Here is a 288,358-nt window from a genome sequence, read left to right as displayed (position 1 = left end):
GCCCCGAACAAGATTTTTGAATCCCTTTTATACAGAGAGGAAAGGCCAAATGGTCCCTTTGTTTCAGTTCTCAATAGGCTTCAATTAGCATATATATCTTCCACATCTTAGGTAAGCTTTTAGCATGGACTTCAGACATTCTAGGTAAGCTTTTAGCATATTTAGTTTGCATTTCCCCTAAATACTTAAAGTTTATAGACCTTGCATTGTTAAACTGTTTCCTGGGACTGGAGTCCTTGCCATTGTTACCAAGGGCAGGGCTGCAGCCTCTTACCATCACACCCACAAGTCAGAGAGCTTAGGTTATCTCTGAAGAGACACAGAGCCTCCCACCCATAGCCCACATCATTTCCCCCCTTTGCCAAAGTTTAACTTGCTAAGCTTTGGCATAATTATTGTTGGAGCTATGAGGTGGATGGCTGTTTGTTGTTTTGATTGATTATTTATCAATCTTTAGTGTAGCATCCAGGAGTGTTTTTAAAAGTTTAGAAGTTTTCATTCTGGACAGCAGAATCCTGGGGCGGGGGCCTCCTGCAGTCATCCTGCGGCCACTCACATGGATTTCCAGTCAGGTTCCAGATCCATCTATTAATTTTATTTTACCCTTGAAGAGTTTACACCTTTAATTTAAAAGGGGTGCTGAAGGGAGATGATCTATTTTCTGTAACTGCTTCCTGCTGGCCATGGGCTGTAGTCATTGCCTAATAAGGTGTAAAACTCTTAATTTATTTTAACTGGAGGAAGATGGATCTGGCATTCTGTACGAAGTTGGGTGAAGTTTACATATGGTTAATAAGATGTTCACTCTGAAAGAAACAAACTTAATTAAAAATTTGGAATACCCATTTTTAAAAGAGGACATTGGATTACAGAGGTAGACAAGGTTAGGTGCCTATAAAGATGGCACTCCTTAAAAGCTGGTGGGAACAGCATATATATTCTTTTTTAAGTTATTCATCTTCAGAGAGAAATTGCAAAAGACACTTAGCTTTGTCTGAAGACACATTCCAAGCTGTTCAATGATTGGCACTCATTCACTCTGTCAGATGCTCCTGGTCAACTGGCTTCACTCAGGATTAGAACACTAAGTTGGAAATTCTCTTAGTTTTCACCTGTGGGAGTGATCAGAACTACAGAATAAAGGTTTTTTTACACCGTGGTTTTAATTGTATAATTTCTAGCAATTTTGACTTATTCAATAGGTGACTCACCATCAGCAAGCAAGCCTCACTTTTGCTACACAGCACAGTACAGTAGAATATAGAAGTTGACTGAGACTGGCTGAGACTGCCACCTTATTTTATAGACATGTTTATTAACTGTTTAGAAAATGATTTTACTAGGAATTTAACATGTCTAATATACTTCTGCACTTGATCCAAAATAGAAAAGATAACGTTATAATTATTAGGCATATATTTAGTACAGGATAAAAGTACAGCACTTAATATTAACTAATGTATTACTTAATGCATAAGGATTCAGAGTTGCAATTATTAGTTTTGAGTTTCAGGTTTGTAATACTTTACATGTTATCTCTCCATGAGAGCACGCCATAATGCCATTTGTGTTTAAGTTTCACTTACAGTATCCTGGTACCATGGCTCCACTTAGCATGTTCTTCAATGCAGTGAGCAAGTTGCAGTATCCTTGACCTTAGAGAGATTTTCCAGTATTCTACTAGCCTGGTGCATAGTGCTCTCTGGCACTATGGAACAGTGCCAGTCTGGAGGCGATAGCCATTGTACACTTGGCTGTACTGAGTCATTATTGGCTGCTGCAGGAGCTTGAAACTGCAACGTAGTTTCCATCGACTTCAGGAGCAGAACCAGAGGCTGATATAGCAAATATTTTTAATTGAGGGGTCAGTGACCAGCCTCGCCAATAACTCACATGGAGAGGCCACCTGTAATGTATTCAAGGCCTGGTTTGAATGCACAAGAGTTTGACAATGTTAAAGTTTATTCCTTGTTTTTATATATATTTTAAACAACTTAATGCAACACATATATCAAATGACTGTTTACTTACACAATTTTACTATGAAGATAACAGTAGGTACTTTACTTTAGTAATAAAGGAAAAATATTATTTTTCATTGTTAAAATGAAAACAGAAGATTTCCAATAGAATCAAGATAACTTTTTATTACCATTTACTTAAATATGTACTTTGTGGTGGCCTTCAGACAGGTTTTATTATCATTAAGTTATTTCTGCTACCAATACCAATCTAAGTTTTAGTTAACAATGACTTCTAGAAGTAGAACTATTTAAACATTTTCAGTTTGGCAGATGTTTTACAAACTCCTTATAATTGACTATAACCACATTGACTAGACACCTCATGTTTAAGTAAACTTATTAAATTACAATTACCAAAGAAACTTACTCTATTTATTTAAGAGAGCATATCTACAATCTTTTTCCTTTAGCCTAATTTCACCAATGTGAACTTACAATTTTCATTATTCTAAAGATTTCGTACATAATGTTAATTTAGTTTATAAATTAACTATGGGAGATTACACTCAAGTTAAATAAAATTTATTTATAGTTTATGCAAGGAATGTTCTCTTTTTCCCTTACAGGAAGCTAAAAACTTCTTTTCTTTGTTTAATTATGAAAATGAATAATTTAAAAGCATACTGACTACCAGGTTTTAAAACACATTACACAATTATTTAATTTGTTTAATCATAACCCAGGAAAGATCTCTCCATAGTTTTTATGGACTTTTCTTACTTACTGAAATTTGTTAATAGAGCCACTAATTACCTTTATTTTGTTGGAAAGAAATCTTCTGGAAGTAAATAAGGCTCACCAGATTGTGGAGAAGAAAAGAATTTATTCTCAATCTTGCAAGAAGGGGCACAGAGCCAGATATGGCTGGTGCCCCGAACAAAGAAAAATGACACAATTTATACCCCTAAGCCTAGCATACAAGCTCTTCCTCTGTTTTTCCATAGATTGGATACTCCAGAAGTTACAGCTTATCTGAGATCTAACTTTCCAGCGCAAAAGCTTGTGATTTAACTGCTTCCTCTATGACATTCAATCATTTTAGTTTTTACCTGTTCCCCTTTGTTAAATAAGGAATAGAATTTAGTGCTGAAATGGCACTGACCTAGCTCCTTCTTGGGCATCCTTTCACTTCCCATAGGACTGGCTTAAGATGGTCTCCTCCACTGCTGTCCAACCTGGGAGTGGGAGACTGAGGCAGCAGGCCACCAGGTTACAAAAATCAAAATTTTTTTCTTTATGTGAAAACTAACCTAATCCTTGTTTTTTTTTTTTTTAAATCTAGACCAATTTCCAGGATGTTAGGACTTGAACCTACAAACAGCCCTTTTTATTAAAATCAAGCCTCCACTCCTTTAGTGGATATAAGACTAGTACCAGATTCTAACATGCAGTTAGACAAACCCAAAACACCAGGGCTTTTTCCTGGTTTTTCTCCAGGACATTAGGACTTGAACTTATAAACAGCCCTTCCTATTAAAATCAAGACTCCACTCCTTTAGTGGATATAAGACCAGTACCAGATTCTAACATGCAGTTAGACAAACCCAAAACACCAGGACTTTTCCCCAGTTTTTCTCCTTTTCCCAAGCCTAGAGAGAACGGCTTCCACCCAACCTTCTGGGGCTACTAGGGTTCTCTTGGGAGGTGATCAGCCTCCCCTTCCTAGCAATTAAAGCTAGGGCTTTCCAGACTGTGCTCACCCAGGGAGTCTTACCTTCTTCCATGTTTGGAGTTCTTTTTCATTCCCAGAATCTTTCTCTTCAGACCTTCCATTGCCCTCGATATTTGTCAGGAAGATTCTGGTGGAGCCCACATCTTTTCTGGATTAAATTTAATCCAGGGGCACCCAGATTTGGGGTTCACCTGAGTCCTCCTGGCTTCCTCAGGGATTTGGAAGGGGCAGCAAAATGCTACCATCTCTGGCCTTCATTTGTTATCCCTTCGTGGTTGCCAAAAATGTTGTAGAATTTGAGAGAGTTTCAATTATTTGTGTATAGAGAGGCCAGGACTCAGGAATGATTTTGAGAAGGAAAAATGGTTTATTGATGGCTGGCTGGACTCGGGAGCTTTCTGTTTGAATCCCGAGCCCCGAACAAGATTTTTGAATCCCTTTTATAGAGAGGAAAGGCCAAATGGTCCCTTTGTTTCAGTTCTCAATAGGCTTCAATTAGCATATATATCTTCCACATCTTAGGTAAGCTTTTAGCATGGACTTCAGACATTCTAGGTAAGCTTTTAGCATATTTAGTTTGCATTTCCCCTAAATACTTAAAGTTTATAGACCTTGCATTGTTAAACTGTTTCCTGGGACTGGAGTCCTTGCCATTGTTACCAAGGGCAGGGCTGCAGCCTCTTACCATCACACCCACAAGTCAGAGAGCTTAGGTTATCTCTGAAGAGACACAGAGCCTCCCACCTATAGCCCACATGAATTTCTCATAAGAAACAAGGAGGCAAGAAGGCAGTGGGGTGAAATAATTAAAATATTGAGAGGAAATAACTGCCAACAAAGAATTTTATATCTGGAAAAACATTCTTTTAAAAATGAGGGAAAGATTATGACATTCTCAGATTAACGAAAGTTGAGGAACTTTATCAACACTAGAACTGCTAAAGGTTATTATACAGTTTGAAAGGAAAGGAAACTAGAGAGCAATTCGAAGTGACATAAAGCATTAAAGTCATCAGATAAACCATAAGAATATTATAAATAAGAGTATTATTGTATTGTATTTTTAAGTATGTAACTCCTCCTTTCATATACTAAATGTGTTAAAATGCAAATGCAAAGAAAGTAATGATTTATCTTTGGATTTTATTTTTAAAACAATATAAGTTGTAAGAAGTACAAAAAAGGTAGGGGAATGAAGGGGTATAGGAACACTCTATCTGTAAGCTATAGAAGTCAAATTGGTATCAAATCAAATATGACTGCTACATATTTAGAGTGAATTTTAGCCCTTGGTAACCATAGGAAAACATGAAAAATAAACTGAGAAAGAAATGAGAAGGTACTTAATATGGTATAATACAAAAAATAACCAACCAAATGACTATGAAATTATAATATATATAAGTGGACATTAATGGAAGAAGTGAGGGACAAAATAGGCATAAGACTTACAAAGACTAAATAGCAAAATGGCAGACATAAGTCCTGAATTATCAATAGTTACTTTAAATGTAAATGGATTAAACTCTCCAATCAATAGGTACAGATTGGCAGAATGGATAAAAAAGTATGTCCCAATTATATGCTGTTTACCCAATAATTATAATTAAAAGGTGTAAATGGGTTGGAAGTGAAAGGATTGCAAAAACTTATCATACAAGTATAAAACAAAAGAGAGCTGGAGTAGCAATAATAATATGATAAAATAGATTTAAAGTCTAAAACTGTTAGAAGAGATAACTCAGCAGGAATATGCATGATAATAAATATATATATACACCTAAGAGGAAGGTACCAAAATATATAGAAGAAATACAGATTTAAAGGGTGAAATGGTTCTACACTAAGGGTTGGAGACTTTAACACACCACTTTCAACAATGGATAGAATATTCTTACAAAGATCAATAAAAAAGTACAAAACTTGAATGATACTCTAAATGAGCTAGATCTACTGGGCATATATAGAACACTTCACCCAACAGGATATATATTATTCTCAAGTGCACATGGATCATTTTCATGGATAGACCATGTATTAAGTCACAAAAAGTCCCAATGAATCCAAAACACTGAAAGTATAGCATTTACCTTCTCTAATCACAATGAAATGAACTAGAAATCACTGACAGAGATAGAAATGGAAAATTCATATATTTGTGGAAATTAAACAATGTATTATTCAACAGCCAGTGGGTGAAAGAGGAAATCACAAGGGAAATTAAGAAATACCTTCAGGTGAAAGAAAATGAAAATACGTTGTACCAAGACTTAAGGGATTCAGCAAAGATAGTGCTGACAGAGAAATTTATAGCTCTAAATAGTAACATTAAAAAAGAAAAAAGAGGGATTGTGGCTGAAAGGGGTAGTCTAGGGATGTAAATGTCAACTGAAATAAAGCTAGAGAATAATCTTGGGACAGAATGACATAGTGAACCTGGAGGTGGGTGGGGATTATGGTTAATAATACAAATGTAAGAATGTTCTATGAACTAGAACAAATGTACATCACTATTATAAGGTAGTAAGAATACAGTGTAAGGTAAAAATACAATTAATATGAAATTATGTACTATGGTTAACAACAATATTGTGATATTCTTGCATCAATGTTAAAGAAAGTGTTATATTAGTGATAAGGGACAATTTTGGGGGTATGAGATTTTTTCTTTTAATAAGGAGGAAGTTCAAACATTAACTGGGGTAAACATTACACAACCCTGTGATGAAAGTGAGAACACCTGAGTATAAATTTTGGATGGAATGTACAAGCATGGGACTGTATAATACAGTGAACCATGTGGTGGAAGATGGATTATGGTTAACAGTACAAATATGAGAATGTTCTCTCATGAACTATAACAAATGTACACTACTAATACATAACAGTGGATATATGGAAAAATATACCAAAGGTACAATATGTACCATAGTTAGTGGTAATAGTCTAATCATGTCCTGTCAAAATCTGTAACAAACATTCCATAACAGTGTAAGTTGTCGGTGGATGGGTGACGTATGTGAATTTTGCACATAATGCATGATTGTTTTGTAAGCTCACAACTTCTCTAATAAAAAATTTTAAAAAGAATGATTTCTGAATAGAGAACTATCCTCAAAACTGGAAGAACTGGTAAAAGAAGGGCAAATTAAACCCAAAAGGAGCAAAAGGAAGGAAATAATAAAGCTTGAAATGGAGATGAATTAAATGGAGAATCAAAAAACAATATACGGGAAGCAAACTTTGGCCCAGTGGTTAGGGCATCCGTCTACCACATGGGAGGTCCGCGGTTCAAGCCCCGGGTCTCCTTGACCTGTGTGGAGCTGGCCCATGCGCAGTGCTGATGCACGCAAGGAGTGCCGTGCCACATAGGGGTGTCCCCCGCGTAGGGGAGCCCCACGCGCAAGGAGTGCACCCATGGGGAGAGCTGCCCAGTGCGAGGGAGGGAGCAGCCTGCCAAATAATGGCACCGCCCACACTTCCCATGCCACTGACGACAACAGAAGTGGACAAAGAAACAAGGTGCAGCAAAGGGACACAGAAAACAGACAACCGGAGGAGGGGAGGGGAATTAAATAAATAAAAATAAATCTTAAAAAAAATATATATATATATACATCATGAACCAAAAAATCAATAAAATTTGACAAACCTTTAGCTAAACACAAAGAAAAATGAGATAGGCAAAACTAACTAAAATCAGAAATGAAAAGAGGAACATTATTACTGTTCCTTTTTATTACCCCACCAAATAAAAAGGACTTTAAGAGGATAATATGAAAAACTGTACAACAGCAAATTAGATAAGCTAGATGAAATGGAAAAATTCCTAGCAACACACAAAGTACCAGATTGACTCAAGAAGATATAGATGTCAAATAATAACTAGTAAAGACAGTCATCAAAACCTTCCCAACAATGAAACCATATTACTTCATTGGGAATTTTATCAAATATTCCAAGAAATATTAAGACCAATCTTAATTTTTTCCAAAAATTGGAAGAGCAGTCTAATGGTCTGTAGTTGTATGTACCTCAGAAAAGTATGTTCTTCATGTTAATTCATTCCTGTGGATGTGGATCTAGTGTAAGTAGAAACTTGGTGAGAAGAATCTTAAGATGTGACTCACCTCATCCAAGGTGGGTCCTAATCCTCTTACTGGAGTCCTTGAGAAGAGAATGAAATTCAGATAGAGAGAAGCAAGAAGCTGGAAACAAAGACACCTGAGAGAGAAGGGAGATATCAGCAGACACATCTTCCTTCAGCCCTTGCCTGGTTGCTGCAGTGTTCTGCTTAACTCTGGAGTTTTGAAATAGTTGATTCAGACAGTTCCTCACTATTTAATAGTTAGTTGTTCTGGTTAAGGGATTGATTCCTGGAGCATTCTACTCCACCATCTTCCCACAATTCTCCTGTGTGCATGTATCATTGTGTACACATGCCCAAATTTCTCTACGGAAGTTGTTGGCATAATTGTTGGCTATATTGAATGCAGATATTCAATTTTGTTACAAAATGTCAAAATGACTCCTGAACAGTCTATTATGTTGTCCTAATGTCAGTGTATAATAGTATTTGTTGCTTCACATTATTTTTGCACATCATGTTGTCAGCTTTTTAAATTTTGGTAAATCTCACATGTAGGTATGCAATTGTATCACCTTTTGGTTTTAATTTAGATTTCCCTCTGAGCATCTTTCTTTTACTAAATTATTTCTGTTTTGAAGTATTTGTTCAATTATCTTGTCCAATTTTCCTATAGGATTGTATGTTTGTACTGATTTATGAAGGTATTAATATATGCTGGACATAAGTCTTTGTCATTTATATCTGTTGTAAAGTCTTCTCTAATCAGTCAATTAGTGTCTCTTTAACTTTCTTTATATTGTCTTTCATTAACTGGATCTTATTAATTTTTCTGCCATAAACTTCTCAGTCTTATTCATGGTTGTTATTAATTTCTGTGTCTTATTAAGAATAAACAACATATAATACAAATAATACTTTGTAATATCTTTATGTTCTTTCCTTCAGCTTTTTGCATGTAATTGACCTTGCATTTTATTGTGTAATATTGACACAGGTGTACAATTCAATTTTATATACATACCTAATTATCCCTGTACTAAGTATTTAAAAAATTTTTCCTTCCTCCATTGATCTGCAGTGCCAATCTGGTCATACATAACTCATGGATGGATGTTCCTGTTTCAGGGCTCTTCCTTCTTTCCATTGGCTTATTTTCCTATTTGTGCCCTGATATCACACACATTGAGTTGTAATTATAGGATGTCTCTGTATTATTGTACAACTGGTTCCTCCACTTTTTTCTTCTTTTTCTGAAGGGTTTTTACTTTTTCCATCCCATTTCCATTTAAAATTTAGACTTGTTGAGGCCTACTTTTATTTATTTTTGTTATTACCTTGTATCCATAACTCATTTCCAAAAAGAAAATCTTTCTCCTATTCTTTTAATTCTCTTAGGTTAAAAACTTTATATTCCATAATGGTGACATTGGGAGTTGGAGGAGATCATTCCATACACTCAATATGCCTTATTTATCTGCAGTTATAATTTATTTATCCATTTTAGCTATATATATATATAAAATGATAATTAAATATCCATGTCATTACCACCCAACTTAAGACAGAGTATCACCAACAGCTTTGAGCCTCCTAACTGCAAAAAGATCTCTTTCTTTCTTCAGAAATGAAGTATAAATTTTCTGTTAAAATAAGCAAAACCTACAATATTTCCATTTTACTTCAAGTTGATGAGCTTATTGAATAGGATGACGTCAAATAACATTCTAAGACTTTCATACTCTGACTATATACTTGTGACTTTCTGAATACTCACATGCCCTCTTTAAGCTCCAGCCTTGTAAAACTACCTGAAAACATATGCTTTTCCCTTCCTTGTATTTTTGTCCACTATAATTCTTTTCCATGAAATGTTTCTTTTCTATCTTTCCTCATAGTACTGGCTAATTTTTACTTTTCTCTCAAAACTCTCAAAATATTATTCTCTTCTTCAGAAGATTCTTTTGCTCTTAAATAATGCCTGCTTTTTTTTCTTACATGGTACTTCATTGGCTACAAACTTTTTCTCTCTTTTGCCAGTGTGTGATCTACCTAAAGACAAGTTCACCATCACATCTCCATTTAGTGATCAGAAAAAGATAAGCGCTCAAGAAATGACCACGTGGGTCTAAGCCCCCTCTCGATATAGAGGTGAAATAACATTACCATCCCAGGGGCCACAGGATGGAGGAATAAAATATGGATTAGAGTGGACAAATGGGTGACTAGTAATAGAAGTCAGTAATAGAAGAAACTGTAGCATTGATTTGGAGAAAGTGGCCACGGTAGTTGCTGAGGGCAGGGAGAGGGAAGAACAGATGTGATGTGGGAGCATTTTTGGGACTTGGAGTTGTCCTAAATAATGCAGGGACAGATATTGGACATTATATATCCTGCCATAACCCACTGAATGTACTGGGGGAGTGTTTAAAGTACAGTGTAATCTATAATCCATGCGGTTCAGCAGTGCTCCAAAATGTATTCACCAAATGCTATGAACGTGCCACAATGATGAAAGAGATTGTTGATGTAGGAGGAGTGTGGGGGTGTGGGCTATGTGGGAACCTTTTATATTTTTTAATGTAACATTTTTTGTGATCTATGTATTTTCAAATGAATACAATTTAAAAAAAGAAATGACTGGAATGGCATTTTGCATATAATGGCTAATACATTTTAATCACTCATTATTTTATTTAATTCAGCATGTAATTTTGGTTGTTGAGGCATAAAATGGTTAGGAGACATGACTCAGATTTTATGGGCTCTTATTACAAAGTACCATATTTACACAAATAGTTATGTCATATTATTAGTTTTATATAAGTGCATAATAAAGTGTTTCAAATGTGAAGTAAATGTTGGTTGATTTAATAGCAATATGGATGGAGGGATTCAAATAATTCCTTCAGTTAACAATATTTATTGAGCAACTGTTATGTCAGGCACTCTGCTCAGGACTAGAAATAAGATCATCCAAATATTCTCATTTCCTGCCAGCACAAAATTCAGAGTGGAAGCCAGACTTTAAAAATTGGTATGTAATTTTTTCAACTGTTTTTACATGTTAGTAAGTAAAATAAGTAGCATCAATAAAAATGGATTTGTTTCCTCCTGGCAGTTTGTGCAAGGCTTCTGAGAAATGAAGTACAGAGACAAGACACACTGTGAGAAGACTATTCCATTGTGAGTAGAGTAGGCTATAGTGTCTCATTATGGAGGAGAAACTGAAATGTGAGGAACATAAATAAAATACTAAGCAAGACTGGAGTAACTACAACCAAAAAAATAGGCAAAGGGAAATTATTACAACTGAGCATTGCAGTCTGTAGGAGGAAGTTTTCTAAAAATAACAAGAAACCATTACTGGGACTTAAATGAAGATCGCAAATGGAAAGACATGTAGATGGATACATAGATGGATGGATGGTGGATGGATGGATAGGTTGATAGATGAATAAAGGACTGTGCACATGTGTTCAATTAAGTCTTGAGAGCATTTTTGGAATATTGAAATTTCATAGTCTAAAAAATAATGTATCAGGTGATGAAATATATGACTTTAGGGATTACAATACATTGGTCTCCTAGGATACTCTTCTTTGGCCATCTTGTATTAAATAAGAATTTCTTAGTGGAGTCTGATATCCCAAGGGAACAACCCATGAGCTGTCAATAGAGAATGCAAGCATCCATGCTTCAGGGAAACTGACAGCTTCATAATAGAACATGTTTATTCTTAGAGATCAGGGGAAGTAGAACATCTTTACCTACTACCAAGTTGCACTTCTCTAAATGTGGCTTGTTAAAAATATAGCATTTTTTATTGCTACCATTTTCTAGAAATTTGGAGTATTCCAAAATCTGGAAGGATAATACATTTCCAAGGAATCTTGTGGTTGAATTAACATATTAGCTTAAGGGAAATTCCAATGATTTTAGAATTGGATATTACAAGAGAGCTCACTTTATTGCTATCTAGTTGTGATCATAATTATGTTACTTTAGAGACATGTTTCTAAAGTGACAATAGTAGCTTTATTTCTGAGCCCTGTTTTTGCTTTATTAATAATGTACTATCTGTTGACTTTAAAAATGATTTTAATTTTTCCATAGAGCATGTCCAGAAAGCATTTTATTTTTAATTTTCATTTTCCAGGGAAGAAAGCATGAGTTCAAGGATCTGCAATGAGCTGGTGGCCAATCATTTTGGATCAGTGTCACCACTGATTACATTTTTGTTCAATTTTCTTCTCTATGCTCTTATTCCACTTTAGGAGAAAGCGAGAACTACTCAACACAAAAAAAGGTACATGATTGCAGAGATCACTTTATATGACTGTTATAGTAATGATGTTGTATTTCCTTACCAGAGCAAAGTTCAGTTATGGATTTCCAGTAGGAAGCTCAGGTAACCAATTACATATAAGTCCTTAGATTTTTATGTATGATTTTATAACTTCCTCTACCAGTTTATCCTATAAGTAGCATTTAAGTACTTCAAAAAATCAATCTATAAGCATACACATTGATTGGAGTAGATTTACTTAGACCTATAGATTTTAGGGTTCCTCATGTTGAAGGTTAGAAACAGTTTTGGACTACCATACCTCTCCCCATTGTCCTATGTAAGCATTTGTGAATCAGAAAATAATACCTGAGATTAAACTTTATATTTTGGCCTCATTCATGCTACATTTTTCTCAACTGTTTGAGTAAGCTAATGTAAAGTGACCAAGCTTATCATATCCACTTCTTCCACAATTGCATATCTTAACTCCGTGTCCCTTTCCTGATGCCATTGGTTGCCCTTAATATTTACCAGAAGACCACCTCCCACTGGTTCTGTCTACATAATATATTTGTATTCAACATCCCTTCCTCTCTTTATCCAAAATCAGGACATTCATTACACATTTGTGAAATAGGAATTGTTAAAGCACCAAGGTGAGCACTGTTTTCTATCTACAATTCTGTAGTGTTAAGGACTCCTAAAGATATTGGAAGATCAAGTGTTTAATGCTAAATATTTAAGTATTCTCCAAGGTATCAGCATAGGTTGGGAAGACTAAAACTAAAACTCAAAATATAGCAATTTATCATTAAACAGAATTTAGGGAAAAACAGAGAACTTTGGGCTGTGAGCTTCTGTGATCAAATTCTGTCTCTCCCCTAGAGTCCCCTTGGGTGGGTTACTGCACTAAATAGTCCCTTAGAGGTCAAGATCTCAGAACAGAGCTTGGCACCTGGTGAGCCCAATGTCTCTTATTATCATCATGGCCACCAGGAACTCAAAGCCATCTTCTGGACTCACAGTTCATGGGTCCTGTTAAATTATCATATTTTGCAGTAAATGTGTTTCCAACTCCTCATGACAAGATAAGTTAGATGCATCAAGAAACTGGTAGTAACACCCTCACTTGACATATGGAGAAACTCATTTCTGAGGAAAGGAATAATTTTCCAAGGTGAGTGAGTCAGTGATCACACTGAGCACAGTATCCAGATTTATCACCCCACTCTTGAACCTCTATAAGTAGCCGTTATTCCAAACCTGGCAGTCTCTCAGGAAAAATCCAGCCTAAAAAGGCAGGGCACACTTCTCTTTTCCAAAATAGGTCAGAGTAGACAGAAGTTTTCTGAGCCCAACATCCAGACCAGACAGTGAATTCTGTTGTGCAGAGAGAAGCAGCTTGCAAGATCAACAATGTGATAGGTACTCTTGGAATTATTTCCAGAATGACTGGACCAGAATTGAACATTTTTAAAAATATATATATATTTTTAAAGAAGTTGTGAGTTTACAAAAATTCATGCATAATGTGCAGAATTCCCATCCATTTCCCATCCACCAGCACCTGGCATTGTTTTGGAATATTTGTTACAGATTATTTAAAAAATCATCAAAATATGACTAGTAATATGGTCTATTGCTTACATTTGGTATAGCTTCCCATTGATCTGGGGATTCTTTCAGAGGATTATGTTGGTGGACAGTCCCCTGCAGATACAGAGTAGGGTTTCACTCCACCACCAAGTGACTCAGTGCTTAGTGGTTGCTTTTCCAAGCATATTCAATGATGCCCAGTTTGAAGGACACCCACTGGCTGCCTGCAAGAAGAAAAATGCACCAGGCCCCTTGAGATAAGATACAGTGCAATGAAACATTGGTTACCCAGTTATTGTAACTGGCAACCTCAATATTATTCATATCCATTCTTAAATGACCTGATGGGCTTTATGAAAGTTTTCTCTGAAATTAAGGAGTTATGCTCATTTTCAAACCCATGTTAATTAATCTTTAAATCTCTGCTAAATGCATCATGATCTCTTACTCAAAACTGCTCTCTAATGATCCTGATTAAATGCTTGTTACATTTCTATTGCTTGCCTTACCTTTATTGGTTTTTCTTCACTTTATTCCCTTTTCTCCACATGTCTAGGGACTTATCTGCACATGGTTACTATGAAGAGAGGATTCACAGAGATGGCCTGAAACCATTTCACATCCATCAACCTGCAGTGCCATAATTAGGCATGGATGGGAGAACATATGGCTAACCCTTAAACAACTTCTACTTTTTTGGGGGCTTGCTTGTTTCTTCCTAGCCAACAAAGTTCTTGATTGCAATGTATTTTTAATTTTATATTCCTGATATGTAGTGTAGGACCTCAAACACAATATTCATTAAATAAATAAGGATGGATACATGAACTGATTTCATGTCCAAAGACAAATAATTAAGTAATATTATTTCTCTAAGAGGTATAATGTGCTCTTAAAAAGTTGTTTATAAATGAATGGAGCCGAATGTGAAAATTAAGTAGAGTATAAAATATAATCTCAAAAAGTAATAAGCTCTTCATGTATTCATTCATATATATAAATATATCCATTTAAAAAATTTATTGAAGGATATCCATTCATATATAAACATACATATATAAACAATAAGAGTATAGTAATAATTGTGAACTTACAAAACAAACATGTACAACATTATACAGGGCTCTCATACTTCATACTACCCTAAATACCTCACATTGTTGCGAAATATTTTTAACTAATGATTAAAGCACATCCTCAAAATATTACTACTAGCCAAAGTATTTTACATTTGGTGTATCTTTCACCCAACACACCCCATTATTATTTTATATCATTTACATGTGACCATACATAAACAATTAACATATAGTAAAGGTTTGAACTTACAAAGCAAACATACATAACATCATACAGGGGTCCCATCTACCAACTGACCACCACCACCTTGCTTTGTTGTGAGACATTTGTTACAAATTATTATTTTTTAAAGATTTATTTATTTACTTATTTATCCCCCCCCCCGGTTGTCTGTTCTCTGTGTCTATTTGCTGTGTCATCTTTGTCCCCTTCTGTTATTGTCAGCGGCACAGGAATCTGTGTTTCTTTTTGTTGCATCATCTTGTGTTAGCTCTCCATGTGTGTGTGGTGCCATTCCTGGGCAGGCTGCACTTTCATGCTGGGCGGCTCTCCTTATGGGGTGCACTCCTTGCACGTGGGGTTCCCCTACAGGGGGGACACTCCTCTGTGGCACAGCACTCCTCATGAGCATCAGCACTGTGCATGGGCCAGCTCCACCCAGGTCAAGGAGGCCCGGGGTTTGAACCGCGGACCTTCCATGTGGTAGACGGATGCCCTAACCACTGGGCCAAGTCCACCGCCCTGTTACAAATTATTAAAGAATATTGTCAAAATCTTATTACTAATTATATTCCTTATCTTACATTTGGTGTATTTTCCCCTAACCCATCCTATTAATTTTTTTAAAATACATTTTTTATGACAGAAGTAAATTTACAAAACAATCATGCACATGTGTAGTATTCCCATTTACAACACCCCTCTATCAACACACCACACTGTGGTGGAACATTTTTTACAGATGAGATAATATCATCAGATTATTACCAGGACCATAGTGTACATTTGGCACACTTTTTCCATACTCCCCCATTATCAACACAGTACATCTTTGGCATAGATGTATGAATATTACATTATTACTGTTAAGCACATTACATAGGTCACTCCATTTGTATTTTTCCCATGTTTCTCCACATTTCCACCCCCACAAATAGTGATGTACATCTCTTTAGCTCACAAAGAACAGTCTTGAGTCTGTCCCATCAACTACAATTCTCACCCACCTCTGGGTTTACTGTATTATTCAGTCCCTAAATTATTCTCTAGCTTTCTTTAGTTGGCATTTACATTCCTAGATTACCCTTTTCAGCCACATTCCTATTTATAAACCAGCTGTTACTCACTAAAATGTGTTACCATCAACTTTATACATGTCCAAAAAAAACCACAAAACTTTATACATGTCCACACTTTTACACTAGTTAATTAAAACCTCCACATACATTAAATATCAGTAGTCCATCTCAGTCCTCCTCTTATTTCCTTTAAGAATCCACCACCTACCACCAGGTCTTAAAGGTATTTTCCCATATTTTCTTCTAGAAGCTTTATTGTTCTTGTTTTTATATTTAGGTTTAATCCATTTTGAGCTAATGTTTATATAAGATGTGCAATAGGGGTTCTCTTTCCTTCTTTTGGTTATGGATATCCCGTTCTCCCAGCACTATTTGTTGACTGGACTGTTCTGCTCAAGTTGGGTGGGTTTGATAGGCTAGTTAAAAATCATTTGACCCTAGATGTTAACGTCTGTTTCTGAACCATCAATTCTTTTCCTTTGGTCTATGTGTCTGTCTTTATGCCAGTACCATCTGTTTTTACCACTGTAGCTAGGTAATGTGATTTAAAGCCCAGAAGTGAGAGTCCCCCAACTTTGTTTTTCCTTTTTAAGATGTCTCTGGCTATTCAGGACCCCTTAACCTTCCAAATAAATTTGATAATTATGTTTTCCATTTATTTAAAAAGTACTGGTGGAATTTTTGTCAGGATTCCATTGAATCTGTATATCAATTTGAGTGAAACACCTTTTTAAAATTTTTACTTTTATTTAAGAATTGACATCTTAATGATATTAAGTCTTCCAATCTGTGACATTGGAATGTTCTTCTAATTAATTTGTGTTTTTTTTTTAACCAATGAGTTGCTTTACATCATTGGTTAAGTTTATTCCTAAATATTTGGGTTTTATCTGTCATATATTATTTTCATCACTCTCTTGACACTTTTAATTACATTTACTGATATAATCTTCATGTCTAGAACTCTCTTCCAAGTCTCCCTCTCCTGACTTTTCTTTTCAGCCTATAGCACACCCTCTAGTATTTCCTGGAAAGCTGGTCTCTTGTTTACAAACTCTTTCAGTTTCTGTTTATTTGTGAATATTCTAAACTAGTCCTCATTTTTGAAAAACAATAATGCTGGATATTAGATTCTTGGCTGGAAGTTTTTCTCTGCTGTATCTTAAATATATCAGACCAGTGTCTTCTAACCTCCATGGTTTCTGTTGAGAAATCAGCATTTAAACTTATTGAATGTCCCTTATGTTATGCATTACTTTTCTCTTGCTGCTCTCAGAATTCCCTTTGTCTTTGGTATTTGAAATTCTGATTAGCATGTGTCTCAGAGTTGGTCTATTCAGATTTATTCAGATAGGAGTACATTGTGTTTCTTGGACATGGCTACCTATGTCCTTCAATAGGGTTGGGTAATTTTTTTACCATATTTCTTCAAATATCCTTCTGTCCCTTTTCCCTTCTTTTCTCCTTCTGGGACACCCATGACATGTATGTTTTCATGTCTCTTACTGTTGTTTGGTTTCCTGAGAATTTGTTCTATTTTTTCCTTTCTTTTCTTCTGCCATTCTTTTGTATGTTCACTTTCAGAGGCCATTTCTTTAAGCTCAACAATCCTTTATTTTGCCTCATCAAATCTGCTATTATATGATTCCAATGTATTTTTAATTTCATTTACTACCCTTTTCATTCCCATAAGATCTGCTATTTTTCTATGTAAGCTTTCAAATTCTTCTTTGTGTTCATTCAATATCTTCTTAATATCCTTAATCTCTCTAGCCATCCCATTGAATTTATTAAGAAGATTTGTTTGAACATCTATGATTAGTTGTCTGAACTACTTTATGTCATCTGGAAACTTATCTTGATCCTTTAACTGAGCCATATTTTCCTGTTTTTGGTGTGGATTGTAATTTTTTGTTGGTGTCTTGGCATGTGGCTTAATAGATGCATTTATTCTGGGTGCAGTTTCTCTCTTTAGTTTAGGGCTTCTTGCCCTTTCTCCCTTGCTGGTTGTGTAGTAGGTGCCAAGAATATAGTTGATGCTGTTAAGCTGTAGAAGCTCCTGCTTCTCTTATTGCCCCAGGGACCAATGAAGCTTCTCCCAACTTTCTCCTTTGCCAGGGGTAGTGACAGAGCCATAGTCAAGTGTAGTAATCCAAGTCATGCAGGCCTAGACTATAGTTGCCTGAGAGACTGATGAAGCTTCATGCCCCTTTCTCCCCTGCCTGAGATGTGGATGGGGCTACAGGTGTGGGCAGCAATCTATGCTGTGTGGGTCTAAACTGACTACATTTGCCCAGGTAGACTTCCAACTCTGTCCGGCCAAATATACCTGCAGTTAACAGGAGAGGCTGGCACAGGTCCCCCCTGCTTCCTCCCTGCTGGAGGTGGGGCTGGGGCTTAGGATAGAGCTGCAATCTGATCTGGATGGAAAGAAGGCTTTCCTTGTCAGCACTAAGATTTTCAGTGCACCCTGCTTCCCCTCATGGCAGGGGCAGAGTCTGGCCTCTTTCTGACTGGGACATGTTCAAATTTTATGTTCTTAGGGTTATAATTTAGCCTGCCAAATTTACTAATCAGTAGCTGAAGTTGGTGCCCAACTATCTCTTCCTCCCCTGTTTTTTGGGAAATGGAGCCTCCAATTCTAGCCACAGATTAGCTCCTAAGGTGGCTTGAAATGCCAGTGGAGGATTGTCACCGGCCTCCAGGGCATGGAGTACTTTACTCATGAATCTTCTCTGCAGGTGGGTAGTCTCCTCCTTCCATTCTTTCAAGGATACTGAAGGATGTTCTTCTGGTCTCCTGGAGCTCCCAAACAGGAGCTTCAGATAGCTCTGGGTGATTACTAACTGCCCTGTTGCATGAGCTGACTCTAGGCTCCTTACTCTCCTGTCATCTTGCTGGTTGTCTATCCATTTATTTTTTTAACATCATTTCTGGATTAAAGTGGTTTCTGCTTTAAATTTTACTACATTGTTTAGACACACATCTTTAAAAAGAAAATTCAAACAAAACCACATTCCTCTTATGAAGACTTTCCTTTTACTTGATGAATAATATACAAATAAGGTTTACTGACCTTTAAGATCTTTGAAAAATTGACTCAAACTTACCTCTAATTACCATATCCTGCTATTTGATTTAGTCAATATATACAGCAATGTCCCCACAAATTTATTTATTTTTTAAATCTTGTTTATTAGAGAATTTGTGACATTACAGAACAACCATGCAAAAATTCCAGGGTTCCTATACACCACTCTGCCACCAATGCCTTGCATTGGTGTGGAATGTTTTTTACAAGTGATAACACGATATTTTTACAATTTTACCATTAACTAGAGTCCATTGTTTAACATAGCAGTCACTGTGTAGTATAGTTCCATGGACTTTTAAAAAAATTTTCTGTTACCAGCTATACAATCTAGCATTTCCCCTTTTAATCACATTCAGAAATGTATTTCAGTGGTGTTAATTGCATTCACAATGTTGTGCTACCATCAACACCATTCATTACCAAAACCTTTCCATCATTCCAAATAGGAACCCTTAAACTTTGTATATTCTAGCTTTATAATCACAATGACCTTTTGTTTTGTCTCAAGGTAGTTGGAAAACCTATAGCCAGTAGACTGTGTTCACACACACTAATATTTTCTAGGGTGGCCTTTTTCTTCATCTATTTCCAAGTCTTGATTTCCCAGCACAAAATCTTTTTCTTTTTACCTATTAAGTTACTTCATTCATTGCAGAGAGGGTAGACCTCCTTTTTTAACTTTATTCCATTAAACATGGATTTAGAACTTTCAGCATCTTAAAGGTTTAATAAATATAATATTAATTTATTTAATTGATATTCCATAAATGTAGGGAGATTACATTTAAGCTAAATAAAATTGAAACCATTATATTTTATTCCAGAAATGTTCTTTTTGCTTCTTTTATAGGAGGTTTAATGGATTTTTCTTGAATAAAATTCTAAACCTGTGAATAATCATAAAAGCATACTGAATGCTAGGTTTTATAATATATTACAATTGTTTAATTTTTTAAAATTACAATTTAGGAAAGATCATTCCATTCATTTCAAGGAATTTTCCTTTACTTATTGATATTTGATAATAGGGATATAACCACTCATATTTTAGGCAGCACTAAATCTTTTTCCTTTTTTGTTTGGGCCCTTTTTATTTTCTTTCTTTATTTTTTTAATGTTATGTTAAAAAAAATATGAGGTTCTCATATACCCCCAACCCCGTCACCCAACTCCTCCCCCAATAACAAAAACCTCCTCCAACATCATGAGACATTCACTGCACTTCGTGGATACATCTCTGAGTACTGCTGCACCTCATGGTCAATGGTCCACACCATAGCACACACTCTCCCACAGTCCACTCTGTGGTCCATGGGAGGACATACAATGTCTGGTAAATGTCCCCACAGCACCACTCAGGACAACTCCAAGTCCCAAAAACGTCCCCACATCACATCTCTTCTTCACACTCCCTACCACCAGCAGCCACCGTGGCCACTTTCTCCACACCAATGCCACATTTTTTTGATTACTAACCACAATAGTTCATGAATAGATTGTCAGTAAGTCCACTCTAATCCATACTCTAATCCTCCATCCTGTGGACCTGGAATAGTTGTGTCCACTCCATATCTATATCAAGAGAGGGCTTAGATTCCACATGGATGCTGCTTGCAATTCTCCTGCTTTCAGCTGAAGGCACTCTTGGCTCCGTGGTGTGGTGGTTGACCTTCTTTACCTCCATATTAGCTGAGGGTGGGATAAGTCCAATAAATCAGAGTGTAGGAGTTGCAAGTCTATTAAGGCTCAGGGCCTGGCTATCACATGGTCAGTCCAGAGATTCAAGTCCCCTGGGTATACATTAAACCCCAGCACCAACTACAGATCTAATAAAAGTAACAGGAGAGGTTTGTGAACAAAGATCATATCTGAATCCAGCTCCATCATACAGAAACACAAACTCCAAAATAGGGCCAACTGACATGGGACTGAACTCCATCTGCCATGACCATAGAAACTGTGGGTCTCTGGCCCTCAGAAGAACCAATATCTGAGGTTGTATCTACTTTATCTGTCTTTAGGACTCTGCTGAGGTGTGCATAAGGGTGACCCCTCTGATAACCTCCTGGCTCTTTTTGGAGACTCATAGCCATATAAACTCATTTGTCCTTTCCATTCCCCCCTTTTATTCAGGTCAAAAAGCATTTTTAACTCCGGGTATTATATGTAGACTGAGATGTTCTGCTGGTCTGAGTTGACCCTTTTATTCAAGGTCATTTTCTAGTTACATCATCAGCTGGTACTTGGTAGTAATCCCTCAGCACCAGAGAGGCTCATCCCCGGGAGTCATGCTGGGGGGAAGGCAACGCATTTACATGCTGAGTTTGGTTTTGAGACTGGCCACATTTGAGCAACACGGAGGCTCTCAGGAGGTAACTCTTAGGCACCCTGCAGCTCTAGGCCTTGTTCTTATTTCAGGTGCACAGGTTCACAAGCATAGTCATTAGTATCAAGGTCTCATTGTTGGATCTTCCTTTTTTGGTCTTTGCCATTGCATTTGGGGGGTTGTTGCTGTTCCTTTAGGGAATGTGATAGAGCTCCCCTGGCTAGGAACTCAGCACTCCCTCAGTTGTTTTTAATTGTAACCACTATGAAAATATCCATTTTTGTGTACCCTGGATATATACCCAGAGAACTCCCTGCCAACCATGTGTCCCCTGTTAATAACACCCCACACCAGTATTCCTCCCCTGCCATTGTTGAACCTCTCTGTGCTCCAAAACTTCTTCAAAAATGAAGCCTAATATATTGCCAGGTTCCATTAATAGTAAAATGGAATATAGTGATGAGTTTAAAAGTTAGATATAGAATACATATTAATTTTTAGAAAAATTAAGGTAAAAATAAATTGGGGTATCAAAAAATTAAAAGATGTAAAAGCTTTGTTTTTAATATTTTGCCTTCCATCACTGCAATAAATGTGCAAATTGGCAAGGCAACTTCTTCCATCTTTTCCTCAGTGTCTATGTCCTTTGACCTTTTTTCCCTAATTATTAAGCTTGTCTTCACAAAAGTTTTAGATCACAGTAATTCATTGAGGTCATTTAGTATTCATCCTTCAATGCCTGGGTTGCTTTGCTCAAAATAAGGTTCTCAAGATTCAACCATGTTATCCCATGTGTTTTAGTGTATTTGTTCTTAAAGTTGAGTAGTATTCCATTGTATGTATATACCACATTTTATTTATCCATTCATCTGTTGATGGACATTTGGGTGATTCCAGCTTTTGGCAATAGTGAATAATACTGCTATGAACATTGGTGTGCATATATCAGTTTGTGTCCTTGTTTTCCGTTCGACTGGGTATATAGATCTGGTCATGTGGCAGATCTATAGCTCGTTTTTGGAGAAACTGCCAAACTGTCCTCCTGAAGGGCTGGATTCTTCTGCATTCCCACCAGCAGTGGATGAGTGTTCCCATTCCTCCACATCCTCTCCAGCATTTGTAGTCTTCTTTTTTTTCATAGCTGCCAATCTTATGGGAGTAAGATGGTATCTCATTGTAGTTTTGTTTTGCATTTCCCTAATAGCTGGAGATCTGGAGCATTTTTTCATGTGCTTTTTGGTCATTTGTATTTCTTCCTTGGAGAAGTGTCTGTTTAAATATTTTCCCCATTTTTAAAATGGGTTGTTTGTCTTTTTATTTTTGAGATATAGGAGTTCTTTATATATGCAGGTTATAAGTCTCCTATCAGATATATGGTTATGAAATATTTTCTCCCATTGTGTAGGCTCTCTTTTCACTTTCTTGACAAACTCCTTTGAGGTGCAGAAGGCTTTAATTTTGAGGAAGTCCCTTTTATCTATTTGTTCTTTTGCTGCTCGTGCTTTTGGTGTGAAGTTCATGAAGTGATTTCCTATTACAAGGTCCTGTGGATGCTTCCCTACACTGCTTTCCAAAGTCTTTATGGTCTTGACGCTTATATCTAGGTCTTTGATCCATCTTGAGTTGATTTTTTTATAAGGTGTGAGTTGGTAATCCTCTTAAATTCTTTTACATATGGATATCCAGTTTTCCAGGCACCAATTGTTGAATAGGCCATTCTCTCCCAGTAGAGAGGATTTGGTGGCTTTATAGAATATTATATGACTATATATATGAGGATCTCTATCAGAACTCTTAATTTGGTTCCATTGGTCTTTGTGTCTCTCCTTGTGCCAATACCATGCTGTTTTCACTATTGTAGTTTTGTAATATGTTTTGAAGTCAGGTACTGTTATTCCTCCTATTTCATTTTTCTTTTTCAATATGTCTTTGGCTATTCAGGGCCTCTTTCCTTTCCAAATAAATTTCATAGTTAGTCTCTCCAGTTCCTTAAAGAATGATGTGTTGATTTTTATTGGGATTGCATTGAATTTGTACATCAGTTTTGTTAAGATAGACATCTAATATTTAGTCTTCCTATCCATGAACAGGGAATATTCTTCCATTTCTTTAGGTCTTCTTTGATTTCCTTGAACAGTGTTGTGTAGTTCTCTGTGTATAAGTCTTTTACCTCTTTAGTTAAATTTATTCCTGGGTATTTAATTTATTTATTTACTATTGTGAATGGTATTTGGTTCTTGATTTCATCAAAAGATTGCTCATTATTGGTGTACAGAAATGCTACTGATTTTTGTACATTTATCTTGTAACCTGCGACTTTACTGAACTTATTTATGAGTTAGAAGCTTTCTTGTAGACTTCTCAGGGTTTTCTATGTATAGGATCATGTCATCTGCAAATAATGAAATTTTGACTTCTTCCTTCCCAATTTGAATGCCTTTTATGTCTGGTTCTTGCCTCAGTGCTCGACCAAGTACTTCTAAGACAATGTTAAATAAAAGAGGTGACAGTAGGCATCCTTGTCTTGTTCCTGATCTTCCAGGGAAAGATTTTAGGACTTCACCATTGTAAACAATGTTGGCTGTGGGTTTTTCATATATACTCTTTATCATGTTCAGAAAATTTCCTTGTATTCCAAACATTTGCAGTGTTTTTATCAAGAAGTTTGCTGTATTTTGTCAAATGCTTTTTCTGCATGAGTAGATATAATCATGTGACTTTTTCCTCCAATCTGTTTATATGGTGTATTACATTGATTTTCTTACGTTGAACCATCCTTGCATAACCAGAATGAATCCCATTGGTCATGGTGTATAATTCATTTAATGTGTTGTTGGATATGGTTAGCAAGTATTCTGTTGAGCATTTTGGTGTCATTAGAGAAATTGGTCTGTAATTTTCCTTTCTTGCGATGCCTTTGTTTGACTTGTTACCAGGGTAATGTTGGCATCATAGAATGAGTTAGGCAATATTTCTTCTCTTTCAATTTTTTGGAAGAGTTTCAGCAAGAGTGGCATTAGTTCTTTCCAGAATGTTTTGTAGAATTCACCAGTGAAGCCGTCTGGCCCAGGGCTCTTCTTAGTTGGGAGGTTTTTAATGACTGATTCTATCTCTTTCTTTGTGATGGTTTGTTGAGATCATCAATTTCTTCTTTCATCAATACAGGCTGCTTATGTGTTTCTAGGAATTTGTCCATTTCCTCTGAATTGTCATTTTTGTTGGAATATAGTTTTTCAAAGTATCCTCTCATTATCATCTCTATTTCTGTGGGATCAGTGGTGATATCTCCTTTCTCCTTTCTTATTTTGTGTATTTTCATCTTCTCTCTTTTTTTGTTAGTCTAGCTAAGGTTTTGTCAATTTTATTGATCTTCTCAAAGAAGCAGCTCTTGGTTTTGTTTATCTTTTCAAGTGCTTCCTTATTTTCTATTTCATTTAGTTCTGCTCTTATCTTTGTTCTTTCTTTCTTTCTTCTTTCTGTGGGGTTGCTTTTTTATTTCCTTTTTTACTAATTTCTCCAAATGTGCAGTTAGTTCTTCCATTTTTGCTCTTTCTTCTTTTTTGATGTATGAATTTGTTGCTATAAATTTCCCTCTCAGTACTGCTTTTGCTGCATCCCATTAGTTTTGGTAGGTTGTGTTATCATTTTCATTAGTTTCAAGGTAGTTATTAATTTCTTTTGAAATTTCCTCCTTCACCAACTGTTTTTCTAAGAGTGTGCTGTTTAATGTCCATATCTTGGTGTGAAATCTGGGTCTGGTCCTCGTAGATTTCCAGCTTCACTCCCCTGTGATCAGAGAAATTATTTTTTATGATTTTGATCTTTCTGAATTCCTTGAGCCTTTCTTTGTGGCCTAGCATATGGTCTATCTTGGACAATAATCCATGTGCACTTGAGAAAAATGTATACCCTGCTGTATTCAGGTGTAATGATCTGTATATGTCTATTAAGTCCTGCTCCTCTAATATGCTGTTCAGAGTTTTTGTTTATTGATTCTCTTTTGAGATGTTCTGTCCAAAGTTGATAGTGGTGTATTAAAGTCCCCCAGTATAATTATAGAGACATCTATTATTTCACTTAGCTTTTCCAATGTTTGCCTCATGTATTTGGAGGTTCCCTTGTTAGAAGCATAAATATATATGATTGTTCATCCTTCTTGAAAGATTATCCCTTTCACTAATATGTAGTGTCCATCTTTGTCTCTCACAATTGTTTTGAATTTAAAGTCTATTTTGTCTGATATTAATATAGCTACTCCTGACTTTTTTTGGTTATTGTTTGCTTTTAAGATTGTTTTCCAGCCATTCACTTTCAACCTCCTTGAATCCTGGGGTCTAAGATGTGTTTCTTGTAGACAGCATATAGATGGGTCATATTTTCTTATCCAATCTTCCAGTCTGAATCTTTTTACAGGTGAATTTAATCCATTGACATTCAGTGTTATTACTTTCAAAGAATTATTTACATTAGCCATATTTTCTTTGGACTTGTGTTTGTCTAAAATTTTTTTCTTCTCTTTTTGTCTTTTTTCTTTCTTGTACACTCTCCTCCAACTCTGCCTCTCCTGTTTTTTTCTTTCTTCCTGCAGAACTCCCTTTAGTATTTCTTGAAGGGCAGGGTTCTTGTTGGCATACTCTTTTAATTTCTGTTTATCTGTGAATATTTTGAACTCTCCATCATTTTTGAATGCTAGTTTAGCTGAATAGAGTATTCTTGGTTGGAAATTTTTTTGTTTTATTATCTTGACTATATCATACCACTGCCTTCTTGCCTCCATGGTTTCAGATGAGAAATCAGCACTTAATCTTATGGAGCCTCCCTTGTATGTGATGGTTTTCTTTTCTCTTGCTGCTTTTAGAATTTTCTCTGTCTTGAGCATTGGATAATTTGACAAGTATATGTCTTGGGGTGGGTCTGCTGGGATTTATGGTGTTTGGGGTGCATTGTACTTCCTGGACATGTACATCCATCTCCCTCAGTAGATTTGGGAAGTTTTCAGTCATTATTTCCTCCAACACCCCTTCTGTCCTCTTTCCCTTCTCTTCTCCTTCTGGGATGTCTATAATACGTATGTTTGTGCATTTTGCATTGTCATTCAGGTCCCTAAGTCCCAGCTGCATTTTTTTCTACCTTTTTATTGATCAGTTCTACTCTCTGATTTCAGATGTACTGTCTTCCACATCACTAATTCTGTCCTCTGCCTCTTCTAATCTGGTGCTCTTTGCTGAGAGGGTATTTTTGATTTCTTGAACTGTGGTGTTCATCACCATCATATCTGTTATCTTTTTGTGTGACTGCAATTTCTTCTGTATTCTCTCCAAGTGTTTTCTTCATATTGTTAATCTCTTCCTTTACTTCATTAAGTTGGTCTCTAATATATATGTTTTGAGAGCTCCTCTTCCTGGTTTTTAGTTTGTTCATTGGATTCAGCCACGTTTTCCTGATTATTGGTTTGGTTTGTAGTTTTTTGTTGCTGTCTGGTTATCATTTTATCTTGACAGGTTTAATCAGTTCCTTTGCTTCTTTGTCTAGTCTTGGGGATTAATTAGTTGTTGTTCATGTGTAAGTGTCTTCTCTTCATCACTTTGTTCTTCTTACTCTATTTTCTTGTTGCTGGCTAAGTTCACTTTGAAAGAAAATTTAGTGCCAGGGGAAGCAAAATGAGTAAGAAAAGAAAATGTATAAAGTAGTATTGGTAATAAATGTTAACAGAGAAACAATGTGAGATCTAGGAGAATGGATATTAGACTCATGTAAGTTTTGTAGAGTTATAGCAGTAAGTAGAGTACCTATAATGAGACAGTCAACTGAATATGGGGAGGAATATAGTATGAATTAAAAGGCCAGTATTTTCATGAGAGAGGGAAAGAGAAAAGAAAGACAATAATATCAAGAGTGGATAAAAGAAAACAGAACAAAGGTATGGAAATAAAAAATCAGACAATTTGGGGGCCAAAGAAAGGGAGGTGGAATGTAAGAGAAACAGTAGATGATGGAGGATAGAAAGATGTAGAGGAAAGGGAGCGTGTAGGTGGCCAAAATCAATACACACAGAAAAGAGGAAATGGAGGATGAGGAAACACAGCAAATGTGAAGTGCTCCCTGCAGCATCTATTAAATAAAGAAAATAAAATAAAAAAGAAGAAAAAGAGAGAAAAAAGAGAAAAAAGGGGATGAAACAAGCAAGATAAACAGAAAAAAACTAAATAAATGAAAAAGGACCTTGTGGGATAAAATAGGAGATAAGACCAGGAGACAATGCAACAGTAGCAACCATGATAAAAAAAAAAAAAAGAATCAAAGTTTCAAGCTAGGAATCCTCTTTGCAGTTAAATAAAATGCTTAGGGATCTTACATTCCCTCTTTCTCCCATCCTCACTTCTGTCTCTCCCAGGTCAGCTGGAAAGCTGCCTGAGAGGTCTGGTAGGAGATTCAAGTGGGTTCTTGTTGAACCAACTCAACACAGAAGACAATGACTCTTTATTTCCAGCATGAGAACACTTGCACCTCACCGGCAACCCCAAATATGCTATTGGAAGCTTGGATAGCATGTCCTGCAATCTCTTCCCCTTAGGTGTGCTAGGGGAGGTCTAGTTGATTTTCTGATCCACCTCCTCCCAGACCAAGTTTCCTATCCTAGGACAGTTAGGTAAATTGGGCTTTCTCAGCAGATTCACCTCTGCTTTCTTCCCAGACTCTCCCCAAGTCAGCTGGTACACTCCTCAAAGCTCAAAGAAAAAAAAAAAAAAACGTGGAGTGCTAGGGTAATCAAGGACCTCATACGGGCCTCAGGGTGCTGGATTTGGGGATGGGAAGTCCGGGATATTGCAGACTCAAGGTATGTGAGTCTGTGGAGTGTGGGCTACCAGGTTTTAGGGTATACAGACCTGGGAACCATGCATCCAGTAAACATGGGGTTTGGGAATGCTGTAGCACAACAAAGATTTCAGGGATCCCTGTGGCTGGGCTGCCAGCCTTAGGGGGAGGGGTCCCACCCACAACTTCTGAGCTTTGTGTCAGAAACCCAAAATTCCACCTCTCACAAGAATCTCTTCTGTCACTGTCTCACCAAACTGACATCCAGTCACCTCCTGCCCTGCAAGCCCCTGAAACAGCCTGCTCAGGATCTGGGAACACCTCAGTACAACAAAGTTTTCAGGGATTGCCACAGCTGGGCTGCCAGCCCTAGGAGGAAGAGTCCCACCCACAACTTCTGACCTCCATGTCAGAGACCCAAAATTCTACCTCTTGCAAGAATCTCTTCTGTCACTGTCTCACCAAATCAATGTCCAGACACCTCCTGCCCTGCAAGCCCCCAAAACAGCCTGGTCCAGCAGAACTCTGATCATACTCACCTGCTTCTTTGCAGGAGAGATTAAGAGGTGCACTCACTCAGACACCATCTTGCCCCTAGCACTAAATCTTTAATGTCATTGATTTGTCATAAAATCCTGAGGTTAATACATGATATGATTTCATCTTTCAGAAGTGAAAGGTCAAAGTAAGAGTAATTCAGGGGACCAATGAGAGTGCCTCCTCTGGATTTATTCTGATAGGTTTTTCAGACAAGTCTCAGTTAGAGCTGGTTCTCTTTGGAATAATCTTGTTCCTTTACCTCATGACCTTTCTAGGCAACACTGCTATCATCTTGGTGTCCGTCTTGGACTCTAAACTCCACACTCCTATGTATTTTTTTCCTCTCCCATTTCTCCTTCCTGGACCTCTGCTTCCTCAGCAGTATCATTCCCCAGCTTCTAGTCAACCTCAAGTGTTCAGATAAGTCCATCACATATGTAGACTGCATGATTCAACTGTATGTCTCCCTTGTAATGGGCTACACTGAGTGTATCCACCTGGCTGTGATGACCTATGATCACTATGTAGCTGTTTGCCATCCTTTACATTATATTTTTTCATGCATCTTTGGCTCTGCCATGTCTTGGCCTCTATGGAATGGCTCAGTTGATTCAGTCCACACTTTCCCTTCAGCTGCCCTTCTGTGGTCACTGCCAGATGGATCATTTCTTCTGTGAGGTCCCTGTACTCATCAGGTTGGTATGTGTGGACACCACCTTCAACCAGGCTGAGCTCTTTGTGGCTAGTGTATTATTCCTGGTGGTGCCTTTGTCACTCATCCTAATCTCCTATGGGTACATTGCTCAAGCAATTTTGAAGATCAAGTCAGCTATTGGAAGACATAAAGCATTTGGGACCTGCTCTTCCCACCTGATGGTAGTCATCTTCTATGGAACCATCATTTTTATGTATTTGCAGTCAGGCAAAAGTAGATCCAAGGACCAAGGAAAGTTTGCTTTGCTCTTCTACATCGTGGTGATCCCCATGCTTAACTCACTCATTTATACCCTGAGGAACAAGAAGGAAAGGCAGCACTGAAAAAAAATTTTGGAAACTCTATGACTGAGTGGGAAATGATTATCAAGAAACATTTAGGAGAGACTTACTAAGGGTGAATCACTTAATGAAGGGTGACTAAATAACTAATTTTGTTATGTTCATGACCCTGTCAATGGGATTCAGTAGAAGAGAATAAATTAGAGCTTGAATTTCAGAATCTGAACAATCTGAGTTTGAGTGCCCATTTCACCACAGAAGAGCTGTGGGACTTGGCCAATTTGCACAACTACCATTACATTATTTCTAAACTGGGCTGTATACTAGGACCTGAAATGCAATAGACCCAATTAAAACAGATCACTGTTCTAAGGATTTTATTGTTTTTAAAGTTAGTTTTTATAAAATTTATTCTCTTTAATAGCCACAGCCATATTTTTAGATGGCTATAAATTACTGAATTATTATAAAGTTTTTACAATTTTTCCTTCACAAAAATTAAAATACTTTGACCAGTTGCTCAGAACAGAAAGAGAAAACACTAAACTTCAGTGATATTCTTTTATCAACTTTAAGTATGGGTTCCTAAGCCCCTTAAGTCCCATTTGTAGGCTCTCTGAATTCACCTCTAGTGCTGCACCCCACACCCAGTCCTGTATTATAAGTTTCTGATTTTTTGTATTTCTTCCCTTATTAGGTTTTTTTTAAAATCCCCCCTTGTGGCTTTTTGCTTGCCGTCTGCTCTCTGTGTCTATTCTCTGTGCATTCTTTTGTGTCTGTATTTTTTTACTTTTTATTTATCTCCCCACCCTTGTGGCTTGCTTGCTGTCTGCTCGCTGTATCCATTTGCTGCATGCTCTTCTGCCTTTTTTTTTTTTTTGCTTGTCTCCTTTTTTGTTGTTGTTGCATCACCTTGCTGAGGTGATTGTCCATGGTGCTTGTGGGCCAGAGGCTCTCCGCACCATGTGGGTGAGCCTGTCTTCACAATGAGGCTCTGGGATGTGAACCCAGGGCCTCCCATATTGTAGATGGGAGTCCAACTGATTAAGTCTTAGCCACTTCCCCCCTCACTAGGTTTTTGAGAACAGCAAGTACATTATGATTTAATCACAATTTAAAATAAAACCTTTGCATATGACTTTACAATGCCTCCCAGCTTTCTCTTTAAGCAAAAATGTCTAATCTTCAAAACCTCATGTTAAATCATGTATTTCTCTCTAATAGGCTGTTTTATTCCATTAAAAATTTATTGAAGTATGTTATACTTACATGAACAATCAGAAACAGTAAGTATATAGTAAAAGTTGTGAACTTAGAAAACAAACATGCATAACATCACACAGTTCCCATACATCACCCACAACCAATACCTTGCATTTTTGTGAAACACTTGTAACAAATTATGAAAGAGCATCATAGTATATTACTATTAATATATTACTACTAATTATAGCATATATCTTACATTTGGTGTATTTTTCCCCAAACTCACCATATTATTATACTAAAGTTTACAATCAATGACATTTGATATAATCACAGAGTTGTGCATTTATCATTTTAATCAATATTAGAGCATTTTCTTTTTCAAGACTTGAAAAAATAAAAAAAATTAACAAAAAACAAACCACTATAATGCTCATATGTTAGTGCTATAAATTATAAATCCTAAAATGTTCTTTGACATTTTTCATTCATTTCTAAACATTTAAAAACACATTTTTACCAATTCTGCAATGATTAAATTTCAGCTTTTCATTCTGTAACTAGGTTCTATTTTCTGGTAACATATTCTTGCTATTATTAACTCCATGATTTTTCTCATTTTATTTATTAATAGTTCATAATAGTGAAATCATGCAATATTTGTCCTTTTGTGCCTGGCTTGCATCATTCAACATAAAGTTCTATAGGCTCATCCATGTTGTCATATGCTCCATGACTTCATTATTTCTTACTGCTGAATAATATTCCATGTGATGGAATCCTGGGTTGATTCCATCTTTTGGCAATTGTGAATAATGTCACTATGAACATCGGTGTGTGGATGTCTGTCCATATCACTGCTCTAAGTTCTTCTGGGTTATATACCTAGTAGTGGTCTTGCAGATTCACATGGTAGATCTATATCTAACTTTCTTAGGAACCACTAAACAGACTCACAGTAGGGATTCTACATTCCCACCAACAGTGAATAAGCATTCCTGCCCCTCCACATCCTCTCCAACACCTTCAGTTTTCTGTTTTGTTAATAATGGCCATTCTAGTAGGTGTGAAATTAAATCTCACTGTAGATTTGATTTGCATTTCCCTAATAGCCAGTGATGTTGAACATTTTTTTTCATGTGTTTCTTCACCACTTGTAATTCTTTTTTAAGAAAAATACCTATTCAAGTTTTTTGGCCAATTTTTAATCAGGTCATTTGAATTTTTATTGTTGAGTTGCAGGATCTCTTTATATATAATGAATATTAGACCCTTGTCAGATGTGTGATTACCAAATATTTTCCTCCATTGTGTAGGCTGCCTTTTCACCATCTTCACACAGTCCTTTTTGCTGGAGAAATGTTTAATTTTTAGGAGGTTCCATTTATCTATGTTCTCCTTAGTTGCTTAAGCTTTGGGTATAAAGTTTTAGAGACTGCCACCTACTGCAAGGGCTTGTAAATATTTCTCTACATTATATTCTAGGAGTTTTATAGTCTTGGCTTTTATATTTAGGTCTTTGATCAATTTCGAGTTGATTCTTGTATAGGGGGTGATATAGGGGTCATGTTTCATTCTTTTTGTATGGATATCGAGTTGTCCCAGCACCATTTGTTGAAGAGACTGTTCTGGCCCAGAAAAGTGGATTTGGTAGGCTTATCAAAAACCATTTGACCTTAAAGGTGAGGGTCTATTTCTGAACTCTCATTTTCATTCTATTGATCAATGTATCTATCTTTATGCCAATACTCTGCTGTTTTTTTTAAAGATTTATTTTATTTATTTCTCTCTCCTTCCTCCCCCCCCCAGTTGTCTGTTCTCTGTGTCCATTTGCTGCATGTTCTTATTTGTCTGCTTCTGTTGTTGTCAGCAGCACAGGAATCTGTGTTTCTTTTTGTTGTGTCATCTTGCTGTGTCAGCCCTCTGTGTGTGTGGTGCCATTCCTGGGCAGGCTGAACTTTCTTTTGCACTGGGTGGCTCTCCTTACGGGGTGCACTCCTTGCACATGGGGCTCCCCTACACAGGGGTCACCCCTGCATGGCAGGGCACTCTTTGTGTGCATCAGCACCGCACATGGGCCAGCTCCACACCAGTCAAGGAGGCCCGGGATTTGAACCTCAGACCTCCCATGTGGTAGATGGATGTCCTAACCACTGGGCCAAGTCAGCTTCCTTTACCCTGCTGTTTTGACCACTGTAGCTATATACTACACTTCAGTATCGGGAGGCATGCATCTTCTGATTTTGTTTTTCTTTTTTAGGATGTTTTTATTATTAAGGAACACTTTCCCTTACAAATAAACTTGGTAATTGACTTTTTTTTATATCTGTTAATTAGGCTGTTAGAATTTTGATTGCTATAGTGTTGAATATATAAATGGGTTTGAGTAGAATTGACATCTTCATGATGTTTGGTCTTCCAATGCATGAACACAAAATGTCCTTCCATTTGTTTAGGTCTTCTTTGATTATTTTTAGCAGTGTTTTGTAGTTTTTGGAATAAAGGTCCTTTACATTCTTTATTAAATTAATTTCTACATATTTGAATTTTTTGTTGCTATTATAAATAGAATTTTTTCTTTATTTCCTCCTCAATTTGCTCATTACTAGTACTTAGAAACACCACCTTTTTTTGGCATAGTGATTTAGTTTCCTGCCACTTTGCTGAACTCATTTATTAGCTTAAAAGCTTTGTTGTAGATATGTCAGAATTTTCTAAATATAAGAGCATGTAATCTGTAATAGAGTTTTATAAGTATTTTTTTATTTTTTAAAAGATACTTAGATTACACAAAATGTTACACAAAAAAATATAAGGGACTCCCAAAATTTCCCCATCCCCACAATGTCCACTCTTCTCCACATTAACAAATTCTTTCTTTGGAGTGGAACATTCATTGCAATTGATGAGCACATCTGAAGAACTGACAAAAGCATGGATTATAGTTAACACTGTACTTTACACTCTTTCCCACTCAACTCTGTAGGTTATGACAGGATATATAATGGCCTGTATCTTTCATTGCAATGTTACTCAGGACAATTCTAAGTCCTGACAATGCACCTCATTTTCCCTCGCCCAACCTTCAGCACCTCCAGTGTCTCCACATCAATGAAATAATTTCTTCCATTACTAGAATCACAATAAGCCTATAGTAGAATACCAGCAAGTCCACTCTAGTCCATTCTTTATTCACCAATCCTGAGGATTCTGGGATGGTGATACAACTCCACATCTAATTGAGAAGGGACCTTGATCCCATATGGCTGATGGATGGGACTCTTGCTTGCAGTTGAAGACACTCTCAGTTACTTGCTATGGTGGCTGTCCATCCTCACCTCTTTGTCAGTTGTCCAGGGTGAGTCCAATGAACTAGAAAGTAGGTATTGCATCTCCACTGAGGCTCAGGGCCCAGCCAGCACATGGAAAGCCCAGAGATTCAAATCTCTTGGATGTACACCTACCAATGTCAGCACCAACTATAGGTACAAATAGAAGGGACAGAGGAGGCATGTGTAGAGAAGTCACATCAAAGTCCAACTCTGTCACACTAGGTTGCACAAACTCCAAAGTAGGGCCCATTGGAGAGACACCAAACTCTGAAATCTACCTGCCATGACTCTAGGACCTGGGTGTCTCCAGAGCCCTCAGGAGCCCCACTATTTGGGGTAGAATATACTTTGGTAGTCTATGAGATCCGGCTGAGGCATGCATGAGCATTACCTCTGGGATGACCTCCCAACTAATTTTGAAGACTCTTAGCCATATAAACTCATTTGTCTTTACATTTCCCCCCTTTTATTCAAGGTCTTTTTCAAGTTGCATCACCAGCCAGTGCTTGGTAATAAACTCTCAGTGGCAGAGAAGCTTATCCCTGGGAGTCACATATGGTAATATATTTATATGCTAAGTTTGGCTTACAGAGAGGCCACATCTGAGTGACATGGAGGATCTCAGGGGGTAACTCTTAGGCACCCTACAACACTAGGCTAAGTTTCAATTTCAAGAGCAAAGGCTTATAAGCATAGTCATCAATATCAGGGGTCCATCAATGGACTATCCTTCTTCTCTAGTCATTGCCTCTATACTTGGGGAATGTTGATATTCCATTAGAGAATGTGGCAGAGCTTCCCAGGATGGGAATTCAATATTCTTTCAGTTATTGCATGAATCTCCACTCACTGTGACAATGCCCCATGAACATTCCAGCACATGTATATACCTCACATGTATGTCCAGGTGAACTTCCTTCCATGTATCCCACATCACTGACATCCCACACCAATGATGCTCCTCCACCACAGTTGTAACCCTTCTGTGATACAAAACTTCTTAAAAATGAAGCCAATAATATCACCAAATGTAATTAATAGGAAAATGAAATAATAATGGGTTTAAACACAAGAAATAAAATATATAAACAGAAAAACAAAAACTAAAATAAAGTTTAAAAATTGGGGTATTCAAATAAAAAATATTTTTTAAAAATGAATACTTTTTTTTTGACATTTTGCCTTTCATCTCTGTAATACCTGTTGTCCTGTATGTACAGTGGAATTTTCTTTCATTTCTTCCTCAGTATCTTACTTTTTTCATTTTCTCTTCAAATAAGTTTTAGGTCACAGTAAAGTCACAAACAGAATATAGAGGATTCCCATATACCCCAAATCCTCCCTCTTTCCCCCCTTCCCTATTAATAGCCTTTTTACATGTGGATGGTACATTTGTTACAACTGATGTAGAAATATTGAAACATAGCTACTAACCATGGTCAATGGTTTACATTATGGTTTATACTTTAAACCATACATTTTTATAAATTTTTGATGAAATTTAACATGGCCTATATCCATCATTGCAAGATCATGCAGAACACTTCCATTGTCCCCTAAATATCCCCCTTCCATATATTCTATTCTTCCCTCCCCCTCCCCATGGGGTCCGCTGCAACCACCAGACTTCACTCCTTGAAGGACAAGATTCATAGATACTTTCAACAATGCTGAGGGCTTGACACACTAGTCTGTCTTTCCCTTTAAGAAACTGTGTGTGCTCTCAAGAGGCACCCTCCCCTTATTTTGAGAACTTATTGGGCCTCCCCAGGATGGGAGTCTATTTCCCACTCATTATGTGGTTCTTCCCCCCAATAATACAACACACTATGATGAAATGATCATTTGCCCTTTCTCTAGAAGACTGTCCCAGGTGCACCCTGTCCCAAATGACCCCCATTCAAAACCCTAAACTAGTAACCCTTTTCATATTGCCAAAAGAGCTTTCTCAACATTGTGATTTCAGCCACATACCTACCAATCCCCAGTGTTTACCTCCTCCCTCCCTCAACAATCCCTCCAGTTCAATGGAGCATCCAACACATCCTCCCTACCCTGTCAAGCTTGCACTGCCCAACCCAATAGTAACCCTGTACCCCTGCCATATTCCTTCACTGCACAACTACTCATTTCCACCTTTTCATAGATTTCACATATATGGGCATTAGCCAACAAACTTCTCCCTTTCTATTTCATGTAACCCTATTTTTCAGACCCTTGCTCTCTGTCATCTTGATTTGCTAAATTCATATCAGAGAGGTCATGTAATATTTGTCCTTCAAGACTTGACTTGCTTCATGCAATGTAATGTCCTCAAGATTCATCAGTTTTCCCATGCGTTAGTACTGTATTCTTTCTTATGGCTGAGTAATATCCCATTGTATGTATATACCACATTTTATTTATCCATTCATCTCTTGATGGGCATTTGAGCTGATTCCAACTTTTGGTAACAGTGAATAATGCTGCTGTGAACATTGGTATGCATATAACTCTTTCTGTCCTTACTATCAATTCTTTTGGTTATATACCCAGCAGTGGAGTTGCTAGGTCATATAGAAGATCTATAGTTTCTTTGAGGAATTGCCAAAGTATCTTTCACAATGGCTGGGCCATTCTACATTCCCATCAGCAATTGATGAAGTTTCCCATTCCTCCACATTCTCTATATCATTTGTAGTCCTCTGTTTTTTAATGGCCACCAGTTAAAATTATGTAAGATGATATCTCATTGTAGTTTTGATTTGCATTCCCTAATAGCTAGTGATGTTGATTATCTTTCATGTGCTTTTTAGCCATTTGTATTTCTTCTTTTGATAAGGGTCTGTTCAAATCACTTGCCCATTTTTAAAATGAGTTATATCTTTATTTTTGATACAGGATTTCTTTATATGTGCTCCATATTTGGCCCCTATATGGTTACCAAATACTTTTTCCCTTCGTGTGGGCTGTCTTTTCACTTTCTTGGCATACCCTTTTGTGATGCAAAAGGTTTTAATTTTGAGGAGATCCCATTTATCTATTTTTTCTTTTACTGCTCATGCTTTGGGTGTAAAGTTTATGAAGCCATTTCCTATTACAAAATCCTGTAGATGCTTCCTAATATTATCTTCCAAGGTCTTTATGGTCTTGGCTCTTGTATTTAGATCTTTATTCCATCTTGCATTGATTTTGTATAAGGTGTGACATACATGGTGGTCCTCTGTCATTCTTTGGTTATGGATATTGAGTTTCCTGCCTTCAGTTTTATTGAGTATATACCAAGAAGTGGGATTGCTGGTTTTATGGTAATTCTATTTTTAACTTTCTGTGGCATTTCCAAGCTGGTTTTCAAAGAGTCTGTGCCATTTTACAATGCTGCTAGCAATATATTAGGATTTGTATTTCTTTGTATCTTCACCAACATTTACTATTTTTTGTTTTGTTAGTGATAGCCATCTAGTGGATGTTAATTGGTATCTCACTGTGGTTCGGATCTGCATTTCTCTGATAACCAATGATTTTGAGTATCTTTTCAGGCTTTTTGTATATCTTCTTTGGAGAAATTCTACTTAAATCACTAGTGAGGACTTATTGTCCTTGACTTCACTGCATTGGGAGTTTTTTTTTCCTTCAGAAATTTTATTAAGATATATTCACATATTATATAATCCAACTAAAGTATTCATTAAATGGCTTTTGTAAAAATGAATGCATTGTGCATTCATCTCTGCACTCAATTTTAGGGCATTTTCATTACTCCAAAAAGAAAAGTCTCTTACCCATTAGCAGTCAGCAATCCCTCTGTCCTTCCCCTGCCATTCATAATGACTAATCTAATTCCATCTCTATAAATTTATTTTTATTTACATTTCATATAAATGAAGCCTAACAATATGTAGTACTTTGTGTTTGGTTTATTTCAGTCAATTTTTTTTTACCATTGATAGAAAAATATTAATATTTTACTATTCTCTACAGTCCATTGATTGCTTTAGGTGTATTTTCACCCAAATACCACCCTATTTTTTAATATCATGTGATATTAACATACATTTGCTCTGATTCAGGGAAGAATATGCTTAAATTTGTACTATTTTTTTTAATATACTTTAAAAAATTTTTAAAGAAACGTAGATTACATAAATGTTACATAAAAAATTTAGGGGACTCCCATATGTCCCAATCCCTAGCCCTCATTTCCCACATCAACAATATCCTTAATTAATGTGGTACAATTGCCACAATTGATGAACACATCTTGGAACATGCCACTAAGTGTTGATTATAGTTTACATTATAGTTTACACTCCCACATTTTTGTAAGTTATTACAAGGTATATGATGGCCTATACCTGTCACTGCAATGTATTCATGACAATTCCCATGTCCCAAAAATATCCCTAAATTGTACCTATTTTTCCTTCTCCCTCCCCTCAGAACCTCCAGTGGCCACTGCCTCCACGTCAATGATAAGAGTTCTTCATTGCTAGGATCACAATAAGTCTATAATAGAATAACAGTAAGCCTCCTCTTGTCCATTGTTCATTTCCCAATTCTGAGGATTCTGGGATGGTGAGGACCACTCTGTCTCTAGTTGAAAAGAGGCTTAGATCCCATGGGGTCAATGGATGGGACTATCTTGGGTGCAGTTGCAGACTCTCTGTTCCTTGAGATGGTTGTTGTCAATTATCATCTGGTTAGTTATCCTGGGTGAGCCAATGAACTGGAAAGTAGCTTTTGCAAATCTGTTGAGATTCAGGGCCCACCTGGTACATGGACAACCCAGAGATTTGAGTCTTTCACACTAATTACAGGTTCAAATGGAAGAGACAAAAGAGCCATGTTAGGAAAACCACCACTGAGCCCAACTCTGTCATATAGAGCATAAATTCGAAGTAGGGCCTGCTGGTAGGGTGCCAAAATCCTGAGCTGTCTGCCCTGCCTATAGTGTCTATTTGTCAAGAAAGAGAAAAGACAACCTACTCAATGAGAGAAAATATTTGATAACCATATATCTAATAGGGGCCTAATATCTAGAATTTTAAAAGAAACCCTACATCTCAAAAATAAAAGAAACATACAACCCATTTTTTAAATATGGGCAAGAGATTTGAATAGACACTTCTCTAAAGAAGAAATACAAATGTCTGAAAAGTGCATGAAAACATACTGAATATCACTAGCTATTAGAGAAATACAAATCAAAACTACAAGAGATATCATCTTACACACATTAGACTGGCAACTATTTAAAAAACAGGACTACAAGATTTGGAGAGGATGTGGAGGAATAGAAACCCTTGTCCACTGCTGGTGGAAATATAGAATTGTGCAGCCATTGTGCACAGTTTGATGGTTCCTGTGCTATAGAAGCTAACTATAGAGGTGCCATATGAGCCAGTAATCCTTCTGCTGGGAATATACATAGAAGAATTGGAAGCAGGTCTGCAAGCAGATATATGCACACCAATTTTCATATCGGCATTATTCGCTATTGCCAAAAGTTGGAAACAATCCAAATGTCCATCAAGAGATGAATGGGGGGGCAAGATTGCATCTGAGTGATAATCTCTCCTGCAAAGAAGAGGCTGAGTAGGGTTGGAGTCCTGCTAGACTAGGCTATCTCAGGTGCTTGCAGGGCAGGAGGTGTCTGGACATCAATTTAGTGGGATGGTGACAGAGGAGATTCTTGCAAGAGGTAGAATTTTGGGTCTCTTTCATGGAGGTTGGGGTTGTGGGTGGGACCCTTCCCCCTGGGTCTGGTGGCCCGGCACTGGGGATTCCTGAAGGCTTTGCTATGCTGGGGAGTTTCCAAGCCCTGGGTGGGCTGTTTCAGGGGCTTGCAGTGTGGGAGGGGTCTGGAAGTTGATTTGGTGAGACAGTGATGGAGGAGATTCTTGTGAGAGGTGGAATTTTGTGTTTCTGACATGGAGGTCAGAGGTTCTGGGTGGAGCCCCTCCCCCTAGGGCTGGTGGTCAGGCCTTGGTGATCCCTGGAATCTTTGTCATGTGGGGTGTTCCCAAACCCTGAGTGGGCGGTTTCAGGGGCTTGCAGGGCAGGAAGTGTCAGGATGTCAATCTGGTGAGACAGTGACAGAGGAGATTCTTGTGAGAGGTGGAATTTTGAGTTTCTGACATGGAGGTCAGAGGTTGTGGGTAGGACCCCTCCCCCTAGGGCTGGCACCCAGCTGTGGGGATCCCTGAAGGCTGTGTTATGCTGTGGTGCTCCCAGGCATGCTGTTAACTGGGTACAGGGTTCCCAGGTCTGTGTCCCCTAAACCCTGGTGGACCACACTTCAGAGACTCACACACCTTGAGTCTGCAATATCACAGACTTCCCATTCCTGAATATACCGAACCCTGAGGTCTATGTGAGGCCCTTGATTAACCTAGCCCTTGGAGTTTGTGTGTTTTTTTTCTCTCTCTCTCTCCCTGAACTTGGAGGAGTATACCAGCTGTCTTGGGGAGAGTCTAGGAAGAAAGGAGAGGTAAATCTGCTGAGAAAGCCCAATTTACCTAAACATCCAGGGATAGGAAACTTGGTCTGGGAGAAGGTGGAGGCAGAAAATCAATTAGACCTCTCCTAGCACATCTAATGACGAGGAACTGTAGGAGATGCTATCCAAGCTTCCAATAGCATATTTGGGGTTGCTGGTAAGGTGTAGGTGATCTCACATTGGAAATAAAGAGCTATAGTCTTCAGTGTTGAGTTGGTTCAAAAAGAACCTACTTGAATCTCCTACTGGACCTCTCAGGCAGCTTTCCTGCTGCCCTGGAAGAGAGAAGTGAGGAAAGGAGAAAGGGGGAAGGTCAGATCCCTAAGTGTATTATTTAACTGCAAAGAGACTCCTAGCTTAAAACGTTGGTTCTTTTTTTTTGTCTTGGTTGCTAATATTGCATTGTGTCCTGGTCTTTTCTCCCATTTTCTCCCCCAAGGTCCTTTTTCATTTATTTAGCTTTTTTTCTCTTTTTCTTTTTCTTGCTTGTTTCCCTCCCTTTTCTTTGCCCATCCCCTTTCTCTCTTCTCTTTTCCTTCTTATTTTATTTTATTTAGATAATAGGTGCTGCAGGGAGCACTTAACATTTGGCTGTGTTTCCTCATCCTCCATTTTCACTTTTCTGTATGTATTGATTTTGGCCACCTACACTATCCCCTTTCCCCCACATCTTTCTATCCTCCACCATCTACTGTTTCTCTTACTTTCCACCTTCCTTTCTTTGGCCCCCAAATTGTCTGATATTTAATGTCTAATACCTTTGTTCTGTTTTCTGTCTTTTATCCACTCTTAATATTATTGTCTTTCTTTTCTCTTTCCCTCTCTTGTTAAAACACTGGCTTTTTATTTCATACTATATTCCTCCCCATATTCAGTTGACTGTCTCATTATAGGTACTTTACTTACTGCTATAACTCTACACAACTTACATGGGTCTAATATCCATTCTCCCAGATCTCACATTGTTGCTCTGATAATATTTATTACCTATACTACTTTATACATTTTCTTTTCTTACTCATTTTTGTTCCCTGGCCCTAATATTTTCATTCAAAGTGAACTTAGCAAGCAACAAAAAAACAGAGTAAGAAGAACAAAGTGACAAAGAGAATACATAACACTTATGTATGAACAACAACTAATTGATCCGCAAGACTAGACAAAGAAGCTAAGGAACTGATTAATCCCGTCAAGATAACATAATGACCAGACAGTAACAAAAAACTACAAACCAAACCAATAATCAGGAAAACATGGCTGAATCCAATGAACAAACTAAAAACCAGGAAGGGGAGCAGAACATCGGACAAGTAATTAAAGATCTCAAAACATATATTAGAGACCAACTCAATGAAGCAAAGGAAGAGATTAAAAAGATAACATATGATGGCGATGAACACCACAGTTCAAGAAATCAAAAATACACTCTCAGCAAATAGCAGCAGATTAGAAGAGGCAGAGCAGAGAATTAGTGACATGGAAGACAGTACATCTGAAATCAAACAGAGAGTAAAACTGATCGATAAAAAGAATAAATCCAGTTAGGACTTAGGGATGTGAATGACTATGCAAAATGCACAAACATATGTATTATATGCATCCCAGAAGGAGAAGAGAAGGAAAATGGGAAAGAAAGGGTGTTGGAGGAAATAATGGCTGAAAACTTCCCAAATCTACTGAGAGAGAGGGATGTACACATCCAGGAAGCACAATGCACCCCAAACACCATAAATCCGAGCAGGCCCACCCCAAGACATATACTTGTCAAATTATCCAATGCTCAAGACAAAAAGAAAATTCTAAAAGCAGCAAGAGAAAAGAGAACCATCACATACAAGGGAGGCTCCATAAGATTAAGTGCTGCCTTCTCATCTGAAACCATGGAGGCAAGAAGGTATGATATAGTCAAGATAATAAAACAAAAGCAAATTTCCAAACAAGAATACTCCACCCAGCTAAGCTAGCATTCAAAAATGATGGAGAGTTAAAAATATTCACAGATAAACTGAAATTAAAAGAGTATGCCAACAAGAACCCTGCCCTTCAAGAAATACTACTGGGAGTTCTGCAGGAACAAAGAAAAAAACAGGAGAGGCAGAGTTGGAGGAGAGTGTACAAGCAACAAAAAAGACAAAAAGAGAAGGAAAAAAACAAACAAAACATGACAAACACAAGTCCAAACAAAATATGGCTAACATAAATAATTCCTTGAAGGTATTAACACTGAACGTCAATGGATTAGACTCACCTGTCAAAGGATTCAGACTGGGAGATTGGATAAGGAAATATGACCCATCTATATGCTGTCTACAAGAAACACATCTCAGACCCAGGGATTTATGGAGGTTGAAAGTGAATGGCTGGAAAACAATCATACAAGCAAACAATAACCAAAAAAGGCAGGTGTAGCTATATTAATACCAGACAAAATAGACTTTGAATGCGAAACAATTGTGAGAGACAAAGAAGGATACTACATATTAGTGAAAGGGATAATCTTTCAAGAAGGAAGAACAATCATGAATATTTATGCTCCTAATAAGGGCACCTCCAAATACATGAGGCAAACACTGGAAAAACTAAGTGAAAGAATAGATGCCTCTACAATTATAGTGGGGGACTTTAATACACCACTATCAGCTTTGGACAGAACATCTCAAAAGAGAATCAATAAACAAAAACTCTGAACAGCATATTAGAGGAGCTGGACTTAATAGACTTATACAGATCATTATACCTGAATACAGCAGGATATATATTTTTCTCAAGTGCACATGGATCATTCTCCAAGATAAATCACATGTGAGGCCACAAAGAAAGTCTCAATGAATTCAGAAAGATCAAAATCATACAAAACAACATCTGTGACTACAGTGGAGTGAAGCTGGAAATCTGCAAGGGCCAGTGGCCCAGATTTCACACCAAGATATGGAAATTAAACACCACACTCTTTGAAAAACAGTGGGTCAAAGAGGAAATCTCAAAAGAAATTAATAACTACCTTGAAACTAATGAAAATAATAACACAACCTACCAAAACTAATGGGATGCAGCAAAAGCAGTACTGAGAGGGAAATTTATAGCCATAAATTCATACATCAAAAAAGAAGAGCAAAAATGGAAGAACTAACTGCACATTTGGAGAAATTAGTAAAAAAAAACCAACAAAGTAACCCAACAGGAAGAAGAAAGAAAGGAACAAAGACAAAAGGAGAACTAAAAGAAATAGAAAATAAGAAAGCACTTGAAAATATAAACAAAATGAAGAGCTGGTTCTTTGAGAAGATCAATAAAATTGACAAAACCTTAGCTAGACTAACAAAGAAAAAAAGACCCCACAGAAATAAAGACTATCATGAGAGGATACTTTGAAAAACTATATTCCAACAAAAATGACAATTCAGAGGAAATGGACAATTCCTACAAACACATAAGCAGCTTATATTGATGAAAGAAGAAATTGATGATCTCAACAAACCAATCACAAGTAAAGAGATAGAATCAGTCATTAAAAACCTCTCAACTAAGAAGAGCCCTGGGCCAGACGGCATCACTGGTGAATTCTACAAAACATTCCGGAAAGAACTAATACCAATCCTGCTGAAACTCTTCCAAAAAATCAAACCAGAAGGAACATTACCTAACTCATTCTATGATGCCAACATTACCCTAGTACCAAACTCAAACAAAGACATCACAAGAAAGGAAAATTACAGACCAATTTCTCTAATGAACCTAGAAGCAAAAATCCTCAAGAAAATACATGCCAACTGTATTCAACAACACATTAAATTAATTATACAGCATGACCAAGTGGGATTCATTCCAGGTATGTAAGGATGGTTCAACATAAGAAAATCAATCAATGTAATACACCACATAAACAGATTGAAGGAAAAAAAATCACATGATTATATCTATAGATGCAGAAAAAGATTTGACAAAATACAGCACACTTTCTTGATGAAAACATTGCAAAAGATGGGAATACAAGAAAATTTTCTGAACATGATAAAGAGTATATATGAAAAACCCACAGCCAACATCATTTACAATGGTGAAATCCTAAAATCCTTCCCTCTCAGATCAGGAACAAGACAAGGATGCCCACTATCACCTCTTCTATTTAACATTGTCTAAGAAGTACTTGCTTGAGCACTGAGGCAAGAACCAGATATAAAAGGCATTCAAATTGGAAAGGAAGAAGTGAAAATATAATTATTTGCAGATGACATGATCCTATACATTGAAAACCCTGAGAGGTCTACAACAAAGTTTCTAGAACTCATAAATGAGTTTAGCAAAGTCACAGGTTATAAGATCAATGTCCAAAAATCAGTAGCATTTCTGTACACCAATAATGAGCAAGCTCAGGAGGAAATCAAGAAATAAATACCATTTACAATAATAAATTAAAAAATCAAATACCTAGGAATAAATTTAAAGATGTAAAAAACTTATACACAGAGAACTACAAAGACTATACAAGGAAATCAAAGAAGACCTAAATAAATGGAAGAACATTCCCTGTTCATGGATAGGAACACTAAATATTATCAAGATGTCTATCCTACCAAAACTAATCTACACATTCAATGCAATCCCAATAAAAATCAACACAGCATTCTTTAAAGAACTAGAATAATTAGCTATGACATTTACTTGGAAAGAAAAGAGGCCCTGAATAGCCAAAGACATATTGAAAAGGAAAAACGAAATTGGAGAAATCACACTACCTGACTTCAAAACATACTACAAAGCTACAGTAGTGAAAACAGCATGATATTGGCACAAGGAGAGACACACAGACCAATGGAACAGAATTGAGATTCTGATAGAGATCCTCAAATATATAGTCATATAATATTTGATAAAACCACCAAACCCTCTCAACTGGGAAAGAATGGCCTATTCAACAAATGGTGCCTGGAGAACTGGATATCCATATGTAAAGAATGAAAGAGGATTACCATCTCACACCTTATACAAAAATCAACTCAAGACGGATCAAAGACCTAAATATAAGAGCCAAGACGATAAAGACTTTGGAAAGCAGTGTAGGGAAGCATATACAAGCCCTGTAATAGGAAATGGCTTCATGAACTTTACACCAAAAGCACGAGCAGCAAAAGAACAAATAGATAAATGTGACTTCCTCAAATTAAAGCCTTCTGTATTGTGGGAAACAAAGGCATGTTGTTTCCATGGAAGCAAGTTACTTCTTTGACCACTGAGTCAAGCTGTCCCTTATGATTATCGGTGCGGAGCACTATCTTGGCTGCGTCAGCACACCTGCAGGCAAAACAATACCTAGAACAGAACAACCTGGCTAACAGGATTTATGGTTACTGATTCTTATAATAATAGTTCCAGTAAAGTTTGTTGGGTTTTCATCAATCACTAGTTAATATAGTATGAGTTAAGGGTAATAGGTAACTTGATTTTGTGCTGAATGTCACGTAGGTTAGGGGTATATATACTAGCCCCTCGACTCAATAAAGTTGTCTGATGAGCTTGAGAAATCAATGCTCCCAGATGCCCTGAACCCAATCTTTCTTTGTCTTTCATTCCCGATACCTCGGGTCACCGACCAAGACTCCGACACTGTACCTCAAAGGATTTTGTCAAGAAAGTGAAAAGAGAGCCTACACAATGGGAGAAAATATTTCATAACCATATATCTGATAGGAGACTTATATAACCTGCATATATAAAGAACTCCTATATCTTGAAAAGAAAAAGACAATGAACCCATTTTAAAATTGGGGAAAAGATTTAAACAGATACTTCTCCAAAGAAGAAATACAAATGGCTAAAAAGCACATGAAAAAATGCTCCAAATCTCTAGCTATCAGGAAAATGCAAATCAAAACTATAATGAGATACCATCTTACTCCCATAAGATTGGCAGCTATGAAAAAAACAGAAGACTACAAATGCTGGAGAGGATGTGGAGGAATGGGAACACTCATCCACTGCTGGTGGGAATGTCAAAGAATCCAGCCATTGTGGAGGACATTTTGGTGGTTTCTCTAAAAACTAGCCATAGATTTTCCATATGACCCAGCAAGTCCACTGCTGGGTATATACCCAGTAGAACCGAAAACAAGGAAACAAACCGATGTTCATAGCAGCAGTGTTCACTATTGCCAAAAGTTGGAATCAACCCAAATGACCATCAACAGATGAGTGGATAAATAAAATGTGGTATACACATACAATTGAGTACTACTCAGCTATAAGAATGAGTACACTACAAACACACATGATAACATGGATGAATCTTGAGAAACTCATGTTGAGTGAAGCAACCCAGGCATTGAAGGACAAATACTACATGACCTCAATGATATGAAATAAGTAAACCAAGCTGCCTCAGAGAGCTAGAGACTGGATGATAGACTTAAAAGAAATTGGGGTGTAGAGGAAGGATGTAACAAGACACCTACATGGGTGAAATCTATGATAAGCTGGAGGTAAGTATTTGTACAAGGAAGGGATAAAATTGGGGCATAGGTTTACCTTTGTGTGGGGCTTTGTAGGCTTGAGGGGGGCTAGGGATGGGAAGATGGGTAATATTACCCAAGAAATTGGGGAGAGGGTAGGGCAACATACAAACATAGGAGATTGTTAGGTATTTGGTTGAGAGTATAATGCTGAGAAAACTTTTTAAAAAATATAATAAGGATCATTACCTGTTTAAGATGCTTAAAGGAGATAATCAGATGCAGGACAGGCTCCTAGGGAATATGTGAATGCTTATTTTGCCATAGTGGGTTATATCATTGGATAGAGACCCATATAATGAGAGTGAAAGTATACCCACATACTGGGGAGGACTGATGCCCTTAAATAGAGGGAATTGTATCTCTCAAGAGAAATAGTGGCTCCCAGTGCATTAGGGAAGTTGATCATATCAAGCCCTCAACACTGTTGCAAGTATCTCTGAACATGACCCTTCAAGCAATGAAGATTGACTGTCACTGTGGACCCTAAGGGGAGGGGGAAAGAGGTATTGAATAGATGGAACCAATGTAACTGTGTGGGCAGTAGAAGTGTTCCACAAGAGTACACAAGGATGTATATAAAACATAAAATTAAACCAAAAATATATAGGGGCTGATAGGCTAAAATGTAAATCATAATGTAAAACATAAGATAACTAAAAATTTAGAAAATTGTATCATCTAAAATATAAACCACAAGGAAAACACAAATGTTACCTTGTTTGAAAGCTATTGTCTCAATACCTGTACAACAGTTTCAGTAAATATAGTATGAATATGTAAAAAGATTATTGCTGTGGAAGGGAAAAGGTTTTATGTTGGATATGTGGGAGTACTGTATATTGTATATATCAATTACTGTGATCTAAAACTTTTGTGAAGATAAGGTTAATTAGAAAAAAGAAAAGAAAAAGATAGGACATAGACAGTGAGGAAAAGACGGAAGCATTTGCCTTGCCAATTTGCATACAGGGTCACACTTACTGCAGTGATGGAAGGCAAAACATCAAAAACAAAGCTTTTGCATTTTTAAATTTTTTGATACCCCAATTTATTTTTACCTTAATTTTTCTAAAAATTAATGTGTATTCTATATCTAACCTTTAAACTCATCACTATATTCCATTTTACTATTAATGGAACCTGGCAATATATTGGACTTCACTTTCCAAGAAGTTTTGGGTCACAGAGAGGTTCAACAATGGGAGGGGAGGAATACTGGTGTGGGATGTTATTGACAGGGAACACATGGTTGGCAGGGATTTCTACAGGGCATATACCCAGGGTGCATAAAAATGTTTGGATATTTTCATAGTGGATATAAATTAAAAACAACTGAGGGAGTGCTGAGTTCCTAGCCATGGGAGCTCTATCACAGTCCCTAAAGAAACAGCAACAATCCCCCAAGTGCAACGGCAAAGACCAAAAGAGAATGAAGGTCCAACAAGGAGACCTTGATACTAATGACTATGCTTGTGAGCCTGTGCACCTGAAATAAGAACAAAGCCTAGAGCTGCAGGGTGCCTAAGAGTTACCTCCTGAGAGCCTCCATATTGCTCAAATGTGGCCAGTCTCAAAGCCAAACTCAGCTTATAAATGTGTTGCCTTCCTCCCAGCATGGGACATGACTTCCAGGGATGAGCCTCCCTGGCACTAAGGGATTACTACCAAGTACCAGCTGATGATGTAACTAGAAAATGACCTTGAATAAAAGGGTCAACTCAGAGCAGCAGAATATCTCAGTCTACATATAATACCAGGAGTTAAAAATACACTTTGACCTGAATCAAGGGGGAAATGGAAAGGACAAATGAGTTTATATGGCTATGAGTCTCCAAAAAGAGCCAGGAGGTTATCAGAGGGGTTGCCCTTATGCACACCTGAGCAGAGTCCCAGAGACAGATAAAGTAGGTACAACCCTGGGTATTGGTTCTTCTGATGGCTACAGAGACCCACAGGTTCTATGGTCATGGCAGATGGAGTTTAGTGCCATGTCAGTTGGCCCTGCTTTGGAGTTTGTGTTTCTGTGTGATGGAGCTGGACTCAGATGTGATCTTTGTCCAAAGCCTCTTCTTTTACTTTTACCAGAACTGTAGTTGGTGCTGGGGTTTAATATATACCCAGGGGACCTGAGTCTCTGGACTGACTATGTGATAGCCAGGCCCTAAGCCTTAACAGACTTGCAGCTCCTACACTCTGGAGTATTGGACTTACCCCTCTCAGCTAACATGGAGTTGAAGAAGGTCAACCACCACACCAGGGAGCCAAGAGTGCCTACAACTGAAAGCAGGAGGATTGCAGCCTGCATCCATGTGGAATCTAAGCCCCTACTTAATATAGATGTGGAGTGGACACAACATTCCAAGGTCCACAGGATGGAGGAATAGAGTATGGATTAGAGTGGACTTAACTGATATTCTATTCATGAACTATGTGATTAGTAATAAAATAAAATGTGGCATTGGTGTGGAGAAAATGGCCATGGTGGCTGCTGGGGATAGGGAATGGGAGGAAGAGATGTGATGTGGGGGCATTTTCAGGGGTTGGAGTTGTCCTGGTGGTGCTGAGGGGACAGTTATCAGACATTGTATGTCTTCCCATGGCCCACTGGGTGGAATGTGGGAGAGTGTGGGCTATGATGTGGACCACTGACCATGAGGTGCAGCGGTGCTCAGAGATGTATTTACCAAATGCAATGAATGTCTCATGATGATGGAGGAGATTGTTGTTATGGGGGGAGAAGTGTGGTGAGGGGGTGGGAGGTATATGGGGACCTCATATTTTTTTAATGTAATATTAAAAAAATAAATTGAAAAAAATATAAATTTATAATAACCATGTAAAAAATGATAAAATTTCTCATTAAAAAAAAAGAGATGAATGGATAAGTTGTGGTATAGACATACAATGGAATATTACTCAGCTAATAATCATTTTCTCATCAATTATATAGAGATTTAATTCATATAGATATGAGCCAGACCATTCACCTGTTCACACCAGTACACTTTGACAAAGGCCTACCCCAATGAAACCAACAAACCAACCAAAGAATTTTTCCTTCATGCCCCTTTACAGTCAATACCTGCCCACCCCCAGTATTTCTCACACCTGCTGGGAAGAGACCAAACTTGGTCCTCTTCTTTTACAGGACATCATTTTTTCAGTTATAATGAGCTTTGTAACTTCAATCCATTGTGCCTACTGATAAAGTTTTCTGCTTCCATTGCAAACTCCTCCTTCTTGTATCTATTTCATTTAATAACATGTAATTTAAAAATGATCAAAATATGTTTTCAGGAGTACAGTAGATGCATTATCATGGTACATTGAGAAAACTGGCACTGAGAGTTTAACTGAACCAAAGATGTTCACATGAAAAGGGTACTTGGGATTGAAATCAGGAGCTGACCAATTTCAAATTTCATGCTTGCTACTTATTTTTTTCTCTAATACTCATTTTCCTCACCTTTGAATGGCAATAATTAAATGTGTTTATGAGGACATACCTATGAATTTTCTAATGGGTCCAGGCAATCAGTGAGTAGTTGATACTGCTTTTATTATCTTAATAGGAGTCAGAGAAAATTGAGAATGTTTATTGTCACATACACATACATTCTATCCCTCTCTCTTTCTCCCTCTCTCTCTGTCTCATACCCATGCACAGACACACATGTGCACAAGCACAGAAACAAACACAGCTGCTTTCTGAAAGGTCATGGCAAGTAATGCAACTCCCGCTTTTCCTGTTTGGGCCGTTGGAATGTGTCCTGGTGCTTAGAAAGACCAGGAACAAAGAGGAATCCCAGAGAAACAGAGCCATGGCATAGTTGAGTGGTGGCTGCAAGAGTCTGCTGGGGATCATGTGACCTCTGTGGGGACCAAGTGACCCTTGCACTCAAGTCCGTGTCTTCTTATCTTCAGCAACATCTCCATGAGCAAGTCCTAAACATGACTCAGTGTTCCAGTGACCTTCAGGTCTCTGGGCAAAGGGCCAAATGATCCCCCTAAGATGTCATCACCCAGACAAGAATGGTAGTTCACAGAAGCATATATTTTCTGAAAAACAATTCATTTATTGTAGACTTGCAAATGGAATGAAATGTTTGTAGTGTCCTTCCTACTCTGTTGCCTACCCCAAAACCATAACCAAATCTCCTAGAAGGCTGCAAGTGGTTTTTGTCTGAATTACAGTTTTTCTAAATAGAGACCTAACAGGAATTAGGCATATAAGCTCCTATAGGATGTGTAGATGGAAGGCAATCATCAGGTAATCTTGGAAATTTCCATCTGTGCCCTGGATATAGACAACCCCCTGCAGGTGAGGAATGAAGCTCAGTAGGCATTGTAGGGTCAGGAGAAGGGTCAGCCTCACAGAATTAAGGAACGCACCAGAATGTGGAAATGAAAATTGAGACGTGCCTGAGACCTAGAGGAAACCATGCAGGCTGTGAAGGATCACTCCTATAATGGATCTACTGCTACTTGATTCCTTAAGTGAGACTGATAGCTAGAATATACACTTCATAAAAATTTCTTCACTTAAGCAGCTCTGGGTCTTCCCAGACATAACTGAACTAGTTTTCAATTAGTCTAATTTTAGAAGCTTACACTTTGCATCTGGTTCCCTGAAGAATATTAACCAAACCTTCTCAGTTTTGCTTACTGGAATAAAAACCTCAAAGTAAAACCAAACAGAATGGTGTCAGGAGTATCTTGTGACCCAGGAAATCTGTAACTTACCTCAGAGGATAAAAACCTTGATATCCTTGAGTGCTCACTGAGAAAGGAGTCATGGAGACTGGCATGTAGGCACCTGCACAACACTTTCTAAACTCTGACTTATTTGGTGCTGAAACCAAGGACAAGGTGAATGTGCTTGAGAGACCACAGGCCTGAGAAATTGCATGTATCCTCCTCACAAGGCCCCTGGAATATCTAGTCCTCACTATGTTTGTTTTTTTACTTGTTTTACTTCTCCCCTAGCCCTCTCCTTTGCCTATAAAAACCCTGGCTCCCATTCTCACTTTGAACAGGTTTTGGGAAGATCCCCCAGTTCCTTGCTTGTGCACTCACATAAATCACCTCCTCACAGAGACCTGTATCTCCTTGTGGCACAGGACTGGGGGTGGAGGGGCCTTCTGCTGGAAATGCCCCTGCACAGGGTAACAAGATCCCAGAAGATTCTGTTTGGTGGTGCTAAGTTCACAGCGGTTTTCTTTCTGTTCCTCACAGCTGCAAGTCTCCTGACCACAGTTCTCAGCCCACTTTCATGTCATGATTTTTCACTTAGCTGTGTTCCAAGTGGTGTCCCAACTTGGGTTACCATGTTTGAGCATGAAAGTTGATGTTTTATGAAATATAAAAATAAATTACCTTGGCAACAAGCTTCTTGGTATTTCTCAGGTACTTGTGCTAAAATCATCAGATCATGACTCAGAAAGGAAATTGGGAAGGGGAAGGTTAGAATAACAAGCTAGGAGAGGCAGGAAAAGATGGTGTCTGAGTGAGTGCACCTTACAGTCTCTCCTGCAAAGAGGTGGCCAAGTGGGGATGGGGTCTTGCCAGAGTGGGCTGTCTTGGGGGCTTGCAGGGTGGAGGGTGTGTGGATGTTGATTTGGAGAGACAGTGACAGAGGTGGCATTTGCTAAAGGTAGAATTGTGGGTTACAAGTACAGAGGTTGGAAGCTGTGGGCTGGTGGGACCCTTTCCTCTGGGGCTGGCAGCTGCGGTATGCCCTGAGAACTGTCGGTTGTGCAGCAGTATTCCTGGGCCCCATGGTCCCTGGATGTGTGGTCCCCAGGTCAGTGTCCCCTGAGGCCCCATAGCCCGTGTTCCACGGACCTTCATACCCTGGGTTTGCAGTGTCCCAGATTTTCCTTTCCCTAGTCCAGCACTCCTGGAGGTCTGGGATTGCCCTAGCCCTCCAGTTTTGGACTGATTCTGTGGGTGGGAGGGATTTGGTGGGGGGTGCAGCAGGGGGGCCTGGCTAATATGGGTTCAATATTCTGGTGATTCCCCCCACTTATGTTCTTTTTATTTTTCCACTTGGAGGAGCATACCGGCTAGCTTGGGGAGAGCCTGGGAAGAAAGGAGTGGCGAATCTGCTGAGAAAGCCTATTCACCTAAATACCCTGGGATAGGAAACTTGGTCTGGGAGAAGGTGGACTCAGAAAATCAACTAGCCCTCTTGTAGCACACCTTAAGGAGAAGGACTGAAGGAGGTGCATTCCAAGCTTCCAATAGCATACTTGGGGTTCCTGGTGAGGTGTGGGTGCTCTCTCTCTGGAAATTAAGTCGTTGTTTTCTGTGTGGAGCTGGTTCAACAAGAACCCTCTCGAATCTCCTACCAGACCTCTCAGGTAGCTTTCCTGCTGCCCTGGAAGAGAAGTGTGAAGGGGGAAAGGCCAAATGTCAGATTCCTAAGCATTTTATTTAACTGAAAAGAGGATTCCCTTGCTCGAAGCTTTGTCTGATATTTTCATGGTTTCGGTTCTTTTTCCTTCCTCTTTATCCCCTGAAGGCCCTTTTTTCTGTTTTTCTTTTTCTCTCTTTTTCTTCTTGTTGCTTGCTTCCCCCTCCCTTTTGTCCCTTTTTTCCTTTTCTTTCTTTCTCTTCTTTTTTATTCTTCTTATATTAGGTGCTGCAGGGAGCACTTCACATTTGCTGTATTTCTTCATCCTCAACTTTCTCTTTTCTGTGTGTATTGATTTTGGCCACCTACACTATCCCCTTTCCCCTACATCTTTCTATCCTCCATCATTTATTGTTTCTCTTACATTACACCTCTCTTTGTTTGCCCCCCTATTTTTCTGACTTTTTATTTCTAATACCTTTGTTCTGTTTTCTGTCTTATATTCACTCTTTATATTATTGTCCTTTCTTTTCTCTTTCCATCTCTCCTGAACACAGTGGCCTTTTAATTCACAATATATTCCTCCCCATATTCAGTTTCTGTCTCATTATACATTCTCTGCTTTACTTACTGTTATAACTCTACAGAGCTTACATGAATCTAATATCCATTCTCCTAGATCTCACATGTTTCTTCTGTTAATACTTACTATAGTAGTATATCAATACTATATACAATAGTAGTATATCAATACTACTATTATTCATTTTCTTTTCTTACTCCTTTTGCTTTCTCTGGCCCTAATATTTTCCTTCAAGTGAACTTAGACAACAACAAGGAAATAGAATAAGAAGAACAAAGTGACAAAGAGAAGACTTAACACACACAAAAACAACTAATTAAACCCCTCCACAAAGAAGCTAAGCAACTGATTAAACCTGTCAAGATAAAATGATGACCAGACAGCATCAAAAAACTACAAACCAAACCAATAATCAGGAAAACATGCACCCATCCAATGAACACAGTAAAAAGCAGGAAGAGAAGCAGAACATAGAACAAGTAATTAAAGCTCTTGAAACATATATTAGGGACCAATTCAATGAAGGGAAGGAAGAGATTAAGAATATGAAAAAAAACACTTGGGGAGAATACAGAAGAAATTAATATACACAAAAAGATAATGGATATGATGGTGATGAACAGCACAATTCAAGAAATCAAAAATACACTCAGCAAATAACAGAAGACTCAAAGAGGCAGAGGAGAGAATTAGTGATATGGAAGACAGTACATCTGAAATCAAAGAGATAGTAGAACTGATGGATAAAAAGATAGAAAAAATCCAGCAGGGACTGAGGAAATTGAATGATGATACAAAACACACAAACATACACATTATAGGTATCCTAGAAAGGAGGAGAAGGGAAAGGGGACAGAAAGGGTGATGGAGGAAATAAAGGCTGAAAACTTCCCAAACCTATTGAGGGAAATGGATGTACATTATTCAGGAAGCACAATGCACCCCAAACAGCATACATCTCATCAGGCTTACCCCAAGACATACACTTGTCAAATTATCCAATAATCAAGACAAAGTGAAAACACTAAAAGTAGCAAGAGAAAAGAGAGCCATCACATACAAAGGAGGCTCCATAACATTAAGCACTGATTTCTCATCTGAAACCATGGAGCAAGAAGGCAGTGGTATGACATAGTCAAGGTCCTAAAAGAAAAAAATTTCCAACCAAGAGAATACTCTACCCAACAAAGTTAGCATTCAAAAATGATGGTGAGTTCAAAATATTTACAGATAAACAGAAACTAAGAGAGTATGCCAACAAGAATCCTGCCCTTCAAGAAATACTAAAGGGAGTTCTGCAGGAAGAAAGAAAAAAACAAGAAAGACAGAGTTGGAGCAGAGTGTAAGAGCAACAAAAAAGACAAACACAGATAAAATCAAACAAAATATGACAAACACAAATCCAAAGAAAATATGGCTAACATAAGAAATTCCTTGAAAATATTAACACTGAATGTCAATCAATTAAACTCACCTGTCAAGAGACTCAGACTGGAAGATTGGATAAGGAAATATGAACCATCTATATGCTCTCTACAAGAAGCGCATCTCAGACCAAGGGATTCAAGGAGGTTGAAAGTGAATGGTTGAAAAACAATCTTACAAACAATGGCCAAAAAAGGGCAGGAGTAGCTATATTAATATCAGACAAAATAGACTTTAAATGCAAAACAATAGTGAGAGACAAAGATGGACACAACATATTAGTGAAAGGGATAATCTTTCAAGAAGAAAGAACAATCATAAACATTTATGCTCCTAACAAGGGAGACTTGAAATATGTGAGGAAACACTGGACAAACTAAGTGAAGGAATAGATGCTTCTACAATTATAGTGGGGGACTTTAATACACCACTATCAACTTTGGACAGAACATCTCAAAAGAGAATCAATAAAGAAGCAAAGACTTTTGAACAATATATTAGAGGAGCTGGACCTAACAGACATATATGGAACATTATACCCAAATATAGTAGGATATACATTCTGCTCAAGTGCACATGGATCATTCTCCAAGATAGACCACATGCTAGGCCACAGAAAAAGTCTCAATGAATTCAGAAAGACTGACATCATACAAAATAATTTCTCTGACCACAGTGGAATGAAGCTGGAAATCTGCTAGGGCCAGGGACCTAGATTTGGCACCAAGAATGGAACTTAAACAACACACCCTTATAAAAACAGTGGGTCAAGGAGGAAATCCCAAAAGAAATTAGTAACTATCTTGAAACTATTGAAAATGATAACACAACATACCCGAGCTTATGGGATGCAACAAAAGCAGTACTGAGAGGGAAATTTATGGTCATAAATTCATACATCAAAAAAGAAGAGCTAAAATTGAAGTACTAACTGCACACTTGGAGGAATTAGTAAAAAAAAAAACCAACAAACTAATTCCAAAGGAAGAAGAAAGAAAGACATAACAAAGATAAGAGCAGAACTAAATGAAATAGAAAATAAGAAAGCACTTGAAAAAATAAAACCAAGAGCTGGTTCTTTGAGAAGATCAATAAAATTGACAAACCCTTAGCTAGACTAACAAAGAAAAAAGGAGAGAAGATGCAAATACACAAAATAAGAAAGGAGAAAGGAGATATCACCACTGACCCCAAAGAAATAAAGACTATCATGACAGGATACGTTGAAAACTATATTCCAACAAGAAGGACAATTTAGAGGAAATGGACAAATTCCTAGAAACAATAAGCAGTCTACATTAACAAAAGAGGAAATTGATGATCTCACCAAACCAAACACAAGTAAAGAGATAGAATCAGTCATTAAAAACCTCCCAAATAAGAAGAGCCCTGGGCCAGACAGCTTCACAGGTGATTCCACCAAACATTCCAGAAAGAACTAACACCAATCTTTCTTAAATCTTCCAAAAAATTGAAATAGAAGGAACATTGCCTAATTCATTCTATTATGCCAAGATTACTCTGGTACCAAAGCCAAACAAAGACACCACAATAAAGGAAAATTACACACCAATCTCTGTAATGAACGTAGACGTGAAAATCCTCAACAAAATACTTGCTAATCGTATTCAACAACACATGACCAAGTGGGATTCATTCCTGGTATGCAAGGATGGTTCAACATAAGAAACTCAATTAATGTAATATATCATATAAAAGATTGAAGGGGGGTGGCAGACTTGACCCAGTGGTTAGGGCATGCATCTACCACATGGGAGGTCCGTGGTTCAAACCCTGGGCCTCCTTGATTTGTGTGGAGCTGGACCATGTGCAGTGTTGATGCACACAAGGAGTGCCATGCCATGCAGGGATGTCCCCCATGTAGGGGAGCCCCATGCACAAGGAGTGCACCCCATAAGGAGAGCTGCCCAGCATGAAAGAAAGCGCAGGCTGCCCAGGAATGGTGCCGCACACATGAAGAACTGACACAACAAGATGGCGCAACAAAAAGAAACACAGATTCCCATGCTGCTGACAACAACAGAAGTGGACAAAGAAGATGCAGCAAATAGACACAGAGAACAGACAACCAGTGTGGTGGGGGGAGGGGAGAGAAATAAATAAATAAATCTTAAAAAAAAACAAACCACAGCTAACATCATTTGCAATGGTGAAATCCTAAAATCTTTCCCTCTAAGATCAGGAACAAGACAAGGATGCCCATTATCACCCATTCTGTGTAACATAGTCTTAGAAGTACTTGTTCAAGCACTGACGCAATCACCAGACATAAAACACATCCAAATTGGAAAGAAAGAAGTCAAAATTTCACTATTTGCAGATAATGTGATCCTATACATAGAAAACCCCGAGGAGTCTACAAGAAAGCTTCTAGAACTTATAAATGAGTTCAGTAAAGCCACAGTTTACAAGATCAATGCGCAAAAATCAGTAGCATTTCTATACACCAATAATGATCAATCTGAGGAGGAAATCAGGAATCAAATACCATTTCCAATAGTAAATAAAATCAAATACCTAGGAATAAATTTAACTAGAGATGTAAAAGAAATCTATGATAAGCTGGAGGTAAGTATTTATACAGGGAAGGGATAAAATGGGGGCTTAGGGTGGGACTTTGTGGGCTTGAGGGGGGCTAGGGATGGGAGGATGGGGCAGATGGCCCAAGAAATTGGGGGGAACATTTGAACATAGGAGATTGTCAGGTATGTGGTTAAAGTTATAATGCAGAAAAACTCTTTAGAAAATATAATATGGAAGGTTACCTGTTTAAGATGCTTAAGGGGGGGCATCTGACACAGGGCAGGCTTCTAGGGAGTGTGTGAGTGTTCATTTTGTCATAGTGCATTATATCATAGGGTGGAGACCCATACAATGAGAGTGAAGGTATACACACATCCTGGGCAGGATTGATGTTCTGAAACAAAGGGAATTGTATCTTTCAAGAGAATTGGTGGCTCCCAATGGGTTCGGGTAGTCAAGTATGTCAAGTCCTCAACATTGTTGCAAGTATCTATGAATATGGTCTTCAAGTAATGAAGATTGATTATTGTGGTGGGCCCTGATGGGAGGGGAAAGAGGGGTTGAATAGACGGAATCAGTGTAACTGTGCGGCAATAAAAGTGTTCCACAAAACATTCAATTATGGATACAGAACATGTTAAATTACACAAAAAATGTATAAATGTCTATAGGCTAAAATGCAAACCATAATGTAAAACAAAATAACTAAAAATTTAGAAAATTGTATAGTCAAAAATACAAAGCATAATGTAAACTCAAATGGAACCATGTTTGAAAGCTATTGTTTCAATATTTGTACATCAGCTGCAGCAAATATAATATGAACACATAAAAGGATCATTGCTGGGGAAGGCACAAAATGATGTTGGATATGTGGGAGTACCATATACTGTACATGTGAATTACTGTGATCTAAAACTTATGTGAAGACAAACTTAATAATTAGGGAAAAAAAAGAAAGGATCTAGACACTGAGGAAGAAATGGAAGAAATTGCCTTGCCACTGTACATACTGGACAATACCTATAGCAGTGATGAAAGGCAAAATGTCAAAAACAAAACTTTTTCATTTTTTCATTTTTTGATACCCCAATTTTTCTTTTTTTTATTTTTTTAATGTTACATAAAAAAATATGAGGTCCCCATATACCCTCCACCCCCCCCACCCCACTCCTCCCACATCAGCAACTTCTTTCATCATTGTGGCACATTCATTGCATTTGGTGAATACATTTTGGAGCACTGCTGCACCACAGGGATAGTGGTTACATTGTAGTTTACACTCTCACCCAGTCTACCCAGTGGGCCATGGGAGGACATATGATGTCCAGGAACTGTTCCTGGACATCCTGAAAATGCCCCCACATCATATCTCTTCTTCCCTCTCCCTACCCTCAGCAGCTACCATGGCCACTTTCTCCACATTAATGCTACCTTTTCTTTCATTACTAATCACAATAGTTCCAGAATAGAATATCAGTAAGTCCACTCTAATCCATACTCTAACTCTATTCCTCCATCCTGTGGACCCTGGGATGGTTATGTCCACTCCACCTCTACATTGAGATGGGGCTTAGATTCCACATGGATGATGGATGCAATTCTCCTGCATGCAGTTGTAGGCACTCTTGGCTCCCTGGTGTGGTGGTTGAGCATCTTTTCACATGCATTTTGGCCATTAGTGTTACCTCTTTGGAAAATTTTCTAGTCTTTTGGCTTTTTAAAAATTGGGTTGCTTGCCATTTTGTCAAGTTGTGTGATCTCTTTATATAATGTGGAAATAAACCCTTGTCAAATATGTGGATTCTGAAGATATTTTCTCATTGAGTTGGCTACCTTTTCACCGTCTTAGTAAAATTTTTTAAGCACAAAAGTGTTCAATTTTGAGAAAGTCCTATTTACCTATTTTTTCTTTATTGCCTGTGCTTTGGGTGTAATCTCCATGGAACCACCATGTACCACAAGGTACTAAAGATGCTGACCTAATTTTTTTGTTCTAGGAGTTTTATTGTCCTTGCATTTATATTTAGTTGTTTGATCCATTTTGAGTTCATTTTTTAATAAGGTGTGGGATAGGGGGCACTTTCTTTATGCTAAGAATATCCAGTTTTCCCAGTACCATTTGTTGAAGAGGCTGTACTGACCTGGCCGAGTAGCTTTGACAGCTCTGTGAAAAATCACTTAACCATAGATTTGAAGGTCTTGTTTTGAGCACTTGGTTTGATTCCATTTGGCAATCTGTCTTTATTCAAGTACCAAGCTGTTATTACCTCTGTACCAAGATAGTATCTTTTAAAGCCTGGAAGTGAGAATCTTCCATCTTTATTCTTTTTAAAGATATTTTTGGCTATTTTGGCCCTTGTCCTTTTAGACATTTTTAAAAATTGGCTTTTCCAATTCCACAAAGATGACTGTTGGAATTTTTATTGGGATTGTGTTAAAACTGTAGTTCAGTTTGCATAGAATTGACATCTTAATGATATTTAGTCTTCCCAGTTATGCATCCAGAATATTCCTCCATTTATTTATATCATCATTCTTTCTTTTAGCTATGTTTTATACTTTCCTGAATATAGGTAATTTATGGTCTTGTTTTAATTTATTCCTAAGTATTTGATTATTTTAGAAACTATGGTAAATGAAAATTTTCTGACTTACCCCTCAGATTTATCATTAATAATGTATATAAACACTATTGATTTCTGTAAATTAGCCTTGTATCAAGCCACTCTGGTGAAATTGTCTATTAGTTCTAGGAGTGTAGTTGTAGATTTTTTTGAATATACTAGTTATAGGATTATATCATCAGTGAATAGTGGTTTTACATCTTCCTTTCCTATTTGTGTACCTTTTTTCCCCCTTGCCTAATGGCTCTATCCAGAACTTGTAGCACAATATTGAATGACAGTGGACAGAGTGGACACCCTTCTCTTATTCCTCATCTTAGCAGAAAAGCTTTCAATTTTTCATATATGTATTTTATTGTATTAAGAATGTTTCCTGCTATTCCTATGTTTTGGAAGGATTTTATCAGGAAATGATGTTGTATTTTGTCAAATGCCCTCTTTTGCACGTATTGAGATGATCATGTGTTGTCCCAAGGCAAATATTTTCTCCATTTTGTTCTCCCAGGACAATGTGTAAATACATGATACAACAAGGTACTGTTTTTACTTAACTTTGTGTGTTCTGTTTATATTATAGATAATCCTATTGAGAACTGAGACTGTGGCTTGGTTTTGAATATGAAATACAATCAAAATCCAGCAAAAAGTAGATAGGAAACAATTTCAATTTAATTTAATAATACAAAGTCAATCTGGGTTCTTTCATTTTTCAACATTCTTGTCTGTTTTATTATTATTATTATGAAAAAAATTAAAATACTTTAATAATGATTGAAGTGATGGAGACTGCCCATCTGCAGAGAAGATTCATAAGTAAAGTACCCTACACCCTAGAGGCCAGTGCCCATTCTCCACTGGAGGAACAAACCACTTCGGGATTATTCTGCAGTTGGAAAAGGAAACTCCACTTCCCAAAAATGGGCAGGAAGATACAACTGGGCACCAGCTTCAGCTACTGATTAGTAAATTTGGCAGGCTAAAGTATAGTCCTTAGAATGGCTAAAATTTAAACATATCCAAGTCAGAAGAGACTGGTATCCACCATTTTAACTCCACCCCATGCACGAGGGAGGCAAATGGACTAAAAAACCCAGTGCTGGTAGGGACAAGCTTCTTTCCATCCAGATTGGATTGCAGCTCTAGCCCAAGACCCAGTCCCACTTCCAGAGAAAGTTGGGGGGACTTTTGCCAGACTCTCTGGAAAAATACAGGCTACACCATGGATGCCAGTAATCATACTACACTGGTGGTGCAAGCCATCTCAGGAGCTCCTCTGTGACTGGAACTGGAAGCTCTATTTCCCAAAAACAGGGAAGGAAGAGATGGTTGGCCACTGATTTCAGCTACTAATTAGTAAATCTGGCCGCCTAAAGTACAATCCTAAGAACAGCTAAAGTTTTAACCTATCCAAGTCAGAAAGAGGCCATTAGGCCATTTTGACTTTGCCCCCAGCAAAGATGAAGCTGGGCTGACTGAAAATCACCATGCTGGTAGGGACCAACTTCTTTCACTCAGTCAGCCTGCAGGCCAAGCCAAGGCTTCAGCCCCACCTCTAGCAGGAAAGAAGCAGGTGGGTCCTCACCACCGTCTCCAGGTAACTGCAGGTACATTCAGTGGGGAAACTGAATAGTGGGAACTCTACTGGGGCAAATACAATCATTTTGGACATGCATGGCATAGATTATTGCCCATACCTGTAGCTCCACTCCTCCATAGGCAGGGGAGAAAAGGACTTGAGACATCATCAGTCTCTCTGGGTGACTACAATTAAGGCCTGCAAAACTTGGATTATCACACACAGCTGTGGCTCTGTCCATACACCTGGCAAAGGAGAAAGTTGGGACATGCTTCATCAGTCCCTGGGGAAATGAGGGCAACTTGAGCCTCACAGCTTAAAGCACCAACTACATCTTTGGTTCCTACTACACAACAAGCAAGGGAGTAAGGGCAAGAAGCACTAAACTAGAAAACTGCACCCAGAATAAATACTTTTAGTAAGCCAGATGCCAAGACACCAACAAAAAACTGCAATCCATGCCAAGAAACAGGAAGCTATGGCCCAGTTGAAGGAACAAGATAAGCCTCCAGATGATATAAAGGACAACGTTGAAACAACTAATCAGAGATGTTCCAACAAATCTCCTTAACTAATTCAATGAGCTGCCTAAAGAGATTAAGGATATTAAGAAGACACTGCATGAACACAAAGAAGAATTTGAAAGCATACATAGAAAACTAGCAGATCTTATGGGAATGAAAGGCACAATAAATGAAATTAAAAATACACATGAACCATAAAATAACAGATGAGGAGGCATAAAGATTGGTCAGCTTGAAGAAATGGCCTTTGAAAGCAAACATACAAAAGAACAGATGAAAAAAAAAATGGGAAAAATTGAACAAGGTCTCAGAGAAATAAATGATAGCAAGAGACATGCAAACATATGTGTCATGGGTAGACCAGAAAGAGAAGAGTAAAAGGGCAGAAGGGATATTTGAAGAAATACTGGTAGAAAATTAATCAACCCTATTGAAGGACATGGATATGCACATCTAAGAAGCACAACAAACTCCCATCTGGATAAATCTGAATAGCAACTGAGACACATACTAATCAGAATGTCAAATGTCAAAGACAAAGAAAGAATTCTGAAAGCAGCAAAAGAAAAGCAATGCATAACATATAAGTGATACCCAATAAGATTAAATGCCAATTTCTCATCAGAAACCATGGAGGCAAGAAGAGAGAGTTATTATATATTTAAGATACTGCAAGGAAAAAACTGCCAGAAAAGAACCTTATATCCTGCAAGATTGTCTTTAAAAATTGTGAGTTTAGAATATTCACAGATTAAAAGAAATGGAGAGAGTTTATAACCAAAAGACTAGCTTTGCAGGAAATATTGAAGGGTGTGTTACAGCCTGAAAAGAAAAAACAGGAAGGAAAGTTTGGAAGAGAGTCTAAAAATGAAGATTATATTAGTAAAAGTAGCTGAAAGTGTAAAAAGAGTGGTGAAAGTAAAATATGACAGATAAAAGCTCAATATTTATGAATAAACTTAACCCATGTTGTAAAGCACTTGTATTCAGAAAACCACAACTCATTGTTAAAAGAAATAAATAAGACCAAAATCTTTGGAAGAACATTCCATGCTCAGATTGGAAGACTAAATGTTACTAAGATGTCAATTCTACTCAAAATGATATACAGATTGAATGCATTCCTTATAAAAATTCCACCAGCATTTTAAAAATGAATGGAAATTTATTTGGAAGGGTAAGGAAGGGGTCCTGAATAGCCAGAAACATCTTAAAAAAGAAAAGCAAAGTCAGAGGACTCTCACTTCTGGACTTTAAACCATATTACCTAGCTACAGTGGTTAAAAACAGCAATGGTACTCGCATAAAAACAGACACATAGACCAAAGGAACTGAATTGATTGTGGTAAGATGAGGTATGAGACCCCTGTATGATGTTATGTATGTTTGCTTTGTAAGTTCACAAAAATTACAATAAACTTATTGCCTATATATTTTATGTATGAGTGATATACTTCAATAAATGAAGAAAAATGGGGGAAAAAATCCACAACCACTCACAACCAGCATATCTGCAGGCTTGGTTTCCTGCCATCTTCCAACCTTGGGATCACCCTGATGAATACGACATCCCTCCCCCCTACTGCTCTGTGGGCCTCCAGCTGGCTCCAGTGCCACCTTCTTCCCATCTGACCAGGCCCTTCAGACACCCCAAGTGGCAGCACTGCCTCAGCCAGAAACCCCCAGCCTGCCCACACTACGGTTCTGCAACCCCACCCCAAAGTGTAAAGACCCCTTTAACCCTAGAGTCACCCCCCCCCCAGTCCCTATTTGGAGTCCCTGGTGGGCAGCCTCATGGAGCCATAAGCTCTGACCATTCTTTCCAGTCTGCAAATCTGGCAGCTCCCACCTCAACCTCTCCTCAAGGCCAGCCACCCCTGGGCAGCACCAGTTAGCTTTGGGGGGTTGATACCCACAAGTTCCACCTTGGGCACCCAAGCCAGGCTCCAGCTGGCCTATGGGTCCACCCCTACTGTATTCTCCTCTGGCACAGCCAATGCATCTGATTTTGCATACATCACCAACGCGCCCTGTGCTGTAACCAATTTCAAGGCCAACGTGAGGCAGTGAATCTCAACATTTGGCAGCACCACTCCAGTCGGGGTTTAAGCAGTACATAGGAGCTTTGGGAACCAAGTGGAGGTCACAGATCTGTGCTCCAACATTCAAGCACTCAGTATAAAAGCAGAATGGAGGGGGGTCCCACACTACAAATTGCTGTGGAATAAGCTTAAGCCTGAAGCCCTAGGGCCCTGGAGCCAGAGCACCCCTACTGCCATCATGGGAGCCAGCACCCCTAAGAGGAACCTTGTGTTTGGAGGCACTAATGCCCCTACAAGCTACCCAACACCCAGGGACCTGCCATGGCAGGGCCCCTTCCCGTGGAGGGCCCAGCACCTCTCAAACCCATATTGGATTTACATGCACATTCATCCCTTTATTCCCACCAACCCACCAGGAACAGCCTTGCTTTCAGGGTTCAGTCATCACAAGGCAGGGCTTTGCATGAGACAGAACTGTGGGCCCCCAGCTCATTCAATTCTCTCCAGGTGGGGCTCCACCATCTCAGGGTCTAAGAGGCAAAAGCTGGCCTGAGGGAGCGGAACCTCAAGAAGCAGCCTTGGGAAGTGGATATGGCTCAAGCAATTGGGCTCCCATCCACCATATAGGAGGTCCAGGATTTGATGCCCAGGGTCCCCTGGTGAAAGCAAGCTGGCCTATGAGGCAAGCTGGCACATGTGGAGAGCTGGTGCAGCAAGATGACACAACAAAAAGACACAGAGGAGAGACAATAAGAGACACTGCAGATCAGGGAGCTGAGGTGGCACAAGAGAATAGTCACCTCTCTCACACTCTGGGAGGTCCCAGAATTGGTTTCTGGAGCTGCCTAATGAGAATACAAGCAGACACAGAACACACAGCGAATGGACACAGAAAGCAGACATCGAGGTGGGGAGAGAAAGAAATAAAATAAATTAAAAAATTAAAAAAAGGAGTCTTGTCCACTTTCCTTCAGGCTGAATCTGTGATTGACCAATTTAAATGTGTTATACAAACCAACCCCTGTTCTCTTCACTCCTAGAGCCAGTTGGAGTCCCAAAGATAAAAGTTTCCATTTCCTCTGCATTCCCTACAGTTTTGTTCCTGAAGTTGGGGGTTTGGGCTATCATCTGGTAGGGTCACAGTAGCCAGATTAGATTACTTGGGCAGGACAGGAGGTGATGACCTGACCCCTCCAGACATGGAGCCGGCTGAGCCCACAGCTGCCCATAGGTGCCTCCTGCCCTTCCCATTTTCCTTGTCAGTCTATGAGATGTCTTATAAATAAAACCTGTTTTTTTTCCTTTTGCATAATATATCTCTGCTCTGTAAATCAAGTATAGAGAAGCCATTGACTTGTACAATTGGAGACAGATGAAGCCAGGTTTAACTCTTTAAAGTTTCTGATGTCCCAGCTAATGGGGTAGGGAAAGCAGCAAAATAAATGAAGCCTGAGTATGAAGCCTGACACATAAATATTAAAAATGTGATCTGAGGTGGGGGGAGGAAAAATAAAAAAATAAATAAAACCTTTTTTAAAAAATGTGATTTGACTTTAAGGTCTGGGAGTCCAGATATAGTGGATCCAGGGAAAGGATAGATGGGGTGCCCAGGGTAAAAGTGGCCTGGGGAAGGGATTGGTAGACAGGGAGCCTGGGGAGAAGAGGCCCTGGGGAGGGAGGGAGACAGGTGGAGGCCCAAGACAGTAGGTCCAGGGAGGGGGACTCTGACTGTGGAACAGGCTATATCATCACTAGTACACCATTAAACACATGTGATACATTTAGTGTTTTGAAGCTGATTTTTTTTTTTTGCTTCTAATTAAGGTTTAGACAAATCACAGCTTCATCTAAAGAGTGTGGGCCTGGCATCAAGGCCCTAGGACCAGAGTGAACAGGGGAAGAAAACTCACCTCTGCTCTGTAAGCAGTGAAATGCATATGTCTAAGATATGAAGTATTCCTGGTCAATTTGTCTTAAAAAAAGCATAGGACTGGACAACCAGCAAGATGGCAGTGGAGTAAGAAGCTCCTAGAGTCAGCTCCAGCTACAGGGAAGTTAGTAAATATGCAGAGCTCTCTGGAGCTAGCTGAAGCACCTGTCTGGGGGCTCCAGGAGGCCAGAAGAGCATCCTGCAACATCCCTGAAGGAATAGAAGGAGGAGACTGCCCATCTACAGAGAAGGCTTGTAAGTAGAGCAAGTCACACCATGGAGGCCAGTGCCCATCCTCCATTGGAGGCACAAGCTGTTCCACAACTGGAATTGAAAGGTCCACTTCCCAAAAATGGGGAGGAAGAGATGGTTGGGCACCAACTTCAGCTACTGATGAGTAAATTTGGTGGGCTAAAGTATAATCCTAAGAACAGCTAAAGTTTGATACTGTCGTCAGAAAAAGGCTGGCAGTCACCATCTTAACTCTGCACCTGGCATGAGGGGAAGTGGGGCAGACTGAAAATCCCAGTGCTGATAGGGACAGGCATCTTCCCATCCAGATCAGATTGCAGCTATAGCCTAGGCCTCAGCCGCACCTCCAGCAGGGAGGAAGCTGGGGGACCTGTGTTAGGCTTTCTAGGAAATTACCAGCCAAGCAACAGAGGCCAGTGAATATCTTACTATGGCAGCACAAGCCACCTCAAGAGCTATTCTATGGCTGGAATTGGAAGTTCCATTTTCCCAAAAACAGGGAAGGAAGAGATTGTTAGCCACTGATTTCAACTACTGATTAGTAAATTCAGCTTGTTAAAGTCTAACCCTAAGAACAGCTAAAGTATGAACCTGTCCAAGTCAGAAAGAGGCTGGTAGCCACCATTTTGACTATGCCCCCAGCATGAGGGGAAGCCAGCCTGACTGAAAATCACTGTGACCATAAGGACCAGTTTCTTTCATCCAGATCAGCCTGCAGCCTTCTCATAGGCTTCAACCCCACCTCCAGCAGGGAGGACACTGGCAAGCCCTGTACCAGCCTATCCAGGTAATTGCAGGTACCTTTGGCTGACACAGACTGAATAAATAGAAGTCTACTAGGGCAACTGCAGTCATCTTGGACCCACACTGCATGGGCTGCTGTCCACACCTGCAGTTCCATCCCTGCCCCAGGCAGGGTAGAAAGGGCTGTAAAGCTTCATCAGTCTCTCTGGGTAACTACAGTCTAGGCCTGCATGACTTGAATTATTCCACACAGCTCTGATTCTGTCCCTACCCCTGGCAATGGAGAAAGTTGGGAGAAACCTCATCAGTCCCTTGGTAAGGAGGGCAGCTTAAGCCTTCACAGCTTATTGCACCAACTATATGCTTGGCTCCTACTGCACAAACAGAAAGGGAGAAAGAGCAGGAAGCCCTAAACTTAAGAGAAAAACTGCACCAGAATTGCGGCGGCTTGCTCGGTCGGTAGAGGTGGGGTCTGGCTGCGGACGAGGGGTCGGTCCAGCTCTGGACGAGGGGTCGGTCCCGCTTGGGACGAAGGGTCGGTCCCACCTGGGACGAGGGGTCAGTCCAGCAGCAGACGAGGGATCGGTCTCACAAGGGGTTGTGCGGTTTGGCTGACGGGGTCGCCCGGCGAAGCCAGCGACGAAGGGGTCGCCCGGAGAAGCCGGCGATGAAGGGGTCGCCCGGAGAAGCCGGCGACGAACTGGGGACAAGGGAGGCCAGGCCCTTGTCGGGGGCTCTCAGGACTGGAGGGCGCACGGCAGAAGAACTACCGCGGAGACAAGGTAAACATGCAAGTCCACTTTATTGAGGGAGAGGCAACAGTTTTATAGGGGCTGGGGAAGGCTGATTGGTCGAAGCCACGCCCTGTTCTGATTGGTTGCCAGCGAAAGGTCAGTGGGTGGTACTGGATGGGGGAGGGGTGGTGGTTAGGGATTGGTTGTCGCTGTTGCTGGGGGAAGGGGCAGGGTTTAGGGAGTGGTGGCTGCTGTTGCTGGGGTGGAGGGCAGACTGGATTTTTCCACCCACGCCTGGCTGTTGCTGCTGTCGGGGGAAGGGAAAAGGGCAGACTGGATTTTTCTGCCCACGCCTGGCTGTTGCTGCTGTCGGGGGAGGGGAAAAGGGCAGACTGGATTTTTCCGCCCACGCCTGGCTGTTGCTGCTGTCGGGGGAGGGGAAAAGGGCAGACTGGAATTTTCCACCCTGCGCCTGCGCAGGGAGAAAGAAGAAGGGTGCCGCCCCACAGGCATCGTGTGGCGCCATCCAGGAGGAGGGGTGGCCGCGGAAGCATGGCTGCCGAGAAGGGGAGACCCGAGGGCACTCTGCGCCCATGCCGAGCTTCCTTCAGGGGTGGCGGTAAGTCCGACCAGCCACCCTATTATGGGGGCAGTGGTTTGGCCTGCTGCGGCCGCTCCCCCGCCAGACCAGCAAAGCACACTTCAGCCCGAGGGGTGACCGCACCAGAATAAATACCCTAGTAAGCCAGATGCCAAGACAACAACAAAAAAATTATAATCCATACCAAGAAACAGGAAGATATGGCCCAGTTAAAGGAACAAGATAAGCCTCCAAGAGTTGAGACAACTAGTCATAGAAGTCCAAACCTCCTTAATAAAGTCAATGAGATGGCTAAAGAGATTAAGGTTACTGAGAAAACATTGCATGAGTACAAAGATGAATTTGAAAGAATACATGGAAAAATTGCAGGTTTTATGGGAATGGAAATCAATAAATGAAATTTTAAAAACATTGGAATCATATAATAGCATATTTGAGGAGGCAGAAGAAAGGACTGGTCTCTGAAAGTGAACATACAAAAGAACAGATGAAGAATGGAAAAAAAATTGAACAAGGAATCAAGGAACTAAATGTAGCAAAAGACATGCAAATATACATATCATGGATGTCCAAGAGGAGAAGAGAAGGGAAAAGGGGCAGAAGGAATATTTGAAGAAAAAATGTTTAAAAATTTCCCAACCCTATGAAGGACATAGATATCCATGTCCAAGAAGCACAATGAACTCCCATCAAAAAAAAATCTTAATAAACCAACTCTGAGACACATTCTAATCAGAATGTCAGATGCCAAAGACAAAGAGAAAAGCAATGCATAACATAAGGGATATCCAATATGATTACATGCTGATTTCTCACCAGAAGCCATGGAGGTAATAAGACAGTGGTCTGATATATTTAAAATATTACAAGAGACAAACTTTCAGCCAAGAATCTTATATTCAGCAAGACTGTCTTTCAAAAATGAGGGTGAAGGAAGTGGGCTTGGCTCAGTGGATAGGGCATCCATCTACCACATGGGAGGTCTGTAGTTCAAACCCTGGGCCTCCTTGACCCAAGTGGAGCTGGCCCATGTGCAATGCTGATGTGTGCAAGGAGTGTCATGCCATGCAGGGGTGTTCCCTGTGTAGGGGAGCCCCACATGCAAGGAGTGCACCCCATAAGGAGAGCCACCCAGTGTGAAAGAAAGTTCAGCCTGCCCAGTAATGGCACTGCCCACACAGAGAGTTGATGCAGCAAGATTATGCAACAAAAAGAAATAGCCACTGACAACATGCCACTGACAACAAAAAAAGCTGACAAAGAAGAACATGCAGCAAATAGACAGAACAGACAACTAGGGTGGGAGGGAAAGGGAGAGAAATAAAATAAATAAATATTTCAAAAATATTAGGGTAAGAGTAGAATATTCACAGATAAACAGAAACTGAGAGAATTTCTAAGCAAGAGACAAGATTTTCAGGAAATATTAAAGGGTGTGAGAAGGAAGAAGCAAGATGGTCGCTGAGTGAACTTGCCTTGTGATCTCTCCTGGGAAGACATGGCTGGGCGTGGCTGGAGGTTCTCTGAGGTGGGGCTTTTTCAGGATTTTTGCAGGGCAGGAAGTGTCTGGACATCGATTTGGTGGAAAGGTAATGGAGAGGATTGGTCTATAAGATATAATTTGGGCTCTATTGCCCAGAGGTGAGACCCACACACGGGTTCCTCCCTCTTGGGGGTGGGTGGAACCGTGGTGCCATGCAGCGGCTCAGCTTTTTGGTGGCTCTGTGGTGCTGGGGAGTTCGCGAGTCCTGGGCAGGCTGTTGGTGGGTTGATGCGACGGGACACCTTTGCGGATCGATTTGGGGAGATAGATGGTGTTTTGTTGTGAAGCGGGGGAAATTTTTCATTGCAGACACAAATAATAACACTTCCGCCTGAAGCCCCACCCCCACAAGGCCGGCTGCCGATCTGCAACTGAATTAGGCTGTAGGCAATAAAGGGACATAATTGGGAAGTTGTTTCAGGGTGCGGCGAGGGAGGGGGACACGTCTGGAAGCCGATTAGGGAATATTTTGCGAAGCTTGGGAATTCTGGTTTTGGAATCTGTTCTTGGCATCATGGGCTGGGCTTCAGATCTGTGCCAGTAAAGTGGCTGCGGTGTAAATGCGCCCTCAAGTGGCAGTGTTGTGGAAGCACAGGGCAGGAGCTGTCCAAAAGCTGAAGTGACGATATACCCACATTAATGAGCCGTACTAAGTAAGTGAATTGCAGGGTTCAGACATAATATAGAGTTTGTGGATCTGACTTCCCCCATAGGGCTGGGGCCCAGCTATGGGGATCCCTGAGGGCTGTGTTACACTATGGGGCTCCTAGGCTTCCTGTTGACCAGACTGGAGGTTGCCAGATCTGAATCGCCTAAACTCTGGTGGCCCATACCCCAGAGAATCACACCTCTTGAGTCTTTAATATCTCAGAATTTCCACCCCTGAATCCATCATGCCCTGAGGTCCATCTGAGGTCCTTGAATGCCATAGCCTTCAACGCTGGCGTTTTCTCTTTATCATTTCATTTTGTTTTGTTTTTATTTTCATTTTGTCTTATGCGGTCACCCCTCAGGCTGAAGAGTGGTTTGCTGGCCTGGCGGGGGAGCAGCCGTGGCAGGCCAAGCCGCTGCCCCCATAATAGGGTGGCTGGTTGGACTCACCGCCACCCCTGAAGGGAGCTCAGCATGGGCGCAGAGTGCCCTCAGGTCTCCCCTTCTCGGCAGCCATGCTTCCGCGGCTGCCCCTCCTCCCGGATGGTGCCACACGATGCCTGTGGTGCGGCACCCTTCTTCTTCTTTCTCCCTGCGCAGGCGCAGGGTGGAAAATTCCAGTCTGCCCTTTTCCCCACCCCGACAGCAGCAACAGCCAGGCGTGGGTGGAAAAATCCAGTCTGCCCTTTTCCCTTCCCCCGAAAGCAGCAACAGCCAGGCGTGGGCGGGAAACTCAAGTCTGCCCTCCACCCCAGCAACAGCAGCCACCAATCCCTAAACCCTGCCCCTTCCCCCAGCAACAGCGACAGCCAATCCCTAACCACCACCCCTCCCCTGTCCAGTACCGCCCACTGACCTTTCGCCGGCAACCAATCAGAACAGGGCATGGCTTCGACCAATCAGCCTTCCCCAGCCCCTATAAAACTGTTGCCTCTCCCTCAATAAAGTGGACTTGCGTGTTTACCTTGTCTCCACGGTAGTTCTTCTGCCGTGCACCCTCCAGTCCTGAGAGCCCCCGACAAGGGCCTGGCCTCCCTTATCCCCAGTTCATCGCCTGCTTCTCCGGGCGACCCCTTCATTGCCGGCTTCGCCGGGCGACCCCTTTGTTGCCGGCTTTGCCGGGCGACCCCTTCGTCGCCGGCTTCGCCGGGCGACCCCGTCAGCCGAACCGCGCAACCCCTTGTGAGACCGATCCCTCGTCTGCTGCCGGACCGACCCCTCGTCCCAAGCGGGACCTACCCCTCGTCCAGAGCTGGACCGACCTCTCGTCCGCAGCCAGACCCCACCTCTACCGACCGAGCAAGCCGCCGCAGTCTTATTTTTTACTTTTTTTAATGTCCTGATTGCTAACATTGCATTATCCCCTAGTCTTTTCTCACAACGTATCCCCCAATGTCTTTTTTTTATTCAGTTATTTAGGGTTTTTTTTATGGTTGTTGTTGTGTAGTTGGTGTTTTAATTGTGGTTCGTGTATATCTGTTTTTGTTCCTTTCCCCTACCTGTTCCCCACCCTTTGCCCACCCCCTTTTCCTTTCTTCCTTTCTTCTCTTCCTCCCCTTTTTTATTTTTTCACTTTTTTACTTTTTCTGTTTTCTCTCTCCCTCGTTTCCCTCATCTTCTACTTATTTTATTTTAACTCAATTATACAATAGGTGCAGCAGGAAACACCTCACATTTGCTGGGGTTTTCTCATCCTCCACTGCCTCATTTCTGTGTGAACTGATTTAGGCTACCTACACTATCCTCTTTCCCCTACATCTTGATATCTGCCATCATATACTGTCTCTCCTATATTCCACCCCCCACCTCCCTTTCTTTAATCCACAAAGTGTCTAAGTCTTAATTTCTAATACCTTTGTTTTGTTTTCTGTCTGTTATCCACTCTTGAAACTCTTACCTTTCTTTTCATTTTCCCTCTCTCACGAAAACAATAGCTTTTAGCTCATACCATATTCCTCCCATATTCAATCATCTACCTCATAATAGGTACTCTACCTACTGCTATAACTCTACACAATTTACATGAATCTAACCTCCACCCTCCCAGATCTCATATTCTTGCTTTGTTAACATATATCACCAATACTACTTCACACTTTTCCCTTGCTTACACAATTGCCTTTCCCCGGCACTAATACTTTCCTTTAAAGTGAACTTAACCAACAACAAGAAATTAGAATAAGAAGAACAAACTGACAAAGAGAAGATATAACACTTATGCAAAAACAACAGCTAATTAATCTCCAAGAGGAAACAAAGAAGCTAAGGAACTGATTAAATCCGTCAAGATTAAATAATGACCAGAAAGCAACAAAAATCTACAAACCGAACCAGCAATCAGGAAAATATGGCTGAATCCAATCAACAAACTAAAAATCAGGAAGGGGAGCAGAACTTTGAACAAGCAATGAAAGATCTCAGAACAGTTATCACCGACAAATTTGATGAGGTAATGAAAGAGGTTAACAACATGAAGACATCACTTGGAGGGGAAATTGCAGACATATGCAAAAAGATAACAGATTTGATGGGAATGAACACCACAGTTCAAGAAATCAAAAATACACTTGCAGCAAATATCAGCAGACTAGAAGAGGCAGAGCAGAGAATTAGTGATGTGGAAGACAGTACATCAGAAATCAAACAGATAGTAGAAGGGGTCGATAAAAAGATAGAAAAACTCCAGCTACGACTTAGGGACCTGAATGACAATGCAAAATGCTCAAACATACGTATTATAGGCATTCCAGAAGGAGAAGGGAAGGGAAAGGGGTCAGAAGGAGTGTTTCAGGAAACAATGGCTGAAAACTTCCCAAATCTACTGAAAGAGACAGATGTACATATCCAAGAAGCACAGTGCACTCCACTAGTCATAAATCCCAACAGGCCCACCCCAAGATATATACTTGTCAAGTTATCCAATGCTCAAGACAAAGAGAAAATCCTAAAAGCAGCAAGAGAAAAGAAAGCCATCACATACAAGGGAAGCTACATTAGATTAAGTGCTGATTTCTCATCTGAAACCATGGAGGCAAGAAGGCAGTGGTATGATATAGTCAAGGTACTAAAGGAAAAAAATTTCCAACCAAGAATACTCTATCCAGCTAAACTAGCATTCAAACATGATGGAGAGTTCAAAATATTCGCAGACAAACAGAAACTGAAAGAGTATACCAACAAGAAACCTCCCCTTCAAGAAATTCTAAAGGGAGTTCTGCAGGAAGAAAGGAAAAAACAGGACAGGCAATGTTGGAGGAGAGAATAAGAGCAACAACAACAACAAAAAGACAAAAAGAGAAGGGAAAAAAATACAAACAAAATATGACAAACACAAATCCAATCAAAATATGGCTAATACAAATAATTCCTGGAAAGTAATAACACTGAACGTCAATGGATTAAACTCACCTATCAAAAGATTCAGACTGGGACACTGGGTGAGGAAATATGACCCATCCATATGCTGTCTACAAGAGACACATCTTAGACCCAGAGACGCATGGAGATTGAAACTGAATGGCTGGAAAACAATCATACAAGCAAACAATAACCAAAAAAAGGCAGGAGTAGCTATATTAATATCAGACAAAATAGACTTTAAATGTGAAACAATTGTGAGAGACAAAGAAGGATACTACATTTTAGTGAAAGGGAAAATCTGTCAAGACGATCGAACAATCATAAATATTTATGCTCCTAACAAGGGTGCCTCTAAATACATGAGGCAAACGCTGGAAAAACTAAGTGAAACAATAGATGCATGTACAATTATAGTGGGGGATTTTAATACACCACTATCAACTCTGGACAGAACATCTCAAAAGAGAATCACTAAAGAAACAAAACATTTGAACAGTATATTAGAGGAGCTGGATCTAATAGACATATATAGATCATTACACCCAAACACAGCAGGATATACATTTTTCTCAAGCGCACATGGATCATTCTCCAAGATAGACCATATGATAGGCCACAAAGAAAGGCTGAATGAATTCAGAAAGATTGAAATCATACAAAAGAATATCTCTGACCACAGTGGAGTCAAGCTGGAAATTTGCAAGGGACAGAAGCCCAGATTTCACACCACGATTTGGAAATTAAACAGCACACTCTTAGAAAAACAGTGGGTCAAAGAGGAAATCTCAAAAGAAATCAATGACTACCTTGAATCAAATGATAATGATAACACAACATACCAAAATTTATGGGATGCAGCAAAAGCAGTACTGAGAGGGAACTTTATAGCCATAAATTCATATATCAAAAAAGAAGAGGGAAAATGGAGAACTAAATGCACATTTGAAGGAATTAGAAAAACAACAACAAAGTAACCCAACAGGAAGAAGAAGGAAGGAAATAACAAAGATAAGAGCAGAACTAAATGAAATAGAAAATAAGAAAGCACTTGAAAAGATAAACAAGACCAAGAGCTGGTTTTTTGAGAAGATCAACAAAATTGACAAACCTTTAGCGAGACTAACAAAGAAAAAAAGAGAGAAGATGCAAATACACAAAATAAGAAATGAGAGAGGCAATATCACCACTGACCCCACAGAAATAAAGGCTATCATAAGACGATACTTTGAAAAACTATATTCCAACAAAAATGACAATTTAGAGGAAACAGACAAATTCCTAGAAACACATAAGCAGCCCATATTGACAAAAGAAGAAATTGATGACCTTAACAAACCAATCACAAGCAAAGAGATAGAATCAGTTCTTAAAAATCTCCCAACTAAGAAGAGCCCAGGGCCAGACAGCTTCACAGGTGAATTTTACAAAACATTCCGGAAAGAACTAGCACCAATCCTGCTGAAACTATTCCAAAAAATTGAAACAGAAAGAACATTGCTGAACTCCTTCTATGATGCCAACATTATCCTAGTACCAAAGCCAAACAAAGACACCACAAGAAAGGAAAATTACAGACCAATTTCTCTAATGAACCTAGACGCAAAAATACTTAACAAAATACTTGCTAATCATATTCAACAACACATTAAATGAATTATACACCACGACCAAGTGGGATTCATCCCAGGTATGCAAGGATGGTTCAACATAAGAAAATCAATCAACGTAATACACCATATAAACAGATTGAAGGAAAAAAATCACACGATTATATGTATAGATGCAGAAAAAGCATTTGACAAAATACAGCACCCTTTCTTGATAAAAAACACTCCAAAAGATTGGAATAAAAGGAAATTTTTTGAACATGATAAAGAGTATATATGGAAAACCTAAAGCCAACATTGATTACAATGCAGAAATCCTAGAATCCTTCCCTCTAAACTCAGGAACAAGACAAGGATGCCCATTGTCTCCAATCCTATTTAACATTGTCTTAGAAGTACTTGCTCGAGCACTGAGGCAAGAACCAGATATAAAAGGCATTCAAATTGGAAAGGAAGAAGTCAAAATTTCATTATTTGCAGATGACATGATCCTATACATAGAAAACCCTGAGAGATCTACAACAAATCTTCTAGAACCCATAAATGAGTTTAGTAAAGTCGCAGGTTATAAGATCAATGTGCAAAAATCAGTAGCATTTCTGTACACCAATAATGAGCAAGAACAGGAGGAAATCAAGAAACAAATACCATTCACAATAGTAAATAAAAAAATCAAATACTTAGGAATAAATTTAACTAAAGAGGTAAAAAACTTATACACCGAGAACTATACAAGACTGTTCAAGGAAACCAAAGAAGACCTAAATAAATGGAAGACTATTCCTTGTTCATGGATACGAAGACTGAATATTATTAAGACGTCTATCCTACCAAAACTGATCTACACATTCAATGCAATCCCAATAAAAATCAATACAGCCTTCTTTAAGGAACTAGAAAAACTTACTATGAAATTTATTTGGAAAGGAAAGAGACCCCAAATAGCCAAAGACATACTGAAAAAAAAAAAAAAAAACAAAATTGGAGGAATCACACTACCTGACTTCAAAATATACCACAAAGCTATGGTGGTGAAAACAGCATGGTATTGGCATAAGGAGAGACACACAGACCAATGGAATTGAATTGAAAGCTCTGATATAGAACCTCACATATATAGCCACATAATATTTGATAAAGTCACCAAACCCTCTCAACTGGGAGAGAGTGGCCTATTCAACAAATGGTGTCTGGAGAACTGGATAGCCATATGTAGAAGAATGAAAGAGGATTACCATCTCACACCTTATACAAAGATCAACTCAAGATGGATCAAAGACCTAAATATAAGAGCCAAGACCATAAAAACCTTAGAAAGCAGTGTAGGCAAACATCTACAGGACCTTGTAATAGGAAATGGATTCATGAATATCATACCAAAAGCATGAGCAGCGAAAGAACTAATAGATAAATGGGACTTCCTCAAAATTAAAGCCTTCTGCACCTCAAAGGAGTTTGTCAAGAAAGTAAAAAGGAAGCCCACACAGTGGGAGAAAATATTTGGCAACCATATATCTGATAAGAAACTTATAACTTGCATATATAAAGAACTCCTATATCTTGAAAATAAAAAGATAAACAACCCATTTAAAAAATGGGAAAAAGATTTAAACAGACACTTCTCCAAAGAAGAAATACAAATGGCTAAAAAGCACATGAAAAAATGCTCCAAATCTCTAGCTATCAGGGAAATGCAAATCAAAACTACAATGAGATACCATCTTACACCCATAAGATTGGCAGCTATGAAAAAAACAGAAGAATACAAATGCTGGAGAGGATGTGAAGAAAGGGGAACACTCATCCACTGCTGGTGGGAATGCAGAAGGATCCAACCATTCTAGAGGACAGTATGGCGGTTTCTCAAAAAACTAGCCATAGATTTGCCATATGACCCAGCAATACCACTGCTGGGTATATACCCAGCAGAACTGGATCCAAGGACACAAACCGATATATGTACACCAATGTTCATAGCAGCATTGTTCACTATTGCCAAAAGTTGGAATCAACCCAAATGTCCATCAACAGATGAGTGGATCAATAAAATGTGGTATATACACACAATGGAATACTACTCGGCTGTAAGAACAAATACACTACAAACACACGTGATAACATGGATGAATCTTGAGAACCTTATGTTAAGTGAAGCAACCCAGGCATTGAAGGACAAATACTAATTACCTCAATGATATGAAATAAGCAAGCTGCCTCAGAGAGCAGGAGACTGAACGATAGGCTTACAGGAAATCGGGGGGTGGAGGAAGGATGTGAGCTGATGTCTGCAGGGGTGGAATTTATGACGAGCTGGTGGTAAGTATGAACACAAAGAAGAGATAAAATGGGGGCAAGGGGTTGCCTTTGGGAGGGGCTTTGCGGGTTTGAGGGAGGCTGGGGATGGGCGGATGGGTAATATTGCCCAAAAGTGGGGGGAGGGAGGGGTAGCATACGAACATAGGAGAGTGTCAGGTGTTGGTGGAGAGTAAAATGCTGAGAAAATCGTATCAAAATATAATTAAGAGGGTTACCTGTTTAGAATGCTCGGAGGGGATGGTCCGATGCGGGACGGGCTCCTGGGGAATGTCTGAATGCTCATTTTGCCAGAGTGGGTGGCACCATTGGGTAGAGACCCAAGTAGTGAGAGTGGGGGTGGACCCTCATCCTGGGGAGGACTAATGCCATCAAATAGAGGGAACTGTATCTCTCGAGAGAAAGGGTGGCTCCCAGGGCATTGGGGCAGTTGAGCAAGTTAGGCCCTGAACACTATTCCAACTATCTCTGGACGTGGCTCCTTGGGAAATGGAGGATGGCTGTCACTGTGGGCACCAAGGTGGATGGGAAAATGGATGTTAAATGTGTGGAACCAAGGTAAATGGGGGGTAAGAGAGGAGTTTTGTGAGAGTACAGAAGGATGGATATAAAACATGTAATATTACACCATAACATATAGGAGATGACAGACTGATACTGTAAACCATAATGTAAAACATAGGAAAACTAAAAAATTAGAAAACTGTGTATCCTAAAGCAAGCACCACAATGTAAGCACAGATGTCACCTTGTTTGAAAGCTATTGTCTCAGACTCTGTACATCACTTTAAGTGAATATGATGTGAATAGGGTGTAAGAGTATTGCTGTGGAAGGGAAAAGGTTTTGTGGTGGATGTGTGGGAGTGCTGTATATTATATATATGAATTGCTGTGGTCTAGGGCTCTTGTTAAGAGAAGTTCAATAATTAGGGAAAAAAAAAAAGAAAAATATAGGATGTAGAATTTTTTCCAAGTCAACACGTATTCTATATCTAACCTTTAGACCCATCGCTATATGCCATTTTGCTAGTAAGGGATCCTGGCATTATATTGGGCTTCAATTTTCAGGAAGTTCTGGATCACAGAGTGGTTCAACAATGACAATGGAGGAATACTGGTATAGGATACTATTGACAGGTGATATGTGGCTGAAAGGGAGCTATACAGGACATATGTCCAGGGTGCATGGTAATGTTTGGATATACTGATAGTGGCAACAATTAAAAACTACAGCTGGGGGGGTACTGGGTTCCTGGCCAGTGGTGCTCTGTTGTGGTTCCTAGGGGAACAGCAGCAGTCCCCCAGGTGCAGCGGCAAGGACCGGGAAAGAATGAGGGTCCAACAGTGAGCCCCTGATGCTAATGACTATGCTTGTGAGCTGATATGCCTGAAATAAGAACAAGGCCTAGAGCAGCATTGTGCCTGGGAATTTCCTCCTGCCAGCCTTCATGTTACTCAAATGTGGCCAGTCTCGAAGCCAAACTCAGCATGTAAATGCAATGCCTTCCCCCCAGTGTGGGACATGACACCCGGGGATGAGCCTCCCTGGCACCGAGGGATCACTATCAACTACCAACTGATGATGCAACTGGAAAATGACCTTGAATGGAAGGTTCAATGCGGATCAGCAGAATATCCCTGTCTACATAAAATAACATGACTTTAAAATGCTGTTTGACCTAATGTAAGGGGGAAATGGAAAGGAGAAATGAGTTTATATGGCTACGAATCTCTAAAAAAAAGTCTGGAGGCTGTCAGAAGGATTGCCCTTATGCACAACTGAGCAGAGTCTAAGAGACAGATAAAGTAGATACAACCCCCAGGTATTGGTTCCTTTGAGGGCTAAAGAGGCCCATGGGTGCTATGGTCATGGCAGATGGGGTTAACTGCCATGTCAGATGGCCCTTCTTTGGAGCTGGTGTTTATGCGTGATGAATCTGGACTCAGATGGGATCTCTCTTCATAAGACTTTCATGCTACTGTGCTGGAGTTGTAGTTGGTGTTGGGGTTTAAGATATATTTAGGGGATCTGAATCTCTGGACTGACAATGTGATAGCCAGGCCCTGAGCCTCAACAGACTCCAGCACCTACAATCTGATTTATTGCATGCACCTCACTCAGCTAAGATGGAGTTGAAGAAGGACAACCACCACACCATGGAGCCTAGAGTGCCTACAACTGAAAGTGGGAGGATTGCATCCAGTATCCATGTGGAATCTGAGCCTCCTCTTGACATAGAGGTGCAATGGACACAACCAATCCAATGTCCACAGAGAAAAGGTGGCATTGGAGTGGGAAAAGTGGACATCTTGGCTAATGGGTATGGGGAATGGCAGGAGGAGACGAGATGTGGAGGCATCTTAGGGACTTGGAGCTGCCCTGGATGGTGCTTCAGGGGCAATCACCGGACATTGTAAATCCTCACAGGGCCCACTGGATGGAATGGGGGAGAGTATGGGCCATGATGTGGACCAGTGACCATGAGGTGCAGAGGTGCCCAGAGATGTACTTACCAAATGCAATGGATGTGTCATGATGATGGGAATGAGTGTTGCTGGGGGTGGGAATTGGTGGGGTGGGGATGGGGGGGTTGAAGGGGTCCTCATATATTTTTTTAATGTAATATTTTTACAAAATCAATTTTTTAAAAAAAAGAGCTTTGTCAAAATATCACCATTAAACAAAGTATTTCCCCCCCCCCAAAAAAAAAGGGTGTGCCAGAGCCTGAAAAGACAAGACAGGATAGAGAGGCCTGGAAGAGAGTCTAGAAATGAATATATCAATAAAAGTAACTAAAGTGAAAGAATGGTGAAAATAAAATATGACAGATAAAGCTCAAATAGTCAAGAATAAATTTAACCAAAGATGTAAAGCACTTGTATTCAGAAAACTGCAACTCAATATTTTTAAAACATAAAAAAAGGCCTAAATAACTCAAAGAACATTCCATGCCCACACATTGGAAGACTAAATATCATTAAGATGTCAATTCTACTTAAATTGATATACAGAGTCAATGCAATCCTGATAAAAATTCCACCAGCATTTTTTAAATTGAAATCATGAATATCAAACTTATTTGACAGGTTAAGGGGTCTTGAATAGCCAGAAACATCTTAAAAAGGAAAAGCAAATTCTCATCTCCAGACTTTAAATCATATTTCCTAGCTATAGAAGTTAAAAAAAAAAAAAAGCATGGTACTGGCATAAAGACAGACACATAGACAAATGGAATCAATCTGATGGTTCAGAAACAGATCCTCACATGTATGGTCAAATGATTTTTGACTAGCCTGTCAAACCCACACAGCTCAGGCAGAATAACCCATTAAACAAATGGTGCTGAAAGAACTGGATATCCATAGCCAAAAGAAGTAAAGGGGACCACTATTTCACACCTTGTGGCAGCAGCGGTCTGAGCCTGGCCGAGGGACGGGCGGCCGTGGGCCAGGTGACTCTTCCCGGAGGCGAGGGCGAGGCGGGAGACTTGGCCGAGTCTCCCGTGGAGGCGTGCAAGGTGTGGAGGGCGGCGGGGATGAAGGAGACGAGACACACACTTGTGGAGCTGTAACAGAGCCATTTATTGGGGAATGTACAGAGATTACATATGGCTGTGGCGGAGGGGCGGGCAGGGTTCTTGCTGGGATGCCTTATAAGGCATGCTGGGGAGGCTTTTGATGAGGATTGGTAAGGAACAACACGGAACTGCTAGGAAGGGGGTATGGGAAGGGGCGGGAATGGCGTCACAACGAGGGGAGGCGGGAAGAGGAGGGGGAAGGGGGAGTGGGGGAGCCGTCTGGATGTTGCCTTTTGGCGGGAACAGTGGGCGTAGCCTAGGTGACTGGGCAGGCTTTGGAGCGCGGCATACCAATGGCCCGAGGACGTGACATCCGTACTGGCTGTCTCGTAGTGGGCCTGGGCAGGCTGAGGGCTTGCGCCCATACCAGCCCTTCCCTTGACCACTGGCTCCAGGTTATGCGTCTACCTTCCACCAGGGCTGGCCCCTACTGAGGAGGAGGCTATCCCACAACACCTTATCCAAAAATTATCTCAAAATGGATCAAAAACCTAAAAATAAAAGAACCATAAAGCTTCTAGAAGAAATTGTGGGAAAGTATTTTCAAGACTTGGTGGTAGGTGGTGGATTCTTAAAAGACATAAGAGGAGGAATGAGATGTGGACTACTGATGGTTAATATATGTAGAAGTTTTAATTAGCTTTGCTATAAAAGTGTGGAAAAGTATAGAGTGGATGGTAATACATAGTGAGTAAAAGCTAGTTTATAAATGGGGATGTGGTTGAAAATGTTAGTCTAGGTATGAAATGCCAATTGACAGAATGCTAGAGAATAATCTAGAAACTAAATAGCACAGTAAACCAAGAGGTGGATGAGAATTGTGTTTGATGGTACAGATGCAAGAGTGTCCTTTGTTAGCTAAAGCAAATGTACATCACTACTGCAAGGTGGTGGGAACGTGCAGAAGCATGGGAAAAATACAGCTAGAGGGACCTTTGGACTGTGGTTAGCAGCAATAATATAATATTCTTGCATCTATGCCAAAGATGTACAGTGTTGATAATGGGGCAGTGTGGAGTATGTGTGTCAAATGTACACTATGGACATGGTAACAATCAGATGATATTCTTGTCTGTAACAAATGTTCAGATAGAGGGGTGTAGTTTGGGAATTCTGCACATGTGGATGATTATAAGTTTACAACTTCTTCCATAAAAATATACTTTAAAAAGTAATGAGGGTGGGTTGGGGGAAAAATACACCAAATGTAAGATAAGGACTTTAAGATTTTGACAATAATTTTTCGTAATTTGTAACAAACGTCTCATGAAAATTCAAGGTGTTGATGGAGGGTTGATGTATGTGACCCCTGTATGATGTTATACATTTGCTTTGTAAGCCCACAATTTTTACCATACTTAATGTTTATGTATGATCATATATAAATGATATAAAGATAATAATAGGGTGGGTTGGGGGAAAATGCTTTGGTTAGTTGTAATAGTTTGACAATGTCCTTTAATCATTAGTTAAAAGTGTTTAAAAACATTTCAAGATATTGGTGGTAGGATGAGGTATGAGAGTTCTGTGTGATGCTATATGTTTGTTTTTTAAACTCCCAACTATTATTATATACTTATTGTTTATGTATGCTTATGTATGAGAGATATACTTCAATAAATTTTTAAAAAAGATTTATTTATTTATTTCTCCCCTCCCCCCATTGTCTTTTCTTTGTGTCTATTTGCTGCGTGTTCTTTGCCTGCTTCTGTTGTTGTCAGTGGCATGGGAATCTGTGTTTCTTTTTGTTGCATCATCTTGTTGTGTCAGCTCTCCATAGATGCGGCACCATTCCTGGGCAGGCTTCACTTTCTTTCGTGCTGGGCGGCTCTCCTTACGGGGCACACACCTTGCACATGGGGCTCCCCTATGCAGGGACACCCTGCGTGGCATGGCACTCCTTGCATGCATCAGCACTGCACATGGGCCAGCTCCACACGGGTCAAGGAGGCCCAGGGTTTGAATCGCAGACCTCCCATGTGGTAGATGGATGCACTAACCACTGGGCCAAGTCTGCTTCCCTTTTTTTTTTTTAATTTTAAAAAGCATGGGACCCACTGAGTTGTTCAGTCTCCTTTCTGCAGAATAGGGAAAGAAGGAGACTATTTCGGGAGTCAGGCAAGCTAAAATTAGATTTATAAAATAAAGTCTAAAAATTAGGTATGGCTTTTTTTAATCACCATTTTACAGATGAGGGATAGGTACAAAGATCTCAAAGTACTTTCCCTGAAGTGACTCACCAAGTACATGCCAGGATCTAAGTACAGGGAAGTCTGACTTTAGGCTAACCCACAATCCACAAGAGTCACAATTCCACCCAAGTTGGGCTGCCCTCAAAGCCCATGGTGAGCCTCAACTACACCCAAGGGCTGCAAATATGATGGTCTGAAACCACCTCCCCAGCCAGGAGACTCATCGTAGAGACAGTGGCAAGAGCCACCATCTCCACTCTTTATACTCTATTAAACAGTGAGTGATGACTGTGTATGTAACCCTGTACTAGGCACAGGGCAGGGAGAGATGAATGTAAGCCTTATGGGAGAGATTTACAATCCAGTGAGCAAGAAATAAAGAATTAGCTAATACAACATGAGGGGTCAGTGTTAGGATAACAGAGCAGGTACGAAAGATGCTGGGAGTGGATGAGGTTCAAGCAGTTGAGCATCTGCTTCCCACACAGGATGCCCCAGGTTTGGTTCCTGGTGCCTTCTAAAAACAAGCAAGCAAATGAATAAACCAACTCAAGGGAGCCTATGTGGCTCAGTGGTTCAGTGCCAGCTTCCCACATATGAGGTCCCAGGTTCAATGCCCAGTCCTGGTACCTAAAAAAAAAAAGTTACCTAAGTCAGAGAACACAAGACCAGAGCTGGGAATCGAGGAGGAGGAAGCTGCCAACTGATGAGGGGCTATTTCCACATCAAGGAAATAGCCAGTGGAGAAGGAAGACAGAGCTTGAGTCACTGGGCAACCTCCAAGGGAGGAGGGCATGGCAAAGAAACTCATTTAAAATGGGCAAAGTATTTAAATAGACATTCTACAAAGAACATATACAAATGGCAAATAAGCATATGAAAAGCTGCTCAAGTCCATTAGCCATTAGGGAAAGGCACATCAAAAGCATGATGAGTTATTACTTCACACCCATACAAAAGGCTATTATTTTTAAAATTGGAAAATAGCAAGTGCTGGTGAGGATGCATATAATTAGGAAAACTTGTACACTATTAGTAGGAATACAAAATAATGCATTGGCTGTGGAAAACAGCTTGACAGTAACTCAAAAAGTTACACTTAGAATTACCATATGACCTGGCAATCCCACTTCTGGATATGTATCCAAAAGAACTGAAAGCAGAGATTTAGACAGGTATTTGCATGCCAATGTTCAGAGCACAATAGAGAAAAAGTAGAAGCCAAATAACTATCAACAGAAGAATGGGTAAGCAAAATGTGGTAAATATATATGATGGAATATTATTATTCAGCTCTAAGAAAGAAGTTCTGATGCATGAGACAACATGGATGAACCATGAGGACATTACATTCAGTAAAATAAACCTGGCACAAAAGGACAAATATTGTATGATCTCACTGATATGAAAGAATTATAATAAGCAAAATCATAGAGTTAGAATCTAGAATATAAGTTACCAAGAGATAGAATGGGGTAGAGAATGGAGAGCTGATGCTTAAATTGTGTAGAATTTCTATTTAGGTTGATTATAAGTGTTTGGGAATGGTTAGTTGTGATGGCAGGACCTTACTGTGAATTATGTTTGTGAATGTGGTTGAGAAAAGAAGTTTAAGGTCATATACATTACTAGAAGGAAAATTAGAAGCCAAAACATGGGATTGTTTAATTAAGTAAATACTGTTGTGGATGATGGACTGAGGTTAATAGTACATATATAAAATTGTTCTTTCATGAATTATATCAAATGTCTGACACTATTATATGTTGTTAATAATAGGAAGGTAGATAAGAAAAACCTACCTAATGTAAACTATGGATTATAGTTATCACTAATATCTTATATTCCTTCATCAATCCTCACAAAGGTAATACACTAATGTAAAGAGTCAACAATAGAGGGAAACATAAGAACACTGTATTTTTTACATGAATTTTCTGTAAACATACAACTTCCCTAATTTAAAAAAATTGCAATAATTTAAGAAAGCATTATGCTAAGTGAAAGAAACTACACACAAAGTACTACATAGTCTATGATTTCATTAACATAAAATGTAAAGATAAATAAATGTATAAAGATGGAATGAGATTAGTGGTTATGTAGGACTGGGGATTGATAGAGGTATTGAGAGGTGATTTCTAAGGGACATAGGGCTTTTCTTCTAGGAGTGATGAAAATGTTCTAAACTTGATTGTGGTGATGAATGCACAACTCTGTGATTATACTAAAGTACACTTTGGATAGATTATATGGTATGTGACTGTATCTCAAAACTGCTTTTAAAACTTGGGGCACACATTGTGGAGGTTCTTGTAGTCCAGTGTAATACCCTTGCATTTTACTGTAAGCTGGGAATGCATGGGGGTTTCAGTAAAGAGAAACAAGAGACAAGACCTGCCTTAGGTTTCAACAGGATCATTCTGGCTGCTAGGTAAGAATGGACCACAGTGGCAAGGAGGTCAAAGGCAGACCAGTTAGGGAGCTACCACAGTAGTCCAGGCAAGTGATATGGTGGATGAGACAGAGCAGTAGCAGTTAGGGAAATGGGTGGTCAGGTTTTGCACATATTTGAAGTAGTTGGTGCTGGAATGATGTGGAGTAAGAAAGTGACACAACTTCAACTCCAAAAGAGAGAGGAATGAACAAACAGGAGGAACACAACTATGGATTAAAGGAGACTACTATTATTCTAATAATGTAAGAACTTGTAACACTGATATAAAGACAGTGGGCACAAGAGGTTCTGAGGGGAGGGAAAGGGAAGAATAGGTATAACATGCAGTATTTTTGAAACGCTGGAATAATTTTGCATGATACTACAATCACAGATACAAGTCACTATACATTTTCTCAAAACTTATAAAAATGTGCTGTGCAAAGTGTGAAACATAATGTAAACTATAGACCATGCTTAGCAGCAATGCTTCAATGTTCTTGTCATGTGAAACAAATGGACCACATTAATGAATTATGATGTTCTTGGGGAAAAGTGTTAGGGGGAGGGAGTAGGGTATATGGGTATCCCTGATATTTTTTATGGAACATCTATGTCATTTAAATCTCCTTTAAAAATAAGGGAAACAAAACTTTTAAAAATTGTGACACTGAAGCAGAAGAACCAATGGAGTTGTCATGCTAGGCAAGAGAAAGACTGGAGTATCATCAAAACTATTTGATATTTGAAAACATGGAAAGAGATTACAAAGGATGAGTGCTTTGAATGAGATCTATAAAAAATAAAAATGATACAGGGAAACGGACTTTGGCCCAGTGGTTAGGGCGTCCATCTACCATATGGGAGGTCTGCGGTTCAAACCCCGGGCCTCCTTGACCCATGTGGAGCTGGCCATGCGCAGTGCTGATGCGCGCAAGGAGTGCCGTGCCACACAAGGGTGTCCCCCGCGTGGGGGAGCCCCACGCGCAAGGAGTGCGCCCGTGAGGAAAGCCGCCCAGCGTGAAAAGAAAGTGCAGCCTGCCCAGGAATGGCGCCACCCACACTTCCCGTGCCGCTGATGACAACAGAAGCAGACAAAGAAACAAAAGCAGACAAAGAAACAAGACGCAGCAAATAGACACCAAGAACAGACAACCAAGGGGAGGGGGGAAATTAAATAAATAAACAAATCTTTAAAAAAAAATGATACATTGGTCTTCACTAAATTTTAAAACTGTAGATCTGAAAAAAAAAACTATAAAGGTAAACTACAGATGGGGAATAATATTTGCAAACTTAACTATGACAAAGAAAGAACAGATACCTAGAATATCTGGAGCTGATAATGGAACAGGTATCTAGAATATTAGCAGTGGATGTGGTTCAAGGAGTTGAGTGCCTGCTTCCCACATGGGAAGTTCTGGGTTTAGTTGCAGGTACTTGCTAAAATAAACAAAAAGAAAAAACAAGCAAAGAAATGAAAAAAAAAATTCAGGGGAGCCAGTGTGGCTTAGTGGTAGAGCACTGGCTTCCCGCTTACAAGGTCCTGGGTTCAACCCCTGGCCCTGACACCAAAAACAAACAAACAAAAACAAAAAAAACCACAGATATATAGAATAAATTAAAAGAATTTCCAATATTGTCAAAATTCAACCATGAAAAAACAATTCTATTAGTAAATGGGCAATATATATGAGCAAACATTTCACCATAGTAACTTCAACTTCAGGAAGAGATGCTGTATGTAATTAGCCATTAGGGAGATGCAAACTACACCATTATGATATATAACTACACATGATTAAAACAACTAAAATGCTGTTGGTGACAACATCAAATGCTGGTGAGGATGCAGAGAAATTGAATCTCTCATACATTGCATAAGAGAATGTAAAATGGTATAGTCACTCTGAAAACTAGTTAGCAGTTTCTTATAAAACTAAATATATATTTATCATACAGCCCAGCAAGTGTACTCCTGTACATTGACCACATAGAAATGAAAATGTATTCCCAAACTAAAGCATTAGTTTGTTGTTTGAAAAGATTTAATCAAACTGATAAGCCTCTAGCTAGGCTAACCAAACATAAAATAGAGAAGATAAAAATTACTAATACCAGGAATAGAAGAGGGGTCATCACTACTGGTTCCACAGACATTAAATGGATAATCAGATAAGACAATGAACATCAATAGGTCCAATTATTTGATAACTTAGATGTAATCACTCAAAAGTTCTTGAGAGGTCCAAGCTATCAAAACTCACACAAAAACAAATATAAAATCAGAATAGCCCTACAGCCATTAAAAATTTGAATCAATAATAACATTTCAAAATGAAAGGACCTGGTTCAGATAGTTCATTGGCAAATTCTACCAAACATTTAAGGAAAAATAAAACCAATTCTCCACAGCCTCTTTCAGAAAACAAAGCAGAGGGAACATTTCCTAACACGCTCAAGGAGGCCAACATTATCCTAATGGCAAAACAAGGAAAAGATATTACTAATAAAAATCAAATGTTGAGGGAAGCAGACTTGGCCCAGGGGGTAGGACATCTGCCTACCACATGAGAGGTCTGTGGTCCAAACCCCAGGCTTCCTGACCCGTGTGGAGCTGGCCCACATGCAGTGCTGATGTGCACAAGGAGTGCCCTGCCATGCAGGGGTGTCCCCTGCATAGGGGAGCCCCACGCACAAGGAGTGTGCCCCATAATGAGAGCCACCCAGCATGAAAGAAAGGGCAGCCTGCCCAGGAATGGCACCACATACATGGAGAGCTGACACACCAAGATGATGCAACAAAAAGAAACACAGATTCCTGTGCCACTGACAAAGACAGAAGCAGACAAATAAAAGAACACACAGCAAATGGACACAATGAACAGACAACTGGGGTGGGGGGGAAGGGGAAATAAATAAATTTTTAAAATGTTTTTAAAAAATCAAATGTTGAAAAAGCTACATAATGAAAGGTAAGCCTCCCTCTCATCCAGCCCCTGTTCCTTTAGTTCTTCCCCTGCCCAGACACCCACTTACCAATTTCACACATCTCCTTGCTGGATAGGCTGTCCAGGCAGAAGTATTTCGATATACCTGTATCTGATTGTACAGACTATTTTTTGCATTTTTTTTAACTTAAATTAAGTTATTCAGTCATTAAGCCAATGTTTCTTAAAGAAATGTCCAAAATAGACCTACCAGCATGACCATGTAACAAAGTCACATTAGGAAACTCTTAGTGAGAGGGAGTGACATGAAAAGGCAGAACAGACATAAACCAGGACTGCCCTAGACAAGTGGGAGCACACAGTCATCTTGGAGCTCATCCACCTGCTTAACAGCTCTATGGTAATCCAGTTCATGGACTTACTTTAGTTGACATATCAGTGATCTGGAGACCCCCAGGTCCATGAAGACAAATGTACCACCTCCAACTCCAGCAGCAGGAGGTCCAGTATTAAAGGATAAGAAATTCAGCACAGGGTCTGAGCCCTCCATAGTGCACAGGACTAACACCTCCCACAAACACTCCAGGGTGCAGAGCTCCAGACAGCCTAGCACCTGAGGAGCCACAGACATCACCAAAGGCCTGGCGGAAGGAGCCTGGAGCTGAGCATCATGGGAGAGAGGGGCAGGACACCTTCTAGCACTGCCCACATGCAGGCCCCACCCAGACCTCAGTACCCAGCCAGGCCTCAGACTGGGATGGTCCCAGCAACCTCTTGGTTCAGGTACCCAGGGCTCAGCTATTGGATCATCGGAACCAATCCTCAACTTCTGAGGTTTTTCCCAAATCTTTAACATTCTCCATTTAATTTTTAGGCCCATTCAACTTTTCACCTTTGCTTTCTACTTAAGCATTATCTTGTCAACCTATTTTTTAGAGATTCCATTTCAAGTCTGAATTATGTTCCCGTTTTTCTTATTTTTTAATTTCTTCTCATTCATTTTTTTTTTAAATTTATCATGTCTTATATCGTTTTCTTTTTTGTCTTTATTTTTTTAATGTTACATTTAAAAAATATGAGGTCCCCATATACCCCACCCCCACTCCCTCACCCCACTCCTCCCACCATAACAACAACCTCCTCCATCATCATGAGACATTCATTGCATTTGGTGAATTCTCTGAGCACCACTGCAATCATGGTCAATGGTCCACATCATAACCCTCACTCTCCTACAGTCCACCCAGTGGACCATGGGAGGGCATACAATGTCCAGTAACTGTCCCTGCAGCACCACCCAGGACAACTCCAAGTCCCAAAAATGCCCCCACATCACAACTCTTCCTCCCACTCCCTACCCCCAGCAGCCATCATGGCCACTTTCTCCATACCAATGCCACATTTTCTTCAATTACTAATCACAATAGTTCATGCATAGAATATCAGTAAGTCCACTCCAATCTATACTCTATTCCTCCATCCTGTGGACCTTAGAATGGTTGTGTCCACTCCACATCTATATCAAGAGGGGGCTTAGATTCCACATGGATGCTGGGTACAATCCTTCTGCTTTCAGTTGTAGGCACTCTTGGTTCCCTGGTGTGGTGGCTGACCTTCTTCAACTCCATGTTAGTTGAGTGGGGTAAGTCCAATAAACCAGAATGTAGGAGCTGCAAGTCTGTTGAGGCTCAGGGCCTGGCTATCACATGGGCAGTCCAGAGATTCAGGTCCCCTGGGCATACATTAAACCTCAGCAACAAATACAGTTCTGGTAAAAGTAACAGGAGAGACTTGTGGACCAAGATCACATCTGAGTCCAGCTACACCACACAGAAACACAAACTCCAAAGTAGGGGCAACTGGCATGGCACTGAACTCCATCTGCCATGACCATAGAACCTGTGGGTCTCTGTAGCCCTCAGAAGAACCAATACCTGAGATTGTATCTACTTTATCTGTCTCTGGGACTCTGCTGAGGCATGCATAAAGGTGACCCCTCTGATAACCTCCCAGCTCTTTTTGGAGACTCATAGCCATATAAACTCATTTGTCCTTTCCATTTCCCCCTTTTCTTCAGGTCAAAATGTATTTTTAACTCCTGGTATTATATGTAGATTGAGATATTCTGCTGGTCTGAGTTGACCCTTTTATTCAAGGTCATTTTCTAGTTACATCATCAGCTGGTACTTGGTAGTGATCCCTCGGCACCAGGGAGGTTCATCCCCAGGAGTCATGTCCCATGCTGGGGGGAAGGCAACACATTTACATGCTGAGTTTGGCTTTGAGACTGGCCACATTTGAGCAACACAGAGGCTCTCAGGAGGTAACTCTTATGCACTCTGCAGCTCTAGGCCTTGTTCTTATTTCAGGTGCACAGGCTCACAAGCATAGTCATAGTCTTTTTTTGGCCTTTGCCATTGCACTTGGGGGATTGTTGCTATTCCTTTAGGGAGTGTGATAGAGCTCCCCTGGCCATTTTCTTAATGTCTTATATATTCTTTTCAGAAACTATATGTCAGTATATGACGTAGGTCATGATGAAGAACTTTCATCCATTTGTTGTGGGTTATTCCACACTTACTCCTTTTCTCCCTATATTACTTTGGTACTTGAAAGTAACATGAAAATTTTCCATTGGTATGCATACAATTTTAAAACATTATAGACAAAACTGAGATTCAAAATAGCTTCAGTGAAGCGGAGATCTGTTTCTTTTCCTAGACTTTTAATGAAATTTTTTAAATTATGCAACTTTCTTCCTGATATTTCTGAATTCTCTACTTCTACCACTCTTAAAAATGGGTCCTCACTCTCATTACCTCTATTGCACCTTCTGTTGTTCATTTTCTTTCTCTATCTGACTACCAAATATTCCTTTTACATATACTCTATTGAGGAGAAACATTATTACATTGGCAAAATCTTGTCATTCTCTATGAATGTCTTTATATTTTCAAAATCAATTACCTATAGGTTATTTCAATAAGTTACATTGGATTTCATTTCTGAATTATCTTATTATTGCATATTTATATGTATTGTATTTCTACAATCACTAGATTTTAGTTTCTTATATATATTTTATAATGAAATTTCTTTGTTTTTATACTGAGTCATTTGACTACAGTTTTTAATTTTATATCCATCTATTTTCATACATACTTGGTATTAGCAATGGCAGTCTATATTCAACAAATTTTTAAAAGTATCTATTGCTTCAGATTCACAATCACATAGGTTCAGTGTCATTTATATCTGGACTACAATATTACCACTATATGGCTTTATATCTATCACCAGGCACATACACTGACATCCCCTAAAGTAATCTTTATATTTCCCATGGTTCTCAAGGATTCTGGTTAATACTTGCTCTTGCTATGGTTAAAAAAAAAAAACCAATATTTTATAAATAACCTCTAGAAAGAAAAATACATTTAATAGGGTTTACTGAATTTTTAAAATTTAAGAACACAAACATTTATGTATATTCTGTCATGATCTTATTATTAAAACTTGAACACAAGTACATTAGTAAGAAACATGTAATTCAAAACCATACAAATATAGGTCTACAATTAGCTCACATTCCAGGATTTCAGAAATGCACTCCCAAGCATCCTATATCCTGGGGGTTTTCTGCTTCTCTCTGAGTGGATGGTCATTTGTGGAACTCATTCCACTCTGTTCTGAGCTGCATCTAAATAACCCACTGCTAAAATAAGCAATAATAAAATACTGAATGTCTTTCCCATGAGGTCAAGAACAAGATACATTAGTTCATTTTCATCACTGCCATTGAACACTGTACTGGAAATTCTAGCCAGGGCATTAGGCAACATAAAGAAATAAAGTCATCAAAATTGGAATGGAAGAAGTAAACTATTTTTATACACAGATGAAAGAATGCTTTCAACAGACAGTCCCAAGGAATCCACAATACAACTGGAAGAAATGGAGATTAAGCAAACTTGCATTCTACAAGTCATGCACTCAAAAGTCCATTTTGTTTATATAGCAGAAAATAATATGAAATGGATTTTTTAAAGAAAATCCATTCATTTAGCCTCTAACAAATAAAATATCTAAGAATGAATTTAATGAAAGGGTGAAGACTTGAATAACTGGCATACATACATTAAAGAATTTAAGAAGACATATACATATGGCAAGACAACCATTGTTAATGGATGATGGGACTCATTATTGCTCTAATATCAATACTACACACAGGGAACTACAGATTCAATATAATAGTTATAAAAATCCTGGCAGCCTTATTTTTTTCTTACGGAGAAATAGAAAAACCAATTCTCACATTTACATGACATCAGTAAGGGGCTTGACTGGTAAAACAATCACCTATTTCTCTTGTGAGATTGGGTAGATTAATTTATGTAACATGAAGACATTTGGCTGACTTAGATATGTAGGATTTGTGGGATCCTATAAAGGATACTGGGGTCACAGAAAAGAGGGATTAATTCTTCCCCTTAATGGAGAGACATCATTTTCCTGTAAGTCTTGAGGGGACTCAGAGGAAAGGATGTGGAATATATCTGAGAATAGAGCTGTATCTCTCCTTTGGGAGATTTTTGTTCAGGCTGGGTAAAGCTTTTGGATCTCAGAAGGAAGTGGAGGTCTCTAAAAGAACTAATAATTCACCATGTTCCTTCATCTGTATACCATAAGTCATAGGACCTGCAGTGAGTTAAACATGAGCAAAGGTATAAACATTCATTCAACATCACTACTGACCAGTAAAATTCATGTGAAAACTACAAGGTCTCACTGCTACATCTTTTGGGAAGGGCATGATCTGGGAGAGGAAGGACTGAAATAGGAAAGGTGCACACACCAAGCCGCTCAGAGAGTTATTCATGTCTTTCAACAGGGAGCCAAGTGTTGTTGACCACCTCCAGATAAGTTCTCATATCACTGATTGGACTTTTCAAATGCAAAATTTTTATTTCTGTTGATTTACTACTTTCTATCTCTTTATTAATATTCTCTATTTGGTGAGCCATAATTCTCATATTTTCCTTTTACTCATAGAGCATATTAAAAACTAGTAATTTATAGTCTTTATTTATCAAGTTCAAAATCTGGGCTCCAGAATGAGGAGGATGGCGGTGGAGTAAGGAGCTCCCAGAGTCAGCTCCTGCTACAGGCCAGTTAGTAAACACCCAGAGCTATCTGGAGCTAGGTGAAGCATCCATCTGGAGGCTCAAGGAGGCCAGAAGAGCATCCTGCCACATCCTTGAAGGAATGGAAGGAGGAGACTGCCCATCTGCAGAGAAAACTTGTAAGTAGATCACTCCACACCACGGAGGCCAGTGCCCATCCTCTACTGAAGGTATAAGCCACATCACAAGCTGTTCTATGGCTGGAATTGAAAGCTCCACTTCCAAAAAATGGGAAGGAAGAGATATTTGGGCACCAACTTCAGCTGCTGATGAGTAAATTCAGTGGGCCAAAGTATAATTCTAAGAACAACTAAAGTTTGAGACTGTCCATGTCAAAAAGAGGCTGGTAGCTGCCGTCTTCACTCCACACTTGGCATGAGGGGAAGCAGGGTGGAATGACAATCACAGAGCTGGTGGGGACCAGCTTCCTTCAATCCAGGTCAGATTGCAGCTCTAGCCTAGGCACCAGTGTCACCTCCAGCAGGGAAGAAGCTGCAGGGACCTGCATCAGCCTCTCCAGGAAATTACCAGCCAAGCCATGAAGGCCAGTGTTTATTCTACTTTGGCAGCATGAGCCACCCCAGGAGCTATTCTGTGGCTGGAATTGGAAGCTCCATTTCTGAAAAACAGGGGAGAAGGAGATGGTTGGTCATGATTTCAGCTACTGATTAGTAAATTCAGCTTACTAAAGTCTAACCCTAAGAACAGGTAAAGTATGAACCTGTCTAAGCTGGAAACAGTCCAATGGCCACCATTTTGACTCCAAACCCCAGCCTGAGGGGAAGCTGGACTGACCAAAAGTCATGGTGATGGTAGGAACCAGTTTCTTTCACCCAGATGAGCCTGCAGTCCTAGACTAGGCTTCAGCCCCACCTCTGGTAGGGAAGAGACTGGCAGGCCCTGCACCGTCCTATCCAGGTAACTTCAGGTATATTTGGATGGCACAGACTGAATAATCAGAAGTCTATCAGGTCAACAGCAGTCATCTTGAACCTGCACTGCATAGATTGCTGCCCACACCTGCAGCTCCATCCTCACCCCAGGCAGGGAAGAAAGGGATGTGAAACTTCATCAGTCTCTCTGGGCAACTAGAGTCTAGGGCTGCATACTTGGGATTATTCTGTCCCAACCCTTGGCAAGAAAAAAGTTTGGAAAACCTTCATTGGTCCCTTAGGCAATGCAGGCAGTTTGAGCCTCCACAGTGTATAGCACCTACTGCACAACGAGGAAGGGAGAAATAGCAGGGAGTCCTAAACTAAAGAGAAAACCTCACCCAAAATAAATACTCTAATAAGCCAGACGCCAAGATACCAACATAAAATCACAATGCACACCAAGAAACAAGAAGAAATGGCCCAGTTAAAGGAACAAGATAAGCCTCCACATGACATAAAGGAGCTGAGACAACTAATTGCAGATGTTCAAACAAATCTCCTTAATAAATTCAATGAGATGGCTAAAGAGATTAAGGATATTAAGAAGACATTGCATGAGCACAAAGAAGAATTTGAAAGCATACATATAATAATAGCAGATTTATGTGAATGAAAGCCACAATAAATGAAATTTTAAAAACTTTGGAATCATATAATAGCAGATTTGAGGAGGTGGAAGAAAGGATTTGTGAGCTTGAAGAAATGACCTCTGAAAGTGAACATACAAAAGAACAGATGAAGAAAAGAATAGAAAAATTGAACAAGGTTTCAGGGAAACTAAATGACAGCAAAAGAAATGCAAACATATGTGTCATGGGTGTCCTAGAAGGAGAAGAGATAGGAAAAGGGGCAGAAAGAATATCTGAAGAAATAATGACAGAAAATTTCCCAATCCTATTGAAGGACATAAACATCCATGTCCAAGAAGCAAAATATACTCCCATCCAAAAAAGTCCATATAGACAAACTTCAAGACACATACTAAAAAGAATGTAAAATGCCAAAGACGTAATTCTGAGAATTCTGAGACTAGCAAGAGAAAAGCAATGCATAACATATAAGGGATATCCAAAAAGATTAAGTGCTGATCTCTTACCAGAAACCATGAATACAAGACAATGGTGTGATATATCTAAGATACTACAAAAGAAAAACTTCCAGCCAAGAATCTTATATCCAGCAAGATTGTCTTTCAAAAATGAGGGCAAACTTAAGATTTCACCATTGTAAATTATGTTAGCTGTGGGTTTTTCATATATACCCTTTATCATGTTCAGAAAGTGTCCTTCTATACCTATCTTTTGCAGTGTTTTTACCAGGAATGGGTGCTTTAGTTTGTCAAATGCTTTTTCTGTATCTAAAAATATGATCATGTGATTTTTTTCCTTTTCTGGTCATGTGACATATTAATTACATTGACTGATTTTATGTTGAATCATCCTTGCATACCAGGGATGAATTCCACTTGGTCGTGGTGTATAATTCAGTTGATGTGTTGTTGAATATGATCAGCAAGTATTTTGTTGAGGATTTAAAAAGATTGGCCTGTAATTTTCCTATCTTGTGGTGTCTTTGTTTGGCTTTTGTATTAGGGTAATGTTGCCATTATTGAATGAGTTAGGCAATGTTCCTTCTATTTCAATTTTTTGAAAGAGTTTAGGCAAGATTGGTATTAGTTCTTTCTGGAATGTTTGCTAGAATTCACCTGTGAAGTCATCTGGCCCAGGGCTCTTCTTAGTTGGGAGGTTTTAAATAACTGATTCTCTTTATTTGTGATTGGTTTATTGAGATCAACTTCTTTCATCAATGTAGGCTGCTTATGTGTTTCTAGGAATTTGTCCATTTCCACTAAATTGTCTTTCTGTTGGCATAGAGACTTTCAAAGTATACTCTTTGGATAGTTTCTATTTCTGTGGGGTCAGTGGTGATATCCTCTTTCTCAGGTATATAGAGTATATAAATATGTTCAGATATTCATTGGGTATTGTCCTTCAAGGTAGACATGACAACTGAGGGAGTGTTGAGCTCTACTGCATTCCCCAATTTAACAGCAACAATCGCCCAAATCCTAGGGCAAAGACCAGAGAAGGATGGTAGAATGATGGGCCCTTGATACTGAGAACTATGCTTATAAGCCTGTGAGCTTGAAATTTCAACTAGGCCTAGAGCTGCAAGGTACCTAAATGTTACCTCCTGAGAGCCTCCGTGATGCTTAAATGTGACCACTATCTAAGCGAAACTCAGCATGCACTACCTTCCCCCCAGTATGGTACATGACTCATGGTGATAAGCCTCCCTGGTGCTGAAGGATTACTACCAATTACTAGCTGGTGATGCAACTAGGAAAAGACATTCAATAAAAGGGTGAAATGGTAAAGACAAATGAATTCATATGGCTAAGAGATTTCAAAATGAGTCAGGAGGTCATCAGAGGGGTCATGCTTATGCATGTCTCAGAAGGATCCCAGAGATAGGAAAGTAGATACAACCCCAGGCAGTGGTGCTCCTGAGGGCTATGGAAACACACAGGTTCTATGGTCATGGTAGATGGCTCTGGAGTTCAGTGCCTTGCCAGTGGGCCATACTTTGGAATTTGTGCTCCTGAGTGTGATGGAGTTGGACTCCATCTCTACACATGCCTCTTCTGTCACTTTTATTGAACATGTGGCGGCACTGGGGTTGGTGTATGCTCAGGAGAATTGAATCTCTGGACTGTCCATGTGCTAGCTGGTCCCTGAGCCTCAGCAGAGTTGCAAAACCTACTCTCTGGTTCATTGCTCTTAACCAGATCAGTTAACAGGGAGGTGAGGATGGTCAACTACCACACCAGGGAACTGAGAGAGTAGACAACTACAAGCAGGAGAATTGCAACAATCAACCATATTGGATCTACACCCCCTCTTGATTTAGAGGTGGTGTGAACATTGCAATCCCAAGGTCCACAGAATGAGGAATAAAATATGGATTAGAGTGGATTTACTGGTATTCTACTATAGAATTATTGTGACTCTAGCAATGGAAGAAATTGTATCAGTGATGTGGAGATAGTGGCCACTGGTGTTGCTGAGGACAGGGAGAAGAAAATAGAGGTGTGACACGAGGGCATTTTCAGGACTTGGATTTGTCCTGAATGATATCTGAGGGAGAGATGCAGGACCTTATATATCCTACCACAACCCACTGAATGAACTAGGAGAGAGTGTAAACTACAATGTAAACTATAATCCATGCAGTGCAGCAGTGCTCCAAAATGTATTCACCAAATGCAACGAATGTGCCACACTGATGAAAGAGGTTGTTGATGTGGGAGGAGAGAGTGAATAAGGAGTGGGGTATATGGAAACATCTTATTTTTTTAATGTAACATTTTGTGTGATCTATGTATCTGAAAAAAGACAAGAAAAAATTTGCTAAAAAAAAATGAGAGTTTAGAATATTCACAGATAACCAGAAACTGAGAGAATTTCTAACCAAGAGATGAGATTTTCAGGAAATTCTAAAGGGTGGGCTAGAGCCTGAAAAGAAAAGACTGGAGAGATGGGCCTAGCAGAGAGTCTAGAAATCAAGATTATATCAGTAAAAGTAACTAAAAGTGTAAAAAGAGTGATGAAAATAAAACATGCCAGAAAAATCAAATACTCAGGAATAAACTTAAACCAATGTTGTAAAGCACTTGTATTCAGAAAGCTGCAACTCAATGTTAAAAGGAAATCAAGAAATGCCTAAATAACTGGAAGAACATTCCATGCTCATGGACTGGAAGACTAAGTATCTTTAAGATATCAATTCTACTCAAATTGATACACAGATTCAATGCAATTCTGATAAAAATTCCACCAACATTTTTAAAATTGAATACACAGGGATGTGGCTATGGCTCAATCAGTTGGGCTCCCATCTACCATATGGGAGGCCCTGGGTTCATGTCCCAGGGCCTCTTTGTGAAAGGCAGGTTCACCCGCCGCCCAGCCCACAGCACTGCTGAGAGGCAACTCAACAAGGTGATGCAACAAAAAAAGGGAGACAAGTGAAAAAAAAACACAAAAGAGAGCACAGCAAATGGGCACAGAGAGCAGACAGCAAGCAAGCTGCAAGAGGGGAGGGGAAATAAATAAATATGTACACACACAGAAGGAACACAGTGAATGGACACAGAAAGCAGACAGCACATCAAAAAAGCCACAAGGTGGGGGATAAAAATTTTTTTTGAAAACATGACTATCTAATATTTGGAAGGGTAAGTGGTCCTCAATAGCCAGAAACATCTTAAAAAGGAAAAATGAACTTTCCTCTCTACAGTTTAAATTATATTACTTAGCAATCATGGTAAATACAGCATGGTACTGGCAAAAGACAGTGGAACCAAACTGATGGTTCAGAAACAGGCCCTCACATGTATGGCCAAGTGATTTTTGACTAGCCTGTCAAACCCACACGACTCAGACAGAACAGTCCATTCAACAAATGGTGTTGAAAGAACTGGATATCCAAAGCCAAAAAAAAAGGAAAAAGGACCCCTATTTCACATCTTATCCAAAAATTAACTCAAAATGGATTAAAAAAAAAATAAAACAAGAACAATACAGCTTCTAGAAGAAATTGTAGGAAAATGGCTTCAAGACTTGGTGGTAGGTGGCAGATTCTTAAAGGAGATAAGAGAAGGACTGAGATGGACTACTGATGTTCAATGTATGTAGTTTTAAAAGCTTTAATGTAAATGTGTGGAAATGCATAGAGTGGATGGAAACACATAGTAACAGCTAGTTTATAAATGGGGATATGGCTGAAAATGGTAGTAGTCTAGGTATGTAAATGCCAATTAACAGAATGCTAGAGAATATTCTGGGAACTGAATAGCACAGTAAACCAAGAGATGCATGAGAATTATGGTTGATGGTATAGATGCAAGATTGTCCTTTGTTAGCTAGAGTAAATGTACTTATTGCAGGGTCGTGGGAATGTGGAGAAGCATGGGAAAGATACAACTGGAGTGACCTATAGACTGTGGATATCAGTAATAATACAATATTCTTTCATTTATGCCAAAGAATGTACAGTACTGATAATGGGGCAGTATGGAAAATGTGTGCTAAATGTACACTATGGATGTGGTAACAATCAGATGATATTATATTATTTGTAATAAATGTCCCACCACAGTGCGGTGTGTTGATAGAGGGGTATTGTTCGGGAATTCTGCATGTGTGCACAATTGTTTTATAAATTTACAACTTCAGTCATAAAAAATATATTTTAAAAATAATAGCATGGATTGGGAAAACATACATGAAATAGAAGATAAGGACTGTAATTAGGAAGATTTTGGGAAACGGACTTTGGCCCAGTGGTTAGGGTGTCCGTCTACCATATGGGAGGTCTGCGGTTCAAACCCCGGGCCTCCTTGACCCGTGTGGAGCTGGCCCACGTGCAGTGCTGATGCGCGCAAGGAGTGCCGTGCCACGCAAGGGTGTCCCCCGCGTGGGGGAGCCCCACGCGCAAGGAGTGCGCCCGTGAGGAAAGCTGCCCAGCGTGAAAAGAAAGTGCAGCCTGCCCAGGAATGGCGCCGCCCACACTTCCCGTGCCGCTGACGACAACAGAAGTGGACAAAGAAACAAGACGCAGCAAATAGACACCAAGAACAGACAACCAGGGGAGGGGGGAATTAAATAAATAAATAAATCTTTAAAAAAAAAAAAAGGAAGATTTTGACAATATTCTTTCATAATTTGTAACAAATATCTCACAACAATGCAAGGTGTTGGTGAGGGATTGATGAATGGACCCCTGTATTATATTATGCACGTTTGCTATGTAAGTTCCCAACTTTTACTATGCACTTACGGTTTTGTATGTTCATATATAAATGATATAAAGATAATAATAATAGGGTGGGTTGGGGAAAATACTTCAGTTAGTAATAATATTTTGACAATGCTCTCTAATCATTAGTTAAAAATTCTAACAACAATGCAAGGTATTGGTGGTATGGTGAGGTACAAGAGTCCTGTATGATGTTATGTATGTGTTGTAAGTTCACAACTATTAATATTTGTTTATTGTTTATGTATGTTTACATGAGTGATATACTTCAATAAATTTTTAAAAATCTGAGCTTAATGGGGGATTGTTTCTATTAACTGTCTTTTACCTTGTGTGTGTAGTATTTTTTCTTGTTTCAGTGCATGTGCAAAAAACTGGATCTTTGAATATTTTAAGGTGGCCAGTCTGGAAATCCCAGCGTGTCAGAGCTGGACTCAGTTGCATTTTCCTTACATGAGGCTTTTCTGTCCCTTATATCTGAACCTATTTTTAGTACCAGAGTTAAAATCTTTGGTCTGTCCATGTAGCTTTCGGCCCTGACTGTCAACAGATTTGCAACACCTACTCTCCAGTTCATTGGACTCACCCAGGCCAACAAGGAGATGATGATGGACAACAAGCATGTCAAGGAACAGAGAGAGTCTGCAGATGGAAGCAAGATAGTCCCATCCATCTGCCCCATGGGATCTAAGCCCCCTCTCAGAGGTTAAGTGGGCATCACTATCCTAGAAACCTCCAGTTCAGGGAATGAACAATGGATGAGAGTAGACTTATTATTATTCTACTACAGACTCATTATGATCCTGGCAATGGAAGAACTTTTATCATTGATGTGGAGGCAGTGGTCACTGGAGGTTCTGAGAGGAAGGAGAGGGAAAAACAGGTCTACTTTGGGGGCATTTTCAGGATGTGGGAATTGTCCTGAATGGCATTATAATGACAGATATAGGCTATTATATATCTTGTGATAACTTATAAAAATGTGGAGAGAGGTGGCGGACATGGCCCCGTGGTTAGGGCATCCATCTACCACATGGGAGGTCCACGGTTCAAACCCTGGGCCTCCTTGACCCATGTGGAGCTGGCCCATGTGCAGTGCTGATGTGTGCAGGGAGTGCCATGCCATGCAGGGTTTTTCCCCATGCAGGGGAGCCCCACACACAAGGAGTGCACCCTGCAAGGACAGCCACCCAGTGCCAAAGAAAGTGCAGCCTGCCTAAGAATGGCACCACCCACATGGAGAAATGACACAACAGGATGATGCAGCAGAAGGAAACACAGATTCCCATGCCACTGAAACAGAAGTGGACAAAGAAGATGCAGCAAATAGACACAGAGAGTGGACAACTGGGGTGGAGGGGAAGGAGAGAGAAATAAATAAATAAATAAATAAATAAATAAATAAATAAATAAATAAATAAATAAATAAATAAATGTGTGTATGTATGTGGAGAGAATGTGAACTATAGTGTAAACAATAATCCAAGCTTAGTGGTCCAGTGCTCCAAAATGTGTTCATCAATTGTAACAAATGTATCACAGTAATGAAGGATGTTGTTAATGTGGGAAAGTATGGAAGGCATATGGGAATTCCCTATATTGTTTATGTAACATTCATATAATCTAAGTATCTTTTTAAAAAAAAAATAAAAACTATATAAAAAATAAAAGAATTATCTCTTGATCAAGGGTGATTTATCCCAGGAACAAAAGAGGGGTTCAACACAATATCATTCAATGTTAAAATCCTTATTTCTCAAGTAAGGAAATACTGCATGAACATTTCAATGAACAAAGAAAAGATATTTCCAAAATCCAATATCCTTTTATGTAAAAAAACACTCTGGAAAATAGTTTGAGATAATTAACTTCCTCAATGTGATGAAAGATTGTGTACAATAACTCACAGCTAAAATTATAGTCAATGGTGAAATTCTGAAAATCCACAACCCAAGGCCAGGAACAGGTTAAGGTATATCAATTTCATCACTGCTACTCATTATTGTACAGGAAGTTCTGTCCAGAGCAATTAGGCAAGAGAATATAAAAGGCATACAAATTGTAAAGGAAGAAGTAAAGCTCTCTCTTTACAAAGATTACATGATCCTTTATATACAAAATCAAAAGAAAACTTAAAAAAAATGGATCTATTAAATGAATTCAGTAAATTTGCAGAGTATAAAACAAAAATCAAAAAATTAGTTACGTTTTGATACTCCAGCAAAGAATTATCTGAAACGAAAATGAAAATGAAAAGATTCTACTCAATTGACATCTAAAAGAAAAAGTCCTAAGTATAAATTTAATGAAATAGGTGCAACACTGTACACTAAACTAGAAAAAAGACTGCTGAACACAATTGAAGACTGAAACCAAAGGCAGGACATCCATTGGTCATGTCTCATAAGTCAAAGTATTGTTAATGTGTCAATACTACCCAAAGTGAGCTACAGATTCAATGACATATTTATCAAATTCCTACTTTACTTTTACAGAAATGGAAAACTTAATGCTCAAATTCACATGGAATCTTTAATTGTCTCATATTATAAAAACAACTTTGAAAAAGTATCAAAATACAATAAGCATGCTAACCAGAATATTACCCAAAATTATACTACATAACATGCAGTGAACCAGGCAAATCTGTTCTCTTCTCCAGGGTAATGTCTTACAACAGAACTAGATAAATTTGCTATCTTTTCAAGGTTAAATACTTATAAACAGAAACAGTCCTTAAGTAACCACAGAAAGGGTAATCAAAATACCTACTATATGTTGCTCAATGAGAAACCAAATCCTTAGAATGAACGGAAAGAAAAGAGTTCTCAGTAGATAAACAGAAGGAATTAAAAGATGTAAATGAATATTTCAGAGCTCAGACTAAATTATCAAATACAAAAAAATTACTGGTGGACTTAATAAGATGCAGGCATCAGAGGAAAATACTGTCATGCTGGAAGCTAGATGAGTAGAAATCATTTAAGCTCAGTATATACACAGAAAGAGGATATAAAATTAACAGTCTAAAAGAACTGTAGGACACTTAAAGTTTTAATATTCATTCCAAAGATGGAAGGAGATAGAAGGAATTTGATGTGAAATAAATATGTTAAAAGTGACTGAACACCACCCAACTTTGCAAATACAGATTCCAAAGATCTCAGAAAATGTCACCTGGAGAAAATCCAGTCAAACAATTGAAGAAATGAAGTCAATCTTGAAAAATCTTGAAAAGAGGCACAGGGAAATGAAACATCTTGAAAAGAGGCATAGAGAAATGAACATTACATGTAGGAAAATATTATTTTGAAGGACTGTATTTCCCATCAGAAAACATACATGCCATAAGGGAGTTTAACTTTAAAGTGCTGAAAGAAAGGAATTGTTATTTACCAAAAAGAGTTTAGGCTGCAAATGTTGCTTACACTTTGAAGGGAAAATTAAGAAAGGACAGACTGAAAAACAGACTTCTTCACTAGAGTCCTTCCTCTATAAGGATGTGAAAGGAACTGCTTCAGGCTGCATAGAAATGATACAAGAAGGAAGCTTCAGGAATAAAAGATATAGTCCAGAAATGGGTAAAGGAAATAACCTATTTTTAAACTTTAAAATTGTTTCATATATTTTAAAAGGTACAACATTTTTGTAAAAGTTAGACTCTACTCTGGGTGGGAGGACACCCTCCATGTAGAGGGAATGTAGGTGACCACTATAAGAAGTGGGGTTGAAATGATCCAAGTGCTTCAAAGGCTGTCAGTTGAATTGCTATGTTAACTCTAATACATTTGACTAGATTGGTATACATATGTTATTCTCAGAGCAATCAGTTCAGTGCCATGTCAGTTGATCCAACTTTGGAGTTTGTGTTCCTGAGTGTGATGGAGTTGGACTCAGATGTGACCTTTCTACACATGCCTCTTCTGTTACTTTTACCAGACCTGTGGTTGGTGCTAGTGTTGGTGTGTACTCAGGAGACCTGAATTTCTGGACTGTCCATGTGACAGCCAGGTCCTGAACCTCAGCAGACTCACAACTCCTACCCTCTGGTTTATTGGACTTAACCCAGCCACCTAACAGGGAGGTGAAGAAGGTTAACCACCACACCAGGGAACCGAGAGTGCCTACAACTGCAAGCAGGAGAATTGCATCCATCATCTATGTGGAATCTAAGCCACCTCTCAATATAGAAGTGGAGTGGACACAACCATCCCAGGGTCTACAGAATGGAGGAATAGAGTATGGACAAGAGTAGACTTGCGGATAATGTACTATGAAACTATTGTGATTAGTAATGGAAGAAATTGTAGCATTGAGGTGGAGAAAGTGGTCATGGTAGCTGCTGAGGGTAGGGAGAGGGAAGAGGAGATATGTGGGGGCATTTTCAGGACTTGGAATTGTCCTGGGTGGTACTGCAGGGACAGATGCTTGACATTGTATGTCCTGCCATGGCCCACTGGGTGGACTAGGGGAGAGTGTAAACTACAATGTAAACCATTATCCATGTGGTGCAGCAGTGCTCCAAAATGTATTCATCAAATGCAATGAATGTCCCATGATGCTGAAAAAGGTTGTTCATGTGGGAGGACTGGGTGAGGGGGGTGGGGGATATTTGAGGACTGCTTATATATATATATATATTTTGCTATGTGTTTTCTTTTTTTTTTTATTTTATTGACTTTGTAATAATATTACATTAAAAATATATATGTGAGGTCCCATTCAACCCCACCCCCCCACCCCCCCTCTCCCCCCCAACAACACTCGTTCCCATCATCATGACACATCCATTGGATTTGGTAAGTACATCTTTGGGCACCTCTGCACCTCATAGACAATGGTCCACATCATGTCCAATACTCTCCTCCATTCCATCCAGTGGGCCCTGTGAGGATCCACGATGTCCGGTGATCACCCCCGAGGCGCCATCCAGGGCAGCTCCACGTCCCAAATACGCCCCCACCTCTCATCTCTTCCTGCCCTTCCCCATACCCATCGTCCACCATGTCCACTTTTCCCAATCCAATGCCACCTCTTCTATGTGGACATTGGATTGGTTGTGTCCATTGCACCTCTATGTCAAGAGGAGGCTCAGATTCCACATGGATGCTGGCTGCCATCCTCCCATTTTCAGTTGTAATCAGTCTAGGCTCCATGGTGTGGTGATTGTCCTTCTTCAACTCCATCTTAGCTGAGTGTGGTAAGTCCAATAAATCAGATTGTAGGTGCTGGAGTCTGTTGAGGCTCAGGACCTGGCTATCACATTATCAGTCCAGAGATTCAAATCCCCTAACTATATCTTAAACCCCAACGTTAACTGCACCTCCAGCAGATTAGTATGAAAGTCTTATGAAGGGAGATCCCATCTGAGTCCAGATTCATCACACATAAACACCATTTCCAGAGAGGGGCCATCTGCCCTGGTAGTAAACCCCATCGGCCATGACCATAACTCTCATGGGTCTCTTTAGCCTTCATAAGAACCAATATCTGGGGGTTGTATCTGCTTTATCTGTCTCTCTGACTCTGCTCAGTTGTGCATGAGGGCAATCCTGCCAGCCTCCAGACTCTTTTTTAGAAACTCGTAGCCATATAAACTCATTTCTCCTTTCCATTTCCCCCGTACTTTAGGTCAAACAGCATTTTAAAGTCATGTTGTTTTATGTAGACATGGATATTCTGCTGATCCGCATTGAACCTTCCATATAAGGTCCTTTTCCAGTTGCATCATCAGTTGGTATTTGATAGTGGTCCCTCGTTGCCAGGGAGGCTCATCCCCGGGTGTCATGTCCCACGCTGGAGGGAAGGCATTGCATTTACATGCTGAGTTTGGCTTCGAGACTGGCCACATTTGAGTAACATGAAGGCTGACAGGAGGAAATTCCGAGGCACAATGTTGCTCTAGGCCTTGTTCTTATTTTAGGTTTATCAGCTCACAAGCATAGTCATTAGCATCAGGGGCTCACTGTTGAACCCTCACTCCCTCCCAGTCGCCGCCGCTGTACCTGGGAGACTATCACTGCTCCCCTAGGGACCACGACAGAGCACCTCTGGCCAGGAACCCAGTACCCCCCCTGCTGTGTTTTTAATTGTTGCCACTATGAGTATATCCAATCATTACCATGCCCCCTGGACATATGTCCTGTACAGCTCCCTGTCAGCCATATATCACCTGTCATTGGTATCCCATACCAGTATCCCTCCATTGCCATTGTTGAAACACTCTGTGATCCAGAACTCCCCGAAATTTGAAGCCCAATATAATGTCATGGTCCCTTACTAGGGAATGGCATATAGCGATGAGTTTAAAGGATAGATAAAGAACTTGGATAAAGTTAGATAAAGAACTTAGATAAAGAATGTTGACTTGAAAAAATTCCACATCCTATTTTTTTCTTTTTTTTTTTTTTTTTTTTCTTTCCCCCCCCCTAATTATTCAGCTTTTCTTCACAGGAGTCCTAGACCACAGCAATGTATATATATAATATACAGCACTCTCACACATCCACCAGAAAACCTTTTCCCTTCCACAGTGATACTCTTACGCCCTATTCATATCATATTTACTTAAAGTGATGTACAGAGTCTGAGACATTAGCTTTCTAACAAGGTGACATCTGTGTTTACATTATGGTGCATACTTTAGGATACACAGTTCTTTACATTTTTAGTTATCCTATGTTTTACATTATGGTTTACATTATCAGTCTGTCATCTCCTATATGTTATGGTGTAATATTACATGTTTTATATCCATCCTTGTGTACTCTCAAGAAACTCCTCTCTTACCCCCCATTTACTTTGGTTCCACACATTTAACGTCCATTTTCCCCTTCCACCTTGGTGCCCTCAGTGATAGCCAACCTCCGTTTCCTGAGGAGCCACTTCCAGAGATAGATGGAATAGTGTTCAGGGCCTAACTTGCTCAACTGCCCCAATGCCCTGGGAGCCACCCTTTCTCTCGAGGGATACAGTTCCCTCTATTGGATGGCATTAGTCCTCCCCAGGATGTGGGTCCACCCCCACTCTCACTACTTGGGTTTCTACCCCATGGTGTCACCCACTCTGGCAGAATGAGCATTTAGGCATTCCCCAGGAGCCCGTCCTGCATCAGACCCTCCCCTCCGAGCATTCTAAACAGGTAACCCTCTTTATTATATTTTGATATGATTTTCTCGGCATTTTACTCTCCACCAACACCTGACCCTCTCCTGGTTCGTATGCTACCCCTCCCTCCCCCCACTTTTGGGCAACGTTTCCCACCCGTCCCTCCCCAGCCACCCTCAAACCCGCAAAGCCCCAAGCAAAGGCAACCCCTCGCCCCCCTTTTATCTCTTCTTTGTGTTCATACTTACCACCATCTCGTCTTAAATTCCACCCCTGCAGACATCGGCTCATATCCTTCCTCCACCCTCCGATTTCCTGCAAGCCTATCGTTCAGTCTCTTGCTATCTAGGGCAGCTTGTTTATTTCATATCATTGAGGTCATGTAGTATTTGTCCTTCAATGTCTGGGTTGCTTCACTCAACATAAGGTTCTCAAGATTCATCCATGTTATCACATGTGTTTGTAGTGTGTTTGTTCTTACAGCCGAGTAGTATTCCATTGTGTGTATATACCACATTTTATTGATCCACTCATCTGTTGATGGGCATTTGGGTTGATTCCAACTTTTGGCAATAGTGAACAATGCTGCTATGAACATTGGTGTACATATATTGGTTTGTGTTCTTGTTTTCAGTTCTGCTGGGTATATTCCCAGCAGTGGTATTGCTGGGTCATATGGCAAATCTATGGCTAGTTTTTTGAGAAACCGCCATACTGTTCTCCAGAATGGTTGGATCCTTCTGCATTCCCACCAGCAGTGGATGAGTGTTCCCCTTCCTTCACATCCTCTCCAGCACTTGTATTCTTCTGTTTTTTTCATAGCTGCCAATCTTATGGGTGTAAGATGGTATCTCATTGTGGTTTTGATTTGCATTTCCCTGATAGCTAGAGATTTGGAACATTTTTTCATGTGCTTTCTTGCCATTTGTATTTCTTCTTCGGAGAAGTGTCTGTTTAAGTCTTTTTCCCATTTTTTAAATGGATTGTTTATCTTTTTATTTTCAAGATGTAGGAGTTCTTTATATATGCAAGTTATAAGTTTCTTATCAGATATATGATTGCCAAATATTTTCTCCCACTGTGTGGGCTCCCTTTTTACTTTCTTGACAAACTCCTTTGAGGTGCAGAAGGCTTTAATTTTGAGGAAGTCCCATTTATCTATTAGTTCTTTTGCTGCTCGTGCTTTTGGTGAGATATTCATAAATCCATTACCTATTACAAGGTCCTGTAGATGTTTCCCTACACTGCTTTCTAAGGTTTTTATGGTCTTGGCTCTTATATTTAGGTCTTTGATCCATCTTGAGTTGATCTTTGTATAAGGTGTGAGATGGTAATCCTCTTTCATTCTTCTACATATGGCTATCCAGTTCTCCAGACACCATTTGTTGAATAGGCCACTCTCTCCCAGTTGAGAGGGTTTGGTGGCTTTATCGAATATTATGTGGTTGTATATGTGAGGTTCTATATCAGAGCTTTCAATTCGATTCCATTGGTCTATATGTCTCTCCTTATGCCAATACCATGCTGTTTTCACCACCGTAGCTTTATAGTATGTTTTGAAGTCAGGTAGTGTGATTCCTCCAATTTCGTTTTTCTTTTTCAGTATGTCTTTGGATATTCGGGGTCTCTTTCCTTTCCAAATAAATTTCATAGTTAGTTTTTCTAGTTCCTTAAAGAAGGCTGCATTGATTTTTATTGGGATTGCATTGAATGTGTAGATCAATTTTGGTAGGATAGACATCTTAATAATGTTCAGTCTTCCTATCCATGAACAAGGAATAGTCTTCCATTTATTTAGGTCTTCTTTGATTTCCTTGAACAATCTTGTATAGTTCTCAGTGTATAAGTTCTTTACCTCTTTAGTTAAATTTATTCCTAAGTATTTGATTTTTTTATTTACTATTGTGAATGGTATTTGTTTCTTGATTTCCTCCTGATCTTGCTCATTATTGGTGTACAGAAATGCTACTGATTTTTGCACATTGATCTTATAACCTGCGACTTTACTAAACTCATTTATGAGTTCTAGAATCTTCGTTGTAGATCTCTCAGGGTTTTCTATGTATAGGATCATGTCATCTGCAAATAATGAAATTTTGACTTCTTCCTTTCCAATTTGAATGCCTTTTATTTCTGGTTCTTGCCTCAGTGCTCGAGCAAGTACTTCTAAGACAATGTTAAATAGGAGCGGTGACAGTGGGCATCCTTGTCTTGTTCCTGAGTTTAGAGGGAAGGAGTCTAGGATTTCTCCATTGTAAACAATATTGGCTTTAGGTTTTTCATATATACTCTTTATCATGTTCAAAAAATTTCCTTGTATTCCAATCATTTGGAGTGTTTTTATCAAGAAAGGGTGCTGTATTTTGTCAAATGCTTTTTCTGCATCAATAGATATAATCATGTGATTTTTTTCCTTCAATCTGTTTATATGGTGTATTACGTTGATTGATTTTCTTATGTTGAACCATCCTTGCATACCTGGGATGAATCCCACTTGGTCGTGGTGTATAATTCGTTTAATGTGTTGTTGAATACGATTAGCAAGTATTTTGTTAAGTATTTTTGCGTCTAGGTTCATTAGAGAAATTGGTCTGTAATTTTCCTTTCTTGTGATGTCTTTGTTTGGCTTTGGTACTAGGGTAATGTTGGCATCATAGAAGGAGTTGGGTAATGTTCTTTCCATTTCAATGTTTTGGAATAGTTTCAGCAGGATTGGTGTCAGTTCTTTCCGGAATGTTTTGTAGAATTCACCTGTGAAGCCATCTGGCCCTGGGCTCTTCTTAGTTGGGAGATTTTTGATAACTGATTCTATCTCTCTGCTTGTGATTGGTTTGTTAAGATCATCAATTTCTTCTTTCATCAATATGGGCTGCTTATGTGTTTCTAGGAATTTGTCCATTTCCTCTAGATTGTCATTTTTGTTGGAATATAGTTTTTCAAAATATCCTCTTATGATAGTCTTTATTTCTGTTGGGTCAGTGGTGATATCGCCTTTCTCATTTCTTATTTTGTGTATTTGCATCTTCTCTCTTTTTTTCTTTGTTAGTGTTGCTAAAGGTTTGTCAATTTTGTTAATCTTCTCAAAAAACCAGCTCTTGGTCTTGTTTATCTGTTCAAGTGCTTTCTTATTTTCTATTTCATTTAGTTCTGCTCTTATCTTTGTTATTTCCTTCCTTCTTCTTCCTGTTGGGTTACTTTGTTGTTGTTTTTCTAATTCCTTCAAATGTGCAGTTAGTTCTTCGATTTTTGCTCTTTCTTCTTTTTTGATATATGAATTTATGGCTATAAACTTCCCTCTCAGTACTGCTTTTGCTGCATCCCATAAATTTTGGTATGTTGTGTTATCATTATCATTTGTTTCAAGGTAGTCATTGATTTCTTTTGAGATTTCCTCTTTGACCCACTGTTTTTCTAAGAGTGTGCTGTTTCATTTCCAAATCGTGGTGTGAAATCTGGGCTTCTGTCCCTTGCAAATCTCCAGCTTGACTCCACTGTGGTCAGAGATAATGTTTTGTATGATTTCAATCTTTCTGAATTCGTTCAGCCTTTCTTTGTGGCCTAGCATATGATCTATCTTGGAGAATGATCCATGTGCGCTTGAGAAAAATGTATATCCTGCTGTGTTTGGGTGTAGCGATCTATATATGTCTATTAGATCGAGCTCCTCTAATATACTATTCAGATATTTTGTTTCTTTGGTGATTCTCTTTTGAGATGTTCTGTCCAGAGTTGATAGTGGTGTATTAAAATCCCCCACTATAATTGTAGATGTATCTATTCTTTCACTTAGTTTTTCCAGCGTTTGCCTGATGTATTTAGAGGCACCCTTGTTAGGGGCATAGATATTTATGATTGTTCGATCTTCTTGACAGATTTTCCCTTTCACTAAAATGTAGTATCCTTCTTTGTCTCTCACAATTGTTTCACATTTAAAGTCTATTTTGTCTGATATTAATATAGCTACTCCTGCCTTTTTTTGGTTATTGTTAGCTTGTATGATTGTTTTCCAGCCATTCACTTCCAATCTCCATGCGTCTCTGGGTCTAAGATGTGTCTCTTGTAGACAGCATATGGATGGGTTATATTTCCTTATCCAATGTCCCAGTCTGAATCTTTTGATAGGTGAGTTTAATCCGTTGACATTCAGTGTTATTACTATCAAGGAATTATTTGTGTTAGCCATATTTTGATTGGATTTGTGTTTGTCATATTTTGTTTGTATATTTTTTTGGTCTTTTTTGTTGTTGTTGTTGGTCTTATACTCTCCTCCAACTTTGCCTTTCCTGTTTTTTCCTTTCTTCCTGCAGAACTCCCTTTAGAATTTCTTGAAGGGGAGGTTTCTTGTTGGTATACTCTTTCAGTTTCTGTTTGTCTGCGAATATTTTGAACTCTCCATCATGTTTGAATGCTAGTTTAGCTGGATAGAGTATTCTTGGTTGGAAGTTTTTTTCCTTTAGTACCTTGACTATATCATACCACTGTCTTCTTGCCTCCATGGTTTCAGAAGAGAAATCAGCACTTAATCTAATTGAGCTTCCCTTGTATGTGATGGTTTTCTTTTCTCTTGCTGCTTTTAGGATTTTCTCTTTGTCTTGAGCCTTGGATAATTTGATAAGTATATGTCTTGGGGTGGGCCTGTTGGGGTTTATGACTTGTGGAGTGCGCTGTGCTTCTTGGATATGTACATCTGTCTCTTTCAGTAGATTTGGGAAGTTTTCAGCCATTATTTCCTGCAACACTCCTTCTGACCCCTTTCCCTTCTCTTCACCTTCTGGAATGCCTATAATACGTATGTTTGAGCGTTTTGCATTGTCATTCAGGTCCCTAAATCCTAATTGGATTTTTTCTATCTTCTTATTGACCCCTTCTACTATCTGTTTGATTTCTGAGGTACTGTCTTCCACATCACTAATTCTCTGCTCTGTCTCTTCTAGTCTGCTGATATTTGCTGCAAGTGTATTTTTGATTTCTTGAACTGTGGTGTTCATTCCCATCATATCTGTTATGTTTTTGCGTATGTCTGCAATTTCCCCTCCAAGTGATGTCTTCATGTTGTTAACCTCTTTCATTACTGCATCAAATTTGTCGGTGATGAATGTTCTGAGTTCTTTCATTGCTTGTGCCAAGTTTTGCTCCCCTTCATGCTTATTGGTTTGTTGATTGGATTCAGTCATGTTTTCCTGATTATTGGTTTGGTTTGTAGATTTTTGTTGCTTTCTGGTCATCTCTTTATTTTGACGAATTTAATCAGTTCCTTAGCTTCTTTGTCTGCTTTTGGAGGTTAATTAGTTGTTATTTTTGCATAGGTGTTATATCTTCTCTTTGTCACTTTTTTCTTCTTACTCAAGTTACTTGTTGTTGGTTAAGTTCACTTTAGAAGAAAGTATTAGTGTTGGGAAAAGGCAATTGTGTCAGCAAGGGTAAAGTGTAAAGTGGTATTGGTAATGTATGTTAACAAAGCAAGAATATGAGATCTGGGAGGATGGAGGTTAGATTCACGTAGATTGTATAGAGTTATAGCTGTAGGTAGAGTATCTTTTATGAAGTAGATGACTGAATATAGGCGGAATATGGTATGAACTACAAAGCTATTGTTTTCATGAGAGAAGGAAAAAGAAAAGAAAGGTAATAGTTTCAAGAGTGGATAACAGACAGAAAACAGAACAAAGGTATTAGAAATTAAGAGTTAGACACTTTGTGGATCAAAGAATGGGAGGTGGGGGGTGGAATATAGGAGAGACAGTAGATGATAGTGGTTATCAAGATGCAGGGGAAGAGGGATAGTGTAGGTAGCCTAAATCAGTTCACACAGAAATGAGGCAGTGGAGGATGGGAAAACCCAGCAAATGTGAGGTGTTCCCTGTAGCACGTATTGTGTACTTGAATTAAAATAAAATAAGTGGAAAATGAGGGACAAGAGGGAAAGAGAGAACCGAAAAAAAAAAAAACACTAATTATAATAAAGAAAAAAAGAAAGACAAGAAGAAAGGAAGAAAGAAAAAGAGGATAGGCAAGCGGTGGGGAACAGATGGGGGGAGAGAGATACAGGTATACACGTGTCACAATTGCAACACTATCTAAAACAACAACCAAAAAAACCCCTAAATATCTGTATATATATAAAAAAAAAAGAAGGACTTTGGGGGAGACGCTAGGAGAAAAGACTAGGGGATAATGCAATATTAGCAATCAGGGCGTCAAAAAGAGTAAAAAATAAGATAAAGTGAAAATAAAAACAAAACAATAACAAAACAATATGAACCATTAAAGATAAAACGCAAACGTTGAGGTCCAGGGCACTCAAGGACCCCAGGTAGACCCCAGAGCGTGATGGATTCAGGGGTGGAAAGTCTGAAACACTGAAGACTCAAGAGGTGTGAGTCTGGGGTGTGGACCGCCAGAGTTCAGGGGACCCAGACCTGGCAAGCTCAAATCTGGTCCACAGAAAGCTTAGGAGCCCCGCAGTGCAACACAGCCCTCAGGGATCCCCGTAGCTGGGTGCCAGCCCTGTGGGGGAAGCCAGATCCGCGAATTTTATATTGAATTTCTGATCCCTGAAATTCACCTAACTCCTCAGGGTATCAGCCTTTGGACAGCTCCCTCCCTGTGCTCCCTCGCAATGGCCACTTGAGGGCGCCTCTACACCACGGCCAGTTCAATGACCCAGATCCCAAGCCCCACCGGGTGGGGTGGGCTTCAGCTGGAAACGCCGAAAACAGACTCTAAGATCCGAAATCCCAAACTTCGCAAAATATCCTCCAATCAGCTTCCAGACGTGTCCTCCTCCTTCACTGCACCCTACAACAGTTTCCCAATTGTGTCCCCTTATTGTCCAAAATCCAATTCCGTTGCAGATCGGCAGCCGGACCTGTGGGGATGGGGCTCCAGGCGGAAGCACTGCCCCCCCTGTCCAGCGACCAAAAACGTCCCCCACTTCACAAGAAAACACCGTCTGTCTCCCCAAATCAATCTGCAAAGGAGTCTTGTCCCAACAATCCCTCACCAGCCAGCCCAGTATCCGCGAATTTCTCAGCACCGCAAAGCCTCTAGTAAAAGGAAAAAAAAAACAAAAACCCTGGCCGCCGCGGCTCCGGAGCTTCAGGAGCACCCGCTACCGCGGCTCCGCCCACCCAAGGAGGGAACTTCCCGAGCCCAGCTGGGACCTCCGTTTATATATTATAGATGTATCCTCTCTGTTACCTTCCCACCGAATTGACGTCCAGACACCTTCCAACCAGCAAAAATCCCCGAAACAGTGCGGTCTCAAAGAGCCTTCAACGCTGCCCAGCCGCCCCCTGCAGAGACACTACCAGGCAAGCTCACGCAGCCACCATCTTGCCGAAAAGCCCTCTGCTTATATTTTTTAATGTAAATTTCAAAAAATAGAGAGAAAAAAACATTTGCAAAAAACTCTAGAAAAATTGTGTGACCTAAATAGTCCTTTATCTAAGAGACACATATAAAGCACCTAAAACATTGGCATACAACTTGTGGAGTGAGCAACAGTATTCATTTCTCTTGGCTGAATACCTAGGAGTAGGATTGCTGGGTCAGAGGAGAAGTCGGTCTTTTCCAGCCATCCTCCCTACCAAGGTTGACCATACTACAGCAGGATCTGGGTGGCCTCTACTTTTCAGCTGTGCATGGGCTGCCAGTCACCCTGGAGAAAATGCAAGATTTCCTGGTGCTGACCCCACAGCTCCTCCTATAGTAGGCTTCCAAGAGTCTAAGACCAATGACCCACCTGATTCTGCCCTGCAAGTTCAGGGGACTCCTGCCTTACATGGATGATGGCAGTGCTGGTGCTGGAGCAGAAGGTTGGGTATATCTACCATTAAGTCCTTTCTCAATCATACCAAACATGATTTTCAAGCAACAGAGTCCAGTAATGCAGGAGTGTCCTGGGGGCTGGACCACAGGCTTTGACACACCAACATCCTGCCTGTGTTTGTGCATGTTCTTTCCTCCATTGCACCCCAGGCACAAGTCAATCAGGGTGGACTCTGCCTTTAATAGAGTTTTTCTGGACCATGGTAAGATATTCAGAGACCCACCCTATGTATCTGCTCTTTATGGGCACTTGCCTGGGCAAGCTTTGCCCCTGCCACCAGCTCTGCACAGTCTTAGATGCGCCTCTTTGGCTCTGGGAGCACAAAGTTCACATTTATGCTCCAGGTGTCAGTGGGGGCCTCTCCTCCTTCCTGGAAGACCTTGACCTCTAAAGAGAAACCTCTGTTCCAATTGCTCAGAAAGCAGCTCCATCCAGAACTCACAGACCTCTCCCATGACTTCATGTGCCAAACAAAATGCCATTTTCATGAGCCCATACAGCAATACTGGAGTTTTCCCTGGAGGGCAGGAGTCCAGATCCACACCCCTCCCTGCTGCACCAGAGGTACTCAGAGAACATGAGCTGGATGGCCAGAAGACTATCAACTCAGCCTCACAGGTGGCCAGAGAAAGGTTCTAAGAGAAGATAGTTTAGATTTGTCCACAGGAATAAAAGGAAGTCAAGGAATTGCTCACCCAAATCTGATAGTTATAGACAGAGTGAAGTGAAGACATTTGACTGCCACACAGGCAAGGGGAGCCTTGGAGGTGGCTGCCATGCCCAGCTAGCTAAATAGACCACTTATGTGGCTCTAGACTTAAAGATGGAAGCACATTCCTGAGCATCAATGCACGGGGGGGAAGGGGTGAAAGAAGACTGAGTCCATACTGACTGCAGTGCCACCAAGCCTTTCAGTTCCTTCCTTCTGTCTACTGTTTAATCCTGTCTTTATTTATATGGTCAAATTCAGGAATTCACATCAATATACCCATTTTAACCCCCATCCACAGATATTGTTGAGATTCTTGCATTTACATATAAGTAGCTGTTTCCTGTATGCACATTAAGCAAATGTGATGAGATACAACACAGGATTGTTTGTTTCACTAGAATCCCATGGCTGTGGTGAGATACATGAATGGAACTGGTCACCTTTGGGCCACACTTTATACACTGGGCCATTGATTTGTTTCTTCTATTCAGCTTTGCACTCAATCTCCCTGCTTCTGTCATCTCTGCTAAAACAGGGCAAAACCTTGTGAAAACTCATGTAGTGAAGCATATCTCTCCTGTGAGATTGTGATAGACTAAATCATATCACATGGAGTGATCTCTGGTTGAGCTTCAGTTGACCTAGATATGTAAGAATTTGTGGGACTCTCTGATGATGTAGGCGTGTAATTACCCTCCTTAACAGAGGGATGCAATTCTCTCAAATGTCTTATTGGGACACATAGAGAAGGTTGTAGCTCATCTCACAGAACAGGGCTGGTTGTTTTCCTTGGGGGTTTTGGGATTGGGCTGAAAGCAGGATGGGTTCTCAAAAGGTTGTTGAAGCCTCTGAAAGAACAAATAATCCACAGTATCTGCTCTTCTGTGAACCATAAATCATTGGATCTTGTATTAGTCAGGGTTCTCTAGGGAAACAATCAGCAAGAGACATCTGTCAATAGTATGTGATTCTATAAGAGTCTCTCACACAACTATGAGGATGCACAAGTCCAGGTTCCACAGACAGGCTGCAACCAGGGGCTGCAATGAAAGTCCAGTGAAGGTTCATGACAAGTTCTGGGAGATGTTGGCTGTTGAAGATGAGCTGGGAAATCCTCTCTCAATGCTGGAATTACTTCCCCTTTTTAAGGGATTCAACGTGCTTGGGTTAAGTGTCACTCATTGCTGATTGCAATCTCCCTGATTGATGCAATTATAACCAGTTATCTATGATTTACCACTGCAATAAAGTTAATGGTGACTGAAGTCCATAAATACCCTTGTATTACAGTTAGTCCAGTGCTTGATTGACCAAACAACTGGGCACAATTACATGGTCTGGTTGACACAATAGCCTAACCATCACAGTCCACCCCTTGTCACCCTGATAACCATACGCATTACCTTAAACCATACTTAGTCTCTAAGCAAAAACAGTAACAGACATGCATATATCTATATTTCTGCCTAACAATGTTCAACTCTCTTGTGTACAACTGGAAACATATTAATTCCATATAGAATAGGGTGCAAGTTCTTGAGTAATATTCACTCTCAAACTTGATATCCTCAAATATTATGATATTAAATTGATAAAACTTGTTATATGATAAGGCAAAAGTTTGGAGAAGAAGACAAAGAAATTTGTTTTGTGTACTATAAAATCATCATAATAATGAAACAAGGAAGAAAGATTCATGACCATTCACTTTTCTAACTGGTCACATGACAAAGTTCATATTTATCACTTCTTCCACTACCCATTCCATGTTTCCATACCCTCAGAAAGCATCTCAGCTGGCCATGGTTCTTTGCCTGGTGGGGTGACTGAAACTCATTCCTGAAGAATATGGGCCATTGTTAGTCTTGCTTGGATTGGGTTGTTGCAAATTTCCATTTACATTAATCATAGGACATGGCAGTACTAGGAGATGCCCTACAGGATCTCGTGTATTCCAGGCAAATTCTTCTGTACTCCTATTATGTAGATGCATAGTAGTTCCCCTTGACAGTCAGGATCAATCACCCCAGCCAGTACAGTAATCCCCTTATTTGACTGTTGATTCAGAGGTAAGAGATCTGGTAGCAGTTTTAACTTCCATTTCAATGGAATCATTGTTGTGTTCCCTGGTGACAGCACTCCTTCTTTTGTGACTAAAACCTGTAGGCCAGCAGAGTTTGAGGTTGCAGGGACAGGAAGCAAAAATTTTCCCGGTGGGTCACTAGGGGTAATAGTCAGTGGTGCCACTCCCACTTCCACCCCTTGATTCCTGGACCCATGGATCCTGGTTATGGGAGAAACAGTGCCATAGAGTGGACACTGATTTAAAGCATACACAGCCTCCTGGAGAACACTGCCTCAGCCCTGCAAGGTATTGCCACCTGGTTGGCACTGTATTTGAGTCTTCAAAAGGCCATTCCACCATTCTATCAATCTAGCTGTTTCAGGGTGATAGGGAACATGGTAAGACCAGTGAATTCCATGGGCATGTGCCCATTCCCACACATCATTTGCTGTTAAATAGGTTCCCTGATCAGAAACAATGCTGTGTAGAATGCCATGGAGGTATATAAGGCATTTGGTTAGTCCACAGATAGTAGTTTTAGAAGAAGCATTGCATGCAGGAAATGCAAACCCATATCCAGAGTATGTGTCTTATTCCAGTTAAAACAAATTGCTGCCCCTTCCATGGTGGAGTGGTCCGATGAGGTCATCCTGCAACCAGGTAGAAGGCTGGTCACCTTGAGGAATGGTGCCATTTCAGGGGCTGAGTGTGGGTCTCTGTTGCTGGCAGGTTGCGCAATCAGCAGTGGCTATAGCCAAGTCAACCTTGGTAAGGGGAAGTCTATATTGCTGAGCCCATGCATAACCTCCATCCCTACCTCATGGCCACTTTGTTCATGGGCCCACTGGGCAATGACAGGAGCGGCTGGGGAAAGAGACAGCATTAGTCACAGAGCAGGTCATCTTATTCACTTAATTAAAATCTTCCTCTGCTGAAGTCACCCCCTGGTGAGCATTCATGTGGGACACAAATATTTTCATGTCTTTTGCCCACTCAAAAAGGCCTATCCACATACCTCTTCCCCGGACTGCGGTCACCCCTTGGGCTGAAGTGTGGTTTGCTGGCCTGGCGAGGGGAGTGGCCGCGGCAGGCCAAGCCGCTGCCCCATAATAGGGTGGCTGGTCGGACTTACCGCCACCCCTGAAGGAAGCTTGACATGGGCGCAGAGTGCCCTCAGGTCTCCCCTTCTTGGCAGCCATGCTTCCACGGCCGCCCCTCCTCCCGGATGGCGCCACACGATGCCTGTGGGGCGCCACCCTTCTTCTTTCTCCCTGCGCAGGCGCAGGGCAGAAAATTCCAGTCTGCCCTTTTCCCCTCCCCCGGCAGCAGTAACAGCCAGGCGTGGGCGGAAAAATCCAGTCTGCCCTTTTCCCTTCCCCCGACAGCAGCAACAGCCAGGCATGGGCGGGAAACTCAAGTCTGCCCTCCACCCCAGCAACAGCAGCCACCAATCCCTAAACCCTGCCCCTTCCCCCAGCAACAGCGACAGCCAATCCCTAACCACCACCCCTTCCCCGTCCAGTACCGCCCACTGACCTTTCGCTGGCAACCAATCAGAACAGGGCGTGGCTTCGACCAATCAGCCTTCCCCAGCCCCTATAAAACTGTTGCCTCTCCCTCAATAAAGTGGACTTACGTGTTTACCTTGTCTCCGTGGTAGTTTTTCTGCCGTGCACCCTCCAGTCCTGAGAGCCCCCGACAAGGGCCTGGCCTCCCTTGTCCCCAGTTCATCGCCTGCTTCTCTGGGCGACCCCTTCGTCGCCAGCTTCTCCGGGCGACCCCTTCATCACCAGCTTCGCCGGGCGACCCCGTCAGCCGAACTGCGCAACCCCTTGTGAGACCGATCCCTCGTCTGCTGCCGGACCGACCCCTCGTCCCAAGTGGGACCGACCCCTCATCCCAAGTGGGACCAACCCCTCGTCCAGAGCTGGACCGACCCCTCGTCCGCAGCCAGACCCCACCTCTACCGACCGAGCAAACCGTCGCAACGGACCTCTTTGTCACCAATTTTCCAATCATGTTCCTTCCAAGTACCTGACCATCCAGCCAAACCATTGGCAACAGCCCATTAATCAGTGAACAAATGCACCTCTGGCCATTTCTTCTTCCAAGCAAAATGAACAACCAGGTGCACTACTCCAAGTTCTTCCCACTGTTAGGATTTTCCCTCACCACTGTCCTTCAGGGATGTCCCAGAAAGGGGCTGCAGTGTTGTAGCTGCCCACTTTTGGGTGCTACCAGCATGTTGTGCAGAACTATCTATAAACCAGGCCCAAGTTTTCTCTTCCTCAATCAACTGATTGTAAGGACTCCCCTAGAGGCCAAAACAGTGGGCTGGGAAAGAAAAGGTAACAAGGCAGGGGTGGTGACCATGGGTATTTGGGTTACTTCCTCATGTAACTTACTTCAGGACCAACTCGAGTCCTATCTCATATATACCACTTCCACTTTATTATGCAGTGCTACTGTGCACTCCCAACTTTATGGTTTGGTGGGTCAGACAATACCCAGCTCATGATAAGAAACTCAAGTCTCATGGTAACTTGATGTCCCATGGTTAAGAATTCAGTCTCCACTATAGCCCAGTAGCAGGCCAAAACCTGTTTCTCAAAAGGGGAGTAGTTATCTGCAGAGGATGGTGGGGCTTTGCTCCAAAATCCTGAGAGTCTGCATTGTGATCCTCCTGTAGGGGCCTGCCAAAGGCTCCAGGTAGCATCTTTATTTGCCACTGAAACTTCCAGCACCATTGGATCTGCTGGATCATATATAGTCCAAGTGAGAGTGCAGCTTGCACAGCAGCCTGAACCTGAAGTAGAGCCTCTTCTTGTTCTGGTACCCAATCAAAACTAGCAGCTTTTCTGGTCACTGGGTAAATGGGTTGGAGTAGCACACCCAGTGAGGAATGTGTTGTATCCAAAATCCAAAGAAACCAACTAAGCATTGTGCCTCTTTTTGGTCACTGGAGGGGTCAGATGCAACAGCTTATCCTTCACTTTAGAAGGGATAGCTCAACATGCCCCACACCACTGGACACCTAGAAATTTCACTGAGGTGGAAGGACCTTGTATTTTAATTGGATTTATCTCCCATTCTCTCTTATGCAAATGCCTTACTAATAAGTCTAGAGTCTTTGCTACTTCTTGCTTACTAGGTCCTATCAACATGATATCAATATAATGGACCAGTGTGATGCCCTGAGGGAGGGAGAGATGATCGATATCCCTGCAGACAATATTATGACATAGAGCTGTAGAGTTCATAAACTCGTGAGACAGGACAGTGAAGGTATACTGCTGGCCTTGCCAGCTGAAAGCAAACTGTTTCTGGTGGTTCTTACTAATAGCAATTGAAAAAAACACATTGGCTAAATCAACAGCTGCATACCAGGTACCAGGGGATGTGATTTGCACAAGCAATGGTAACACATCTGGAACAGCAGGTGCAATTGATGTCACCATCACGTTAAGTTCACTATAATCTACTGCCATCCTCCTAGATCCATCTGTTTTATGCACAGGCCAAATAGGACAGTTGAATGAGGTTGTGGTGGGAATCACCACCCCTACATCCTTCAAATCTTTGATGGTGGCACTACTTTTTGCAATCCATCCGGGAATCCAGCATTGCTTTTGATTTACTATTTTGCTAGGTAGGGGCAGTTCTAGTGGCTTCCACTTGGCCTTTCCAACCATAATGGCCCTCACTCCACAAGTCAGGGATCCAATGTGGGGATTTATCTAGTCACTTACTGAGTATGTCTATTCCAATTATGCATCCTGCAACTGGGGAAATAACCACAGAATGAGTCCAGGGACCTACTGGACCAACTGTGGGACAGACCTGAGCTCCATTAATCATCTGACTTCCATAAGCCCCTACTCTGACTTGTGGACCATAGTGATATTTTGGGTTTCCTGGAATTAATGTCACTTCTGAGCCAGTATCTAATAATTACCGAAATGTCTGATCATTTCCTTTTCCCCAATGCAGTTACTCTGGTAAAAGTAGGTCTCCTTGGGGAAAAGTGGGAGGAAGATTAACAGTATAAAGTTTGGGCAGTTTAATGGGATCCTTCCCCCAAGGAGACTTGGCCTTCTCCTCATTCAAGGGGCTCTGGATCTGCAAACCATCTCAAGTCTGGGAATTGATTAAGGTGCTGTGATTCTCTGCATCTGTAATTTGAGTTAGGGTTTTATTCACTCAACCTAGAACACTTCTGTTTATAAAGATTGTGAAGAAAATTAGTAGACTGCTTATTTCACTGCTAGGTCCCCCATTATGTATTATCCAATACCATAAATCTATGCAACTCAGACTATTTTGAGTGCTTTCTTGAATCTGCCTTTCATGGTGGTAGCCATGCCCACCTTGACTTTGAGATTATCTGCTATTTGACTTTTACCAGACTGACATCCAATCATCCCCATAATGTTTAAGGATTCTAATTCCATCAGAGTCCCCCCTACAGTTATATCTGGACTACAGAGAACAACAACCACAGAGCTGTCCAGGGAAGATGGAGTAAGTCTTACAAAATTATTCCTTACAGTCCTGATTAAAGGTGTGTCCTCTGGACATTTCTGGGGTGGGTGGGCAGCTCTAAAATGGTAAATCCATTCTAGCATTACAATCTCCCTAAGCCTTTGAATTCCTTCTTCTACTGTGTACAAGCATAAATCGGGTATCTCAACCTCAGACATGCTAGGCCATCTTTTGGCCCATGCTTCAATCAGCCACCCAAACAAACTGTTAAAGCCCTTTCTAACCCATCCAGCTATAGCACGGAATCCAGAATTTCTGCTTAGTGGGCCCATATCAATAAATTCAGCCTGATCCAACCTTATATTTCTTCCACCATTATCCCATACCCTTAGTATCCATTCCCACGCATATTCCCATGATTTCTGTCTATATAAGTTGAAAACTCATGCCATTCTTTCTGAGTATACATTACTTCCTCATGGGTCACACTTTGTATTTCACCTTTGGGGTCTTGTTGTGATTTTAGTCTAGTAATAGGTCTCAAATACAAGAGAGGTGGTGGGGGTGGGTAAGGAGAAGGATTAGAAATGCCTTGCAAGCTACTGACCTCAGGGCATTCTCTTGCATTTTCTTCTGGTGAGACAGGATTAATCTCTTCAGGCAGGGGTTGGAAGGTAGTTTCCTCAGGGCAGACTGGAGGCTAGGCAGTGCTGCTGGAATTTGGCTGGTACATGTCTCAGTGCTGGGAGGAGGTCCAGATTCCTTGGGGCAGGCCAGAGGCTGGGCAGGGCAGGCTTCAGTTTGGCTGGTACCCACCTCAGGGCTGGAAGTTGTTTCAGACTCCCTGGAGCAGGCTGGACATTGGATGATACAAGGTTGGCAAGGTATGATCTGGACAGGGCAGGCCATGGAAGGCTTATGTGATAAAGTCGCAGCAGAATTCAGGGTTTCAATGTCTCCATCAATATCATCATCCCATATGTCTCCATCCCAATTTTCTGAATTCCACTCTTTTCCAATCAAAGTCTTCAGTTTGAAGAAACCCTGCAGGACTGGGATTTTAGTTTCCTTTGTAACTCCATTATCATATAATGAGAGTCTGAGTTTGGTTCTCAGATATTTCAAGCCTGTGGCACAGGAGACAAGATTTTCTTTCAGAGCACACATAGAAACTTTTGCATCATCCATGTGGAGTTTAAGTTTCAAATCTGAAGCCTTTAACTCATCTCTTTCTTTTGTAACACTATCCAGACTATCTAGGAGGAGCCAGCCAACATCATTACACTGTTTGACTGCACAGAACTCTGTTAAGGTATTGAAAACACTCTCACCCAGATCCTTGCTTCTTATAAGTATGGAAGTAGGGGAATCCAGTGATGCTATCTGTGCATCTCGATTGCTAACTCACACCATAAACCATTAGCAGCCTCTTTGTTATTGGAAAGGGAATTGTCAGTTCCCTTGAGTTCAATTAAAGAGACTATTGCAAAACTCCCAAAACCACCTCAGACACCCCATGTAAAGACTCTGTTCCTTAAGAACCACTCCCAGGCATTCTTGGGACTTGGAGTTGTCCTGGGTCGTACCCCAGGGACAATTGCCGGATGTTGTATGCCCTCCCATGGCCCACTGGATGGAACATGGGAAAGTGTGGGCTATGGTGTGGAACACGGGACATGGGGTGCAGTGATGCCCAGAGATGTACTCACCAGATGCAATGGATGTGACATGATGTGGGAAGTGTTACTGAGGGGGGAGTGGTGGGGTGGGGGTGGTGGGGGCGAATGGGGACCTCATATATATATATTTTTAATGTAATATCTTTTAAAAAAATGAATAAATTGAGTAGAAATTGGAAAAAAAACCCCACTCCCTGTACAAAGCTGTATAAGTCAGTGTTCTCTAGGGAAATAGAATCAACAAGAAATTATGTCAATAGTATGTGATTCTATAAGAATCTCTCACACAGCCATGGGGATGCACAAGTCCAGGTTCCACAGGCAGGCTGCAACCAGGGGCTGCAATGAAAGTCCAGTGAAGGTTCTTGACAAATTCTGGGACATATTGGCTGTACAAAGATGGGCTGGGCAATTCTCTTTCAATGCCAGAATCACTTCCCCCATATATATATATATATAAAATATATATATATATAAAAGAAGTTGTGAACTTACAAAACAATCATGCTGATATGCAGAATTCCCATACTACAAGCCTTCAACAACCACACCATTGTGGAACATTCATTTGTTACAGATTATGAGATTTATCATCAGACTATTACCACTAAATATGGTCCATAGCATACATTTAGTATATCTCTTCTGTACTCCCCTAGCCTTAACACGTACATTTTGATATTGATGTAAGAATGTTACAATCATGGTTGTTAATAACTTTTAATTGGGTTTTTGCTTTCTTAATGTTGGGTGGCATTTAACTGATTGGGTTAAGCATCACTCACTGCTGATGGCAATGCCCCTGACTGATGTAATTATAACCAGCTATCCATGATTTACCACTGCAGTAGAGTCAATGGTGACTAAAGTTCATAAATGCTCTTGTATTACAGTTAGCTCAGTGCTTGCTTGACCAAACAACTGGGCACAATTACATGGCTGAGTTGACACATTAGCCTAACTGTCACAGATCTGTAGTGAGTTCAGCTTGTGAAACAGTAAAGAAAAAGGCATGTAGTATCAGTAATGGTCAGTAAAATTCATAAGGACTGTAAGGTCTCAGACCCATATCTTCCAGAATGGACCTGGTTTGGTGAGGAAGAACACTTGCAGAGAAGGTACATAATTAGTGCTTGTGAACTCTATGCCTATTTTCAATCCAGGCTGCTCAGACAGGATTGAAGACCTTAGCCAGGGAAAAAGCTGGGGGCTTCCAGACTTCATCCATTGAACCAAAAAGCCCTGGTGCAGTGGGTCACTATCCCTGTTGATGAACATCAACTGATCACCCAGGGTTGCTCAGTGGAAGGTGAAGCTAATCATTTGAGGAGCTGCCATGTAGCAGTTGGTCTGGGATGTCCAGGGTTCTGCACCAGCTTGGGGAGCCAAATAGACCACCAGTCACTCAGGGAGGTCACTTGACTGTCAGAGAGGCTCGCCAAAGTAGGTGACAGATAATGTAAAAATGCTGTGGGAAGAGGGCTACAAGTCTGGACTTCATCTAGACCTTTGGGGGGGGGGTTCATGTGAGGGAAATGACATAATTGTTAGGGTTTGAAATGTAGAGTCAGGAAATTGTGTCAGCATTGGGGCCATTCTGGTGGCTCATGAACATCCTTTGGGCATTGATTCTCTTCCCCAACAGCTTTGAGAAAGCAGCATTTTTAAGGACTGTCTCAATGGTGAAAGCAGGAAAGCAATTAGGAAACATTCTGAGATGATTGAAAACAAAACCACCACATACAAAAACTTACAGGATGTAGCAAACGCAGTACTGAGGGGGGAATTTATAGCCCTAAATGCTTAAACTACAAAAGAAAAAAGAGCAAAAGTCAAACACCGAACTGCACATCAGGAGGAACTAACAAAACAACAGCACAAACTAAATCCAACACAAGCAGAAAGAAATCACAAAGATTGGAGAGTTTAAAAACCAAAAATGAAGGGGGAAAAAAAACAATATCATCTAAATTAATGCAGAAAAGGCATGTGACAAAATCCAGCATCCTTTCTTCCTAAAATCAATTAGAAAAATAAGAATAAAAGGAAACTTCACCAAAATTATAAAGGGCATACTTGAAAAACACCACTGCAAACACCATATCACTGGTGAAAGACTGAAAACTTTCCAAGATCTGGAATGAGACAAGGATGCCCAATGTCACCGATGTAATTCAACATTGTACTGGATGTTGTAGGCAGAGCCAAATAAGCAAGAAAAAGAAATTAAAGACATCCAATTAGGAAAAGAAGTAAAACTTTCTCCTTGCAAATGACATGATCTTATATATAGAAAGTCCTGTACACTGTACAACAAAGTTATTCAAGCTAACAATTCCAGCAAAGTGCTGTTTGTTGAGATAAACATGAGCAAATCAGTAGTATTTATGTATAATTTCAGGAAGAAATGAAAAAAAGAAGTCCATTTCCAACTACCGGAATAAATTTAACTGAGGATGTAAAGGAATTATGCATGGGAAACTTCAAAATTATGAATACAAAAAGAATTTTTAAGAGAATGGAAGGATATTCCCTGCTCATGGATTGGAAGGTTAAATATACCAAGATATATGAATTACCGATGCTATACAGTCCCAATGAAAATTGCAATAAACAACTTTGTAGAAATGGAAAAGACAAGTCAACACATTTATTTGGAAGGACATACAGTCCCAAAAAGCCAAAACCATCATGAAAAACAAACTCAGAGGACACACACTTCTTCACTTTAAAACATATTACAAAGCTACAGTGGCCTAAACAACATGGTCCTGGGACAAGTAGATACTAGACCAATTGAACTGAATGGACCCTCAAAATTATTCAGAAATAGACTCTCATAACTATGGCCAATTGATTTTTGACAAGGCTGCCAAGTCCACTCAAAATAGTCTCTTCAATAAATGATGCTAAGAGAACTGGATATCCAAATGTAAAACAATGACAGAGGACCCTGATCTCATCTCATATACAAAAAATTAACTGAAAATGTATAAAGATCTAAAAGAACTAGTAAGATAAGATTTCTAGAAGAAAACATAGGAAATGATCTTCAGCACCTCATGTTGGGCAATGGTTTCTTAGGCTTTACACCCAAAGCACAAGCAACAAAGGAAAAATTGATAAGACCTCATCTAAATTAAAAAGTTTTTCACCTAAAATAATTTTATCATGAAAATGAAAAGACAACTCATTCCATGGGAGAAAACAATTGGAAACTATATATCCAATTAGGGTTTAATACCTAGACTATACAAAGAAATCCTAAAATTCAACAATACAATGAAAGAAAACCCAATTAAATATGGGGAAAAGACTTGTGTCTCCAAAGAGTATACACAAATGACCAGAAAGCACATGAAAAGATGCTTACCTTCATTAGCTATTATGGACATGCAACTCAAAACCAAACTGAAATACCATGTCACACTCACTATAATGGTGTTATTAAGAAACAGAAAATAAAAAATATTGGAGAGGATGTTGAGATATAGTAACACCCATTCAATGCTGATGGCCAAGTAAAATGGCCACACAGCAGCAGTTGGACCTTGCAATATGGAGAATACATTCCCTTTGAAAATTCTGTGATGACCGGTTGCCATGGTTACCTCATGATGCACGTAAGACTCATGGTCGGGAGTTGGTAGCAGGTAGAAAAGCTCCCAGCTTAGTTTCCACAGTACATAGAGATGGGAAATCTCAATTGCTGCTTAAGAGGTATGATCATATTGGCCAACATGATTAATTCAATCCCCAAAAAATTGGCAGGAAATTTTTCCACAAAATATGATTCACTTTTCTTCTAGTTTCTCCTCTCCAATTTGTCCTAAGAGTTTTAGATGTGATTTATACTTTTTTCTTAATCCTTATTTTATATTTTAGATCCATCTATCAAGCTGGTTGCCTCAAAATGAGTCTCCCTTTAGAAAAATTTAGCATTTCTTATAAAGTTCTTTACCATTCGCTCTCTTCCTCAAGACCATGCCTGTGTTAATGTTATTTTACTCAGCAGGGATGTAGTAAAATAATTATTGCAGAATATGGAGTGAATCTGGATTGGTAGGGACCAGAAAGGATGCATTTCATATGATGAGGTGTATTAAAGATGTTTTTAACACCCTTTTCAACCTCTATTCATCATTAAGTGTATATATAACTCAGTATACTTGGGGTATGTTAGTACCATTCATATAACTAGTTTTCCAAACCTAGCTATAAGAACTTGAGTTTCCAAATGTCAGTTTATAAACCAATATACATATTTCCTTTAATCCTTGGGGGTTATCCAAAATTTTCATTTTAGGAAGTTACCTACTGATTTTCTCACTGCCCTGTATGCTCTTCAATAGTAAGTATGTGGAAAATAGAATAATTTTTTTCCAATATGTTTTATATCACAAAATAAGCTTCTTTAGATGTTGACCATAATAACACATATTAGACTTGTTAGTGGTTCCATGGTTTAGGAAGCTAGAGCATAAGTAAGACAAATGTTGAAGTTAAATGCAGTGATTCCCTTCACTATCCTTTCTCATTAATGGATTGTCTATCTTTACCTAAAAGGGCATATGATTTTGCCAGATTTCATGGTGGGATTTCCGTGGGATAATAGCAGAGGGTGCAGGTAACTGAGTGCAGCCTGGGGGAGGGAGAAGAAGGGACATCCCTTAGTACATGAGCAATTGGGGCCCAAAGAAAGGAGGCTAGAGGTGCTGAGGAAAGTCCTGGGTGGGGATAGCTATGGATGGGACTCTTTCCTCTGCCACTGCTTCTTCAGACTTGAGTGCAAGGAGAGCACATTCTTTGCAGAGCTCTCATGTGGTAGCTCTTTGTGAAAAGATGGGTTCTGAGCCAGGATGGGAATCAAGCACACCCCTGATCACTAGGAGAGATTACATGCCCCCAGGAAGGCTCACATGAGGCAGCTGACAGTGGGAGTATTTGGGGCACGATGTTCACAAGTTTTGTTGTTCCCTGGTCCTTCAGAGGAACTCTATGAGGGGAAACCTGAGTCATGGTTTGGGTCAGAGAACTCACTTATGCAGAAGGCAGGGTGAGGGTTTGAACCACTCTCTCTCCCGTAATAAAGTAGTTGGCAGGCCTTTCTCCACAGCTCCTGGGAGGTAACTTGTAACCCCAGAATCTGCTGAGTGGGGGCACTGACTACATTTCCTGACTAGAATCATTCACTCAGCAGTGTTGTTGACCACACAGGGTTGATGTGGGATCTCAGAACAGAGCACGTGTTCTCTGTGAGCTGTAAAGGATCACCCCTCTGAGGGCTGAAAGTCAGTGTCCATCCCCCTTGTCCTGGAACCATCAGGCACCCACTCTGGAGGGAAGCACTAGCAAGTTTCTTGCAAATTCCTCCCAGCATTTAATAAGTGAACTCTTCTGGGGCTTTTATGATATATTGGGCATTTTTCTTAAGGATTTCCTTACATTTGCTTATTTTTAGTCTCATAATACAAACTAATAAGCAGGTCTGGCTAAAATCTTCAAAAGACAGCATGGAAAACTGGACACATAAAGAGTTTACATAATGTTCCCTGTTTTGGATGGCCTCTGAATGAGATTTGAACACAGTTGACCAGACCTTGGCACCCATGCTTTTGGTCACTGTGCTCTGCTGCCTTCCTATGCTGTGTCATCTATATAAAGTACCCTACATCTGTCTTTTGGGTGTCTAAAGTGAACCCCAAACTACAACTTTTTTTGAAACCCACCTTTGACTCAAGTGGGACACCTGTGTAGACTGTAAATAAGGGATCATAGTGTGAACTGTAAATAAATTAATAATGATTTCCTACATTCATCTGTTGGTAAGATGTCACCTAAGAGTTCTGTTGTGAATGCCTTTCCCAGTTCTTGTCTCAAGCATGAAAAAAGAAAATTTGCTACCCAGTCCAAAAAATCTACTATCTGACAATCCCATTCAGTTGGGAACCTCAAAATCAGCATCTGGCCAAAGAAAAGGGAGTGTCCTCAAACATTCCCTAGAAAGTATTCCACAGACAGTACAGTAGAAATGCAATTATTTTATTGCATCAGTAATGTTGACTATAGATACTAAGTATTCCATATTGAGAAAAACCTTTAAAAAGGTTAAGCCATGATAGTTTTCTTAATTCACATGTGAAATTTTGCTTTTAGTAATGAGTCAGTAGTGCCACAACCACATAATTAAAAATGTAGTTACAACTAAAGTTGGTTCACATTTACTGGTAGATTGTATTTTAAGTTAATGTTTGGTCAGTCTATTTCTGAACATTAGTAGGAAGAGTTATCTTCTGAAAAAGTGCTGTGAGATTATTAAAAATCTGATATATTTTTAAGAGAAGTTTTAGATTCACATAAAAACTGTGGAGAATACAAACAATTCCCACATATTCCCCTGCCACCCTCCCAATCTAGAGCCAGCAGTTTCCCCTGTTAATAACTCTCATCACTGTGGTATGAACAATTGAAGGGACAGTATTGATACAGTGTTTTGGAGGCTCACTCTTCCTAATCCTCAGCTTTGTGCATTTTGACAAAGGTATATTGTCATGTACCTACCATGACAGAACATCAGTGGTTGAATTGTGTCCCTCCAAATTACATTGAGAAAACCTTGGTACCTGTGAGTGTGACCACTTTTGGAAATAAGATGTTTGCAAATATGATTAAGATGAGGTCTGCTGAATCAGGGTGAACTGCAATATAATACAACTTGTGCACTTACAAGAAGGGAAGAGACAGAGAGGAGAAGGCTGTGTGAAGATGGACCAACACTGGAGAAGCAGGCCAGGTGAAGATGAGGAAGAGATTAGAGTCATGCTGCCAGGAGCCAGGACACCTGGAGCCACCAGAAGTTGGAAGAGTCAAGGAATGGTTCCTAGCAAGGATCTTCAGAGAGAGACACAGAGTATGGTGCTGTGGACACATTAATGCTGGACTTTTTGTCCTTAGAATTGTGAAGGTTTAAGTTTGTGTTCTCAAACCACCCAGTCTGTGGCAATGTATTATAGAAGTGCTAAGAAACTAAACACATATAGTGCTGGGAAGTAAGGTGCTGCTGTAACAGATACATGTGGAAGGCTCACAGAGGTTTCTAGGCAAAATATAGCTTCTGAGCAGTCATGGGTGAAATTAGCCCAGATATTTCCAGCCTACCTATAGCCATGACACTGCATTGAAGCTTCAGACTCCAGAAAGCACAAATGGACCTCATCAATGGGCCTCTCTGGATTGCTAAAGATGTGATTAAAAAACCTACTGAAATTGTTGTATTCCACAATTTGGGACAGTAGGGTTTTCATACAAAATAGCAGCAAAAATAATGCATTAATAAGAAGTTTAAAATGTATGCAGGACTGTATATTGAAATCTGATTGACCTACCCTCCATTTTCTTTAGCCCTCTAGGTTCTGTGTCTCAAGTAACAACAGTTAAGTTTTTGCACATCCTTTTGGATTGAGTAATTGAGTATTCATATAAAATTGACACTGTACCACAGTTTTCTAAGGGCTTTACCTATATGTACTCATGGTCTTTTTTCCCTTTATTTTTAAGGAAATTTTAGATTACATGAAAGTTAAAGCAAAATTAGGTGGGATTCCCATATACCCCACCTCCGCCCCCTCACACTTTACCCATTAAAAACATCTTTCATTAATGTGGGACATTTTTTATAAATCTTGAAGCACTGCTACTAACCATGGTCCATAGTTTCCAAGGTAAGGCCCACTGATGGGTTGCCAATTTCCCAGGGATATCTGCCCTGGCTAGAATGTCCAGATGTCTTTAGAGCCCTCAGGAACACTCCTGCCTGAGGTATTATTTACTGTGGCAGCCACAGAGATCCTCCTGTGACCTGCCTAAACTTTCCTCTGGAATGACTTCCTGACTCATATTGAAGTATCCTAGCCATAAACACTCATTTGTATTTAATATTCCCTCTCTTGGTCAAGGTCTTTTTACAAATGTATCTCTAGTTGGCAATTGGTAACAATCCCTCAGTGCCAAGGGGGCCCATCCTTGGGAGTAATGTCCCATGCTGGGGAGAAAGCAGACTTCTATGCTGAGTTTGGCTTAGAGAGAGGCTACATTTGAGCAACATACACATTTTCAGAAGGTAACTCTTAGGCAGTATATATCACTAGGCTAAGTTTCAATTTTACAAGAATGAAGTTCATAACTACCAGCATTAATATCAAGGGCCTGGCATATTGGTCTGTCCTCTTTTAGCTAGGTTCTGATGATGTATTGAAGATATTCTTGCCACTGTATTAGAAAATGTAGCAGGGCTCCAAGAATGGGAATTGAAAGTTTTGTTGGTTATTGTATGGGTTCCATCTACTGAGATAACACCCCATGACCATATGGACACATTCATAATCCCTAGAGGCATGCCTGAGGTGCACCCTTCCCCATGCATCTGTCCCTCACTGTCACCCTGCACCAGTAGACCTCCCCTGCCAGAACTGTAACTTTTGTGTAGTTCAAAACCTCCCCATAAAGAAAGTCAAAAGTTTTTTGCATTGTGACTTTCATCACCTTAATATCTGTTATTTTTTATGTATACTTACAATTTCATCTGTATCTTCCCCCAACGTCTTATTTTTTTTCACTTTATCTTCAAAGAAGCTTTAGGTTACAGAAATGTCACATCAAAAATATAGGGAATGAGCAGATGTGGCTTAAATGTTTGAATGCCTGCTCTCCACATGGGAGGTCCCAGTATGATTCCCAGTGCCTCCTAAAAACAAAGACAAACAAAAAGTAAATGAAAAAAGCAAACACACACACAAAAACAACCCAAAGGAACTGATGTGGCTCAGTGGTTGACTACTGGCTTCCCACTTACAAAGTCTGGGTTTCACTCCCTGGTCCTGGTACCTAAAAAAAGAGAGAAGAAAATAGAAGAATATATAGGTGATTCCCATATACTGCACCCCTTCCCATCTCATATTTATTCCTATTAGCAATATCATACATGAGTAGGGTTCATCTGTTACAATTGGAAAAAAAAAAAAGGAAGCATTGCTACAAACTATGGTCAATGGTTTATGTTATGGTTTACACTTTGCATCATACTTTTATGTTTTCACACAATGTACAATCATCTGTATCCATCATTGCAAAATCACACAGAACAGTTCCAATGCCCTCAAAATGCCCTATGATGCATCTATTCTTCCCTCCCTCTTCCCTCAGAACCTATGTTAGCCACTAAGTTTCAATTTTCCAAGAATAAGGTTCATAGTCTTATGCATTAATAATGAGGCTTTGACATACTGGTCTGCTTTTATTTGGCACTGCCCATGTACTCTAGAGATTCTTGCCCCTCTCTTTGAGTATATAGCAGGATCCCAGGATGGAATTTGAATATTTTCTCATTGTTTGTGGGTCTCCATCCATTGATATAACACCTTATGACAAGATGAACACATTCATATTCCTTTGAAGCATCCCCCAGGGGCATCCTTTTCTGTATGCCCCCCTAGCACCGGTACACTGCACCAGTGACCTACCTGCTGTATTTGCCAAAAGAACATTCCTATCCTTGTAGTCCCAACACAAACCAACAAATCCCAAGTACACTTGTTCCTTCCTCCAAGACTTCCACAATTCCATACAGTCCAAATTAAATACCTCCACCATGCTCACCCTTCCATTCCAGTTCCATCAACCCACTCATATCCCTGCATCACCATCACCCCATCCACTGCCAAACCACCCCTTTCTGCCTTATCATAGGCTCTGCCCATATTGAGCTTGGTTCACCACACTCAACTCCCTTTCTGTCTCCTTTAATCTATCTTCCAGACTCTCTGTGAGTCTCCTAAATAAACTTAGGTCATATCAGTGAGGTCAAGAAGTATTTGCCTTTAGTGACTGGCTTACTTCACTCAACATAAGGTCAAGATTCATCTATGTTGTCACATATATCAACATGCCATTCCTTCCTACAGCTGAGTAATATTCCATTGTATGTATAAACCACATTTGCTTATCCATTCATTTGTTGCTGGTCACAATTCTTTTGCATATATACCCAGTGGTGGGATTGCACAATCATATGGCAATTCTATAATAACCCTTTTGAGCACTGCCAAATCATCCTCCAAAATGGCTGCACCATTCCACATTCCCAGCAGCAGTTGAAGAGGGTTAGTCTTTAAGGAAATGGAGATTCCATTTTTAATAAGTAGGGTGGCTAATATTTTAGAAAGAAACAAAACTAGAAAATAACAAATAGAGATGTGGATATGAGTAAACTGGAATCCCCATATATTGGTGATAGGAATCTAAAATAAAGCAGCCAATTCGGGAAATAGTTTGACATTCCCTCAAAGAGCTAAATCTAGAACTACTATATGACAGCTACCTATTAGGTGTATATATTAAAGAATTAAAAACAGAGGCTGAAAGAGGTACTCAAAACCAGTATTTATTGCAGCATTATTTGCAATACCCAAAAGCTGGAAACCACCTAAGTGTGCTCATATAGAGGAATGAGTTTTTTTAAAAGTGGCATATCCATACAATGGAATATAATTGAGCCATAAAAAGTATTGAAGTTCTGATACATACTACTATATGCATGACCCTTAAAAACGTACTGAATAAGGCAGACACAAAAGTAAAACAGTTGGTGGTTGCAATTATTTGAAAGCTAAGAAAAAGTAAATTCACAGAAACAGATAGGAGATTAGAGTTTATTACCAGGGACTAGCAGAAAGTAGAATGGGCTTAATAGCTAATAATTACAGAGTTTCTGTTTCAGGTAATGAGAAAGTTTTGGAATTGAATGTTTGGTGACAGTTACAAAACATTGTAAATGTAATTGATTCAAGTAAATTGTACATGCTGTAAAAATGGGTAAACTGGCAAATTTTCTATTACATAGCTATCTCATTGAAATTTTTTAAAAAATCCTCTAGAATGGATGGGATATTAAAAGTCAACAAGGCTGTGAGGCTGAAGCAGTATTTCTTGAAGTCAGTGTGATACTGACGATTTCCTTGGACTTCAGAATAGATTGGAAATATATCATCATACTGTATAGTTTAGTACCACTTATACATGAACTATTTCACATTGACTTAGATTGTCTTCAGCTACAAAGCCAAGGATTCTATTCTGATTACATTCCACTCTTTCCTTTGTCTCTCTTTCCTACATGAAGGGTTTCTGGGTAGCTCCACCATCCTTGTTTGCACATTGTAGCCTCTTGTCTGGGCAAAGCAAAGTGTCCCTGTGCAATGCAGGAGCTGCACCCCAGTGTACTGATTATTACTCTGTGTCCCCCTAGCTCCCATGGAAGACCTAGTAGAGGAGCCTTCTAGTGACAGGGTGGTTGAGGAGGTCCCATCTAATGTTGAGGTGAAGTCATCTGTTTTTGTCTAAGATAGAAATGTTCCTTTCTCAGATTTGTCCTTTTTAAAATTTGAGTACAGCACTTATTATATGATGGTATGAATTATAAATATTTTTAAAGATTAGACTACAGCATATTTTTTCTTCTCCTCCCCCAGCCCCACCCCCACCTCCATCCTACTGTTCTTATTATCTGTGCCCATTCACTGTATGACCTTCTGCATTTTTGTCTTGTCTTCTCATCTTTCTCCTCTAGGATTCACTAGGACTCAGTCCTGGAGACCTCTGATGTGGAGAGAGGTACCCTTTCACATGTGACACATCAGTTCCTTGTCTCTGCTGCCCTTCACTTTGACTTTCCCCTTTGTTTCTCTTTTGCTGCATCATCATCTTACTGTGTGACTCACCTAAGCAGGCACTGGCTCACCACAGAGGCACTCAGCTCACCATGTGAGCACTAGCTCACTGCATAGGTACTCACACAGGCACTTGGCTTAACACATGGGCACTTGGCTTACTGTGTGGGCACTGGATCCCTTTACAGGCACTAGCTCAGCACATGGGCATTCACATGGACAATCGGCTCAGCACATGGGCACACAGCTCACCACGAGGGCACTTGGCTCACTACGTAGGCATTGGCTCACCATACAGGCTCACATTCTCTTTTTTACCAGGAGGCCCCAGTGATCAAACCCAGGTTCTCCTATATGGTAGGTGGAAGCCTTATCACTTGAACCACATCTGCTTCCCTGAACTACAGATATTAACTGTCTGATCCAGTGGGGGCAGATTCCAGGGGCCTGTGGGAAGAAGTGGGGGCAGGGAATGAGAAGAATGGAGGCAAGACAGGATTCTGATCAAGCCTCGTTTATTGGGGGTAGAACATGGGAATATATACTGAGGGAAGGGAACTTGTCCATGGGTGATAGGTTGGTCTTGTGGGTGGCAGGCGTCCAAGGAGGGAACTGGCTGAAAATTTGTGCCAGGTCTGCAGAATTTTGTGCCTTGCACATGCGTGCTGCTGTGGTTACCAGAGTTGTGGCAGGAAGGGGAGAACAAAGAAACAAGGAGGAAGAAGAAGAAGGAAATGGCGGGGCAGGTCTGAGGTAGTTGTGAAATCCGCCCATGTTGTTGGAGACTGTAAATAGATTTCACAGTGGGTGGCTCCCCACAGGTCCCCCTTCTCTGTTTAATATGTTAGGAACTGAAGTGAAGAACAGCTGGTGATGGCTCACATTAGGGCAGGGCTTATGCTCAGTGGTGACGTGCAGCTGCAAGGTGCTCCCATACTGAGGGGGGCTGTGCCTGTCTTAGGTTGGGGCTGCACCTGTTAAGTGATCAGTCTTACCTGTCATTGGGAATCATGGCAGCAAAAGGCCACATCTGTCTTAGGTTGACTGATGGGTCAGCCCAGTTGCCCGTCATTGGCTAACCAGACCAGCGCCTCAGTGATAAATGACTTGCAAATATAACAAGCTATAACAGGGAGCTCTACACCATGCATGACATGCATGATGTACTGAGATTAGTGGGTGAGGCCACACCCACCCTGGTCTTGTTTGGCTAGGGCACCTGCTGCTCATTTGAACCACTAAACTCCTCACTGAAGCTGTTTTCCTTACTGAAGCTGTTCAGTGATATTAATTAAACAAAGAAGGGTTAGTTGTGATAGGGGCAAGTTGTGACCGTGGGCAGGGAGGACAGGCAAGGAAATGCCATTAGGGTACAGGTTGGCAATGAGGCAACATAAGAGATTTGCATTTTCAACGGTTGGTTGTTTGTTCTTCGGTCCGGATAGGCTGGTATTGATGAACAGCATCAAGATACATCACATGGGCAGAAATTTGCTTCATCCTTTCTTGGAGGAATTTAAGGAGGCAAGGTGCAAATGCACAGATTAAAAGGAGAGTGATTAGGGGGCTGAGGAGGGGACCTAGCCATGCTACGAAGGGGGAGGTGAGCCAGGCAGATAAGGAGAGGTTGATTGGGAGGGCAGTATTCCTTCCCCCAATTCTCACAATTTCTTAACATTTTGCTCAACAAAACCAGATTCATTTATATAGTAGCAGCATTCCTCCTGGAGGAAAAGGCAGGTTCCCCCTTTTTTCAGCTGTAAGTTAAGGGCCCTGCAGTTTTGAAGGACTACTTGGGCGAGGGATGTTAGTTGCCACTGCAGAGAGTCAAGAGACTGTGCACTGGATTCTAGGCTAATTTGTCATTCTTGTTTAAAGTATTGCAAGCTAATGAGGCCATGACCAAGAGCACCACCTGCCATGGCAGCTGCAGTGACTGAACCTGTGAGGCTAATTTTTTACCAATATAGGGAGGAAGGCGGCTCTCTTTGACACAGATGCAGATAGTTTTTTTAGTTTGCCTTCTCCATAGTATGTTAGTTGCGGGGTAATGGCTACTAGGATGCAAGGCCTCATTTTTATAGAATAGAGCATTTTTGGGTTATAGTTAATTTTCTGACAATCATGAGTAGGATTCTTGGTTATGATTAAATTGTAAGAGGGAAACAAAGTCACAATAAACTGAGTATTACTATTTTTGAAGATAATTATAGCCTAATTTTAAACCTACATACAGGAAGGATGGTTACTAATGCATAAGGGTTGATAATCAAATGGTAATATGAGATTATCGATTCTTTTCTTTCTTTATAGGGTTTAATTGGCAATCGATTATCAATTGGTTTAGGGAATATATGGGTTTTATTCAGATATATATGAAAGAATGGATTTTTCCAGGTTAACACTCTGAGTAATGGGGGTTTAGGTATAAAGGCCTAATAAGTGTAATTACTGGCAGCTTCCTTATTACTTACAATCACCATCATCAGAAGTTGTAGAAGACTCCATCTCTTCATTCTGGGGTTTAATCCTTTTCAGAGATAACTAAATTTGTTCTCCATTTTCTGAAATGATAAGAGCATAGCCTCACCCCCTTACTTTAATTCTGCCTTTTTTCCATTCATTGCTTAAAATATCTTTCTAGAATATTGATCTTCATTTCCTGTGTCTACTGTGGATGTTTGACATTTTCCAAAGTGACATTCCACAGGTGTTAATGAATTATAAACATTAAGAAAATGTAAAGTAAATAAAGTTTTAGCTAATTAATCTTTTGGTGTCATAATAACATTATTTCCCCCTTTTTGTTTTAAAAGCATAGTTTTTAGGGTATCATGGTTGCATTCAACTATGGCTTGACCTGTAGGATTATAAGGAATATTAGCAACATATTGAATACAGTATTTTAAAAGGAAAGATTCAAAGGATTTACTAATGTAAGAAGGTGTATTATTAATTTTTAGAGGGCATCCCATTACAGCAAAAGCAGACTATAGATGTGAACAAACATGATGCAACTGTTCCTTACTTTGAGCAGCAGTGTACATAAAATGAGAATAAGTGTCAATATAAACATGAACATATTGTAGTTTACTAAAGGATGGTATGTGAGTAACACCCATCTGCCATAATTGATTAGGAGTCAGGCCTCTGGGATTAGTTCCAGCCTGAAAAGGCACCACTGTTAGTGGTCCACAAGTAGGACAAGCATGAATAATTTTTGTGCCTGTAGTTTTGTTAACTTTTGATATTTATTTTGCAGGCCTTTAGCATTAATGTGAGTTAGAGCATGAGCACCTTGTAAACACCCTACTAATAAATCAGCTTGAGCATTATTTGCTGTCATAGGACTAGGCAAAGAGGTATGAGAGCGTATGTGAGTAATGTAAATAGGATGCTGTTTTAACCTGATGAGATGTTGCAAGTCAGTGAAAAGTTGAGATAACTTATTAGTAGCAAAGATATGAGCTGTTTCAATATGCTAAACAGTAAGGCATACATATTCAGAATTAGAGACAACATTCAAAGGTTCCTTAAATATTGTTAACACCTTAATGATGGCAGCAAGTTCAGTATGCTGAGCAGACGTGAATGGAGTCTGCCAAGCCTGTTCTTTTCAAGAAGTAATGTAAGCTGCTTTTTTATTACTATTACAATCAGTAAATACTGTACAAGATGGTTAGGCCATGCACATAGTCCTTAAAAGCACTGCAAAAGTTCATTGTTAGGTTTTTTATAGATAGAGGAATGCAGCTGGCTTGATTTGTGTAAGAAGACACTAAAGAAAGTCTTAGCAAGTTTTAAAACAAAGTGATAGCTGTGCTGGACTTTAACTTTTTGCAACAAACTAGCAGTGTTTGGGATTGCTGCATACTAGTATTGTTACTTTAATCTATGATAAGAGGTTGTTTCTGTGACACATACTCTTATTATAATTAAAACCATGAATAACCACACTGTACTTCTCTTTAATATTATGCTGAAATATTGGTAACTTTATACACTTTTAAGCATTTATAGAAAGCTTTTGTTCATACGACTTTAATTAATAGAGGGTTTAAGGGAAGAAAAAACTTAATTTTATAACACTGTAAAACACCTTTTATTTACTTATAACATATTAAAAGAACTTAATTATTACTTTAATTTTTCTTTCAAGGTAAAAGAACAAATCTCTTATAATTAGTTTGGAATAAAAGGCTACTGTTCAGGATTAGGTTTTGAGAAAGCAGTTTTGAACATTATGTTCCTTTAAAAGAGATAAAACTTTCCTTTCTTGGAACACCGAGGAAATGATAAGCAGAAGAAGCACAAGAAGCTATTTTGATAAGACAGACTTTCTTTGTATACTGATTATTGAGGATAAGAACTTTTACCAAACAGATTAATGATGAGAGGCCTTGAGAAATAAAAATTTTCAACTTTGCATCAGCATACTACTTGATACTAAAGCCTTTAAAATTTTATAGATAGACCCATCAAATCTTATTCAACTTTAACTATAAAATTTCCTTTTTCATGTACCTTCTGCACTTTTAGTGGTCACTCAGGTTTTGTTCCATATTTTACCCTTTCTTAATAACCAATCATTTTATCTTAGGACAAAATTATCCTGTTTCCTTAATAATAAAAATACATTCCATATAGCCTACAAAGTTATCAAGCAAACTTTTTATAACATAATACCGTGAACACTAAATGAGCTTGTTAAAATAATGAACTTTTCTTTACTTTAAATACTTAGTAGCATGCAATATCAGAAACAGTTTCTGAAAAGCAAGTTGTCAAGGGAGGCTGGCTGCAGCCAAGCTTCCCTGTTATAAAATTACTTTTTATTATTATTATTATTAATTCAGGTTTGTTTAATAATGACCTTTTGGAAATAGCCACTTAAACACTTTAATTTAAATAATGCTTTATAAGACCTTTTATAATTATTTATAACCATATAGATTATAATTATATCATTTTTAGACAAATTTTCTCTTTACAGAACACATTCCCTTACTGAAAGTTATCACAATACCTTCTACAACTTCCACATGCAAATTAAGTTTCAAGAGTTTATGAAAAGTTAGCCATTCTACTTTAGGACAAAACACACCCCCTTGCAAAACCCATTAAATTTCAGCTAGCATTGCCACAAACCCCCAACTCTTTAACATTCATTCAAGTTTCATATCCCCCACACCACCCTGCAAAGAAAAACAAGCCATTCACTTCAATCTAGGCAAGAACCATCCCCTATGAAAAGGCATAGTAATTTTGTTAATCAAGACTTACAATTTTTATCATTGTAGATATCTTATTAACATTTAAACTTATGTATTAATATAATTAACTTAACTATTAATATAAATGCTTATTTAATTTTTGGCCATTTGAATAGAGCTCTTTTAAAAATTTCTACTAATTTATATTTACCATCTGGAGGTATCACAATATACACTGACACTGAATGAACAGACAGACAAACACAAAACAATTACAACACATTAACAGAAACATACAATTTATTTACAATGACTCATAATTCTTACTTTCTTGGTATAGCTGCTTTTAAATCCTCTGTTATATATCACATCTTAGATTGTACCTTTTAAGATTTCTTCTGGAATTCATGTCGCCTGTAATATGCAAGCTTGTGCTTGGAAACATTATTAGTTATCAGCAATCAGTTAAAATAACTTGAGCAGCATAAATATAGTTAAGTTTTTATTTTGCAGTTTAGACAGACCATTAACACACATTTTTGGATTATTACTGTAAGACTATACTGAGACTTGAAGTTCTGGAGAAAACTATTGATTTAAAACTGAAAATTCCTTTTAGACCTTGATAAAAACTTGGTACTAATTTTATTATCTTGGTTAAGTAACCCCAATCAGAATTAGCATGGAAACAAAACAAAACACAAATGTTGCCACGTTTTTCTCTCTTTCCAGTGGCTTAACTATATTAGCCCTGACTAGCCCAGAGCTACATTGTCATGTAGACAGCAGGGAGTTTGAAGAGTTGTGAAAGGGATTGGCATTCGCCGGAGCAAAGTTGATTGCCTCATAAGCTTGTTTGGGTTTCGGGGCCTGTAGCTGGCCTCACGTTCCGTTTCCCTGATGGGGAAGAAGAGGTTGACCCTGCATGTTGGTTTGGGACCAACAGCCACTAGCCCAGTGCTGGCTGTGGCAGCAATGAGGACAGACTTTAGGGGCACTACTAGGCTTTTTGTTAATACCGGGGGTGGGACAGTCTTGGGTGAAATGGCTGGGATCACTGCACTTAAAACAAGCTCTTATTTGCTGTGGCTGTAAAACCTCTTTTAAAGCGGTGGCCATAGCAAGGCCTTGTTGGTAGGCGGGGCCAATTTCAGAACAAAGCCTGATGTAACCAGACAAATCCTCCTTCTTTCTATAAGGTCTAACTGCGGCCTGACAAGCTGCATTCGCATTTTCAAAGGCAATTTGCTTTACATAGTCTGTTTCTGTATTGGTATCACCAAACAGTCTTTCTGCAGCCATGCACAATCTGCCTACAAAATCTGAAAAGGGTTTCTCTGGCCCCTGCTTAATATTAGTGAGGGAGGAGGCAGGGTGTTCTTTTGTGAGCAACCTTTTGCAGGCCCTAAGGGCTGCAGTTTGAATTTGGGTGAATAGGCCAGGGTTATAATTCATATGCTGTACAGTGCCTTCATAATCTCCTGAGCCTGTTACAGAGCAGTGGGCCCATAGGTGGAGGCAGCAGTTTTAAGCTCTTTTAAAGATTTAAAGGGGAAAGTGGAATGCACACGAACTATCTTCACCTCACCATCTGCCTCATTATCTGCCTCATTGTTTTGCCCCTCGGTTTGCGTTTTGGTGACCCGGATATGCAAAAAAAAGGGGGGGGGTTTCACTGCAGGGGATGCATGCCTGGGTGGCCTTTCTAAGCAGGTGCAGGTGGGTGGGAAGTGATAAAAGGATTGTGGTTAATTGCCTTTCTGCATTTATGGTGTTGTAATCCTTTTAGCTGCTGTAGCTCCTTTATGAGTTGTAAATGCTCCCTTCCTGTGGAAACCAGGGATAAACTTCTTTTAGGAAGGCAAAGAATTTAGAGAGTTCTTTAACATTAACCTTTACTCCTCTCATCCTAAGTGGGGCCTGCAGGCCAGACAGGAAAAGGGAACGATTATTAGAGGATGCCTGCCCCATCCTCGCCGATCACTTACCGAGCCTTCAGAAGATAGGCAGTCTTCTGAAGGTCTCTTCCGCCCAAGCTGATAGCTCAGGTCTTCTGCCCAAGCCAATGGCTTAGGTCTTCCACCCAAGCTGATTGCTCAGGTCTTCTGCCCAAGCCAATGGCTTAGGTCTTCTGTCCAAGCTGATTGCTCAGGTCTTCCACCCAAGAATTCTCAGGTCTTCTGAGTTCGCGTAGATCACCTGGCCAGGTTTTCTGTTGTGTCAGCGTATCGAGAGTACTTCATTCCTGGCCCCACCCACATAGGGCACTGCTTGTCTGATCTGGTGGGGGCGGATTCCAGGGGCCTGTGGGAAGAAGTGGGGGCAGGGGATGAGAAGAATGGAGGCAAGACAGGATTCTGATCAAGCCTCATTTATTGGGGGTAGAACATGGGAATATATACTGAGGGAAGGGAACTTGTCCATGGGTGATAGGCTGGTCTTGTGGGTGGCAGGCGTCCAAGGAGGGAATTGGCTGAAAGTTCACGCTGGGTCTGCAGAATTTCATGCCTTGTGCATGTGTGCTGCTGTGGTTACCAGAGTTGTGGCGGGAAGGGGAGAACAAAGAAACAAGGAGGAAGAAGAAGGAAATGGCAGGGCAGGGCTGAGGTAGTTGTGAAATCCGCCCATGTTGTTGAAGGCTGTAAATAGATTTCACAGCGGGTGGGTCCCCACAATTAACCACTCTTTGGGGGAAGGATAGTTGGGAGATGCCTACCAAAAGATCTCAGACAATGGAAGTGTTAAAATGGCAGTGTTGTTTCATAAACCATATGGTAGTGGATTTATGCTTGAGCACCATTATTCCTGATCAGATTAGGACTTAGCTAATTGCCATCAAAATGGATTTGAGAAACACATACTGCAGGAAAAGGTTGACTCCCAAAGTTAGTTGCCAGGCTTATTCATGGGGGCTTTGACTTTACTAGTGCTTCCTATATGGTTTTTATAAAATCACCATCTGAACAGACCCTATTCAACATCATAGTATCCTCATAGTTTTCTTTTCTACAATTGCAGGGGAACTCCAGAGCAAGTGAAAAAGTAGGTATTCTGGGCTCATCCAATGTCTGATGAGAAAACAAATATAAGAGACTCGGGCTTCAAACTAGAGACTCAGGCTAATCACAGCATCATGGTGAGATGTGGATTAGGGGTATGATGAAGGGTTTCCATGGAGGAAATGTGCCCTTGTTACTACATTCTGTGGTAATGGTTGTGATCTCTCTAAGTTGTGCAAGTTTTGCATGCAAGGGGGTTTGCAGGTACTCTAGTTTTAGTTTCTGTGGTGTAATTTTTAGTTTGTGAGCAAAAGAGGTGACCATAAGCAGCTCCCTAGATGTTAGGTGCCATTTACACTGGCCAATTACCAGGGACAGTTTTCTCAAATACAACCCATCACCACAGCATGCTCTATGTATATGACCTTGTTCTGTCCTCACCACAGCTGGATCTGGGGTTTGCTTTCTATGATGGCAAAAAGATGTAAAAGTGAGGTGCAGATGTGAACCCACACTCTTGCACTGCTAAAGGGAAGGTCATAAATGTGAACTCAGCCATGTGTCATAATACTGTGACCTACAGACATGAACTTACCACACAACCATATGCTTGCTAGAAACCATGCAAGAGAGTTCTAGCACATGTGTATGTACCTACACCCAAATTACCTGGGCCCACAAAGAGACCAAAACTGCCCATCATTATAAAGTAGCCTCCATAGTCACATGGCCTAGGGAAGCTAGCTGTCCAGAATATTAGACTTTGGCATAGTTATTAGTACCCAAAGCACACAGTACTCCCACATGCAAATGAGCAGCTCAAAATTCTGAGTTGTGTGGCAATACATAGGAAAACATGGTCAATCCTAAGAGGGCTGAGGACACAGCTCAGCAAGTCACCAAAAGCAGACAGGCAGGAAGTGGCTGTGGCTCAATCAGTTGGGCTCCTGTCTACCATAGGGCATGAACCCAGGGCCTCTTTGTAAAGGCAGGCTCAGCCACATGCTGCAGAGAGCTACTGGCCCAGGTGCCATGGAATGCCACTGGCCCACAAGCACTGCAGGTCTCCAGGCCTGCAAGCACCATGGGGCGCCAAGTCAGCAAGGTGACACAACAAAAAGGGAGACAAGCAAAAAAAACACAGAAGAGCATGCAGCAAATGGACACAGAGAGCAGACAGCAAGCAAGCCACAAAGCAGGGAGGAGGGGGAAATAAATAAGTAAAAATACAGACACAGAAGAACGCACTGTGAATGGACACAAAGAACTGAGAGCAAGCAAAAAAAAAAGCTGCAAAGGGGTGATTAAAAATACATATATATTAAGAAAAAGCAGATAGGCATTGAGAAGACAATACAGTGCATTTGATAACATCATCCCAAATGACACCATAGATGTTCGAATCATGAGTCAACACAATACTGTCACTGAAAAATAAGAACTCAGGAACATTATCATTCTTAACCTGGTTTCTAAAACCCTTCTTGAAACATTCTTAAACAGCTGTCTTTATGGGTGTTGGCACTCAATCTAGGCAGCCCTCCATAATGAGCATCCCAGAGTTGATGGCCAATAATGAACAAACAATATTTCAATGAATTAACAAAGGGGGTTGCAAAGAAAGACTGGAAGAAAACCCATATGATTAATAAGCAGTGACATTTAAATGGTAATATTTTAGATAATCAATCTTCTACAATTGATTATCTTTATTACAATATGATACTGAATAAATGCAATGGAATGTACAATGTAGACTGGAATCTAGACCACCAAAAAAAAAAGTTGCTTTTAATCAAGTGGAAATTCCTGTGGAACAAATGGTAAATGTAGCATCAGTACATGTGTATCCAAGGAGCTGAATTTGTTGGATTTGTCAAGAGGATACTGGCAATTTAGGTGAGATACACTATAGAGAGGAGGTGTGATAGTACTCAGCCACTGGGTCACAGAATGTATTTTTGTGCCATTTGTACACCGGGTATGGCCAATTGCTTTAGGCTTCCATTAGCTACAAAGCTGGGGACACTGAGTTTTGTTTCTTTCCTCCTACTCTCCCTGCCATCTTTCTTTCATGATGGAAGGCCCCACAGCAGCAAATGCCATGCTTGTTAAACTACCATCTCTACAAAATTTAGCATCTTGTCCAAGGCCATAAATTTCTTTAGCAATTCATAAGCAACCCACAAATATGAGGCACTATTCTGTGTCCTCATAGCACCCCAGGAACAACTGATGGTGGCACTTCCAAAGGACCAAGACGATAAAGAGGTCCCATCCACAGCCAGGGTGAGGTTACTATTCTTTATCTAAAATGACAATGTTCCTTTTCAGTCACTTTCAGATGAGGATGCCTCATCATGTACATATTACATGACATAACACAATTTTCTTAGGGTAGGAAGCATCAAGTGAGAACCTCTATTAACTGATCCAACTTTGAAGAGATCATCCACAAAGTGGGGCAGCAGTTTACAAAGTAGTATTTTACTGAACTATAACTTTTTTCACCTTAGATTGAGAATTTGCAATCACAATCAAAACTGAATTTAACAGGTGCATGCCTCAGAAAATACTCATGCCTCTCCTGAAGTGTCTGCTATAATTGCTTATCAGGTCTTCCTTGACCACTCTTTCACATCTGATTTACTAATGATGCCAAGCAAGCAAAAGTCCTTTGCAAATAGATGAAACATGATATGATCCTCATAGGCTTTTCTCTAATTGCAGATGGCCCCAGGAGCAAGTCAGATTGGTAGGTATCTAGAATACTGATTAAGGAAATATATGGGTAAGGTAAGTTTGCCTGTAGAGAGCCATGGCGGCTCCAGGTACTGGTGGGAGTGAAGATTGTGGTATGGTTAGACATGAATTTCTCATGATAAGGAATATGGCCATTCTCTATTGTCCAGTAAGCAAATGCATTCCCTTTAGGTGGCATGGATTTGTGTGTACTGTGGTTAGGGCATTGTATGACTGACCCTATGTGCAGGAATTGTGGAGGTGTGTGGGGCATTAATGTGTGTTTCCCTAAGAGAAGCCCAACATACAAAGGACAATTGTCACTGAAAACTTTCTAAAAAATCATCCCATCACCACTGCATATTTTGCATATATTAACCTGTAAAATCCTCACCAGAATCATTCTTGCAATGATGTACACTCTCCCCATCCCTTACATGAAGATTCTGAGGGGCGTTGATTAATGACCCAAGACTTCAAATTCCTAAGTGGTAGAGTCAAATATTCTACCACTAATATCTATGATAGTGCTACCTATCACAATATATACTAATATTGTGATAGTATATCACAATACCAATATTGTGAGCTACTATCACTTACATCACAGGCATGATTTATTAGTGACAATGAAGGAGTTTCCATCATCTGTATATATGCATGTGCCCTAGACAGTTCTTAAACACTGCACTTATATATTTGATATACTCAGGGGTCATATAACCCAGGGTTGTATTAGTTGCATTTTACCAAATCTTTTAGTTATTAGTTTGAAAAGCAAGAGAAAGCCCAAAATGTTTCTGATAAATTCCAAGACTTGTGAGGCATCAGTAGAACAAGTTGCCAATCTCTGCCAATGTTGGGTCACAGCTCAGTGCATGGCCCAAGTAGACAGGTATTGGGGAGATATTTTCATCTACTTGACTTTATTGCCACAGCCATACAAATGATCATTCTGTGAGTACACATTGGAGGAACAGTAACCAGGAAGTAATCAAACTCCATCTTAGTCATAAGCTTCATGTTCATCACTCTCATTGCCACATTCCTGCATAGGTGGGATAAAGAATCAATGCTCAACGTCTCAATACAGTTAATCCAAATTAACTGTCCCACAGTGGGCTGGTTCATGTAAGCATGGAGAGTCACATCACTCAGTGAATACAAAAATACAGTAATGAAAAGAAAGAATGAAGGAAAAATATAAGTTGAACATGTTACTTTTAAATGGTAATGCTTCGGTATAATTACAAGCTCTATTAAGACTATCCTTATGACACATCTCAGTGACTCAATACAAAGAATAATTTACCTAGAATTATATCCAGTCCACCAATACACACAAAGAAAAATACTACACAACAAATGAGTATTTTAGTAGCAGCATTTTGTAGTAGTGGAGATTGAAATGACCTTGTGAAGTACAAAAGGACACTACAATTAGCTTTGATTCAAAAGAGGAAGGAAGAGTGATAGGACTCTGAGGGAATAGCATCTACTTAATACTATTTGTGGGTTGGATATATTATGTTGCTCTTGGATGCCTTAAGCTACATAGCCAAACATTCTTGTTTCTCATTTGTTTCCTGTTCCTCTCCTTTAAAATCCTTCTTCCACCAGAAAGCATGGGCTACCACACATCATTCCAGGCTTATTGCCCTCAGCTCCATATTTTCTTGCCCATTGCAAAGACATGGCAGCTGCCTAAATAATTCATAAACAACACCTCATGTAAAGATACTTACTCTGTGTCCTCCCAGCAATTCCCCAGGGCCTGTTAGAGAAGTCCCCTAGAGATAGGGCAGACAAAGATGTTCCATCTAACTCAAAGGTAAGGTCACCCTTTCGTTTACTGAAATAAACTTCCTAATTTTAGCTTTCATTAAGATATGAAAATCAGACCAAGTAATTATTCATGATGTATACAATTTCCTTGGTCAGGGGGAGTGTTCATTTGGAGCCTGTTACTAACTTAGCCCTGACACAAGAGGAACCACAAGGAATCACCTGTATGATACAGGGCTAGTTTTTCCTCGTAGGATTAAGATTTTATTTCCAACCTAAATAGACAGGAGAGATGGATAAAACAGGAAAATCCTGTGCATTTCCACACATCTGTTACAGATATTTTACAGGCATTTCACTGGACCACTTTTTACCATCAGCTTTTCTAAAGGAAGCAACAGAGTAAAATATTTGTGCAAACATAAACAGCATGGTCCAATCCTCAGTGTTTTCATTTCTCTAATTGTAAGTGGCTTCAGGAGTAAGTGCAAATGGTGGTATTGGTTACACATTAAGAAAAAAAAATCTAGATAATTTAACCACAAGGTTTTTCATGCTTACTTTACTGTGGAGAGAAGCCTGCTTTCAGTTTCCACCGGGACATAAGAAATAGGGATGTGCTTCTGTTTAAGGTGAAGACAAATGGCCATGTACTACAGTACTTGGAAGCAGCTGTATTCCCATTAGGTGGTTTGGGATTTTGCTCATACTCCACCACAATTGCACACTTTACATTTATTTGCACAGTCAATGGTCAAACTATAACACTGGGCTTCAAAAGGGACAGGAGGAGTGGTAAGAATCTCTCACTGAACAAACTGCTGCATTTTAGTCCCTTTGCAGGGTTATTTCCTGCTAAACACCAGTGACAGCTTCCCTTGCTATTGCTGCCCCTCCATGGTGTGATTCTTCCTCTCCTCAGCAGCTCACTTGTGCTTGCTGATTACCTGCCTCATAGACCCTAATCCCTGCTCCAAATAAGGCCTCATGACCAATCCAGGAGGAACACACCCAAGGTACTGACTGTGACTCCGTGTCCTCCAAGATCCTCCTGAAGGCCAGCTGGAATAGTTTCTAAGTGCCAGGGCAGAGAGCATGCATCATTTACTCCAAGGTGAGGTCAACTTTCTTCATCTGAGTTAGAACTGAGCCATTCTTCATTTCTTCCTTTTCTCATCTAATTCAGACATGAAAATTTGATCCTGTGCACTAGAGGTGGGAAGTACAAATGTCTGGTGGGTCAGTGATCAGTGGGCATCTCTTAGCTAATCACTATGTCAAGGGTAAAATCACAAAAGGCAGCATCAAGTTATTAACTATATAGTAGAAAAATATATTCTACTTGGGTTAAAAATTTTGGACTTAGTAATCAAAATGGACTTGAGAGATACATCATCCAGGACAAGCTTCTGTCTTTTCCTGATGTGTCTCCTTTCCTTGAGTTCTTTCCCATCCTGTATTCTATGGTCACCAAGTGGACATAAGCTTCTGTGAGTTCTGATCCTTACAGTGCTTTCTTTTTTTTAAATGAGCATTTATTTTTATTGTATTTTTTGTAGACACAGACCACAAAAGATGTTACATTAAAAAATATGAGGTTCCCACATATCCCACACACACACCCTCCTCGAAGGTCAACAACTTCCTTCATCACTGCAGCACATCCATTGAATTTGGTGAATACATCTTGGAACACTGCTGCACCACATGGATTATAGTTCACACTGTAGTTTATACTCTCCCCCAGTACATTCAGTGGGTTATGCCAGGATATATAATGTCCAGCATCTGTCCCTCCAATATTTTCTTTGTAATTGCAGCCAGCCCATAGAGAAAGCAACAATGGTAAGTATTCTGAAATCTCACTAGCTGAGGAAAAAAATCCACATAGTGAAAAAAAAAGGGTCTTCCATGCTATTTAGTCTCAAGAAGTCCCTGATTATAGCCTCCTGGTAGGAAGGAGAATTGGGGTGTGGTGAAAGCTGCGGTTATGTTTCCTGAGAAGCTGTGTTCTCTTTCTTTGGCATTAGTCTGTGTGCACCAGAGTGACACATGATGAAATGAAAACAGACATATGTGGCCATTCATTAACATATGAGACAGGGAAGACTTGAGAAGGTGTACAAAGTATTCAGAGCTGCACATCTAGTGAAAACAGACCCAGGCACTGGAGATATTAGAGGCTTAGATTCCTAAACCACACACTTTCTTCATGCCTCTTCTGCCTGGCAGGGTCTCTAAAGTTCTAGTATGAATTTGTCAACATTTCCTATTTTAATTCCTGGTCCTGAGCCCCACAGAGTCAGTGCATGTATAGCAGATTGCAATTTTTGCAAATTTTCAAAAGCCCAGTATCCATTTGTGCTAGTAGTTATGATATGGACAATAGAGAGAACATATTCACCCTTGTAAAATGATCTCCAGGACAGCTACCCAGAGTCTAGCACTAGGTCCATTCTTTGTACTCACCTTAGTGTGTGTGTCCAGTCAACATTTCAGGGTGATAAGATTTGAGAAGAATGCTGTAACTTTTGAGCTAAATGAGGCAGTGAGAAGTTGAGGGCTGATTCCTTCACCTCTTCTTCCACATTTGCAAACTGCTTGCAACATCTCATTGGAGGACTGGGACTCCAGAGAGCACAGGGACTGTCTCAGGACCCAGGCTAGGGAGCTGGTATTCCTATGGTAGCCAGCACGGCCTCAGGTAGAGAAGAGAGGGTGGAGGCCTTATTTTAATAATGTTCCTATGGATGCTTGTGTTCCTAAAAGACTGACTTGTGGATCAGAGGTACATCTCCACCAGAAGCAAAGATGACGACAATCCAGGTAGGTAACAATTCTCAAGGAAGAATATAATGGAGAGGATTCCAGATCAGTAGTTATACCTGGTGCCAAATCCAAAATGCTGGATTAGGAATTAAACCTACATTTCATCACATTCGAGAAAGGCTTGATTCCAGCTGCCCCTTCAGTGCTAAAAAACCCTAGCAGGTTTTTGTAGGACTTCTGTGAATGGGCTGCTGGATGGCTTCACACACTGGCTCTCCAAATCCTACTCAGCTGGAGTCCTGGAATTGAGCAGGCCCAAGAGAAAATCTCTGGGCAGCAGGACCACAGCTTCCCTGCTCCTCCCTAAACCAGTGCTGCTGCCAGGCATCTCTGCTATGTCCTTCACACAACATGTGTGTCCCTCCCTATACCTTTCCCCAGGCTTGTCAAAGCACCCAAGGTACCCAATCCTAGAGAGGCTTGATGAAGTCACTTCTTTAATTGGCCATGCATCCTGCATAAACCCTATTATGTCAATTGCAGGACAAGGGAATGTGGGCAAGTTACCTCTAATCTTGTGTTCATCCACCCAAAAGGGTTAGGAAACCTATGGGGGCATTGAGAGGACAAAGGTCTGCCCAATTCCTAAGGTCATCCCAGGCACTTGACAGCACTTGGTTTGTGAGGTGGGTGGTAGCTCTCTTCCCCAGGATCTGATTCAACTCCAGGTTGCTGAGAGTTGCCCCTGGAGATGGGTGAATTGGTAAGTGAACAATTTATTGACTGGAGAGGACGACAATATACACTTGATCATTCCTCCATGTTCTCCTATGGAACAACAACACGAATGGAAATTAAAGCAAATAAGCACTAATTAGGAGACAGAAGAGAGGCAGGGAGGTTCTGAGCCAGGAAAATGGGAAGGAAAGCAATAGCATGCTTAGAAAGACAAGGAGACACTGACTGCTTTCTTAGTGCTCAAGGAAGATATGAGCATTTCTCCCTAAAATTAGAGCATGTGAGGTCTAGAACACAGACCCTATATCTTAGGCAAACCCCACAAGGCAGAAGAGAAGCAATTGAAGCTCAAAATCAGGATGAGATGAGGACAGAATTGTATTCTAGGTGCATGTCATGTTATGACATCAACAATAGGGGCTTGAGCTCCGCTTTCAACCTGAACTTTCTCCTTTCCTTTTGCAAGGCCACCCCATCACCGTTACAGCATTGTGCATTCAGAAGCATTTTTCACAGATGAAGAAGATTCAGACATAGAGAATGGCAACTTGCATGTAATTTATTTCCTTTCTCCCTATTTTTAAAATCTGTTTCTTATCTGTAAGCATTTCTTTGTAGCTCTTCCTTTATGCATTCTTTATATAATTATCTTGAAGGTCTCTTCCAGGAAGATGAGTTCATACCAATGACAATGTTTTTAAAACATGTCTTCAACTTCCTACCTACTATATTTCTACATCACACTGATTTTTCAACCTACTCTGCACCATGAATCAACTCATGGAATCCAGATGGGCCAGACAAGTAGCTGTGCTGGGATCAGAAGCCTGGATCTCCATCATGGGGAAGGGGACTCTGTGAAGTTGGTTCTGGGCTGGGCTATCCCCTCACGGTAGTGATGCTGCACATGCAGCTCTGGAAATGCAAGTCTGCTCTCCTCCCTGCAGCTGTCTACACTCTTTGAGGAGGAGAAAGAGTCTCTTTATGTCAATTGTCTGTTCCTGGAAAGCACAGATGGCATCCAAGATGTAGAAAGAGAAGAACAAGAAGAGGAAATGTTGAGTGTGGTGTGGGTAGAATTAGGAGGAGAAGGGAAACAGGTCAACTAACACTCCACTGATTCTTTACTTTCTCTTGACACTTCAGGAAATCCAGCCTTCTTGAGGAACTTACTGAAGAGACTGCAAGTGTGGGAGCATGGAGATAGAGGTGAGAATTGGATGGTGAAAATAAGTGCAGGCAGGTGAAGGATGCCCTGAGACCCTCACCCCAGGGACTAGAAACCCATTCCACAAAAGTCCTAATTTGCTCAGCTATGGCTCCTTAGTTAAGAGGAGAGAGCTCTAGCCCAGTTTAAGAACAGAGTTTGCCCTCCCAATCCCCTTAAAGTCCACCAGCTCTTCCCCTCTCTATTATTGAGTGTGGTGGATAAAGTGGAGTGTCATTGAGTGCCACCTAGTCAGATCTCAAGGGAAAAGGTTGAGTTAGATTGTTAGTTTGCCAGGGCTGCTTTACCCAATACCACTGGCTAGTTGGTGTATACGCAGGAATTGACTGCCTAAAAGTTTCAGAGGTTAGAAGTAAACTCTAGGTGTGAGCATGGCCATGATTTCCCTCAAGCTGGTGGCAGTTTGCCAGCAATCCATAACTCCACTTCTCCCTCAATCACCTATCATCTCTTATATTTGTCCCCTCTGCTCCTGCTCATGAATTTCTCTAGACTTGCTCTCTTCAGGACTCCATGCATAAAGGACTAAAGCCACCCTGTAGCAGACTGGCATCACTTACACCAATAAGATCTAACAGTCCTATTCACAAACGAGTTCACTTCCCTAGGAGTCGAGGTGAGGGTGAAACCATGACTTTATGGCTGGACCTGACTTGATCCAACAAGAACAGTGATGCTCTGGGGTCCCTCTTAAGCAAGAAGGGTAGCTACTGTGGCCATCTGTTCTCACTGGGACCTCTCAGTTGCCCAAGACATGGGGTTCTCAGCCTCTGCAGTTCTCTACCCAGATACCAGATTAGCTCATGCACCTTTTCTCCAGATGCAGGTCTTCAAGATTTCTCTACGTATGTAGAAGTCAAAGAAACAAAACCTGAAGGAAATTTCCCTGCAGAGCTAACTTGGGATGAGAGAAGCAAGGGAGATTTCGCATTACTCATTTCCCCTTATTAAAGATTGCAATTATTAAAATAACTCTATTATACTATAATGAGGAGTGTTTTATAATATCTACATTTTGGAATATATTAATGTAAGAAAATTTGTTTTTGGTATCACAGTATAACTTTTTAAAAATGGAAAATGACAGGTAAGCTTTGTGTTTGATTAAGAATGAAACTGTTGATTAGGAAAAGGAAGGTTTTTTTTAATGTGAATCTTTCATAACTGAACTCTGTTGGAAATTTCTAGACAATCTTTGTCACAGACAGCACCCTCTGCAAAGAGCAGCAATAGGAATTCAATGCCTCCTGGATCTGGCTCCCAGGGGTATCAGGGACCTAAGGTCACTTCTCCAGGGTCTGAGGTGTCTTCTGGGTCTTGCAACCCACCTCAGGTATTCCAGATTCTGTATTTGTGTTGCAGATCCTACAACTGACAGCTGCAGAGACCTTGACTAGAGGCCTCAGTTTGAGGCTAAGAGGAGCTGGAGATCTCACAGTGTTTGGAGATGCCTCAGTACTCACTCTTCTACTCCACTCAGAATGAGTCAATTTAATGACAGTTTAGTTTTACTTCAAAAGATTAGGTTGTTTTAGAAAGATGTTACATTTAATTTTACTTATTAAACAATATTTGTATCTTTAATACATGTATATATATAGATAAGCACCCTAAACAAAGTTAGCACTATATGAATTATATTTGGTCTCCATAATGGCTCCCAAGGTCATACTCTCACTCCTAGAATCCTCATTGTTAGTTGAATAATGGTAAATTGAGTGTGTATCATCCATCCTCCTGTCAATGAATTTCAGTAATTTCATTTACTGAACTCTGTTAACTCACATGGAACAGGTCTAGTAGGATAATTGAGTTTCAATGAATTTTTTGCTGTTTTTTCTCTATTTTTTTAATGTTACATTAAAAAAATATAAGAGGTCCCCATATACCCCCCACTTCCCTCACCCCACTCCTTCCACATCAACAACCTCTTTCATCATCATGGGATAGTCACTGCACTTTATGAATACATTTTGGAGCACTGCTGCACCACATGATAATGATTTAAATTGTAGTTTACACTCTCTCCCAGCCCACCCAGTGGTCAATGCCTTTTTTTATTACATTTCTGTGTTGCTGGGTATAAAACCACAAATATTGCTTTCCACAAATATACTGCCCCATTTGCATCTGGCACAAAATATTGTTCTCAAAATTGTTGATGAAATAGTAATTACTTTGCATAATGCATGTATAAGGATTTTTATATTTTCTTTAATGGGTAATTTTCCTAAAATATGCCTTGCATTTAGCCTTTCTTAGTCAGTGCTCAGTGTGCACTTTTGATATGCAGCTTCAAAGAATTTCATATCAAACAAAGGAATTGTAATTTTTAGTATTTCTTTCAAGTCTTTCAGCTGGTTTTCTGGTTCAGACATTCTATACCATTCCCCATTGTATTAACTTAGTGTTCTCTATGGAAACAGAATCAACAGGAGATATCTGTAAAGAGTATGAGATTTTATAAAATTCTCTCATGTATAGTGGGGATGCACAAATCCAGATTCTGTAGGCAGGCTGCAAAGCCAGGGGCTCTGATGAAAGTCCCACGAAGTTCCCAGGAGACTGCTGGCTGTCCAAAGAGGAGCTGGGAAATTTTCTCTCAATGCTGAATCACTTCCCCTTTTTAAGGCATTCAGTTGATTACATAAAGCATCACACATTGCTGAAGGCAATCTCCCTGGTTGACTGTAGACATAATCAGCCATCTATGCAGTAAACTCACTGATGACTTAAGTCCACAAATGCCCTTATATTACAATTAGCCCAGTGCTTGCTTAACCAAAAAAGTGGGCACACATTCTGGCCAAGTTGACATATTAACATAACCATCACACTCACCTGTTGACTTCTCTTTCAAATCTTTAACATTCTACACTCAATATCTTTTCAGCACTTTCCACTTATTACCTTCTCTTTCTACTTAGGCGTTGTCACCCTATATATATTACATTTCAAGTTTGAACTGATATTTTTCCAATTTTCTTACTGCCTAATTTCTCCCCAATCATTTTTTGTTTTATAAATAATTTATAATGTCTTCTCAAATATTGTTTCATTTTCTTAGTGCCTTGTATCTTCTTTTGAGAAAGTATATTTCAGTACATAATATAAATCATGATAAAGAGCTTTCATTCATTTGGGGTTATTCTGTACTTCTTTTCTCACTATATTATTTGAAAATAACATGAATTTTTTTCTTTTGATTTTCACATGATTTTAAAAAATTATAGACATTAGTGAGATTCAAAATACCTTTTCCAACAACACAGAACTGTTTCTGTGTCTAGATGTATTATGAAATTATTTTAAAGCGTGGAAGCTTTCTTCCTGATATTTCTGGATTCTGTACTTTTAGCACTCCTAAAAATGCATTGTCACTCTCATTACCTCTATTGCACCCATCATTGTGTATTTTTTTCCTCCATGTGACTACTGAATATTCCTTTTAGCAAGTGAAACATGAATTACCACTTTGCCAAAATCAAGTCATTCTCCATAATGGTTATGTATTTTTAAAACCAATTATCTGTTATTTTCAAATATATAACTTACATTGTATTTCACTACTGAATTAACTTATTTTTGAATATTTATATACATATTGTTCCTATACTCATTAGGTTTTAGTTTCTTATATTTCTTATATATGTAAATTTCTTTGTTTTTACACTTTATATCTGAGTTGACTTCAGAGTTAACTTCCTTTTTATTTCATTTTAAATCAATCTATTTTCATACATATTTGGTGTTAACAATGGCAAGTTCATATCAGCAATTTTTTAAAAATTTCTATTATTTTGATTCACAATCACATGGGTTCAGTGTCATTTATATGGACTACAATATCACCACCATATGGCTTTAAACTTATCATCAGGCACATACACCAACATCCCTGAAGGAATCTTGGTATTCCCATGGCCCCCAAGGATTGTCTTTAGTACTTGCCCTTGACCCATTAATAGTACTGTTTTCTTAATAACCTCTAGAAAGAATAAATTCATTTGATATGCTTTACTGAATTTTAAAACTTAAGAACACATCAAAATGTTTCAGGCATATTTTATCATGAGTGGATTATTAAAACTTGAACACGTGGACATTAGAAAGAATTCAGTTCTTCAAAACCATAAAATTGTAGGTATGCTACAATTAACTCACATTCCAGGATTTCATAAATGCACTCACAGGATGCTATCACCTGGGAACTTTCTACTGCTTACTAAGCAGAGGGACATTTGTGGAAGTCATTCTACTCTGTTCATATACCTGCATCTACAAAACTCACTGCTAACATAATACTCAATAGTGAAATCCTGAAAATCTTGCCTATGAAGTCTAGCCAGAGCAGTTGGGTAAGAAAAAGAAATAAAGTCATTCAGATTGGAATGGAAGAAGGAAAGCTATCCTTACATACAGATGACATAATCTTATAAAAACAAATTCCAAAGAATCCACAATACTAATTTTACAATAATTTTACAATAAAGCAAACTTGTCGTATATAAGATACACAAAAAAGGTTTTATAATACAGCAAAGGATTTTTTTAGAAGTCCATTTAATTATCCACTAACAAATTGAATACCTAATGAATTTAATGAAAGGGTGAAACACTTGAACACTAGCAAACATACCTGCATTAAACTGAAGTCCTAGACATATGGTAAGACATCATTTGTTCAAGGATGGTAAGACTCAGTAACGTTCTAATATCAATACTACCTACAGGAAACTACAGATCAATATAATAGTTTAAAAAATCCCAGCAGCCATTATTCTTTTTGCAGAACTTGAAAAACTGATTGTTAAATTTAAATGGCATCAATTACTGTCTTGAAGAGTCAAAACAATCATCTTTCTCCTTTGTGAGATTGGGATAGGTTAATTTATATAACATCAGGAGGTCTTTCCTTGAGATCTGGTTGACTTAAGAATTTGCGGGATCCTCAGGGACATTGGGGTTCACAGAAATTTGGGTTATAATTCTCCTTGTTAATGGAGGGCCACTATCTTCCTGGAAGTTTAATGGGGACTCAGAGGGAAGAATGTGGAATATCTCTGAGTATAGAGCTGTATTGTTGTAGAATTTGAGAGGTTCAATTATTTGAGTATAGAGAGGCCAGGACTCAGGAATGATTTTGAGAAGGAAAAATGGTTTATTGACAGCCGGCTGGACTCAGGAACTTTCCGTTTCAATCCCCAGCCCGACCAAGATTTTTTAGTCCCTTTTATACAGAGAGGAAAGGCCAAATGGTCCTTTTGTTTCAGTTCTCAATAGGCTTGAATCAGCATATATTTCCACTTCTTAGGTAAGCTTTTAGCATGGACCTCAGGCATTCTGATAAGCTTTTAGCATATTTGGTTTGCATTTCCCCTGAATACTTAAAGTTTATAGACCTTGCTTTGTTAAACTGTTTCCTGCTCACCAAGGGCAGGACTGCAACCTTTTATCATCCCACACCCACAAGTCACAGATAGTTTAAGGTTATCTCTAAAGAGACAAAGAGACTCTCACCCATAGCCCACATCAGTATCTCTCCTTTGGGGGACTTTCATTCACACTGGGTGCAGTCTTGGGTTCTCAGAAGGAAGTAAAGGTCTCTTAAAAAAATGAATAATTGACCATCTCCCTCCCCTGTACACCTTAAGTAATAGGATCTGCAGTGAGTTAAGCAGCAAGGGTATGAACATTCATTCAACATCACTAGTGACCAGTAAAGTTCATAAGAAACCTAGAAAGTCTCACTGATACATCTTATGGAATGAACATGATCTGGGTGAAATAGGAAGGTGCACAACTCCAGGCTGCTCAGAGAGTGGTTCAGGTCTTTAGCCAGGGGAACTGTTGTGGAATTTAAGAGAAGTTCAATTATTTGAGTATAGAGAGGCCAGGACTCAGGAATGATTTTGAGAAGGAAAAATGGTTTATTGACGGCCGGCCGGACTCGGGAGCTTTCAGTTTGAATCCCGAGCCCTGAACAAGATTTTCAAATGTCCTTTATACAGAGAGGAAAGGCCAAATGGTCCCTTTGTTTCAGTTCTCAATAGGCTTCAATTAGCATATATCTTCCACATCTTAGGTAAGCTTTTAGCATGGACTCCAGACATTCTAGATAAGCCTTTAGCACATTTGGTTTTTGCATTTCCCCTAAATACTTAAAGTTTATAGCCCCCGCATTGTTAAACATTTCCTGGGACTGGAGCCGCTGCCAGTCCCCAAGGGCAGGACTGCAGCCCCCCACCGTTCCACACCCACAAGTCAAACAACTTAGTTATCTCTGAAGAGACAAAGAGCCCTCCACCCATAGCCCACATCAGAACTACTGTTGTCGACCACCTCTAGAGAAGTTCTCATTATCACAGATTATACTTTTCACCTCCAGAATTTCTATTTCAGTTGATTTTATACTTCTTAGCTGTTTATTTATATTCTCTATTTGGTGAGACATCCTTCTCATGTTTTCCTTTTACTCACTGAGCAGATTAAAAATTGGTAATTAAGAGACTAGTCTGGGAAAATGGCATCAATGGAGGTGGGCACTGCTGAGTTCTTTCACAAAAATGGTAGAGAAAGGGCAGGGGCCTAACCTGAGTGAGCTGTTTGGGGAATCCACAGAGCAGAAGGCTGCAGGCATGCAGGCATCATTAAGGAGGGAGCTGGACAAAGAGACAAAGATCCCAAGAGAAAACCATGAGGTGCTCAGCCCTGTGGCTGGAAAAGTTGGTGGATAAGTCCCACCCTCAAGGCAAATAGCCTCTGTGGACCCCCTGCTCTCAAAGGCCAGCTGAGTGGGAGGAAGCATTCCCTGGAGGAAGGGAGCCCTGGTGAAGGGTGGAGAGTGGTTTCCTTTCTGCCATTTGGGAACCTGAGCCACCTTTGAATCTCAGGGAGGACACCAGCCAGCATTGAGGTGGCCCTGGGGAGAGGAAAGGGGGAATCTGCTTAGGCAAGCTGTCAGACCCAGCCACCTTGGGAGAGGAACTTGGCCAAGGAGGGGGCAGAGACAGGCATCTAACTAGTCCAGCCACTGAAAACTGATAGAAGTCCACCTGCCTAAGGGAAATGGGGGCAGGAAGAACCAGATAAACTTTCTTTTTTGTTGTGTTTGTTTCTTCGTGTTATTCAGGAGAAAAACTCTATCAACTTCTACTAAAACAGACTAACAGCTTAAAAACTTTGTCACATTAATAGAGAAAGAACAAAATTTTAGCTTTACATCATTAGATTTGATATTAAAGCTATTAAATTTTTATAAATAGACCCATCAAATCTTACTCAACTTTAACCATAAAAATTATTTTTCCATGAACCTTTTGAACTTTCTGTATTCATTCAGGATTTGTCCCACACTTTACTTTTTCTTAATAACCAGTTATTTTATTTTAGGGCATAACTACTTTCTTTTTCCATAATAATAAAACATTCTATTTACATACATAAGTTACCAAAGTGATTTTGGAAACTATCTCAGAGCAAATCTCTTACAATATATAATTACTTTGCTTACATCAACAGGTAGTTTATTTTAACAATACAGGAAAAATTACTTTTTCTATTGTTTTATGAAAACCTAACATTCCCAATGGAATCAAGATCACTTTAGTTTTACCACCACCTTAATATGAAGATTGAGGTGTTTGTTGCCTATTTAGCTTGTAGAGCTGCTGTAGAAAAAGAGGGAAATGCCTACCTTGCACATAGGTACCTGGTTCAAACCTTGGTACCTCCTAAGAGAAGGGATCTAGAGAGAGTAAGGCACCCAGCTAGCACCTCATGATAGGAACTCGTAGACTGTGTTTCTATTATTTTATTTTATGGTTGTTTGGGACCTTTTTTTCTTTTTTCTTTTATTCACTAAAACTGGGTACATCACCTGCAGAGGGCAGGCTGCAGGGTGAGTGACTGATGAGCACCAGCAGTCTTGGGAGGTCCCTAGGGGCCTAAGAGGGAAGGCTGCTCTTCTTGGGTTGTTACTCTTTTGTTTCTTGTTTGTTCTTTTACCTTTTGTTTCCTTCATTCTTTTACCTAATTTTTCAACCTACTTTCTCTTCTTTCCTTCATTTTTTTGTCTTCTAGCTTCTGTTGATTTTCTTTCATTCCACCACTTCTTTGGTCTTTATGTTTCTTTTTCTTTGTCTTCTTTTTTCCCCTTTCTATTCTCTTCTCATCTGCTTAGTCTTTTTTTTTAAAGATTTATTTCTTTTTATTTATTTAATTCCCCTCCCCTCCCCCAGTTGTGCTGTGTCTTGTTTCTTTGTCCACTTCTGTTGTCATCAGTTGCAAGGGAAGTGTGTGGTGCCATTCCTGGGCCGGCAGCACTTTCTTTCACGCTGGGCAGCTCTCCTTATGGGTGCACTCCTTGCACGTGGGGCTCCCCTACACGGGGGACACCCCTGCGTGGCAGGGCACTCCTTGTGTGCATCAGCACTGTGCATGGGCCAGCTCCACATGGGTCAAGGAGGCCTGGGGTTTGACCCGTGGACCTCCCATGTGGTAGACGGACGCCCTAACCACTGGGCCAAAGTCCGTTTCCTGCTTAGTCTTTCAATTCATTAATTTTTTTTTCTATTTTGTTTCTTGTTTTATTTTTTTCCTCATCTGTCTAGTCTTCAAATTCATTCTATTTTTTTCTAGTTTTTTCAATCCCAACTCTTTATTCTTATTCCTTTGTATTTGTTATGAATTTTACTCATATTACTTAGTTTCCAAACTTTTGTACAGTTCCTCTTGTATGTTTTATGATTAATACTATTCTCCTTTCCTTATCTCTTTCCTTTTCTCTGAGCCTTTTTTTTTTTAACAAGGGAACAGAGACAACTGCAAGGATATAGAATGAGAGGAACCAAGCAAAAAAAAATATCCTTGGTGAATGCAAAGAAACGAAATAGCTCATCAAGATAAACAAATGGTTAGACACAACAAAAAATTACAAGCCATACTAAGAAAACAGGAAGACACGGCCCACTCCAATGAACAAACTGAAAAACAGGAGAAGATACAAAATGGGGAACTAATCAAGGGTGTCCAAACAAATATCATGAGTGAAATTAATGAAGTGAAGGAAGAGATAAAGGATATTAAGAAGTCACTGTGGGAACATACTGAAGAAATTGTAAATATACATAAAAAGATAACAGACCTGATGGTGATGAATGGCATAACACAAGAAATCAAAAATACCCTAGAGGTACAAACAACACATCTGAACTGGCAGAGGAAAGAATCAGCAAAGCAGAAGACAGGACAGCTGAAATCAGGACAGATAGATAAAAAGACCCAAAAAAATTCAGGAGGAACTAGGGATGTGAATGAGAACAAGAAAAGCACAAGAACAGATAGAGCACAGTAATGTCCACAGTGGCATTATTCACTACTACCAAAAGATGGGAACCTAAATGTCCATCAACAGAGGAATGGGTACACAAATTGTGCTATATATATACAATGGAATATTACTCAGCTGTAAGAAAGAATGCAGTGTTAACACATGGGATAACATGGATGAATCTTGAAGACCTTATGTTAAGTGAAGCAAGCCAGGCACTGAAGGACAAATATTACATGACCTTACTGATATGAATTAAACAAATTAAGAAAACTCACAGAGCTAGAGTCTGGAAGATAGGTTTACAGGAGATAGAAAGGGAGCAGAAGATTGTGAGCCAAGGCCCATATGAGAGAAACCTATGGTAAGGTGTATAGGAGTAGTTGTGCAGTGGAAGGGCATGACAGTGCTGGATCGGCAGTGATGCTATTAGGTAGGTGCTGGTTTGTGAAGGGTTAGGGAGGGGAGGGTTGGTTGGACTGTCAATGGAAATGGGGGAATGATGGGGGAGGGAGCAGGTGAACACTGGGGATTTGTAGGTATGTGATTGAAACTACAATGTTGGGAATGTTATTTTACCAAGTATGGCAAGGGGGATTACCAGTTTACAGAGTTGGATGTAGGGAGGATGCAGGACAGGGTGCACCTGGGGTAGGCATCTAGGGAGTGAGAGTTCATCTTGTCAATTGTGTGTTGTATCAGTGGGTGCAGGGCCATATAATGAGTGGGAAGGTGTTGGACTCCCATCCTGGGGAGTTCTGCTGTGCTTATCAAATAGAAAGGAGGGAATCTCTCGAGAGCTAGGGTGGTGCCTCATAGGGGAGGACAGAACAGTATGTAAAGCCCAAAATGTAAGTAACTCTGAAACTTGTTCTTCAAGGGAGGGGAAGGAAGGAATAAAATAGATGGAATATGGGGCATTTTTGGGGTGATGGAAGACCATGTTAAATTTCATCAAAATTTATAAAGGTGTATGGTTTCAAATGTAAACCATAATGTAAATCACTGACCATGGTTAGTAGCAATGTTTCAATATCTGTACATCAATTACAACAAATGTATCATCCACATGTAAATGCCTTCAATAGAGGAAAAAGGGGAAGATGTTGGGTATATGGAATCTCCTATACATTGTATGTGAATTTACTGTAATAAAAGCTTCTCTGAAGACAAAATAAATAAATAAATAACACCCTGGGGGAATAAACAGAAGAAAATGTCACTTAACACACAATACAGCACATCTTACAATGATGAAAGACATGTTAAATTTTTAAAATTTATTTTACTTTTCCTCATTTCAAATTTACCTTTAATTTTTTTGTATTTTCATTGATAATTTTTAAACTATCATTATTTCATTTTCCTATTAATTGTATTTGATTACTGTGTTGGTTTCATGTCTGAAGAAGTTCTGGATCACAGAAGGGTTACAACTGTGGCAGGAGAGGATGATTGCTGTAGGGTGTCAGTAATGGGGGATGCATGGGAGGAGGGTGACCTGGGGCAAACCTATAAAGCATATAAATGTACGTAAGTATACATGGGGCATTGTCACAATGGGCAGAGATTTACACACAACTGAAAGAATATCAAATTCCCATTCTGGGGAGCATGCCACATTCTTGAATGGGGCAGCAAGAATCCCCCAAGTACAGAGACAGTGACTAGTGAAGAAGGATGGACTGATGGCAAGCCCTTGAAAGTGATGACTGTTATTTATGAAACTTTACTTCTGAAATTGAAACTTAGCATAGTATTATAGGGTGCCTAAGAGTTACCTCCTGAGAGAATCCTTGTTGCTCAAATGTGGCCTCTCTTAAGTCGAACTCAATATATAAATGCATTACCTTCCGCCCAGCATGGGATTTGACTCATAAGGATGAGCCTCCCTGGCACTGATGGATTACTACCAAGCACCAATTATCAATGCTAGGAGGAGAAAGACCTTGACGAAAAGGGGGAAAGGGTAAAGACAAATGAGTTTATAAGGTAAGAGACTTCAAAGTGAGTCACGAGGTCATTCCAGAGGTTATGCTTCAGCAGGATCTCATTGACTGCCAAAGTAAACACTGCCTCAAACATTAGGGCTCCTGAGGGCTCTGGAGACATCCAGACACTATATGCAGGGCAGACAGCTCAGGCCTGGCATCATGCCAGAGGGCACTATTTTGAACTTATACTCCCCAGTGTGACAGAGGTGGACTCAGTTGTGGTTTCCCTACACGTGACTTTTCTGCCCCTTCTACCTGAACCTATAGTTAGTACTAGAGTTGATAAGGGTATATAAATCTTTGGGCTATCCATATGCCATTTGAGGCCTGAATCTCAACAGAGTTGCAACACCTACTCTCCAGTTCATTGGACTCATCCAGGAGAACTAAAAAGGAGATAATGATGGACAAGGACCATCCCAAGCTACACAGTGTGTGCAACTGCAACCAAGATAGTCCCATCCATCTGCCCCATGGTATCTAAGACCCCTCCCAATTAAAGGATGGAGTGGATTCACCATCCCAGAATACTCAGGATTGGGGAATGAATGATGGACTAGAGTAGACTTACTGGTATTCTACTATAGACAATGTGATTCTGGCAATGGAAGAACTTTTACCCTTCATGAGAAGGCAGTGGCCATTGGAGGTCCTGAGGGGAGGGAGAGGGAAAAATAAGTGTAATATGGGGGCATTTCCCAGACTTGGGAATTGTCCTGAATTTAATGGCAATGACAGATACAGGCCATCATATATCCTGTCAAAACTTACAAAATTGTGCAGGACATGGTGTAAACTACAATAGGAAACTATAATCCATATATAATTCCTATATAGCATTATAGGCAATGCTCCAAAATGTGTTCATCAATTTTCAAACATGTACCACATGTATGAAGGATGCTGTTAATGTGGGAAAATATGGGAGGAATGAGGAACAGGACATATGGGAATCCCTTATATTTCTTATATATCATTTATGTAATCTAAATACCTTCTTTAAAAAAATGGAAAAGTATATAAAATATGGTAATTTGTAATCTTTGCAGTGTATTAGTCAGGGTTTTCTAGGGAAACAGAATCAACAAGGGATATCTGTCAATAGTAAGAGATTTATCAGAGTTTCTCATGCAGCCATGGGGTTACACAAGTTCAGGTTCTGCAGGCAGGCTGCAACCAGGAGCTCTGGTAAAAGTCCAGTGAAGATTCTTGATGCATTCTGGGAGATGTTGGCTGTCCAAAGATGAGCTGGGAAATTCTCTCAATGCTGGAATCACTTACACTTTTAAGGGATTCAACTGATTGGGTCAAGTGTCACTCATTGCTAATGGCAATCTCCCTGACTGATGTAATTATAACCAGCTATCTATGATTTACCACTACAGTAAGGTCAATGGTGACTAAAGTTCATAAATGCCCTTGTATTACAGTTAGTTCAGTGCTTACTTGACCAAAGAACTGGGCATAATTACCTGGCCATGTTGATACAATAGCCTAACCATCACACCTAGTAAGTTCAAAATATGGGTTTCCTAAAGTTTCATTTATATCACTTTTTCCCTTGTATGTGGGATATTCTTCCTTCTTCCATTGCATGCTCTGAAAACTGGATCCTTTGAATATTTTAAGGTGGCCAGTCCAAAATCAGATTTTCCTGAATCCATGGTTTGTTGTGACTGCTTGCTGTAGTTGTTTGTTTAGTCAGTTTCTGGCACTAATTTTGTGAAACTGGTAAAATTTTCCAGGTATGGTCACTTAAATCTCTGTTCCAATAGCTTAGTGGTCACAAAGTGAATGGGCAGAAATTTCCACACAGACCTAAGATCAATAAAAAATTTCAAAGTCCTTGCAGATATGTTTTATCTGTACAATGGAACATAGGTTTAACACTCAGCCAGTTTATGACTCCACAACCCTACACATCCTGTTTGTACAAATCTTAAGGGTCAACCAGAGCTGAGAGATTAGGACATTTTTAAGGTCTTTTGTATTTATGCACCTAGCCCTTGCATGCACGTTGAATCTAGATATGCAAGAATATATTGCAGCTTTTCAAAGACCTTATTAGACAAACCACCTCATTTCTCCAAAGCATTTGGCTTAGTCTTTTCCAGCCCCAACTACAATCCTGTGAGCCATGTAGCAACTAGTTTATTTACTTAAATATTTTGGTAAATAGCCTGAGCAACCTGAGCACTGGGAAGGTTCTGAGTTAGGTGAAATAAATGCAGGTCCCTGGAGATGGACCTACAGGGAGTTACCATCCAAGTAAAACTATCAACTGCAAACCATTGAGAATAAGTCCTTCCTGCTCCTTACGGTATAGATTATAACAGAAATGCAAGCTGTCATCTTCAAAGCCATTACCAAGCTGATGAGAAGGATTGGACCAAAGTAAACAAAAACAACTCAAACCCTCTCTTACACATTTTTATCTATTCTTTTAAAATCATGATTCAAAGTTCCCCTTGTTGTATTCTTTTGTTTAGCATGGTTTTGTGAAAATTTTTATTTCACTAGTTTTCTCATATACTTGATGTTTTTTTAGATGGAATGATCCCAGGACTTCCTAATGCACTGTTTATCATTCTTGTTTTAGGAGGTATCTGGGAATGCCCCCCAGGACCTCATACATGGGAAGCAGGCACTCAACAACTGAGCTACATCTGCTCCCAATAAGAGTTGCTTTTTTCATTTACTTGTTTTCAGGAGGTATTGGGGTCAAACCCAGGATGTGGTACATGGGTAGCTCAACCACTTGAGCTACATCTGCCTCCCCCAAGGGACTATTTTTGCTTCTTTAACATTACCAGCTCTTTAAATTTATAAATATTGTGAAGGACTTTCCCTATATTCCATGCTCTGAATTTCCAGACTTATATTTTACCAGTTCACTCTTCTGGGTGTTACTCTTTATGTGAAGTTTTAGAACATCATAAGAATGGTTTATCTCTTCCCTCATCTTTTTTCCCAACAGTTCCTCTCAATCTGCCTTTGTTGGATATTTTTCAACTCATGTGGGGATAGGAGGAAGGGTGAGAGCTCCTCTATGGTTCATTGTTATTATTTGTCCTCAAATTTATTTTTGACATTTCAACATTCTTTCTCTAAAATGCATGCTGAGAGTGTGGCTGTTTCATAAATTTCTTATGTTGTTTTCAGGGTGTACTACCATTTTTAGAAAGAATATTGGGAGAAAATCACCTACACAGATACCATTGTCATTATGTAACCCTAAGAGTCAGTTTCAGTTTATAAAAAGATAAATATTCATAGATACAATCCATATAAAGGAAAGCACTTTGGGATCCATATTTTTTTCAGGCTATAAAGGAAATTTTATTTATTTATTTTTAATTTTTATTTTTGTATTTTTTCTCTGTTATTCACAATATTTTTGAAAACTGTAAAATGAATACTGAGACAACGCATTTGAGAAAAAATGATGCATCTGAGTGTGTCAGCTAAGGAAAGGAGAGTCCATTTCTAGGCCCCCTGATGCCTCGGGGAGGCAGCTTCTGTGCTAACAGATTTATAATAGAATGAAAAGTCAGGCATACAAGAAGGCCTTGAAGTGCTGGCTTCATTCTGCCTAAGTCATTGGAAACTCCTCAAGGGAGACAAAGACAGGTTCTGAAAAGACAAACACTTCCTAGGAAGTACTAGCCACCTGATTGGCCAAAACTGCCTTTAGGAGAATTAGGGCTCAACCAGTCACATCATCTGAGACTGGTCCACTTATCTCAGTGGGACTCTAATTATGTGATCATTGTCTGTTAACACTATATGCAGAAATGTAACTGAGTCATCAGACAAATAATTATAACAATAAAAACCTATGGATAACAATAGAATAATACAGATTGAGACTGGATTTTAGGCAGGACCATAATTTCCTTCCTAAGGCAGCTTATGAGGTATTATCTCTGTATTTCACATTAGGAAATGAGACCCAGACTATCTAAGTTGCCCAATTGGTAAGGGCAGAGTCTGGGTTTAGCCCTGACCCTGTGGCTCCAAGGGTCATGATCCTAGTCACATTAATCTTCTGACTTTGAACATCATAGATGCTGTCAAAATATCATGGATAAAGTATTGGAAAATCATTTCAAGACAAATCTTCACAAGACCATTCAAGTTTTTTTTCCTTTCATAGACGTCATTAGCACTCAAAATATATCTTATTGCAATTTATATACCCTAATCCAAAAATTCATGATACAGAAGAGAAAGCAAAGGAAATGAAAATCACAAATAATCTTACCATTCAAGGGAAATCACTTCTAATACTAGAAACCATTTTTTCTCTAACATTTCATAGCACATATTTATATGTAAACTGATCATTTAAGAACATCATGACACAACTTATATTGTTTTACCAGAAAGTATTCCAGCTTTTTCTTTCATTTGGATCTTACCATATCAAATATTTGTTTTCAACATATCACTCGTTAAGTTTTGTTCCATTGTATTCATATACCAATCTTTAACGCAGTTTCAAGAGCTTTACTGACATGAAATTTATGTACAAGATAAATCACCCAAGTTGTTTATTTATTGGTTGGTTATTTAGCATTTTACCCATTGCTTTACTCATTTTGAAATTTCTGTTGGGGAAATACTTAAAATACATGAAGGAGATTCCATGTTAAGATTGCATTTCTCTCTCTGCACTCCTTATTAAAAGCTACATTATAATGCCATATCATTTTTATAAAGTAAGGATTATTAGTATATAATTTACATAAAGTTTTTAGCATTAGTTTTTATATTTCCTGTTTAATGACAAAGAGGAGAAAGAAATGTTTACATCTGCATTAATCTAATTCTTTGGTTTGTTACACATAATTTCATTCATGGTTTTCCTGTGGAAAATTTTATGCAAGTAATATTATTTATGTATGTTTTACTGTTATTTTTAAAGTGACTTAGATATTTTGGTATATGCTGTCAAGGGGGAAATATGTTTTCATATTCCTGTTATTTTCTAAAAAATGACATTTATTGAATATTGGTAATTTTCTACACCTATTTTTATAATGCATCAAATAATTATTATGGATGACAATGTTTTGGGAATGTTCATTGATCTGTTCACTAAGTATGTACCATAACACATGCATTTCATATGGCCAATGCCTGAAGTTCTGGAATTTTCTAGAAAACATTGCTATCACCCAGATATAATGGAGACTATAGGTGAATATCTTCCAGTGACAACAAAAGCATGGAATAGATGTGGAAGGCTGCAGGAAAGCTTTTTCTCTGGTGTGGACCAGGAAATTGTTAAAAGTGTGAACTGTTTGTGTCTGCAATCAAAAATTCCCCCGCTTCACAATAAAACTCCCGTTTGTCTCCCCAAATCAGTCTGCAAGCACCTCCTGTCCTATTAACCCCCCAATAGGCCACTCAGGGCTTATGAATTCCCCAGTACTGCAGAGCCTCCAAAAAAAAACAAAAACAAAAAAAAAACTCCACGGCAGCGCCCGGTGCTGCGGCTCCACCCACCCAAGGAGGGGCTTTCTGCAGGCAGCCGGGATCTCCGTGTATTTTTTCTGTTACCTTCCCACCAAATCGATGTCCAGATACCTCCTGTACTGCAAAAATCCTGAAACAGCCTGGTGAAAGAAGAGGAAGTTGATACAATCTGTGGGGATCCCTCTCTGTGCTCATCACTGAGTGAAAAGCTGGTGAGGAACAAAAGAGTCAATCTTTGGCCTCACAGGGCTTCATGTCTCCAGTGAAAGTGACCACTATGCAAACTATACAAATCTATTTGGATTTACAAGTCTGTGCACTGCTTAGAAAGAGAAGTTCAGGAAGCTCTGAGGGCATGTACCCACTGTTATCCTGACCTGACCTGTGTGGGAAGTGAATGTTTTCCTCATAGAACACAATATATGGAAGACTTTACTTTTAAAATGGCCAATACTGTCATCTGAGGAACCTGAGATGCCTTTGTTTACCTGCTGCCCAGCTCATGGTGAAGGAGGCAGGTGTCAACCCTGTGTACCTAACCCATGATCCTATCCCATGGCCAAAATCTCCTGCATCCTATACTTTGGAGTGGCATCTGGTGACTGAGTATTTCTTAAGCCAGTCCAGGTGTGTTGTGGTTTGAAAATATGATTACAAGTTCTTTTACCAACCTGTTCTGAGACTTCCCTGCTGCCTAGAAGGCCTGGTGACATAGGTCATCAAGGCAAATCCAGCTTCAACCACAGCATGTGAGTGAAGTCAAGCCAGATGAGTCAAACTCCTGGCTGTAGAAACAACCCCAGACAGGGAGCTCTTACTGCTGAGGCCCAAGACATCATAAAGCAGAACAGACGTCCCCACTGCTCCCTGCTGAGCTCCTAACCCATGATACATGGGCAAACTAATAGTGTTTTCAATCATTATGTAATAACCTAGGATTTCAGCTTTGTTCTTCCTCACTTTGAAATCTCACTATTGGTGACAATGCAGGGGAAAAGATCATTATCCCTCATGTAACTTATTTTCAAAGAAGATAATGTATGGGTCTAGGATTCAGTTTTTAAAACAAAACATTTACTCCAAAATGACACACTTGTCCATGTAAAAACACACGAGTCTATACAGCAACAGCTGGACCTTGCAAAGTGGAGAACACATGCACTCTGAACATTCTGGGATGGCCCCTCACTGTGGTTATCTCATGAAGCATGTGTGGCTCATGGCTCTGACACTCTGCTCATAGAGTTGCAAAGTTGGCAGCAGGTAGAAAAGCTCTCAGCTTCATTACTACAGTTCACAGAGATGGGAAATCTCAATTGCTGCTCCAGAGGAATGCTGGAATGCTCATATGGACCTGCTAATTAACTCACTCCTCCAAAGGAGCTAGTTTACTGTTCACAAATTATTTTCATCTCTTTACAGTTTCTCCTTTTCATTTGATAATGAAGAGTTTTAGATGAGTTTTATATTTTTGTTATTCCTTAATTTGATTATTCTATCAAGCTGGTTGACTTAAAATGAACATCTATTTAGAATACTTGAATATTTTTTATTATTCCTTCAGCCCTCACTTCTGTTCACTCTAGGTATTCATTGGGGGATCATATTATGATGTCCATTTTGAAGCTGTTCTTTACACATTAAGCATGTATTAAATTATTTGTTTCAGAAATTTAGAGTGAATCTGAACAGTGGAGATAGGAAAGGAGGCATTTCACAATGAAGGGTACTGGATTTGTTTTTAGCATGCCATTCCACTTTAATTTATCCTGAAGCATGATTAGCTCAGTATAATTATGTACCTGTTGATTTGATGCATATAAGCAATTTCCCAAAGCACATGTTAAGAGTTTTCTTTCCTAAGCATGAGTTTATGGCCCAAAACACAAATTCCTTTACATTCTTGGTAATTATCCAAAATTCCCATTTTAAGGAGATAACTATTTTTACTTTCACTGAACCAACTTGGCTTCCTAAAAGTAACCAAGGGGAAAATAGAGTAAGATTTTTTTCAAGTAATCAAAGAGAAGGCTCTTTCCTACAGAGCAGTAGACAGAAGAACAGCCCAATGAACTAAGAGACTGCTAGATAAGCAAATAGTTACACATGCAGAAATATAATGTACACAGGCAAGATAATAAACAAAAAGTAAGAATAATAAAAAGGATGAAGTGGATGGCCCAGCAGTAGCTCAGTTCATACTTGTTAATCAACATGCATAAAGTATACTCTTGGTCCTACATGAAAAGTTCTCTGAGCAATTCATGAGCAGAACAACCTATATACTGACAGTTATTCTTTCTCAGCCCAGGTCCCCCAGGGGACCCACTAGAGGAACTTCCTAAATGCCAAGGCAGAAGAGGAGAACCCATCTAATGCCAAGGTGAGGTTGCCTATCTTTGTTTAACATAGTTATGTTGCTTTCTTGGTTTTTGTCTTTTCTGTCAAGTTCAGATTTAAAAACATCATGCAGATCATAGAAGCTAGGTACCATCCTCTTGTGTGTGTATTATATGTGTGTGTGAGTACAATCCCTTACTAGTGGATACCTGGATCCAAGGGCATTCAATGTCAATAGCATCACATTGGAAAGAGTATGCTAAAAGTCCTTATCAATAGCGGCATTTTTTCCTCTTTGGATTAAGAATTTTTTTAACTGTCAACCAAAATGGACTTGAAAGAAAACTCCTCAAGGCCTTTTTCTACAGGTGTCTTCTAATCTTGCTTTTGTGATCTTGATATGATCATGGTTTCCCATCCTCTTTTCCAGAGACACCAAGAAGGAAAAAAATGCAAACAACACACAGGTTCATTTAACCTCAGCATTTCTTTTCCTTCATTGCGGGTGGCCTCAACTACCAGAGGAAAAGGTGCATGTTATGGTGTCCCTCTGGCTCAGGGAAGGAATCTAGATGACTATGATGGGGCTTCCTTGATTCAGAGTGGAGAACACAGTGATTCCATATCCCATGTGGGAATAAGGACTGAGGGTGTGGTGAGAAAGTGACTTCCAGGAAAAGACCCTTGATCATGTTTCTACAGATCCTGGAGTCAGCGGTGGTCCCTTTGGGTGGTCTTGCTTACCACAAAGTGGAGTTATGGTTTGTTAATGGATAACTATGTAGTGTGATTGTGCATGCTTCGTGTGTGTGTACCCTTCTGTGTATTTATCCTGGGCACAGGTTTTCTTTGCACAAGACAATTGCGACTATCAATTATGTCAAGAAAATAATCTCATCTTACCACTACAAAGTTTACACATGGGAAATTATTAGTCCTCATCAAAGCCACATGTAGTCAGTCTTTACTATACACAAACTCAGATGGAGAATGCCAGGCAGAGACAAAGGTTCCCAATCTCATGCAGAAAAGCCTAATGCATACCCTATCATTAACGTCAATATTGATACACTGAACATACACTTGGAACTGTGAAGTAGAAATAGATACTGTACAAGGGAGGTCTAGCATCTGTGCATATTGCTGAAATTTCCCAAGCTTACAGAGTTTACAAATACTGCCCAACATTGTAAGTTAAGCTAAGTAGTCACATCATCTACTGTAACTTTCATATGCCTTCATATCTGTCTGTTGGGTGTTTCAAGGAAACACAAAAGATTTTCTTGAAACCCTACTTTGATGCACATGGGTCCACTAGGCAACTTATGAATCAGGGGATCAAATGTTTGAATTGCAAATAAATTATGAATAACGTTCCTACCTTTGTCAGTAAAATGTTAACAGGTCTTCCGATTATGAATAATTTTCCCAGGTTTTGCTTCAAGGGCACAAAAAAAATTTGTTTCTCAGTCAAAAGTATCTACTGTCCATGACACTAGTCCATCAGTAGCACCAAAATCACTATCAGGCCAAAGAAAAGGAAGCACTAGAAGATATACCTGAGCACCTGCTCTACAGAAGGTAATGTGGAAATACAATCATCATGTAGATTCAAGAATAACAATTGGAACTTATCAGTCCTATATATAGGAAAAATCCATAAAATGCCTAAGCCATATTCTTGTATATGTGAAAATTGTAATTTACTAATTCAATCGGAATTGCCACAATCACAGAATTAATGCATGTACAACTCAAGATTGGTTCACATCTAAAGGTAGACAGTGTTTCAACCTAAAGTGCGGTCACCCCTCGGGCTGAAGTGTGGTTTGCTGGCCTGGTGGGGGTGTGGCCGTGGTAGGCCTAATTCCACTGCCCCCATATAGGGTGGTTGGTCGGGCCCAACGCCACCCCTGAAGGAAGCTTGGCATGGGCGCAGAGTGCCCTCGGGTCTCCCCTTCCCGGCAGCCATGCTTCCGCGGCCGCCCCTCTTCCCAGATGGCGCCACATGATGCCTGTGGGGTGGCACCCTTCTTCTTCTTTCTCCCTGCGCAGGCGCAGGGCGGAAAATTCCAGCCTGCCCTTTTCCCCTCCCCCGACAGCAGCAACAGCCAGGCGTGGGCAGAAAAATCCAGTCTGCACTTTTCCCCTCCCCCGACAGCAGCAACAGCCAGGCATGGGTGGGAAACTCAAGTCTGCCCTCCACCCCAGCAACAGCAGCCACCAATCCCTAAACCCTGCCCCTTCCCCCAGCAACAGCAACAGCCAATCCTTAACCACCACCCCTCCCCAGTCCAGTACCGCCCACTGACCTTTCACTGGCAACCAATCAGAACAGGGCATGGCTTCGACCAATCAGCCTTCCCCAGCCCCTATAAAACTGTTGCCTCTCCCTCAATAAAGTGGACTTGCGTGTTTACCTTGTCTCCGCAGTAGTTCTTCTGCCGTGCGCCCTCCAGTCCTGAGAGCCCCCAACAAGGGCCTGTCCTCCCTTGTCCCCAGTTCATCGCCTGCTTCTCCGGGTGACCCCTTCATCGCCGGCTTCACCGGGCGACCCCGTCAGCCAAACCGCGCAACCCCTTGTGAGACTGATCCCTCGTCTGCTGCCGGACCGACCCCACGTCCCAAGCGGGACTGACCCCTCATCCAGAGCTGGATCGACCCCTCGTCCGCAGCCAGACCCCACCTCTACTGACCGAGCAAGCCGTCGCAGTTGGCGCCCAACGTGGGGCAAGGCAACTCCACCACAGCCTCACTCCATAACCTGGCAGCCCCCCCCCCTCCTTTCTTCTCACCGTGGGGCTTCTCTCGTGCAACATTGCTGCTACCTGAGCCTTGGCTACCTCATATGATCCACGGCGGTCTGGGAGAATCGCTGGATGGCTTTCTCCTTCCATGTCGGGGGCTTATACCGACCCGCTATGATTAAGAGGAGCCTTGGATTTCTCGGGAGCGCGCGCTTGCACGTCTGAAGTAATCCTACCACAGCCCTACGCCCTCCTCTCTTCTCACCTTGGGACTTCTCTCGTGCAACATTGCTGCTACCTGAGCCTTGGCTACCTCATACGATCCACGGCGGTCTGGGAGAATCGCTGGATGGCTTTCTCCTTCCATGTCGGGGGCTTATACCGACCCGCTATGATTAAGAGGAGCCTTGGATTTCTCGGGAGCGCACGCTTGCACGTCTGAAGTAACCCTACCACAGCCCTACACCCTCCTTTATTCTCACCCCTATCTTTTCACTCTGCATTGCTGCTCCTGAACCTTGGTGACCTCATATGATCCACGGCGGTCTGGGAGAATCGCTGGATGGCTTTCTCCTTCCATGTCGGGGGCTTATACCGACCCGCTATGATTAAGAGGCGCCAATAAAACTCTCAGGAGTGCCTGCCTGAGCACCTCCACCCCTGCCTTCACCTCTGCCTCCTCCCCTCCGTGCTTGCTCCCCTTTGCCTTGCTCCACTGCTCGTTGTCCCGCCCTCCCCTCGTCGGGGCCTTCTCTTGGCCCGCGACCACCGTCGGAGTCCCATCGGCTCCGACCCCTCGTCTCACCGCACACCTCGGCTCCCATCACTGCGCTCTCAAGGTAAGGGCCCCTTTTCTTATCGGCTCCAAAAGGCCATTAGCAATGGGTAACATCCTATCTGCTAAGCAAGCCCCGCAAGTTCGGGCTCTCGCCGGTCTCCTAGACACTCACCGGTGTAGGATCTCTTTGAAACAGCTCCAAGTATATTGGGACCTTCTTCTCCCCTTTAATCTGTGGCTTACCACGTGTCAGCTTTGGGACCCGGACACCTATACTCGCCTTATAGATAGGGTCACTTTTGCTGTGGAGCAGGAAGGTAAAAGATTCCCTCCTGGCTTATTACAGGCAACATGAAGTCCAGAAGAAATCTTGAAGGGTTAATCTATGATATGCTATATAAAAACGGATTTAAAAGCAGCTATACCAAGAAAGTAAGAATTATGAGTCAACTGTAAATAAATTATATATTTCTGTTAATGTGTTGTAATTGTTCTGTGTTTGTCTGTCTGTTCGTTCAATGTCAACATATATTGTGATACATCTGGATGGTAAATATAAATTACTAGAAATCTTTAAAAGAGCTCTATTCAAATGGCCAAAAATTAAATAAGCACTTATATTAATACTTACATTTATTATATTAAATGTTAATAAGATATCTACAATTAAAAAAAATTGTAAGTCTTAATTAACAAAATTAACTGTACGTCTTCATAAAAAGTTGTTCTTGCCTAGATTAAAATGAATAACTTATTTTTCTTCACAGGATAATATAAAGAATGGAAAACTTATATGAATATTAAAAAGGTTAAAAGTTTGTAAAAATGCTAACGGAAATGTAATAAGTTTTGCAAAAAGACATATTTTGTCCTAAAGTAGGATGGCTAATTTTTCATAAACTCTTGAAATTTAATTTGCATGCGGCAAGTGTAAAAGGTATTGTGATAACTTTACGTAAGGGAATGTGTTCTGTAAAGATAAAATTTATCTTCAATAGTTTACATTAAGGTATTAAATGACTAATTCCAAAAGGTCATTCTTAAATATATATATATATATAAAACTGAATTGCTGATAATAATAATAAAAGGTAATTTTATAACAGGAAAGATTAACAGCAACCAACCTCCCCTGCCAACTTGCTTTTAGGAAACGGTTTCTAATATTGCATGCTACCAAGTATTTAAAGAAAAATTCATTATTTTAACAAGCTTGTTTAGTGTTCACAGTATTGTTATAAGAAGTTGCTTAATAATTTTGTATGTAGGCTATATGGAATTTGTTTTATTTATTAAAGAAACAGAAAATAATTTTGTCCTGAAATAAAATATTTGACTATTGGAAAGAGTAGAGTATAGGACGGAACCTGAGTGAATGCTGAAACTGCAGAAGATTAGTGGACAAGGAATTTTTACAGTTAAACTTAATAAAAATTTAATGGGTCTATCTATAAAACTTCACAGGACTTGGTGTCGGGTAGTATGCTGATGCAAAGTTAAAAATTTTTGTTCTTTCTCAAAGCCAAGGCATCATAGAACGTGCCCACCGCACCCTAAAAAACACTTTAAGTCGCTTCGCTGAAAGTTCTCTTGGTCTTTCTAAACAGCGACCACGAGACCTTCTACATCATGCTCTCTTTGTCCTCAATTTCCTTACCCTGGATATGAATAGGCAATCTGCAGCCGACAGGCACTGGCATCCTGCCACACAAACGCAACAAGCTATTGTTATGCGGCGTGACCCTCTAACAGCGCAATGGAATGGGCCTGACCCCGTAATCATCTGGGGACGAGGCTCTGCCTACATATATGACCAACAAGGAAATGGCCCTCGCTGGCTACCAGAAAGATTGATAAAACATGTCAATCCCCCACTCCTTCAACCACAAACTAACCCTTCCAGGGGGATAATCTCCCCCTGAGAAAAACTCCCTCTTTTCTTTTACAGCTCGTCCAATAGTCCAGAAAAGGCCCCTATCACCATGACAACCAACACCAAGAAGACATCATATCTCAACTAAAGGTGACTCAGCCTTTCCAACTCCGCCTAGTGAAGACACTTCATCTCAACCGAGCAGCTCCAAACAACGCCTCTGCCTCTCCTGGCCTCCCGGAGACTTTGGCCTTCTTGTTGTCCTCACCTACGTCTCCACCACTCCCCACGCTGCTGCCACCACTACTGCTGGTGCACTGACGCGACTTGTCCTCACAGCTGCGATCCTCCAGACCATCACACAGTCTGCCTCTGCCGCTCTTCGCCACCAAGGAGAGATCAACTACCTGTAACGCGCTGTCATCCTGGACTTTTAACAGCAGATGGACCTTATAGCCACCAAGATCAACGAGAATTGGACATTGGCCACCTTTGCTTGCAACGGCAAGATACCGCCCCCCAAATTGTACATTTATATCCCCATCATACTCACCTCCCCCTTCAGCCCTGCTTCCCTCATTGCTTACTGCCTCTTGGGCCTCGGCTACTTGTTGCTGCTGCCATCCTGGCCCTTATTTGAAAAGAAGGGGGAAATGCGGTCACCCCTCGGGCTGAAGTGTGGTTTGCTGGCCTAGCGGGGGAGTGGCCACGGGAGGCCTAATTCCGCTGCCCCCATAATAGGGTGGTTGGTCGGGCCCAACGCCACCCCTGAAGGAAGCTTGGCATGGGCGCAGAGTGCCCTCGGGTCTCCCCTTCTCGGCAGCCATGCTTCCACGGCCGCCCCTCCTCCCAGATGGCACCACACGATGCCTGTGGGGCGGCACCCTTCTTCTTCTTTCTCCCTGCGCAGGTGCAGGGCAGAAAATTCCAGTCTGCCCTTTTCCCCTCCCCCGACAGCAGCAACAGCCAGGCGTGGGCAGAAAAATCCAGTCTGCCCTTTTCCCCTCCCCCGACAGCAGCAACAGCCAGGCATGGGCGGGAAACTCAAGTCTGCCCTCCACCCCAGCAACAGCAGCCACCAATCCCTAAACCCTGCCCCTTCCCCCAGCAACAGCGACAGCCAATCCCTAACCACCACCCCTCCCCCGTCCAGTACCGCCCACTGACCTTTCGCTGGCAACCAATCAGAACAGGGCGTGGCTTCGACCAATCAGCCTTCCCCAGCCCCTATAAAACTGTTGCCTCTCCCTCAATAAAGTGGACTTGCGTGTTTACCTTGTCTCCACAGTAGTTCTTCTGCCGTGCGCCCTCCAGTCCTGAGAGCCCCCGACAAGGGCCTGGCCTCCCTTGTCCCCAGTTCGTCGCCTGCTTCTCCGGGTGACCCCTTCGTCGCCGGCTTCGCTGGGCGACCCCATCAGCCAAACCACGCAACCCCTTGTGAGACCGATCCCTTGTCTGCTGCTGGACCGACCCCTCGTCCCAAGCGGGACCGACCCCTCATCCAGAGCTGGACCGACCCCTCGTCCACAGCCAGACCCCACCTCTACCGACCGAGCAAGCCGTCACACTAAAGTTTGGGCATTAGCTTATATTTGAACATTGCATGAAATACCTCCATCCTATGATAGCTTGATATTATTTATGAATTCCAAAAACATATTGATTATGGTTGTAAACTGGTCTGTTCCTCTGGGCATGATACCCCTCTCATTGTACTGAATTAAAAAGTTTCACTTTTGAGCTGACACAGCAAGGTAATGCAATAAAGAGACACAGATTCCTGGTGCCACTGACAAGAAGGCAAGCAGACAGAAGAACACACAGCAAATGGACACAGAGAATGGAAAACTGGGGGGATGAAGGGGGAGGGGAGAGAAATTTTTTTAAAAACTTTTTTAAAGTTTCACTTTTATTTTATTAAATCAAGATGAGTTGGACACTTGCTCATGTAGAACACAGAATAAGATGCAGAGAAGAAGAACATAGGGGCAAAAAGACCAAGCCATGGACATTGCAGAGGCTCCATCAAGAGAAATGAGCTTGAAAGACTATCTGAGGAAATAGATTAAAATTCCCCAACTCTCACAAAAGAAATGACCGACATGTCCAAGAAGCCCACCATACCCAATCACAATAAATCCAAATAAACCAACTCCAAGACACATATACTCAGAATGACAAATGTCAAAGATGAGAAAATTCTGAGATCAATAAGGGAGAAGCAAACCATAACTTACAAGGGATGCCCAGTAAGACATATGCAGATTTCTCATCAGAAATCAAGGAGGCAAGAAAACACTGGTATGACACAATTAAGAGACTAAAAGAGAAAAACTGCCAACCAAAAATCTTGCATCCAGCAAAACTGTCCTTCCAATATGAAGATGAGTTTAAAATGTTCACAAACAGAAACTAAGAGAGTCTGAAATACATAATCCATCTTGCAGGAAATATTAAAGGAAGATTTAGAGCCTGAAAGAAAAAGGAGGAGGCAGACTTGGCCCAGTGGTTAGGGCATCCGTCTACCACATGGGAGGTCCACGGTTCAAACCCTGGGCCTCCTTGACCCGTGTGGAGCTGGCCCACATGCAGTGCTGATGTGCTTAGGGAGTGCCATGCCACACAGGGGTGTCCCCTGTGTAGGGGAGCCCCATGCACAAGGAGTGCATCCCATAGGGAGAGCCACCTAGCACGAAGGAAAGTGCAGCCTGCCCAGGAGTGGTGCTGCATACACGGAGAGCTGACACATCAAGATGACACAATAAAAAGAAACAGATTCCTGTGCCGTTGACAACAACAGAAGCAAACAAAGAAGATGCAGCAAGTGGACACAGAGAACAGACAACCAGGGTGGGGGGGAGAGGAGAGAAATGAATAAATAAATCTTTTTTAAAAAAAGAGAGAAAGAAAAAGGAGAGAGAGGCTTAGAGAAGAGTATAAAAGAATAATAGGAAGAAAAACCAAAGGAGTAAAAAGACAAACCAAAGTATAATAGGATATATGAAAACCGAAGGATAAAATGGTGTGGAAATCAATATTGCATTTACATAATATTATTGAATTTGAATGTATTAAACTCACCAATCAAAAGATATAGCTGATAAGATATATAAAAAAACATGAGCCATCCATATGCTGCTTATAAGAGACCCAACTTAGACAAAGATATTCCATGTAAATACTAACCAAAAAAGAGCAGGGGTAGCTATACTATTATTGGACAAAACAGACTTTAAATGCAAAAAAAAAGTTATAAGAGATAGGGAAGGCCTTTAATTTTAATAATAAAAAGGAACAATCTACCAGGAAGATATAACAGATATAAATATCTATGCACCTAACCAAAGTGCCCCAAAATACATGAGACAAACTCTGGCAAAGCTGAAGGGAGAAACAGACATCTCTACAGTAATCATTGGGGACTTCAACATGCCACTCACATCATTAGCTAGAACAACTAGACAGAAGATCAACAAGGAAATAGAAAACTTAATATGATAAGCAAGTTAGACCTAACAGACATATAAAGGATGCTGCATCCAAACTCAGCAAGTTATCATTATTTTCACATGCCCATGGATTCATCTTGAGGAAAGACCACATGTTAAGACACAATGCAGCTCTCAAAATATAAAAAGACTGAAATTATACAAAGCACATTCTCAGATCATAAGGGAATGAAACTAGAAATCAATAAGAGACAAGAAAAAGGTAAATTCGCAAATGTGTGGAGACTAAACAACACACTCCTAAATAAGCAGTGAGTCAAAGAAGAAATTGCAAGTGAAATCAGTAAATGTATTGAGACAAATGTAAGTGAGAAAACAACTTACCAAAACTTATGGATGATCGGCGGGGCAAGACGGCATCTGAGTGAATGCACCTCATAATCTCTCCTACAAAGCAGCAGCTTAGTAAGGTCGGAGTCCTGCTGGACTGGGCTGTTTCAGGGGCTAGCAGGGCAGGAAGTGTCTGGGTGTCGATTTGGTGAGACAGTGACAGAAGATATTCTTGTGAGAGGTGGAACTTTGGATTTCTGACACAGAGGTCAGAATTTGTAGGCATAACCCTTCCCCCTAGGGCTGGCAGCCTGGCTGCGACAATCCCTGAAAACTCTGTTGTGCTGCAGGGTTCCTGCAGCGGCTTGCTTGGTCGGTAGAGGTGGGGTCTGGCTGCGGATGAGGGGTCAGTCCAGCTCAGGATGAGGGGTCGGTCCTGCTTGGGACGAGGGATCGGTCCCACTTGGGACGAGGGGTCGGTCCGGCAGCAGACGAGGGGTCGGTCTCACAGGGGTTGCGCGGTTCGGCTGACGGGGTCGCCCGGCGAAGCCAGCGACAAAGGGGTCGCCCAGAGAAGCAGGCGACGAACTGGGGACAAGGGAGGCCAGGCCCTTATCGGGGGCTCTCAGGACTGGAGGGCGCACGGCAGAAGAACTACTGCGGAGACAAGGTAAACACGCAAGTCCACTTTATTGAGGGAGAGGCAACAGTTTTATAGGGGCTGGGGAAGGCTGATTGGTCGAAGCCACGCCCTGTTCTGATTGGTTGCCGGCGAAAGGTCAGTGGGCGGTATTGGACGGGGGAGGGATGGTGGTTAGGGATTGGCTGTCGCTGTTGCTGGGAGAAGGGGCAGGGTTTAGGGATTGGTGGCTGCTGTTGCTGGGGTGGAGGGCAGACTGGATTTCTCCGCCCATGCCTGGCTGTTGCTGCTGTCAGGGGAGGGGAAAAGGGCAGACTGGAATTTTCTGCCCTGCGCCTGTGCAAGGAGAAAGAAGGCATCGTGCGGCGCTACCCGGGAGGAGGAGTGGCCGCGGAAGCATGGCTGCCGAGAAGGGGAGACCCGAGGGCACTTTGCGCCCATGCCGAGCTTCCTTCAGGGGTGGCGGTGAGTCCGACCAGCCACCCTATTATGGGGGCAGCGGCTTGGCCTGCTGCGGCTGCTCCCCCGCCGGGCCACACATCAGCCCGAGGGGTGACCGCAGGTTCCCAAACCCTGAGTGGGCTGTTTCAGGAGCTAGCAGGGCAGGAAGTGCCTGCATGTAGATTTGGCAAGACAGTGACAGAAGAGATTCTTGTGAGAGGTGGAATTTTGGGTTTCTGACATGGGGGTCAGAAGTTGAGGGTGGGACCCCTCCCCCTAAGGCTGGTGGCCCAGCCGCAGCAATCCCTGAAAACTTTGTTGTGCTGCAGTGTTCCAAGGTCCTGTGTTTACCAGATGCATGGTTCCCAGGTCTGTATCCCCTAAATCCTGGTAGCCCATGCTCCAGAGACTCACACACGTTGAGTCTGCAATATCATGGAATTCCCATTCCTGAATCCACTGAGGCCTGAGGTCCATCTGAGGTCCTTGATCACCCTAGATGTCCAGGTTTTTTGTTTTTTGGTTTTTGTTTTTTCTCCTTGAGTGTGGAGGAGTGTATCAGCTGACTTGGGAAGAGTCTGCGAATAAGGCAGAGGTGAATCTGCTGAGAAAGACCAATTTACCAAAACGTCCTGGGATAGGAAACTTGGTCTGGGAGAAGGTGGAGTCAGAAAATCAAATAGGCCTCCACTGGCACATCTAAGGGGGAGGGACTGTAGGACATGCTATCCAAGCTTCCAATAGAATATTTGCAATTTCTGGTGAGGTGTAGGTGCTCTCATGCTGGAAATAAAGAGTCATTGTCTTCTGTGCTGAGTTAGTTCAACAAGGACCCACTTAAATCTCCTACTGGACCTCTCAGGCAGCTTTACTGCTGCCCTGGGAGAGAAGAGAGGAAGGGATAAAGGGGGAATGTCAAATCCCTAGGCATTTTATTTAACTGCAAAGAAGATTCCTAGCTTGAAACTTTGTTTTTGTTGTTGTTGTTGTTGTTGTTTTTTGTCATGGTTGCTACTATTACATTGTCTCCTGGTTTTATGTCCGATTTTATCCCACAAGGTCCTTTTTCATTTATTTAGTTTTTTCTCTTTTTCTTGCTTGTTTCACCTTCCTTTTCTTTGCCCCAACCTTTTTACCGCTTTTTCTTTTATTTTCTTTATATAATAGGTGCTGCAGGGAGCACTTCACATTTGCTGTGTTTCCTCATCCTCCATTTCCTCTTTTCTATATGCATTGATTTTGGCCACCTACACTATCCCCTTCCCTCTACATTGTTCTATCCTCCATCATCTACTGTCTCTCTTATATTCCACTTCCCATTCTTTGGCCCCCAAATCGTCTGAATTTCTATTTCTAATACTTTATTCTGTTTTCTGTCTTTTATCCACTCTTTTTTTTCAAATGTATTTCTCACCCTTCCACTCCCACCTCAGTTGTCTGTTCTCGGTGTCTATTTTGCTGCATCTTCTTTGTCCACTTCTGTTGTTGTCAGTGGCACAGGAATTTGTGTTTCTTTTTTGGTTGCATCATCTTGTTGTGTCAGCTCTCCGTGTGTGCAGCACCATTCCTGGGCAGGATGCACTTACTTTCGCTCTGGGCGGCTCTCCTTATGGGGTGCACTCCTTGGGCAAGGGACTCCTCTATGCGGGGGGCACCCCTGTGTGGCACAACACTCCTTGCGTGCATTAGCACTGCACATGGGCCAGCACCACATGGGTCAAGGAGGCCCGGGTAGACGTGGTAGACGTGGTAGATGAATGCCCTAACCACTAGGCCAAGTCCGCCACCTATCCACTCTTGATATTGTCTTTCTTTTCTCTTTCTCTCTCTCATGAAAACACTGACCTGTTAACTCATACTATATTCCTCCCCATATTCAGTTGACTGTCTCATTAGGTACTCTACTTACTGCTATAACTCTACACAACTTACATAAGTCTAATATTCATTCTGCTAGATCTCACATTGCTCTCTTAACATTTATTACCAATACTACTTTATACATTTTCTTTTCTTACTCTTTTTGCTTTCCTTGACCCTAATATTTTCCTTCAAATTGAACTTGCCCAGAAACAAGAAAATAGAGTAAGAAAAACAAAGTGACAAAGAGAAGACATAACACACACAAACAACAACTAATTAATACCCAAGACTAGACAAAGAAGCTAAGGAACTGATTAAACCCAGCAAGATAAAATGATAACTAGACGGCAACAAGAAACTACAAACCAAACAAATAATCAGAAAAACATGGCCAAATCCAATGAACAAACTAAAAACCAGGAAGAGGAGCAGAACATTGGACAAGTAATTAAAGATCTCAAAACAGATATTAGAGACCAACTTAAAGAAGTAAAGGAAAAGATTAACAATATGAAGAAAACACTAGGAGAGAATACAGAAGAAATTGCAGTCACATGCAAAAAGATAACAGATATGATGGTGATGAACATCACAGATCAAGAAATCAAAAATACACTCTCAGCAAACAGCAGCACATTAGAAGTGGCAGAGGAGAGAATTAGTGACATGGAAGACACTGCATCTGAAATCTAATAGATAGTAGAACTGAATAATAAAGAGTTAGAAAAAATACAGCTGGGACTTAAGGACCTGAATGACAATGCAAAATACACAAACATATGTATTATAGGCATCCCAGAAGGAGAAGAGAAGGGAAGGGGGAAAGAATGGGTGATGGAGGAAATAAAGGCTAAAAACTAACCAAATCTACTTAAGGAGATGGATGTACATGTCCAGGAAGCAAAACGCACCCCAAACACCATAAATCCCAAAGGCCTACCCCAAGACATGTACTTGTCAAATTTTCCAATGCTCAAGACAAAGAAAAAATTCTAAAAGCAGCGAGAAAAGAGAACCATCACATACAAGTGAGGCTCCATAAGATTAAGTGCTTGCATTAAATAAACACAAAAATAAAATCTGGAAAAAAAAAAGATTAAGTGCTGCTTTCTCAACTGAAACCATGGAGGCAAGAAGGCAGTGGTGGAAACGGACTTTGGCCCAGTGGTTAGGGCGTCTGTCTACCACATGGGAGGTCCGCGGTTCAAACCCTGGGCCTCCTTGACCCGTGTGGTGCTGGCCCATGCGCAGTGCTGATGCGTGCAAGGAGTGCCCTGCCACGCAGGGGTGTCCCCCGCATAGGGGAGCCCCACGTGCAAGGAGTGCATCTCTAAAGGAGAGCCGCCCAGCACGAGAGAAAGTGCAGCCTGCCCAGGAATGGCACCACCCACACTTCCCGTGCCGCTGACTACAACAGAAGCGGACAAAGAAACAAGACGCAGCAAAAAGACACAGAAAACAGACAACTGGGGGAGGGGCGGGGAATTAAATAAATAAAAATAAATCTTTAAAAAAAAAAGGCGGCACCGGTATGATATAGTCAAGGTACTAAAAGAAAAAATTTCCAACCAAGAATACTCTACCCAGCTTAGCTAGCATTCAAAAATGATGGAGAGTTCAAAATATTCACAGATAAACAGAAATTAAAAGAGTATGCCAACAAGAACCCTGCCCTTCAAGAAATACTAAAGGGAGTTCTGCAGGAACAAAGAAAAAAACAAGAGAGGCAGACTTGGAGGAGACTGTACAAGCAACAAAAAAGACAAAAAGAGAATGAAGAAAACAAAATATGACAAACACAAGTCCAAACAAAATATGATTAACATAAATAATTCCTTGAAAGTAATAACACTGAATATCAATGGATTAAACTCACCTGTCAAAAGACTCAGACTGGAAGACTGAATAGGATATATGACCCATCTATATGCTGTCTACAAGAAACACATCCTAGACCCCAGGATTCAAGGAGGTTGAAAGTGAATGGCTGGAAAACAATCTTACAAGCAAACAATGACCAAAAAAAGGCAGGTGTAGCTATATTAATATCAGACAAAATAGACTTTAAATGTGAAATGATTGTGAGAGAAAAAGATGGATACTACATATTACTGAAAGGGATAATCTTTCAAGAAGAATGAACAATGATAAACATTTATGCTGCTAACAGGGCACCTCCAATTATGTGAGGCAAACACTGGAAAAACTAAGTGAAAGAATAGATGCCTCTACAATTATCCTGGGGGACTTTAATACACCACTATCAACTTTGGACAGAACATCTCAAAAGAGAATCAATAAAGAAAACAAAAACTTTGAACAGTATATTACAGGTGTTGGACCTGACAGACATATACAGATCATTACACCAGAATACAGCAGGATATACATTTGTCTCAAGTGCACAGGGATCATTCTCCAAGATAGACCATATGCTAGGCCACAAAGAAAGTCTCAATGAATTCAGAAAGATCAAAATCATAAAAAAATAATTTCTCTGATCACAGTGGAGTGAAGCTGGAAATCTACAAGGACCAGACCCAGATTTCACACCAAGATATGGAAACTAAACAGCACACTCTTAGAAAAAGTTGGTGAAGGAGGAACTCTCAAAAGAAATTAATAACTACCTTGAAACTAATGAAAATGATAACACAACATACCAAAACTATGGGATGCAGCAAAAGCAGTACTGAAAGGGAAATTTATAGCCATAAATTCATACATCAAAAAAGAAGAAAGAGCAAAAATTGAAGAACTACCTGCACATTTGGAGGAATTAGTAAAAAAAACAACAAAGTAACCCCACAGGAAGAAGAAAGAACGAAGATAAGAGCAGAACTAACTGGAATAGAAAATAAGTAAGCAATTGAAAAGATAAACAAAACCAGGAGTTGGTTCTTTGAGAAGATAAATAAAATTGACAAACCCTTAGTTCAACTAACAAAGAAAAAAAGAGAAAAGATGCAAATACACAAAATAAGAAATGAGAAGGGACCAGAGTGAGGCAAGATGGTCGCTGAGTGAACTTGCCTTTGCGGTCTGTCCCAGGAAGAGATGGCTGGGCGCGGCTGTAGGTTCTCCAAGGCGGGGCTTTTTCAGGATTTTTGCAGGGCAGAAGTGCCTGGACATCGATTGGGTGGAAAGGTAACGGAGAGGATTGGTCTAGAAGATATAATTTGGGTTCTATTGCCCGCAGGTGAGACCCGCACATGGGTTCCTCCCTCTTGGGGGTGGGGGAAGCCACAGTCCTGCCCGGCGGCTCCGCTTTTAGATGGCTCTGCGGTGCTAAGGAGTTCACGAGTCCTGGGAGGGCTGTTGGTGGGTTGATGCGACGGGTCGCCTTTGCGGATCGATTTGGGAAGATAGACGGTGTTTTGTTGTGAAGTGGGAGAAACTTTTGGTTGCGGACACAAACAATAGCGCTTCTGCCTGAAGCCCCACCCCCAAAAGCCCGGCAGCCAATCTCCAACCCAATTAGGCTGTAGGCAATAAAGGGACATAATTGGAAAGTTGTTTTACGCTGTGGCAAGGGAAAGGGAAACATCTGGAAGCTGATTAGGGAATATTTTGCGAAGCTTGGGAATTCCGGTTTTGGAATCTGTTTTCGGCGTCACAGGCCGGGCTTCGGATCTGTAGCAGTAAAGTGGCTGCGGTGTAGATGCGCCCTCTAGTGGCAGTGTTTTGGAATCACAGGGCGGGAGCTGTCCAAAAGCTGAAGTGAGATATACCCACATCAATGAGCCCTACTAAGTAAGTGAATTATAGGGTTCAGACATAATATAGAGTCTGCAGATCTGACTTCCCCCATAGGGCTGGCAACCAGCTGTGGGGATCCCTGAGGGCTGTGTTACACTGCGGGGCTCATAGGCTTCCTGTTGACCAGATTGGAGGTTGCCAGGTCTGAATGCCCTAAACTCTGGTGGCCCACACCACAGAGACGCACACCTCTTGAGTCCTCAATATCTCAGACTTTCCATCCCTGAGTCCATCATGCACCGAGGTCCATCTGAGGTCCTTGAATGCCCTAGCCTTCAATGTTGGTATTTTTTCTTTATCATTTCATTTTGTTTTGTTTTTATTTTCATTTTGACTTATTTTTTACCTTTTTCAATGTCCTGATTTCTAACACCGAATTATCCCCGAGTCCTCTCTCACAGCGTATCCCACAAAGTCTTTTTTTATTCAGTTATTTAAGATTTTTTTTTTGTGGTAGGTGTTGTGTAGTGGGTGTTTTAATTCTGGTTTGTGTATCTCTGTTTTTGTTTTTTTTTTCTTTCCCCTACCTGTTGCCCACCCTTTACCCACCCCTTTTCCTTTCTTGCTCTCGTCCCTTCCCCCGCTTTTTTTCTTTTTTCTGTTGTCTCTCTCCCTCTTGTCCCTCATATTCTACTTAGTTTATTTTAACTCAATTATACAATAGGCGTGGCAGGAAACACCTCACATTCGCTGGGTTTTCTCATCCTTCACTGCCTCATTTCTGTGTGAACTGATTTAGGCTACCTACACTATCCTCTTACCCCGACATCTTGATATCCGTCACCATCTACTGGCTCTCCTATATTCCACCTCCCACCTCCCTTTCTTCGATCCACGAAGGGTCTAACTCTTAATTTCTAATACCTTTGTTTTGATTTCTGTCTGATATCCACTTTTGAAACTATTACCTTTCTTTTCTCTTTCCCTCTCTCATGAAAACAATAGCTATTTAGCTCATACCATATTCCGCCATATTCAATCATCTACCTCATAATAGGTACTCTACCTACTGCTATAACTCTACACAATTTACATAAATCTAACCTCCACCCTCCCAGATCTCATATTCTTGCTTTGTTAAAATATATCACCAATACAAATTTACACTTTTCCCTTGCTTACACACTTGCCTTTCCCCAGCACTAATACTTTCCTTTAAAGTGAACTTAACCATCAACAAGAAATTAGAATAAGAAGAAAAAAGTGACAAAGAGAAGATATAACACTTACACAAAAACAACAGCTAATTAACCCCCAAGAGTAGACAAAGAAGCTAAGGAACTGATTAAATCCGTAAAGATAAAGAGATGCCCAGAAAGCAACAAAAGTCTACAAACCAAACCAGTAATCAGGAAAACATGGCTGAATCCAATCAACAAACCAAAAATCACGAAGGGGAGCAAAACTTTGCACAAGCAATGAAAGATCTCAGAACATTTATCACCGACAAATTTGACGAAGTAATGAAAGAGGTTAACAACATGAAGACATCACTTGGAGGGGAAATTGCAGACATACGCAAAAACATAACAGATATGATGGGAATGAACACCACAGTTCAAGAAATCAAAAATACACTTGCAGCAAATATCAGCAGACTAGAAGGGACAGAGCAGAGAATTAGTGATGTGGAAGACAGTACATCAGAAATCAAACAGATAGTAGAAGGGGTCAATAAGAAGATAGAAAAAATCCAGTTAGGACTTAGGGACCTGAATGACGATGCAAAACGCTCAAACATATGTATTATAGGCATTCCAGAAGATGAAGAGAAGGGAAAGGGGTCAGAAGGAGTGTTGCAGGAAATAATGGCTGAAAACTTCCCAAATCTACTGAAAGAGACAGATGTACATATCCAAGAAGCACAGTGCACTCCACTAGTCATAAACCCCAACAGGCCCACCCCAAGACATATACTTGTCAAATTATCCAATGCTCAAGACAAAGAGAAAATCCTAAAAGCAGCAAGAGAAAAGAAAACCATCACATACAAGGGAAGCTCAATTAGATTAAGTGCTGATTTCTGAAACCATGGAGGCAAGAAGACAGTGGTATGATATAGTCAAGGTACTAAAGGAAAAAAACTTCCAACCAAGAATACTCTATCCAGCTAAACTAGCATTCAAACATGAAGGAGAGTTCAAACTATTCGCAGACAAACAGAAACTGAAAGAGTATACCAACAAGAAACCTCCCCTTCAAGAAATTCTAAAGGGAGTTCTGCAGGAAGAAAGGAAAAAACAGGAAAGGCAAAGTTGGAGGAGAGTATAAGACCACCACCAACAACAAAAAAGACAAAAAAAATTACAAACAAAATATGACAAACACAAATCCAATCAAAATAAGGCTAACACAAATAATTCCTTGAAAGTAATAACACTGAATGTCAACGGATTAAACTCACCTATCAAAAGATTCAGACTGGGACACTGGATAAGGAAATATGACCCATCCGTACGCTGTCTACAAGAGACACATCTTAGACCCAGAGACGCATGGAGATTGAAAGTGAATGGCTGGAAAACAATCATACAAGCTAACAATAACCAAAAAAAAAGGCAGGAGTAGCTATATTAATATCACACAAAATAGACTTTAAATGTGAAACAATTGTGAGAGACAAAGAAGGATACTACATTTTAGTGAAAGGGAAAATATGTCAAGAAGATCGAACAATCATAAATATTTATGCTCCTAACAAGGGTGCCTCTAAATACGTGAGGCAAATGCTGGAAAAACTAAGTGAAACAATAGATACATCTACAATTACAGTGGGGGATTTTAATACACCACTATCAACTCTGGACAGAACATCTAAAAAGAGAATCACCAAAGAAACAAAACATCTAAACAGTATATTAGAGGGGCTGGATCTAATAGACATATATAGATCGCTACACCCAAACACAGCAGGATATACATTTTTCTCAAGCACACATGAATAATTCTCCAAGATAGACCATATGCTAGGCCACAAAGAAAGGCTGAATGAATTCAGAAAGATTGAAATCATACAAAACAATATCTCTGACCACAATGGAGTCAAGCTGGAAATTTGCAAGGGACAGAAGCCCAGATTTCACACCACGATTTGGAAATTAAACACCACACTCTTAGAAAAACAGTGGGCCAAAGAGGAAATCTCAAAAGAAATCAATGACTACCTTGAATCAAATGATAGTGATAACACAGCATACAAAAATTTATGGGATGCAGCAAAAGCAGTACTGAGAGGAAAATTTATAGCCATAAATTCATATATCAAAAAAGAAGAAAGAGCAAAAATTGAAGAACTAACTGCACATTTGAAGGAATTAGAAAAACAACAACAAAGTAGCCCAACAGGAAGAAGAAGGAAGGAAATAACAAAGAGCAGAACTAAATGAAATAGAAAATAAGAAAGCACTTGAACAGATAAACAAGAGCAAGAGCTGGTTTTTTGAGAAGATCAACAAAATTGACAAACCTTTAGAGAGACTAACAAAGAAAAAAAGAGAGAAGATGCAAATAGACAAAATAAGAAATGAGAAAGACAATATCACCACTGACCCCACAGAAATAAAGACTATCATAAGAGGATACTTTGAAAAACTATATTCCAACAAAAATGACAATCTAGAGGAAATGGACAAATTCCTAGAAAACATAAGCAGCCCATATTGACAAAAGAAGAAATTGATGATCTTAACAAACCAACCACAAGCAGAGAGACAGAATCAGTTATTAAAAATCTCCCAAAGAAGAAGAGCCAAGGGCCAGATGGCTTCACAGGTGAATTCTACAAACATTCTGGAAAGAACTAACACCAATCCTGCTGAAACTATTCCAAAAAATCGAAACAGAAAGAACATTGCCCAACTCCGTCTATGATGCCAACATTACCCTAGTAACAAAGCCAAACAAAGACATCACAAGAAAGGAAAATTACAGACCAATTTCTCTAATGAACCTAGACACAAAAATACTTAACAAAATACTTGCTAATCATATTCAACAACACATTAAACAAATTATACACCACGACCAAGTGGGATTCATCCCAGGTATGCAAGGATGGTTCAACTTAAGAAAATCAACCAACGTGATACACCATATAAACAGATTGAAGGAAAAAAATCACATGATTATATCTATAGATGCAGAAAAAGCATTTGACAAAATACAGCACCCTTTCTTGATAAAAACACTCCAAAAGATTGGAATACAAGGAAATTTTTTAAACATGATAAAGAGTATATATGAAAAACCTAAAGCCAATATTGTTTACAATGGAGAAATCCTAGACTCCTTCCCTCTAAACTCAGGAACAAGACAAGGATGCCCACTGTCTCTGCTCCTATTTAACATTGTCCTAGAAGTACTGGCTTGAGCACTGAGGCAAGAACCAGATATAAAAGGCATTCAAATTGGAAAGGAAGAAGTAAAAATTTCATTATTTGCAGATGACATGATCCTATACATAGAAAACCCTGAGAGATCTACAACAAAGCTTCTAGAACTCATAAATGAGTTTAGTAAAGTTGCAGGTTATAAGATCAATGCGCAAAAATCAGTACCATTTCTGTACACCAATAATGAGCAAGATCAGGAGGAAATCAAGAAACAAATACCATTCACAATAGTAAATAAAAAAATCAAATACTTAGGAATAAATTTAACTAAAGAGGTAAAGAACTTATACACCGAGAACTATACAAGACTGTTCAAGGAAATCAAAGAAGACCACAATAAATGGAAGACTATTCCTTGTTCATGGATACGAAGACTGAATATTATTAAGATGTCTATCCTACCAAAACTGATCTACACATTCAATGCAATTCCAATAAAAATCAACGCAGCCTTCTTTAAGGAACTAGAAAAACTAACTATGAAATTTATTTGGAAAGGAAAGAGACCCCGAATAGCCAAAGACATACTGAAAAAAAAAAACGAAACTGGAGGAATCACACTACCTGACTTCAAAACATACTTTTAGAAAGCTACGGTGGTGAAAACAGCATGGTATTGGCATAAGGAGAGACACACAGACCAATGGAATCGAATTGAAAGCTCTGATATAGAACCTCACATATATAGCCACATAATATTCGATAAAGCCACCAAACCCTCTCAACTGGGAGAGAGTGGCCTATTCAACAAATGGTGTCTGGAGAACTGGACAGTCATATGTAGAAGAATGAAAGAGGATTACCATCTCACACCTCATACAAAGACCAACTCAAGATGGATCAAAGACCTAAATATAAGAGCCAAGACCATAAAAACCTTAGAAAGCAGTAGGGAAACATCTACAGGACCTTGTAATAGGAAATGGATTTATGAATATCTCACCAAAAGCATGAGCAGCAAAAGAACTAATAGATAAATGGGACTTCCTCAAAATTAAAGCCTTCTGCACCTCAAAGGAGTTTGTCAAGAAAGTAAAAAGGGAGCTCACACAGTGGGAGAAAATATTTGGCAACCATATATCTGACAAGAAACTTATAACTTGAATATATAAAGAACTCCTATATCTTGAAAATAAAAAGATAAACAACCCATTTAAAAAATGGGAAAAAGACTTAAACAGACACTTCTACAAAGAAGAAATACAAATGGCAAAAAAGCATATGAACAAATGTTCCAAATCTCTAGCTATCAGGGAAATGCAAATCAAAACCACAATGAGATACCATCTTACACCCATAAGATTGGCAGCTATGAAAAAAACAGAAGAATACAAGTGCTGGAGAGGATGTGAAGAAAGGAGAACACTCATCCACTGCTGGTGGGAATGCAGAAGGATCCAACCATTCTGGAGGACAGTATGGCAGTTTCTCAAAAAACTAGCCATAGATTTGCCATATGATCCAGCAATACCACTGCTGGGTATATACCCAGCAGAACTGAAAACAAGAACACAAACCGATATATGTACACCAATGTTCATAGCAGCATTGTTCACTATCGCCAAAAGTTGGAATCAACCCAAATGCCCATCAACAGATGAGTGGATCAATAAAATGTGGTATATACACACAATGGAATATTACTCGGCTGTAAGAACAAATACACTACAAACACACGTGATAACATGGATGAATCTTGAGAACCTTATGTTGAGTGAAGCAACCCAGACATTGAAGGACAAATACTACATGACCTCAATGATATGAAATAACCAAGCTGCCCTAGATAGCAAGAGAATGAATGATAGGCTTACAGGAAATCAGAGGGTGGAGGAAGAATGTGAGCCGATGTCTGCAGGGGTGGAATTTATGACGAGATGGTGGTAAATATGAACACAAAGAAGAGATAAAATGGGGGCAAGGGGTTGCCTTTGGTTGGAGCTTTGCAGGTTTGAGGGTGGCTGGGAATGGGCAGATGGGTAATATTGCCCAAAAGTGGGGGGAGGGAGGGGTAGCATATGAACATAGGAGAGTGTCAGGTGTTGGTGGAGAGTAAAATGCTGAGAAAATCATATCAAAATATAATTAAGAGGGGTACCTGTTTAGAATGCTCAGAGGGGATGGTCTGATGCGGGACGGGCTCCTGGGGAATGTCTAAATGCTCATTCTGCCAGAGCGGGTGACACCATGGGGTAGAAACCCAAGTAGTGAGAGTGGGGGTGGACCCACATCCTGGGGAGGACTAATGCCATCAAATAGAGGGAACTGTATCCCTCAAGAGAAAGGGTGGCTCCCAGGGCATTGGGGCAGTTGAGCAAGTTAGGCCCTGAACACTATTCCATCTATCTCTGGACATGGCTCCTCGGGAAATGGAGGTTGGCTGTCACTGTGGGCACCAAGGTGGAAGGGAAAATGGATGTTAAATGTGTGGAACCAAGGTAAATGGGGGTAAGAGAGGAGTTTTGTGAGAGTACACAAGGATGGATATAAAACATGTAATATTACACCCTACCATATAGGAGATGACAGACTGATAATGTAAACCATAATGTAAAACATAGGATAACTAAGAATTTAGAAAACTGTGTATCCTAAAGTATGCACCACAATATAAGCACAGATGTCACCTTGTTTGAAAGCTACTGTCTCAGACTCTGTACATCACGTTAAGTAAATATGATGTGAATAGGGTGTAAGAGTATCGCTGTGGAAAGGAAAAGGTTTTGTGGTGGATGTATGGGAGTGCTGTATATTATATATATGCATTGCTGTGGTCTAGGGCTCCTGTAAAGAGAAGTTCAATAATTAGGGGAAAGAAAAAAAAAAAAGAAAAGAAAAAGATAGGATGGAGAATTTTTCCAAGTCAACACGTATTCTTTATCTAACCTTTAAACGCATCGCTATATGCCATTTCCTAGTAAAGGACCCTGACATTATACTGGGCTACAAATTTCAGGGAGTTCTGGATCACAGAGTGGTTCAACAATGGCAATGGAGGAATCCTGGTATAGGATACCATTGACAGGGGATATATGGCTGACAGGGAGCTGTACAGAACATATGTCGAGGGTGCATGGTAATGTGTGGATATACTCATAGTGGCAACAATTAAAAACCACAGCAGGGAGGGTACTGGGTTCCTGGCCAGTGGTGCTCTGTCGTGGTCCCTAGGGGAACAGCGACAGTCTCCCAGGTGCAGCAGCGGGGACCGGGAGGGAGTGAGGTTTCAACAGTGAGCCCCTGATGCTAATGACTATGCTTGTGAGCTGATAAGCCTAAAATAAGAACAAGGCCTAGAGGAGCATTGTGCCTGGGAATTTCCTCCTGTCAGTCTTCATGTTACTCAAATGTGGCAAGTCTCGAAGCCAAACTCAGCATGTAAATGCAATGCCTTCCCCCCAGCATGGGACATGACACCCGGGGATGAGCCTCCCTGGCACCGAGGGATCACTATCAACTACCAACTGATAATGCAACTGGAAAATGACCTTGAATGGAAGGTTCAATGCGGATCAGCAGAATATCCCTGTCTACATAAAATAACATGACTTTAAAATGCTGTTTGACCTAATGTAAGGGGGAAATGGAAAGGAGAAATGAGTTTATATGGCTATGAGTCTCTAAAAAAGAGTCTGGAGGCTGTCAGAAGGATTGCCCTTATGCACAACTGAGCAGAGTCTAAGAGACAGATAAAGCAGATACAACCCCCAGGTATTGGTTCCTTTGAGGGCTAAAGAGACCCATGGGAGTTATGGTCATGGCAGATGGGGTTAACTACCAGGTCAGATGGCCCCTCTTTGTAAATGGTGTTTATGTGTGACGAATCTGGACTCAGATGGGATCTCTCTTCATAAGACTTTCATGCTAATGTGCTGGAGTTGCAGTTAATGTTGGGGTTTAAGATATATTTAGGGGATTTGAATCTCTGGAATGACAATGTGATAGCCAGGCCCTGAGCCTCAACAGACTCCAGCACCTACAATCTGATTTATTGGACTCACCACACTCAGCTAAGATGGAGTTGAAGAAGGACAACCACCACACCATGGAGCCTAGAGTGCTTACGACTGAAAGTGGGAGGATTGCATCCAGCATCCATGTGGAATCTGAGCCTCCTCTTGACATAGAGGTGCAATGGACACAACCAATCCAATGTCCACATAGAAAAGGTGGCATTGGATTGGGAAAAGTGGACATGGTGGCTGATGGGTATGGGGAAAGGCAGAAAGAGATGAGAGGTGGAGACGTCTAATCACCGGACATTGTAAATCCTCACAGGGCCCACTGGATGGAATGGGGGAGAGTATGGGCCACGATGTGGACCATTGACCATGAGGTGCAGAGATGCCCAAAGATGTACTTACCAAATGCAATGGATGTGTCATGATGATGGGAATGAGTTTTGGCGGGGGGGGGGGGGGGGAGAGGTATCCATATCATCTTTCAATTCATTAATTTGATTTTGGAAGTTTGTGTGCATCTCCTTGGTTAGTTGTCTGAAATCCTGTGTCTCTTCTGGGGACTCTGATAGATTCCTTTTCTTGGGTCATTTCTTCTCTTTTCTCAGAATGACTTATAAATTTTTCCTGACGTCTAGGCATCTGATTTGAATGGTGAGTTTACTCAGATGCTCACTTTCCTTTCATAGGGATTTAGCGGCAGGAGGCTGTGTGTTACTGGTGTCCTTGATTCTTGGTTCAACTTGTTCTGGGTCTTAGGATAGTCCCTGTTAGTTGCTCAGATCTGGGCCCTGAGTAGAGTAATGTGTTGCAGACCTGCTTCCTAGGCCCTTGGGGAGGGAGACTGTAAAGACCAGAAAATGCCTCTCTTGCTTATTTGTGTTCCTTATATGCTTTTCCTTGGTCCAGCCATGGCACTCTTTGTCAGCCTTCTCAATTCAAAGCCTGGTCAGAGTGTGTTTACATCCACCAGACCAGATCACAGTGATAGAGGATCCTGCCTGGAGGCTAAGAGCCCCCTAATTCAAACAGTCAGTCCTCCTCAATAGAGAGGGCAATTAGTCCCCAGCTGGCTCCCAGGCAAACAATAGCAGGGCCCCACCCAGGCTGCAGGAGCTCAAGGGCACAGCAGACCAAAGTTGTGGGTCAAAAGCAGCCAGCCTTAGGCTTTGTTGCTCTCTCCTCACTTCTGGGAGGTGGGTCCCCCTTTGTAGCCAGTGGCCCTGAGGCCTGAGAATTCAAAGTGTCTATATGGTGGGGGTGGATACTGGCAACTGCAGCATGCACTCATAGTTTTGCCACCATGGTTCTTTTCCATTGCCCCTCTATCTGCTGGGTGGTGTCCAGGCTTCCCCTGGGGTCCTGACCCCTAGAAGTTTCTTTCCAGGCCATTTCTGCCTGTCCTCTAGCTATTTTTCTGGAAGAGAAGAGAGTCCTCTGTCTTGCTAATCTGCCATCTTCCCAGAAGAATCATTGTAAAGTAATAGAAGCCATTTGAGTTCACAAGATTTCAATAAAGATAATAATAATGAATATGTATTCAGACTATTTGTACCCCATCTTTCCATAATGGTTTTTTAGTATATGCACAAACACATATTTATAGAAATAATTATAAAATTCTCTTGAAACTAAAGCACTAAAGAAGTTAAAGCCATAAAGAAGGCAAAGTAAGCATTCTCACAAAGAGAGTTAATACAAATTGCATCAAATTTGACTGAATTAGTGTTCAGGGCAAAATGAGAATTGTGGACATTTGAAATACTGATTTCCAAAGTGATTTTTTCACTTAATGATTTTTTTATTGCTTTCTGGGTCCCATTGGAAAGGTGAGTTGTCAGAGGGTATCTTTGATGTTGGGGATTGCATAATGTCCCCCACAAAAGGTATGATCAGGTTCCAACCCCTGGTCTGTGGGTGGGAACACTTTTGTAAATAGGACCTTTGAATATATGGGCCTTAAATCCAGTGTCGCTGAAGTCCTTATAAGCAAAGCAAATGGATGTGGAAAGGAAACTCTGGAAGCAGCCTGAAGCTGGAAGTCAACAGAACCCAGAAGAGAAAGGAGAAGATGCAGCCATATGCATCAGCACATGACAGAAAAGCCAAGGAGGGAAACGGACTTGGCCCAGTGGTTAGGGCGTCCGTCTACCACATGGGAGGTCCGCGGTTCAAACCCCGGGCCTCCTTGACCTGTGTGGAGCTGGCCCATGCGCAGTGCTGATGCGCGCAAGGAGTGCCGTGCTACACAGGGGTGTCCCCCGCATAGGGGAGCCCCACGCGCAAGGAGTGCACCCATAAGGAGAGCCGCCCAGCGTGAAGGAGGGAGCAGCCTGCCGAGGAATGGCTCTGCCCACACTTCCCGTGCTGCTGACGACAACAGAAGTGGACAAAGAAACAAGACGCAGCAAAAAGACACAGAAAACAGACAACCGGGGGAGGGGAGAGGAATTAAATAAATAAAAATAAATCTTTAAAAAAAAAAAAAGAATATAAGGAAATTTTGAGAACATGATAAAGAGTATATATGAAAAACCCACAGCTGGGGAGTGGTGGGGTGGGGGCAGTGGGGGTGAATGGGGACCTCATATTTTTTGAATGTAATATTTTTTAAAAATGAATAAAAAATATATATATATACATATATATATATATATATATATATGTATATATATATATATATAAAATAAAAACCCACATCCAACATCATTTACAATGGTGAAATCCTAAAATCTTTCCCTCTAAGATCAGGAACAAGACAAGGATGCCCACTATTACCTCTTCTATTTAACATTGTCTTAGAAGTACTTACTCAAGCACTGAGGCAAGAACGAGTATAAAAGGTATTCAAATAGGAAAGGAAGAAGTCAAAATTTCATTATTTGCAGATACCATGATTCTATACATAGAAAACCCTGAGAAGTCTACAACAAAGCTTCTAGACTCATAAATGAGCTTAGTAAAGTTGCAGGTTATAAGATCAATGCACAAAAATCAGTAGCATTTCTGTACACCATTAATGAGCAAGCTCCGGAGGAAATCAAGAAACAAATACCATTTACAATAGTCGATACAATAAACAAATACCTAGGTTAAATTTAACTAAAGATGTAAAAAATTTATACACAGAGAACTACACAACACTGTTCAAGGAAATTAAAGAAGACCTAAATAAATGGAAGAATATTCACTGTTCATGGGTAGGAAGACTAAATATTATTAACATGTCTATCCTTCCAAAACTGATCTACACATTCAATGGATTCCCAATAAAAATCAACACAGCCTTCTTTAAGGAACTAGAAAACCTAGCTATGAAATTTATTTGGAAAGGAAAGAGTCCCCAAAAAGCCAAAGACATATTGAAAAAGAAAAATGAAATTGGAAGAATCACACTACCCGACTTCAAAACATACTATGTGGGAGTGCGAACCAACGTTACTAAGCCGACCAGGCAACAGGCGTGTGCACAGCCTGAAGCCACAGTTCAGGGTGGCTGGAACGGGCGATCACGCCCTCAGCCTGGTACGGGCGAAGCGCCCTCAGCCTACCCGGGCCAGAGATATCAATAACGGTCGCCTCCCGCTATCTCCTGCCTAGCCTAACATCTGGTCGGCTCTCACTTCCCCTTTCCCCTCCCCCATTCCAAACCTCTCCACCTGCCCTCTGCCTAGCAACTGCTTACAACCACCTATCAGAAAGCAGTACCCGCCTGCACCTATCAAATCTCTCCATGCAGTCCCCAACCAATCCCCGTCCCTATAGATAGCAGAGCTAACCTGATATCTGCCCCTGTCCCTAGTAACTGCTTACGGCAACCAACCACAAGTCGCCTTTAGCTTAAGCCAATCAGAACCCTACATGCCACCTTAAGCCCTATAAAAGTGTGTACCCTTCCGGAATAAACCAGACGTGCCACCAGCCTGTCTCCGCGAGTTTCTTCCCGGAATCTCGCGCGCCCTCCACACCTCAGAGCCACCAAGAGAAGTCGCAGAGGCCTCCAGCAGCTCCTCTCCACCCGCCGGCAATACTACAAAGCTACAGTAGTGAAAACAGCATGGTACTGGCACAAGGAGAGACACACAGACCAATGGAACCAAATTGAGAGTTCTGATAGAGATCCTCATATATATAGTCATATAATATTCGATAAAGCCACCAAACCCTCTCAACTGGGAGAGAATGGCCTATTCAACAAATGGTGCCTGGAGAACTGGATATCCATGTGTAAAAGAATGAAAGATGATTACCAACTCACACTTTATACAAAAATCAACTCAAGATGGATCAAAGACGTAAATATAAGAACCAAGACCATAAAGACTTTGGAAAGCAGTGTAGGGAAGCATCTACAAGACCTTGTAATAGGAAATGGCTTCGTGGGCTTCACACCAAAAGCACGAGTAGCAAAAGGACAAATAGATCAATGGGACTTCCTCAAAATTAAAGCCTCAACGGACTTTGTCAGGAAAGTGAAAGGAGAGCCTACATAATGGGAGAAAATATTTGGTAACCACATATCTGATAGGAGACATATCTTGCATATAAAAAGAACTCCTATAGGGGTTGAATGGGACCTCATATTTTTTGAATGTAATTTTTAAAAATAAATAAATAATTAAAAAAAAAAGAACTCCTATATCTTGAAAATAAAAAGACAAACAGCCCATTTTAAAAATGGGGAAAAGATTTAAAAAGACACTTCTCCAAAGAAGACATACAAATGGCTAAAACACACATGAAAAAAATGCTCCAAGTCTCTAGCTATTAGGGAAATGCAAATCAAAACTACAATGAGATACCAACTTACTCCTATAAGATTGGCAGCTATGAAAAAAACAGAAGACTACAAATGCTGGAGAGGATGTGGAGGAATGGGAACAGTCATCCACTGCTGGTGGGAATGCAGAAGGATCCAGCCATTCTGGAGGACAGTATGGCGGTTTCTCAAAAAACTAGGTATGGATTTGCCATATGACCAAGGAATTCCACAGCTGGGTATATACACAGAAGAACTGAAAACAAGGACACAAACCAATATATGCACACCATGATTATAGCAGCATTGTTCACTATTGCCAAAAGCCAAATGCCCATCAACAGATGAATGGATAAATAAAATTTGGTATATACATACATGGAATACTATTCAGCTTTAAGAATGAATACACTACAAACACATGTAATAACATGGATGAATCTTGAGAACCTTATGTTTAGTGAAGAAACCCAGGCATTGAAGAACAAATACTACATGACTTCAATGACATGAAATAAGTAAACAAAGCTGCCTCAGAGAGCTAGAGACTGAATGATAGGCTTACAGGAAATTGGGGGTAGAGGAAGGATGTAAGCTGACACCTACATGGGTGAAATTTATAATAAACTGGAAGTATTTGTACAAGGAAGGGATAAAATGGGGGCATAGGGTTACTTTTGAGTGGGGTTTTGTGGGCCAGAGGGGGGCTAGGTATGGGAGAATGGGTAATATTGCCCAAGAAATTGAGGGGAGGCTGGGGGAACATATGAACATAAGAGATTGTCAGATATTTGGTTGAGAGTATAATGCTGAGAAAACTCTTTCAAAAATATAATAAGGAAGGTTACCTGTTTAAGATATTTAAAGGAGATAATCTGATACAGGACAGGTTCCTAGGGAGTGTGTGAGTGCTCATTTTGCCATAGTGAGTTTAATCATTGGATAGAGACCCATATAATGAGAGTGAAGGTATACCCACATCCTAGGGAGGACTGATGTTCTCAAATAGAGGGAATTGTATCTCTCGAGAGGAATGGTGGCAGTCGAGCATGTCAAGTCCTCAACATTGTTGCAAGTATCTCTGAACATGGCCCTTTAAGCAATGAAGATTGATGGTAACTGTGCGCCCTGAGGGGAGGGGGAAAGAGGTATTCAATAGACGGAATAAATGTAACTATGTGTGCAATAGAAGTGTTCACAAGATTATGGAAAGATGGATATAAGACATGTTAAATTACACCAAAAATGTAGAGGGGCCGATAGGCTAAAATGCAATTCATAATGTAAAACATAAGATAATTAAAAATTTAGAAAATTGTATAGTCTAAAATATAAACCACAATGTAAACCCAAATGTTACCATGTTTGAAAGCTATTGTCTCAGTATCTGTACACCAGTTTCAGTAAATATAGTATGAATATGTAAAAAGATTATTGCTGTGGAAGGGAAAAGGTTTTATGTTGGATATGTTGGAGTACTGTATATTGTATATATGAACTACTGTGATCTAAAACTTTTGTGAAGATAAGCTTAATAATTAGGGGAAAAAAGAAAAAGAAAGGACGTAGACACTAAGGAAAAGATGGAAGAAGTTGCCTTGCCAATTTGCATACAGGACAACACTTACTGCAGTGATGGAAGACAAAACATCAAAAATAAAGCTTTTGCATTTTTTAATTTTTTGATACCCCAATTTATTTTTACCTTAATTTTTCTAAATTAATATGTACTCTATATCTAACCTTTAAACTCATCACTATATTCCATTTTACTATTAATGGAATGTGGCAATATATTATGCTTCATTTTGAAAAATTTTTGGAACACAGAGAGGATCAACAATGGCAGGGGAGGAATATTGGTGTGGGATGTTATTGACAGGGTTGGCAGGGACGTTATTGACAGGTTGGCAGGGAGTTCTCCAGGGCATATATCTAGGGTACATATAAATGTTTGGATATTTTCATAGTGGTTACAGTTAAAAATGACAACTGAGGAAGTGCTGAGTTCCAAGCTAGGGGAGCTCTATCACATTTCCTAAAGGAACGGCATTAATCCCCCAAGTGCAACAGCAAAGACCAAAAAAGAAGGATGGTCCAACAATGAGCCCTTAATACTCATGACTATACATATGAGCCTGTGCACCTGAAATAAGAACTAGACGCAGAGCTGTAGGGTGCCTAAGAGTTACCTCCTGAGAACCTCTCTGTTGCTCAAATGTGGCCAGTCTCAAAGCCAAACTCAGCATGTAAATGCACTGCCTTCTCCCCAGCATGGGACATGACTCCCAGGGATGAGCCTCCCTGGTGCTGAGGGATTACTACAAAGTACCAGCTGATGATGTAACTAGAAAATGACCTTGAATAAAAGGGTCAACTCAGACCACAGAATATCTGAGCCTACATATAATATCAGGAGTTAAAAATGCTTTTTGACTTTAAATAAAAGGGAAAATAGAAAGGACAAATGAGCTTATATGGCTATGGGTCTCCAAAAAAGAGTTGTGATGTTATCAGAGGGGTCACACCTATGTACACCTCAGCAGAGTCCCAGAGACAGATAAAGTAGATACAACCCCAGTATTGGTTCTTCTGAGGGCAACAGAGACCCAAAGGTTCTATGGTCATGGCAGATGGAGTTCAGTGCCATGTCAGTTGGCCCTACTTTGGAGTTTGTGTTCTGGTGTGATGGAGCTGGACTCAGATGTGATCTTGCTTCACAAGCCTCTCTTGTTACTTTTACTGGACCTGTGGTTGGCACTGGGGTTTAGTGTGTACTCAGGGGTCCTGAATCTCTGGACTGCCCATGTGATAGCCAAGCCCTGAGCCTCAACAGACTTGCAACTCCTACACTCTGGTTTATTGGACTTACCCCCTCAGCTAACATGGAGGTGAAGAAGGTCAACCACCACACCAAGGAGCCAAGAGTGCCTTTAACTACATGCAGGAGAATTGCATACATCATCCATGTGGAATTTAAGCCCCTTCTCAATACAGAGGGAGAGAGGACATAACCATTCCAGGGTCTGCAGGATGGAGGAATAGAGTATGGATTAGAGTGGACTTACTGATATTCTATTCATGAACTATTGTGATTAGTAATCAAAGATAATGTGGCACTGGTGTGGAGAAAGTGGCCATGGTGGCTGCTGGGGTTAGGGAGTGTGAGGAAGAGATGTGATGTGGGGCATTTTCAGGTGTTGGAGTTGTCCTGGGTGGTGCTGCAGTGACAGTTATCAGACATTGTATGTCCTCCCATGGCCCACTGGGTGGACTGTAGGAGAGTGTGGGCTATGGTGTGGACTACTGACCATGAGGTGCAGCGGTGCTCAGAGATGTATTCACCAAGTGCAATGAATGTCTCATGATGATGGAGGAGGTTGTTGTTATGGGGTGAGGAGTGGGGTGAGGGGGATGGGGGGTATGTAGGGACCTCATATTTTTTTAATGTAATATTAAAAAAAGACAAAAAATTTAAGTAAATATAAAAAAATAAAATAAAGTCAACTATATGCTTCACCAAAAAAAGAAAAAATAGCAATTTTCCAAAGAGTACCCCCACATCCAATGACTCTTGTGTCTAATAATCCCTCTTCCCATATCAATAATCACTAGATTGACTTAAAATAATTAAAATATACAGCACTGTGAAATGTAGTTTTGCCTATTTTGGAACTTTAAATCTGAGTTGTTGCCAGAGCTGTATTTTCTTTATTTTGCTTTCATACATTCTGCTGTACAATTATAGCACACTTTGTGTATCAAGTCTTCTGTTGATGGACATTTGCCTTGTTTTTGTTTCTGACCACTGCCAATAAGTCTGCAATAAACATTGTGATCCATGTCACACACACAAAAAAACTTATGAGATACAGCAAAGGCAGTCTTGAGAGGGAAACTTATAACCCTAAATGCCCATATTAAAAGTGAAAAAAGAGCTAAATTCAAAGATTTAACTGAGCAACAAGACAAACTAGAAAAAGAACAAACCAATCCTCAAAGCAAGCAGAAGAAATAACAAAGAGTGAAGTAGAAATAAATGAAATTGAAAAGAAAAAAGAACTTTAGAGAAAATCAAAATCAAAAGCTGGTTCTTTGGGAAGATAGGTAAAATTTACAAACCCCTACTAAGATTAACAGAGAAAAGAGAAGAGGCAAATAAATACAATCTGAAAAAAAGGGAAGAACTATGACTGACCCTACAGAAATAAAAAGGATCCTAAGAGGATATTATGAGAAACTGTATGTCAACAAACTAGACAACTTAGATGAAATGGGCAGATTCCTAGAAATGCACAAACAACTTACACTGACACTATAAGAAATGCAAGAACTCAACAAACCACTCACACTTAAAGACATTGAATTCATCATCAAAAATTTCCCATCAAAAAAAAGTCCAGGACCAGATGGCTTTACAGGTGAATTCTACCAAACATTTCAAAAAGAATTAACACCAATCCTGTTCAAATTCTTTCAAAAAATTCAAGAGGGAAAATTACTCAACACTTTTTATGAGACCAACATCACTGTAAAATCAAAGCCAAATAAAGACACCATGAGGAAAGAAAATTATAGACCAATTTCTCTATTAAACATAGATGCAAGAATCCTCAACAAAGTATTTGTAAATAGAATTCAGGAGCATCTCAATAGACTTGTACATTACAACCAAGTGGGATTTATTCCTGGTAGGCAAGGCTCATTCAACATAAGAAAATCAACTACATTACCAAACTGAAAGGAAAAAAACACATGATCATTTAAATTAAAAAAAATCATAAAAAATCGGAAAAAGCATCTGACAAAATCTGGCATCCTTTCTTGATAAAAACATTTCAAAAGATATGAACAGGAGGAAAATTCCTCAATATGATAAAAAGTATATATGAAAACCACACAACCAACATCTTAGTGGGGAAAGGTTGAAGACTTTCCCTCTAAGATCAGGAACAAGACAAGATGCCCACTAGCAACCTTGGTATTTAACATTGTACTAGCTCTAGCTAGAGCAAGAAAAAGAATACAGTAAACACATCCAAATAGGAAAAAGAGGAAGGAAAGCTCTCTTGGGAGCAGTCAATACGAGTATACACTGAGTTCAGCAATGCCGGCAACATGGCCACCAGAGCAGAGCCCACTTCCTTGTTCTCCCCCCCTGCTCCTTTGTTCTCCGTTTCCCACCACTGCCCAGTCTGATAAGATAGTGCCCAGGTGCAAGGTGTGAAACTGAAGCCTGCCTTCTACCTCAGCAACAGAAATAGCCAATCCCTAGCTTCCACCTCCACCCACTGCCCTTCCCCTTCCCAAGAGTATATATGCTTTGTTCCCTCAATAAAAATTTCACAGCTTGATCAGAACACTGTCTTGCTGTCATTCTTTGTGTCTCTTGTCCCACCATTCTTTCTTGGCAGGTTTCGAGCCCTCATTACTGTCCCGCGGGCCGGGACAGACTGGCGCCCAACGTTGGGGCTCGACGATTCCCTGTAATAAAGAAAAGAACATCGCTTCATCCAAGGAGGGGAGCACTCCCTGCATATCGGCCGACAAAAGGCCACATCTCAGCGGCAGAAAGGAGGACCTCAGTATCAACCCGTGAATTCTTCAGTCATTGGCAGTGGCCAAATGGGTAAGTGAAATACTTCATTTCACTTCATTTTTTTATAATCATGGGACAAGCAGAATCTTCACATTCATTGTTTATTAGCCAGGTAAAAGAGGCACTCAAGACACGAGGGGTTAAAGTCAAAAAGAAAAGTTTGGTTGAATTTTTCAAGTTTATTATCAAAACCTGTCCATGGTTTCCCAAGGAGGGCACTGTTGCTGCCTCCCTTCACCCCTCCTCCTAGCCTTTGTTATCTCCCTTTTCCAGCCGTTGCTATCCTTCCCGCCAGTCCCGTCCACTTAGCCAACTCATAATCTGCCCCCTTTCTTAATCACTGCCTACTTCATAGCTGCCTGCACAGTTCCGCCTATCCACTACCGCCCCGTAGTTTACCCGCCCCAATTCCTACCCCTCCCTTGACCTGACCTTATATAATCAAGTGTGTTTCCGCAATAAAGTAGACTAGCTCATTCTCACAGGCTGTCTCCGTGGTTTTTACCACGCGTCCCCCACGCCTGGAGAACCTAGGCCTACGCGCTGGCCTAGGGGCTCACCGCCGAGCCATGGAAGCCCGCCCGGTCCTCGTAGGTTGCTAACTTAGAATAGCAGCCCACAGCAGGGGTTGCTAACTTGGAATAGCAGCCCACAGCAGGGGTTGCTAACTTGGAATAGCAGCTCACAGCTGGGGGCCCGCCCGGGATCCTTTCCTTCCACCGCCCTCCGGCCCCTCTCTGCTGCTGCTGCTGCTGTCTACTGGCGACCATTTCAGCTCTCCAGGTAGGGACCCCATCGCCGTCTTTTCTTCTCCCACTATGGGCACCTCTCTCTCCTCACACCATACCCCTCAGGTTCGGCTTTTAGCCGCCCTGCTTGATACCAATGGAGTCCGCGTTTCCCTGAAACAGCTCCAAAAATACTGGGACCTGCTACTCCCTTTTAATCCGTGGCTTGCCACCTGCCAGCTCTGGAGCCCAGACACATACTCTCGACTCATAGATTGAGTCACCTCCACCATAGAGCATGAAAAGCGGTCTTTTCCACACGGCCTGCTGCCTGCTCTAGTAGCCATACGCGCCTGTCTCCTTGGTGTGCCGTCAGAAGCTATCCGAGACAAATCGGTTAAGCAACCCAATGACTATGAATCCAATGATCCTGGCGACACAAATTCTCTGTCTGACCAGCTCGCCGCCACTCTCGAGCGCGAACCTCCCCGCCCGCGCTCCCCACGGCCCGCAGAAGCCACTTCAGTAGCTCCTCAAAATAGCGGACTTTCTCCTTCTTCTTCCACCTCTGCCAAAAATGGCGCACTTCCGGCTTCTTCTTCACCTATGTCTGAGCCCGCCGGCGGGAACAAAGGCGCTTCCTCTCACCTTTACCCGCCCCTCCCTGTCTCGTCATCTTCCAGCCCTGCCCCGGAAATAATGCAGTCACCATCTTGGCCAGCTTCCGGAAATGACGTGACTTCGCCGCCATCTTGGCCGGCTCCCAAAAATGACGTAACTACACCGCCATCTTGGCAGGCGCCTAAAAGTGACGTCGCCGCTCCGCCATCTTGTCCAGCGCCCAAAAATATCCCGCCGCCAGTTTGTTGCCGCCTTGACGCTGCTAAGCCATCATTCTCTCATCTGTTTCCCGCTACCGTTCATCCCTCGCCACCACCGTATGGCAGCAGCTCCCCACCTGCTTCTAGCGAAGCACATTCTCCCGCCCCCCAGCTATACCCGCTCAACCCGCTGCCCACGCAGCAATGCCCTCAAACTTGGCTTCCCTTCACAGTAGAAGAAGTTAAAACTCTTCGTAAAGCCGTTAAAGAAGACGGCATTGATAGCCCATATGTTCGACAACTAATAGAAGAGTTGGGGGTTCAGCTTGTTCTTCCTTATGATTGGACTTCTCTAGCCCGTTCCATCCTTCAGCCAGGCCAGTTCCTTGAATGGCGCGCTCACTATCAAGTAGCTGTTGATCAACAAGTAGTGGAAAATGTTCAAGCGGGTGTCCAAGATCCAGCTGATGCCTACACAGGAGTTAACAACTATGCTGACCCTCGTTCCTATGTGAACATAGACCCAGGGTTTTGGCACCGAGTGAAAGTTCTCGTTCAGCGGTCATTCTCTTTAATTTCCACCAAACAATCCACCAAGTTCGCGCAAATGCTTCAAGACTCGCAAGAAACCTTTCCGGCATTTGTCACCCGTGTTATCGAAGCATGCCAACGTAAACTTACTAACGAAGATGCTCAGTTTGCGTTAGCAAAAGAACTCATTCTTGATGGGTGCCTCACGCCCTTCCGAGCTGTCATCCTTCCTATCCACGACAAGCCAATGCACGAATGGGTCCTAGCTTGTCGAGACATTGACCCACAGACTAAAGCACTTACTGCTGCCTTCGCTTCCGCCATGGCTGTCTCATCTGCCTCCACTTCTGCCTGCTTCCGATGCGGTCAGCCCGGTCATTTTGTTCATGAGTGCCCTCAACCGGCAGCTTCCCGCCCTGCCGTAGCACTGCACAGACCAAGAGGCCCCCCCACACCATGCCCGCGCTGTGGCAAGGGGTATCACTGGGCCCGCGATTGCCGCTCATCGCAACGTATCTCCCAGCCTTTAAACTTCCAGCGGGGCAGGCCTCAGCCCCTCCCCCAAGAGGCCCTCCAGAGAGCTCCAAAACCTTAATGTGGACAATGCCTATCAAACGTCACCAAAAACCTTCCTTAGAGCTTAAAATAGACGGACAATGGCTTGAAGGGCTCTTAGACTCTGGTGCTGAAATCTCTTGTATTCCCTTTGAAATCGCCGCCTTCAATCATTGGCCCCTCGAAACCGGCCCTCAAGTCATCGGCGCCACGGGAGCTGCTACCTCCTGGAAAACATCCCAGCCTCTGCATTGGAGCGACCGAGAAGGCCACGAAGGCCAAATTCGTCCACTCGTCCTTTCTTCAGTCCAAACCATCCTGTGGGGAAGAGATGTACTCAGCCAGCTAAAAGCTCGAATCACCACGGAAGCCTTCATAGCTGTGCCATCCCCCCCCCTTATAGGGGCCACTGCTCCCATCACAAGACCTGACCCTATCCCTCTGGAATGGGACACAGAAGAGCCCATCTGGGTCGAGCAGTGGCCCTTGCCAACTCATAAACTGCAAGCTCTCTCTGCCCTCATCGAAGAACAGCTACAAGCAGGGCATATTGAGCCGTCTACCAGTCCCTACAATTCACCAGTCTTCGTCATCAATAAAAAGAACACAAGCAAGTTCTGCCTCCTTCATGACCTTCAAGAAATTAACAAACATATTAAGCCAATGGGATCACCTCAGCCTGGCTGCCCGCATCCCACTGCAGTCCCTCAGCATTTTTATGCAGCCACCATTGACATCAAAGATTGCTTTTTCTCCATTCCTCTTCACCCACGAGACTGTCCACGATTTGCGTTTACAGTCCCGCGTACCAACAATCAAGGAGCAGCACTCCGATTCCAATAGCGAGTACTACCACAAGGCATGCAGAACAGTCCAACTATATGTCAGCTCTATGTCAATCATGCCATTGAGCCGCTACGCTCTAAGTTCCATCCAGAGCACACATACATCATCCACTATATAGATGACCTTCTTTTAGCAGCAAGTTCTAACACACTTCTCAATGATTTACTCTCTGCAGTTACGACGAACCTTTCAAGTCTTGGATTAATAGTGCAACCTGACAAAGTCAACCCCCAGCCACCTTTCCAGTTCTTAGGCTTTCATTTTCATCAATATATTCGGCCCACCAGCCCGCAAATCCATGTTTCCAATCACATGACGCTGACTGAGCTCCAACGGCTTTGCAGACAAATCAATTGGCTTCGATCAGCACTCCCCATCACAACAGCGCAAATGCAACCCCTTTTCAAGCTCCTGCAGACTAAGTGCAGTCCATCCGCTGCAGTCGTTCGCCCCATCACCATCACCCCAGCTGCCAAAGAAGCCATCCAACAAGTAAATGCTGCACTCCAGCAATGCCGCCTAGAGAGATTCTCTCCCGATCTCCCAATCCTTGCCTTAGTTTTGCCAACACCAGTCACTCCAACGGGTCTCCTATGGCAAGACAGCCCTCTTCTTTTTCTGCACACGTCAAAAAGTAAACTCCCAAAAATCTGCCCTTTCACAAGGGCTTGGATCACATTAGCCACGGACTTAGTACTTCTCTCCATACAGACGTACGGCGTCCCGCCACACACCATTGTTTGGCCCTTTGATGCAAAAGAAGTTACTTCCCTTATCATGAATAATGCTCAAATGCAGAGCCTAATAGAGTTCTTTCGTGGCTCCTTCGACAACCACTATCCTCATCATCCACTGCTGCAAGGTGTATCTCAATTAGCATTTTTCAACCCGTTCCATCCGCTGCCCACAAGAAAGCCAATCCCCTTTGCCATCACTGCTTTCACTGATGCCTCAAAAAGGGGCTTCGCTGCTGTCATATATGTGCCAGGAAAGCTTGAGCCACGACAGTTGATGTTTGCCAATCACCTTTCTGTTCAAGTGGGTGAACTCTTAGCTGTCGCTGCAGTCCTCAATCTTTACCCAGACCAGCCTCTCAACATCTTTACAGACAGCTTGTACACCTTACAGGTATGTCGCAGCCTCCCACTTGCTACCTTTCTACCCAGCGACTCATCTATAGACCAAGCACTCGCCTTTGTACAGCGACTGCTTGAAGAAAGGCAACAACCCTGGTTCATCGCTCATATCAGAAGTCACTCTGGCCTGCCAGGACCACTGACTCAAGGAAATGCCCTTGCTGACGCCTTAGCGTCCGGCCGCCATGTATACCCAGCTGCCATTCAAGAAGATTCCATTGACAAAACAAGACTAGGAGACTTCGTCAACCAAGCCAAACTTTTACACTCTCAATTCCACTTCTCTGCGCGATCTATCCAGAGGCTCTTTCCAGACCTCCCCATCGAAACATGCAAACATCTTGTGCGTTCCTGCCGAACATGCGCACCTCTGCTACCCCTTGGACCCCTGCAGCCCCGCGGAGCTAATCCCCGCGGCCTACGGCCTAACTCCCGCTGGCAACTTGACGTCACACACGTTAGCGCCTTTGGACGCCTTAAGTATCTTCATGTTGCAGTTGATACTTTCTCGCACCTGTGCTACGCCGTGCCCCTCACAGGAGAGAGTGCCAAACATTGCATCAAAGCGCTTCGGCAAGCCATTCTATTCATGGGAATTCCCTGGGATCTCAAAACCGACAATGGACCAGCCTATCGCAGTGCCACCTTTGCCAGCTTTGTGCAGATGTACCACATCACACACCATTTCGGCATCCCCTACAACCCGCAAGGGCAAGGAATTATTGAGCGTACTCACCAGCAGCTCAAGCTACTCATTCAAAAAGAAAAAGCTTCCTCTCCCCACAAGGCCCCTGCCGACGTCATTACTGCCTGCCTTATCCATCACAATCTCCTGACCTTCGATGACAAAGGACTCTCCCCAACCCATAAACATTGGGGACCCATGTGGCAACCTTCGCAAGTTCCCCTTGTTCATTGGAAAGACCCTGCCACAAACCTTTGGCAAGATCCAGCTCCCTTGCTAGCACAGGGGAGAGGTTTTGCTTGTGTCTTCCCAGACTCCGAGCCACAACCGCTCTGGGTTCCTGGGCGCTACATCCGGCCTGCCACCGACCCCAAAGTTCCACCGAATGATGAACACACTATGCCCTCCGTAAGAGACAACATTGACTGCGGAGGCCCAGATGTTGCCCCATTCGCTCAAATCCAGCACCAACCAGCCCCTCCCTGAAATGTTTATATTAGATAAGTGCTCTCTCCGAGTTTCTTTCTGCTGATTATCCCTCCCCTATGAGGGCTCTCTTCTCCTTTCTTTGTCTTTACAGATTCCCCAAAAGGACTCACCTCTGCACAGTCTACAAGAAGAGCCTTATTGCCGCCTCTACAACCTGCTGCTGACAAGTGCCTAACCTCCACCGAAACGTGCCTTACAATTTATCAGAGAAAAACTCTCAGTGCAGATGCTCTTCCCACTCCCCTCGCACCCTCACCCACTTTTATACTTCTTTTTTATAGTCTTCATTTTTTTAACAATCTTTTCAGCTGTCTGTCTCGCAGCCACAGCCCCGACAGATTGGAACCTTCATCAACGCCTTCTCCTCGCTGTCGCCTGGCTGCTTCTGATTGGCATCTTCACCTCCCTTGTTGTCCTCCTCCCATGACTACTATGCGCCCCCAAGTACATTCATCTGAGCCTGCTACTCCAACACCGTCGCCCATGGGGACCACACCAGCTCTCTCTCGCTGCGAACGACGTCGACAACGCTTCTTTGCCCGCCGCCTAAGCCGTCTTTCTCTTGAAGATGATGACCCCATCGAGCGCCAAGTTCTCCAGCTCCTCCAACAGGCCCGCTCTGTTCACACCCCCGCCTCCTGTTCCCCTACCCTTCCCTACCTCATCCATCTCCTCATTCTCATGTTGTCTCTAGCCTCCTCTGCCCAAAGCTCCTCATCCCATCAGCCATTCAACTGGACCTTGCAGACATTCCCGGAAAAACGCATTCTCGCTTATAATGTTACTAGTGTCGCTCCCTCCTTTCTCACACACGTCTGCCCTCTTGCTGGAATTTCCTTCCATCCCGAATGCCAAGTAAACAACATCAGAAAAGCGAAAGTAGGCCACCACTCCTCCTCATCCTGTCGAGGCGGGAATACAGCATGCCTGCTTTCTCGAAACAACCGTCTCCTTGGCCCTCAATTCAACCCTGTGTCTGGTTTTTACATCTGTCCTGCTAGTGCTCGAGGTTGTCATGACCCATCACACTTCTACTGCCCCTCTTGGGGATGTGTGACCATGGCCCATGGATGGTCCGGCGCCCCCAACAGAGACCCGTATCTCTCTCTCCAAGTAGCCAACAATTCCCGTTGGGACTTCATTTGGCTGACAGTAAAAAACCCAAACGACGATACATGGCTGGCCGCTCGCCCCTATGGACTCCGGTTGTATATAAGCAACTATGATCGTGGCGCTTTGTTTGAAATCCAAAAGCGTGTTGTCTCCACCCCACCCTCTGCTATTGGTCCCAACCACATCCTTAACCCTCCTCCCTCACCCACTGTTCACCTTCTTCCGTCCTCATCTACCCCCCTCAAAATCTCTTCCACCTCGGCCGCCGTCGTCCCTTCTACAAGCCCCACTTCCCCCCCCGCTTCAGGTATACAACCACATCCTCTCATCCCCTCTAGTCCCTACTTCAAACTCCTAAATGCCTCCTATTCCTCTCTCAACGCCTCCCACCCCAACCTCACTCGCTCTTGCTGGTTGTGTCTTTCCCCCAGCCTCCCCCTCTATGATCCACTTGCTATCCCTTCACCACTCTTTACTTCCTCCACCGACGATTCCCCCTCTTCCTGCAATTGGAATCAATCTACTCATGTCCCACTCACTTTTATGCACATCTCTTCCAAAGGTTTATGCATTCACCCCCGTTCTTCCCACACTCCTAGCCTTACTGCCTATACCAACTATACCTCCCCAAACATCTCTGCCAAATACTTAGTTCCCCTAAACACCACCCAATGGCTCTGCTCTTCCACCGGACTTACCCCATGCTTCTCTGTTGCCACACTTAACAAAACCAAAGAAACGTGTGCTCTCATCCTCCTCACGCCTCTACATTTCTTTGAAGCCTTTGACCACACTCAAGAAGCTATTTACCTCCACAAACGCGAACCTATTACTGCTGTACTCACTGTCACTTCCCTCCTAGCTACAGCTGGAGCTGCCACTGGTGTTGCAGCCCTAGCCACACAAGCCTCCGCCCTCCAAAACCTCAGACAAGCAGTAGACTCTGATATCATCTACCTCCGAGATGCAGTCAAATATCTTAAAGACTCCCTCAATTCCCTTTCAGAAGTTGTCCTACAAAACCGCCGAGGCCTTGACCTCCTCCTCCTCAAAGAAGGTGGCCTATGTGCAGCTCTGGGAGAAGAATGCTGTGTCTATGCCAACTATACCGGTTTAGTAGACTCCAGCTTAAAAGAACTTGAAAAAGGTCTCAACCAACGCCGACTTGAACGAGCCCAAACTGCTGGTTCCTGGGGCTTCCTGCAGCCCCTCCTCCCCTATCTCCTCCCGCTAATAACCCCAGTTCTGCTCATCATCCTAGGTCTCACCGTTGGTCCTTGGGCCATTTGACGAATCATCCGCCTTGCCAAAGATCACGCTGACAGTGTATTTTCCTCGTTTGTTCAAATCCATTACCACCGTCTTGCTACCTCTGATCTCGCTCCTCAATCTCGCCCTTGTCCTCGCCCCCCTTCCCACCGTACTTCCCACCTGTGAAGCTGCTTGCTGTGAAACTCCCTGACTTTAGCTGCCGGCACGGGTTTGTTTCCCTCGGCGTAAAGGACTTGGGTGCACCCTCCGCCCCCCTTTATTGCTATACGTCTGAGAGTCCTTCGCGGTTAAGCCAGCCACAGCGCTATCCACCCCAAAAAAGCGTGCGCAACATCATGTTAGATATTTCGTCTAGCACCGGCACGCACCGACCCTAAGGGCTATGCATACATTCTGGCCAAATGATATGTCATTTGCCCATCGCCAGTCGATCCTACCCCCTTTTTTCTCTCACCCTCCACAGCCCATCCCTCTACTCTCTCACACCTTTTTTTTATAAAACAAAAGGAGCAATTGTTGCTGCCTCCCTTCACCCCTCCTCCTAGCCTTTGTTATCTCCCTTTTCCAGCCATTGCTATCCTTCCCGCCAGTCCCGTCCACTTAGCCAACTCATAATCTGCCCCCTTTCTTAATCACCACCTACTTCATAGCTGCCTGCACAGTTCCACCTATCCACTACCCCCCCGTAGTTTACCCGCCCCAATTCCTACCCCTCCCTTGACCCGACCTTATATAATCAAGTGTGTTTCCGCAATAAAGTAGACTAGCTCATTCTCACAGGCTGTCTCCGTGTTTTTACCACGCGTCCCCCACGCCTGGAGAACCTAGGCCTACGCGCTGGCCTAGGGGCTCACCGCCGAGCAGTGGAAACCCGCCCGGTCCTCGTAGGTTGCTAACTTAGAATAGCAGCCCACAGCAGGGGTTGCTAACTTGGAATAGCAGCCCACAGCAGGGGTTGCTAACTTGGAATAGCAGCTCACAGGGCACAATAGACACAAAGTGTTGGAGTAGAGTAGGTAACTGTTTAACTGACTATTATAAGACTTTTGGACCTGAAAGGGTCCCCATCACCACCTTTAGCTACTGGTGGCTAGTACAAGATGTACTAGGAATCACCCCCCAACCTCCTGATATAAAGAATTTAGTTACAGAAGGGGAGACTGCTTTAAAATTAAGTTCTCGACCCCCTTCAGGTTGCAGTAAAAAGTCTGAGCATCACTCACAACCCCATCACTCATGCTCAGACTCACCCCTCAGCTTAATTTCCTTTGATGATAAACCCTCCACACCTTCTGCCCCCTCCCCCGAGGATGAGGTCTGTGAAAATGACCCAGAAACTGCCAATGAAGATGTAAGTTGTAATCTTGAGCCGCTCTCACTTCCGCCATTTAAACCTCCCCCCTATGTAACTTCTTCCAGCCGAGATCCCCCACTTGTATATCCAATGGCTTTAATGCCCTCTCTTGTTGATGCCAGAACCCTTCCTCCTACCACTCACTCTTATACATCAGAGGTTAGCGAACTTCGCGCCGAAATGCGCAGCATTTGAGAGCTCACCCAAACTCTCATAAGTGTTTCGCTTCCTAAAACCAGGGACAAAAACCCTCAGCTCACCTTCCCCGTTCTGGCCAGAATAACCCTTTTCAAATTTTGTAGGTAGATTGTGCATGGCTGCAGAAAGACTGTTTGGTGATACCAACACAGAAACAGACTTTGTAAAGCAAATTGCCTTTGTAAATGCAAATGCGGCTTATCAGGCCACAGTTAGATCTTATAGAAAGTAGGAGAACTTGTCTGGTTACTTCAGGCTTTGTTCTGAAATTAGCCCTGCCTACCAACAAGGCCTTGATGGAGGCTGCTTTAAAACAGGTTTTACAGCCATGGCAAACAAGAGGCCCTGGCCCCGCCTCGGGTGTGGGCATGGGTGCCCGGGGCAAGGTGGGTGGCAGGCGGCACACGGCCCAAGCCTTCCCAGCTGTGGTGCCCTCCCTGCACTTGGCGGACGCGGGCGTAGGCGCCTGCTGGTTGAGGTCCGCCAGGATCCGTGCCACCACGAAGAGCAAGGCGCTGCCTCTGCTTCCCATCAGGGAAGCGGGAAACAAAGCCAGCCACAAGCCCCAAAATCCAAACAAGCTTATGAGGCAATCAACTTTGTCCCCGTGAATGCTAGCCCCCTTTCACAACTTTTCAAACTCCCTGCTGTCTACATGACAATGTAGCTCTGGGCTAGTGAAGGCTAATATAGTTAATCCACTGCAAAGAGAGAGAAATGTGGCAACATTTTTGTTTTGTTTTGTTTCCATTCTAGTTCTGATTAGGCTTGCTTAACCAAGATAATAAAATTGGTACCAAGTTTTTATCAAGGTCTAAAGGAAGTTTCCAGTTTTAAATCAATAGTTTTCTCCAAAATTTCAAGTCTCAGTTTAATCTTACAGTAATAATCCAAAAATGTGTGTTAATAGTCTGTTTAAACTGCAAAATGAAAACTTAACTACATTTATACTGCTCAAGTTATTTTAACTGATTGCTGATAACTAATAAAAATGTTTCCAAGCACAAGCTTTCATATTACAGGCAACATGAAGTCCAGAAGAAATCTTGAAGGGTATAATCTATGATATGCTATATAACAGAGGATTTAAAAGCAGCTATACCAAGAAAGTAAGAATTATGAGTCGATTGTAAATAAATGATATATTTCTGTTAATGTGTTGTAATTGTTCTGTGTTTGTCTGTTTGTTCATTCAATGTCAATGTATATTGTGATACCTCCAGATGGTAAATATAAATTACTAGAAATTTTTAAAAGAGCTCTATTCAAATGGCCAAAAATTAAATAAGCGCTTATATCAAAACTTAAGTTTATTATATTAATACATAAGTTTAAATGTTAATAAGATATCTACAATAATAAAAATTGTGAGTCTTGATTAACAAAATTACTATGTCTTTTCATAAAAAATGGTTCTTGCCTAGATTGAAATAAAAAACTTCTCTTTCTTCACAGGATAATATGAAGGATGCAAAACTTAAATGAACATTTGGTTAAAAGTTTGTGAAAATGCTAACTGAAATGTAATAAGTTTTGCAAAAAGGCGTATTTTGTCCTAAAGTAGGATGGCTAATTTTTCATAAACTCTTAAAACTTAATTTGAATGTGGCAAGTTGTAAAAGGTATTCTAATAACTTTAAGTAAGGAAATGTGTTCTGTAAAGATAAAATTTGTCTTCAATAGTCTATATGGTTATAAATAATGATAAAAGGTTTAATAATGCATTGTTTACATTAAGGTATTTAAAAGGCTAATTCCAAAAAGTCATTCTTAAATATATATAAAACTGAATTGATGATGACAATAATGAAAGGTAATTTTATAACAGGAAAGATTGACAGCAACCAGCCTCCCCTGCCAACTTGCTTCTAAAAAACCATTTCTAATATTGCATGCTACTGAGTATTTAAAGAAAAGTTCATTATTTTAACAAGCTTGTTTAGTGTTCACAGTATTATGTTATAAGAAGTTTGCTTAATAACTTTGTATGTAGGCTATATGGAATTTGTTTTTATTATTAAAGAAACAGAAAAATGATTTTGTCCTGAGATAAAATAATTGATTATTGGAAAGAGTAGAGTACAGGACGGAACCTGAGTGAATGCTGAAACTGCAGAAGGTTGGTGGAAAAGGAATTTTTACAGTTAGAGTTAAATAAAATTTAATGAGTCTATCTATAAAATTTTACAGGCTTTGGTGTTGGGTAGTATGCTGATGCAAAGTTAAAAAATCCCTTAACTACAGTGCCTTTTCAGGCTGGGACTAATCCCAGAGGCCTGACTCCTAATCAATTAAGGTAGATGGATGTTACTCACATACCATCCTTTGGTAAATTACAATATGTTCATGTTTGTATTGACACTTACTCTCATTTTTTGTGGGCTACTGCTCAAGGTGAGGAACGGTTTCATCATGTTCGCTCACACCTCTGGTCTGCTTTTGCTGTAATGGGATGCCCTCTGAAAATTAAAACTAATAATGGACCTTCTTACATTAGTAAATCCTTTGACTCTTTGTTTAAAATATGGTATTGAACATGTTACCAGCATTCCTTATAATCGTACAGGTCAAGCCATAGTTGAATGCAGCCATCATACCCTAAAAACTATTATTTTAAAACAAAAAGGGGGAGATAATGGTATTATGACACCAAAAGATTAATTAGCAAAAGCTTTATTTACTTTACATTTTCTTAATGTTTATAATTCATTAACACCTGTGGAATGTCACTTAGAAAATGTCAAACATCTACAGTAGACACAGGAAATGAAGATCAACCAATATTCTGGAAAGATATTTTAAGCAATGTATGGAAAAAAAGGCAGGATTATAGTAAGGGGGTGAGGCTATGCTCTTATCATTTCAGAAAATGGAGAACAAATTTAGTTATCTGTGAAAAGGATTAAACTCCAGAATGAAGAGATGGAGTCTTCTACAACTTCTGATGATGGTGATCGTAAGTAATGAGGAAGCTGCCGGTAATTACATTTATTGGGCCTATATACCTAACCCCCCATTACTTAGAGTGTTAACCTGGAAAAGTCCATTCTTTCATATATATCTGAATAAAACCCATATATTCCCTATACCAATTGATAATCAATTGCCAATTAAACCCTATTAAGAAAAAGAATCGATAATCTCATATTACCATTTGATTATCAACGCTTATGCATTGGTAATCATCCTTCCTGTATGTATGTTAAAAATCAGGCCATAGCTATCTTCAAAAATAATAATACTCAGTTTATTGTGACTTTATTTCCCTCTTACGATTTAATCATAACTAAAAATCCTACTTATGATTGTCCGCAAAAAGACAGTAGGGATAAAGAAGGATGGCAAGAATGCCATATAGGAAGAAAATCTGTCATTTTTAATGATTCCTATGGAATAGTGTGGGAAAGTGCCCCTATAGGGAGTCCCATTGAATATAATGACAGATTTATTTGGCATGGTCTAAATAGTAAAGGACAACAAAAAATAATTTTTACTAAAAATAAGTGTTTGGAAACAGAAAGGGAAATGGATCCCTTCTCCATGGTGTAATATCACATCTATACACAAGCAGAAGTATCTGTGGAAAGTTTTTCTAGGAATAGCTCCTACTATAGAATGGATTGGGAATAATAGTAAGAATAGTCAATATCTGCATTTAAATCAAATTCATCTTCAGGCATGTGTAAGAGATCCTTATGTGTTTGTGGTTGGAAAATTAACTATAACCCAAAAATGTTCTGTTCTATAAAAATGAGGCCTTGCATCCTAGTAGCCATTACCCCACAACTAACATACTATGGAGAAGGCAAACTAAAAAATTTTACTATCCCTGTCTGTGTCAAAGAGAGCCGCCTTCCTCCCTATATTGATAAAAAATTAGCCTCACAGGTTCAGTCACTGTAGCTGCCGCAGCACGTGGTGCTCTTGGTCATGGCCTCATCAGCTTGCAATACTTTGAACAACAATGACAAATTAGCCTAGAATCCAGTGCGCAGTCTCTTAACTCTATGCAGCAGCAACTAACATCCCTCGCCCAAGTAGCTTTACAAAACCACAAGGCCCTTGACTTACAGCTGAAAAAGGGGGAACCTGCCTTTTCCCCAGGAAGAATGTTGCTACTATATAAATAAATCTGGTATTGTTGAGCAAAATGTTAAAATACAAGAATTGCGGGAAGGGATACTGCCCTCCCAGTCATCCTCCTCCCCGATGTTAGTGTTATTAATAGAATTAAACCTGTACCTATCCCCAGCATGGACTACATTGCCGGCCACTCTAGAAGAGCTGTGCGACTTATTCCACTTTTTGTTACCTTAGGCATTTCTGGAGCCCTAGCCACTGGTACTGCGGGGTTAGGACTCGCTCTTACCCAATATACAAAATTATCTAAGCAATTAATTAATGATGTCCAGGCTTTGTCGAGCACTATACAAGATATTCAAGATCAAATAGACTCTCTAGCTGAGGTTGTGTTACAGAAGAGGGTTAAATCTGCTTACAGCAGAACATGGAGGAATATGTCTAGCTCTGCAGGAACAGTGCTGCCTTTATGCCAACAAGTCTGGCATTGTTCAAAATAAAGTTAAAAGGCTTCAAGTGCAATATTCTTAATACCCCATAATACAAAATGGCTGTATTCCTCCACCGGCCTCACCCCATGTCTTAGCATCCAAGCCCTCAACACCACCCGTGAAATCTGCATGCTTGCTATTATACTCCCCCGCATTTATTTTTATAACGATAACCACTTCTTTAACTCCTGGCAGCACCACCTTCTACCAGCCTATGTACAAAAAAGAGAAATCCTTACCGCCATCACAATCGCTTCACTTCTAGGTCTCGCTGGAGCCAGCACCAGAGTAGCAGCCCTAACTACACACTTTCTCCTCTATCAGGTGAGCCATTGATGAAGATATAGCCTGCATCGAAACCTCCATTTCCCATCTAGAAAAATCCCTAAATTCATTATCCGAGGTTGTCCTCCAAAACCGCAGAGGACTAAACCTCCTCTTCCTTAAGGAAGGAGGAATTTTTGCTGCATTAAGGGAAGAATGCTGCTTTTATGCTGATCATTCTGGCCTTATTAGAGACAATATGGCCCAACTCAGAGAGGGACTAGCAAAGCGTAAGAGAGAGAGAGAAGCCCAAGGAAACTCCTCCTGGGGATTCTATGGAATCCTTCCTTACATCCTCCCCATATTAGGCCCATTAATAACTATACTTCTCATACTGTCTCTCGGACCTTGGGCCATAAAAAGAATTATTCAGCTAATTAAAGACCAAATTGCCTCCGCTCTTGGCAGGCCCATTCAGGTGCATTACCACCGACTCCACCTTGCTGATCAGGGTATATCTATGGACCATCCAGACTGCCTCCCCTACTAAACCAACTCTCCCCACCAGTAAGCTGCTGAGTGCAAGGCACAGCACTGCAAGAGACAGTCAAAAGGTAAGCACAACCTAACAGTTCTCTGAAAAGTACGCCTCATTCATAGAGGGGTTCGTTCTGCTTTTAAGGGTCGCTAGGCAAAATGCTTCTCCAGCTGGCAGCCAAAGACAGGTAAGATCTCCCAGGAGACAACCTAAGACAGGCGCAGCTGTATGGCTCAAACAAAGTTCAGTTGGCAGCCAAAAATAGGTAATAAGACCTAGAAGGCAACCAAAAACAGGCGCAAACTCGTATCGCATTGTGCCTGTACAGGATGCTGAAGGCAGCCTACAGGCGCAACTGTGGGGCCAAAGAGAATACCGCATTTACCTATGCAAACCCCCCTCCATAAAACCCCTTCCTGAAAAAATCAGAGCCATTTGCATCAGGGAAATGAGGCCTCTACTTCCCTCAGCTAGCCGTACTGTGCTAATAAAAGAAAAAGGGAGGAGATGTTGGGAGCGGTCAATACGAGTATACACTGAGTTCAGCAATGCCGGCAACATGGCCACCAGAGCAGAGCCCACTTCCTTGTTCTCCCCCCCTGCTCCTTTGTTCTCCGTTTCCCACCACTGCCCAGACTGATAAGATAGTGCCCAGGTGCAAGGCATGAAACTGAAGTCTGCCTTCTACCTCAGCAACAGAAATAGCCAATCCCTAGCTTCCACCTCCACCCACCGCCCTTCCCCCTCCCAAGAGTATATATGCTTTGTTCCCTCAATAAAAATTTCGTAGCTTGATCAGAACACTGTCTTGCTGTCATTCTTCATGTCTCTTGTCCCACCATTCTTTCTCGGCAGGTTTCGAGCCCTCGTTACTGTCCCACGGGCTGGGACAAAGCTCTATTTGTGGATGACATGATCCTATTTTTAGAAAATTCAGAAATGTCTACAAAACAAAGCTACTTGAGCTAAAGAGTTCAGCAAAGTGGCAGGATACATTTCAATATGCAGAAATCTGTAATGTTTTTGTACATTAGTACTGCATAATCTGAAGAGGAAATTGGGGGGAAATTCCACTAACAATAGCAACAAAATGACTAAAACACCTAGAAATCTAACCAAAGAAGTACAGGACCTATAAGCAGAAAACTACAAAACAACACTAAAAGAAATGTTAGAAAGACTTAAACAAATGGAAAGATATTCCATGTTCATGGATTGGAAGACTATTATGAAGATGTCAATCCTAACCCAACTGATTTAAAGATCCAATGCAATACCAATCAAAATTCCAACAGCTTACTTCACATTAATAGAAAAGGCAATTACCAAATTCACTTGGAAGGGAAAGTACCCCTGAATAGCCAAAAGTATTCTAAAAAAGTATAGTATATATATACTATAGCATAATATAGGAGGAATTTCACTGTCTGATCTTCAAACATATTACAAAGCTACAGTGGTCAAAACAACATGGTACTGGCATAAAGAGAGACACATTGAACAGTGGAATAGAATTGAAAGTCTAGAAATAAACCCTTACCTCTATGGTCAACTAGTTTTTGACATATCTACTAAGTCCATGTTAACAGGAAAAAACAGTTTCTTCAACAAATTGTACAGGGATAGCTGCATATCTATAACCAAAAGAATGAAAGGGGACCCCTATCTCATTCCCTATACAAGAATCAACTCAAAATGGATCAAAGACCTAAATATAAAAGGCAGGGCCATAAAACGACAGAAGAAAATGTAGGGAAATATCTTAAAGACTTCATGGTACATGGTGATTTCTTGGACCTTACACCCAAAGTACACACAACAAAAGAAAAAGCAGATAATTCAGAACTACTCAAAATTAAATACTTTTGCTTCTCACAAGACTTTGTCAAAAGGGTGAAAAGGCAGCCAATTCAATGGGAGAAAATAATCAGAAATCACATATTTGATAAGGGTTTAATATCCATGATATATAAAGAGATGTTACAACTCAACAATATAAAGACAAATGACCCAATTAAAAATGGGCCAAAGACATGAATAGACATTTGTTCAAAGAAGAAATACAAGTGGCAAAAAACATATGAAAAAGTATTCAATGTCAGAGAACTAAATGTTGGAAAGGATAGGAACACTTATTCACTGTTGTTGGTAATGCAGAATGTAGAGCCACTGTGGAGTTCAGCAGTTCCTAAAGAAGTTGAATATAGATTTCCCACATGACCTGGCAATACCACTATGGGGTACATACACAGAAGAACTGAGAGCTGTGAGAGCAGTGACGTGAAGAGACATCTGCACATCTATGTTCATAGTGGCATTATTCACAATTGCCAGAAGCTGGAAACAACCAAGGTGTCTATCAACTGATAAATGGATAATTGAACTGTGGTATATTCCCATAATGGAACATTATGCATCTGTAAGAAGAAATGAAGTCATAACATTGACAACATTGATGAACCTGGAGGACAGTACGTTGAGTGAAGCAAGCCAGACAGAAAAGGACAAATACAGGAAAATTGCATTACAATGAACAAAGTATTATGTAATATAGTGTATGATTCCATTTATATAAAATGTAAATAGAAATCAATTTGTAGATGAAAGAAAAAAGTATTTGTGCAAAATAAGCCAGAAAGGGGAGCTGTGGACAACAAAGAAAGCACAGAAAGATTGAGGGGTGGTGGATTTTATTTGTTTGTTTTTTATTATTATCCCTGAGATAATGAAACTGCTCTAATGATAACTATAGTGTCTGGATATCTCCAGAACCCTCAGGAGCCCTGAAATTTGGGATAGTACCTACTTTGGCAGTCAATAAGATCCTGCTGAGATGTGCAGAAACTCACTTTGAAGTTTCTTAGCTTTATAAACTCATTTGTCTTGACCTTTCCCCCCTTTTGGTCAAGGGCTTTTCCCAATTGCATTGCTAGTTGGTGCTTCATAATAATCCCTTGGTGCCAGACAGGCTCATCCCCAGGATTCATGTCCTACACTGGGTGAAAATAATGTATTTATACACTGTTTGGCTTAGAGAAAGGCCACATTTGAGCAAAAAGGAAGCTCCCAGAAGGCAACTCTTAGCACCCTATAGTACAAGGCTGGGTTTCAACTTAGGAGTAAAGGTTCTTATAGTCATCAATATCAAAGACCCATAAGTAGGCCATCCTCTTTCACTAGTCATTGACCCTGTATTTGGGGGATTCTTGCTGACCTATTAGAGAATGTGGCAGAGCTCCCCAGGATGGGACTTGGATATTCCTTCAATTATATGAGTCTCCACCCACCACGGCAATGCCCCATGAACATCTGAACACATTTATATGCCTTTTATGTATGCCCAGGTGAGCCTCCTCCTATTTATTCCCCATCACTGACACCCCATACAAATGATCACCCCCTGCCACAGATAGAAAACCACAATTGCTGGACAGGATGTAGAGAGAAATGAACAGTTGGTTTTTCACTGTTGGTGGGAATGCAGAATGGTACAGCCCCTATGGAGGACCATTTGGCGGTTCCTAAAGAAGTTGAATATAAACTTGCTACATGACCCTGCAAGATCACTACTAGGTATATATCCAGAAAAAACTAAAAGCACTAACACCAACAGACATCTGCACACCAAAGTTCACTACAGCAGTATTCGTGATTCCAAAAGTTGGAAAAAACCCAAGCGTCCATCAACTGATGAATGGGTAAATAAATTGTGGTATATTCACATAATGGAATATTACATAGCTGTAAGAAATGAAACCATAAAGCATATGACAAGCATGAATCTAGAGGACATTATGTTGAGTGAAGCAAGCCAGACACAAAAGGACAAATACTGTATGATTGTGTGACTATGAACCAAATATATTGTGTAACATATTGCTTGATTCAAAAAAATTAATATGTATCCAGTACATTTATTTGAGAAATGGTATCTTTATCTAACAGTGTTTTCCTTTTCTTTTTAAATTATTGTTTACATATTCAATTATTAAAATGTACAAAATAAAGTTAAAAAAAAGTGAGGTTACACTGAAGAGTTGAAAAATCAGAGACTTTAAAATGTGACCCCAGTACTGATAATGCTACAGCATAGATGTATCATATATTGAAAATATTGTATTAAAAGAACTTAGTCACAAAAAAAGTGATCCTTTACTCAAGAAAAATAAATACCAAAAAAAGAGATATAGAAAACAAGCTTTTTTTAGCATAATAAAATCGTGTGTAAAATATATGAATATGGATAAAGTTGCATATATGCCTGTTTTCTTTGAAATTGAACAAATGTATGTTAACAAAAGATGGTAACAATATCACTTATGCTAAGTGAAGAAACCTGACACAAAATACTACAAATTGTGTGATCCCATTTATATAAAAGGTAAATGTAAATCAATTTATAAAGTTGAAGTTCAATTAGTAGTTATGTAGGGCTGGGGAGGACTGCTAAGGGTTGTGCGTTTTTTTCTAGAGTACTGAAAATGTTCTAAAATTTTTGATGGTGAGAAATGCATAATATTGTGATAATACTAAAAGCCACTGATTATACACTTCAGATAGATTGTATGGTATATGAATATATCTCAGTAAAACTTAAGTAAATAATTGTGTAAGAACAGCAAAAAAAAATAGCAGCGGTTCAGCAGGGGAAACAAAGAGATCAAGGGGTGAGGAATTTCCTTATTAATTTTTATTTATTATTCAAATAATGAAAATGTTCTAATGATGGTTGAGGTAATGAATACACAACTATGTGATTATATCAAATACCACTGGTTGTGCACTTTTTTTGGTTGTACACTGTAAATGAATTGTTGTTTTATTAATGTATACCAATAAAGTTGATTTGTTAAAAACATATAAGCATGTATCAATAAAATTAGTTTTTTAAAAAAAGAAAAACTCTTCTAATCCTCATCCAAAGATTTCATTGTTAAGGTTTTAGTATAAAACCTCCCCAGATTTTTCCACTGAGCAACATTGTATTCCTCCTCGTCACACTTAGGGTCGGCTGAGTGACAGTGCGTTAGGAGAATGGCAGTCATCTGTGCCCAGCAGCTCTGTCTGGCTTTCCCCCTTCCAGGGTGGCAATCGTGTGAAAACCACCTTCAGAAGCTCAGGGGGAAGCGCAGGGGTCAAAAGAAGGGGGTGGGGGTGAGGAGGTCCAGCACATCTGTCTTAACTAGAGCAGCTGCTCCACAGCTCTGAACTGCTTCCCTGGAATGGAACCAACTCTTCTAAGAGGCTGAGAACAGTAAGCGCAGAGGCTTCCTCTGCAGCCGGCTCCTTTAAGGTCAGCTGGGTGACGGCTCTTGGCAGACACAGCAGGGCTAGAATGGTGTCCCCAAGGCACCTGGGTCACTCCCTCTGCCAAGCAGAGGTGCCCTGGAGCTCCTGAAATGCTCAGCACAGCCCTGGGCTCCCTCAGCAGCCCCTAGTAGGTGCCCTTTCCCACTCTGTGCAGTGCACCCTAGCAGGCACCCAAATCCGGTAGCCCCTGTTGGCCAGCCAACCTCCTCCGGCCCTCGCAAGCTAGCATCTTAGCAAGACACACAAACCATTTCCACCCAGCATTACTCCAACAAATCAAAGTTTTAAGAAAAGCTTTAACCCACTACCAAAAGGAAAAGCCTCCCTGGGGCCATGGGAGCTCTGAGGAAGGTCCTGGCTCAGGCTGTCCCAGGGCGTCCAGGGCAGCACAGCCAGGAGGGGTGCGATGGGAGCCGGCTCCTAGACCACAGACCTCGCCTGCCGCGTGTACTCCCGGAAAGCAGAAAGGAGTAAAACGGGAGGAAGAGAGAAAATGAAAGTCTCAAGTGGCTCACCAGGGCTTGGACCCAAAGAATGCAAAAGCCTATGATGAGGAAGAGCGCCACCCGCAGACCTCTGGGTTGGATACACACTCTTAGTTGTAAACTGTTGAGGTCCCTGCAAAACTCCCGGGCTGGGCAGAAACCTGCCCCCAGGCCCCTCACAGGAGAGGGCCCCATTCCTTGTGCTCCCTGAGGGCACACACCGGGTGTCAGCCCTGCTCCCCGCCCCCTGGGCCTTCCCAGGGCCCCTCCCCAGGGAGCAGATCAGTTCCCCTGTAAAAGTCACGCTGTGGACAGGCACCAGCAGGCCCTATCCAGGGGAGAAGAAGAAAGAGTAGCAGCCTGGGCCTGGAGGCAAATGTGAAGTGGAGGGCGTGGGAAGGGAGAGCTGAAAGGGGAGGCCCCCAGGAACCTGGGAGGGTAGGCAGGGAGGGCAGGGGGCAGGGCTGCAGGTTGGACAACGGGGAAACAGGGGGCATGTGGGGAGGGAGGGGGGCTGTGGGCAGAGGAGGGGCCATGGGGGGAAGAGGGATGGGGAGGAAAGGGACTGAGGAGGGGGAGGAAAGAGACGGGGGAGGGGCCATGGGGGAGGGACCAAGGAGGGAAGGAGGGACTGTGGGGGGAGGGACCCTGGGGCAAAGGATGGGGGAGGAGGGACAGTGGGGGCGTAAATTGTAAAGAGGAGGAGGAAACGTGTTGGGGGGATAGTGGGGGGTGGGAAGGGACCAAGACTGGGGACAGGTCAGTTTGGGGGGAGGAGGAACCGTGGAGGTAGAGGTACTGGGGGAGGAGGGGCCATGTAGGGGAGGAGGGACCATGCGGGGGAGGAGGGACGGTGGCAGGAAGGGACTACGGAGGGCAGAGGGCCCCTGAGGGGAGGAACAGTGGGGGGGAGGGACCATGGGGGCAGAGGGCCCCTGGGGAGGAATAGTGGGGTGGAGCGACCATAGGGGTAGGGAAAGTAGGGGGGGTAGGGAAAGTGGGGAAGGAGGGTCCGTGGGGGGAGTGTGGGCCGCCCTCCCTTATTCTGACTCGGCCCGCCCCCCCCCAGGCCCACCGCGCTGGGCCTGGACCACCGAAAGGCCACCGCCCGGCCCGCGCCGCTCGCGGAAGCAGCCGCCACACGGCCCGACCTGCCTGGTTCCCACCGGCCCCGAAGGACCCCGCCCCCCCGCAGGCGAAGCAGCAGGATCTCCGTGGGCGAGGGACGGGCGCCCCTCACGCGGCAAGGGGGGCTCACTCACACTCGTCTGCGCCTATGGGCCCCGCCTGCGCCCATCCGACGCCACGTGGGGCCCAGACTTACTTCTGCGCGGGCGGGACACGGGGTTCCCAAGGGCGGGCGAGCGCTCCCCGCAGCGCCCCGACAACGCATCCCTCCTGCCCTCGGGCTCGCAGGGGTGCCGCGGGAGCGCGCAGTAGGTCCGCGGGGCGCGCTCCCAACCGCCGCCAGCTGTTAAAGGGGCCACCTCACGGGGGCCCGACGGGACTTGAGGGCCTGAGAGCCCGAGGGCCAATCAGGTCTGGACCGGTTCCCCGACTCCGCCCCCCGAAGGGGCGTGGCCATCTCCCTGACGGACAGCGCCCAGCAGCCAATCGACGCGCGGTCCGGCTGGCGCTAAGGAAGGCGATCTCCCCCTACGCCGTGAGGGCGGCTCCTGACTGGTGGGCAGGGGATCCCCGCAAGTGGGGGTGTCCCCACCCACAGTGCACCAGAGGCGGCCTGGGCCCGGGCATGGGTCACTGAGGCCGGCTGCTTGGGGGCTGCTGGAAGCGCGGTGTGAGGGGCCTCTGTCCCGGCGCAGCCGAGCCTGGCCCCGAGCGAGGCTGTCGTCCCTGCTCCTCTCTCCCGGAGCTGGGGGCTGGCTCCTCTGAGGAGCCTGAGGAGTGCTGGCCCCTGGCCTGCGTTCTGGGGAGAATTTATTTCCCAAATTTATTTTATTCGTATATGTTAATAAATCATGCAATACATCCAAAGAATACAAGCAACGGTATTTGGTATATCGGAGTTGTGCGGGTATCACTTCATCATTAGGAGTGCGTTATCATTATTTCAATAATAAGAATAAGCAAAAAACAGACTTCTTCATCCCTCACTCTCTCTGTTCCCCTGCCTTACAGAGCTGCTATTTCTGGCCATTCTAGCACAATTATTTATTTATTTAGTCGTTTTATTCAGACATGTTCACATACCATAACATCTAAAGTGTATAGTCAGTGGCTTTTAGTATAATTCCAATGTTGTGCATTCATCATCACAAAAACTTTTAGAATTATTTCATTACTCCACACCCCTTAGCATGCCTTCCCTAGCCATCCATAACCACTAATCAAAGGTCATCTTTATAAATTGAATTATGTTTACATTTTATATCAATGGAATCATGAAGTATCTTTTTAACTTTATTTTGTACATTTAATAATTGAAAATATAAACAATAGTTAATTAAAAGAAAACACAGTTGAATAAAAGCATACATTTCTCAAATGTACTGAATACACATAAATTTTTTTCAAATCATATAATATGTTACACAATGTATTTGGTTCATAGTAATGCAATCATACAGTATTTGTCCTTTTGTGTCTGTCATGCTACACTCAACATGTCCTCCAGGTTCCTCCATGCTGTCAAATATTTTATAACTTCATTTCTCCTTGCAGCTGCATAATATTCCATCGTGTGTATATACCACAGTTTCCTTATCCATTCATGGGTAGGTAGATACTGGGTTTGTTTCCAACTTTTGGCAAGTTTGGATAATGCCTCTATGAACATAGGTGTGCATATGTCTGTTCACATCACTACCTGCAGTCCTTCTTGGTACTTTCTTTAAGCATGCACATACCCGCTGTATTAGTCAGCCAAAGAGGTGAATATCTGGGGCTTCTCCTGGCTTCCAGAGGAAATCTCGTTCTGAATGGGAGTTTCTAGCAAGGGTCTTCCAGCAGCCATTTTGGGGGCACCGAAGGACATGTGTTTAATGGTGGCAGCTTTCTGTCAGGTTCCAGATCCGCTATCAATTCCCTGTTTTACTAGACTGCCTCAGATTGTCACATGTGCAGTCTTAAAGCCAAGGAGCCATAAGCCATACTGAAGCCCTAACTCAGATGGAACCAACTGTGTTTCAGAAGCAGTGCTGGTTAGCATAGATTTTGGATAAAGAGTGTTACATGGTAAAATGACTATGTGAACAGAGAAGAAAGGAGAAAAAGTTTTGACCTACTTCCCCATATTCACTGTCACATGACAGAACACAGCTGTGTTCAGTATATCGTAGCAGTGTTTTCAGACTCAGGTCAGGTCATCTTCAACATTATTCAATTATTCTATGTTAGTGAGATTTCCTTAATTCCACAGAAATCTGAAACATTTTTTATGCACAGGGACTATTTTTATATTTTTTTTTTAGTTTTTAAAGAAGCTTTAGATTACATAAATGTTACATAAAAATATAAGAAATTCCAATATGCCCCACTCTGTTCACCTCCCATATTTTCCCACATTAACAGCATCCTTCACTAGTGTGGTACATTTGTTAAAGTTGATGAACCCATACTGAAGAATTGCTGCTAACCATGCACTAAAGTTTACAACATAGGTTACACTTTGTCCTGCATAATTTTGTAGATTATGACAAAATATACAATGGCCTGTATTCATCACTGCAATGCCATGTAGGACAATACTGATGTCCCCAAAATGCCCCCAAATTCCACCTATTCTTCCCTCTCCCCTCTTCAGAACCTTTGGTGGCCACTGCCTTTACATCAATGAAAAGAGCTCTTCAATTGCTAGAATAATAAGTCTTAGTAGAATAATAATGAGTCAATTTTAGTCCATTGTTCATTCAATACCAATCAAAATTCCAACAGCCTACTTTACAGAACTAGAAAAGGCAATTACCTAATTCAATTGGAAGGGAAAGTATATGTGAGAAACCAAAAGCATTCTAAAAAAGAAGAGAGACAGGGAGGAATTACTCTGCCTGACCTTGAAACATTACAAAGCTACAGTTGTCAAATAGCATGATACTGGCATACAGGTAGACAGATCAATCAGTGGAATAGAATTGAAAGTCCAGAAATAAACCATCATCTCTATGGCCAAATGGTTTTTGACAAACCTACCAAATCCATGTTAATGAAACAAAACAGTCTCAGCAACAAATGGTGCTGGGAGAACTGGAAATCTATAACCAAAAGAATGAAAGAGGACCCCTATCTCACTCCCTATACAAGAATCAACTCAAAATGGATTAAAGACCTAAATATAAAAGACAGGACAATAAGACTACTAGAAGAAAATGTAAGGAAACATCTTCAAGACCTAGTGATCAGCGGTGGTTTCTTGGACCTTACATCCAAAGCACACACAACAAAAGAAATCATAGATAAATAAGACCTCCTCAACATTAAACACTTTTGCACCTCAAAGAACTTTGTCAAAAGGCTGAAAAGGCAGCCGACTTAATGGGAGAAAATATTTGGAAATCATTTGTCTGATAAGGGTTTAATCTCCAGGATATATAGAGATGTTTCAACTCAACAATAAAAAGACAAATGACCCAATTAAAAAGTGGGCAAAAGATTTGAATTGACATGTGTCCAAAGAAGAAATACAAATGGCAAAAAAAAAAACACATGAAAAAATGCTCAGCATCACTAATAATTAGGAAAATGCAAATCAAAACTACAATAAGGTATCATTTCACACCTATCAGAATGACCAGTATTAAAAAGACAGAGAACTAAAGTCATGGAGAGGATGTGGAGAGATAGGAAAACTTATTCATCAGTGGGAATACAGAGTGGTACAGTCACTGTGGAGGACTGCTTGGCAGTTCCTAAAGAAGTTGAATAAAGGGAAGCAGACTTGGCCCAATGGATAGGGCATCCACCTACAACATGGGAGGTCAGAGGTTCAAACCCTGGGCCTCCTTGATCTATGTGGAGCTGGCCCACGTGCAGTGCTGATACATGCAAGGAGTGTCCTGCCATGCAGGGGTGCCCCCCCCCTGCATAGGGGAGCCCCATGCACAAGGAGTGCACCCTATGTGCAAGGAGTGCACCCCATAAGGAGAGTCACCCAACACGAAAGAAAGTACAGCCTGCTCAGAAATGGCACCACACACACATGGAGAACTGATGCAGCAAGATGACACAACAAAAAGAGACACAGATTCCCATGCCACTGACAACAACAGAAGCTGACAAAGAAAAACATGCAACAAATAGACACAGAGAACAGACAACTGGGGGGGGGGAAGGGGAGAGAAACAAATTTTAAAAAAAGAAAACATCAAATGGACTATTATTCCGTCATAAAAAGAAAAAGAAGTCCTGATTCATGTGACAGCAGAGAGAACCTTGAAGACAGCTTGTTGAGAGAATTAAGCCAGAAACAGGTGGACAAATCTTATATGATCTCACTAATATGAAATAATTAGAATAAGGGAACACAGAATGGGGAATCCTTTATTTTATTCATGATGGTTCTATAAACCCACAACTTGTGAAAAATTCAGGATCTATCAATTACTGAATTCCTAAATAACTTTCACAGTTTTAGGTATATGTAACAAAGGCACAGCACTTTCTGGTATCAAATACACCAAGGCTGATACTATAAATACTTCAAAGCTGGTTGTTTTAAGGATTGGAAACTTATTGCCTCAGGTTTGGAAGCTAGAATTCCACAATAAAGATCTCAACAGAACACACCTTCTCCCTGACATTGCAATATTCTGCTGCTGCTTGCTGTGGACGTGGGGTTCCTTATCTGGAATCTCTGCCTCTATCACATGGTTCCACCTTTTCTCTTTTGTGACTACTGGCTTCCCTGATTTGGGGCTTTTACTGATTTTGTGTGTCTGAGTTTCCTTTGCTTGTAAGGATGCCAGTCTTATGGCTTAGGGGTCAGCCTGACTCCATTTTGCCACATCTAAAGAGGCATCTTCAAATGAATTGTGATGAATACCTACCTTAACCTTTAAAAAAAAAAGTGCCCTTATGTTCCAACTCACAGGTAGGCCATCAACAGCTTATGTGAGTGCACAAATGAACAATCCTTGGGAATAATGTAATGCGCCAGCACCTTTTAAATAAAGGTCTCAGAATTTGTAGGAATTTGTAGGTTGCAGAATCACAGACTGTTTTATCTCTTTCCTGGGTAAAAGGCTTGTTCTGCTGGTGACTGGAGAGTAGTTTTGAAGGACTCTAAGGAAAGACAAAAGGGCAGGTGTAAAATTTTAAACTGACCCTTTACAACAAGCTGGAATGCTCTCAGCTATGTATTGTTTTGGTAGTAAGGTGTTGCTGTTAGCAAAAAGAATGGGGATGAGGGGCCCAGGTGGACCACACGTCCTTCAGTAAACTTGCTTTGTTTAGCCAGTGGCCTTTTAAAGGTAAATTGAACCCGGCACTGGCAAAGTTGAACCAAACTATCATGCAAAATATTGTACAAACAAATGTTATCATCTTATTGCTGGGAGTGTGTCACCTAAGGTCAGGGATGGAAGCCAGTGGTTTTATTCTTGCCTTTTGGGAAGGTACTGTTTTGTTGTAGAGCTTGCCTTTCATCTGGGAGAACTTCTAGGCCCAGCTCTTTAGATACAGCCTGACTTTGCCAGTTGTCTAATCTCTAGAACTTTAAAAGTGAGCTGTTATGCATGGGTGAGAGAAGAGAAGGAACCTGTATGAGGGTATGGCAGCATGCAACAGTTTTCCATGTACTTGTCCTTTCAGCGTTGATAAAAATCAGGGGATTTAGGGGACACCCCACCCCCATCCCCACCCCCAGGAAAACAACAAGAAATTGGATTCTAAATTTAAACTGGAAAAGAAAACAAGAAGTTGCTATAAAATAGTTCTATGGTGTTATATATTTCAGAATCCCAACAAGAAATATGAATATTTCTCATTCTAATCCTGTGATTTTTGAGAAAACTCATGTTTTAAAATTTGAATTTTTAAGAAGATTTTTTGCACATATGACTTGTGGCCTATTACATCCAGTTGATCCTTGTTCAAAATGTATTCCATAGACCAGAAGCCTCACCAAGTTCTGAGAGATTGTAGAAACACCTCACCCCAGACTTTTGAATCATAATAGGAAGTTTCCCCAGGTGATTTGCTGCAACCTGTTTGGGTGAACTGAGAACCTGAGGGGAGGTGACAGGAGCTGAAGAAAGATACATAGAGACAAAGACAAGATTAGAGGGGATCAGGTGGGCCAGGGCTAGTTGATGGCAAAGCCAAGGCCCCGAGCTGGCACCACAAGCTTTATTTAAAGCAGTTAAGGGAAGGAGACTTGGCCCAGTGGTTAGGGCATCTTTCTACCACATGGGAGGTCTGTGGTTCAAACTCTGGGCCTCCTTGACCCATGTGGAGCTGGCCCACGTGCAGTGGTGATGTGCACAAGGAATGCCATGCCACACAGGGGTGTCCCTGTGTAGGGGAGCCCCACATGCAAGGAGTGCACCCTGTAAGGAGAGCTGCCCAGTGTGAAAGAGAGTTCAGCCTGCCCAGGAATTGCACTGCACACAGGGAGAGTGGACACAACAAGATGACACAACAAAAAGAAACACAGATTCCCATGCCACTGACAACAACAGAAGCAGACAAAGAAGAACATGAGGCAAATAGACACAGAGAACAGACAACTGGGGTGGGGGAGGAAGGGGAGAGAAAAAAATAAAATAAATCTTTAAAAAATAATAAAGCAGTTAACTAGGTCATTGTTCTCAGAGCAGGGGCTATCAGGCACGAAGTTCTTTGAGGAGGATGTTCTTAGAGTTCCTTCTTGTCAGAACATCAGTTCCTTTCTGCTTACTTGCAGATACAGACATGTTTGACCACACTCCCACCTCTCTGCACACATTGATCCTCCCTCACAACGTGGCTTGAACCCCGCATATTACTTCAGGGACCCCTCATGATTCACATGCATATTAAAATTTGAGAAGTACAGTCCTCTATGTTTTTGTGCTAAAAATCTCACATGGGTGCTATCTATCAGCCCTCAGAAGCATTTAACAATCCACCTCAAGGCTGAGATTTTTGTATAAAAGGGGCCTGAACCTCTGTAGAGATTTCTCCCTTACAAGGTGTTTAATAATGAACTGATCACACTATTTACAAGGGCTAACAGTGACTTGAATTCCCGTGACCTAGAACAGCCCCCATCCAGAGCCTACATGTTCAGATACAGTTCATTTACCCACCAGAATAGACAAAGGAGCCACGTGACACCACCAACCCCTCCCACACTCCTAGAATTCACTACCACTAGCAGACCACCCCCCTGGCCATCCCTATTGGCCCTCGGTCTTACCCAAGCCCCAACCCTCCCATTGGCTAAGCATGTTCCTGCCTATAGATGTACTGCATAGATTCATGACCCCCTCTGCCAAATGCGGACTGAAGTCTTTCTACAGTCCCCTCCATTGGGAGAGCTTCCCAATCAACTTCCTTCCTGCAATCCTGTCAGTCTCCATGTCTCAGTGAGCTCCATTTTTTCTCTAACAACCTCCATCAAAGGATTAAACGGATGAGCTAGCATATAAAAATAGCATCTAGCTTCTTAAATACTTAATTGGTGTGTAATAAATATTAGCTATCCCTATTGCTAATATTCTGTCTCTAAAGAAATTTGGTGACAATGTCATCCCTAAATCATGAATGTATATTTAAATCAATGATACTTTACTCCCTAATGATTTAAAAGTTGAATTGATATTTAAATGGGATGTTTTTTGACAGTAAAACTAATCTGAAATATTATGAAACTAATCAGTGGAAATGCATATATTATATCTTTAAAAAGTGAAACCCATGCCTATCTCATAGTTGGGAGAATGTTTACCATGCTTATGTCAAATAATAAGAATACTTTTTTTTTTTGTGGAAATGAGTTCATTTAAACTTCTTATTTAAATTAGCTTCCTCCTATTCATGAGTGAATTCTGTGAGAGCTTATTGGTTTTTGCTCCTATCATCATGTTAGGAAATAGTTAATGTAAGTCCTTTGGTTTGAGAAGTCTAGTTTCTTATTTTTATTTTTCTGAGCTTGGTTGAAAGCATAGTTTTATAATTGGAGTGAAGGAGGAGAATACTCTCATATACACTGTGATGAAAAGACATTGTGAGAAGTGCCCTGGATTGGACAAAACTTTCTGAACAACACCAGCAACAACAATAGTAGCCATCATTTAGTGTGTGCTTACTCTACTCTTGTCACATTGTGGTTGAGGAAATTGAGGCACAGGAGTTGTAAGTCATTCAAGGTCACATGGCTAGTGGGTGTAGGAGCTGGGACTTGAATCCAGGCAGTCAGGTTTCAGTTTGCTCCTCAGTGCCTCCTGAATGCATCACTTTGAGTTGCTCCTCATAGTGGTACAGGAGACCCTGAGCCCAAGGATGTTTCTGTGCTCTCTGGGCAGGCAGCCAGGTGCACATATGGATGAGTTTTCACATGCTGAAGTGACAGGATTACAAGGGCTTCCATTTCTTCATGGGTGTGCAGTGCTCCTTGGTGTGCAGCTACTCAGCCCCATGGAGAAGGAGAGGGCAGGCTTCCTCAAAAGTCCAGGAGGCGCTCTTCCTAGAGGAGCCCACACCAAAGCTTGATTTGTTTCCGTCCTTCTCTCCCATTTCTCAGCAAGTTCTGTTCTTTCCCCCAATTTCCCAATAAATTATTTTTACTGGCCTAAAAATTAATGCCGGGAGAAGAATCAGCATTTCAGATTGGAAAGGGCCCTTCAGGGAGCCCTGATGCTTAAGATCCCGTCCTTGCATGCCTTCCTGGACCTTCTGACATTGCATTTGTTCAGGAATTTTTACATTAAACCAATTAATAGGAGATAATTTTAGGATTCAGATGTTAGTTCCACTGATTCTGAAACCTCTTCATCCTGTCGTGTCAGCTTCCTCAATGGGAGAATATACAGTGGTACTGACTGAGCATTTTAGGAATTGTCAGCATAAGTTACTTCCCTCACCAAAGTCTATTCCCACATGTTTGGGCAAGAAGGCTACTGATGTCTGCCAGGGTTCAGGCTTCCGGGGTTCCTCACTTCCTGGGGCTCATTCCTCTCTGGGCTCAGCTGCTCTACTCTGTTCTTACTTCCCAGGCTCCAGCTCAAAACTCCAACTTTCTCTTCTGTCATGTCATTTTCTCTGTGAGTCCCTACCCACCAAGAGGGTGGGACTCAATGCCATACTGACATGGCCCAATCAAAGCCTTAATTATTACTTAATCAAGTAACAGTAAAACCTCTGAATCCAATCCAACCTAATATGCCCAGAGAAAGAGACCAGTTCACAAACATAATCCAATATCTATTTTTTTAATTCATAAACAATATCAAACTGCTATACTACCTAAGATTATAGTGGATAAATGGACACTGTAATTGTTACCTAGACATGCCATTTACAAATGGCCTACAATTTATATCTTTTAAAACAGAGTTCACCAACCAATAGAATACTTACTGAGATTGCTCACAAAAAACAACCACTTTCACCGAGCCCAGTGGAGGGTGTTGGGGGGGGGGGGGAACAAATGAATCTCTTAGTGTCTGGTCCTTATCAGTTTTTAAGTATAGAATTACAATATGACCCAGCAATCCCTCCAATAGGCATATATGCAACAGTATTGAAAGCAGGGACTCAAACCAATATCTTCATACTAGTGTGTTCACAATTGCCAAAAGATGCTGTCAACCAATTGTCCATCAACCAATGTATGGATAAACAAAATGTGGCATATACATATACACCCAAATGCAAGGTGTTAATAAGAGGGTGATATACTGGGAAAAAATACACCCTAATATAAAATATGGACTATTGTTAATACTACAATTATAATACTCTTCTATCAATTGTAACAAAGTACCACACTAATGCAATGTGCTAATAATAGAGGGGGATATAAGGGAAGACTGTCTTTGTTACATGATTTTTCTGACAACCTACTTATCTAATTAAAAATTTAAATTAACAAAAAGCCAAAAAATATTTCCAATCATGTTTCACCTAGTTATTTCATATATTTTCTTGCATTTTATGTTTTTGTTTCATGTTTAGCTCAATGATCCTTTGAGTTAAATTTTGTGCAGAATTTAAGTATATATTGCATTAATCTTTTATGATTAAATTGGGTAATCTGTGGTTCTTTCTCCATTATTTTGGTCACTCAAGAGTTCATAACACATATACATTTTATTATTACTATCAGTTTTCACTCTAAAACTGCTATACTTTTCATCTACCTCTATTTCAAGTTGTGCTCTTTCTCACTTCTCTGTTTGGTGCAAATGACCTTTCAGTGTACTTGCCCTGATTACATTAAATTTGTCTCCCTTAGTCAATATCTCATTAACAGGAATTGTATAGGCAGTTCTCTGAAATCAGAGAATATTGACCGAATTGTCTGCTTTCAAATGCTGTAAATAAAAACAGACATTTTCAGGTCAGAGTTAACTCATTCTGCTTGCAATGACATATATTTCTCTTGATGTAATGTTCTGGCCAGTTCTTTTCTTTATTTGGAAACCTGCTTATACTTGGCCTGTAACTGTAGTCTGACATCTGCCAGGCTCTTGGCCCAGACTTTTTGATAATGAAAGAGTGGCAGCAATCTGCAGGTCAGAACCACTTGAGCTTAGTATCCTGATATTCCTTTATTCTCAATTCCTTTGTTCCTCACTTTCTGGTTTTTCTCTGTCTTTCTCATCCTCCCAGTAGCTGCAGTCTTAATCTAGTGTTTCCCAACACCGTTCATATCATAGCATAGATTGGAGTCCTCTGGATTTGTGGTGCATCAACAGCAAAATATACTTTATCTTCAACAGCTCCTGTTGAAAGTTCCATCACCATAGTGTTCTAAGGTAGTGGTTCTCAACAATTTTTGCTCCTCCCCCCCCCAGGGGCTACTTGTGGAGGCACTTTTAGTTGGCATAATGCTGGGCTGGTGGGAGGAGCTACTACTGGCATCTAGTGGGTAGACAGAGGTCAGGGATGCCAGTAAACACCCTAAAACACTCTGTACATGCCCCACAACCAGGAATTTTCTAGTCCGGGGTGCCAACAGTGCTGAGAGTGAAAAAGCCTGCTGTATGGGAAACCCAACTCTCCCTATGGTCCAAGCATCCACCACAAGGATGGCTGCTGTTTCTGCATACACCCCTTACCTCTGGCCTAGAGTGGGGGGTTATTCACCTTGCTCTTTTCAGTTAATTATTCTTTCCTATTTCCTAAACAGAGGCATAGACCAATGTTTGAATCTCATGTCACCAGATGATATCACCCACTGCCCTCACTTGCTGTTGACTGTAGGCCCCTCATTTTTTATTTCTTTCCCCTTTTTCCCCCTGTTCCCCCCATTGTCTTCTCTCTGTGTCCATTCACTGTGTGTTCTTCTTTGTCTCCTAGCATTCTTGTCAGTGGCACCAGGAATCTATGTCACTTTTTATTGCATCATCTTGCTGCATCAGCCCTTGGTGTGTGTGGCACCACTCCTGGGCAGGCTGCACCTTTTTTGCATGGGGCAGCTCTCCTTGAGTGGCACAGTCTTTATCATGGGGCTCCCCTATGTGGGGGACACCCCTGTTTGGCACAGTACTCTTTGCATGCATCAGCACTGCACATGGGCTAGCTCATCACACAGGCCAGGAGGCCCTGGGTTTGAACCCTGGACCTCCCAAGTGGTAGGCAGATGCTCTATCAGTTGAGCTAAATCTGCTTCCCCCCTCACTTCTGAATTTCCAGTACTGACACTCTGTTTCTCTCTCCAATACCCCTCACATCTCAACTGGCCAATACACTGTCCTTTCAATTCTTTACTCTTCTCCTCCTGGGATCTTGTCTCCACACTCTGCAGCCATGCATTGCATGATCCTCTCTTGAATCTTCTCATTATTGGTAGCTGCAGTCTCTCCCCAATACCGATTTTATGCATCCTACTGCAGACTACCACCTCACATGACATATCACCTTAAAGTTTGGAACATGAACTTAAAATGGCTTCATGGACATTTACTTTCCTAGAAGTTCTCCTGCATCTCATAGTAACCAAAAGACAGCTTGAGTTGTCAAACTAATTGCCTGTAAAATAAACTTAAAATGAACAACTGTTAAGAGGGACAAAGACAGTCATTATATACTGATAAAGGGGGCAATTAACAAGGAGGCATAATCAACAAAGAGACATAATCATACATATATGCATCTAATGGCAGAGCCCCATAATATATACAGCAAATACTGACAGATTCAAAGGGATAAATAGACATTTGTACCTTAACAGAATTGGATTGAAGGAATAAATTGCAAATTTAAGAGGGAGCTGCTGCTTTTTAAACCATTCATTTCCACTGGTCTTAAGACATTATAGATCATTCTCTTTGAGACTTTCTCATGAGAGGATTCTCTTCAGCCTACATAACTGAATTATTTCCAAGATACAACATCCTATAGAATCAAAGCAAAGCAATTCTAAATTCATAGTCAACAGTGAAAAATAATTGATTTGGAATATGTTCGTAAAAAAGACAAAGGGACAGTGACCTGCCAGAAAAGCAATCCATTTTGGAATTAAAAACTGCCAAAAGCAAATGATCTGCCATGAAAAGGAGTTCCTTTCCCCAAAACATTTACAAATGAACCCCTTCAAGCATAATATACTTTGCAACCTAAACATTATAACAATACAATTGTAGTAGAAAAGAACATTGTTTTAGGTTCCTAAGCTACTTAAAGCTTATACCATGAAATGGTTAGATTTCATCAATGGGAATTTATTAGCTTACAGTTTTGAGCCTGAGACAATATCCAAATCCAAGTATCTCAAAGTGATGCTTTCCTCCAAAGACCTGCTGCCAGCAATCTTTGTCTCCTCTGCCACTTGGCAAAGCCCATGGTGCATCTGCTGGTCTCTCCCTTCTTTTCTAGGTTTCACTGATTTAAGCTTCTTGTTTCCATGGCTTTCTCTCTTTGTCTGAATTTCATTCTCTTGTCAAGGACTCTAATAATAGGATTAAGCCTGATCCTGAATGAATGTCTTAATTAAAGCAGTCTCCTCAAAAGATCCTACTTACCATTGATATGGTTTACCTCCATATCAATGGCACAGATTAAAGAACATGTTTCTCTGGGGGTACATACAGCTTCAAAACACAACACCACACCCTTAGGACCCCCAAAGATGTTACTTGCCATATGCAAAATACATCCATTCCATCAAAATATCCCCAAAGCCTTAAGTCATTTCAGTGTCAGCATTAAGTACAAAGTCTCATCAAAACTGGTAATAGCTGCTTAATAAATAAATAATTGTGCAAGAATAACCAGAAATAGCTATGTACACAACAGGGGAAGCATAGAGAGATAAAAGGGTGAAGAATTTATTAGTTTGTCTTTTGTTTATTATCATTATCAAAAGAATGAAAATGGTCTAATGATGATTGAGGTGATGAATGCACACCTGTGATTATACCAAATACCATTGACTGTACACCGGATGAATTGTTGCTTTATTAATACATATCCATAAAATTGCCTTGTTTAAAAAAATCAGTTATAGGTGTGTTCTGTCCTGGGGCATAATTCTCTGTCTGTGGACCTGTGAAAATGAGAACAAGTTATCTGCTTCCAGTACACAATGGAAGGACAGGCATAGGATATGCATTCCTATTCCCACAGGGAGAAACTGGAAGGAAACACAGGGTTCATGGGTCCCAAACAATTCTGAGACGCAGCAGGGACTCTTTCATCAGATTTTGAGGTCTGAGGGTCTTCTATGGAATGATGTTTGGCCTCTGGGACTAATGGAGCAGCAGTCCCACCCTTTCCCATGCTCTCCCCAAACACTGGGGAGGAGGCTACACACTTGAAGCATCATGGTCATGGCCAAACACTGCAATCCCAGAGCACAGGATCAGTGCTGTCAGAACACTGGCTGATGGTCACACTCTCCCCAAAGCCATACCTATGGAAATATCTTCCTAAAACATTGAACATATTCTCTTTAAAACATGGGACAAGGATGAGAAGAGAATATTCACTAACACTTGTAGTCATCATTATACTGGCAGTCCTTAGATAGAGCAAAAAAAAATTAGAAAAAGAATTTAAGGGCATAAGATTTAGAAAGGAAAAAATAAAATTGCTTGTATATTATTTGTCAATTTACATAGAACCATGAAAAAATCTACAGGAAAATATGAGAATACAAGGTAGTTGAGTGAAAGAATAATACAGACAATTATGTTTTTCTGTATCCTAATGACACAAACAGATCAATCTAACCAAAGGCATGCAAGATTGAAGGTAAAAAAATGTAATACTTTATTAAGGGAAATTAAAAGAGGTCCACAATAAAGAGATACATGATTTTATGATTCAGAAGAATTCAGATCTGTTGCTGGAGAAGCTACACCCAGGCCCCGGTGCCTGACGGGAATCTTGCTCAAGATCTGCAGCTTCAGCCTGGCCAAGAGATCACTTCAGAGGGAGCACCTAGACCTGGGTCTCCCATGGGACCTTAGGCCTGAGGTAAATGTCTGCTGTCCTCTCCCCAGGTCTCTACTGTCATCTGCTTCTCCTACCCTAACCATCACTCTGCCTGGGGTTCCACCTGGGACCCTTCTCATTTGTCCCTCTTTGGGGCACCTGGTCACACCCCATGCCTTAAAATTCAGCTGCTTACCTTCACATACACTGTCTTTACTACTCTGTTTTCCACACACAGGCATTCCCCCATCATTTCATTATGGAAAATTTCAAACACGGAAAAATTGAAAAGATCATGGAGAAAACAGTCCTAGATCCACCTCTTAGACTCCAGTGTCCTTGTCATGTAACCCATCTACCCCTTGATGTGTGGTGCCTTCCAAAGCCAGGGCAGTGGCCAGCACACTGTGCTGAAGGGAATCTGTGACCTGTGACTCCATTACACCCACTTCTGTCACTGTTTCTCTCTCATACACATACATGGCCACAGTGACAAATCGTGTGCCTCCCACTTTATTTTTCCTCTCTTCTCCATAACACATGGTTGAGTTTAAGTATCACCCTTGTGCCCCCTAAACATACTTAATCTCAGTAGTCCAGCAATTCAGAGCATTGCCTGAAGCTTGTCCTTGAGGCCATGAGGCTGCATCTGCCCACCCCTGTATTTATGTGGTAGCAGTCCTCTGCTCACCTGCAGTGAGGAGTAGCTCTGGTGGTGCACAGTGTTGGTGGAGCTCAACATTGAGGTCCAAAGAGAGGGTGAAAACTCCTTGGACTTCTCCCTGATAGGAGGAGAAAGAGTGCACATATATCTGTAAAGAACTCTTGCTTTGGGGAAAGCTGAAAGATAGTCTCTGAAGCCTGCAAATCATGCTACAAAGCATCACTGTAGTGTTTTGCCTTTTATCTGCAGAACTTCAGAAACCATCAGTCCTGGGAGTCTGTTTGGGCCCTAGTGAGTTTACTGCACCACATAAAAGTCCTACACCAAAGCTTCATGGGGCTGCTCGTGTCATGGGATGCAGCAAAAATATGTCCCTCACACCCTTACCACCCCTACCTCCACTCCCCTGCCCCATTGTCCCTTAGGCTGGCTTATTTACAAGTGGGTGCAGTGACCTGTTCTGGACCCCATGACATCATCAAGGGAGGAAGACAGAGAAGAGCATGCAAGGTAATTCCAGCTTGAGTCTGCAAACCTTTTGGAGACAGGGCCCAAGACAGGAAGTGGGAGAGGGACTATCTTGAAGGAGGAAGCCAGGAACCATGGGCCATAACCCACTGAAGGTACTGGGGGAGAGTATGAACTACAATGTAAACCACTATTCATGTGGTGCAGCAGTGCTCCAAAATGTATTCACCAAATTCAATGAATGTGCCACGATGATGGAAGAGGTTGTTGGTGTGGGAGGAGTGTGTATGTGGGGGGTTATGGGAAGCTCTTACATTTTTTAATGTAACATTTTCTGTGATCTATGTATCTTTTAAAAATAGACAATTTAATCTAAAAATTATATTAAAAAAGACATGATCATCCTATTGGGGCTCCTTTTAAAATTAATTAATATTTTTTCATTACAAATTTTTCTTCTATCAGATGTCAATACCATTTTTTTTCTTTCTGAGAGAAGTTGTGGGTTTACAGAGAAATCATACATGATATACAAGATTCCCATATACCATCCAAATATTAACACCAAGCATTGGTGTGGAAAATATATTACAATTGATAAGAGCACATTTTTATAATTGTACTATGAAGTATAGTCTATGGTTTAAGGTCGGGTTTGTTGTTTATGTAGTGCAGTTCCCTGGAGTTTTGTAAAAGTTTTATTTTTTTACCATATACAAAACTTTACATTTCTTCTTCTAGCCACATTCAGATGGCTATTTCAGGGTTCTTAATTACCTTCACAATGTTGTGCCACCATCAACACCATCCACCACCAAAACAGTTATATCATTTCCAAATAAGAGCCATGTACATTTTAACCCACAATTTCCCATTCCTTCTCCACATCTCATCTTCTGGTATCCTATATTCTAGATTCTGACTCTGCAAGTTTACTTATTCTAGTTTCATATCCATGAAATCATACAACATTTGTCCTTTTCTGTCTGGTTTATTTCATTTAACATGTCTTCAAGCTTCATCCACACTGTCTCATGTTTTAGTTCCCTAGACTGCTCAAACCAAATACCATGAAATGAGTTTGCTTAAACAATGGGAACTTATTCACTCATGGTTAGAGTTCAGAAAAATGTCTGAATCAAGGCATCATCAAGGTGATGCTTTCTTTCTGAAGAGCAGCTTCTGGCAATCATTCATTGACTCCTCTACCACATGGAATATGGTGGCATCTGCTGGTCTCTCCCTTCTTCCATTTTTTGTTGATTTCAGCTTTTTGCTTCCATGGCTTTCTCTCTCTCTCTCTGTATTCATTCTGTTCATTAATACCCATCCTGATTGATGATGGTGACACCCTAAATGAAGTAACCTTAACAAAAATCCATAATTACAGTGGGCTCACACCCACAGGAGTGAATTAGATTTAAGAATGTGTTTTTCAGGGGCACATACAGCATTGCACCACCACAGCCCATCCTCTGGATCTGCTAAAGACATGTTCTCCCCATATGCAAAATACATTTATTCCATCCCAATATCCCAAAGACTTGAAATCATTTCAGAAACAATGCTTATTACAAAGTCTCATCAGAATTGGTTATGGGTGTGGTCTGTCCTATGGCACAGTTCCCCTCCTTCAGTTGACCTGGGAATCCTAATTAAAAAGTTATCTGCTTCCAATATACAATTGAGAGACAGGCATAGGATAAACATTCCCATTCCCACAGGGAGAAGTTGGAAGGAAAATAGGGATTGAGTTTCCAAGCAATTATGAAACCCTGAAAGGCACACTCTGAGAGTCCTCTATGGAAAGATGTCTTGTTCTATGGGCCTGATGGAGTGGAGGACAACCCTTCCAAGTGTGTGTGCAGTGAAAATGCTCTACCCAAATACTAGTGGTGAAGACACCACTCTCTCCACCACTGAGATGGCATCTAGGCTGTCAGCAATCTTGGGACATAGGTTCCAACTTCCTAGAACACTGGGGTGATAACACTTTTCCTGAACAGTGGGCTGGAAGGCCTGCCCTCTCCAATGCTATGGCAGATGCACATTTTCTGCACACATGGTGTGTCCACACTCTTGGCCTGAATTGTGTTTGGTCCAGAACTCAGCTTCCATGGTTCTGCCCTTGAAGTGATTTTAGTCTTCAATGTCTCCCTTTTAATCCAGGCTGGCAGTGGCTCCACTTATACAGATCTTGCAAAAAATCTTGTTGGTCTGCATGTAGTAAACAGGGTTGAATCCATCAAATGAGACTTTTCACAGTTTTTTCCCGAGTAACTACACTGCAAGTCCTGACTTGCCCTGGAATGTCTGTCTAATTGGATTCATGTTCAGTTAAACCCTCACATGGACACTGTTCTCTAGGGACTTGCTTTATGGAAGCCCAGGCTTTTCCAAGCCATCAATTTCTGGTTTCTTTATGCTTAAGAATTCGGTTATTAGCTTTTCCATTTCCTCTTTTATTTTATTATAAGCTGCAATGAAGGGTAAACTGTCCTTTCTATAGTTACCTTGGAAAACTCTTCAGCTAAATATCCCAGCTCAGTACTTTCAAGTTCTGCCTTCCACCAACATCAGAACTTAATTTTGCCAAGTTCTTTGCCATTTTGAACAAGGATCACTTTAACTCCAGTTTCTAATAACATTTTCAAATTTCCATCTAAGGCCTCAATGGAAGTGTATTTAGTGTCCATATTTCTAGGAACAGACACTAGAAAGTAATCTTTAAACTTTTTCTAGCAAGTGCTGCACAGTTGTATGAGCCTCTAACCATTACTCAATTCCAATGCCATTTCCACATTTTTAGAGCTTCCAATAGCAGCACTCCACTATCCTGGTACAAAAATCTGTTTTATTTTCCTAGACTACTTAGTGCAAATATCATGAAGTGGGTTTGGCTTAAACAATGGGAATTTATTTGTTCATGGTTATAAGAATATGTTCAACTCATGTAATCCATCAAGGCTATGATTTCTTCTTTAAGATTACTACAGTGATTCTTGGCTCCTTTGCCCATGGAAAGGCATATGGTGGCCTCTCCTGATCTCTTCTTTTTCTTCTAGGTTTCATGACTCCAGCTTCTTCCTACCATGGCTTTTTTTCTCTCCATAATGTGTTCTGTTTAGAAAGGACTGCAGAAATAGGAGTAAGTTCCACCCTGATTGAGATGCGTCACACCGTAACTGAAAGAACCTCATCAAAAGGCCCTACTTACTATGGCTATGCATCCATAGGAACAGATTGCTTTTAAGAGCTTCTTTTTCTGAGGTATATACAGCTTCAAATCTTCACAATGCATGTATCAAGTCTGCATTTCTTTTTATGACTGAATAATATTCCATGGTATGAATATATCACATTTTTTTCCATTCACCAGTTGATGGACACTTGAGTTACTTCCAACTTTTTGCAATTTTGCATAATGCTGCTATGAATATCATTGTGCAATTCCATTCATTTGGATTTATATATAATAGTTGGACTATGGGGCATGGTAGTTTGAGAATTTTTAAACCCTAGAAAATCATGTCCTTAGAGCTAATTAATTCCCTGTGTGGAAACCAATTGTTGGTGGGATCTTTTGATTAAATTACTCCATTAAGGGCCTTTGATTAGATTGTGTGACCCAGGGTGTGTCTTAATCCTCCTACTGGAGTCCTTTATATATGGAGGAATAAAAGGTCACTGATGGAGGAAAAAACTGCAGAGACAGGGAAATGACTCCAGAAGCTAAAACCAATGCCCAGCAGAGAGAACAGCCAAAGATGGAGTAGTCAGAAGCTGAAAGAAAGGTGTGCCTGTTTTATTAACCTTTTCAAAGACCCAAGTTTTAGTTTCACTGATTCTATTGTTTTATTGTATTCTATTTCATTAATCTCTGCTCTAAACCTTGTTATATACTTCCTTCGACTTGCTTTGGTTTAGCTTGATCTTCTTTTTCTCTGGTTCTTCCAGGTTTGAGGTTAAGTCTCTAATATAAAATCTTTCCTCATTTTTAATATAAGCATTTACAGCTTCAAGCCAATTTTAAATGTAAGCATTTAGAGTTTTTTGGTTAGATTTAGTCCATTTTATTTCACCATTTTTGTTCTTACACCTTACAGAGCATTACACAATTACTTTTTTTCATTTTCTGACCTGCAAACATATACCTTATGTGGAAGTATTTTTTTTAATATTACAAATTAGGTATTTCCAAAATGCAACAACTACATATAAGACAATTCACAAAGTGGAATTTACTAGGACATGTACTAAGAATTTAGAGCAGCCAATCAGTAGAAATCTGACTAAATTTGGCAATCAGGAAAATTCTGACCAAATTTAGCAATCAGCTATTTCTATATTTAAAAACAAACCTAATTAATCTTCCAAACAAGAAGCTTGAAACTTTTTGTTAAATCCACATTGGAAGATAGGAAGTGATCATTTAAACCTATATCCAGCCTTAACAGTGTTAATCCCAAATACTAGGCTATTTCCAGTCTGCCACTGAATAATGAGCATCTCAGTTTGTCTGACCCCATGTATCAAACTCTTATGCTATTAGGTGTATAGAAAGGTTAAGTGATCATTAATTAAAAAGCAAAACAAAAATTCATTAAATGTACTATTCTTCCAGCTCATCTGCAATTCCAAGTCTGCAACATGTGTCACTTAGTGACAAGCTACACTTTCTATTACATATATTTATGTTACCTGTGAGTCTGTATGTGTACACATGCACACAAAAATACTATGTACAAACTGGCTATTAAAACTCTCTGCAATTGGAAAGCATCTACAGGACATTGTAATAGGAAAGGGCTTTATGAACTTCACACCAAAAGCATGAGCAGCAAAAGAACAAATAAATAAATGGGACTTCCTCTGCATCTCAAAGGAGTTTTTCAGGAAAGTGAAAAGAGAGCCTACACAATGGGAGAAAATATTTGGTAACCATATATCTGATAGGAGACTTATATCTTGCATATATAAAGAATTCCTATATCTTGAAAGTGAAAAGACAAACAGCCCATTTAAAAAATGGGAAAAAGATTTGAACAGACACTTTTTCAAAGATGATATACAAATGGCTAAAAAACACATGAAAAAATGCTCAAAATCCCTAGCTATTAGGGAAATGCAAATCAAAACAACAATGAGATACCATCTTACTCCCATAAGACTGGCAGCTATCAAAAAATCAGAAGACTACAATTGTTGGAGAGGATGTGGAGGAATGGGAACACTCATCCACTGCTGGTGGGAATGCAGAAGGATCCAGCCATTCTGGAGGACAGTTTGGTGGTTTCTCAAAAAACTAGCTATGGATTTGCCATATGACCCAGAAATTCCACTGCTGGGTATATACCCAGAAGATCTGAAAACAAGGACACAAACCAATATATGCACATCAATGTTCATAGCAGCATTGTTCACTACTGCCAAAAGTTGGAATCAACCCAAATGCCCATCAACAGATGAATGGATAAATAAAATGTGGTATATACATACAATGGAATACTATTCAGCTATAAGAACAAATAGAGTACACGTGATAACATGGATGAATCTTGAGAACCTTATGTTGAGTGAAGCAACCCAGGCATTGAAGGACAAATACTACATGACCTCTCTGATATGAAATAAGTAAACGAAGCTGTCTCAGAGAGCTAGAGACTGGATGATAAACTTTAAAGTAGTTGGAGGGTAGAGGAAGGTTTTGAGCTGACAGCTACTTGGGTGAAATCTATGATAAGCTGGAGATAAGTATTTGTACAGGGAAGGGATAAAATGGGGGCATAGGGGTAACAGGGTGGTGCTGCATGGGCTTTAGAGGTACTAGGGATGGGAGGATGGGTCAGATTGCCCAAGAAATTGGGCAGAGGGTGAGGGGAACATTTGATCATGGGAGATTGTCAGGTATGTAGTTGAAATTGTAGTGCAGAGAAAACTCTTTAGAGAATGTAATATGGAAGGTTGCCTGTTTTGGATGCTTAAGGGCAGGGGGCATCTGACAAAGGGCAAACTTCTGGGAAGTGTGTGAGTGCTCATTTTGTCATAGTGGATTATATCATTGGGTGGAGACCCATACAATGAGAGTGAAGGTATACCCACATCCTGGGGAGGACTGATGTTCTCAAACAAAGGGAATTGTAACTCTTGAGAGAATCAGTGGCTCCCAATAGGTTAGGTCAGTCAAGTAGATCAAGCCCTCAACATTTTTGCATGTATCTCTGAATATGGTCCCTCAAGTAATGAAGATTGATTGTCATGGTGGGCCCTAAGGGGAGGGGGAAAGAGGTGTTGAATACATGGAATCAGGGTAAATGTGGGGCAATGAAAGTGTTCCACAAGATCATGCCATGATGGATATAGGCCATGTTAAATTATACCAAAAATGTATAAAAGTCTATAGGCTAAAATGTAAACCATAATGTAAAACATAAGATAACTAAAAATTTAGAAAAGTGTATAGTTTAAAATATAAACGATGATGTAAACCCAAATGAAACCATGTTTGAAAGCTCTCATTTCAATATCTGTACATTAGCTGCAGCAAATATAATATGAACATGTAAAAAGATCACTGCTGAGGAAGGACAAAGGGTTTGATGTTGGATATGTGGGTGTACCATATATTGTATATGTGAATTACTGTGACCTAAAACTTACATCAAGAGAAAATTAATAATCAGGAAAAAAAAAAGGAGGTAGATACTGAGGAAGAAATGGAGGAAATTGCCTTGCCACTGTACATACAAGGCAACAGCTATAGCAGTGATGAAAGGCAAAATGTCAAAAACAAAGCCTTTTCATTTTTTTGATGCCCCAATTTATTTTTCCTTTATTTAATTTTTCTAAATTTCTATATATTCTATACCTAACCTTTAAACCCATCACTATATTCCATTTTCTTATTAATGGAGCCTGTCAATATATTGGGCTTCCTTTTTGAATAAGTTTTGGAATACAGAGAGGTTCAACTATGGTGGGAGAGGAGCATTCATGTGGGGTGTCATTGGAGGGCTGCACACAGTTGGGAGGGAGTTCTCCAGGGCATGTATATAGGGTACATAGAAAGGTTTGGATAGTTTCATAGTGGTTTCAGTTGGAAACTACAGATGAGAGAGTGCTGACTTTCTGACCAGGGGAGCTCTATCACACTCCCCAGTGGAACAAAAACAATCCCCCAAGTGCAATTGGCAAAGACCAATAAATGGAAGGTCCAACGATGAGCCCTAGATACTGATGGCTCTGACTATGAGCCTGTGTGCCTGAAATATGAACTAGAACTATAGCTGTGGGGTACCTAAGAGTTACCTCCTGAGAGCCTCCATGTTGCTCAGATGTGGCCACTCTGTAAGCCAAATTCAGCATGTAGATGCACTGCCTTCCCCCCAGCATGGGACATGACTCCTGGGGATGAGGCTCCCTGGCATTGAGGGGTTACTACCAAACACCAGCTCATGATGTAACTACCAAAAGACCTTGAACAAAGAGGTCAACTCAGACCGGCAGAATATCTCAGCCTACATCAGGTGTTAAAAACTGCTTTTTTACTTTGGATAAAAAAGGGGGGAATGGAAAGGACAAGTGAGTTTATATGGCTAAGAGCCTCCAAAAAAGAGTCAGGAGGTCATCGGGGTGATGCTTATGCATGCCTCAGCAGGGTACCAGAGACAGCCAAGGTAGATGGAAACCCAGGTGCTGGTTCTCCTGAGGGCTGCAGCAACTCACAGTTCTATGATCAAGGCAGATAGTTCTGGAGTTCAGGACCATGTTAGTTGGCCTGACTTTGGAGTTTGTGTTCCTGAGTGTGATGGAGTTGGACTCAGATACAACCTTTCTACTCATGCCTCTTCTGTTACTTTTACTGGACCTGTGGTTGGCACTTGGGTTGGTGTATACTCAGGAGACCTGAAACTCTGAACTGTCCATGTGATGGCCAGGCCCTGGGCCTCAGGAGACTTGCAGCTCCTACCCTCTGGTTTCTTGGACTTACCCTAGCCAGCTGACAGGGAGGTGAAGAGGGTCAACCACCACACCAGGGAGCCAAGAGTGCCTACAGTTGCAAGCAGGAGAATTGCATCCATCATCCATGTGGAATCTAAACCTCCTCTTGAGGTAGAGGGGACTGGACATAGCCATCCCAGGTCCACAAGACACAGGAACAGAGTATGAATTAGAGTGGACTTACTGGTGTTCTGCTGGGGAACTATTGTGATAAGTAAGGGGAAAAACTGTAGTAGTGATGTGGAGAGGGTGGCCACGGTGGCTGCTGATGGTTGGGAGAGGGAAAAAGAGATATGGTGTGGGGGAATTTTCAGGAATTGGAGTTGTCCTAGGTGGTGCTGCAGGGATGAGTGCTGGACATTGTGTGTCCTGTCGTGGCGCACTGTGTGGACTGGGGAAAGAGTATGGACTACAATCTAGACCACTGTCCATGTGCTGCAGCGGTTCTCCAGAATGTATTTGCCAAGTGCAGTGGATGTGCCACAATGAGTTTGTTGATATGGGAGGGGCGGGATGGGTGGGGTGGGGGGTATATGGGGACCTCATATTTTTTTAAAGATTTATTTATTTATTTAATTCCCCCCCCTCCCCTGGTTGTCTGTTTTTGGTGTCTATTTGCTGTGTCTTGTTTCTTTGTCTGCTTCTGTTGTCGTCAGTGGCACAGGAAGTGTGGGCGGCGCCATTCCTGGGCAGGCTGCACTTTCTTTTCACGCTGGGCGGCTCTCCTTATGGGTGCACTCCTTGCGCGTGGGGGCTCCCCCACACAGGGGACACCCTTGCGTGGCACGGCACTCCTTGCACGCATCAGCACTGCGCATGGCCAGCTCCACACGGGTCAAGGAGGCCCGGGGTTTGAACCGCGGACCTCCCATATGGTAGACGGACGCCCTAACCACTGGGCCAAAGTCCATTTCCCCTCATATTTTTTTAATGTAACATTTAAAAGAAAATAAAGAAGAAAAAAAAAATTTTAAGTGCAAAAATTCACTTTCAATTGAGGCTTTGGTTCCTATGCCTTGGGGTTTTTTGACTTCACAACTGAAAAATACTACTAACATTTCACTTCCTTAAGACAAAATTTCATTGCTTGTTCAATAAGTTGCCCAGTCAAAAAATGGCTATATGGAAGTAAAAAACCAAGCCCAACCAAAACATACAAACAAACAAACCAGCCAATTCAATACAATTTCTCTCTACAATTTGAACAGGCAATTTGTAGATGTCATTGCTAACTAGATTAGAAAATCTGCAGTGCTTTCCAATTTTTCTCACCTACCTTACTGTCCATGTTCATATTTCAAACTGCACCAACAGAGTCCACATTTCAGGGATTGGCTACTTGGCAGTCTTAGCTGCCTTTGTGACAGGCTTGTGACATAGGCCCTTTCTCTTACTAAAGTGTTACTGGAAGTTTTCTATAAAGGGGGAGGGTTGCAAGAGAGCAAGGAAAGATGTTGGAGACTCAAACCATGAAATATGGGTCTCCCATTGGATTGAAAGGCCATTATAAATTTCTGTCCCACAGTTATGATATGAATAATGGCCAATGGAAGCTGTAAATCTGGATGCAAACAATGTTCCCTACACATATGATCCTGCCATCTGCTGTGAAAGATTCAGAGATGATTTTGAAACAGGCTTTCATTATCAAGGAATTCCTGAGCTTTTTCTCTCCCTTTGAAGAGGAGGAAGTAGTGGAGGGAGAAGATGCATGCATGCTTCCTGGAGGAAAATCAAAGCTTTCAGGAGAACTAGAGTCTGCATGGGTTGATTTCAAATCAATGCTACAACTGATACACTGGAAGAGTCAGGTCTCAATTTGTTTCTTTTGTGCCTTTTCTTTGGCAATTTTCAGTACATCCTGAGCTTTGTATGATCCAGTTCTTAACTCTGAAGCACATTTTTGGTACTTAACCGGGTGTTTGATGTACTTGCTTGAGCAACTTGGCACTACTCTGTCTCTGTCATGAGCAAAATTTGAAACCTTAACCACAGAATAATCCATGACTGTGCTTGGAGAGATGAGGGTGGACTTGGACTGACTGGGGGACGTGTTGTCCTGGGCAGGAGCATGTGGCATTGGAGATGAGTGGGCAGTCAAACGTCTACAACTGTTGTGCCAGCTTCCAGGGGTGCTGAAGGTCTCTCCTCCTGAGTTCCATGCAAGGCCTGCCAGGGCCATCAGGCAGCACCCAAGCTAATGCCCAGTTTGGGGACAGGCCTGTGCTGTCAGGTGAGTGGTGTGAGGGCCCAGACTCCTTATGGCTTGGGGTGGCTGCTGGCCTCCAGTAAGCTTCACATTCACCTGTAACCTTCTGGTTAGGCAGGGGCAGTGTGCCATTTGCAGGTTCAGAGCTTCTCCTGGTGGCTAGAGCTCACCCTCAGGTGTTGTGGGGTCAGTTTGTTATCAGGGAATGAGAATGATGCAGCTGAGGCTGGCAAGATATTGGGCTTTGAGGCTCCTATGTGGCCAAGTATTGGCCAGGTGGGGCTGTGGCAGCCACTCTGTGGTTAGAGGTTAATGTGCAGCCAGGGCCGGGAGTCAGGTGGAAAAAGGGCCATCATGTGGTCAGAGGTAGGGAGCTGGTGAACCATGTGTCCTAGTTTCAGGGTGTCCAGGATTCATAATTCTGGTTGTTGGTTAAGACTGAAGAGAGACCAAGCAGTAAAGGACAGTGGATTGAAGCAGTGGCAACACCCTCTTCCAACCAGTGGATGCTCTTCCCTGCTCAGATGACCTAACTCTGCCAGGGAAAAGAGGCAGGGCCGTGGAGCTTCTAGTCTCCTCTCCTTCTGACTCTGCCCTGCTTTCAGCAGGAAGTCAAGGAACTGACCCTCTGTGGTTCCCAGAGGCCACTCAAGGACTGTGGGAACCACTGGCCCTGGTCCTGGAATTTCCTGGAGATGAGAACCTTTCAAAGCCACTGGAGCCCAGGTCCTGTCATCTCGATGGCTAATGTGACCAATCAGCAGTTTAGCCCCAGCTCTGCTCTCAGGGCAAAAGAGTGGGGCTTGGAGAGGGTGGTCCTTGGAGGCTGAGAGCAGAGACAGCTGTCCCGGGATGGAAGGAGCCCCCGTGGCCACAGGTGGGGGCAGCTTCCTTCTGGCAGCAGGAGAGGCAGACTTAGAAATATAATGTGCTGCTGTCACCTTCATCTCTTTGTAGTACTTTGAGTTTTCAAATGTCATTGGGTTGCTTAAACCAACCCCTTCTGAGTCCCTCCTCTGCCCCAGGTGCTGTTCTAAGCACTGCCCCTGCCACTCTGCTTCTCCTCTCAAGAGTTCACAGCCCCTGGAGCTGTAAGGATGCTGCTAGTGCCCATGTGGCTGGCTGGGGCAGGGCTGGGGCCCAAGCCAGGGCCAAGGCCCATCCTGGCCTGCCCTTGACCCTGAGTGCACCTGTCCCTCCTTGTCCTTTAAATGATCAGACATCAAATCTCTCATGGCTCCCAGCTGGTTCACTTCCAGGCCTGGCCCCACATTGCTGTGTGACCCTGGGCAGGTTCTCCTGACCTCTCTGTGCCTCAGTTTTCCCATCAGTGAAGTGGGGCTAGTGATAGGACTTTCATGTTGAGTTGCTGCAGAGATTATCTGGGGTTAACCAAAGGCTCAGAGCTCAGTCTGAGAGACACTGAAAGTATGATGAATATTAATTTGTAAATTACTAGTTACTGCTGCCTGGTGTTCCTTCAATGCACCACTATTTGATGTGGGAAGCCATGATCCACTCTGAGGCCCTTGCTCAGCCTTTTCAGTTTTCAATCTTGAACCCAGTTTCTATTGCAGCCACTGTAAACACAACTGCTAATGAATTGCAATTAGGTGTCCCTGGGGCCAGCCCCTCAGGCCCAGCCTCTAGCCCCCTCATCTCACATGTGCAGGAGGACAGGGGAGTGTGACTCCTGCATGGGTCCCACAGGTGGTCAGGGCTGAGCCCAGATGGGAACCCAGATTCCCAAAGTAACTGGAGTCCCTTCCCAGGCCCCTGCCTGCAGGAGACTCTGCCCACTGAGGGGTGGTGTTTGCTTGTCCTTCAAGTCTCTTCAGGGCACCAATATGTTGGTGGAGGGTTCTGGCCTCCATGCTGCCTCCTGGACCCCCACCTGGCCTGGGCCTGGCCTCTGCCCACTGACAGCTGGCAGCAACCTGGTGGACCCACACTGGCCACATCAGGATCATGGCTTATGTCCTGGTGTCATCCATGGAAGTGGGCAGCTGGTCCCCACTCAGGAGCTGGAATTCATGATGCCCCATCTGGATCCATCTTGATGCCAAAGCAACTGTGTCCATCCCAGCCCTACAGGTGGGTCTCCTCTCAACAGGATGATTAGTTCTGTACCAGATGCCATGGCCTCCTCACCTCTTTGTTGAGGGGGCAGAAGGATGGAAGGACCCAGATGTTTACTTTTCCCCATTGTCATCTGATTAGACCCAGAACCTGTGCCACTGAAACAGACACTCTTCCCACAGTTATTACCAATAGATTTTAGTTTATTTTGGACAGAAAATATGCACATTGCTAAAGAGTAAGGCAGTGTAGAAAGAACTAAAATGAAAGGAAAGAGCTGCTGCCTCTCCACTTCCCCCTCCAGGGCCATCTGGCCTCACCTGTTACCACCTGCCAGGGACCAGCAAATGTGAGGAGGGATTTCACTGGTAAACCACTAGCTTTCTTGTTCTTCCAATATTATTTTTGCCAGGTTTGTAGAATTCCCTGCCCAGGTGTTCCTGCTGACTGCCCAAGCGCTGCGATAAATAAGGACCCTTGGACAATGGCTGTTTCCTGGCTGCTGAACAGTGGATTGGCTTGAACAGTGGGAATTTATTTACTCATAGTTTTTTCAAGGAGAATACCAAAATCAAGAGGGTCATGAGAGTGATGCTTTCTCCCAGAAACTGAAGCACCCTGGAGCTGGTAGCCAGGGACCCTTGGTCCTAGCTCTTCTGTCATATCCCAGTGCACATGGCGGCCTCTGCTGATTTCTTTCTGTTATTCCAGGTTTTGTTGACTTTCACCTTTGGCTGCTCCTGGTTTTCTCTTTCCACATGATCTTCCCTATAAGACCTTCAGTAACAGGATTGAGACCCATCCTGCTTTAGCTGGACCAGGCCTCAGCTGGTGTAACCTTATCAGTAGACCCACATGATGGATTAGGTTTAAGAACATGCTTTTCTGGTGAATGTATCTCCAAACCACAAAAGCCAGTTACCCCGCTCTTGCCCCACCCTGTCCCCTGCCCTGTCCTGAAGCTCTATCTCAGATGCCCATTGGCCATGGCCCTTCCACTTGCTTCCTGAGTCTACAGAACTGCGGACATCTCCCACCTGCTGCTCACCTCACACCTCACCTCTCAGTTGTGGGTTCATGGCTGTGTGCTTGCTTTCTCTTGGAAGGAATAGATACAATACATTCTCCTATGTTTGAACCAGAACTGGGAACTAAGCTCAAGAGTTTTCTCTTCCCTGTGATCACCCTGAACCCCTGAAGCCTCTATCTGGCATTTTCTTTACACCAGATAAATTGCTCCCAGGGTTCCTAAGCAGCATGACCTCCTTATTTTACATTCCCATTTGTAGTTTGAAAGGCTCTGGAGGGTCTTGCACATTCCAAGTGACAGTTTGTTGTTGATGGTGTAGGAAATGGAGAGGAGATAACCAAAGATCCCAGGGCTCAGGGTCATGGCAGGAGGCAGAAGAGACAGAGGAGAGGGCACCAAGGGCTGAGAGTGCCAAGGGGCTCTGCTGGGGACCTTGCCCCATCTCCCAAACCACAGTGGACACCACATCCTGTGGTCACATCAGGTGCCAGCAGGACCAGGTCCCCCAGGAGCAGGGTCTCCCTAATGTGGAGCCAAAGACCCCACTGCTGGGCACTGCCCTGGGAGGGCAGGATGATGGGACATGAGAGGGAGAGGGTGGGCCCCAAATCACAAGCTCTTGATAAGAGCAACCATTTGTGGGACCAGCAGGACCCTGTGGCCTGCACTCCCCTCACCTGTCCCCATCAGCCTCTCTGGGCCCCATGTCCTGTGGACAATTCCTGCGTGTGCTCTGCACCTACCCTTACCTCCTCTTATTCCTCAGAGTCCCTAGCTTCCTCCCCCCACTCTGACCTGATGACCTTGTTTATTTCTGTTAAAAACTCCTTCTTTGAATACCGGTATGGGATGTTATTGACAGGGGACACATAGTTGGCAGGGCGTTCTACAGGGCATATATCCAGGGTACATAAAAATGTTTGGATATTTTCATAGTGGCTACAATTAAAAACAACTGAGGGAGTGCTGAGTTCCTAGCCAGGGGAGCTATATCACAGTCCCTAAAGGAACAGCAACAATCCCCCAAGTGAAGAGCAAAGACCAAAAAAGAAGGAAGGTCCAACAATGAGCCCTTGATACTAATGACTATGCTTGTGAGCCTGTGCACCTGAAATAAGAACAAGTCCTAGAGCTGCAGGGTGTCTAAGAGTTACCTCCTAAGAGCCTCTGTGTTGCACAAATGTGGCCAGTCTCAAAGCCAAACTCAGCGTGTAAATGTGTTGCCTTCCCCCCAGCATGGGACATGACTCCTGAGGATGAGCCTTCCTGGTGCCAAAGGATTACTACCAAGTACCAGCTGATGATGTAACTAGAAAATGACTTTGAATAAAAGGGTCAACTCGGACCAGCAGAATATCTCAGTCTACATATAATACCAGGAGTTAAAAATGCTTTTTGACCTGAATAAAAGGGGGAAATGGAAAGGACAAATGAGTTTATATGGGCTATGAGTCTCCAAAAAGAGACAGGAAGTTATCAGAGGGGTTGCCCTTATACACACCTCAGCAGAGTCCCAGAGACAGATAAAGTAGATAAAACCCCAGGTATTGGTTCTTCTGAGGGCTACAGAGACTCACAGGTTCTATGGTCATGGCAGATGGAGCTCAGTGCCATGTCAGTTGGCTCTACTTTGGAGTTTGTGTTTCTGTGTGATGGAGCTGGACTCAGATCTGATCTTTGTCCACAAGCCTCTCCTGTTACTTTTACCAGAACTATAGTTGGTGCTGGGGTTTAATGTATACCCAGGGGACCTGAAACTCTGGACTGACCATGTGATAGCCAGGCCCTGGCTATCTTCTACACTCTGGTTTATTGGACTTACCCCACTCAGCTAACATGGAAGTGAAGAAGGTCAACCACCACACCAGGGAACCAAGGGTGCCTACAACTGAAAGCAGGAGAATTGCATCCAGCATCCATGTGGAATCTAAGCCCCCTCTTGATATAGATGTGGAGTGGACACAACCATTCCAAGGTCCACAGGATGGAGGAAGAGAGTATGGATTAGAGTGGACTTACTGATATTCTATTCATGAACTATTGTGATTAGTAATAGAAGAAAATGTGGCATTGGTGTGGAGAAAGTGGCCATGGTGGCTGCTGGGGGTAGGGAGTGGGAGGAAAAGATGTGAGGTGGGGTGTTTTTGGGACTTGGAGTTGTCTTGGGTGGTGCTGCAGGGACAGTTACTGGATATTGTATGTCCTCCCATGGCCCACTGGGTGGACTATGGGAGAGTGTGGGCTATGACATGGACCATTGACCATGAGGTGCAGTGGTGCTCAGAGATGTATTCGCCAAATGCAATGAATGTCTCATGATGATGGAGGTTGTTGTTATGGGGGGAGGAGTGGGGTAAAGGGAGTGGGGGGATATGGGACCTCATTTTTTAAATGTAACATTAAAAAAATAAAGACAAAAAAAAACCCTCCTCCTTTGGGGGCATACTGACCTACTTAAACTGCAAGTCTAGAGGCTACAGCTGTTATGGTTTGTGTTGACACGTGCCCACCTATGAAGCCAAGACTAAAATAATGAAAGTGTCCACCCCTGGAGTCCCCACTTGCCCGTTCTCCACCCTCATTCCCTGCCCCCTATCCAGGGATCACTGCTGTGCTTCCTTTCACAATGGATTCCCCTGCACCTTCTAGAATTGCATGGGAGGGATTTGCACAGCACTGCTCTCTCTCTCTTCTCTCCCTGAACCCTTGGTCTGCCTTCATTAACCCAGCATAATTATTTGGAGATCCATCATGGGGTGTGTATCCTTACTGCTAAGTAGGATTCCACAGTGTGGATAGACCACATGTGGCTCATGCTATACCCTGTCAGGCCTCTGGGTTGGCTCCAACTTTGGGCCTTTGCAGATAAAGCTGCTATGACTCAGAGACACATTAGTGGTGGCAGCACATTTGATCTCATTTCTCTCAGGTAAAAACCTTGGGGTGGAATGCAGGGGTTATGTGGCAGCCATTGGGCCTGGACACATGGCTGCACCTGGTTCCTCCCTTCCCTCCCAACTAGCCCCCGAGTTGGTCCTCAGGGCCTCTTCTCTTCTGTTGCACCCCAAACAGGCTGCTGCCCACAACCCCCACCTCCTTCCCACTTCTGTATACAGGACCCCTTCCCCATTAGACCTCTCTGACATCCTATTTAAAACTGCTCTGTGCACCCCAATGTGTGAGATCCCCCCACTCTGTGGTGTGACACTCAGCAGGTCTGACATCCTGGTTATCATCATCACTCTCCCTCCAGCACCTCTCAGGGTGCAGAGCTCTGTTCCTGACCCACACCAGCCATCCTGAGGCTCACTGATGGTAGGAAGCACTCCCTGGGGCTGTTGATTTCTAGGGCTCCCTTTGCAGTTCTCCAGACCTGGTACACACCTCCGCCTCCTTCCCAGCCCCCTGTCAGCTGTGGGTTGAGGCAGTACCTGCCTCTGGTCAGGGAGGCCTTCCTACAGGGCTCCATTTGTGTCCCTTCTTCTGCCTGTGTGCCCTGAGGAGGATGGAGGAAGAGAGTCTTAACTTTCCTGAGCTGGCAGCAGTAGCTTTTGGGTGTGTTAATTCAGAGAGAGGAGAGTGGAGGAGCTTTCTGTCCTGGGTGGGGTTGGCAGCTCCCTCTGTTGCTCTTGCTGCTCACTGGGTGCCTGAAAGGCCATTGCTGTTCCCTCCAGGCTTGGGGCCCCCCTCCCACTTTGCCCCACCTGGTGAGACCAGGTCAGCTCCTCCTCTGGCTCATCAGGCCTTCGTGCCAGTGCTGGCAGCTCCCCTCAGGCAGGAGCATCCCTGGAGGACCCCCAGAGGCCCTTGGAGTGCAGAGGGCAGAGGCACCTCCTGGAGGACAGGTTGTGGCTCTCTTCCTGCTCCACAGAGTTTCTTTCTCCTCTAGGCAAGCATCTTCAAGAGCAGATGCTCTTTCCATCCTTATTAAAAATTACTCCCTGCTGAGATTGACAATCCAAGACATGTTTCACTAGCAGATTTTTTTAAAAAAGAGACACCCTTGTGACTTTGAGTCCATTATGGGTTTTCAACCAGGTTTTATCAAGGAGAAAATGTGGGCCCCTTCCCCTGCTCTTTTGTTTTTACTGTATATGGAGGGGAGGAGACCTGTGAAATGTCAGGTGAATGCCCTCTGGTACATCCTGCCAGCTGTGGACCAGAATGTGTCACTTTATTAAAGAGTGTGTGTAGAGTTGCTGGTTTACTCACAGTATTGTCTCTGGGGGGTGTTAGTTTATTTCATTGCTTTTTTGTGATTTCCTTCATTTCAGGCTTTTTCTCTTCCTTCCCATCCTGCCTCCCATCTTTGCCCCCCTCTGCTGAATGCCACTGTGCGTGCATTTGCCTGCACGTGCATGTATGCAAGGTACCACTGTGCACACAGGGCCCTAGCTTTGTGCAAACTAAGTTTCTCTCTGTTTCTGAGAAGCCCGAGGTGTCTTCCTTTGTAGCACAGGCAAATACTGATGCTACCTTTAACTTCCAAAAGATAGCCCACTCACACCTGTTCAGGAGGCAGGTTCACATCTGCCATCAGGCCTGTCCACAGGTCATCATCAGCCATAAGCTGGAGGGAGCAGTGGGGGAGGCTGCAGACCTTTCCTTAGTTCAGGACAGCCCATGTGCCCACCCACAGAGCACCAGGGCACCTGGCCTGCTGGGCCCCCCATCCCGGGAGCTTGTGGTGGTCTGAGCAGAAGTGCCCAGTGCTAGCAGAGCAGTCCCCAGATGGGGCAGGAGACCATCCTCACTGCAGGAGGAGGTGAGTGAGAAGCAGTGTGTGTTCTTTAACTGATGGCTGAGGAGATTACCCACCTGTGGCTCTTGAAAAGACACCTCTTGGCTCTAGGAGTTGCCACATCCCATGGCTCAGTGCTGCAGCCCTGGCTGTGGTTTGATTCTTGGGTGCCTGGGGTGGGGAGATCATGAAAATCACCCTCTACAGACAGGCACTATCAAGATGATTTGGTTCCCTTTACATAGTCAGCCCTTACCTGGCAGGTGTGGGTGAAGCCAGGGAAGGGCAGGCATGGGCCATGTCTGAACTGAACCCCAGTTCTGGGAAGTATTTCCCTCTCCAGCAGCCCCACATCCTCCCTGATCTTATTTTGTAATATATATTCACCAACTAATCCATCCAATAGTGGGACCCACCTGCAGACATTTCAAACATGCAACTTTTACATGAAAGAAAAATTTCATTGCTTTTAATTGCCTCATCCAAGATCCCAGGTCTTTGGTGTTCACTAGTGTAAGCACTAGCCACATTTGGCTATTAAATTTCAATTAATTAAATTTTTTTTTCTTTCAGAGAAGAAGCTGTAAATGTTTTGTAGCTGCCAGCAACTGTTTCCTGTGGAAACCTGGGGTGCCAGCTTGCACAGATCCTGTTCTTTGGGGCTGCATAGCTCCCTTGCTTTGTGTTATTGGGGACTTCCTCTTTGTGCCCTGCATGCACCCCCCTCCAGTTTGGGGCTCTCTAGGTGCAGTGACCATGATCTCCCCTTGGGGGTCCCTGTGCCCCCAGGTCTGGGGACTCCGTGATAGGGAATGCTGTTAGATCTTTCAAATTTTTGCAGTTTCTCTCCATCTTATTTTAGGAGTCATTTGTATGCAGGCCCATGAGCCCCTTATAGATAAATTTTCATTTTTTAGGATGTTGTGCTTTCATTTATACATTTGTTGAAAATTTGTGAAATTCATTCTACTTTTTTTGAGAAAGTATAAGAACTGCCCTTTCAAAATAAATAGGAGACACAAGCACAACAGATGATAAGTAAGTTTACTAGGCCTGATACGGAGACTTTCATGCTAAGTCCATATCAGAAACCAAAGCCTAATTAAGTTCCTGTCTCTTGTAAAGGGTCCTTCTCCCTGAACCTGAAATTGGGGAGCAACCAATCATAACTCACCAGCTCCCTTTTTTGTTCTGTAGCCTAGTTCCTCTAAGTCAAGGCTAAGCCAAGTAAGGCACTCTGTAAGACTGTATTTTCTTTTTTTTTAAAGATTTATTTATTTCTCTCCCTTCCCCCCCACCCCAGTTGTCTGTTCTCTGTGTCTATTTGCTGCATCTTTGTCCACTTCTGTCATTGTCAGTGGCAAGGGAATCTGTGTTTATTTTTGTTGCATCATCTTGTGTCAGTTCTCCATGTGTGCAGCACCATTCCTGGGCAGGCTGCACTTTCATGCTGGGCAGCTCTCCTCATGGGGTGCACTCCTTGCACGTGGGGCTCCCCTATGCGGGGGACACTCCTGTGTGGCATGGCACTCCTTGCGTGGATCAGCACTATGCGTGAGCCAGCTCCACATGGGTCAAGGAGGCCTGGGGTTTGAACCGTGGACCTCCCATGTGGTAGACGGATGCCCTAACCACTGGGCCAAGTCCACTTCCCGACTCTATTTTCTTTAAGACTACCTTGTTCTGCCTATATGAGCCTTGCTCTTGGGTTGAATGCTGCCTAATTCATGAATCACTTAATAAAAGTGTGAAATCCAAAATGTTAATTACCTGGGTATTTTTTTGCACAGGTTCAGTGATGAGAACAGAATCTGAATGCCACTATGAAGGGCTCTGGAGATAAGAAGACAGAAGTAGGTTCCTGCTGAAACCTTTCAGCATGCTCTCCTCTCCACCATCTATAAGGTTCATGAGTGAGTCCCTCTTGGATCTGAGCTCCACTTATTTCTGTCTGTGCTCTCCAGTCTCACTAGCTTTCAGTCCAAAGGTCAGTGGGTCAATCTTTTTAATGAGAAAATTCAAGTTTTGATCCTGAGTCTCTAGCCTTATGGTTCAGTCCACAATTTCATATTTGCTATGGCTAGTTTCTTTGACCTGTGCACAAGTTAAGAAGCAAAATGATAAAGATGGACCCTCATTCTCTTAAAATGTTAATTCTCTATCCTATGGCACACTTGCATATTATACATATTCAAATATTATGGAGTTGGAAGCTGTACATATCAAACAAATTGGCAATATCTAACAAAGACAACCTAGAATTTTAATGTTAATTATGAGAAACATTCCAAGTAGACAAAATTACTCATCTCAGAGATGTGCTCCCAAATGTGATATCCCAGCCAGTCAAATGAGATGCCTATTTCAACTGATGCTCAGAGTATTTTAGCAATATTTTTAAAGTTTCATTAAATGATTCTTTGAAAAAGGCAAATGAGAAATTAAAAGCTCATGAGATGTCTATGTTTTCTGTATTTCTGTTTTTTATGTTTGATTAGTAGTTTAAATTGAAAGTATAAACTCTGTGTGTCTGTATGTTTGATGCATATTTTCCTACATCTGAATATTATTTCCAAATTAACTTATGAAACTCCTGCAAAGAGCTCTATTCAAATTGACTTAGAGATAAGTAAGCATTTACATATAAATTAACACTCCTAATGTTACAGGGAGCCCCATGCACAAGAGTGTACCCCCTAAGGAGAGCCACCCAGTGCAAAAGAAAGTGCAGCCTGCCCAGGAATGGCACCACACACATGGAGAGCTGACACAGCAAGATGACTCAACAAAGAGACACAGATTCCCGGAGCTGCTGATAAGGATAGAAGCAGTCACAGAAGAACACACAGCAAATGGACACAGAGAGCAGACAAAGGGGAAGGAGGGGAGAGAAATAAATAAAACTTAAAAAAAATAAGTACAATATAAGCATATAATTTCATTCTACATGGGTGTGTTCTTCCCAACTCCATGTAATTACTGATCAAATAAACTAGAACTATATCTATTAGAGCTTTTATTTTGATTTTATTATTTTTATTATTTTTATTTTTTGTCTTTATTTTTTTAATATTACATTAAACAAAATGAGGTCCCCATATTCCCCCATCCCCCTCATCCCACTCCTCCCCCCATAACAACAATCTCCTCCATCATCATGAGACATTCATTGCATTTGGCAAATACATCTCTGAGCACTGATGCACCTCATGGTCAATGGTCCACATTAGAGCCCACTCTCCCACAGTCCACCCAGTGGGCCATGGGAGGACATACAATGTCCAGTAACTGTCCCTGCAGCACCACCCAGGACAACTCCAAGTCCCAAAAATACCCCCACATCTCATCTCTTCCTCCCACTCCCTACTCCCAGCAGCCACCATGGCCACTGTCTCCACACCAATGCCACATTTTCTTCAATTACTAATCACAATAGCTCATGAACAGAGTATCAGTAAATCCACTCTAATCCATACTCTATTCCTCCATCCTGTGGACCTTGGAATGGTTGTGTCCACTCCACATCTATATCAAGAGGACGCTTAGATTCCACATGGATGCTGGGTGCAATTCTCCTGCTTTCAGTTGTAGGCACTCTTGGCTTCCTGGTGTGGTGGTTGACCTTCTTCACCTCCATGATTATATTGAAAGAAAAATTATGTTTTCAAGATTGTTACCTTGAAGAAAGTTTCCAAGATCTTTTTGATCATTTAAATACATTTGCAAGATATGTTTTGTTAAAGGAAAATAAAGTTTTGTCTTAAATTTTAAAGTAAAATAAACTGGTTGTTGTAGAAAGAAATGGGATTATGTAGGACAATCATGAGTTGATACAGAAAGTTGAAGGTTTGCAGAAAATGGATTTTATTTGTCATGGCACAGAGTGGCTAAGATTTGATAGGTTTATAAGATTTTTAAGAGTTTTCCCATCAGACAATATCTTCATACAGTGCTTCATACAAAATCACTTCATACAGTGGTTTTCTCTCTGTTCAGTTAAAGTTTTCTTGTATTATCTGTCTGTTCTTAATAAGAAGTTATAAAAGGTTTTCCTTAATTGAGTGTCTTGTTTAGAAGGCAAATTTTTTGTATCACCTCTACTGTATATTTACCTTATCATCCTCTCTTGTTGTAGAGAATAAACCTCACTTTTGAAATAATTATGTTTATTTTACAATCATGCTACCTCCTATCTTTAGTTTTACAACTTTTTATTTTGTTTTTTAAGTTTTTATTGAAGATTATCATTCATATGTGAATATCCATAAATAATAAGTGTATAGTGTAAGCTGTGAACTTACAAAACAAACATGAATATCATCATACAGGGCTCCTATATATTACCCCAAAAGCACTACCTTGCATTGTTATGAAACAATTGTTACAAACCATGAAAAAGCACTGTAAAAATATGACTACTAATAAATATAGCCAATATCTTACATTTGGTGTATTTTTCCCCCAACTCACCCAGTTAATGACACCCTGAATTAGTATTATGTACTTATTATAGTTCATACAAACCATGAAAAAGCATTGTAAAAATATTACTACTAAATATAGCCAATATCTTACATTTGGTGTATTTTTCCCCCAACTCACCCAGTTAATGACACCCTGAATTAGTATTATGTACTTATTATAGTTCATACAAACCATGAAAAAGCATTGTAAAAATATTACTACTAAATATAGCCAATATCTTACATTTGGTGTATTTTTCCCCCAACTCACCCAGTTAATGACACCCTGAATTAGTATTATGTACTTATTATAGTTCATGAGAGAACATTTTCATATTCTGTTAGCCACAGTCCATCTTCTACCACAGGATTCACCGTGTTATACAGTCTCCTGTTTTGTACAATCCACTAAAAGTGTATACTCAGTGGCTCTCATGTCCATTGCAAAGTTGTGCTATCATCACCTCAGTCAATTTTAGAACATTTTCACTACTCGAGAAGGAAAATCCCATATCCTCTTATACCCCTTATTATTGTCCCTTAGAATTGATATAATATCTTTGCCATTGCTGCAAATATTACAATATTATTAACTCTACTCTGTCATATGCAGATGGTCTCTTCTTGCACATGGCACTTTTTATAATACTTTTTGCACAGGGAGCCCATTTGCCATCTTTGGCAGCCCTAGGTGGGCTGCTCTTGTGGTTACTGGCAACCTACCCTTAGTTCCTGAAAATAAGCATAGCTCAAACAAAAGGACAGGTGAAATTTTCCATGTGTAATCATCCAGGGGGCACTCCATCCTTGTAGCAGTTCCCCCTTTGTTTATATCCTCTCCTTACTGTTGAGGAGGTTTAGCTTCTGGAGCTGCTTCCTGCTGACTGTGGATGTTGTGACAGGTTACAGTGGAGGAGCAGAATCTTGCCCTAGCTATGTTAAGGTATACTTGACTGTCAGAATACTGACAACAGAATCGTTCATAGCTCTGGGTTATGATCATTTGCAGTTTAATAGCTTCTAAACTTTTACTCATGAAGTACACCAAGCAGTTAAGAAGGCAGGGACCACATTTTAAGAGCATGATACCAATTATTAGGGGACTTATTATGGGTAAGAACCATGATAATTTAGGCATAGAGTTTTTGATGGATTCTCATATCGATTATGCAGGAGGACTGGTAATGCTATGAAGCTAAATGACTTGGGTGTTTAGCCCTAGTTGCACTGATGTATTTAACCATGTGCAGCAGGAGATATTGGCTACTGCACATACCCCTCTTTGTTCTGCCAGAAGATGATCTAAGGCCATCTCATTATGCATGACATTTGCTGTGTCTATAGAAACTCGAATTGTTTTGAGAATTGCATCAGTGATATTGACACGTTCTTCTACTGTGGCTGTTAGGTTGCCTCATGATAGGCAAACCTTCCATAGGGAGTTGATAGTCTTATGGTTAACCCTAGCCCAGCGACTTCATATCTAGAGCAAGTTTATTTCTGGTATGGCTAGTGGGCTGGTAAATAGAGATACCATGACTCAGATATCCTATAGTATATTGGCTCCTTATTCAATCATTGTTTACACATTCAGACTTGGGGATCAAGCAGTCCTTCTAAGCCTTCAAAAGGCAGTTGAAAATGTATCTTTTTGGTGTACACAGGGCTTTCTAATTGGTTCTTTATAAAATTTGGATTTTTTTTAAAGACTCTGCAGCTGCCTATTGTTTTAATTAGGTCACAGCAGACATTAGATAGGGGACCCAGTTTGTAAGGTAACATGATTCACAAGGCAAGTAGGAGCAAGAATTTTTCTAAGCAGCCCACATCCTTGAGTTTTTATATTTTAGCTCCCACCTTGGATTTAAATAAGTATAGGATAGGTAAATAAAGGCTCTAACTTTTTTGTTCCCCTTTTAGATATTGGCTGTAGCAGTTTGATATTATTGATGAATTTCAATTCTAGGCATATCAGATGATACTGGATTCATAGGTTTACTTAATTAAGGAATTACAGAAACCTCTTGTGCCAGTAGGGCATTGAGTCCCCAGCCACCAAAGAATGATATTTAATCAATTACCTAACTTCATATCTTGAGGAAAGAGAAAACTAAACCTAACATTAGTAGGAGGAAGGAAATAATAAAGATCAGAAAGGAGACAAGGGAGATAAAGCACAGAAAAACAACTGAGAGGATCAATGAAACCAAAATTTGGTTCCTTAAAAAGATTAATAAAATTGACAAACTTTTATCCAGACAAACAAAGAGAAATGAGAGAAGATGCAAATAACTATTTAAGGAATGAAAGTGGGAACATTAACACTCATTTGGCAGAAATTAAAAGGGTTATAAGAGAATACTATGAACATTCATATGTCAATAAACTAGATAATCAAGAAGACATGAACAAATTTCTAAAACATAAAAATAACCTGCTCTGACTCAAGAAGATATAAAAGATATTAACAGACCTATAAAAGCAAAGAGATTGAATAATAATCGAAAATGTCCCATCAAGGAAAGGTCAAAGTCCAGATGGCTTCAGGAAGAAGTGTACCAAACATTCAAACAAGAATTAACACCAATTCTTCCCAAACTCTACCAAAAAACTAAAGTGGTAGGAATTCTTCCTAACTCATTATTCCATAAGGCTACTATTGTTCTGATACCCAAACCAGATAGACACATCAAAAGAAAACAAAGAACCACTTCCATATGAATACAGAAGCAAAAACTCCCAACAAAACACTGGCAAATCAAATCAAACTACATATATTATAAGGATTATACTCCATGACCAAGGGTGACTTATCCCCAGAATGCAGTGGTGGGCCAACCTAAGAAAATCACTCACTGTAGTAACACCACATTAAAAACAATGGAGGGAACAATCTATGATCACTTCAATAGCACTGAGAAGCCTTCTGATGAAATCTACCATGATTTCATAATAAAATTGCTCAGAAAAATAGGAATGAAAGGTAACAACCACAACAAGTAAATACAAAAAACTCACAGATAACATCAAAGTCAATGTGAGAAACAATGAAAGCCTGCAATGAAAGAATGAAACCTGAGGTCAGGAACAAGACAAGGATGCCCACTGTTACCACTTCTATTCAAAATGAAAATGGAAGTTCTAGCCAGGGTTATTAGGCAAAAAAAGAGAAAGGCATTTAAATCAGAAATCAAAAACTACCACTATTCACAGATGGTATGATCGTTCATATTGAAAATCCCAAAAAATCCTTAAGAAATCTACTAGAGGAAATAAATTCAGAAAAGTTGCAGGGTATAAGATAAACACTAAAAAAAAAAAAAAACAGTTTTGTTTTTCCATACCAGGAAAAAACACTGTGATATGGGCATTAAACATCAATTGCAGTAGCTGCAACACCTACTCTGCAGTTCATTGGCGTCACCCAGGATAACTAACAAGGAGGTGGGGAAGGACAACCACCATACCAAGGAACCAAGAGAGTCTACAACTGCAAGCAAGAGAGTCCCATCCATCAGCCATAAGGGATTGAAGCCTCCTCTCAATTAGAAGTGGAGTAGGTATCCCCATTCCAGAATCGTCAGGATTGGGGAATAAAATATGGATGAGAGTGGACTTACTAATATTCTACTATGAACTTACTGGTATTCCAGCAATGGAAGAAAGTATATCATTGATGTGGAGACAGTGGCTGCTGGAGGTGCTGAAGGCACAGAAAGGGAAAAAGAGGTGTAATATGGGGGCATTTTTGAAACATGGAATTGTCTTTACTGACACTGCAAAAACAGATAGAGGCCACTATATATCCTAAAGAATTGAGTGAGAGTGAGTAGGAAGAATGTAAACTATAATCCATGCTTCGTGGCAATGTTCCAAATGTGTTCATCAATTGCAATGAATGTACCACATTAATGAAAGAAGTTGTTAATGTGGGGAAGGGTGGGAGGTGTGTGGAATGGGGCATTTGGGAATCCCTTATAGTTTTTGTGTAACATTTTCTATAACCTAAGTACATTTGAAAAAATAAAAAAATCTTTAAAACATTCCATTCATTATAGCCTCTAAAAGAATAAAATACCTGATAATGAATTTAAATAAAGAGATGAATGACCTATACACTGAAATCTGCAAAGCACTTAATTAAATTTGACCTAAATTATGACCTACTTAATTTTAATTAATTAAAGATGATCCAAATAAATGGCGAGACATTGTGTCCTTGTTTCAGATTTAATATTGTTACAATATCAGTACTACCTGAAGTGATCTGCAGATTAAATGCAATACCCAAAATGGGGGGAAGGCAATACATTTACATGCTGAGTTTGGCTTTGAGACTGGCCACATTTGAGCAACACAGAGGCTCTCAGGAGGTAATTCTTAGGCACACTACAGCTCTAGGCCTTGTTCTTATCTCAGGTGCACAGGCTCACAAGCATAATCATTAGTATCAAGGGCTCATTGTTGGATCTTCCTTCTTTTTTGGTCTTTGCTATTGCACTTGGGGGATTGTTGCTGTTCCTTTAGGGACTGTGATAGAGCTCCCCTGGCTAGGAACTCAGCACTCCCTCAGTTGTTTTTAATTGTAACAACTATGAAAATATTCAAACATCTTTATGTACCCTGGATATATGGATATATGCCCTTTGGAACTCCCTGCCAACCATGTGTCCCCTGTCAATAACATCCCACACCAGTGTTCCTCCTCTGACATTGTTGAACCTCTCTGTGATCCAAAGCTTCTTCAAAAATGAAGCCCTATATTGCCAGGTTCCATTAGTAGTAAAATGAAATATAGTGATGAGCTTAAAGGTTAGATATAGAATACATATTAATTTAGAAAAATTAAGGTAAAAATAAATTGGGGTACCAAAAAATTTAAAAATGCAAAAGCTTTATTTTTGATGTTTTGCCTTCCATCACTGCAATAAGTGTTGCCTTGTATCCATCACTGCAATAAGTGTTGCCTTGTATGCAAACTGGCAAGGCAACTTCTTCCACCAAGGGATTACTACCAAGTACCAGCTGATGATGTAACTAGAAAATGACCTTGAATAAAAGGGTCAACTCAGACCAGCAGAATATTTGTCTACATATAATACCAGGAGTTAAAAATGCTTTTTGACCTTGAATAAAAGGAGGAAAGGAAAGGACAAATGAGTTTATGTGGCTATGAGTCTCCAAAAAGAGCCAGGAGGTCATCAGAGTGGTCGCCCTTACGCACACCTCAGCAGAGTCCCAGAGACAGATAAAGAAGATACAACCCCAGGTACTGGTTCTTCTGAGGGCTACAGGGACCAACAGTTTCTGTGGTCATGGCAGATGGAGTTCAGTGCCATGTCAGTTGGCCCTACTTTGGAGTTTGTGTTTCTGTGTGATGGAGCTGGACTCAGATCTGATCTTTGTCCACAAGCCTCCCCTTTTACTTTTACTGGATCTGTAGTTGGTGCTTGGGTTTAGTGTATACCCAGGGGACCTGAATCTCTGGACTGTCCATGTGATAGCCAGGCCCTGAGCCTCAAGAGACTTGCAACTCCTACACTCTGGTTTATTGGACTTACACCACTCTGCTAACATGGAGATGAAGAAGGTGAACCACCACACCAGGGAGCTAAGAGTGCCTACAACTGAAAGCAGGAGAATTGCATCCAGCATCCATGTGAAATCTAAGCCCTTTCTTGATATAGATGTGGAGTGGACACAACCATTCCAAGGTCCACAGGATGGAGGAATAGAGTATGGATTAGAGTGGACTTACTGATGTTCTATTCATGAACGATTGTGATTAGTAACTGAAGAAAATGTGGCATTGGTGTGGAGAAAGTGGTCATGGTGGCTGCTGGGGGCAGGGAGTGGGAGGGAGAGATGTGATGTGGGGGCATTTTCAGGGGCTGGAGTTGTCCTGGCTGGTGCTGCAGGGACAGTTACCAGTCATTGTATGTCCTCTCATGGCCCACTGGGTGGACTGTGGGAGAGTGTAGGCTATGGTGTGGGCCATTGACCATGAGGTGCAGTGGTGCTCAGAGATGTATTCACCAAGTGCAATGAATGTCTCATGATGATGGAGGAGGTTGTTATGGGGGGAAAAGTGGGGTGAGGGAGATGGGGGTTTATAGGGACCTTGTATTTTTTTAAGGTAACATTAAAAAATTTTTAAAAGACCAAAAAAAAAAAAATAATAATAATAATAAATGCAATACCTGCCAAAATCTCTGCAACCTTTTTTTAGGAATGGAAAAAGGTGATCCTCAAATTCATATGGAATAGCAAGGCACCAATTAGCCAAAACAATCTTTCAGAAGTCTCTAACTATATAATAAGCACACACAACAAGATATCATCCCAAATTATACAACATAACATAAAAAGAACTGGAAAAATCTCATCTATTCTCCAGGGGAAAAAATCAGCCAATACAGTCCCAAATGAACCAGAGAAGGAATTATGCATCAAAGCAGTCTCTGCTCAATAAGAAAGGTAAATACTCTTGGAATGAAAGAAAAGATAGTTCTCAACAAAGAAACATAAACAACAAAAATGTAAAAGGAAACTTTAGACCTATATATAAAATATCCAAAATTCAAGGACAACTAACAAGATGTGGCAAAGTAAGGAATTCCTAGAGTCAGCTCCTGCTACAGGGCAGTTAGTAATTACATGGTGCTATCTAAAGCACCTGTTTGGGTGCTTCAGGAAGCCAGAAGAGCTTCATGCAACATCCTTGAAAGAATGGAAGGAAGGAGACTGCCCATCTGCAGAGAAGATTCAGAAGTAGAGCACCCCATGCCCTGGAAGCTGGTGCCCATCATCCAATGGAGGCACAAGCCACCTTGGGAGCTATTCTGCAGCTGGAATAGGAAGCTCCATTTCCCAAAAATGGGGAAAGAAAAGGTAGTTGGGCACCAACTTCAGCTACTGATGAGTAAATTGAGAGGGCTACAGTATATAATCCTAAGAACAGCTAAAGTTTGAACCTGAACAAGTCAGAAAGAGGCTGGGAGTCGCCATCTTAACTCCATGCTGGGCACAAGGGGAAGCAGGACAGAATAAAAATCTCAGTGCTGGTAGGGACCAGCACCTTTCCATCCAGATCAGATTGCAGCTCTAGCATAGGACCCAGCCTCACCTCCAGCAGGCAGGAAGCTGGGGGACCTGCATTAGCCTCTTTGGGAAATTACCAGCCAAGTTGAGAAGTCAGTGAATATCCTACTATAGCAGCACAAGCTGCCCGAAGAGCTATCCTCTGGCTAGAAATGGAAGCTCCTTTTTCCCAAAAACAGGGGAGGAAGAGAGTTGGCCACTGATTTCAGCTACTGATTAGTAAATTCAGTTTGCTAGAGTCTAACCCTAGGAACAGCTAAAGGATGAACCTGTCCAAGACAGAAAGAGGCTGGTGGCCACCATTTTAACTCCACCCCCAGCAGAAGGGGAAGCCAGGCTGACTGAAAATCATGGTGAACATAGGGACCTGTTTCTTTCACCCAGATCAGCCTGCAGTCCTATTCTAGGCTTCAGCCCCACCTCTGGCAGGGGGGAATCTAGTGGACCCTGCACCAGCCTATCCAGGTAACTGCAGGAACCTTTAGCTGACATGGACTGAATAACTGGAAGTCTACCAGGACAACGTGGTCATCTTGGACCTGCAATACATAGATTGCTGCCCATGCCTGCAGCTCTGTCCCTGCCCCAGGCAGGGGTGAAAGGGGCATGAAGCTTCATCAGTTTCACTGGGCAGCCACAGTCACAGCCTGCATAACTTGAATTATTCCACACAGCTGTGATTCTGTCCCTACCCCTGGCAAAGGAGAAAGTTGAGAGAAGCTTCATAGGTCCCTGGGTAATGAGGGCAGCTTAAGCCTCCACAGCTCAGAGCACCAACTACATCCTTGGCTCCTACTGCACAACCAGCAAAGGAGAAAGGGCAGAAAGCCATAAACTAAAGAGGAAAAACTACACCCAGAATACTCTACTACACCAGATGCCAATACAACAAAAAATTATAATCCACACCAAGGAACAGGAAGATATGGCCCAGTTAAAGGAACAAGATAATGTTCCAAGTAACAGAAAGGACTTGAGACAACTAATCATAGAAGTTCAAATAAATCTCCTTAATAAATTCAATGAGATGGCTAAAGAGATTAAGGATATTAAGAAGACACTGGAGGAGCACAAAGAACTTGAAAGCATCCATAGCAAATTAGCAGATCTCAGAATGAAAGGTGCAATAAATGAAATTTAAAAACATTGAAATCATATAAAGCAGATTTAAGGAGGCAGCAAAAAGGATTGGTAAGCTGAAAGAAATGGCCTCTGAAAGTGAACATACAAAAGAACAAATGAGGAATGGAAAAAATTGAACAAGGAAACAGGGAAATAAATGTCAGCAAAAGATGTACAAACATACATGTCATGGGTGACCCAGAGAAGAAGAAAAGAGAAAAGGGGTAGAAGGAATATTTGAAGAAACAATGGTAGAAAATTTCCCAACCCTATTGAAGGACATAGATATCCATGTCCAAGAAGCACAATGTACTCCCATCCAAAAAAATCTGAATCAACCAACTCTGAGACACATACTAACCAGAATATCTGATGCCAAAGACAAAGAGAATTCTGAGACCAACAAGAGAAAAGCAAAGCATGACATAAGGGATACCCAATAAGATTAAGTGCTGATTTCTCTTCAGAAACCAGGGAGGCAATAAAACAGTGGAGTGATATATTTAAGATACTAAATATAGAAGTAAAACTTCCAGCCAAGGATCTTATATCCAGCAAGACTGTCTTTCAAAACTGAGTGTGAGATTAGAATATTCACAGATAAACAGAAACTGAGAGAATTTCTAACCAAGATGCAAGACTTTCAAGACATACTAAAGGTTATGCTAGACCCTGACAAGAAAAGACAGGACAGAGAGGCCTGGAAGAGAGTCTAGAAATGAAGATTTTATCAATAAAATTAAAAGAGGAAAAGAAGGGTGAAAATAAAATACGGCAGATAAAACTCAAAAAGTCAAGAAAAAACTTAACCAATGATGTAAGGCACTTGTATTCATAAAACTGCAACTCAATGTTAAAAAAAAATCAAAAAAGTTCTAAATAACTGGAAGAATATTCCATGCTCATGAATTGGAAGACTAAATATCATTAAGATGTCAATTCTACTCAAATTGATATACAGATTCAATGCAAGCCTGATGAAAATTGCACCAGAATTTTTTTAAATTGAAAACACAATTATCAAACTTATTTGGAAGGGTAAGGGATCCTGAATAGCCTGAAACATGTTAAAAAGGAAAAGCGAAATCTCACCTCCAGACTTTAAATCATATTTCCTAGATATAGTGGTATAAAAAAAGCATGGTACTGCCATAAAGACAGATACATAGACCAATGGAATCAATTTGATGGTTCAGAAACAGACCCTCACATGTATGGTCAAGCCATTTTTTACTAGCCTGTCAATCCCACACAGCTCAGGCAGAATAGTCCATTCAACAAATGGTGCTGAAAGAACTTGATATCCATAGCCAAAAGAAGGAAAGAGGACCCCTATCTCACACCTTATCCAAAAATTAACTCAAAATGGACCAAAAACCTAAAAATAAAAGCAAGAACCATAAAACTGCTAGAAAAAATGGTAGGAAAGTATCTTCAAGATGTGGTGGTACATGGTAGATTCTTAAAGGAGATAAGAGGAGGACTGAGATGGACTACTGATGGTTAATACATAAGTTTTAATTAGCTTTGCTGTGAAAGTGTGGAAATGTATAGAGCGGTTGGTAACACATAGCGAGTAAAAGCTAGTTTATAAATGGGGATGTGGCTGAAAATGGTAATCTAGATATGAAATGCCAATTGACAGAATACTAAAGAATAATCTAGGAACCCTGAATAGCACAGCAAACCAAGAAGTAGATGAGAATTGTGTTTGATGGTACAAATGCAAGAGTGTCCTTTGTTAGCTAAAGCAAATGTACATCACTACTGTAAGGTGGTGGGAATGTGGAGAAGTATGGGAAAAATACAACTGGAATGACCTATGGACTCTGATTAGCAGTAATAATATAATATTGTTGCATCTATGCCAAAGATGTACTGTGTTGATAATGGGGCAGTATGGAAAATGTATGCCAAATGTACACTATGGTCATGGTAACAATCAGATGATATTATCTTATCTGTAACAAATGTTCAGATAGAGGGGTGTTGTTTGGGAATTCTGTACATGTGCATGATTGTTTTATAAGTTTACAACTTCTGCCATAAAAATATAGTTAAAAAATAATAATAGGGTAGGTTGGGGGGAAAATACACCAAATGTAAGATAAGAACAACAAGATTTTGACAAAAATCTTTCATAATTTGTAAGAAACACTCATGAAAAATGCAAGGTGTTGGTGGAGGGTTGATGTATGGGACCCCTGAATGATGTTACACATGTTTGCTTTCTAACTTCACAATTTTTACCATACTTAATATTTATGAATGACCATATATAAATGATATAAAGATAATAATAGGGTGGGTTGGGGGAAAATACTTTGGTTAGTAGTAATATTGTGACAATGCTCTTTAATCATTAAGTTAAAATGTTTAACAATTCAAGGTATTGGTGATAGGGTGAGGTATGAGAGTCCTGTATCATGTTATATATATTTGTTTTGTAAATTCACAACTATTATTATACACTTAATATTTATGTATGCTTATGTATGAGTGGTATACTCTAATAAATTTTTTTAAAAATGTTTCAAAAAGCATGGGACCCACTGAGTCCATCACTCTCCTTTCTGGGGAACAGGATTGGAAGGAGACTATCTGGGGAGTCAGGCAAGCTAAAATTAGATTCAATTATAAAACAAAGTTGAAAAATTAGGTATTTTTTTTTTATCACCAATTTACAGATGAGGAATAGGTACAAAGATCTCAAAGTACTTTTCCTGAAGTGACCCACCAAGTACATGTCAGGATCTAAGGACAGGGAAGTCTGACTTAAGGTAAACCACTGTGGAAATGACTTCACAAGAGTCACAATTCCATCCAAGTTGGGCCACCCTCATAGTCCATGGTGAGCCTCAACTACATTCAAGGGCTGCAAATATGATGGTCTGAAACTGATGTGGGCTATGGGTGGAAGGCTCTTTGTCTCTTCAGAAATAACTAAGCTGTTTGACTTGTGAGTGTGGAAAGATAAGAGGCTGCAGTCCTGCCCTTAGGGAAAATGGCAAACAGGCTCCAGTCCCAGGAAATATTTAACAATGCAAGAGCTGTAAACTTTAAGTATTTAGGGGAAATGCAAAAACCAAGGCTTATCTAAAATGTCTGGAGTCCTTGCTAAAAGCTTACCTAAGATGTGGAAGAGATATATGCTAATTGAAGCCTATTGAGAACTGAAACAAAGGGACCATTTGGCCTTTCCTCTCTGTATAAAAGACGTTTGAAAATCTTGTTCGGGGATCGGGATTCAAACTGAAAGCTCCCGAGTCCAGCCGGCCGTCAATAAACCATTTTTTCCTTCTCAAAATCATTCCTGAGTCCTGGCCTCTCTATACTCAATTAATTGAACTTCTCTTAAATTCCACAACATTTTTGGCGACCACGAAGGGACAAAAATGAAGGCCAGAGATGGTAGCATTTTGCTGCCCCTTCCAAATCCCCGAGGAAGCCGGGAGGACTCGGGTGAACCCCAAATCTGGGTGCCCCTGGATTAAATTTAATCCAGAAAAGATGTGGGCTCCACCAGAATCTTCCCGACAAAATCGAGGGGCAATGGAAGGTCTGAAGAGAAAGATTCTGGGAACTCCGAACATGGAAGAAGGTAAGACTCCCCGGGTGAGCACAGTCTGGAAGGCCCTAGCTTTAATTGCTAGGAAGGGGAGGCTGATCACCTCCCGAGAGAACCCTAGTAGCCCCAGAAGGCTGGGGGGGAAGCCGTTCTCTCTAGGCTTGGGAAAAGGAGGAAAACCGGGGATAAGCCCTGGTGTTTTGGGTTTGTCTAACTGCATGTTAGAATCTGGTACTGGTCTTATATCCACTAAAGGAGTGGAGTCTCAATTTTAATAGGAAGGGCTATTTATAGGTTCAAGTCCTAATGTCCTGGAAATTGGTCTAGATTAAGGAAAACAAAACTTGGTTACAGGAAAATGGATCGGCTTTTCTGGTGGAGCTTGGTCTGGGTGTAAAGTTTAAACAGTGGAAAAGTCTAGCTGAAATCTTTTGTTATGGTGCTAATTTGTGAATGAATTTGCTTTATACCAAATGTTAAGTGTTCTGAGGTTTGTGATGGCTGTGGGGGCAGCCATGGTGAAAATAAATATATAAACTTGTGGGTCAGATTAGTGACCTTTGTGCTTCTGTCTGTGTCAGCTCAAGGCTAGTGTTGGAGTTGTGTCCTTATGTAGAGTGGAATTACAGCTGAGCTGGAGCCCTCCCTTGCCATTGGCAAGGGGGTGAAATGATTCTGGGGCAAAAGCTGAGGAGTCTGGATGTTTGCGGAGTCTAGATGTTTGTGCATGCTCTGCTGTCTTGTCTCTGGTCTGGCCCTTTGCCGGGGCTTGGAGGCCATCTGTGTCCGCGCCACGCACCCAAGTTTGTTGGGGGTGTCCCAGTCAGGGTGGCTGGGTCCCTGGGAGAGTTGCCAAATTTGAGTAGGTTCTGTCTGCCCATTTTGGCTGAAAGCTGGAAAGGGGGGAGCGGCTTGCCCCTTTCCAGTGAGTCCACCCTTCTATTCATAAGCTGCATTCCTGTTTGTTGTGCACCCGACTGCCTGGAAGGGGGGGAAGTGAAGGGGGTGAAAAGCAGAATCAGAATAAATGCAGTAAAGTTCCCTCCTTAGGGTGTCAAAGCCAAAATACGTTTGCATTCTGCTCAGGTTCTTAGAAGGTATTGTAGTAACCTTAAGTAAGAGAATGTGTTCTGTGAAGGTAAAATTTGTCTTAAGGGTATAAATATAAAGGTTTTACAAAGCATTGTTTAAGGTATTTAAGTGGCTAATTGCAGAAAGTCATTATTTAACAAAACTGAATTGATAATAATAATAATAAAAGGCAATTTTATAACAAACTTATTCGGCAGCCAATCTCCCCTGCCAACTTGCTTCCAAAAAAACTGTTTCTGGTATTACATGCTACTAAGTATTTAAAGTGAAGAAAAGTTCATTATTTTAACAAACTTGTTTAGTATTAATGGCAATTATATGTTGTAAGAAGTTTGCCTGGTAACTCAGTATGTGGGATATATGGAGTGTGTTTTTATTGTTAAGGAAACAGAAGATGATTTTGTCCTAAGATAAAATGATTGATTATTGGAAAGAGTAGAGTGTGGGACAGAACCTGAATGAATACTGAAAGTGTAGAAGGTTTGTGGAAGGGAAATTTTTATGATTAAATTGAGTAAGATCAATATATAAAGAAAATCTTTTATCAATAGCTTCTTGTGCTTTAACCTCATCATATCCTCAATGTTTGAAGAAGGGTCTTACCTCTTTTAAAAGAACATTTTATGTTCTAGAAATCAAATCCTGAAAAGTAGCCTTTTATTTCAAACTAACTGCAAGAGATTTATTCTTTTACTTTAAAGGAAAATTAAAGTAATGGTTAAGTTCATTTAATATGTTATAAGTTGAATGAAAGGTATTTAAAGGTATTATAAAATTAATAGGTTTTAAAAAAAATTAATAAAAACTGTAACTAAGAGTTAAAATCATTTATAAATGCATTTATATTATAAAACAGTGGAAAGACAATAACTGAGATTATAGCTGGGTGAATTTAGCCTGAAACTATTATTTAAGTGTAAATTCTACACTAACCTTTCCTTTGTTTATGGTTACTTCAAGCCTAACCTCACCCTTTGCCTTTGCCTATGGTTATTTCATAATTGAGAAGAGCTGGGACATCACTGTCTCCTCTCCTGGTATTAGTAACCCTTTCTCTCATGAATTCAAGTGTAAACTAAATAAATTGCTGCCTGATAGAATAAGGTTAAATGGCCACTGGAGTTTTATTATCTCCAAAATCAAAAAGGGGGGTGGAGGGGGAGAAGTCTCCTGCCTTGACGGTCAGTGTTCCTAAGAGTGGCAATTCATGAGAGAAAGCAGTCTGTCTCCCTGAGGCTTCAAATAGCCTCAGTAAATATAAAGTTGTTGCTTATCCAAAATTCTGCTAATTTCAAAGTAAAATATAAAGTTCTAAAACAAAATGGTGCTAAGGCATTGAGAACATTTTGGTTATTACAATCCATTAAGTAAGAAAGAAAATTCTTGTGGTAAACTGCATGGTCATAGTGCAAATTAAGAAGAGTTTCAAAAGTCTTTGAAAAGTTTAAAGTAACTAAAGTCATGTTGTTGTGTCAAACTATTCATGTCTGCCTATTTGCTCAAATTGTTGAGGTTAAATATGCAGTTATATAAGTAATATGTATTTCTGGACCCCTAATTAATTAAGTTAAACAGTATATAAAATAATGCAAATTACAAGTAATATCAATGAGTTGTGTTTGTGTTTAACTCTTTGTGTCTGCCCATTTTTTAAAAAAAAGCTCAATGTATGTCTTCATACATCAGGATAATATCAAATTAACAAATAAAAATTCTTAAAAGAGGTCTATTCAAATTGTTAAAAATTAAATATGCAGTTATATTTATAAATAGTCTTAAAGCCCAAATTGAACTAAGCAGGATGAAAAAGTCATAGAAATCTGATTATGGAAACAATTGGGAAAGGGCCTCCTCTTTGCAAGAGCTTTTAAGGCAAGACTAGGTGTGGCAGATTAAACCTATCTTACTAGGCTAGGGAATTGAGAATCAGTTTGCCTGGTAATTTCCCAGTTTAAACCTTTGTCAGCCATAAATTGCAAAAAAAAAAAAAAAAAACACACAAAGATTAGGTTAATTTTCACATAAGAAAAATGTTGATGTAACCTGGCGGCCTGCTGCCTCAGTCTCCCACTCCCGGGTTGGACAGCAGTGGAGGAGACCAGTTTAGGCCAGTCCTATGGGCAGTGGAAGGATGCCCAAGAAGGAGCTAACTAAGTCGGTGCCATTTCAGCACTAAATTCTATTCCTTATTTGAAAAAGGGGGGAGCAGGTAAAAACTAAAATGGTTGGAATGTGATAGAAGAAGCAGTTAAATCAAACTTTTGCGTGGGAAAGTTAAAGCTCAGATAAGCTGTAACTTCTGAAATATCCAATCTATGGAAAAACAGGAAGAGCTTGCATGCTAGGCTTAGGGGTATAAATTGTGTCATTTTTCTTTGTTCGTGGCACCAGCCATATCTGGCTCTGCACCCCTTCTTGCAAGATTGAGAATAAATTATTTTCTTCTCCACAATCTGGTGAGCCTTAATTCTTCCAGAAGATTTCTTTCCAATGAAATAAAGGTAATTAGTGGCTCTATTAACAAATTTCAGTAAGTAAAGGAAAGTCCATAAAAACTATGGAGAGATCTTTCCTGGGTTATGAGTTTAAAAAAAATTAAGTAATTGTGTAATGTGTTTTAAAACCTGGTAGTCAGTATGCATGTGTTTTAAAACCTGGTAGTCAGTATGCTTTTAATTTAATAATTTTGATAACTTAAAGAAAAGAAGTTTTTAGCTTCCTGTAAGGGAAAAAGAGAACATTCCTTGCATAAACTATTATGGTTTCAATTTTATTTAACTTGAGTGTAATCTCCCATAGTTAATTTATAAACTAAATTAACATTATATGTACAAAATCTTTAGAGTAATGAAAATTGTAAGTTCACATTGGTGAAATTAGGCTAAAGGAAAAAGATTGTAGATATGCTCTCTTAAATAAAGAGTAAATTTCTTTCATTGGTAATTGTAATTTAGTAAGTTTATTTAAACATGAGGTGTCTAGTCAATGCGGTTATAGTCAATTATAAAGAGTTTGTAAAACATCTTCCAAACTGAAAATGTTTAAATAATTCTAGTTGTAGAAGTCATTGTTAACTAAAGAAACTTAGATTGGTATTGGTAGCAGAAATAACTTCATGATAATAAACCTGTCTGAAGGCCACTGCAAAATACACATTTAAGTAAATGGTAATAAAAAGTTGTCTTGATTCTATTGGAAATATTCTGTTTTCATTCTAACAATGAAAAGTATTTTTCCTCTATTACTAAAGTACCTACTGTTATCTTCATAGTAAAATTGTGTAAGTAAATAGTCATTTGATATATGTATTGCATTAAGTTGTTTAAAATATATATAAAACAAGGAATAAACTTTAACATTGTCAAACTCTTGTGCATTCGAACCAGGCCTTGTATACATTACAGGTGGCCTCTCCATGTGAGTTATTGGCTAGGCTGGTCACTGACCCCTCAATTAAAAATATGTGCTATATCAGTCTCTGGTTCTGCTCCTGAAGTTGATGGAAACTATATTGCAGTTTCAAGCTCCTGCAGCCAATAATGACTCGGTACAGCCAAGTGTACAATGGATATCGCCTCCAGACTGGCACTGTTCCATGGTGCCAGAGAGCACTATGCACCAGGCTAGTAGAATACTGGAAAATCTCTGGAATACTGGAAGGATGCTGCAACTTGCTCACTGCATTGAAGAACATGCTAAGTGGAGCCATGATACCAGGAGACTGTAAGTAAAACTTAAACACAATTGGCATTATGGCCTGCTCTCATGGAGAGATAACATGTAAAGTATTACAAACCTGAAACTCAAAACTAATAATTGCAACTCTGAATCCTTATGCATTAAGTAATACATTAGTTAATATTAAGTGCTGCACTTTTATCCTGTACTAAATATATGCCTAATAATTGTAATGTTATCTTTTCTATTTTGGATCAAGTGCAGAAGTATATTAGACATGTTAAATTCCTGGTAAAATCATTTTCTAAACAGTTAATAACATGTCTATAGAATAAGGTGGCAGTCTCAGCCAGTCTCAGTCAACTTCTATATTCTGCTGTACTCTGCTGTGTAGCAAAAGTGAGGCTTGCTTGCTGTTGGTGAGTCACCTATTGAACAAGTCAAAATTGATAGAAATTGTACAATGAAAACCAAGGTGTAAAAATCTTTATTCTGTAGTTCTGATCACTCCCACAGGTGAAAACTAAGAGTATTTCCAAATTAGTGTTCTAATCCTGAGTGAAGCCAGTTGCCCAAGGAGTGCCAGTTCACCAGGAGCATCTGACAGAGCGAACGAGTGTCAATCATTGAACAGCTTGGAATGTGTCTTCAGACAAAGCTAAGTGTCTGTTGCAATTTCTCTCTAAAGATGGATAACTTAAAAAAGAATATATATGCTGTTCCCACCAGCTTTTAAGGAATGCCATCTTTATAGGCATCTAATCTTGTCTATCTCTGTAATCCAATGTGTCCTCTTTTAAAAACGGGTATTCCAAATTTTTAATTAAGTTTGTTTCTTTCAGAGTGAACATCTTATTAACCATATGAAAACTTCATCCAACTTCGTACAGAATGCCAGATCCATCTTCCTCAAGTTAGAATAAATTAAAGAGTTTTTACACCTTATTAGGCAATGACTACAGCCCATGGCCAGCAGGAAGCAGTTACAGAAAAGAGATCGTCTCCCTTCAGCACCCCTTTTAAATTAAAGGTGTAAACTCTTTAAGAGTAAAATAAAAGTAATAGATGGATCTGGAACCTGACTGGAAATCCACGTGAGTGCCAGTGGCAGCAGAATAACTGCAGGAGGCCCCTGCCCAAGATTCTGCTGTCCAGAATGAAAAGCTCTAAACTTCTAAAAACAGTCCTGGATGCTGTACTAAAGACTGATAAATAATCAATCAAAACAACAAACAGCCATCCACCTCATAGCTCCAACAATAATTATGCCAAAGCTTAGCAAGTTAATCTTTGGCAGAAAGGGGGGAATGATGTGGGCTATGGGTGGAAGGCTCTTTGTCTCTTCAGAAATAACTAAGCTGTTTGACTTGTGTCTCTTCAGAAATAACTAAGCTGTTTGACTTGTGAGTGTGGAAAGATAAGAGGCTGCAGTCCTGCCCTTAGGGAAAATGGCAAACAGGCTCCAGTCCCAGGAAATGTTTAACAATGCAAGAGCTGTAAACTTTAAGTATTTAGGGGAAATGCAAAAACCAAGGCTTATCTAAAATGTCTGGAGTCCTTGCTAAAAGCTTACCTAAGATGTGGAAGAGATATATGCTAATTGAAGCCTATTGAGAACTGAAACAAAGGGACCATTTGGCCTTTCCTCTCTGTATAAAAGACGTTTGAAAATCTTGTTCGGGGCTCGGGATTCAAACTGAAAGCTCCCGAATCCGGCCGGCCGTCAATAAACCATTTTTTCCTTCTCAAAATCATTCCTGAGTCCTGGCCTCTCTATACTCAATTAATTGAACTTCTCTTAAATTCCACAACAAAACCACCTACCCAACAAGGAGGGTCATCATAGAGATGGTGGAAAGAGCCACCGTCTCCACCCTTTACACTTTATTAAATAAAGTGAGTGCATGGTGACTGTTTAGGACTGTTTAGGTGATCCAGTGAGCAAGAGATAAAGAATCAGCAAATACAACTTGAAGAAGAGGGGTCAATGGTAGGATAACAGAGCAGGTAAGAAAGATGCTGTGAGTGGATGAAGTTCAACCTGCTGCCCACATAGGATGTCCCAGGTTTGGTTCCTGGTGCCTCCTAAAAACAAACAAGCAAACAAATGAATAAACCAACTCAAGGGAGCCTATGTGGCTCAGTGGTTCAGTGCCAGCTTCCCACATACAAGGTCCCAGGTTCAGGTTCAATGCCCAGTCCTGGTACCTCAAAAAAAAAAAAAAAAAAAAGGTTACCTAAGTCAGAGAAGACAAGACTGGAGCTGGGGATCAAAGGAGGAGGAGGAAGCAGGCAAATGGTGAGGGGCTATTTCCACATCAAGGATATAGTCAGTGACAAGTGGAGAAGGAAGAAAGAGCTTGATCACTCAATTACCTCCAAAGGAGTTGGGCATGACAAAAAAAAAAAACATTAAAAATGTGCAAAGTATTTAAACAGACATTTCTACAAAGAAGATATACAAATGATAAGCATATGAAAAGATGCTCAAGTCCATTAGCCATTAGGGAAAGGCACATCAAAGCATGATGAGCTATCCTTCACACCCACTCAAAAGGCTATTATTTTTTAAATTGGAAAATAGCAAGTGCTGGTAAGGATGCATATAAATAGGAAACCTCATACACTGTTGCTAAGAATATAAAATAGTGTATTGGCTGTGGAAAACAGCTTGGCAGTAACTCAAAAAGTTAAACTAAAATTACCAAATGACCTGGCAATCCCACTTCTGCATATATATCCAAAAGAATTGAAAGCAAGGATTCAGACAGGTATTTGTATGTCAATGTTCAGAGCACAATAAAGAAAGGGTAGAAGCCAAATAACTACCAGCAGATGAATGGATAAACAAGATGTGGGGAATACATACAATGGAATATTATTCAGCTCTAAGAAAGAATGAAGTCCTGATGCATTCGTCAACATGGATGAACCATCAGGACATTACATTCGGTAAAATAAGTCAGACACAAAAAGACAAATATTGTATGATCTCACTGATATGAACTAAGGATAAGAAGCAAACTCACAGATTTAGAATCTAGAAT

At 41.0% G+C, this 288,358-nt stretch overlaps 2 long non-coding RNA genes across 2 annotated transcripts; both read right to left on the bottom strand.

Annotated features, from left to right (window-relative positions):
* Positions 1-53,647: 53,647 nt before the first annotated feature.
* Positions 53,648-134,720, bottom strand: LOC131275755 (uncharacterized). The gene is made up of 4 exons (XR_009183171.2): positions 134,583-134,720; positions 134,305-134,474; positions 124,660-125,179; positions 53,648-53,724 (listed from the first exon to the last, which is right to left on the bottom strand). It is a non-coding gene; the product is annotated as an uncharacterized lncRNA (long non-coding RNA).
* A 5,208-nt stretch (positions 134,721-139,928) lies between these two features.
* LOC139437492 (uncharacterized) lies at positions 139,929-231,002 on the bottom strand. Its single transcript, XR_011647297.1, has 3 exons — positions 230,883-231,002; positions 144,656-144,971; positions 139,929-140,018 (listed from the first exon to the last, which is right to left on the bottom strand). It is a non-coding gene; the product is annotated as an uncharacterized lncRNA (long non-coding RNA).
* Positions 231,003-288,358: the final 57,356 nt, after the last annotated feature.

The sequence above is a fragment of the Dasypus novemcinctus genome, chromosome 24 (genome assembly GCF_030445035.2).
Source record: "Dasypus novemcinctus isolate mDasNov1 chromosome 24, mDasNov1.1.hap2, whole genome shotgun sequence".
Lineage (NCBI taxonomy): Eukaryota > Metazoa > Chordata > Mammalia > Cingulata > Dasypodidae > Dasypus > Dasypus novemcinctus.
The sequence above is the reverse complement of the archived record's forward strand: the minus strand, read 5'-3'. Positions and strand labels throughout refer to the sequence as shown.